Raw genomic sequence first — 221,485 nt, 5'->3', positions numbered from 1 at the left:
CCTTACCTCACTTAAACCGCAAAGCATGGGCAATGACATCGCCGCATTTTTTAGATAGTGTTTCGATTCTAGGGACTCCTAAGCCTAAATGAACGCGATAATTGTCGGCATAGCAACGTCTTTGGAAATCGGATTGTTGAAAGCAAACAAAAGCAGACGGCGTCCCAACAGACCTTTTTTTCTAAATTATCCAAGCACCGAGGTGCATTCTACGACTGTAGTGGCACGCGTCGCACGTGCTGGCGTCTGCAGTAGTAACCGTTCTAAAACAAAAAGTATAAAACAAATTTTGCCTTGCACGCGCGTTCGTTAAAGCCTTATTATGATTTTTTACTTCAAATCTTTTATAAGAGGAAGGCCAGCGCGCGTGAACCGTAGAATCACACTTCCAGCGTTCTCCTCGCGATGCTTGGATAATTTAGAAAAAAGGTCTGTCGGGACGCCGTCTGCTTTTGTGTGCTATCAACAATCCGCTTTCCAAAGACGTTGTCATGCGGACAATTATCGCGTTCATTTAGGCTTAGGAGTGTCAAGAATAGAAACACTATCTAAAAAATGCGGTAATGTCATTGCCCATGCTTTGCGGTTTAAGTGAGGTAAGGCAAAGCGAAAGCCTCCTGCACCATTCGTTGCTGACTAACGCGCCCGATATTGCAGCTACAACGACATATTAGTTCCAAAGCGAGCGGCGCTCACTCACAGGGGCACCGCCCATGTTTCCCCGCATCCTTACCGAGCCAGTCACGTGATCTCAAAATCCCTCTCCTAGGTACTGCGGCTAACTTTAGCCGCGGTTAGTGGTTCGAGCAAACGGGCCCTGATTTACACTTATAAGCCACGAGTGTGTAACATTTGGTATACGCTTTATTCCAATCTGAGGGAAGACTGAGCACACTCTAGCTCGCTCTGACAATATCCAGCTCTTCAGGTGTAGGTAAGTAAATATTATACCCTAGGGGGCTATACTATAGTTATACGGGAATCCTTAATCGCAGTTCAGTCATTCTTAACTGCAGTCACGCTCAATCAAATTTACAACACTATACTCTCGGACGGCTATTTCAGAAGAAGTGAAAAGTGCGCGTGCAGAGCTTTGATGGCGGTTTAACATGCGCAAGCGAACGGGTGCCCAAAACTTTGACTGCATAGCCCCCGAAAGTTGTGCAAGATTATAGTGTGGTAACCGGGGTTGTGCGTAGCTGCAGTTGAGTTTTCCCATGTAACTAGGGTATTAAACAAGCGCACCTAAATGCAGTTATGCTTAACCCCAGTTAACACACTATACTCTTGCTAAACTTCCTATAGCTATAGAGTTAAAACTAAAAGTTTTTTGAGCGATCATCAAAGCTGTACATGCACGCTCTTGACCTTTGGAAGAGTTGTCCAAGAGCATAGTGTGGAAACTTCGGTGAAACGTAACTGCGGTCAAGGGTGACTTAACAGCGGTTATGGGTGCCCGTGTGAATAGGGTATCACTGGTGAAGTTGCAGAAACTGACCTTGTTAACTGAAAGTTGAAAGCTCTTTTTTCACATTAACCTACTTCAGGTAAGCTTTTCCCCTCTTTTTTTATAATGTCGGTGGCGTTTTTTTTTATCCTTTATTTGAAACTTCTTAATTCCATCTCTATATCTAGTTTCTGACTCTGCTGGATCCCGGCAAAAAGAGCCGCAGGCTCTAGATATAAAACACTCAATTTTCGGATTTTGTCCTTCCTGAATGTTTAGTAGCCTACAAAACTTCTCGGGAAGGCTCTAGTCCCACGCTCGTCAAACGTAAATTTCGACTTTTTTCTAACACCAGCAATAAAAAACAACAACCAAAAAACATTAAGGTGATCAAAGCATGCGGGAAGAACCACGAAAATTTGCATTTCGGCGTCCTCAAAGTGGTAGTTGACATTTGTCAAAAAATTTGGCTTCTTAAGGGCGCCATTTTAATTAGTCTGCTATTGTCTCTGTCACTCCAATTACCATCAATTGTTTACATACTCAATGATCATTTTGTTTGTTTGCGTTCTTTGAAATAATTTCCCCCAGTTTTCTATCAGCAATCGCATTCTGCAGATGCCCCATCAAAACATCGTATTAAAACTTTCGGTTACCACACGTGAATCGAACGCGTGCGGATGATTATTAGAACTTCAATATATCTTTAATTAGAATTGTTAGGCAGTATTCTAGTGGTGTCCCATAGGCGCATAGAATAGAGGGGCCTTACAAGGTCACCTGATAGATAAAATGCTACAACGCAAAACAAAACAAAAAAAAAAAACGCGAATTTTTAATGAAGGTTCATTCACAGTTCACACTACCGAAAACCATCGCCTTGCGAAAGCGCGAAACATATGCTGCGAGCCAGTTCTTCGTCTCCATTTGCTTCCAAGGAGCGCTCTTTTGAGCGCTGCGCCGCCTTTTGTTTCCAAGGGACGCAAGAAGCATTGACTCATTTGACGCTACTTGTGAAACAAACACAAAGGGGCTTTACTCCTTGAATTGCTTGCCGCGCTAAAACAGAAGCCCGGATGTCCCTGGAAATTACGGCCGCAGCTCGGCGTAAACAGACGCAAGCTGCCGTAACATAACGTACAACAGGCAAACGGTATAATTCGTTCTGAGACTGCAGCCAATGCCACAAGCACGAGAGCCCGGGTTGGCTGCTTTGAAACGTTCTGCCGCAAAGCGGGCGCTCACGCTAAAAAAATGCACGTCTTACAGCCAGGAGTGCGGGCTAGCTCGTGCTCCTAGCTTTGGATGTAGCCTTATCTTAAGGATGAACAGATTATAGACCAGTGTTCGGAATCCTAGCCCCCAGAGATTAAAAATGGACTATAATCATCTCCAACGCAGGCTCTTGTTGATAGAGGGGCTGTGTATAAAACACGATTTTTGCTTTTTACAGTACTCTCGACATCGATGCGGTTCTTGCAGCTTCATGACTATGCATTTCTGACGTTCGTTAACTACAATACGTGCGAAGGTTTCTAAAAAAACGAAGTTTAGCAAATAGCGCAACCTCCACTCAGTTATGGCGTCATCGTAAACAGACATGGCGACGCCCATGGAACAGAGGAGACACTGGTCTATAGTGTGTGAAGGTCCTTGCCGCAGTGTTTCTCTCTCTGAACCCTGACTCGTTAGGACGTTCAGCCAATATATAGTTGCTGGTAAGGTGAGAGCGGCAGGGAGGAGCTTCCGTTTTCGCGCTTCCAGCGCGAGCTTCGGAGCGCAAGTTCGTCTGCTTCTTGCACAGGGTTTGCGATGATGTCAGGACGCCGAGCTCTAATTGGCTGATTGAAAAAAAAAAAAAAAAACATGGCGGATAGTGCTAAGGGCATCCAACATTGGGGTCTATCCACTATCCTTCCAATCAAAGCCAATCAGAGCTCAGCGTAGTTCTGACGTCACCACAACCTGTGCGCAAGAAGCAGACGACTTGCTCTCCGTATGCTATCGAAAATGCCTCGATGTTTCGTGCACCCTGAGCGCGCTTGCGCAGTCAATGCACAGCGGAAGGGAAGCAGCAGATGTTAGTTGCCGGGCGTTCAAAAAAACACACCCTGCCGTTTTCACTCTGTTGGTGACTACAGCCCGGTAATGAATTGCCGTCATATGCCACGGCCATTGGACGCAAACTTAGTCATTATAGCGTGTCTCTAATCGATCATCTGCCTGCAAGCACATACATTTGCGGAAAAGATTAGAGCAGTCTCAGTGACAGACTCGATGTTTAGTAACCCGTATGTCCACATTCAATTCGCAACGACGACCCCAGAGTTCCAGCTGGCGCGGACCTTTTTTTGCTTGGTCCTGTAGGCCTTGGGGAGGCAGTCTTTGATTCGGTTATGAGCCATGTTTGAGTAAGTCTGCCCGGGGCTCGTTGGTGTGGGTTGTGTGCGAATTCTAACGACGAGGTTACGGAACAGTGCGTGTCTTTCTCCGAAATCGCTGCTATGTGAGCACCGTGTCCCAAGCCCTAAGCGCGTTTCCCATGCAGCGATTCCGTGGCCGAGATCGCTGCCGTTAGCGGCGCGGCGGCAAGGATCGCGAGGTTTCATTTCACATGAGCGTTTTTTGCCGTTGCGATGGCCAATGTTGCTTCCAGCAAGCAGATGCGCACAGTTGGTTACAGCGGCTTCTAACCCTTCTAACAACAATTTTAATGCATTAGTTTTTAGTTTCCACTTTAATTTCAACTTAATAAAACAAAAAAGCGTTTAAAATACTAAATAAACCTTAGTTTTATTTGTTTAAGCTTTTTTTTTTGTTTCTTTTTTTCAAACTTCGTTGTCTCGGAGGATGAAACCTCGAATTATCCTCGCCAGCGTCACGGGCAGCGCTTTCCTTGGACGTAGAGACTCCAACTGGCATGAGCGACCCGAACCTCCTGGACCCGAACCTGCCGTAGTAGTGCAGTGGTTTCATACCGGTCTTGCAGATCACTTTTACGGCCTCAGTCACCTCTTCCCAGACTTTCTCTCTGGTCCCATGGTTCCTAAATTCGTTGAGCTGCGCGTCCTAAAGAATCCGACGCTTCGACACTTCAGTGATAGGCAGTTCATTGAAGTGGGTGCAATAAATTTTTTCTTACTTTGTGTTACGATCAGTGTTGGAAAAGACACGTCAATATCGCTCAGTTCTTCTTCTTCTTCTTTTTCTTTTGTTTTTCTCACTAGCGCTCGCACAAGCCTCTTCCGATTAGCGTCTCTTGCGCTCGCTACAGCTGGTACTCAGGCGAGGAAAGTAAAAAAAAAAAAAAGAGCCGCGTAATTAATTGAGAAAACAAATTCTGAGGAAGGGGACAGCAATCCCGCTCCTCCATAATCTTCCGAACAGTTCCGACGCGACTGCTGATGCAAAGAAGCTCTACCCGGCGGAAAAAAGAAACCGCAAACCAGTCGCGTGAGTACTTTCCCTGCTTATCGTCTACTTCAAGAACGTGAAAACGCCTCCGTCCTATGTGCCAGCTTTCCCGCAATGTTTCTCCTCCTGTCAGGTGATATCCCGCCGCGCTGTGAATGGCCAGCGCGGAAGCTGCCGCCCTGCCGCGGCGAAAACTTTCCAACCAGGTGGAACCGTGCCGCTCAGCCGCTGCGGCTGGCCAGAGCGCCGCGACGGCAGAAATCGCGCCGCTCCAGGGCCAAAATCGCTGCATGTGAAACCCGCTTAACCGAAGAAACTGAAGCGATGAGAATAGTAGGGTGTCAATTTTCGGTGCCAGGCCTCCAGCTCACGCTCGTTATGTTCTGTCGTGCTTTTGACTACGCGTGCAGGTGGGAATCTAACGTCACCTAGATAGAGAGTCGTAGTGCTAAATTTGTTTTAGGTCATCTGACCAGAACCAGCGCGGGTCTCCAATTGGACAGGAGTGCCGTGTCAGCGTTCGGTTGTATCTCGTGTTCTCGCTGACTGAACCCGAGTTCAGTCAGCGAGAAGTTTTGAAATGGTTACGCCATAATTGAGGCCGATATTTAGAGCACATGCTCAAAACGAGCTGCGGAAAGCACGTTTCAAAAGATCTGCTCAAGCTCGCAGTCGGCACGCGCTCAGCAGTCGCGCACAAAAACATGGTCTCTATTGAATAGGGAGTATCCACTGGCGGCCATATTTGTGTGCGGGAATTCTGAGCGCGTGCTGACGGCGAGCTTCCCCAGTTATTTTGCAACGTGCATTCCGCACCATCAAGAGTGACGGTCTTAGCAGCCTATTGATGTGAACTCGTTCTGAGCATGCGCTCGAAACAGCAACCACATATATGGCGTCCAGTGAATACTCCCTATTGGCGACGTGCGCGACCGAAAGCGTCGCTGTGGTCGGCCTTCCACGATTGGCCGAACGCTTACTATGACGTCGGAAAGGGGATTTATCATCAACGGAAATAAGAGGAATGAAAGTACTTTAATTTTGACGGTGTTGGCAGTGTTCCTTTGAGAGCGCAATGATTTCAAGCTTGCACCATGCTAATAACAAACACCATCGAACTTGTTGTTTGCAAGGTAATGACGTCACAAGGGGGAACCGTAGGAGGGCGCCACTAAAACATCTCGCCGCTAATAGCGGCGAGGTGTTTCAGTGGTGCCCTTTTATGGTCCCTCTCGTGACGTCATTACCTTCCGAACAACAAGTTTGATGGTGTTTGTGATTAGCATGGTGGAAGCTTGAAATCAGTGCGCTCTGAAGCCCACACTGCAAACACCGTCAAAAGTTGAAGTTCTTACATTACTTTTATTTCCGTCGCTAAGAAATTCTTTGCTGACGTTAAGCGTGTTTCACATGGAGCGGTTTTGGCCGTAGAGCGGCGCGATTTCTGCCGTCGCGGCACTCTGGCCAGCACCAGCAGTTGAGCGGCACGAGCGCCGCGACGGCAGAAATCGCGTCGCTCTAGGGCCAAAATCGCTGCATGTGAGCCACGCTTTATAGTCAGCATTCGGCCAATCGAGGCAGGTCGACCACAGCTTGTCTTTCGGCCGCACACATCGAACTGTGGTTAAGAATAATTGCAGTTAAGCATGCCCATGCAATGCCCTTGTTACACGGGAGCATTTAATTGTAATTACGCTGAACCACAGCTTGCACAATACACGCCTAAACAACTTTTTGTGGCTATGCAGTCAACGCTATGCGTGTACAGCAGAGAAATACATTTGCATTACCTGCGGATAAAATTATATTAGGAGTTAGTGGAATAAAATTATATTAGGATATTTGCATTGCCATTATCATGTAGAAAAAAAAAACAGTAGTGGCCCGAATAGTAATTCCCGAGGAAAGTCATTCTGTATTTCTGCTAGTTAGGAGGCGCATAATATTAAGTACTCATATTATTATCTGACGTTAAGTAGCTTCGAATCAAGAATAGTGTGGTGCATTTTATTTCGCATAGTGGTAGTTTACAGACAAGGATATCATGCTTTTTAAAGTCAAAGGTTTTTCAGAAGTTTCAAATTCTTCCTCGTATCACCTGTTATCTTGTCAAATATCTTAGTACTTAAATTTAGCAGCATCATTTCAATTGATTTACCTTTTCGAAATCCATACTGGTGATTTGTGATGATATTATGTTGATCACAAATCTAAATCAGACGTTTGAATATCTCACGTTCAAATCGATTACACTTCCGAGCGTTAACATTTAATACCCATTTCGTTCAGACTGTTATATTGTGGGGGATATTTAGATAAAGAATCGCAAGACAAATTCGATGGTTTCCCAGACAAAAGAGGCGATCTTCTGAACACGACCTCAATCCCGACCAAGCACACGCTGCGCTGAGCGTCCCAGATCGTCAGCACAAAGTTTTCTGCATCGCTTGGTACGACATCGTGCGTGTCAAATATCCAGTTTCCCCGACTCTGTTCCCGTCTAATCGAGCGACCGGCTGCGAACGAAGTTGAGTGGAGCGCTCCATCCTTCACAGGGGACAGTCTAGAAGAGCTCACTTTGTCATCCTATACGAGCGGTGCTCTCCACATTTACATTCAAAGTGCACCTCGGCGTTAAAGGCGTCCCAGTTGTCGAGCATCGGTCAAAAACCACGTGAGTGTGACCAATCGACGGTTGATGCAGAAACAACCCCCGCCCCCTTTCTACCCCCCTTTAATGCGGTATCTCGATTTCCAGCTAATGACGTCACCAACGTGTCACGTTTTCGTCGGCCGCCATTTTGGCTGGAGCGATGTCGGCGTCGCCGTCGGCGACGGCGTAACCGCGCGATGCCTTATGGGTAAATTTCCCCGCTAAATTTAGCGGAACAATTTCTTCGTTAAATTTAGCGGAAAATTTTTTTCCGCTAACTCTAGCGGAAAAGTTTTCCCTAAATGGGTGGCGAGCAGGAGAAAAGGAGGGGCATAGCCTCCTGTCCGTGCCTTCCATTCCTCCCCCTCAAGGGCTGCGCTCTAATTCGGCGTTACAGGGAGTTGTAAACAGCTTTCATTTTTGTCACAATTCTTACGACAAACCGCTAGGATTGCGACATCTAACGGCACGGCACTTCGGCTTCCTTGACGTCGTTTGTCGCCACTTCGGGTCCTGATTTGATGTATGATCAAGATAGGGCGCTGAACACACAAGTCGAGCGCGCGTTCCGGGACACGTATACCCACAACGTTCGCGTCGCGTCCGAGATACGCCACTCCACCGGTGGATGAATGAATGGTGTATAGAGAGAGAGAGAAAAACTGAAGGAAACGGAATGAGCGTAGGGTGCCTAGATGTCTGTCTGTCTCAGGGTGAAGACATCCATTGTTGTCCGGAATGTGCCAGCGCGTGACGCTCTCGCGCACTCGGTGCGTGACTTGGGCGGTAAGATGGCGTCTATGCATCAGCCAGAGCCACGCGCTCGAGCTGAGTGACACCGGATTGCGCGCACTTCAAAATGCATAAAAAAACGATTGGGCGGAAAAATGGCTGAGATGTCACCACTCAAGCAAAAGCGCGCGTGTGTATGAAGGCACTCTAAATGAGCGCGTACGTGAACGCCATTGTGTCGAGCTCTGATTGGAACGATAGTGTGGTCACGCAGAGGCCGGCTGCCTCGTATCGACAGGCTCTGACCCTCCAGTCCGGACGAGCAAGAGCGCCGTCTGCTCCTCGCTCGGGTTCTGGCGTTCATCACTCTCTTCCCAACCACTACGCGGCGCTGCGGCGTCACCCTACGCTCTCCATGTGCTCCTCTCCTTCAATTTTTCTCCGTATATTCACCGACAGGACGAAAAAAGGCAGGGCGGCTGTTACTCTTTACCATAAAAGTAATTCGCGCAACCATACGAAATAGAGTGCGTCCGCATGGCGACAAGCAAAAGCGACTCGCGAGCTTTCTTCGTCCTCCGTCTCGGTGTCTTCGCTTCCGCGCCTCTGTTGCAGCCTAGGAATAGCCGGCACGCCTATTTGTTTTCCAACCAAACAGGGGGCGCTAGCAAGACGCTCTGCTCGCGCATGCGCAGCATCTTTTTTTTTTTAAATTGTGGATTGAATATATTCAGTTTAATAATTTAAATTTCATGTTTCGCAGTTGTTTTTACCTGTGTACCCTGTACACATATTCTGATGACAGAAATAAGAGCGGAGTTGGTGCAGGGGAAAGGGGGAGGCTTGTCATTTGGCGTACCTCTCAAGATTATAAGTAGACTAAATATATTTCACTTGTAAAGGTCCCAAAAACCTTTGGCTTCACCAAACATGCCGTGCCCAAAGAAAGCAAAAATAGAGAGAAAGAAAAGTGTTTTGTATTTAATATTTTCATTGCAGCTATACTATGTGCTTGATTTTGAGGGCAATAGCTCCTTTGTGAAACTGTGGCGGACAGGCAGCTTCTGTAAGGCATAAGGAAGCGCCTGTGAGGACCACGTTCACTGCTCCATAATGTAAGTGTGAACCAGATTCACGCATTCATAACGCACAAAAAATAAAGCTTGAAATTTTGCCCATAGTCCTTGAGCCTTCTAACGAAAAAATAAATAGTTTATTAAGAACAGTTCTATACTTTTCATAGCACTCCTGCCAGAAAAAAACAACGACAACAAAGTCAGCAGTGGGACACTCTGAGGCGTCCCATCGTTTTTCATGGTTAGCAACCTAATTAAGAGCGAGCACTCCACGCGCCTTAATCCTTTTAGAGGCGGAAAAGGTTCCATTTGTTCTGAAGCCCAGGATTAACAACGTGGGTAGATTAAAACGTAAACTCCCGGTGCGACTGCATATGCAATCGTTCACACAAGCACCTGAAAAAAAAAGTCTACTTAGAATCATTATATAATAAAAGCCGAGGTTGGAGCTGCATAACACATGAATTAATTGGATCCTCGTTTGCGCTGTCATGAATGCGCAACACTTCTTTGAAACTTTTTTTTTTAAATATTTAAGAAGATGGCGGTTGAGTGTCAGAAAGTCGTGGAGCTAAAAAAAATGAAAGGCAACAAGACAAAATGTTTACGAAGCTGAACAGTCTCCAGCAATATGAAAGACCCATTTGACGACTCAGCTTAAGGCAGGTGAGAAGGATTCGCTTTGAACGGGTCCACATTGCTCGAGGTGATGGCATTTATTATTCATTGTTCAATTCTCGAGGGGAAAATAAAGTATTCTTGGCAAGCGTGGGATTCGCTCCGCCCCATTATCTGCCTAGGCGAATGGGTTTTTCATATTGTCGAGTACTGTACGTCTAGCTATAGCCTACTCAATACTGACAAAGCCAGGCAGATCGCCACGAGTCGCGGCTGCCGAAAGCGAAAAGGTAGAGTGGCAGACAACGGGTGAAAAGAGAGTCATGTAACGGGCGCCCCGCTGCGGCGAGACGCCGAAATACGTTTCTCCCGAGCGATGGAATGTCCGCTTGTGCTCCCAGCGTTCCTCCCGCTACCGTTTTTTTTTTTTTATCGGGTTTGAAAGCCATGTTCCTGGTCCTCGCCGCCGCAAAAGCTGTGCGCTGAATACCAGGTTCCCCGAGAAATGCCCTCTGCTCCCAGATCCTCGCGCTCACATCTGCGACCGGACAGACACTCTATGGCTTCGTCCTCGAACGGACAGGTTTTGTGAGTAAAGAAGAGGCTATGGTCTTGGCGGTGGGAGTAAGTGGTGCCAGCATGAACTGGAGTATCGCAGACAGCGCGTCGTGCACACGGAGCGGCCCGCATTGGAACTAATTTAGTACGTTATTTCACTTACTGATCACCTTTCACAAAAGAGAGACACTTGCCATCTCACCTACAGTGAGTGCCAGACAATACATTGTCGTATCCCTAGGCGATGTGACTTGATCTTACCTCTTCCTAGCCTGGGTGGTCTCTGTCACGTGATGCTTCAAAATAGTTACCCTTCGTCGATCAATAAAAAAACAGTTGTTTGGTGCGATCATTTCTTTTAGGCGCACCGCACTGCTTGACGCGTTTGAGCGGTCAAAAGCGAAAAAGGAGAGTAGAGTAACTCGTAATTGAGCTAGTTAGTGAAAGTTAGGAAGCATTGTGAAAGGCGCAAAAAACAACGCACCCAAGGACGAACACACACACAAAGGCTCCGCGAAAACGTCTATCACTTGTCTCTCGGTTCAGGTTCTTACGCATTCCTACGCTTGTAGGCCAAAGTTCTCTATTTTGGTCATATTGTGGTCAATGGCATTTCTTAGGTAGGTTTAGCAACTTTTTTTCAATATTTCGTGCCGGAATTTGTACACGATAGCTAAAGTATAACCAGAGAACCATTTTCTCAAATTACATCTTGTCTCAAAGTTGTCCGCAACCCCCCAGCATTCCATTAATTTGACAAATATCCAAAAGCATTTAAACCAACATATTAAGCACAACTTATCAGGAAACATATTTTATTGAACACATGTTTATAAAATCTGTTATTTACACATGCGTAAAATATATGGGTGAAACGTTTCAAGTCCGACATTCCTCTCTTTCACTCTCACGCCTAAGTACACACGCGGCTGGTGCCCCATAATATGGACGTCCACATATCCAAACGTCTAAGTGCACACCACAGAATTCCCAAGTGGAAGAATCTTCACAGTTCGCGCGTGTTGAAATTAATCTGAGTAGAACATGCAGGCTTTTTTCAATGGACGCTTTGAAAAATTTCAAGAAGGTCGTGCGCCAAGCGCTCGATGAATGAGGGGAACCTTTTGTACGCTCCTCCTTTTTTTTCTTTTTGTATCATTTACCCCGTAACTCCAAAGATATCAAAATGGAGACAGGGTAGCGCACTTCACGGCCACGCCTGCTGGCCAGCGTTGCCTAGTCTCCAAAATCTCTTCCGTCGTCTGCTAAAGCCGGTTTTATACAGCCATTTACCAGACTTCTTTCGACGCCGCGGAGAGCACTGCGCGTTTACTAAAGCTCTTTTTAACGTCTTTATAAAATAGTAGTGTACTTGATGTTCAGAACCGCAAAATATTGCCGGAATTATTGGGAGCTGCTTTGATAACCGACGAACGTTGAAAAGGGTGAGGTGATATCTGTCCGTGGTGACTCTCCGTCACAGCCTCGGTCTTTGACACAATATACTGTAGAAGAGATGGCGGGCCCTGCACGAAAAAAAAAAAAGAAGAGAAGACATATATTAATGCACTGAGCACAATAAGCGTATTCCGAAGATACTTTCAGAACGAAAAAAAAAAACAGTGCTGGAGGAGGCTTGGGTGTTCGGTCTCCAAATCCTGTGTTGTTTAGCAGTGTAAATGTGGCTTCTAAGTAAAAAGTGTCAGATCTAATCGCTTCTTTCAATCGAATATCGCCTCTTGTCAAAAATGTCATCTCCCGTCGTCCTTTAGATGTCGACGAACTCAGCCCACGTTCGTGCAACATCTGCCACCTTCGCTCCATATCTCTTTCGTAGTTTCTAAACCAAGCGTCTCTCCGTCTACCGGTTTCACGAATCCATGTTGTGTCCAATGATGTTCACCCATTTGCTTTTGCACCTGATGCCACATCTTGATGTTTTGACTGGCAGGCACAGAGGAAATTTAATACGCATGTGCACACGGGCCACTGAACAAAGTTTTGTGCTCTAGCTGTTAGGGGCAGTTGAACTCGACAGAGTCGTTCACAGCAACACCGCTGCGACCTGTACTCAGCTTGGCTTCGGACATCTTTTGTGATATGACGCGTTGAATGTTTCTACGCAGCAGGCACGTAGCCAGGATTTTGTTTTAAGGGGGGGCCCACTCATGATAAAATGCTGTATGAAGGGGAGGGGGGAGAGGAGGACCCATGCAAAACGGAAGATTTCGGGGGGGGGGGGGGGGGGGGGGGCCGGGCCTCATGGGCCTCTTCCCTGGCTACGTGCCTGCTACGCAGTTTGAGTGCTCAGCGGACACAAACCTCTGCTGAGGGATCTCCGACAGCCTCCATGTGCAAAAGAAACATCCCATATTTATCTATCTCGTCAGTATTAGTCACTCTGTATTTTCGCTGATCTAGTAAATAAGCATTAACTGCTTACCTTATTTGTCTTGTGGTTTTCACTGTTTACTAAGAATGCTGACCGTACAGCTGACAAATGCCCTAGTGAAATAATTATTTTCCACGGCACGTTTAGTTCGAGCATTTGCTAAGAAAAGGTTCCTGTTTAAGGTATATTCCAAAGGCGTTATAAATGAGTATTGTTTGTAATCTCTGACGACATAGGGTGACATGCTGGCACAATGTCAGAAGACGTAACGTGCCTTGACATCATTACGTCACGTTTTATCGAGGCTGCATGAAGTCACAGAAACCCCTATGAATGCTATGTTACGCAAAACGCTCGGCAGACACGAAACAGGAAAAACACGCGCGCGCTCACAAGAACGACTGTTTCCGGAAGTGAGGTTGACGATAGGCTCGAATCTCGGGAGGCTTGCAGCATCGCTCAGCAGTGTTGCCGTTGGAGACCACAGCCCCAGCCAGGTTGGTGTCGGGAGACGTTGACAACTAGGCGTTGGTCCTGTGGAAGGTAGCTGGGCCTGTGGACCAGACAGTCAAAGGCGAAAATGTTTTACGGCCTAAAAAATGCGCGATTCCGAGATGCGCGTTGTTATTCAACCTTGATCCTCTTGTGGACCGTAGAATCGGTTACAATCAACCTGGTCCGTTTTTGCGCTCTACGTCTTTGCGCATAAGTGTAGGAATTTGTTTCTTTTCAGATTAAAGCACTCTGAATTAAAAAAAAAAAAAATCAGTATTACTCGTTAGATTGAGACTACCTTTAAACTGGCGATTTTTTTTAAAAATCATTTTGAAATTATGGGCATGTTTTCGCGTCATTCTTATATTTTAACTTCGGTGTTTTCAACATATAAAAGTCATCGGTGTAAGATAGAGTTGCGTCTCGTTGATAGAAACCCCATCAATACGGATTCTTCGCTATTTGGGCGAAATGTTTTGAGACGAAGTGGCAAATAAATGCATTTTTAGAATTTTTCTTCTTTTTTTTTGGGGGGGGGGGGGGGGGTGGGGAGGGTCGGAATTGTCTATGCAACGCGGCATGACTGTTACTAGTGATAAATCTTATATGTAGCATACATTTCTAGGTTCAAAGATAGCATGACCAAAAAAAAACTTCATATAAGATCATGTAGAAACGATACAAAAGTATATAATAATAAACTGATAAGTTTTTATATAACACCTTATATAATCCTGTATTGTTATTATACGTTTAAATAAGGTTCTTATACGCTCTTTTATAATCTTGTTTTATCATATGCGTTTACGGGGGAAAAGGTTTCTTATACATATAAAATCTTTTACTAGGGGCATTATCATTGAAAATACTGAAATTAAAAGGAGCTGATCACACGGCACAAGTTATACAGAGTTTATGCAACTCGAAAAGACGACTGCTAAAAGAAATGAGAGGGCTGACCACGAAGCGTAAATAAGGTGAAAGAAGCAGGTACCGGGGTTTTTCCACCTGGAATGGCGTCCACAGTGGAAGATCACGTGACCGGGAAAGCGACCGCAACCAGGATCTCGACGATCACGATGAGGTACAAGTCAGCGATGCAGCTGGGTGACCTGCCTGTTATTTCTCAAACAGAAAGAGAAACAAAAATTGTACACTGGATTGGGTTCTGTTCACGTAAGAATGTCCGCTGGATTGGGTTCTGTTCACGTAAGAATGTCCGCTGGATTGGGTTCTGTTCATGTAAGTACAAAACTTTTTTTAAATTAATTTTTCCGTTAACAAGTTATTAGCCCCTGGCATGAAAGGCAGGCGCGGGTGCAAACAATGCCTTACAACAGTGCATTCAAAAGTCAAGCTCAAAAACTTATTTGAAAGCCTTTCGATTTACAGCAGAATAAATCTTACTACTGCAATCCAGGCGTCTCTATGTTGCTTAACATGTTAGCACTTGTTAGTTGCTTAGCATGTTAGTTAACAGCCATTTCAAAAATAAGGGGGCGCGACGTCAATAGTTTGTTATTTTAAAGATCATGTAGCTTTTAATTTATTCGGAAAGTTACAGCGTGTCTGAAAACTACTGATGAATCTACGGACTGTGTTTAAAGATCTGTACCTTGTGCATTTGGTGGCCCGGAGAGAGACGGCCTCAAAGAAAAACTTTTCCGCTGGGGGATGGCGTCGCCAGACATTTCCACCTTACCTTCTGCATATTGAGCAACCCGACAAAGCAAGTTTTTACAAGTTTCTTCAAATCATACACGCATGAGAAAAACAAACCAGCATTATGTCCGACAACAGGCGACCGATTGGGGAAGACTTTGGTGCAAGTTCGTTATTACGTGTTTTTAATGCATTAGTATTAGAACGTTAGTTTTGACGAAAGCCCGGCGGTGTTTTTCATTTGTCAGTGCCGGGGAGAAAAGAAGAAGGGGGACAGCGTGACGCGTGCAAAGCTAGCATTTGTCCGAAGCGCCAAAGTCAGCACGTGTCAGCCTTTCCCCCTCTCCCCGGTGCTGACAGACCGACAGACACCGCCGGGTTTTCGTCAAAACGAGCCGTTTCGTTTTCGTCGAAATCACGCTCACAGCTGGCGCGGAGCCGGAGAAGAGGACGCGCTGCGGCCACCTCCTAGATAAAAAAAAAAAGTCTAAGTGTTTTTCTGCGCGACTAAAGAAGGCAACCGTAGGCCACAGATTGAACATTGACCAATCTTGGACACGTGTTCCGGCTGAACGCTGACACACCACTCATGTTCAGTCTCTTGCCAGACCTCCTTAGTGACGCAGGAAAGCACTTGGGCTTTCTTATCTGGGGGGAGGGGGGGGGGGGGGGGGGGCGTTGCCGTGGCGCGGTGGAACGCGGCCGCGCTCAGTTGCCGCTCTGTAGTCGCCGGTTGTTCTTCGATCTGGATTTCCGTAGTACCCTTGCGTTTTCTGTCGTGTATGAATGAAGTTAAAACGATCGAACCGGATCCCTCCGCGAATAATATGGATGCGGTTCCTTTTGCGAGTGGTGTGGATGTGGTTCTTTCCGCTAGTGATATGGATGACCGTATCCAAGGGCGTCGACTTACCCTGACAGGAAGAGCACAGAAAAGGGGCGAACAAAATTACATCAAGATCCATTGGTAGATGTTCAAGGAATGCGTTAGCGTGACCCTTGGGAATCGCCACTAACGTCCCTTTTTGGAAACGCTAACGTTGACTCCGTAGCGAGGCCAAAAAGGGGTAGCAAAAAACAGAGGAAGCAAAAGGAAAGCCATTTGTTAAAGCCAAAAGAGAAAAGGGAAGGGATCAGCTTTAGCGATTCCCAAAAAAGGACGTGTGTGACGTTTCCTGGGGTCATGCTAAGGCATTCCCTAAGTATCCACCGATGGATCCTCTTTCAATTTGTTTAGATGAACCGCCACACATGACACTGTAATTCCCCACCTTCGACACTTTGAATCCTTGCCGTTGAGGGTTCCTTGACTTTTGTTTGTGGCGGAACGTGAATTTCTGAAATATGAAAAAAAAAAAAAAAAATGGTGTACACAAAAAAGACGAGGCAACTTAAGAATCTAGACATACTATTTAAATCAATATACTCTAAAAGCCAAAAAGGCGTGGTAACCGGTTTTTCTTTCAAAATAAAGGAGTACACGAAACTCGTGTTAGTAGGCCATAGAATTGTCGAAATACGTGATATTGTGTCCTCACTGATAGTGTTAAAATCTTCCAGAAAAATGCGACTTAAAGTCTAACTCCAAATCTCATGTGCAGGTTGGAATCTAGAACATAAAACACACGTTGTTGATTACGCAGGGCCAACAATAAAGGTGGATACATAAGTACATCCCAGTGTTTTGCGGCTTCTCGGGCAAAATACCATTTCCATTACGGCATATTCGGACACATAAAACGTGCCGATACAGCGCAGCCACGTTTCACGTTTTTTTGCAGCCGGGCTGTAGCCATTGCTTTGGTACAGCCACCGACGATATGATGCCTACCTATTGAACGCGTAGCAAAAACCCATGGCGTGCATGCGCGAAAGTTTAACCGCTATTGATTTTTTTTTCGCCGTCTTCTCATATGACCGGTCAAACAGACAAACTGATGTTGACTCGGCGATGATTTCAGCGCTAAATTTAGATACATCTGCAGCCTTCCGCTAGAAAGGTCAAGATGGTAGTCAATTGGCAAGGGTCCTTGAAATAAAACATTTTCACGTAAAAACGTCAACAAGCAGCGAAAGCTTGGATTAGGTTGGCCTTAAATCAAGCTTTCGCCGCTGCTTGAGGAGGCCCAAGCAGGCCTAGATATCTTGTCCTCTGGTCGACACGGCACGGTTTGGCCGATCGGAGATAAGTCGCGTCAGTCGGGCTCCTCACAAACAGGGGGGCAAATTTCCAACCTCACTCAGCCTTTTCCAAATGGATAATCTCAAATTGCTTCCGGCTTTGCTTTGCACTGAGCAAACGTAGTGTCCATTTCCCAATTGCCGATTCGCAACGGCAGGAAATGGCCAGACAGTGCTGCTTAACTATCCCACTCGTAGGGAGGTGAACATAACACGTCTACGACATAAAACGCCGAAATAAAGAATGTATACACACATCTAGGAATGCCAAGAGTCTTGGGAGTAGACCACTCGTTGCTCTTCCGGTATTTTTCAACTTCGATTCCTTACTTAATCTGAGCGCGATTAATCGATAAGGCAAGAGGCTAAGGTAGCTGCTCTTTCGAGAAAGTATTTATAATAATAGAGCGCGATTATGTTTTGTTGGTGTTGTTGCTGTGTTTTTTTTCTTTTTTTTTTGCTACAGACTCGTTTTTTAGGTGCCAGATTTGAACCATCTTGTTTGCGTAATCATCCCTACGCTAGGTGTACCGCTTAATTTTATTACCTGATCACATTATTATTTTTTTATATTTCTTCCTTCCCGTTTCTAGACATTCTTTGCTACATCTTCTTTTACAGCAAGTTGGATATCCGATAACCGGAGGCTTCATTTACTGGTCGCCCGCTAGTATTTTTTTTTTAATTAGAATTCGGTCAACGCAACATTTAATACGATTTGTGTCGCAGCGGTAAGCAGCCATATCCGCAGTCATTCGTGAAGTACACACAGATATTATAGTTTTTGTCTGGCTGGCCGTTGTGGCCGTTTTCCTTGGAATTTCAGAAATCGTCCCAAAGCAGTGACCCGTTTGCAATTACGTTTATACAATTTAGTTCCGCTTATCTCCAAGCTCCTACTTTAACAAAATCACTTATTTGTTCGTTTGCAGTAACCACTCCGAACTAACTAGGGCAGGTATTAGCAGAATATGTCGTTTGACTACACGTAGTGCGGCCGTGATACAGCTGTGAGTTACTACGGCATCCAAGAGATACGATACTGTGTAATCATGGTAACTCGCAGCCCTAACTTCACGTAAAGGCTCGTTAACACGCTTGCGACAGCTTACGACCTCTTGTGCCTTACAACCTCTTGTGATTTGTTACGACGAAAGAATACACTGGCGCAATCTATCTGGTTCCCGTAATACGCTTTGCCATTCCCGCATATTTCCTTTTTTTTTTCAAGCAAAAGTATGTACATTTGATCTCACAAAAACTGCAAAACTTTCAATTCAGTTCAGTGAAATGCATTTTCAAGGTCACCTCAATAATGGCGACCGCGTACCAGTGTATCCGCTCGCCGTAAGCGATCGCGAGGACTTGGCCGGCCGTAATCAAACTCAGGTGGGTGAATCTTAAGCCTTGACGTGTCCTAGTCAGACATAATAGATGCCACTTTATATGGCCCCATAGCTTACCGTAGAGCCGTATGGAGCCTTCGGTGGAGCCCAGTGAGTTCTTGGCGAAGCAGCGGTAGGCCCCGAAGTCCTCGGGCAGGATGCGGCGAATCCTCAGCCGCATGTGGACCTTGTACACGTTCTCGATGCGGATGAGCGAGTACTTGGACGACTCGGCGATCAGGTCCCCTCCCTCCAGCGTCCAGTAGTTGATGGACATCGGGAAGGCCTCCGTGTTGCAGTCCATCACCACCTCGCCGCCGAGGGGCGCGCCGATCAGCTGGTTCGGGATCCAGATCATCGGGGGAACTGCGAGAGCGAATTGCGGAAGCGCTGACGAAAGAACCGTCTTGGTACAGTCTGACCGGATGGAGCAGACGAATGCGATAACCAAATCTTAACTATCGGTTAGTAGGTGTACCCTCGCAAATAATATGAGGTGAAACACCGGATAAGACCTTTTATACGTCTGCGGTCCACACAAGCTTTATTATTTCTCAATTTGTCAAAACGTCAGAAGTATCAGACCTCAACTTCGCATTCCGTTACTACATTTGATGAGGCTCTTTCAAAAATTGGCAGACAGGAAAAACAAGCACGAAGGACTGTTTAAGCTCATATTGTCGACGAAGGTACATAAGGAAAGAATTAATCTGTGTATAATTTGAGGCTCTGTTCCTTTCTCAACTAAACTGAGCGATAATCTAACATACCGCGTGTATTACCAACAATACCTAGAATAACGAAAGCTCGTAGACTAGTATTTTGACGTGATATTGGAGTAAGATCGAAAGCAGACACAGATTTTGACATTATCTGTGTCTGCATTCGAATAAAGGCTAGCCCACATGGTGCGCTTTTCTCCGCGTCTGCGTCGCGTCTGCGCCTGCGTTTTGACGTCACTTCCGGCGCCGGGACGAAACGCAGCGTTTTTTGGCGCATTCCGGCGTATCTGGAGGAGCCAGATATTTTGCGTCCACGCGTCGCGTCTCGCGCTGCGTCCAGAAGGCAACAACCAATGAACCGCCGTGTTCACTAGTTGCAAGGAGCGTTTGAATTTTCTCCACTGTTTTCGCCACTGTAGGACTGTAGTTTTCGCCACGGACCTCGCGACAAAGGCGATAATAATAATAATAATAATACTTTTTATTTGCACATATTGCGATACCCACTCGGCAGCGTGCGAGGCTAGGCAAAAAGGTTGAGACCCTTACGCAGGTGGGCCTGCTAGCCCGCCGCCAAGTAGGGAAGGGGATACGGGAAAGGAAAATAAATAAAAACACTCAAAACAGAAAGATACACACAAAAACGGGTAGCAGCCCTGTGCCATTCCAAGGCAGAGCGCACTTGAGAACGCACACACACACACCCGCGCGCGCGGAGTTTACAAAATTTGCACGCTGGCGGCCTTAAATAAAAACGGCTTTTAAGCCCCGCCAACGCTAGCAGCAGGGCGAACATGGGTAGTTACGTCCTTCCCCCCGCGGATATCAGTTTATCATACCTTTTACACAAGTCCAGGGAATCCTCTCTGCTCCGCGGGAGAGGCTACGCTCCTTCAGCGGAACAGAGAGGACCTAGCAAAGTACAAAAGCGTCCTGCACTCTGGCAGGCGAAATGTAAAGATTAGAAGGACACCGAGAGACAAAGGTACAACATTAATACTACCGGCAACAACCGCCACAACGCAACCTCTGCACCACGTGCACCAGCCAGCGGCCAGCCGGCCAGCTGTGAATGTTTTGGCGCGGGCGATGGTGATGCCAATGGCGTATCGAAACGTGGATGAGGCGTCCGCACTAAAAAGGATGAAAATTAGTGAAATTGAGCTTCATTGCAATTGCTGTAATAAAAATGCGTGCTTACTATTACTAAAATTAAATATTACGGAATGTAGCCATCATTTAACGCGCGATTTCTATTTAAATTTTGCTTATGTTTCTTAAGCGCGTCTGGCTACGTTGGACAGACGCTTCGGAAACGCAGACGCGAAGCGCTGCCCGGTAGAGCTGCGTGTGGTTTGACTGGGCGTACGCGTCTGGCTTAGCGCGCGCGCCAAGCCGAGACGCGCGTCTAGACGCACTGAAAAACGCGCCATGTGGGCTAGCCTTAAGAGTACTGCGCATGCGTTTGGCTGGGTCTCGTGTTCGATGAATGCGTCGAAGGACGCGCTTGGCGTCGTACTCGTGCTCAGTTGCCGAGTTTGCGCCATTCGAACGTGAGGAAATTACGTGCGAGTAGGGGAGGTTGTTCACACGCTTCCATTGCTCCAGGCGGCGTTGGTACTACACGAGGTCGGGCCCATGTAAATCCAACGTGTCCCCAATGTGTGCGTCTCTTATGAGCCCCACACTGAACACTTACCTTGTGTTGCTGTAGGGGACAGAGTACGTTAGATTATCAAAGCATAGCAGTAATTGTTTTTTTAATAAATTTATTATTGGTACTGTTAACCATTTGTACAGCTTTTACAGGAGTGGTAATAGGCAAAGAAGGAAAATATTTATGCACACATAATCTTTGAAAAGACATGAAAATATAAGAATCGGTACACACAAGTAGCATAGAAATAATAAATTCATAGCGCATTCTCAAGCGCCAGGTTCTTTATATTTTTCACAAAATTACAGAATCTGTTGTAACTACTGTTTCATTAAGAACCTTGCTCCATTCTCTAATCGCCCTTGGAAAAAACAGAAATTAGAACAATAATTTTTAACTGCTGGTTCCCTTAGGCGCATGCTAAGATGGTGTCGCGTACATTCACCAATGCGCACATCCGTTTAACCATTCTTGTGTGCATTATGTAAGCCGCGAAGGGTTAAGAAAATGAATTTCAAGCGGACACACTTCGTTCTTAACTGAAGAGCAGGAGTTCGGCAAGTCTAAAACTTTTATTGGACGAGTAAAACGTTGGTATTCATTTAAAATGCATCTAGATGCAAGCAGTCAAAATTTATCGAATTTTTACGAATTTGTTACCGTATATGGAATCCCCACTATTTTCACATACTCGAGAACAGGTTTCGCCAAAGTTTTGTAAGCCATGTTTTTTTTTTCTTTTTTCTAGCGATAGCACTTGCTAAGTTTTAAAAATGCCTCGTTATCTTCGTTAGGAGAAGTGGTTCGGTTTTGCTATGACTATGAAACGGAAAGGGATTTCGAACGTCACTCACAGTGCACTTGGAGGAGGATCCTCCTGCTCACGGGCGATGGCACGCCGTTTGACGCGATGCAGAGATAGGGACCCATGTGGAGACGGCTCACTTTGGTGACGCTCAGCTCATCCCCTTCGAACGACACGTCTGCGAAAAGCAGCCACAGAAAATACTGTTCTCTCTTGGAACGGTTGGGTGAGTAGGTTGCGAACACTGTGCTCCGACGGAATTAGTGTTTTGAATTAATTTACTTTAGGCCACGTAGAGTGCTAAATTTCGTAATTGAAAATTCAATGCTGAAAGGAGCTTCGGTGTAGCGATTACGTGGAAATCCCGCAGTTAATAATACTTCAATTTATAAAAAGATGTTATTATGCGTCTAGTGAAGGCATGGAAAACTATGACGTGCCTCTTTCGTCACAGAGTCGCTGATATTGCCGCGATATACACAGTGCCTAAATAATCTTCAGTAGTTTTCACCATGAGTTCGTTGACATGGCGGGTGCAATTTTCACTTGCTGCTTTGGCGAACTTCTCTAACATGCAGCAAGAAAGCGTGCTTTAAATATAAAAAGAATTTTTGGAAAGATTAGTACGACGTTTTTTTAAGAGGCCTCACTTCTTAGAATGTCTTGCAAAATATCTGTTGGAATTCTCAAGCTCGCAAACGGTTTCTTTCGCGGCTCTTCCTATTCGCCTGGATAACCTTTGTAATTTGCTTAAATCGTTTTTTATGAAAAAACAAAGTGTGCTTTCACAATAGATAATTTCTGTAGATTGTTTCCGCGCTGCGGTAACGATGCTCGGTAACACTACAATCACTGCGCAAAACCGCCGGAAAAAAAATGGTCATAGTTATCGAAGTTAACAAAACGATCGATTAAAACTCTCGAATGCGATATCGTTACAATGTCGGTATAATTTACACTGCTTACGACATTAATATCGGCTCCGATACCATTGTTGTCTGATATCGGTGTGGTACTAATGATGCGGTACAGATATCAGGACGGCAAACTCCATCTGCTAAAATATTCCAGTATCTACAGGAATGATTGGGGCTCACTGTCGCTGGCGGCCGCGTGCTGCTGCCAGTTCCCGACGGCGATGGACTGGCCGTCCTCCCGTCTCCAGGTGATGCGGGGCGCCGGGTAGCCGTTGGCTCGGCACACGAGGGTCACGTTAGAGCCCTCGCGCACCAGGACGTCCGAGCTGCTCTCCGAACCCACAATGTCCGGGGGTACTGCAAAAGTGAGCGCAGGGATGTAAAACGTGTCTGCAGATCGGGACACAAATGCAATGAGAAAAATCGCAACAGAGCTACCGGAAACACGATATCGGCATTCTTCCTTTCCTCCTGAATCTAACATTTAGTGGTGAACACCGACCTCTGTGACCTGAGTTTGTGACTACCATATGAATCTTCGTCCCCATTAGTATGTGTTTAAATGCAACACCTTAACGGGGACAAACAAATGTCAACAACAAGCGTTGACGCATGATTTCCGACTGTGTCGCACCCCGTATCCATAAAATGTATACCTCTAGATAATTGTAAAGGAACTCAGTTTTATTGCCTGGAGATAAAAAGCAACAACACAGAAATAAATATTTTTTTTTTACTTCTAAGAAAATCTTAAGCACGTCTTTGAACAACTCTCAATGGTACCTCCCTGAAAAAAAAATAAAGAAACGATAGAGTCTGTCAAAGAAGCAGAGAAAGAGGTGATAAAACGAGTCACCCTCAAATACTGTCACCATTCCACTTCTACTCCCAAGGAACCCGAGTGAAGGACTGCGGGACAAAGGAAAGTGGCAGAAATTGGCCACGAGTGTCTGGAACTCTCGAACCACTTCGACGGTGTTAGCGGCATTACACGAGAGTGTCCCGAAAAAGGGTGCTCGCAAATGGAATGATGCTCGCTGTTGCTGATGCTGCCGCTCCGCCGTCGAACCAGATCGGAGACAGAAAGCTTTCGTCGCTGAAGAAACGAAAGGAAGGGGACACAGAAGGGAGTCAAGGCGAGGTGCCGCCATCTTTGTTAGCCAAATCGAGTTAAGGGACCCCTCCCGATGAAGTGGTTTCGCCTAGCCGCTTCCCGGTCCCAACACCCCCATGTCGCTGCTAGGGCACTGCCAAGATGGGTAAGGAGGATAGGCGGCTTCATGATGCCGAAGACGGTACTAAAAAAAAAAAAAGCGCGGGAAAAGTGGTAAGGGAACCGCGGGAAAGCAAAAGCGCGGGAAAGTAAGAAAACGCGCGGGAAATGAGGAAAAGCGCGGGAAAGCAGGAGGAAACCGCGGGAGATGGAGAAGGGTGAGAAAGGACGGAAGACAATCTAATTTGGGAATTCACTAGGAGCACTGAACTCCTCTGTCTCGAAGCGACCTTCTCTCCCGATAAGTGAATCGCGAGAGGCTCCGGCTGCGAAGGGGGAGCGAGACGAGCGAGTCGCTTTAAAGGTCGATAATTTAAAGATGAGGAAAGAGGAGAAAAAACGGATTTAACGCGAACGATCCGCCTGCACAGCGCGTGACATGCCCTAGTTTTCCGCTTGTTTGCATTTCTGACTTTGTTCTGGGCGGATTTACGTCTGGTTTTGTTTCGGGGCTCGCCGTCGTCTGGCGGTTTTTTGAATGGGTTTCTTCTCGGCAGAGCGTTCAAGCGTAGCTCGATGAAAAAAAAAAAAAAACACTCCAAAAAACTACAAAGCGAAAACCTATAAGGGGACAAGAGGAACCTACTAAGCGAAGATATATATATATATATATATATATATATATATATATATATATATATATATATTGTTTTTTTATAGTCAGAACAAAAAAAAAACAGCTGTTTGACTTGTGGCTGGTTTGTCGAGCCATAGAGGACACCGACATGTCTCGTCCTGTTATACAATTTCGTTCATCTTTAAAGCAATGACAAAAGGAACTATAGACCACAAACTACGATGCCCTGTGCAATAAAATAATACCGGTGAACCAATTTTAAAGGACCTGTTGGCGGTTCTGCTATCGGGGGTGCTTTCCTATGACGTGTTGATGTCAGTTCGAGGGCGGTTTCATGAAAATGAATTTTTGCGTGCGACGACGTCAAAACATCGTTATTACTTTCTTTTGGAACGAGAGTGATTATAATTAACCCGGAGACTGTACAACCAGATACTGCACAAAATAGGGGACGCGGGAAATTATTTCTACGCCATTTCTTTTTTTATAGGCGAACTACACGTGCGTATTTATGGTACATAAATAGCAAACATCCATTTTAACAAAACAATGTTTTCTATTTTTACAATAAACACACTCAATAAATATATTAGCCTTAAAGGTTTTGGTTTCGTGTTTTCTCCTACCTTTAAAATCTATGGTTATTTTTCGTAACTACATAGTCAAACATGTACTCCCATATGTATAATCAGGACAGGTATTATAGCTCATAAAAAAATAATCAGATGTATACACAAAAAAGAAAAGATACGTTTAGCAAAAAGCGCAGCCACGACAATAAAAAAAAAAAAAAATAATGACACAATGTCTCCACACACGATTGACGCGGACATGAAGGGGTCGTATGTGTTTGTCATTTCTTTCTTTCTCTTGCTGCTTGGGGAAGAGGCTTTGTTATCTTAGGTAATAATGAGAAACAATTAATTTTATTGCATATATATAGATATACCGGGAGTTTTTGCGAAGACTTTAAAAAATCCTAAAAATTAGGGCGATTGAAAAAAGAAGAAACTCTCTTCGGGAACAAACTACCAGCCACGGCGGACGGCAGGAATTGCCAAAAACCTACTAATTAGCCAGATAATTAATTAAAACTTGTTAATTAACTTTTTAATTAGTGGAAATAGACATATGATTCCAATTAGAAAGTTGCTGAACGTTATCGAAAACCACTAAATCAGTCATTTTCAGAAAGACTTTAAGCGCTTGAGAAGAGTAGTAGCACTCTAAAATTACCACTCGTGGAGCAGGTACAAGGCTGGGGCTAGATAAGAGGCGGAAAAATCGCGCGGGCGCCTTACCGCAAACGCTAGCCTTGTACCTGCTCCACGAGTGGTAACTTCAGTGCGCTACTACTCGTCTCACACGCTCAAAGTCTTTCTGAAAATGACTGATTTAGTGGTTTTCGATAACGCTCAGCAAATTTCTAATTGGAACCATATGTCTATTTCCCCTAATTAAAAAGTTAATTAACAAGTTTTAATTAATTATCTGGCTAATTAGTAGGTTTTTGGCAATTCCTGACGTCCGCCGTGGCTGGTAGTTTGTTCCCGACGAGAGTTTCTTCTTTTTTCAATCGCCCTAATTTTTAGGATTTTTGAAAGTCTTTGCAAAAACACCCGGTATATACATATATATTTATACAAGGTGTTTCAGAAAAAGTTGACAAATTCGATGTTGCGAAAACTACGCGTAGCAACAAAAAAAAAAAGCTTGTGTCGTTTTAGTCCTGGAACAGGGGCCTGTTTAGGAAAATTAATAAAGTCCGGGATAATTAGATTGTTAATCATTTTTGCGTAATTAACTTTTTTAATGTTGTGGTTAAGGGCATGGTTTCAACTAGAAAATTGCTCAGCATCATAGAAAAACACTAAATGAACAAATTGCAGAGTGGTAGAGGCGCGCGAAGCGTTTTACGGCTTTCTGAAAAACCGCACAAATTCGACGGACTTGTAAGTTTCGGTTTGCAATCGGAACGCATCTCCGCTCCGACGGTACCGCGCCCCGTGGAGAAATAGTGCAACCAGCCTCTGCTGCGTTGCGCGAGGACGGCGCAGCAGAGGTTGGTTGCACTATTTCTCCACGGGGCGCGGTGCCGTCGAATTTTGGTGGTTTTTCAGAAAGCCGTAAAATACTTCGCGTGCCTTCTATCATTCTGTAATTTTCCTTTATTTAGTGTTTTTCGATGATGCTGAGCAATTTTCGCATTGAAACCATGCCCTTAAACAGAATATGAAAAAGTTAATTACGCAAAAATAATTAACAATCTAATTATCCCGGACCGTAATAATTTTCCTAAATAGGCCCCTGGCCCAGGACTAAAACGACTAAAGAATATTTTTGTTGCCACGCGTAGTTTTCGTAATATCGAATTCGTCTACCTTTCGTGAAACACCTTGTATGTATATTTCTACCAGACGCTTCTTTCGCAAAATTCCCACGAAGGGCATCGGAGCTTTTGCTGAAAAAGCCGTAGAGTAAATGAAGGGTTTGAAAAACGAAAACAGCGCTAAAACAAACGAAGGGAACAAGGAAAAGAATTCTCATATAGGCATTGACATTGAACCGAGCATATTATTTCCGATAGAAATAAAATATTACGCAATGATATCCTCACAAAGTGGGGTCAAAGCCGAAGAAATTGAAAGGAAAAAACAAAAGTAAACACCGACAAAAAATGTAGATGAGAGCAATAACAATAAAATAAAAAAAGACATATTTACAAGCACAGTCTTTCATCGTCGCACACGCGCATGCGCTGTACAAGCCTCTCAGCGGTTCATTACCGTGAGCCACCCCGATGTATGGATCCGACAGAGCCGCTTTCATGTTGCGCTGTCTGCTCCAATTTTCCCGCTCGAACGAAGCCCGAGATGTGTGTGCGACGAAGCGCGCTTTTCTTTTTGCTTTTGCTTTTCCCGCGGTTTTCATTCCCGCGCTTTTATTTTGACGCGCACTTTTGTCTTGTCTTTTTTTGGCGCGCCTTTGAACGTTGCTAGGCTCGCGCGCCCGAGTTTGTTTCCTTGTTTTTTTCAGGGTCATCGGGATCCGGTTGATTGAGAGGTCAGTCATCCAATCTGTCACTTGATTAACTCGGCTCTACTACAACAGCTCAGCGCTTTCAATACGCTCTGTGTGGGTCGTGATCAGCCTTGCTTATTAGAAACCTGTCGCTTAATAGAGAATTCGTTTTAAAGCCGATCTACAGAATCGTCTTCTGCCGGGAAGAAAACCGGTTCCCAGTTTCCCTCACTCCATTGCCTTTCGCGCTCTGCCAACACCTCCTCTCCCCACAGAAGCGGGTGAGTCACTGAACGCAGGAAGCAGGAGAATCTCTCTCCTTCTCAAAAGGAAAGGGTAAATGTGGGGAGGGTTTCCTCATATTTGCTTGCTTGTCGGAACGGAACTAAAGTGCGCCATGTCCCAAAGCCCCCTCTGTAGTAGGAGTGCACTGCACAACATTGGCAAAAAGTGAGTGTATTCGAATATATATTGTCTCCAGAAAATTGCTTTCTCTTATGTTCATACCGAGAAGAGAATGGGTGTACCGAGAAGAGAATGGGTGTATGGTTCGATATGCTTCATCAGTTACAGTCGTTGAATGACATGCCGCATTTTATAATACGCGTAAATCTAAAAAAATAAAAGTCGTGTTCGAGGCGGGGTTTGAGCCGCACGTCCGGAAGCTTCCTGGCTCGAGACGACGTCCATTCCCCGAAGTGAAGAACCCAGGGGTTCAGTGGAGGTGGGAGACTTGGTAACGTAACGAACGGTTTAATTACATGGTAGCGATACAGTCGTCAAATCCGAGAGAACACAACAGAGCAGCCTCGCGCTCCGCCTTATATAGGGTCCGTTTCTCCCTCACTCCCCGCCAGGGCAGCAGGTGCGATGCAGCAACCCGCCGTCAAGTGCGATGCAACAAAGTCCGCCGTCCAGTGCGACGTAGCCAAAGTTCTCCGCAGTTAGGCCATGCCTCTCTCCCTTTCCCGAGCGCACCAACCACCACGCACACACACACGTCCCGCTAACGTCACGGGCGCGTTGAGACTTGTTGCCGCAGGCCCCGTCACGCAGGCGACGGTCCCGGACTCGTCGGGACTCGTTTCGCGCAGGCCCCGACAAGCGGGCGACGGTCCCGGACTCGTCTTGACTCGTTTCCGCAGCGTTGAAACTCGGAAGAAGGTCGCCGAAGGTTCCATTCTTAACAGCCCCTCCGGGGCCAGGGAAACCTCGAATGGCCGGTGGTACTATCGCTGGCCTGAAGAGGTGGGCTTGGAGTAGGCCTTGAGAAGACGCTGCAAGCACTAAGCAAACTCCCAAACCTCTCACAACGGAGGCATCAGCGGAAACGTCCCCCACAACACCACGCCACACCGCAGTCAAACGCTCGGAATCCGCCAGAGACCCGCCAGACTGGATTACGGATTACCAAAATTTGCCAAAACAATGCAATTTAAAACCTTAGGACAATTTCGGGTATCGAGACCCGCTGTCGCCAAAGCAAAACTCATTTTTCCAAAGAGGTCACTATGAACAAAATACAAAAAGACAAAACTTCGCAATTTGTGAGGTCATTTTGGGGTTTTAACGAAATGCCCCCACTTAGATCCTCATTCCCGTGGATGACGAAAACCTCTGAGATCATCCCTACTCTTTTTGATGATATCAGAAAAATCTGCTCAACCCATCGGCATTGCTGTTAAATTTGCCTTTCCTCTTCCTTACGCTGAAGTCATAGTGATCGATTTTCACGTGATTTCTAGACGTGAAAATGCGGTCCTTATAGCGCCGATAAAACAATCCGCCTTTTTCATGCCCCGTCACATTGGTCCTAGCAATCTCCTGAGCTGTACCGCGAAACCCTGACACACTAGGGTCGCTCTTCTGCTCGACTGTCAAAGACGCTCTGTCTACTCGTAACGGAGGACCAAAGTTACGTGACGCCGGAGCTACGAGAGATCCTTTGATGATCCCGTCTTCCTCCGCCTTTTCCGCCGGCGCGTTGGGACGGCGTACGCTTTCTGGTGCTACGAGGTCGGGCTGTTCTACAACCCGAACCCCCTCATCCCGTTTCTCTGCCTCCAACTCTGGGAGTGCTTGCTCCCCGTCAGCTGCCTTTCGCTCTGGATCACTCGTCAACAAAGGGGCGAGCTGACGCGATTTGGACCTCGTACACGACTGAACGAGTCCTTCTCCCAGTTGTTGACCCCAGGGGGGGGAAGGTGCCGCCGCTTCCAATGCACCCTCCTCAGAATTTACGGCGCTCCGTGGAGGCCGCCATGTTAAAACTTGATACCAGTGTTGCTGCATCTGTAGGTCATCTTTACGTTAGAGCTGACGGAGAAAATCTGGCCACGGCGCAACGCCGATGTACGCTGGAAGCTGGAGCCGGTTTGCTTTCGTTGTTTTTGTTTGGTCGGAGAAAATCTAGCAACAACGCACGTTCAACATGGCGCCGGTATTGCTTCGGCAGCTTCGGTTTGACCACGTTTGACGCGGTTTTCGAGAACATGTAGCGAAGACGTGACCGAAGAAGTGCCCCTTGATGGTCCCGGAAGACGGAAAGAATCATTCGTAATCGCCGTGTGTGCTTTGAAAGCGAAGGGAGTCACAGGGTCCACGAGTGCGCAACCACAAGCCAAAGTTCACGACAGCGCTCCGTTGACTTCGGCGATCTCGTTCTGTTTGGTGCAACGCGGCGATGCGGCAAAGAGTTGAAACGTTCGTGGTGTGTGGTGCGGTGCTTGGAGGTAGAAAGAAGCCCATACTAACACGAAGCGCAAATTTGTTATTGTGGGGTTGAAATTCAGCGGTTTCAGTCCCGTCGTCGTCAGCTGATCGGTCCAGCTGGTCTGGGAGGACGCCAGTGAGCGCTTTTAAAAGTAAATCTTCCTTCGTTCCGTTTCAAAATGTGGAAGATTCTCGACGCATACCATTTTTAAAAAGCTGCGGGCGTTTTCAACGAAATTAAGTCGTTTTAATTGAACAATGGACTCCGGATTGTCGTCCTAGACCTGCCGTTTTTATGTTTCGTGTTGTTGGCGTTAGCACAGCGACGCACACCGCCCGAGTAGATGATTCGGTCCTGCAAACGACCAGTCATACAGAATTTCAGGGAAACTTAAGTCACCACCGATGTTTTCTTGTAAATCTCGTGTGACTTTGTTGCGCTCGTCATGTTGTGTGAATAAATTAGGGCAACGTTTCCTACCTGCCTGCGGATGCATGAACTGAGACCATTTTTTTACGTAGTGAACATAGCGTTTTTTTCTTTATTTTGGAAAGAGGTGTTGGGGAATTTATTATGGTACAATCACTTGAGAGTTAAGAAATTGGAGAGAGCGAGCATGCTTTCCCAACTTTGTCTCTTTTCTCTCTGGCATTGCCCCTAGTTTCAAGTTGCAGTTTCAGTAGACATGCCTACTAGTAGGTACAAACTGCTCTAAAGCAGGTAAAAGACTGCTAAGTCGGGGCGGTGCGGACTCCGTGTTTCGCGCTTTTCGCAAGGTGGCTGGGTAAGTGCTTTTGCGAGGTATGCGGAATACACAAACGATTTTGTTACGCCCGTCGGTTGCGTCTCTCCAGCAAAACGAATAAGATGATCTACAAAAGCGCAATCACAACCCAATATTTACGATAACAGTGCATTTGATTCGGTGGTCCGTGTAGTTGTATTTTACCCTGCTTTCTGCAACACCGTGTCATGGCGAAGAGCTGGAACGTACACGGATTGTGCTGGGCTACCGGTTGACTTAAAGGCGGATCCAGAACTCCGTTTGTTTTTTTTTTTCTTTGGAGGGGGGGGGGGGGGGCAGAACCACAGTGCACCGACGGCCCCTAGATGTGCGCCGCTGCGCCGACTTTTGGTTCTAAGCCGTGCTTTGAAACCGCCGCCGCGGACTTCAGTCTCGGTTGAAGCGACGGAGTGGTTCTCAAAGTTCAGAGTACAAGTGTCCCTGCTAGGGTGCGGCCTACCCTATTTCGAACCCTCCTCCTTGAGTACCGAGCCTCCTACCACCTGGCAGGCCGGTAGTTGGTGTTATTTCGGGGGATCCACCCATGTCAAATCGCCCTCCGAGAAGGGGGCAAGGGGGGGGGGGGGGGGGGGGGCGGCCGTCCCCGTCGCCCCTTCTTCGGTCCGCCGCTGGGTTGACAGAAGCCCGCGTCGCCCGCATCGGCACTGAGTGCACTTAGGCTGTTATAGTGGCTTTAGGCTGTTGATGCTCAAGCCTTCCATCCGCGGCTTGCCGCCAGCTGATCCAGCTGCTCGACGGTGAGGAAGCGGCGAAAGTTACCTCTAAAGTAAATGTAAATCCTTGTTCATACAGTTATCCGGTGTCAAAGTGTGGAAGGTGTCCAACGTGTATTGAGGGCGCGAACTACGGGCGTTTTGCCTTGCTTTCGTAACCGAAACCAGAACAGCGAGATAACTGCCTTGCGTACTCTAAAATGATGAAAGTCGTCAAAAACCCGTTTCTAGGGTTTCAAACCAAGTAAATAAGACAAATATAAGTCAACTTCGTTGTCTGTATGCAGGAGGACTTATGTAACACAACAATACATTCTCGTTCCAAAACGAAAAAGAAAGTAAAACTCAGTCCGCCGTATATGGCAGCGACTTCTCCGCTGCAAAACCTATGCTGGCAACGTAAGCGGTTTTATTATGGCAGCCTCCGCTTTGCGCCGCGTTCCCTTTCCCTCCTTCCCCCCCCTGGTTGACCCCTTTCGCGCAGCAGGAAATCTGACCGGTTAGAAAACAAATAGGGATACTCCAACGGGACTGTTTGCGAGACAGCCGCCTCTGTCACTAGCTCTCCGAACGGGCCAGTTATCCTTACTCTCGCCATAGGCAGACAGACACTGTGCTTCTCGAGCAGCTGCTTGATCCAAACTACCTTTCCAGTAAAGTCGGATGTCGTTACATACGACGGATGAACAACGTCCATCGTCGCTGCACTGTCACGAAGCACCCTGCACGGCTTTCCGTTTACCTGGAGCACGTGAAGATAGGGACGAAGAAGCTCCAGGTCCCTGTCACTACCGCTCACGTACGAGAACACAACCCGCGGTTTGTTACACCTGGCCGCTGTGTGTCCCGGCTCCTGACAGTTGTAGCACAGGAACGGCTTCCTTGCCTCGAACTGCCCTTTTTGGCTTTTCCGTGCCTCGTCTCCGTTCGAGGGATCTCCGCTCGAGGGATCTCCGCTCTTTTCTGGGACCTTTTGTCCTGTTTCTGGCTTCTCGGGCCTTTTTTCTCGCGAGCCGTTTCCCTGTCGGAAGGGCTTGCGCTGATCGCTCCGGCCGGGTTCGCTTTCCTCTCCGCTCAGCTTTCTACGCGTTGCGTACTCTTCGGCTAGCTCAGCGGCCCTTTCGACAGAGTCGACTCCCACCCTATCCTGCACCCAGAGCTTGACTGACTGCGGAATGCTACGAAAGAACTGTTCGAGGCACACACACTCGACTACCTTGTCGCGGCTTTCGTACACTTCCTCGCTCTTCAACCATTCTATCAAGTTGGTTTTAAGCGCGTACGCGAATTCCGAGTAGCCCTCGCTGCTCTTTTTGGATGCGTTTCTAAACCTTTGACGGAATGCCTCGGCAGAAAGGCGATACCGCTTCAAAAGGCTCGACTTCACCTTGTCGTAGTCGTCCGCGTCTATAGTACTAAGGCGCGCGACAACCTCTGCAGCCTCACAGGGCAACAAAGTCAAAAGCCGTTGCGGCCACGTTTCTGGGGCGAAGCTCAACTTCTCACATGTCCCCTCAAAGTTAACTAAGAATAGGCCCACGTCTTCCCCAACTTTAAACGGCTGCAGGAGCTTCTTCATTTGATACGACTCGGCCTCACTTGCTCGTACCGGAGCCCCAACTCTACTGTTCTGCGAGTTTAATCGCTGTTGTTCAATTTCGAGCTCTAGCCTTTTTAGCGCTCGTTCCTCTGCCGCTGCAGCCTGCTCCTGTTCTCGTTCCTCTTTCGCTGCAGCTTGTGCTCGTTCTCGTTCCTCTTTCGCTGCAGCCTGCTCCTGTTCTCGTTCCACTTTCGCTGCAGCCTCACTTTTAGCGTTCTGAAGTAATTCCCACGCAATTTTAATATCCTCTGCTTCCGCGCTCTCTGAAATTGCTTTACTGATCTCAGATTTCTTCATCTTTTGCTCCACCTCCACACCAAATTCTTCACATAAACAGAGTAAATCTGTTCTCAGTAACCTCATTAGATCCATGATCGCTGCTCTTTAGCTTTGGCTTTGCTATAAAACTTGTCGCGAGGTTGTACACAAACCTAGCGCACGAGTCAAACACTAAGGATTCCCAGCAGTTCAAAATTAATTACCCATAATCTGAAGCCTGGCGAATCTCAAAGCAAAGTCCAAACGCTCACCCACAGATGTAGCACGATGTCGCATGGTCCGATCCCAACTGCTGCCAACCAGTTGTTCGAGGCGGGGTTTGAGCCGCACGTCCGGAAGCTTCCTGGCTCGAGACGACGTCCATTCCCCGAAGTGAAGAACCCAGGGGTTCAGTGGAGGTGGGAGACTTGGTAACGTAACGAACGGTTTAATTACATGGTAGCGATACAGTCGTCAAATCCGAGAGAACACAACAGAGCAGCCTCGCGCTCCGCCTTATATAGGGTCCGTTTCTCCCTCACTCCCCGCCAGGGCAGCAGGTGCGATGCAGCAACCCGCCGTCAAGTGCGATGCAACAAAGTCCGCCGTCCAGTGCGACGTAGCCAAAGTTCTCCGCAGTTAGGCCATGCCTCTCTCCCTTTCCCGAGCGCACCAACCACCACGCACACACACACGTCCCGCTAACGTCACGGGCGCGTTGAGACTTGTTGCCGCAGGCCCCGTCACGCAGGCGACGGTCCCGGACTCGTCGGGACTCGTTTCGCGCAGGCCCCGACAAGCGGGCGACGGTCCCGGACTCGTCTTGACTCGTTTCCGCAGCGTTGAAACTCGGAAGAAGGTCGCCGAAGGTTCCATTCTTAACAGTCGATACGAAGAATAACGTATGCTACACAAGTACATCTGCAATAATCATCTCTCCTTAAATCAAATAGTTTCACCGGCCATCACTCCACGCTGGAGTTTAGCAGCGAAAGGATTTAACAACGGCGATTCCATAGAGTTTAAGATTGCATGTTATGTAGCGTAGACACACCGTTCATGAGGGAAGGGAGCGAAATTCATCAACGATGCGAGAACAAAGGTAGAAACAGCAGGATGTAAACCGGTGTTGAAAGGAGAAACATGGCACTCGACTTCGTGTTCAGTTACGTTTATTTTATTTTTTATTCGACAAAGCACGCGGAAGCCTAGTGTTCAATGACGTCATCTGTTTTGGTGCCATACCCCGATTCGCTTCGACGGAAGCGGATATCTTCGTCTCACGATACCTTAGCTACTCAAGTCGTTCTGTGTGCGTTGCACCTTAAAACCCCCAGAGAAGCAGTCGTACCGTGCTGGCTAATTCTGTTACATCTACAGAGTGAACCAGCGTCGCCTGACCTCAAAATAAGAGATAAATCAGGCTTTCTTTGACGTATCAATCAGAATAACTCGTACATCGATATATTTAATTATTTTCGCAACTGTCTAGCACCACTTTACATTAAATCTCGGCCAGCACTGTCACAATATCCACTCTCTTTTGCACATTAATCAACAAAATATCCCAATTGATTCTTAGGAGACAAATGTCTCGAGAGATGTTGACAGAGCCATGGGGCGTTCGTTCTTGGGCTCGCTCATATGGAGCGCTGATCGAAGATTCGTGCACTAAACTCTCTCATCTTCCGAATTCCACAAGTGAGTTGTCTACCCCGAGTATAGTGTTCCTCTTAGAGTCCCCCCCCCCCTCCCCCCCCCCCCCCCCTCTCAATCTTCCCCCTCCCCGAAGAAGAAAAAAAGTAAAAAGAAAAGCGAAACATCTTGAATTATTTAACCTACACAAGAATGTGCTGAGTAGACAGAAATCTGGACCGCAATACGGCTTCAGCCCAATCTTTCCCACCACAGAGATAGCTCAATGTCTGCTGTGGACAAGCGCCTCAGGGTCAAGACTGGCATGGAGCGGCCCTCAAGCCAACCCGACGGACAGAGAACAAAAAGACGACAAAAGCGGGAAAGGAGGCTGGGTTGGAGCTGATGAGGTGTTTTTGATGAGAGAACGAGATCTCTAAAGATTGGACGAGGGAAGGAGGAAAAAAGAAGGCAAGGCGCGCCATAGAAAGGGGCGGCGCCTTTGTGTCGCCCATAGGGAGCCTTCGATTCTGCGGTCACCGGTCGGGCGCAGAGCAAACGGTGCCGCTGGTTCTCGCCGGCGGTGCGGGAAGTCGTTCGATACGCGATACAGATCGATGTGGGCATCGATTCCATCGCTACCTTGAGTGAGAGAGAGAAGGGGGTAGTGACATGGAGACAGTAAGCTCCTAATACGCGTACACCAACTGATGACGTTGCCGTTCCATAATGGTAGAGAGGGAAGTGATGAAGGGGGGGGGGGGGGGCAGAGGAGGAAAATACGAAGACAGTGGAATCTCGGTTCACGTGAGCAGGAAAGAAGGGGTAGTGGGGGGGGGGGGCGGGGGGGGGGAGGGGAGGCTGGCTAGATGTTTAGATACGCTTGTACAAACACAACAACCTTCTCCCTCTTCGATCCGAACTCAGATATGACTGGCACGTTGACGGACTTTGCGATCGAACGCCGGGCTGTGGTATGGAGATGACTGTTGATATTCGTTTCAGGGACTAGAGCACGGCATAATTGACTTTTTTGGTTGGAAGGGAAAGGCGTTAGGTCGATGAACTGATTCTGGGTAGTGATAGGTCGGTTGGGCGTGATGGGTTGAGGCGAACAGGGAGGCAAATTAGAGGGTGTTTAACATGGCGCGTCTCAATCTGATTCTTGAAACGGCGAGCCGTCGCTGCCGTTATCGAAGTCACCGGACTGCAACGTCGCCAGTGTCAAAATGAGCCATCGATAGCGCATTTGGTGGGGGCTTTTGACTCGCTGCTACAAGAAGGCGTTAAAAATGGGTCGCGACGGAGTAAGCGGGTCTTAAGCTCAGACATCGGTTATTCCGGCTATATGATGAACTGCACCTGCGACACGTGCAGGTAGAGGCGAGGGACATGAGAGTGCGTGTACACTCACCGAGCACGTCGAGGTAGCCGACCTGGCTGCGCATGGGCACCGTGTTCACCTGGCACATGTAGCCGCCCCGGTCGGCCTCGGTGACCCCGTCGATGACGAGGAGCCAGCTGCGGTCCGACGGACTCAGGTGCACGCGGTAGTTCTGCGTGATCACGCTCTTGTGGATCGTCAGGATGGTCTTGCTCTCCACGCGCAGCCAGGCCACCTGGACCGAGAAGAAATATACCGATCTTACTAAGCGTTCGGCGCATGCGTGACGCCGCCACCACTTTAGTTTAAGAGATGAAGGCGACGATTACAGGAAAACTTAATCGGTTCTGTATTTGAGTAAAACATTTTGATAATCTACATTTGGCCTTCAGAATCACGAATATTGAGATTTCTTTTCAAATTGGTGCATTGAGGCTGCAGGAGATAATTTTAAAAGTACCGCCGAAGTTCCTCCTTACATGAGCGTTACGTCATAAAATGAGTTTCCGGAATCCCCCTCTCGCGCTCCTTCAGCGCCTATCGATGTTATGCATCGCGCTGTTGCTACTTTCAGAAAGGTCAGGAAAAACAAAATGTCACGACTTGGTCGCCAAACTCGCCAAAGACAAAGAGTTTTTGAAGGTAAACATCTTCGACAGACGTCTGTCTGGTTGGGAAGTGACAATGAAAAAATATTTGACTCCAACCAAAAATTAAGCTCGGACCCAACGTTTCAAAACCAGTTCGGCTTCTTCTTCAGGGGCGATTGATCTCGTGCGTGGGAGCAGCCTCGTCTTCTTTGGTGGCACGAATATCTTCTAATCGCGCTTCCGCCTTGCCATCCAGTCTTTTTCTAATCACGTGTCTTAGTCCACTCACATAAACAGATGGTAAGGTACCCATGGATCTGTTAATATTTCCTGGTGTATTTTGGATGTGCCACGATTCAAGGTGATGTCTTATTCGGAGATTTCTTTCAACATCAAGAACGGACGCGTTCGCGAAGTCTATCGGATGGTCAAAGGTGTCACAGTGCTCCGCAAGAGCACTGCGTTCTCGGTCGAATTTGCGAACATCGTTCTTGTGCTGGCGTAACCTTTCCGCAAAGTTCTTTGTTTCGCCGATATAAGATGCAGGACATTTTAAGCAGGAGATCCGGTAAACAATTCCCGGTGCTTTTTTCTTCGGGGGGCGATCTTTTGGTCTTGGCATGAATCGTCCGAGAGTGGATACCGGTTTGTGAGCCACGTGAATGCCTTGTTTTGCGAGCACCCGTGGCAGTGCTTCGCTAGTACCTTGAACGTAGGGAACGCTGATGCGCGTGATGGGGCGATGCGGCGCAGCTCCCTTCGGTTGTGGGTTTTGGCGAGCATGAACCGTACGTTTGGTGACTTGTCGGATGAACCTTGTATGGTATCCGTTCTTTGTCAGGTCAGCGATCACACTCTGCTCCTCGCTTTTTCTGTCAGTTTCTGAAGAACAGATAACAGCCGCCCTGGACATGAGTGTTGCAACGACTGATGCCTTGTGACTCGTTGGATGGTTCGACTTAAAATTAAGGTAGCGTCCGGTGTGAGTGGGCTTCCTGTATACCGAAAACTTCAACTCTTCCCCTTGTCTCTTCACCAGTACATCAAGGAATGGTAAAGTGTTGTCTTTTTCCCGTTCCACGGTGAACTGGATGTTGGGCTCGATGGAGTTGAGGCGAGCCAGGAACTTATGAACTTCTGATGTTTTTTAATATACAAAAACAGTCGTCCACATAACGCATGAACACCTCAGGTCTGTTGGTAAAGGACTGTAGCGCTCTTTGTTCGATGCTTTCCATTGTCAAATTTGCAGTGGTGACAGATATGGACGCACCCATCGCAGTTCCGCTGGTTTGTTTGTAAGATCAACGTTCCTCTGCCACCCATAGTAGATTTCACCACCTCTCCGCTCCGGGCCTTGTCAAACTACTTACACCGGATAATTTCGCCTCTCACTGGAAAAACATCGACCTATGTCCGCAATGCCGGTGACTTTGTTGAACGCATGTCAGAAGTGAAGGTCAACAGGGAACACAGCATGGCGTCGTTCGATGTCGTGTCCCTCTTTACCAGCGTTCCAGTACCCCTGGCAGTCTCCACAGCCAGAGCGGCTCTCGAATCAGATTCCGAACTCAGCACCAGAACCTGCCTCAGCGTGGACGAGCTGTGCCGCCTTCTTGATTTTTGCCTCCGCAGCACCTACTTTTGCTTTAAAGGGGACTTTTACAAACAAACCAGCGGAACTGCGATGGGTGCGTCCATATCTGTCACCACTGCAAATTTGACAATGGAAAGCATCGAACAAAGAGCGCTACAGTCCTTTACCAACAGACCTGAGGTGTTCATGCGTTATGTGGACGACTGTTTTTGTATATTGAAAACATCAGAAGTTGATAAGTTCCTGGCTCACCTCAACTCCATCGAGCCCAACATCCAGTTCACCGTGGAACGGGAAAAAGACAACACTTTACCATTCCTTGATGTACTGGTGAAGAGACAAGGGGAAGAGTTGAAGTTTTCGGTATACAGGAAGCCCACTCACACCGGACGCTACCTTAATTTTAAGTCGAACCATCCAACGAGTCACAAGGCATCAGTCGTTGCAACACTCATGTCCAGGGCGGCTGTTATCTGTTCTACAGAAACTGACAGAAAAAGCGAGGAGCAGAGTGTGATCGCTGACCTGACAAAGAACGGATAGCCTACAAGGTTCATCTGACAAGTCACCAAACGTACGGTTCATGCTCGCCAAAACCCACAACCGAAGGGAGCTGCGCCGCATCACCCCATCACGCGCATCAGCGTTCCCTACGTTCAAGGTACTAGCGAAGCACTGTCACGGGTGCTCGCAAAACAAGGCATTCACGTGGCTCAAAAACCGGTATCCACTTTCGGACGATTCATGCCAAGACCAAAAGATCGCCCCCCGAAGGAAAAAGCACCGAGAATTGTTTACCGGATCCCCTGCTTAAAATGTCCTGCATCTTATATCGGCGAAACAAAGAACTTTGCGGAAAGGTTACGCCAGCACAAGAACGATGTTCGCAAATTCGACCGAGAACGCAGTGCTCTTGCGGAGCACTGTGACACCTTTGACCATCCGATAGACTTCGCGAAAGCGTCCGTTCTTGATGTTGAAAGAAATCTCCGAATAAGACATCACCTTGAATCGTGGCACATCCAAAATACACCAGGAAATATTAACAGATCCATGGGTACCTTACCATCTGTTTATGTGAGTGGACTAAGACACGTGATTAGAAAAAGACTGGATGGCAAGGCGGAAGCGCGATTAGAAGATATTCGTGCCACCAAAGAAGACGAGGCTGCTCCCACGCACGAGATCAATCGCCCCTGAAAAAGAAGCCGAACTGGTTTTGAAACGTTGGGTCCGAGCTTAATTTTTGGTTGGAGTCAAATATTTTTTCACAAAGAGTTTTTGTGTTATGACATATAGCGGGGGGAGGAGCCCAGAGATTGCCGCGAAGTTTTCTTTTCCCATATTCCCCCAGATCCTTTTTAATCTTTGTGACGCTTTTATTAAAGCGACGAGAAGTCCCTACCCCTCCCTAGGCGCCAAACAAGAGCAGCACGAGAGAGCGCACGGAGACGACCGTGGCTCATACGTGTGACATCAGGACAAAGATAATCAGCTGCGACCAACATGTCTGATGGTCTCTAAAAACCATCGGCTGAGGCTTGGGGTAATTGCACTCTTAAATCAAGACCGTCGAAGTTGACTGTCTGATATCGTTCTTATTTCCTCCGGGAAAGCAGAATTTGCTGAAAAGCCTTCCTGTTGTTACTCTGAATTCCCTCGGCCTTTTGCATATGATCAAAGTGTAGCTCTACGTGGCTAGGTCAAAACCACCCTGGAAGCGATGTCCGTTTTCAGGTTGATTTGGCATCCGAGAAGGGTCCACCCATCGGCGAGATAAAAATTTTTTTACTGCTTTCCTTCTTCAAAAAAAAAAAAAAAAAAAGTGATTATAAGGCCACGCAGGCCACCAAAGGCTGGCCTTCCAAGATTAGCCAAAGTGGGATTAGTTATGCTTTTATTGAGGGATATAAGAGTAATGTCAGGTTGTCAATATTGATGCTGTTGTTTTATAAACGCGATGACTCCACGATTTCATTGTGCACAATCAAACCTGTCACCATCGGTTGGACAACGCACCATCGATTTTCGCGTTCACAATTCTGATAACCCTGACCCTGACGTCAAGGGCAGGAGCTAAATATGGACGTCGCTGAACACGCCTGCACACAACGAATCCTAGCATGAGCCTCTCGCTTGAGTGTTTGTTATGGCCACTCGTCAGTTCATGGAACGCGAACAGCTTTAATTTCAGAACCTCTAGAACCATTATTTCGAATATTGCACCCTTTGCTGTTCCTCCTCGTCTCTCAGTTGGAACGCCTTTAAGCATTGGCGTCGAAACAGGAGAAGGCCATAAAGATGTAGGAGGGGGAGGAGTGGGACGATCGCCCCAGGTCCAGATCATAGTTTCATATATAGTGCCCAGAGACTTCAGAAAGGTATAATGAATAAGTTACGGGGAAGGGATATCACACTTCTTCACTATTATAAGTCCTTCCCCCCTCCTCTATCTCCTGAAAAGTTCTACGGCACTTTCTGACCCTTATTTTTGTGTGTTTTTGTGTTGGTCGTACCCAGTTTTAGTTGCCTTCCTCAGTTTTCTTCTCTTCAATCACCGTCGCCCCCCCCCCCCCCCCCCCCCCCCCCATCTCTCAAACACTACCGACGTCACTCCACACACCGCCTCTGGGTGACCTCTGTGGCGTTGTTGACAGCGGCGGAAGGCGAGCTTTAATACCCAGAGCGCACGGCTCCACAATTTACCGCAAAGTTCAAACTTCGTCTCGAGTCCGAAGCGGAGATTTTGGCCTCGAATAACTACTTCCCAAAGTTGTGAAACGTCATTTTGTCGTCCCCGATAACTTCGACAAACGACAATTTTGCGACGAGAAAGTTCAGAGTATTCACAACCTTGCCTAAGGCAATCTAGACAGCATTGACTTTAATGCGGCGTAGGGATGTAGGGACACGCGGGCGCGACGTCATCAGTGCACTCGTTCACGCGCGGTCCGATGAAGCTCGCTACGACTTTGTGTTTCACACTCTCGCTGGAGTTTGAGAACCGAGAGAGTTTGGATGATTGACATCTTGTTCCCCCGTGACGTCATTGTCGCGAGGGTCCAATCAGCGCGCACTGCGAACTTTGGCCCCAAAGAACCCAGGGTCCTGGGTTCAATTCCCACCCCTGCCCGTTTCGATCTGGATAAGCATCGTACCGGCGTGCGGTCGTGTATCACCACTGCGTGGTGCACGTTAAAGACATCAAGCTAGCGGTTGTACTGCACTGGCTAAAAGTGTCATCTACAGCTGGGAGACTCGGGTTAAGGAAGACCAAGTTCTGGGCTGCATAAACATACACACAATCCAATTTTGAGTTGCGCGAACCTGGTGTCAGTGCGGGGAAATATACCTGGCAAGTTTGCAATTGCTCGCGCTGCCCACAGGAGCGACACGCGTTTGACGGCCGAAATATCTTTTTTGGACGTAACGACTGGTGGGAGTTTTTTCGTGTTTTTTCGCGTTCAGCTAGATCTTGGGGGAAAAACTTACTTAGTGTTCAGATTTATGAGATAAACATACTCTAAAATTCACCTCTAACTCGTTGTTCGCAAGAACCTCTTCAGCTCCCTTTTAATGCGGCGGCTTTTGTCGTCTCGAGCTATACAGCCGCCGAACTCAAGCGAGGCTGTCGCACGTGCAGAAAGACTGCAATTCCCTCTTTGCATTGCGGCAACGGCGGCGTAGTCAAACTGGCTGTTGAGATCTTTCTACTGTAAAAAAAAATGGGAGGCTTGATTGCATTGATTTTAACCCTAGAGCGGCGCGATTTCTGCCGTCGCGGCGCTCTGGCCAGCCGCAGCGGCTGAGCGGCACGGTTCCACCAGGTTGGAAAGTTTTCGCCGCGGCAGAGCCGGAGCTTCCGCGCTGGCCACACACAGCACTGCGGGAATTCACGTGACAGGAGGAGAAATATTGCGTGAAAGCTGGAGCAGACGGCGCCGTTTTCACGTTCTTGAAGCAGATGACAAGCAGAGAAAGTACGCAAGACTGGTTTGCGGTTTTTTTTTTCCAGCGGGCCGAGCTTTTTTTGCATCAGCAGTCGCGTCGGAACTGTTCTGGAGATGATGGAGGAGGGAGATCACTGTCCCCTTCCCCGTAATATTTTTTTTCTCAATGAATTTCGCGGCTCTTTTTGATTTTCCTTGCCTGAATACCACCTGTGGCGAGCGCAAGAGACGCTAATCGGAACCTGCTTGTGCGAGCGCTAGTGAGAGAAACAAAAGAAGTAGAACTGAGCAACATTAGCATGTCTTTTCCAACACTGATCGTCACACCAAGTAAGACAAAATGTATCGCGCCCAGTTCAATGAACTGTTTATCAGTGAAGTGTCGAGGCGTCGAGTTCTTTGAGACGCACAGCTCAAAGAATTTACGATCAAAGATCTGCTTCTTTCTTAAGAGAAAATACTGTTCCAGTCTCCGTAGACCAACATACTCCGAACCTTGAGCACATACCCCCATTTCGGAAATACTAACTATTACAAGGCCGCCCAGTAGGTTCCGGTAGGCCATATCAGTTGGAGTCTTTACGTCAAAGGAAGGCGCCGCTCGTGACGCTGCCGAGGATGATCCGAAGTTTCATCCTCCGCGACAACGAAGTTAAAAAAAAAAAAGAAACACATGAACAAATAAGACTTAAGTTTCTTTAGTAATTTAAACGCTTTTTTTTTTCAATGAAGGTGAAAATGAACGGGAAACTGAAAATTACGGCATTAAAATCGTTGTTAGAAGCCGCTGTAACCGACTGTGCGCATCTGCTTGTTGCAAGCAACATTGGCCATCGCAACGGCAGAAAATGTTCATGTGAAATGAAACCTCGCGTTCCGTGCCGCCGCACCGCTAGACGCAGCGATTTCGGCCGCGGAATCGCTGCATGTGAAACCCGCTTAAAGCAAGAGGGCCACTGGTCAAGCGAATTAACTGTTCACACCTAATTGATGGCGCAAGCCGCCAGCCCATTAAAAGGGTGGTAGACACGTTAAATAATCCATCCACCATTTATTCATTAAGCATCTGAGCGCGTGGCGAAAAAAAAAAAAGCTTCAGCAAGATGCACTTTGTACCTTCAAGTCTGTCGTTGTTGCAGAAGAAAATTGCAAGCTTCTTCACAGCAAGCTCCAAGTCTGTCGTTGGTGGCAGGGGATAACTGCGAGCTTGTTCTCAGCACGCGTTGAGACGAGGGTGCTCAAACATGGCGCCCAGTGAACCTCCCTATATTGTTGGAAATATTAGATGCTACGGTGTCACAACAAAATCTGCTTGCATACAGTACCGTGGAAAATTGCTTAACTTGTTAGAATGCTGTTTTTTATCATGTAAGCGAGCACAGCGTGTCTATTATTTGTTCACGTTACTGAACAATTTTTTTTTACAGTCCTGTGATAAAAAACGCCAATGGAAACATTAACATCTTAGCTATTTTGGTCCGATTATTTTTTCCGCTATGTCCTGTAACCTCCTTTAATCTTCGAGAGGCGCCGAAACGGTCACCAGAAGGTGTAAGTACGAGAAGTGGGAGGCAATGTCAATTGTTTCCGGGAGATCAGAGGCCGATCGTGTCAATACAACACAACTCGAACACGGTAAGCGAAAACTCGCGCTGCAGAACCCGGGTTATATCCATATCCCTGCCTGTTTCGATCTGGATAGCCGTCGTGTCACCGTTCAGTTATGTATCCCTTGTGCGTGATGCACGTTGAAGACTGCAGGCTAGCAGCCATAGCGCCTTGTCTAAATGTTTGATTTACAGCGGAGACACCATACGCTTCTGGCCTCCGACCGTGGCCTCCAAGGTTCTCGACGCTCAAGGACGGGATGACCGATGCTCCGGTATTTGAACATACGCACAAAACAATTATATTAGCAGAAGGGTTTGGATTTGGACTAGTTGGTTGAACATGTTTAGGGGTTAAAAGCGCTAAAACGACGGACGAGTAGGAGAGACACACACCACAGAGCGCTCTGTGGTCTCTCCTACTCGTGTGTGTCTCTCCTACTCGTCCGTCGTTTTTAGCGCTTTTAACCTCTAAATTATATTAGCACCCGATGCTACGGTTAAAACGTCCGTCCGAATCATTCAGATTGTAGCTACACAGAACAAAAAAGGGAAGCCACAATATTGCATAATCTAAAGAGCCATATTTATCGTTGCGGAAAGCACGAGTACGAGAGGATTTCTTTAGTGTCCCATTCTTGCTCCAGTGATGATCTATTGTGCTGGGTTACGTCCACGTCTTAATTCCTCTGGAAGCAACGCAAGCCGATTGAACTGCTTCAAGTTTTGATAATTTTAAACAGTCGTTGTTGGATAAAATATCATGTTATTATTTACGTTTGTTCGCACATGCCGCCCTAAAAAGCGGAACATTAAAATGCATAAGACAAAAAGTCGAGAAGTAGACATCTACTTTTTTCGCATCCCCCCCCCCTCTTTCCAATACCCTACAGCGCCCGTGAAGGCCCGGGGGGTATTGAAAATAAATAAATGAATAAATAAATAAATAAATACTTTGGAAAGATACCTTTGCATTTTCATGGGAGGCACAGGTTCGAGCGCGTTGCCACGGCCACTCGATTAGGGCGTTGCTAACAAAAGTTATATTTTTGCAGCATGGCTCGTGCACGCCATAATCTATTTTAAGGTTATTCTTTCATGCCCGTTCCTTCGCTTGGAGCTCATTCATGCAACCATTAGTCTGAATTTTACTAGGTAAACGGCACAGTACAAGTTAATAAAACCAATACAACCAATGTCTGTGACCAACCAGCAATAAAATAGAGGGCTGAAGTACAACTGGCTGGGCATCAAAAACTACAAACACAGTTTCCTTCATCCTTGCTAGAAACGTGACAGATAAGGGGGAACAAACCGTGGTGTTAGAGTGCTTTTCGTGATAACAATAGAGAGTTTTAGTAGATCGTTCCCATGACTCCGATAACGATACCCAATACTCCGCCACCGCCTCTCTTGTACATGAATAGTATCGTTATCGAGGCTATCGGAGGTATCGGAACGATCTACTAAAAATCTCTAATAACATTTTGAACGATTCCCTCATAAAGCTATGCTCAGAAATGTAAAGAGAGGGAGTGGCCTTGGGAAGGTTTAACTCAGCGGTTCCAGAACATTGAGGGCACTGAATTCAGAAACCGCATTGCTCTGCTCCTGCTCCTATTTGCTGAAGCTAAAACCGTTTTTACGTAATGCTTTGTTCGTACTTTTTGTCCGCGTGCATACATTGTACGCTCGTTTCATCTTTAGTTATCCATTCACCACGCCCCATATTGCATCCAACCCAGGGTGCCCAACGCTGATTGGGTCAGGATGGAACGATCGGCCCAAAAAAAACGCCATCTATTGAAATCCATCGGAAGCGAACTACACCAAAGGGGCGGTGCTGCTGGGGTGATTTCGCAGCAACGACAAAAGAGGGCGCTACGTTAACGTTTCTATTGGAGAGAAGGAGAAGGGCGAAGGTATGCCGCACTACACCAGAAATAACGCTTACACACGAATGTAAAGTGGGCGGGACAAATGAGGGAAAGGGGGCTAAGAGGGCACAGAGTTGCGGACATTTGTTTGCGTTAGGAAAGGCAGCAAAATGTCGAAGACCCAAAGCCAATGTCGATTTCTAGCTTCTTTCTTTCTGTTTGCTTTGTTTTTTCTTGAAGGTATAGCTTTAAAAAGCTCGGTGGAACGAAAAAAGGCGTAAAAAGTCCATAAAAAATGTTTTAAAAAAAGAGATAAAAAATAGAAGCCCTTTGTCTTAGGAGGCCTAATACGAACTTTTCGCCGAAGGCAGCAGGCCAAGTACGTCTTGTCCACACACACAAAAAATAATAAAAAGAAAAATAAACCTGGAACCAGAAAAAGTGCCCTAAATCGATCGAACTCTCCAACCCCGATATTTTGTTTCTCTTTCCGAACGCATTTACTTATATTTGGCTTCAGCTTTGTTCCTTACTTTTTCAACCTGTGTAGCGAGTATGTTTCTAACTTAGGTCTGTGAGAAGCTCACCTTTGTCGCGTGAGCTCCAGGCAAAGTTTTGTTTCACTTTCAGCATGCACACAGAGGAAGTGGTTGAGTGCGGTTGGTTTTGTAATATTTATATACTTACGAAACGAATACCTTGTTTGATTTGGATATGCTTGCATTCGACTGGGAGGCCAGAAAACTAAGCAGAGAGTGGGAGTTAGCATTTACGGAGGCTGATTCGTTCCCCGAAGGCTGAACGGCGACCAAGCGTGGTTCTTGGCCTAAACTGTAGGAATGTCTCACTTGTTTGTGCTGGCAAAGTTGCAATAAAGTACTAATTAAAAATGTTAAAGGACTCAATTTGAGAATTCTGAAGACAGTATGTGTATGAATTTAAGGTCGCCCGACAAAGTTAATTTGATTCGCGGAGTAAATTTGCACGTAAAACCGTTCCGAGAAGAGATGTCTTGAGAATATCCATAGTGAAACGAGAGGAAGCTTGTTATTGCAACATTATTTCTGAGGTAACTGGGATACCAATTCTAGTATATGCATTGGGGATAACTTAGCTTGAAGTCAATTACTCAAAGCATACAGGTAGGACGAAAGAGAGCAGTTTGTAGTTGCGCAATCAAGTGGCGGTAAAAAAAAAAAGTGAAGGGCGACTTATTTCTAAGACTACGTTTTATAAATGTGAAGGCGTGTGCAAACACTGCTTTGAATCAAATAGCGCGGCGTCATTCCTAGCTTCAACATGGCAAAATACCGGCACGTCGTGGATTTTCTTAGCGGTTTCTGAAGGAAATTAATAACCCAACCCAAGTCGATCCAAAACACTACGAGCGTAGCCTATGGGATGTGTATTACATGCTTAAATAATTCTGGTGCAGCGGCTAGTATCATATGGCACGAGTGTCACGTAACGAAACCACTATTTTTCCGTAAACTCAATACGCCTGGATAAAGGCAGACAATTTGTTTTAATATGGTGTACACCATAAAATAAAATTGTTATGAAAGGTTCATTTACAACAAAAAGAACGTAGGTGCGCAAATATACATATACATAACTTGGGGAAATGACTAAACTCCCAGGAGGCACATCTAGGCCGTGTTCCAAAATTTACTCGATCTTACTCCAGGGTAAGAGTTTTGTACCTTGGCGTTCCAAAACGTACCCGCGTCCAGCGTTCTTCAATCTCTGTTGTCACATGACACGACCCGCCGGAGTAACTCGGGTTCATTTGGGTAAGATTTGCAACACAGTCGTAGACACACACTAAACCATTATCGCGAGGAAAAAATCTCAAAATCGAAGGCCCCCAGCAAGGCAGAAACCATAAACCAATAAATGACCTAATAAACGTGCGTAACGACTGAACCACAAATAAATAATAGAACGCAGGATACAAAAAGAACTAGAAGAATACAGAAAAATAAAAGAGCAGTCAGTCGCGCGAATGAAACGACAAACAATTGAAAAAAAAAACTGGATAAAAAAATAATACGAACTGCTGAGACAGAAGCAACAAGCGATAATAAAACGCAAGGTGGTAACGCGAGAGAGGATAAGAAAAATCTATCGACGAGACGCGATGGCACCGCAGCGAAACGTGGTGGAGAATAAAATATCTCTGGGAACCATTAGGCAAACCATTCACGAGGACCCCAGTTGTCCAATTAGTTGGCCGAAAGATACCGTTGGGCACGCTCGCTCACGCCCCTTGGGCGTCCGCACTTAACGAAGATACTACACACACAAAACGTGAGAGCACAAAACACAACAAATTAGTGGAGAAAAAAAAGAAGATATCAACGGCAAAAGAAGCGAGCGCCGAAACGAGTGGGGACGTATTCCCGCTGAACAATATGAGTACAGGGACACGATCCGGCCTTTCTGGCGTCTGCGGTTCCTAACAAGCTTTATTATCTCTTAATCCGTCGGGTATTCCCGAGAACAAGATACCAGATTTCCTTTCAATTGGGAGTTGAGACCGCAGCTTTCTCCAAGACTCGCAGGTAGTGCAAAAGAAGCACGAAGGCCCGTATCAGCACATATTGCCCGCGATTGTCAGCTAAGGTGAACACGTAGACATATATAAATTATCGGCGTTTACATTCACGTCCGCGCATGCGTGGATGCGACCTTAGCACGTCGAAATGAGATATGACGATTTGTGATTGGGTGGAAAGGGAAAATGCAGAGGGCCAGGGCGACCGCGACCTGTTACTTCTCGATACGGTGCGTATACACTGTCGCATTCGTACGAACGCAGCCACCGACAACTTGGCAAACGCGAGGTGTGGAATATTACGCTCTTGCTTCGATTTCTTATCAGCTAACATCACTGGAGTTATCGGTGACCGCGACAAAAGCATTTTCTGTTCGCCGCTAGCCGAAGCTACATGCTCGCCGAACAGATTGCCCGGAAGCCTTATGCAAATGCGATAGCGTGCAAGGGCGCTCGATTAGCCGCGCAATTATATCGCCCCTAGCGTACGACCGACGCACACTGTTCACGCTAAAGCAGTGGTCACACCGCTGATATCTGATACAAAGGACAGTCTGCAGAAACAGTCTAAGGCGTCTTTATTATTATTATTTTTTTTTTGCATGAAGGTTCTGTCATTTTTGTCTAACAAAAGACGTGTTAGTAGACGTCTTTAAAGCACACTTATGTATGCGGAGCAAGCGTGTTTCAAACGTCCTTGGTGTGTGTCCGCACATAGCTCTGTCATCGTGTTGAGAGCGGATACAGTGTCTTTGATAGAATGTATGGCTTAACGCCGTTATGGCGGTGGAATCTACGTGCCCACCGGGCCGTTCAACTGCGCGCTCTTTATCGGCCGATTCCGCAGCCTGAGTGCGAAGAAGAGCATGGTCACGTGGAGCGTGACCGACGGCTGGCTGGTGCAGCAAAACACGTAGTTTACTGTGGACGGTTTGAGCGTGTCGGTGTCTAAATTACAATAACGAAGAGGGAACACGGAAGAGAAACAGATGGCACAGGCTGTGTCGCCTGCCTGTGTCGTCTGTTTTGCCTTCCGCCGTGTCCCTTTTTCGTTATCGCAAGGTTGTTTCTAATGGCCTCTCTGCCTATTCGTTGAAAATCTGACCGACCGCGAGCTTAGGTTGAACACTAGTGCTACGTGACTGTTCGGCTCAGGCTAGTGCCTAATCACCTAGTTGTCACCGTTCCAGTGAAGAGGTGTTTCGCAAGGAGCGAGTGAATGGGCAAGTGAATAGGCCTTGATCAGTCTAGATGTTGTTCCCAGAACTGAAGAGCGGAATTATATGTTACGTCATACGAACAGTTATCCTGAGCTAAGACTAAACGTGTGGTAGATACTACGTGTTCGAAGACGTACAGTCCCCTGATATATGAAAAACTCGCTGGGAGCGCGTGACAGAGACGCTGGCTGGCTGGGGCGCTACGCGCTCTGCGGGCGATTCCATTCTGACGCAAGGGAGGGACTCAATCGGGGGAAGGGGAGGGAAGGAAGAGGGGTTTAATTAAAAGTTTTTGCATTCGGTTTTAGCGGTGAAGGCCAGACCCTGAGCGTCATGCCTCGGCTATGTCCCACTAACGTCACAATTGCTGCCTGAGCTGAGAAAAGCAGGCCTGAGCCAATGCGATTATTCTGTCTGTTAAGGAGCGGGATCCGTGCCGTCCTTCTCGCGAACAAATGAGCTCTTCGACGCATTTAATTTTTTAACTATAGTACTCGGGTACAACTGTAATATTTGTTTATTTGTCGGTGGCTCTCTGACAGTTGACACCTGAAATAACTAATGGTAAAATTTGGTAAACAATTACGCTATCCGTAAGATGAAACACTGCAACAGCTGAGATGTGACGTCGAAGCCACTAAGGTGTCATTTCGGAGTGTAGAAGGACTGAAGGAACGTTAAAGGGGTGCAAGCGCGCAACATAGAGTTCGCATAGGCGTTTCGTATTAAACTGAGTAACACACTGGACGAAAATTTCATAACGTTTTGGAACTAATGAGGGTGTATTGAGTAGAAAAAATTTCGTAAACCTGATAAACAATTTAAATTGTATACAAACTAGGACTTTCTCGTGATAATTGGAGAATACTTTGAACATCGCGCGCCCAAGTTTGAAATCCAGGGTACGACGAAACTGCGTGAGTATGCATGAACCGTTTCCTGCCGTTAGTGTGGCTGTTTGAACGTCTTATGCAATCTTATTGGACACAAACTTACACCGCTTTGTGGTCACAGAAGAAAACTTACAAAATCGCGCAGTCAAGTTTCAAGCGTGTAACTCCACCTAATTTCACGCCCGCGGTTTCGCCAGCTTAACCCCACCTAGCTTTATTCGTTTGATCGCCCGAGAACCTTTCTGGCACAATAACTTAAAACGCTGTGTTTTTATTGCTTCCATCATCGGCAGTTTTATGTTTACTTTTCTACGTGCCGTCATGGCGCCACGGGACCAAGTGTTGTCACGTGACGTCTGAATGTCGCGTGACTTCAGAGTGTCGCGTGATGTCATGACATCAACTGACTTACGGTGTCACCCCACGTCATTCAGTCGAGCGGCGTCACTGTGCAACATGACGTTTAGCTGACGCCAGGTAACAGGCAAACTGGCATCAGGTGACGTGCTGCGCGGCGTGACGTCAATGTGGAATCTTTTGGCGGAGTGCCGAGAAAGACCCGCGTCGATGTGGAGCGCGGTGGACAGCCCGAAACCCGCGAAGTGTACCACTAAAGTCTCCCGCAGTAAAACAGTAATGACTATACTTATGTAAATCCTTCGTGGCCATATCTATTTGCCTGATGTCGATGATGCGCACTCGTCCGCTAAACCCAAGACAAAATCTGTTAAGTGTGTTGAGGCTCGGTTGGTCCCCGAGTGAGTGTCCTCCCCTTAACGCATATTGAAATTGTCCTGAGCGCGTGCAGTGCCCCCACCCGCCGCCCTCTCAGTCACGTTCTACCAGTGGGTCTTTCATATTACAGGAGACTACGCGATACAAACCAACTGTGTCTAAACGGTTGTTTTAGCAGAAGTTTGCAAATTAGCGTTTTAACGGAACTTTTTGAGTTTAAACTTGCCATCTGCCAACAACAAAACATTTTCAAAACTGTACAAGTAATTCTTTACGGCAAGGTTTTACAATGCGCAATAAAACGGAAAACTTGTTACCATCATGATCGCTGGCAAACGTAGCGACGCTTGCAGGATTCAAACTCAAATCAAACTACAGAGCTTTAATGGACTTCAATTAATCGTGTAGCATTCTGTTAAAACAACTTAGATTACTCACGTAACGCAACCATCTTTTCATAAAAGAACTTAGCGTTGACTTTTAATCAACATGTAAGAAAATAAAGTGAACAAAAGCACTAAACTTCACCCATTAAATAAAAATACCCAGAGGAAAAAAATAGTATCCACAATTAATCCTTCGTAAATTTTATACCGTTATAATACCCAAGTTCCACATAACTAACAGGAACAAAGTACGGATGAATAAGAAATAATATAAATACCGCACCTTCCTCTCACGAAACTCCCGAATTTTCCTCGAACTTAGAAAACTTGTAAGATGTCCGTCGAAGCGTACAAGAAAAATCGTTATCCTAATTGATGCATTTATGCAAGAAAATTAGCGCCGACAAAGGAAGCGGAGGAAAAGGGAAAGAGTGTTAGCCTGATGGATGGGGGTTAATATACGTAAGCGAAGCCCCTTGATTTCAAGAAAAATATCCCTAGGAGCACTTCCGCTTGCTCAGGAGGAATAAAAAAATTCTTATTTAGGAGGCCGTTCACAAGGGCTTGTGTGGATCTAGCCATACGCAAGCCGCACAAATACCAAGTCGCATAATAAGCCACACTTATTAAGTCACACATGTTGAGCCACTAGTATTTACATTTTTCATCAGAAGCTCTAAAGTCAATGATAGTAAATGTTAATACCTTTTTATATACTCAAAATACGCAGCATTTTTAATATTTGCAGCATTGTTGATTGGGAAAACTCGGCACCACTCTCAGATTTCGGGATCACTCCACCCTTACGCTAGTAAGGAATACCACTTTTGGTAATAAAGGTTGACTACTGGCACTTCTACAAATAGTAATATCAATAGCAGTAACCATGGAATCGCACTTAATGCGCTGGAAAAACAATACTTGAAACCTTCGGCCAGTTTGACATTAACGTCAACACAACGCGAAGGCTCCTGCTCCCGACAGCTGCAAGGGACAAGAGATCCGCTGCACTCTAGGCGGTGCTGAACTTTGTGGATGCAGCGCGACTGTCTTTCTAGACTCTGAACCTAAATGAACAGTCTTCTTTCCCCCTTTTCACCTTCTCCACCTCAAACCTTTTCCCCCTTAATCTTTCCCTACAAAGAGAGAAAGCGTTCCCCAAATCTGAGAGACTAACATTTTGTCTTACGCCTTACATTTCTTTCGATTTTAATTAATTTCATTCTATTTAGTAAATTTTATTACAAAATAAGCAACAACAACACTTAAAGGACTGGTGCAGAAATACGTGAAGCAGTAAGTCCCTGAGGCTTTTTTTTTTTTTTATTCCGGAAATAATAGCTCCAAACAATACAGAAATTGCGATTCCACAGCATGGCTTAATTACGGAGAATACCATACCTTGGTATGCATATTGGAGGAAGTACAGCGGTTACAAAATTACAAGAGGTACGAGAATATATAAATTGCGATAAGAAGTAACGTTCTACAGCAGTGCGGGTTGAGTAGCCAATGGGGAGCATCTGGGTTCCTCCGCTTCGCCGGTTTTCTCAACCGAGTTTTGTGTTTACATCGTCCGAAGCTCTCTTTTCTTGTTTTCGTATTTTTATTTCTTATATGTTCATAGGGTTATGCGGGGCTCCCACTTTCCTTATCGGGTTCTAGCGGGCTCGCTCAAGAAAAGAATGTAAGGAAAGGAAAATTAAGCTGTCGATGTAAGTTTTCTTTTAGACAATCTCCGAACCGTTGCATCATCTCAAGTTGGGGGGGGGGGGGGGGCAGGGGAAGGGGGAGGGGGGGATGATTAATTACTGCCACCACACTAGCTTGGCTACAATTTTTTTTTTATGTGCTACTTTGCGCTCGGTCGGCCCCAAATTAGTTTGGTAAAGCGTGCACTAATTTTACGAGCTCGTTCCGAAGGGAAGCTGGGGGTTGTAAAAAAAGACAAGGAAGCAAAAACAAGACGCCGAAATAACAATTTGACACCTCCGCTCTGCCAAGGCGGTTTTCCGCAAACCTGGTTAGAAAAAGAAGAAAAAAAAATGAAAGACGTTTACAATCTTCTGTAACGCCGAATTAGAGCGCAGCTCTTGAGGAGGAGGAGCTGAAGGTACGGAGGGAAGGGTTTGCCCCTATTCCTTATCCGTACCCTTCCCCCCTTCCTCTGCCATTTAGCAGGGGAGACGGAGAGGAAAATTCCGCTAAATTTAGCGGGGAAATTTACCCATAATGCAACGCGCGGTGACGTCACAAGTGACGTCACGTGTGACCCTCGTGACGTCACAAGTGACGTCACGTGTGACCCTCGTGACGTCACAATGACGTCACGTGTGACATCATTATGAAAAACGTCCCATAATGCAACACGCGGTTACGCCGACGCCGACGGCGACGCCGCTCATGCCGGAAACGCGCGCCTAGGAGCTGCGCTCTAAAAACGACAACATAGCTTTTTATTACTGTTTCACAACCTCAAACTTAAAATGAAACGGCTTCGTACTAACCCTAACGCAATCAAGGACGTCCCCATTATACATAATACAGAGTTGTAAAATGGAGGGCCCCAACGCTTTGTGTCCCCTAAACCTGTTTGGGGCACTGCTATGCGCACGCGCACAACTCGCTTGAGGAGCGCGAGGCACCATGCTGCTCGGGGGACCCGAAGCGCTATGGCCCCCTCTTCTAAGATCCAATTACGTATGATAGTCCAGTTGTTGATTGTCTTATGTGTTCACTATCTTTGACTAAACAACTTCTTGTTTAATCATATATATATATATCCGTCTATATCTCTCTCTCTCTTTATATATATATATATATATATATATATATATATATATATACAGGGTGTTTTTCTAAGCTTAACATATTTTTTTTAAAAACAGCCGTGAAAGTTACACTTTATATATACAAAAATTTTTTGTATAGAATTTAAGGAGAAAACAATTTTTGATATGTTGGGTTGCCTTTTGATTTGCATATACTTGTTACTCGTTGTTTTGTAGTGAGCCCATGTGGTTTCCTCCTTACTTCAAGTTTTAAATTACAGAAAATATCACAAGTTCGCCTACTTTGCGTTCCTTTTCGAAAATGTAAACAAAAAGAAACACATATTTTCGAAATCGTAGAGGCGCACAATGCCGGTAAGGTTGCTGTATTTCAGTCAGATGAGCACACATTTCACGCGATTGCGGCTCAAATAGAGGTCATACAACCAAAATATTACATATCTAGGTCATTTTTTCTTGTACTCGACTATTATATCTCAAAGATTTAAAAAAATAAAACGTAAAAAAATTGGGTTTCTGAGAAAGTCGACCTCACACTTTCAGCATTTCTTATTTTTCACAACTTTTACAGGAAGGTAGAGGAGCGGCTAGTCAACAAATGATAATGATATTAATATATCTATAATGGGCTTGCTTTGGGCTTTCTATAGAGCTAAAGAAAGAAAATTTAGCTTAAGTAGAGACAAATTAACGGCCTGTGAAATTTGACCGAAAATCGACTTGAGCAGCGAGTTCGACATTGTTTTTAGGAAACAATAAAACTCCTAAAAATGTTTAAATACGTCAAGGTATGTTTATAGTACCCATTAAGTATGGGAGAAAAGTTAAAAGGGTGGAGAAAAAAAGCGCAAGCAGATGGTGTCAAACACGCCACCTGCGGTGGCAGGCAAAAACACTAGTTTCTGCCACTGTGGCTTCTACGCTTCGTAACTCGAGAACAAAAATCTGGGGAACATCCGGTTTTCAGACTTCTTCATTTGAGAAACGCCTCCAAAACATATATTTTTTCCTCGAAATGAAAAATTGTGCCCTTTTAGCCTGCCCGATTTGAGATGAAACCACCCAGCGACACGTATCTTACCTGGAACGGTGGATCGGCGTCGCCGTGAAGCTTATCTGAAGCCCTATTTAGAAATAAAAACAAATTCAAGTCTAATTTTGAATGTTAACATTTCGGCGAAACTCCACCTGTTTAGGTAAGCAATATGAAAGGAGTAGTTAGTAAACTTTAAATAATTTCTTCATAGGGTAGCTACGTTTTGAAGGCAGCTAGGCTCCTTATTCACGGGTGCAAAGTCAGGCAAAATGAAGAAATTGGTTACTGTTTAGTAACTACCCCTTTCACGAGTCTAAGTTTCAACAAAATTAGCTCACTTTTTTTTCTTTAAATTCTATCAAAAAGTTACCAAAAAAATGTTATTTTATTTTTACACAAAATAAAAAAAAAACATTAATTAATTTTACACGTAACAAGAGAGAGCGAGTTAGGTTGATGGAATTGAAACTTTAAGGAGCCGAGAAATCGTAAGATTCCAGAAAGACAAAATACCCGAGTCTTGTTTAATCAAGGAAGACTTTTTTTCTGTAATCAAGCGAGTAAAATAAAAAAAAAACAGCCAGGTTTGTGTATTACTGGCTGCATTAAGCTCTGCTCTTAATTAAAGAGCTCTCGCATTGCTCTCAGCACAGACTGAGAGTACGCGCTCAGAGCAAAGTGCAAAATTATGCACAAACTTCGCACAAAATAACATAAAATCAAACTATAACGAACAAAAAAAAAAAAGACACAGCCCATCTCATTCCTTTTCTTTAAGTTATCACGGTAAGTGGGTACGCACTCAAGATTATATCTGCACGCATCTCAACCTTTTCTTATAACTTTTTATTAGTACCTTTATTCTCAATATTTTAGTTGTTTTCAACGCTCTCAAATTTTAATTTATGCTGCTCTTCGGAGTCATTGTTCCTTGCACCGAGAATATCTTTCGCTTTCATTAGGCGGAAGAATATTAATTTTTACCGCAAAATTAACTTTCGTTTTCTCCGCCTCATAAGCGAAAGTGGAAAAAAAAGCATAAACACGAAATCTACGAAACTTTCGTGCGCGTGTAAGGGAAACGACAGGCTTAAAAGAGAGACCCAAGAAGGTATCTCCGTTTCTTCGTGAGGAGCTATGCTAATGTCTGCCGATCGCGTATGCAAATTCTTGAAGATGAGAATCGTCGTGAATTGTTTTTCTAACGAAAGCAGCGTGAGCCCGAGCACTCCTTCTAAAAATGCGAATGATGGCAATTGAAGCGACAGAGCGACTCTTAAACTATGCGGCCAATTGATCATTTGGAGCTTCAGAAGATTTTTCGAATATGTATTATGGAACAAAGTTAAATAAAGTGCAACAAAAAAAAACAAAAAAAACTTTAGAAGTGATTTATAGTGTTTTATGATAACTCTTGAAACTAAAGCCTTGAGCTAAAATTCTTAAGCGTTACGATGGCAAGATTGACTATTTATCGAGGATATGCTTGATCTGAGAAAATTTTCTTGGCTAAGATAGCGATATAAAAACGTTAAATAGCGCGTACAAGGAGCCCCTGGATATTATTTGCACTGTTTTTTAGCCGCGAAATTGAACTACGCTGAGCCGAACGTTAGGCACTTGCCCAAATCTAGAACTAGCGGTCAGGACCAGATACCGAAGTTTTGGAGTTTGCCGTTATCTGGTTCAAAGGTACTAAATGATTTTTGAAAATTTCAGAAATTTTTGGTGGGAAAATTTTGACTCACGAAGCCAACGGAAACACCGAGATGAATGATATATGCTACCAAAAACTATACCCACTTCCTTAATGGAAAAAAAAAACTCACAACTTTGGGATAAAAGAACGGTCAGTTCTGAAACCTTAGCATCTGGGTCGAACCGGTTGAGCTAAATATGAGTAAGGACTGAGCATTCGGCGATGTGTAGTACATTTTAGCTGTAAAAAAATGAAACATTGTAAACATTTTTGGGGACACACTGCATCTGGTTCAATCACATTGTAGGCGTCGAGCCCCTTGATAAGATATAAGCAATGCAAACAACAAACTCGTTGTCGCCACTGAAGTCAGATGACCTCCGATCTCGCACCAATATTTTTATAAGTTTTTAATCAAATTAAGCTGCAGTGATTTAGACGGGGCGAATTTTACAAAATTAAATGTAGATTATTATAGAATATTTCTAAATTAGCTTCCAATGAAACATTCTCGCAGATTTTGATTGTGTCACTAGTGTTTTCATTTGTCATGAATGTGGTATGAACAGGAAAAGGTTAATGATTTCACCATTGTACAGACACCACCTGAACACTGTAGTAGAAATTGTGGCCTGAGGTCCCTAGCTTGCGTCATGCAGTCGAGCTATTCAAATTCACTATCAATAGAAAAATCCCACATGAAGGGGATTTTTACTCGAAATCACTAGAATTAGAGCAAACAATTTTTTTTTCGCCTACAGCCGAGCTATGCCGGGTAAAACACGCTCGACGGCGAATGACCATTCGAATCACAACAAAACCTAAAATAACCTAGGCAATAATAGCTCATAATATTATATCATATCTGATAATCCACCTTGACACTGAACTAGAAGTGCACTGAAGTACACTCGAACGTAAGTGATAGACTCTCCAATCAAACGCTGGAAAACGCATTACGGAAAGCTGGCTTTGCTGTAAGCATACTCTAATAGAGGCAAAGCACACCCTTTTTTTTGTGCTTTGGTTTTTTTAAGACAATAAAGCTGAGTTGCGGTGAAGAAAGCAGTGACTCAGGTGCCACTAGTAAGCGCGAGTTATTTTTTAGAGTTTAAAACTGATTGATTGTGCATATTTTTGGTATATCTAGTATTAGAGCGCAGCTCTTAGGCGCCCGTTTCCGGCTTAAGCGGCGTCGGCGTCGCCGTCCGCGTGACCGCGCGGTGCATTATGGGTAAATTTCCCCGCTAAATCTAGCGGAAAAATTTCCCCGCTTAATCTAGCGGAAAAATTTCCCCGCTAAATGTAGCGGAAAAATTTCCCCGCTAAATTTAGCGGAACATTTCCCCTCTAAATTTAGCAAAAACATTTCCCCGCTAAATCTAGAGGAAAAAAACCCGCTAAATCTAGCGGAAAAAGTTCTCCGCTAAATATAGCGGAAAAATTTCCACGCTAAATCTAGCGGGAAATTTTCCCCGCTAAATCTAGCGGAAAATTTTCCCCGCTAAATTTAGCGTAAAAATTTCCCCGCTAAATCTAGCGGAAAAGTTTTTCTGAGGGGTCACGTGACCTCGGGGGGGGGGGGGGTCACGTGGCTCTCTCCTCAGGTCACGTGACCCCCCCCCCCCCCCCAAGGACACGTGACCCTCAATACCCTTCCCTTCTCATCCTCAAGAGCTCGCTCTAATTTGGCGTTGCAGGGAGTTGTAAACGGCTTTCATTTCTTTTTTTGGATAAGGATATTACCGTGCGTTTGCAACACATACAACCATTTTTTATTGTTACCGTGTCCTCGATGTTCGATGCAAGAACATAGCATTTTTCATGTTAAGCAAACTTCCTTGCATTAAGGGTTCGATATTAAAAGCAACAAGCAAATATAACTGCCACCAGCCTGCTGTTTGTCACAAATACTTCGCAAAAAACACAAATTATAGAGTTGCAAATTTGTTACTGCGTCAAACCAGTTATTGTGATCGGTTTATTATTAAGACAATTTCGTTACTGTGATAAGGTGCTACTTGTTATGTATGTGAGTCATAAACAAGGAACGTCCAAACTAAAAAAGAGGACAGAAATTCACAGTGCTGGACAGTAGTCCTGTGATTGTTGCTTGGGGGTCAATTCAACCTGTTGCTCTTGATATTTGCTTCTCGCTGCTTAAAAAGAAACGATATGCGTTTGGGTTTTTCAGCAATTTGCTGTTTATCGTTGCTAATTCATAATGTCTAGCAGAACCTCGACAACCAGTTACTGAAGCATGAAAAGAAACCAAAGATAAAGCGCTATATTAATGGTAACGTGGAACTTTGTTTTCTAGATACGGTAACATGTAAAGTAGTAGTTCCTATAGGGATAAATAAAAGTTAGCGGTATTTACCCAGGCAGACCGCCAGACAAAGGCCTAACTTGGCACAAGCTTGACAATCCTAGTGGCCCACCTTGGGCCTAATGTCGTTTAGCTCCGAGGCGTCAGTTCAACACTAATTTCCTTTTGCGTTTGTATGGCTTTTTTGTTTTGTTTGGTCGCTACATAATTTCCAAAGTACCAGACTTACGCCAAAGGTGGTACGTGTAATCCAAAGCAGTGAAGCGTGAACATGGCACCTGTTTGGCAACTTTTTCCCAAAGTTACCACATGAAAACCGGACAAGAATTGATTCCCGTAGCTCTGGCACTTTCGCAACGATTTATTCCCAAAGATGCCAGATGACAGCTAAACTACCTGCAGTTATGCCTAACTTTGATACTTGTTTGGCAAATTAGGTCTAACATATCCGGACTCTGGCCAAATGTGGTCAAGTTTGGCTCTATCGTGAGTTCTTCGGACTTTTTAAGGCTATAAATTCCCAGACAACCGGCAGATTATGGTCACAAAATCTATGCTACCTGTGTAGTTACTTTCCTTAGTACCATGAATATGTGAGCTGCTTACCCTGTATTGTCCCAGGTTGTTAACCACGCAGGGGAGCTTCACCGTTCGACCCACTATGGCTGTCACGTTGGGAACGGGTTCAGCAAACTCGGGCAGCGCCTCCATATCTGCGCGTAGAGGGGGATAAAATAAATTAAACACGCGTTATCAAACATGGAAGAACGCGACATTAAAGTTCACACCCATAGCAGGACGTCTAAAACGGTTGCGTTGTGGAAACTAACGGGGGCATTAAATGTATATTGTCGTCGCTATATATATTTTTTCTCTCGTAGACTCAATGAATACTAAACACGTAGGGAAGGCGGTTAAGGCTCTTACTATCCCTGGTGGCACCGCATGGAACCCTGGTAAAATCACCGAGGTCAAAATAAACAGATGTTGAGCGGGGAAACAAACACGGAAAGTCATCGGACAGACGACATCTCAGACAACTAACCCTATTTGAAAGAGCTCCACAACCAATTAAGTGTTCCACCGCAAAAGTAATCGAGGCATCTTCGCCCATTGCTTTAAATCTACGCACAAACACTCACGCTTGTTACTTACCGTCCTTACGAGATCGGAAGGAGGATGGCTGTAGCAAGTGAAAACTTAAGCGATTCAGGGCGTGGTACACTGTGTTCGCACGCTTTTGCTTTTGCTATGCGCTCTTCGGAATTTTTATTAGCTAATGTCCCGGCAGCTCTTGCTGTCCGAGGGGCGATGAAAGGATTCTCCAAGGTCGACACGCCCCGCGTTTCTTAAATTGTCTGTGCCTGTACCAGTGACACCCACACGAAGACACAAAAGATAAAAAAAGAAATTGGCAACGACTTCTTTACCCTTATAGTCGTATAAGTGCAATTCACTTATAACGATAATGAGAAAATCCGAAACTTCAATCTTGATAACCGATTAGCGTTTTTATGTGAACTAGAAGCTGATCGTTTCTGGTCTACAAACTCTAGAAACTGGTCATTATAAGCGGTACATAGTTATATGTTGTATCGTTATAAGTGGATTGCACTGTAATGCATATTTCACGTATTATAAAAAATTGGGGAGGGATCTTGCATGTCACGCGACGTATATTTTCCCGCTAAATTTAGCGGGAAAGCTGAACAGTTCTATAGGTCGCCGAAGTCAGGTCACGTGACGTCGATTTCCACCGCTAAATGTAGCATGGAAACTGAATAGATGTCTCGGTCACAAGACGCGAATCTTCGCGCTAAGCCTAGCAGGTGACTGAATTCGTGTATCGGTAATGTGACGTCCATTTTCCGCTAAATTTAGCAGGGAAAACCGAATTTATGTTTTAGCCGGAGGACGTTAGTTTTGCCGCTAAATTTAGAGGGGAAAACTGAGTTGACGCATAGGGCACGTGCCGTCAATTTGCCAAAGGTGTATAAACCACTTGACGTCCGGTGACGTCATGTGACGCCACTTTTCCCGCTAAGTTTAGCGGAAAATGGACGGACGGATGGACGGACGGACGGACAAGTGTTTTGCATTGGGGGGTAACTTTAAAAAGCATTTCACGTTTTAAAGCATTCACCACACCTCGTGAAGGAGTTTTTCTTAATTTCTTTCTTCAAATGATTTTTTTATCGAAAATATATTTGCAAAACAAAACATTTCACACACCTCTACAATCAAAACAGAGGTTTTTATTTGGCGGTGTATATCAGACGCACAAAACTGAAATGCCACTACGAACAAAGCAATTCGCCGCCAAGGCAAAGAATCCAGACAAACGAGCAGGAGCCGGAAATAACACAAACCGTCGCGAATGTTAAACGAGCCGGGGGTGGAGTCCCAAGGAGAAATAGGTCCGTGTTTATTTTCTAAACGACAAAACGACCGTTATTCGAGCGAAAAACTGTCCAAAAAATAAAGAAGAAAGGATGCATGCAAAGTGGCGTTCGAAATGTATTGCATCCGGGCGCCGAGGAAGATATCGGAGCAACAAAAGACTTTGGGAAAATACGGCAAGCCTTTGTTTTCAATGATCCCCTTACTTATTTTTCCTTATTCGCGAAGTTCTTTTTTTTTTTTTCTTGCGGACATCTAGATGCGTAGAAAAAATAAAACAAGGTTACATTCTAGTATTTGCTCGAATACAGATTGCTGGTTGTTTGAAAAAAAGAAAGTCTTCGAATATAAAGTGGTTGAATGAGGCACGCTATTTTCACACGTGGTGTGCGTTTTTAACCATTTCATTATTCTCGGAGTAAATATTTTTTTAATGATTGGACAGTCGGAAGTAACACCCCCGCCTCATGGTGATATGAAATGTAATTTATGTAAAAATGACGTAAATAATTGACATCCAGGTTGCACCGCGCCCAAAACTCGAAATCTGGATCGCGAGCTAATGCGCTGCTCGACTGACTGGCGTTAGCGTGCAACACCTAGTAGTGATTTCACAACTACACTCCCGTACGTTGCTCATGAAGAACGACACCGGAGAAACAATTTATTTACACATGAATTTAACAGGACACGAAAATTGACACCATTCTGTCATGTTCGGTTTCAGCCGTTTCCAGAGGTCAATGTTTTGCATGTTTTGTATCTCATTGGGACTTCTCTTGAGTTGTATATTGTTTATCGTATAATCCCGCTTAGTGCCAATCAGAGCCTTCAGGTATTTGTCAATAAAATAACGAATGCATAGTTTATACTTGTTTGCAACATACATACCAACATATATACCTACTGACAACGTTGCTGTTCAAAACTGTAAGATACTTTATGGCTTAGAAAGACGAGTATCACCCCAGAATGTAAATATATGTTATACTCAAGCTGTGAACGAAGTGTCAAAGCACAAACGTCCCAACGCAAATCGCAAACCACCTGATGAAGCTGCCCCTTTCACGCGTTCTTTGTGAGCTGGTATTTGCAATACGTAATTTCAAGCCGCTCAGTTGTTACGCCTCTTCGTCTCACTCGCGACAGCGAGAGAGCGGCTCGGTGAGAAGTATCAAACATCTTGAATAGCTGCCCCTCGTGCACCCCCGAGTTCTCGAAAACTAAAATTCTCGGTGGGCATAAATCTCGATTCGGCAGGGAGATCCTCGAGTCTCTGCATATCAAATCCTCTGTCTCAAACCTGTCCAGCCCATCCCTTTCTCTTTCCGATCGAGAGATTCGCTTCCTGCGGGGCGAGAGGGTTCTTCCAAAGACATAAAAAAAGTCAAAATTCCCGTATCCTCTGCTCCTTTTCTTCTCCGCGCATCCCCCCCCCCCCCCCTCTTCCTTCCCCAAGAGAGCCCACGCCGGTGCATCTTCTCCTCCTCCTCTTGTCTGCGCCCTTCCCCCCTCCTCCCTCCTTTCCCCAAGAGGGCACCGTCGACTCTCGGGCCTGCGTGCAACGGCGACGTGGCGATTGACACACAGCAGACCCCATTTTACGACGTGTACGCGTAGCTGGGAGCAGGGCCACATGGCCACGCTTCCCTCACCCACCACCCTCTCTCTCAACCTCCCGGATGCCCCCGTCAAGCTTCAGGAGGCGAAGTCGAGCCAGTAAACGTTTTGTTGAAAGTTGAAAGCCTGTCTTGTCTGTTTGTCTTTAATGTCCCTCTTTCCTTATCGTAAATCTTGAATGCTAATTCGAGTTTCCAAGCACAGGTTTCCGTTTCACCTTCTCACAATTTTGTGAACTCGACGCCAGGCGGCGCAAGAGTTTGATCAGTGTACAATTAACGCAAGAACCCCCACTGACACTTGGGCATTTCGAACACTTGTTCCGTCTAATTTATAAAGCTGCGAATGGTTTGTGTTGTCCATTCCTTAATAGAAGCAGTTTCTCTTTTCGCGTTCACGCAAACGTCTGAATAACAGAAACAACGGAGGAGAAACATTCCATAAATTAAAAACAATTTACGTACCTAAGATTTCTGAACAAATTGTGTCAGCTTATGAAAACAATAATTATCAAAACCAGTTTTCAAAAAAAAATTTTTTTCAGATTATATTTGGCACTTTTAGATAACAAGGCATGAGGACAGCAGACAAGCTTGACCTACTTTGTGAAACGATGTCCCCCATGCTTACCCTCTGAAGCATGATTCAAGTTAATCTGACAATTCTCTAGTTTCCTTTAGCAGGTTTTATTTGTCTTGTGAAGCCCTTTTCACAGGTTCAAACCTCGGTTATTGTACAAAGAAAATTGTTCAAACCAAAATATCAAGAAAGGCCCGAATTACAATATAAAACAGGGGATGAATAAAAAATATATAAAAAAAACTAATCTTCTTTGAAAACCGCGAACGACGAAGCCGCAAATTAGCGAAAAAGATCCCGAATGTTTTGTTTTTTTTTATTTTTGTTTATTAGTTTTGCGAAATATACGGCGGGAAAGGGGAACACCGGAGGTCTATGAGAGGAATGCGGCGGACACTGGAACTCGATTCCTGCTCCCCAGTCGGGAAAAACCCCAGGGATAAAAAAAAAGGAAAAGGAAGTAAAAAGCGGAGAAAGATACCGGTTTAAAAAAAAGAGGATAGGACGAGTGGAATCTGGGGAATGACGGTATAGAGAGAGAGGCTACAGATAGGAAAGGAGAACAACATGAAGTCAGAAGCGGAGAGAGAGAAAAAAAAAAACCCCGGGAGAGATAGAGAGAAGGGATGAAGAATGGAAGAGGAGGATCCGTCTCGCGGGAACGCTTTCAGCGTGGCGTGCCGAAAGCGATAACCAATAGGACGGACGCATGTGGAGCGCTCCACGAGGACCACCTAATTTTGGGCAACAATGAAGCGGTGTAAAAGAGTAAAAAGAAATAAATGAAGAAAAACATATATATAAATCTGAAGTTTAAAGTGATCTTACACAGGGATTTACGGCGTGAAACGTGCACACTGATAATCGATCTTTCTTTTCTGACGAATCTTTTAAAGCTCTGAAGGTTTGATCAAGTTCTGCGTTCTCTTAGGTTGCAAATCATATTAAGATATTTTCTTCATTATTTAAACATTATTCGCAATTCAAAAGAGGTTATAACTGTACAAACGATGCTTCACGTAACCCAAACACGTGAACTAAGAGAGGGATGCGAGGATTTGTATGCGGCAGTTACTTGGGCATTACAGTTTTCCTACAAATAAGTAGCACGACGCACGAGTTTCGTGTTCGAAATAAGTACGCCGAAGCTTTAATAAATCGAGACCGGTTATAACGAAGTTGGTTATAACGAATAGCGGATATATCGAAGTGATTTGCGATTCTCGTTGACTTCGTTATAATTCGTCTCGACAGTAGCCTGTACTAACGATTCGCGTGCCAAATTCACCCACTCTCTGTATTGGTGCGTAAGAAACCAGTCAAACCACTTCAACAACTAGCTTATTACCGAGCGTGATTCGGTTGACAATAAGTTGCAAACGTGTTACTCATTTCGCCCTAGTTTCATTTTTGTTTTTGTGTTTACGCTTTAACGACACCATCTTATATAACGTGTGGACAGACGCGTGAAACGCAGTCACCTGTTTGCGTACCTCCGAACCGTGACGTTCGCCACTTTCATAGTAGACAGATTCATAGAGGCCGCACTTTACCGTCAAACACATAAAACGTCCTCTGTGACAACACGGCTCGCCACTCCGACTAAAAGGGTCGGCGATTGGCAGCTTGCTTATTGATATTAATAGATCGCCAAAACGAGCTCTCAACAAGGTGTTTGCCGGAAAGATTTTAAAGGGGCAATGACACATCAAAGTCATTTTTTTATTATCCGAAACGATTGAAAACGACGCCGGGACATTACCCTCAAAATTCGAATCTTGGGAATTCAGTATTTGTGAAGTAAAAAAAAAAAAACGATTTTCAAATGCCGACTTTCAAGTTCCCGCGCGATCCGCGCCAATGCACTGACGTCAAATTTTGCGGTCTCCTGCGAGTCGACTTTCTCTCGGACCTCCGCTCCACGTTACAGAGCAAAGCGCCGTTGCCATCGCGACCCGAGGCGCCGGCGGACCGACCGGGAAAAAAACGGTTTTTTTTCCCCCGACTCACGGATTATCCTCTGCTGAGCGCCGGCAAGTTTTCCGAGGGAGAATACAAATCCAGGAAGCGACATCACACCGGACTCTGATTTTTGGTGTTTCAAAAAAAGGGGCCGTAGTGCGTTCGCAATTGCGTTAAAAAACATGTTTTACGATTGCCGTTATTAAATGTTATAGAAACCCCACCTACAAAGCTTCTAACTTTTATGATTTTTGACGTCACCGATTAAAAAGAAGCGAGGAGGTGAGCAGTTGGAGAGAAAAACACCCAAAATAAAAAGGCGCGCGCGCGCAAATAAATTTTTTTTTGACGATGCGTTTTTTTTTTTTTTTTGCGTGTCTATGACTACAACGTGCATCGTTTAGACAATAAAAAAGAATACGACCTTTGGGGTGTCAGTGCCCCTTTAATGACATTTTTCCATTCCGGTTCGAGAGCTTAGCATATCTCGGAACATGAACAGAAATTAGAAACAATAGCTGCAATTATTCGTTTTATGTGAGCATAAACATAAAAAATAGGTAGTCTTCAGGGTGAGAAAGAAAATAAAACAGAAATGAACGAACTCGTATACTCAATATTTTTAAGCCCTTATTTTGTACCCTGTGTTCTTAGGTCTGTCAAAAAAACGTCCATCATACTAAAACAAACAAAAATAGTCACAAAGAAATCAGCAAATTCAGAGTGTGTAACAGATGTAGTGGTGCGGCAGACTAAAACGTTTGATACATGGACACACACAAAAAAATCGAAAACAAAATGAATCGCGTTGCTCGAAATACACCCTTCATTGAGAAAAACACAGCTGACTTACCGTATCTTTTGTTTTACAGCGACAACATCATTAATAATAATTATGGAAGTGAAAGGCAAAACACAGGCAAAAATAAAAAAAAAACGCTTCTGTACGAAATAGCCACTTTTTTGTTAAGACCTCCAAACAAAAAAGCAACAACATCACGTACACACGTTGACGTTAAAAAAACAGCAATTTTTCAACAAAATCAGATGACCTTCACTATAAATATTGCCGAACAATAAAGGCTAGACTTTCTAAGTTCTGAATTTGGAAGTAAAGATAAAGCAGAAATTGCAAAAAAGCGCCTTTCTAAGGCAGCCGAACATGGGCTATATAGTAATATTGAAAAATACAAATATATATCTAAAAAAAAAAAATCATGCCCGCGCGAAAAAAAAAATTGCTGAATGTGCAAGACATCTTATTTGGTGTGAACTTAAGTTGGTACGCACATCACATTGGCGAGAATTTGAAGAAGGCTGATTTCTCGCCTTTCGTGTTCTTGTGAAAATTCAAGAATAAAACCGGTAGTCCCAAACGCTCCTGAAATACTCTTCTGGATTTTATTCATCGCAAAACTTGAGAAAGACAATAAATATATGCAACAGATCGACACACAACTCGTGGTGCGAAAATTGCTAGTGAGTGTAGAGGTCAGCACAATTGGGGCAGCAAAGAAATTCCATAATTTTGGTACATATTTTTTTATGAATTTACCATAAAAGTCGCGATTTTTCACGTCATCTATTTCAATTTAGAAGCCCCCAGACCGCGTTACTCACCCCTTGCGAATATTCACTACAGAATTTAAAAGCTGAAACTCGCATATTATGTTGGAACAGCTAAAACAAAAAGGGCGCATCTCCAGATGTGTCAACAACACCTCTTTGTTTGCACTGGAAGAAAAGATCTGTTGAGGTGAAAATACGAACGGCTCTTTAGGCAAACAAGCAAACAGTTTAAGGAGTATATACCGAGATGTATGCATTCCAGCTCTTTTAACTTTGTACACGGGCTCAAACGTGAAAGCAGAAGGAGCTTGTTTGAACCACGAATAATGACTTGGAAGAAATGTTTGTAAAACGTATTCAAACGGTGGGTTCAACCAAATAGGCAGGTATCATTTACAAAAGAAAACGGTTTTCAGAGTAAACCTGATGAACACATAAAGTGCGTGAAACCAATTTTACTGAAATAATGATAATAATAAAATGGTCTAGTGTCATCAGCCGATCAAGCGGTAGAAAAACCTACACCAAGGATTCCGTCGTTACAACAAGTGACTCATTTAAATTAAGACAAAATATATTTTTTTCTTATTTTTTTAGGCATTAGTTTAGTCACTTTTAAACAATCCACGAAGGAAGAGGGGGGGGGGCAGTTTGTTCTATTGCGATCTATTTGCATCTGCAGAAAATCACGAAATTAGAAAATATTTTACAATGTGCTGAAACTGCCCTGTCAATCCCGTAAAGTTTAAGGGTAAGTTTTGTCCAAAATAGGATTGTAACTCGCGAGGTATATAGTTAGATTCGGAAAGCGTCTTTAAAAGACGACTCCCTGCAAGAGGCGTCATGCATAAGCCAATGGTCTTGCGCACCGTAATCTCAAATTAAGAAATAAAACACTCTTATTAGTCGATACCCGTAGAACACGTACAGTCCTGAACACTATAAGCGGCAACACTCTAAATGTCGTTTTGCTATGGCTGCAGTTTTTACAATTCTCATTATGTCTCGATTTGTCAGAGTCAAAAGACTGGAGCCTAAGTTTCAAAATACATCTCTAGTGGCATGTGGCAGGCGTTCCAAATATACATGACGGGCTGTTTCTTTTTCTTCTTTTTTTTTAGATTTGTAGGGCCAAAAATTACAGCGAAAGCAATATTTCACTAAACACACTCTCAAGAAAAAAAAGGTGCAAAAGGGTGTATTGTTACACCCTTTGTCCCATGTAATACACCCCAAAACTTCAATTTGACGTACACCGCCCTATAGTTTAACAGACGGCCCCAAATTTTATGAGGTGCTTGATAACGGTGCAATATAACTTTTTGAATAGCTAAAGTACGTATCAAAGACTACATAAAGAAAACACCAAGTTTTTACTGTAGGGCCAAGAGAACCCCGATTATTTTTTTTTTGTGGTCAGTAAAACGTACATTAGCTATTTTAATAAGTTGTACCACACGGCTATCAAGCCCCTCGTAAAATTTCAGGCTGTCTGTTCGACTGTAGGGCGCTGTAAGTCGAAATAACGTTTTAGGGTGTATTATATAGGACAAAGGGTGTAAGAAGGCACCCTATTACACCCTTTTTTCTTGAGAGTGATGCATCTAGATTTGAAATATTTCTAACTGCAATAGAACAAATCAGGTGGAAAACATGGCAGGTGTGTCATTAATAGACAGTTCTAAAGTGAACACCAAAGGGGCAACGAATATCGCACATAAATATACAAAATACGTTGTCCATAGTGTCAGAAAGTAGCCTAAATTAAAAAAAAAAAAGAAAAAGAGTCGTTTACAATGGCTCTGTAGTTCCGAATAAGAGCGCAGCTCTTGAGGAGGAGCAGGGAAGGGTTTGGATGAAAGGAAAGAATGCAGAGGGGAATTTACCGTGAAGTTGTGAAACGATTTCCCGTTAAATTTCCGCGTTAAATATAGCCGCGAAATTTATGCGCTAAATTTAGTGGAAAATCGTTCCCGCTAAGTTTAGCGAAAAAATTTCCCCGCTAAATTTGGGTTGAAATTTTCCCACTATATTTAGTTGAAAAGAATTGGCGGAGTAATTTTCCGCTAAATTTAGCGGACAGATTTGCCCGCTAACTTTGGGAAAAAATTGTTCTGCTAAATTAGCAGGAAATTTCCCGCTAAACTTTGCAGGAAAACTTTCTAGTACATTAGCGGTAAATATTTACGCCAAATTTAGCCGGGAAATTTCCCCGCTAAATTTGACGATAAATATAGCGGAAACTATTCCTGACAAGTTAAGCCAAAAATATTCCCCGCTAAATTTAGCGGAAAAAATTTACGCCAAGCTAAGGCTCCAACTGACGTCACTCTCGTTACGCCCCGCGTGACGTCACGTGTGACGTTATTTTGGGAAACGTCCCATAATGCAACGCGCGGTAGCGCCGACGGCGACGCCCCTCAAGCCGGAAACGTGCGCCTAAGAGCTGCGCTCGAAAAGGAATAAGAAACCCTTCACATAAAAACTGTCATATAACTTGTAATGGTTATTGCTCGTCTTATAAGCGTGATAGGGCACTCAACAAAAATGCTCAGTTGTACATCGAGAGCTCCAAGGATAACGTACAGCGAGCCGCCACCGCCGTAGTATCGGAGACATGGCGTCTGTGTGACACGCAGACACCGATGCGAAGCGGCGTCCAGGGGACTTCCCTAAACGGGAGGCTCTTTCCCAAATAGGGATGACCATTGCAATTTGGCGCCGTTCGTCCCTCCCGGCGCCAATGATCCCGAGGGGCTCACTCGTCGGCCGTTTGCGCAGGTCATGGGGATACTCGGAATGCAATATTGATGCGCCAGCGGAACACGCATCCGTTGGGCACGTAGCGAAAGACGGAGGGGGAACATGCGTTGCCACGTTGTTTCCCCCGGTCTTGTTTTCTTTATACATTTTTGCCCAACTTTTTTTCTTTCTTTTTTTCCGAATTCCCGCTTAAACGGAATTATTTCTTATAAAATTCGGAGTATTAGAAAGACGAAAAACATCAAGGAGCCTATATTTTTTACTTCTTAAGTAATTTAAGCACATATTTGACGAACAATTTCGGACTGAAAGGTCTACCTTTTTTTTATTTCGCGCAGACATACTATTTGTTGGGAGTATATTGAAGGGTAATTGAAAGCCAGAAGTAAAACCAGCTCAGCCATTGCTAAGAAAAGTATGTGTCACCTCTTTCTTGAAATAGGGGTCTAATGTTTTTTTTTTTGTTTCTTACCAGTAGACAGTTTTAGTGGACCGTACGCTAAAGTTTTGCGCAACGCTAGGTATTTTGCGCTGCGAGCAGGCCTTTGCGGGATGCTCTCTCGAGAAAGATCTCGGGTGATCTCGGTCAGGCCCAGCGAGAGCAGGCGTTTTAAGATGGCGGTTACCTCGAATTGCGCAGCGTGGCCGACGTTTTTCGCGAAGTTCAGGGCTACGTGAAATTACGTGGTGTTCAGCTCGGCAGTTCTTTCCGGGACCTACCGCAGTCGAGTCAGATCGCCGAGTATCCGGAGAAGCTCACAGCGAAAACGTTCGCAGCTCGCAGCATGCGTGAACGCTGCGGTCTGCCCAACGCTAAGCCTCTTCACCGAAGTTCATCGCCGACAGACGAGCGACTCTTCAACAAAGCGCCAAAGTTGTCGCCGCGCACTGGACATTGGTAGGTCATGGATCTGTTCCCGCGATAGTATTGATAAAAGGTGCCGTTCTTACGGGACGATTGACGGAAGCTCCACAATTGAATTTGGCTACGCACTCGTACTCGTAGCCTCTGTACCCCGCAGAAGAACGGGCTTGACTAGGTACCGGGAATTCTACGGCTCTGGCAAATTGAATCGAGGAGATTATGCGAGATGTTCACTCGACAACGTTTACTGAACGCACAACTAAACTCGGTTCGAGCAGGTAGTTTTTAGCGTACGCTATAGTATTGCGTGTTGCGCATGTAAGAGCCACCAACGGTATACTAAAATCCTCTAATGAGTTTTATTATAGCGCATACGAGCAAACATAAGTAATGTGCGTTTGTGTGAGCGTGCGAAATTCCACACTCCGCGTGTGCAAAGCACCGGCCGCGTACGTCTTGGATTCGCGCCTGGCAAAATCACAGCGCTTGCACTTTCTCCTATATACGCAAGGCTAGAACTCCCTACTGAGTGTAGCACTAGCAAAATCGTACGCTAACCGTACACCAAGCGCTCGTGAGGATAAAATATTTGAGAGTAATTACAGGCAAGTAAACAAGTAATATGAGAACATGAACAAGCAGAATGCTACAGAGGTTGAGAGTGAAAGAGCTGGATGCTATTCGCTCTTGGCGTACGTGCCAGCGGCTCGCTAACACAGCGTGACGAGACGCTATCGATGACGCTGCCACTGCTCCCGTGTGGTGCGACGTGACTGCACCCCCCCCTCCGCATGTACAGCGCCGGGCGGTGTGCCGACATGCAGACGTGCGTCAAAGGCTGAAAGCAGAAGCCAGCTGGCGAAACTTTGTCCTTTCGGAACCCGGGGCTGAACTTAGTTGCAGGTTTTAGTCGAGCTGGTTGGTACATACACGCATTGTTTGTGCACAAACCGGGACGGTACATGGAATAAGCAGTATAGCGTGGTGGTGGAAGGCGAAAACCAATATCATATTTATGCTGGGTAACGGTCGTATTCTTTTCTTTTCTGCAAGGCTTTAACATCCTGCCCAATTTTGTTTGTTTAAACTGATCGTCGGTTTGTTTTTCGTGTTCGGTGGTCCTGGCGCGTGACGTTCCACTGCCTCGGGAAAGCCAGCTTGAGTAGGAAAACGAGTCGCGGGCGTGTCTTTCATCCCTGCCTCGATGTGTGGTCGTATATGTTTCTTTTATTTATTTGATTACTGAGTGGGGACAGGTCCTTTTGAAGTACGTCATCGCGACGTCAAGGATGTAAACTTTTGTTGTTTTAGTATGGCAGGCGGTGGCCGCTTCACCTACATATAGGTTTCTGTTGTTCTTCAAAAAACCGAAAACATTTTCATCTTTGCATCTTATCTTTCATCTCAATAACAACCTGATTAATAAATTATTTTTTTTTGTTTAGATTATTCTAATCAAATTTCGTGACTTAGACGGACGGTGCGTGGCTTAAACGTTCCCATAAAGCATGCTGTGGAAGCCAGTGGTTGATGTACTCTTCTAAGGCAAAAAAAAAAAAAAAGCATGGCGGATGCAGAGAAGAGATAGAGCGAGAGAGGGAGAGTACCCGAATGCAGACTTTTTTTGTTCCAGCGTCCCCAATGGGGAAACGCTTCGTGCGCGTTATCCTTCACCTGTTCGGCATTCCCGAAGTGACGCTTTTGGGGTGCTTAGCAATTCCCCGGTTTCGATCAAAATCTATTTTTGTAATTTCTTTCTCGTACCTCTTGTTTACTTCTGCCCTAGCGGGTGTACGTGGGTCACAGCGAAATAAATGGTGGTTCAGAGGCAACCGGTCATTCACGGGTTTCACAAGAGGTCACGAGAAGGTCAGTCGCAATGTTGCTCAAGTTGTACCTTGATGTCAGCGTTTCACCGGCGTCGGTGACAAGTTAACAGTAAAGTGGAAGCTCCTCCCACCTCTTTACACTTTAGCACAGCGAAGGCCGGAGGCGAGGTAGCCTCCTCTCCAGCGTTTGCTTCGCGAAAGGGTAGAGAGGGGGCAGGAGCTTCCACTTTTCTCTTATCCTGTAACCGACTATAGAAGAACCACGGACCGGCAAAACAAAATAAAAAAACAAAAATATAGGAAGAGAAACTTTTGTACTAAAATATCCCGGTCATTTTTGGCTTTATCATTACAGCAAGAATTGCACCGATTGTATCGTTTGGCGTATATTGAATCTTCGCTGTAGATGAGAAGTGTTATAGCCTCTGCTTCGCAACTGCTAGCCCAGGGTAGGTAACGCACACTACGTAGCACTGGGCGCACGAGCACACGCCCGTACGATGCTCATCCAGATCAAAGCTTGCGGGGGTGGGGATTGAACCCAGAATCCCTGGGTCCTTCTGCGCGGCAATTGCAGGCGGAACGCGAAAAAGTGGCGTTTGAACACCTTCGGCAAGCGTTTCATCGAGCGAGTTTATTTCATGCGAACAAACTTGTGCTTCTCCAGTATTACAACCAGGTCGTTTGGAGTTTCGGCCACACATAGTCTATTTGCTGTGCAAAAACACTGCGCGTTATTTCTTCTTGATACCGTCTTTTGAATGTATCACATTCAAAATCATCCGTTTCAGACGCACGCTAGCACACTTGCACACTTCACGTACACACACAAACAACATACGAACATAACGCGGGCGCGGTACAGCCTTGTTTCTTCAAAGCGGGTAGAAAAAAAACAAACAAAAAAAAACATCGTTACTCACGTCTGCTTTGTGTCTCGGTCAATTAGCGAATTAATAACTTAGTCAAACAAATTGAACGAGGCCCCTTTGCGAAATTCCGGCAGACGAGCATTGTTATACTTTGATTCACCTCAATTTGGCAAACAGCGAACGCTACAGCCTTCTTGAACCAATCAGGGAATGACGGTGGCGAAGCACGCGACGGCCCTTGCCAAGCAGTTGGGAAAGAAAGGAATTACAAACTCTCCGCTTAACAAATCTTATTTTGCTTGTCCCAGCTGTCAATTTTCTCCCCCTAAAAAAACAACCCGTCATTCAATTTTTTTTTTCACAAAAACGATTTTGTTTTATTTACCCCCGTGGCTTCAAGAGCACTGTACGCAACCAACGAGTTAAAGTATGGTCACGTGACTCTCTCCGATGCGCTGATTGGCTCACCAAGACCGTAGCCTGCCCCGTTTGCCGACTTATGATGGAACGGTGTATAAAAAAAAAAGCCGGAGAAGGAACGTGGAAGGGGAGAGACGAGGAGAATCAAACAGAATTAGTCCGCGAGAGGAATTCCGAAGCAGAGGCACTAAACCCGAGGGAACCACGCATCACCGACTTCTTCCAGCTTCCGCATCAATGCACAGCGCCTCGGAGGTGTCCTCTCTCTCTCTCTCTCTCCCTCTCTCTCTGTCTGTCTTTTTCTTTCTTTCAGCACGGTGCCGGCAATGCTGGTGTTTAGCTAAGGTGGCTAAAAAGGAAAGTGTATCTTTCTCCTTTTTGCAGACAGCGACATTGTCGAGTTTCGGGTGTCGCATACATAACCAGATTATATTAGCCTCGTTAACAGACCGCAGAACGAAGCTTTACCCGATGTTCTACATTGCAACGACTTCTCAAACGCCCCCGGACGTTGGAACGGGTTTATAAAGTTAAACAGTCGACCGTTAAAATGGCTTGCCAAGAGTTGACGCTGCCTCGAGCAATTTCGGTTCATCAGGGACACACATATTACTTACGGTCTGCACTAATATGATTTCCCTGGACTAAGTTACTTTGCTGTTCTTAAATGCATTAGAGTTGCACTCCCATAAAAGAAAATCTGAGTGTAGTATCGTGGTTTTGTTTCGTACTTGCATTTGCGAGTAAAAGAAGTTTCTGCATTCTTTTAAGGGTCTACATGTAGTAAGGGTACCAGTAAACATGGCCCGTTTTATGCAGTTACGTGCCAAGAGACTTCATTAGACTTGCACCTTTGTGCTAATTCTTGCTCGCATAATATTGTCGAAAAACCAATAATTAAAACGTTCAATAACGGTCTAATTAAGTAATTAGCCTGCAGCTTACCATGACGATTATTCGCTCATTTAATGTCCGCTAAGCATGATAAATACACGGTGTTTGTCTAAATATCCTTCGCTTTGTAAGAAATAAGTACAAATTAAAATCAGCCACACTCTACACGTGGTTGCAAGCAAGAAAAAGAAAACCATACAAGGACAAAGCTAATTGCGCGAGAAAAACGATAGCTCTAAATGACATGCTCGATAAGCGTTTGTAGTTCCGCAAAAATTGAAAACAATATTACTAGTTTATAACCCGTCGATTTTATTTAGGAATATACACACAGTGCCGAAAGCCTGGTTTCAAACTGAAAAAAAAAACACGAATAACATTAAGGTTCCTAGCTTTGTTTAAAGGCTTTTGTTTCTTATTACTGTAACTAATAACGACGTGGAGCCTCTGAAGTGATTGGAGAAGTAACGGAGCACATTTTCAAGTAACGTTTAATTACTTTGTTAAACGAATGAAGTAATCCAATGGAACACTTTTCAGTCAAGATTCATTGTAGTTGTAAAGATCGTTTATGAGTTACGTGTGCAAGGCCGCCTGCAACGCCACGATGCAACGCGCTGCGCCGGACTCACCTTCTACGCGAGAGCCGATATCACCGAGCGCCATTACAAAGCCAGGCCATCGCTCATACAATATTCAGCGACGACATCGATCAAGCCCGAGACTCACCGCTCATCTTTATGGATATTGTATAACAGAAACGCCTCCTCTTCCTCGCACCCCAGGCGTCGGGTTCCCTATCCCCATTAAGGGGGACTGCACCACCCTTAAGAAGTTGGGGTCCGCTATCTTGGGGTTGGAGTCTGGCGTACCTGGCCCTCCCCCCCTCCCCCCCCCCCCCTCTTCCTTTCCTAAACACTAGAGGCTAGCCAACAACTCCTGGTTCGCAAGGCCAAAGTATCGAATTTTCGGCGTTCCCTAAAAGAGGCCGGTGCAATGCACGGACGACGGGACTCACGGGCTAGGTGACGTGACAAGTGTTTCGTTGCAACGCGAGGCAAATCACCCTTCTCCCTTCTCTCCATTTTGTCTTTTTGGTTGTCCAACACAACATAATGATACTCCTATTTTTCTATGCCACAACTCAAGATATAATCTTCTTTTCTTAATGTAAATTCAGAGGTTAGTTACTTTTCTTTTCTGCAACAGCGTAGCTACTTTACATTTGAAAAACCTTATCCCCTTTTCATCCCTTTGAACCCCAAAGATCCCTAGTGGCCTCTATTCAAAAGTTCGCGCCAAATAGTAGCTGTTGCGCTAAATATCCCAGTCCGTCATTTTTTGGGCACGCGCACTGAGCGGGGATTGGACTCGAGGGCTGCATCTGAGTTCGGCGTGGATTCGCCTCACCCGGCATTAATACGTCACCATTCGGCGAGGATTACGATCCAGTCACGAGCTTCGTGCCCCAAAAATGGCGACTTCCCATGTTGCTCGATGGGGTTTGGAAAAAAGATTCTGTTCTCATTGCCTCATAACGTAGCAAGCCACTCCCCACGCCATCCCGGGCAACCTACAATGTTGCTCCCTTTTCCTTCCCTAGGCCAACAGGGCCACCTTCCCCGGCGTGCCGCGTTTAGGGATCCCCTGGGGATCCCCTCGCTTTAAACCGGTATCCGGCGGGTCATCCCGAGCACGGCCGGATTCGGAGTCAGCGCAGCGTGAAGGATTGATGCGCCGTGGCCCAGCGAGTCAGATAGCACCGGGCGGTCCCTCATGCATTTTAGAGAAAGGAACTCCGTCACTCCCAATTCCACTGCCCGGGAACATCAGTCCGGTAGACCGAAGAGAAAACAACGACGGATTGTGCAAAAGTCGTGTTGCACAGATTTTTTTTTCCAATCTTTTATTACTGTTGTATGGATTAGAGCTTGATATGACAAAAACTCGGATGCTCGATTTCATCCCCCTTCTCCATTACGCTTTCTTGTGCATACCTGCTGCTGGCACAACACTGTCGGTGACAGGTAACATATACCCTTCTTGTCCGCATTTAATTTTAAGCGTAAAATCTGGTATACGGCTGGTTCTAGCCTCTTGATCTTATGCGTACGTTACGAAAACGCGCAAACCACTAAACATTGCAATGAGTGGTTCCTCTACACGAGTAGACCTTTACGAAAACATTGCACCGCGCAGCGACAGGAATTGTGGGGCCGTGGCTCGATGTGCACTCGAGTGGACTTGTGCGCATCACACATCTTAGAAGGAGCGTTACACATTTTTCCTCTCCAGAATGGGCTCCAAACCAAGAGGAAACTTTGAGCAACACGACTTTTTTCGCGTTTTAAAATCGCGAAATGCTTAATTATCAAAAATATCTGCTTCTATTCAGTTTTTCGCCCGTCTTACTTCGGATTCCCGCAATGCGGCCGAAAGATGACAGGGCTGCCGAATAGTTTTGAAATAGTTTATTCAGCGAGCCAGATTAACCTACTCGCACGTTCTGGGCCAAAGTCATGATCTCACTCTTCTTTCTTAATTCTTTTGCTCTTCTTCAAATCTTGAACGAGTGCACTGTGTTAATGATGGTCGGACATTCTTTAAATCTGGTTAAATCTGCTCTTTTTTTTTAATTAAAACTTTTCTTATTCTTACGTTTCTTAAGCCTGGCCAAAAACAGAAGTACACAAGAGTACAAAAAAAATGCTTGTCGGTGTTCAGTATTTGTCGTCTTTACTATATAATATCGCTCCAAATGTGTTATATCAATTAGTGTATATTTGAGTTCATAAGCGAACAAACGCCTTTTCGTGTTCACTTTTTTTAAGGCAAAATAAGAAAAGGTAACTTATCTCTAGACTTCTGCGACCATATTAAGAGGCACTATTTCGAAGAAAATAAAATCTCGTTAAGAAAATGGCTCTGCAGTTCCTTCATGCGTGAAACTTCAAGGCAGAACCGGTGCTTTGGACTGAATACTAGATACGCGCAAAACTTTTTTGACGGAAGAATGAATGGTAAACTCAACTAAGCATTTACAACTTGAGCCGCTAATTAAACCAGCAAAATGCAACGAATATTTTCAAGGTATTAAAAATTCTAGAATATTTTTTATTACACATACACTCGAAATATTTTCGCCGAGTGAAGAACAAAATAAAACTTAAAAACGAAGACAGTGAATAGTGTGCTGCATCAATAGAGGGGACCTGTGATCGTTTAAGAAAACTACGGCGACAGTTCTGATCGAAATCAGAAATGTTTTTGTCGGGCTAAATTGTGATTTGAAAGTAGATATGGTATTTTTTATTTATAACTTAACTTTATTACTACATAAACAGAGGAAGTCGACTGGATTTTATTTCTTGTGTGATGGTATTTATTTTCTTTAATCCTAACGTCAAAAGCACGCACCTTCCAGCTGTATTTTTTTTTACAAGTGAGGTACAGGCAGGTTACAAAACCACTAAAGATCTTTAATGGAAGAAAAATTGATTCAAGGAGTCGTTCTGGTATCACCAGCCAAATTCACGTTCAGGCTCTTGACTGAGTCGGGTCGTCACTCTTTCTGAGCGTCTCATTGAATATTAAAGACGTAGAAATGGGCCCAAAACGAAAAAAAACTCACTAATACAAGAAGAAACGAAACACACATTGTCTTCGATAAAATCAAGAGCGGTGGCTACCTATCTAGCACAAGCTAGGTATTTCGAAAGACACATTGATGTCCAATATCGTGCTCAATATCTTTTACTAATTGAACCTTATCCCTATCCCTATCGAAAAACCCACCATAACTTTTCGTTATGTGGACTATGAAACTGGAAATCTATTTGAATAATATCTGGGTTTCAGGTTTTCAGAAATTATTCCTTACGGTCTGCAATCTGGATTTCCGTTTTCCAGACACAATTCCAGTCAGATTTCCAGTTCCATAATCCAGATAGTGAAACGTTATATTTAGTTTTTCGCTAGAGATAGTAATGGTCTAGTCAAACTCTGTATGTTATTCCACGAAAACGGGCAAGAACGCCATTACCCCGCCAACCACCGTTAATGACTCTTCCCTCTCCAACGTCTGCTTATCGCTGCCTTCCAATGGCGGCCACCATCTGACGCATCCTCGCTGTCTAACCTTCTTTCTCGGTAAAGGTACACCGCGATCGACAACGTCGAGCCTTTTGCCGCTCCGAATGACAGATGGAAGGCCCCCACGGCGGGCGACGGTTTCCCGTAATTATTCCCGCGGCCGCAGGAGTTGCAGGCACCAGGGGAAACCGATTTTTCACCCGCGTCCAGGTAATGTCTACTTTGTTTTGTTACTTCCGTTTGTTGGTTCCGTGGTAGCCATTGTAGTAGTTTATGTCTGTGCTTTATAAAGGTCCAATTATCTGGTGCGGTTCTGTAACCGGCTATGCCACCAAATCGAATTCCTCATAAGTACACGCTAAACAATCTCGGCTGAGCTCTGAGAGTTGTGCGGGAATACAAATGACTGGCAAAGTTGCTGCGGAAATTTTCGTTGAAATGCGATTGCAATGTCGTCCCGTTTTGTACTGCGTTAACGTTTCGGCACATCGGTGGTTTAGTTCTAAGTTACAGTACAAGAAACGTCGTCCAAAAAGTGTTTGAAATAAGGACTTAACCCCAGATGAATGATTTTCTTTAGCGCCTAATATTTTGACGAGTCTTGCACAAAAAACATGTTGTTCCGGCCATCTGATGGTTGGTTTTTTCCTCCTTAAACATGGGGCTAAAGTATCAAACTGTCTTTTTTGTATCACATTTACAACAAATTCAGATAAGTTTTTGATCTAACTGTCTAGCAGCTTTTTCCATTTTGATGAATTACCCGAGACTTGAGCGAGAAAACTAGAAACAGTAACCGTGGAAGGAAAATAAAAAGGTGACAGAAGGGACAACTCTACCAGGGCTGAGCAAAGATACTTCAAAAAGCATTCCGGAATACAAAAACAGCGATACATGTATTTTAAGGCCTGGATACAGATACTGCGATACATTTTCTTTTTCTTTGTAATGGGACACACTTGAGATACCTCTGCGAAAACGTGAAAAAAAAAAGAGATTCCAGAGTCTAGATACAGATAGGTAAAAAAATTCAATGCTTTCAAATTGAATGGCAAGAGCTGAGAATGTTCTTTGTAGCGAACGAAAAAGGTAGTGCGTGTGTTCCTTCCTCCTTGTGTGTCTGTTTGCGCAGATCCCCTTACCTCGAACTCTTCATCTATACACATCTACCTTTTCAGGTACTCCTAAAAAAAAAAAAAAAAAAAAAAAAACATTATTGCTCCAGTAGACCGACATAAGTATTGGAGACCAAAGACTTGCTGTAATGCTTTACAAAAGGCGCCCGCCCAAAGCAAACCGTGTCATGCCGCGAAGGCGTCCCAAACTGTGGTGCGAAGTGCTTCAAGATCACCTTCAACATACCCTTCAAGGCCACCTTCAAGATCACCTTGAACAACAAAGACATATTTTTCTGCACTAAGGCTCTCCCAGTCTGCGCGGAATCTGTTGTATTATGAAAGGAAGAAAAGCTCCTCTTAGACGTTCTTTACTGTCCAGGATTGGTGAATTCCTGCGCTTTTTTTTTTACCCCTTTCCAATTTTCCCTCAGCTAAAGTCGAAAAAAAATGTAGTGCATTGTGGAAGGAGATTAATCTGCTGTGTTTCTGGTATTCGACAACAAATGTAACGAGATACATAAGCCTGGCAGAGTGTCACGACACATTACACACGTCTTAAATGTAGTTCGCTTACTAAGATACAAATAAATTTCCCAATCGTACCGTGACACAGAGATACAGATACTCGAAAGAATAGTTTATATAGCGATACTGTGCAGCCCTGCTTTCTATTCACCGCAGATGGACCTCCCGCGACAAACCAAGCATGCTGCACTTCAAATATTTCTTTCTTGCTATGAGGAAATAAACATAATATCTGAAAGGTGCGGCCATAAGGACCATCATATTTTGCACGCTTTGCAAAGAAATCGACTTCCAAACGTAGATACCTAAAACTAAACACGCAATCTTCCTTTCGCAAAAAAAAAGAAAAGAAAAAAAAGGTAAATGTTTTAGAGCTTGGCTCATAACTAGTGAAAAGGAAAATAGAGAAAAACGGCCGCCGAGGGAAACGGCCGCCGCTCATTTTCTTTGTACTATACTGGCCAGCTCTTCAGATCTTCGGCTGCATACTGGTTTTCAAGCTCGCTTCCAGGTGGCGTAGTGAACGCAAAGGTGTTAAGAACATCATGGCACAGGCTGGCGACGAGCAGGATAACCGTGATAAATAATAATTTTAACAAAATATACGAATAATGATGAAATTTCAGTTCGTATATGAAAAAAAAAAAAACACTTTATGTTTCATAAAAAATAAAATTTTAAAGCAGACGAATGTTTGTTCTTTTTTGTCGTCTGTTATTGGCTTGCTTCGTTTGTCACAACCCAACAAAAAAATGCCATCGCATTTATTATAAACCACGTAACGCTCGCACATAAGCATATAACAAAATAACGAGATGATTGGAATGAATAACCGCAGCATTGGGAAAATGTCTCCCTGCAATCCAATTCGATTAAACGTAGAAGATCTTGAGATTAACCTTTAGATTATGGTGACACACAGCGTTGTACACGGGAGCGGCAATAAATCACCGAAGCCTTTCTTGCATCAATACCGCAACATAGACTTTTCCCGCCATCTTTGGCAAAGCGAAATGAATCCGCAAAATCAACAGTACCACGGATTCATTACGATAAGGCCAACGTGGAATAAAAACAAAACAGAGAGCTATAGCGGACAAGACGGCTCATCTGAGAACCTGAGGGCTAGCAATCAAGAATGAAATATGGTTGGTGGGCAGGTAGCGTTCCTTCTTTCACGCAAGGATGGACCGAGGCAAAGGCTGGGAACCGAAGCAATCGAATCATCTTTCGCAAAAGCAGAAACGTCATAGCGCGCTTGGGCAAGGTCAACCGTTCAGTTACTAGGCTTGGGCAAGGTTAACTATTCAGTTAGTTAGGATCAATACAAATCTCAAACAACTTAACTAAAAAAAAAAAGTTTAGGGATCAATAACTACACTGCAATTTCCACGGGCCTGCCCATGCGTGGCTGCTGTCGTTTCGGTCCAAGACTGGGTAGAAACTGGCATAAGAAAACAAACAAATGAAGTAATGAACCCTATTGTCAAGATCTCATTTCAGACAAGCAGAGCGCAAAATTGCGCGGCAGCCGCGTTCATCCACCCGCGTATATTTTATCTCCAAACCCTATATTACGGTCTATAGAACCGACCGATACATCTTGTGAGACCTATAACACTGAGAAGATGCAAAATAAAATACCGGTGTCGTAACCACTGTTATTTCCCAGGCTCAACATGGAAAAATGAGACGAAGAGATTCTGTTGAAACTTATGCTATCAGAGTGAATACCGTGATGCAACGCTCTCGACTATTCACCTGATTCGGCGGGAGCTGATATTACGAGGACGCCACGGTGTTTGGTGCCCCAAGTAGGGTTCCAGTAGTATATTTATTTGCTTTCCAACAACGTGCGGCGATCAGTTGAAAAACTTTTCTTTCACATGATTGTTTATAATACGTTTTTACGAACTAGCGCTCATTATAGAAAGTACTAGAAACAACAAAAGGATGCGAAACAAAAAGAAAAGAAGCAGAGAACCAGAAGCGCGCGGGGTCCGCCGATAGCTGGCGGTAGCGAGTTTGTTTGCGAACAAACACCGGTGAATATACATGTAGGTGGTTAGAAACAGTATAAAGAACACACGAATCAATATATAAAAAGACACAAAACGTGTGGCAATTTTTCAAACCTGGTTGTTTTAATCCCTCCTTTTTTTTTTGGGGGGGGGGGGGGGGTCCCCTTCCCCAAAAAAAATAAAACTACAATTGCTTTTTAAAACATTCATTTTATTAGCGGATAATTCAGGTTTCCTCAACAATCATTGTTTCATAACAAATACAAAGGACAGACAAAAATGTGTTTTTTTAAGGGTTAGGGGAGGAGGTACCTTGGTTATTACTTGTTTTCCAGCTTCTTAATAGTTCCCAGAAATAAAATTTCATTGAAGTATCTCGGAGAAAAAGAACGATGAGATAAGGGTAAAGAATCTCAAAGAAGAAGAAAGACACATATATTTTTAATGGATATATACCTTCCCAGTTGATTCAATCATTTCAGCTACTCCTTGTACGTTTCTTTCTCCTTCGTTTATCGCAAGCTAAACTCTGTTTCGGTAAGAGAAGAGTTTTGTTCCAGCCCTCAAATCCTTCCTGAGATTTTAGTAGCTTAATTTCTCAAGTCTCTGAATCCGCGCCAGGCCACTGAGTTCTAATGTAGTATGCAGGATCTCGGATCGAGGCTTTTTCTTGCTGGGGTCGAATAGCTTGTGCACGAACGTTAAAGCTGACAGCCCTCGCAGTTTTTACAAATAAATTTTTTGTAATCGAAAGTGACTAATATGGACGAAACCTGTAGTGCACCTCAATGTGACAAGAGTTACCTAGAGTTACCGCGGAGTCGGTGTGGTGCTTTCGATGAGTTGGGTTTAGCAGACGACGCGCTTAAAGGTTTTGCTACGCGGAATTCGCTCACTCCCGGAAAGCCGCTGTCAAGGTGGAACTTGGAACTTTTCCGACATTCATCTAGTTGTGGGCTTTTGCGAGGACGGTCTTATTGACGCAAGTTTTTTTGTTTACTCCACTACGGGACCAACTCGCCAGCTCAGTCGTCGGCGCTCTGCCATGTTTCATATATTGTTTTAATGAGAGTTCGAAACGCTTGAGAAATCCCAAATCGATCTCCAAACACCCGATATAATGATCACAACACATCATAAAATACTCGCCTTGGAGCGCAGCGTACAAGCCTCAGTATTCCTACTTTAAGGGGGATCGGTGGCCCAGTGGTCTAGCGCACACCAGCTCGGAGCACGTGGAGCGAAAGCTCGCGCTGCAGAACCCAGGGATCCTGGGTTCGAGCCCCACCCCTGCCCGTTTCGATCTGTATGAGCATCGTACCGGCGTGCGGTCGTGCACCACTACTGCGTGGTGCACGTTAAAGACCCCAGGCTAGCGGTTGTACCGCACTGGCTAAATTGCTCATCTACAGCTGGGAGACTCGTCGCCCCTGTGAGGCAGACCAAGTTCTAGGCTGTATAAACATACCACACAACCCAATTTTTATTCTTACTCTTGTTTGTTTCTCCCTTAGACTTGCGTGTATTGTCTGTTTACAACTTATGGCCGCCGGTGGTGCCCCCGACGGGCTCCCGATCTGCGGTCCAGCCTACTACAATAGAGATCAGTGGTCCAGAGTCCAGACAACTGATTTTTATGGCTGGCACCTAGGCTGGAAAGCATTTTCTCAGCCTAGGTGGCGCAAGCTATCGCCCGTTACAAAGAGCGTAGCCAATATCATCCATCTATCTATCCATTCATTAATCCACCAGACCCAGCCAAGTCAAGCAACACCCACCTAAGCCAAGTCGAGTCAAGCATAATAAAAATCCTATTTTGTTGCCGTTTCTCTTTTTCGGCCGCTACGCTATAGATTCGCCCCTGGTGGAATCACCGTCTTTACAAGACACTTAAAAAAATCAGTGATGCCAGGTTTTACTTAGAATCACCGACAACCTAAGAAACGTACTGCGTGACGAGTCTCGAGAATCTCATTATGGCGCCACAGCCAATTAGATTGCAGCATTAGTCGATAAGAACGCCAAAGAGCCAATCTCGAAACAAGAAGCTTTAACACAATGAGCCATACCCTTCGTTTCTTAAGCTCTCGGCGACTCTAGATTAAAAAAAAAGTATTGCTATTCAAATTTTGTCAGACCCTTTCTTTAAAAAAAACTGAAGAAAGAAATGGCAAAGTAGGCTTTAGGTTTATTTTGTTTTCTTCGTTTCTTCGATGATTCCATGTCGGGTCACGCAGCTTTACGAAACGTGGCTAAGGAGGCCCCGGCATACGAGATTCGAAGTGTTCTCGGAGGTAGCTACGCGGTGCCTTCCTGACACCGATACCACGCAATCTAGTCACACCAAACGGTAAATGGCCATCAAATGAATAAAAATAAAAAAATAAAGACGTTTACAACTCCCTGTAATGCCGAATTAGAGCGCAGCTCTTGAGGAGGAGGGAAGGGTACTGAGGGGAGGGGATGCCTCTCCTCCTCCCTGCTCATCTACTCCTCCCCGCTCCTCGCCTCCTCCCCCTCCTCCTCCCCTTCTTCCTCCTCTCTCCTCCTCTCTCCTCCTCCTTCTCCCTTGTCCTCCTCCTCAATCCCCTTCTGTCCTCCTCCCCCTCCATCTTCCCCTCCCTCTTCCTCCTCCTCCCCCTTTTGTGCGATGTTTCGGCACCGTGCCGAAACGTCCTCGCGGTGCATTATGGGAAACGTCTCATAATGCACCGTGGCGACGTTTCGCCATGGTGGCGTTTCGGCGTCGTGCCGAAACGTCCGCGCGGTGCATTATGGGAAACGTCCCATAATGTACCGCGCGGTTACGCCGACGCGACGCCAATGCCGAAGGCGACCGCGACGCCGATGCCGCTCAAGCGGGAAAAGACGCCTAAGAGCTGCGCTCTAAAACTCCGTTCATGACGCCGAGAACCCGTTAGCCGTCGTTTATTATCTCTCGCGGACGGATGCCTAGTGGGACCGAGCCCCTGTGTCCTGCCACTAAACACCAAGCTCACACTCAAACGCGTACTCGCCTTCATTGATTCGAGTTCCACACTGCAAGAGGGCGTGATAGAGAAAGAGAAAAAAGAAATAGAGAGACAGAGTAGGATAAAAAAAATGATGCTGCAAGCAAATTTGTAGAAACCACGGGGGGTGATCATCTACGAGTGCGACAGCCTTTGTCGCTGCACAAACGGGCGGGGGATTGGTGGCCGAGTGGGCTAGCGCGCACCAGGTCGGAGCACGTGGAGCGAAAGCTGGCTCTGCAGAACCCAGCAACCTGGCTTCCCTGCCCGTTTCGATCGGGATGAGCATTGTGCCGGCGTGTGGTCGTGTATCACTACTGCGTGATGCACGTTAAAGACCCCAGGCTAGCGGTTGTACTGCATCTGACTAAATTTCTCATCTACAGCTGGGAGACACGTCGCCCATTAAGGCAGACTAAGTTCGAGGCTACAACAAAATTTTTCCACACACGGGCACGTGTTCGGTTCCCCGCTAAATTTAGCGGGGAGCCTGAAGTCAAACGGCAAAAAAGTCAGACGAAAAGGGGGAAAAGAAAACTTTTAGCCTTTCCACTCTCGTGAAGGAAATCCAGCAAGCTGCGCACTGGTGGGAATGTAGTAACGGTCGGCCGCAACTCGGCTGGCCAGGGTGGAAAGACTGGACAGCTACAGCCTTTTATAAACGACGTCTGCAACCAGGCAACCGGCTTGCCGGTTGTCTGTTTGCCGTTGTCGCTCATAGATGGCGGTAGCTGTCCAGAGTTTGCTGTCATCATGCGCTTGCTGACGGACACAATCCTGGGTGAACTAGCCCTAAATAGCTCCGCTGTAAAAATGTGGTTTTGACGGCATCTTGCACAGCGCCGACGAAATCAGTAAATCCGTAAAACTAGAACTCTGGGTGTTATTGCTTCCTTCCGTATGCCGACAGAGCAACTCGCGAGTCTGTTTGCAGCGGCGCCCGTTTAAGACAGACGCTTCCTACACTGCTAGCACTACGTGTTGCTACAAGCAGAAGAGCGGAGGATTGAATCCGAAAGCCAGATCGCTATATACGGAATCCCACGAGGACAGATTTTTCTGACAATTGCCTTCGGGCCGTTTTCGGTCGGCACTGTCAGGAAAATTTAATATCGGCGACTCCAGGACGGACGCGCCTGCCACTTTGCAGCGACTCTCGTGGAGTTTCGGCGTGTGTGCCGCTTGGGGTGAGTCGGGGATCACCGAATGATGACGTCATGCTCAGGCCTTTTCGAGGCGGTATTGGTTGGGGAAGAGTGGCCGGAGTTTCGCAGCTTAGTAAAAAAGGAAAGAGTTATCCTCAAAAGGGAATGCAGACTGGATTAGAGAAGGGCTATATGGAGAAAATAGCGCGGGAATCCAGCGAGGTGACGACCGCGGCAGAATTAAACTCGGGCGAGTGAACTTGCGAAGTAACAAAGAGAAAACAAAAATGCTTTTTTATTTCCAAAACAGCAAAAAGACCGTGACGACTCGATTCTCGCGGAGGACTCGTTTGGAATAAAATGAATTACGGATGTCCGCAAAATTTGCCAACCCCTGTCTCTCTCTCTTTTTTTTTTTTTTTAGCAAGAATTAGAAATTCTGAGCGGAGTTGTGGAAACGAAAGTACAAACAGAGCTTTGGGAGCGTTGAAGTTGTGGAAATAATGAATGTAAAAGACGTAAACAAATAGAAGATATGAGTTCGAGGCCCTGAAAATTTTGGGAATTATAGGGAACTTAAGAAACTGTGGAGACAAAAAGGACAGAGAGGAGAAAGAAAAGAAGCAGGAAATTACGTCTTGCTTATAACTGACCAGCACTGACGTCACCTAAGCGGCCATTTTGGTAGCCTTGCTCCTGAGGGCTTGCCTTTTGCAGCGTACATTTCGCTCGAACGTATTAATTTTTCCTGGCGGAACCAAGCAGAAATGACCACCCGCATGGTGCGATGACGTCACATGGACGCATCGGTAGAATCGCGAAAAGTGAGCTATAGACCTTTGCAAAAATCACCTCAGTGCGCGCTGCCATCTTTGTCTGCTGGGCTGTGGGACGTCTTCTTAGCGTGCGCTGTTGATCTGCTGTGCGGTATATCGAACGCTGCGCATTCGCCCAGAGCTCAGTGACTCAGCATATTTCACCCTGGTGATAAGCGATTGAAACGTCTATACGCTCCGTGCGGGAACTATAGGGGGCGCTTTGAAAAACGCGCGTAGCGCCGCTAGCGGAAGAGCTGGCGTTCGACAGTGAGGCGCGTTCAGCAGACTGCAGCGCCTTTTCGCGTGCGAAGCTGTGGCGGCGGAAGCGCGCAAGGACGGAACTTTTGCTTTTTGAGCCGATAAGTTCAGTGTGACGTTGCATAAGTGCCGGGGCAGATTTAAGAAGGGCATTTAGCTGTTCTCCGCTTCTTATATACTAAGTTTGAGTCGTTATTAGGGGTAATTTCTTTAGCTGCGGTCAAAAAAAGGGTTCGAGCAATTTTCAGAAGAGCAAGACGGCCGCCACCACAATTGCTGTCAGTGGAAAATTAGTTTCGCTCGTCGCTGTAAACGTAGGACTGCTGGGACGATGATATTTGGAGGCGAGTGAGATGTTCACTAAGTTTGTGCACTAAATGGGCCAAGTTTTATTAAGACAGCAGGTGTGAAAGTTATTGTTCGAACGGATAAAAGAAAAAAAGCTGTCAGGAATATCCAATATTGGACCCAAAATGTTGGTGTTATAACCGGGCTGTACGAAGTGCAGATTTGGAGACACAGATTCTTGGACATGACCGCAACTTGACACAACAGCTATAATACCAAAAACAGGTGGCATTGGGAAACCAGGTGGAAATTTGGTTTGGGCGGCGTAACTGAATGAGAAACGGTTTTGACCGTGAAAGAGTTGCCAAGAGAATACCACTCGTCGTGGGATATGGAGACTTTACAGGTAGGAAGGGACTAGTGCACTGTACTTCCAATTGCAAAAACGTTACGAAAGGTGGTTTCAAAAACGAGAAAACCAATTTGCCGGCCAACACACGGTTTGGCCGTCAAAAGCTTTTGCGGTCAGCTGTTGTGTAGTAATCTGGTAGTGCGAGCTGCTGATTTTTGGCACAAAGGTACTTTGACAACCGTAACTTAAAAAACACTTATTATACCTAAAAGAGGTGGCATAGTTTAACCAGGTGGAAATATTTTTGGGCGGCGCAACTAAATGGGAACCGGCGTTGACCGTCAAAGGCTGTCAAGAGAATACCACTCATCATGGCCGGGAGGTGCGCACTTTACCGGTAGGAAGTGGACGTACTTCCAGTTCGAACAACTTTGCGATAGGTGGCTCTAAAGCCGAGAAAAGAAATTGTTGTCTACGAGACTCGAAGTGTCAGCGTTTCCACATCCAAAAGGAGGCTGATCAAAAAAGAAAGCACACCACTTAAACTTCTCTACTGAAACATCGATTGTCCAGTGTTTCCAAGTTTCATTGTAGTTTTCCTTAGATTCATATTTGTTACTTTTTGTACCGTCCGAATCTTTCTTCATGAAGTACAGACTGCGTGCCATACTGGTCCGGAAATATCATCGACACGTACGATGGGGACGAAACTTCTTTGGAGGGCATTCCTTCAACGAAATTGGCACTGCATACCCGCGAGTGTGGGATGGCATTTCAGTTCGAGCTGAGATATGTAGGCGTTACTGGTACGAAAACAAACGCAGAGCGCAAAGCGGCAGTGTAGAAGAGGTCAGCGGTGCCCACACAGTAACAGACATGATCGGGAGACCAAATTTCTCGCGTCGTACGGTACGGGTCCATCGTTGTCGCTGTCCCACACAACATCGGCGAGGTAACTGTGAAACTTCGTCCCCACGACATACGACGCATAACTATTGGAGCACTTAACGACGAAGCAGTTCATGCTGTTAACCCAGCGCAACCACACCGCTCCGACTTCAATGCGTATACGTACGCGGCGTGGTTTTGTTTCGCTGGGGCTCTCACTGCCTACCTTCGGCAACGGCCGCGCGGCGGCGCGGCGGTCGCGTCGCACGGAGTGTATAGCAAAGCCTCCTATGCACTGACAAAGCTTGGCAGATCTCCGCGAGGAGCGGCCGCCGAAATGGAAAAGGTGGAGCGGCAGACAACTTATGAGAGGAGAGCCACGTGACTAGCGCCCCGCTGAGGCGAGACGCCGAAACACATTTCCCCCCAGCGAACAAGTGTGTGTCGGGTCCTCGCCGCTGCAAAAGCTGTGCGCTGACGTCCAGGTCCCCCGAGAAATGGCCCTGGGATGCTCTGCGCTGCCAAATCCTCGCGCTCCAAATATGTGACCGGGCACTCTATGGCTCCGTCGTTGAACTGCCAGGAGTTGTGAGTACATAGGAGGCTATGGCCTTGCTTTGGCTGCGCGCGCGGGTTCGAGAAACAGGAGACGCCGAAGCGGTATCGCAGGTAGGAAGCTCGCGCTGCAGGGGGAGGGGGGCGGGGAAGATGGAGGGGAGAAGAAGGGGGGGCAACCGAAGATTCTCCTTGCCGTTTTGTCCTTATCATTTACTATAAACTGCTTCATTTTTTCACTTTCAAGAGCTGAGGTGTTCCGGTAAGTTACGTGAGGTTTCAGAGCCCGGTAGATCCGTTCTAGTGAATTTAGACCCGCATAAACGCGTCATCAGAAGATGAGACGATACATTTTCTGGACACAACCACACGCAGGTAGGAAAGATTATACACATATCGTGAAACCGCCATTGACGCCCGCCACCATTCCACGCCATTGATCCCCACGACGCTGTGCTGCTTTCTTCTGTCCCCCCCCCCCCTTTTTTTTTGGCACAAGTTCGCCCTTTTAAACGTTTAGTTTCTTCAGTTATCATCGCCTCGTCAATCGTCATTCGTGACAATATACAGGGTGTTCCACGTAATTTTAGCCAAAGCCAAAATGCTTTGGTAAATTTTAGGAAGACGAAAGCAAACGAATAGGGTTGATCATTGTTTGGAGAAAATCAGGCTATCAGTTGTATTTCGACCGATTAACTAATTAAAATGAATAATTAACTTTTCAAATATTAATTTTAAACCAAAAGTTCCAGTAACAAAGTTGTAGAGCGACATCAGAAACATTCAATTCAGTGTTCTTTTTTTTTTTTTTTTTTTTTTTTTCAAGAAACTTTAACTGCTTATTTTTATGGGCTTTCAAAAAAGTCTGCGAATTTTTTAAACAAAAAAAAAACAAAAAAACGAGTGACTGTGCGGATGTGCACCTTGTACTTCAGCGCTCTCAGCCGTCTTGAATAAACTAGACCTGCGTGCTAAATAGAGCACTGTTGACTGGGCGCTGTTGACGAATTCGCGTTTTACAGCGAAGCTGTTTATGGCCAAGGTTCCGTGGATATTTCGTGTGCGTCAGCAAAAACTCAGGTCCTGAATTTGATGCAAAATCGCTTGATTCAATGCAAGAGCTTATACGTCGCATCACTTGAATATGCATTTGGCCAATGGGGACCCCGGGCATAGGGGTGAACACCCAAAGTCATTCTTGATGACCTCAATTAAGTATATTCTCTCTCTCAGTAGATCAGTTATCAAGAAGTACCATTTTCAAGATCAGTAAACTCTCAAGGGGATATTAAAGGTTTCTTAAAGATTTGCCGCTGTACGACCCGCGTCGGCCATGTCAACGCTCGCACCGCCCTTTTTTTCTAGTCGTTCCAAGCCCCCGCTTGCGTGCCTAGTCTCCTTTCTTTTCGCTCTCCCGAGGTGGCGGCCCCGTCGCGCGTGTCTACTTTCCGGCGGGTGATGGTCCCGTCCCGCGTGTTTAGTTTCCTTCGGCTTTTCGGGGCTGGACTGTGTCAGGTGCTCAACAGCTTCGCTGGTTACCCACCTTCACATAGTGGAATGGCTGATAAGTTGTTTTGTGTTTTTTCATAATTCTGGAACTTTTTTTGAAGCCCGGAAAAACGAACCGTATTTAAACGCTGGGTGCCTGGCTCGAACTTAGTCGCCATACTGGTATTGTCGAAGTCTGATGACTTGGTCGCCGTTACATTACCATAAGATCATTGTCGTTGTAGTACGATATATTAAACATTCGGGAATCAAACGAAAACATTCATGACGGGATGTGCTGGATTAGAACCAGACAACAGTTAAAGAAAGCGGAAATTTGTAGAGAAAATAAAAGTAGTATCGGCACTCGAGCGTGTAAAAATGCATCTAGGTTATATTGGTAGTTGCACGAAAGAAAAAAAGAATTGAGTCTCAGGAAGGTTAAGGATAGAGATAGAAGTGAATGAGAAAGGCAGAAGCGAAAACAAAAAAAAACAAACGATAGGCACTCTAACATATATAGACTGGTACAGAGGCTCTGTCGGTCACCGCTAAAACAAAAACAAAAAAAGAAATGGTAGAGAATCCTGGGGAATCCAAGAAGACTCGGCAAGCTGGAAATATAATGAATTGAAGAAACGAAAAAGAATTATAAAGCAGAAGACCTCCCAGAGTAAGCCGACACGTTAAGATGGGAATTGTGGAAATGGGGAGATTGGAGAAACTGTAATTTGACAGAAGAGGACGAGGGAAAAAAAGCGAGAGGTAATCGAGCGAGCGAAGAAGAGAGATGGAGAGAAAGAAGTGAAGAGGGCAAAGACGCGGGACAGAGCAGATTGTGAATTTACGTGACGCTCAAACACGACAAAACATACTGGACAAAACACACAAGAAATAGAGGTGAACTCTTAAAATGTAAAGAATGGAAATGTCAGGACCGTAGGAGAAGGTTAAGACGAGATAGAATCCGGATTTTTTTAGTATATTTTGGAATAAGACTGGTGATTTTAAAATAAATTAGAGAAAATTATTTTGATGGAAACTTAATTAAAGCGTTAAAACAATAAAAAAAATTGGTGAAAGCAAAAAAAAAAAAAGTCTTTAAAACAAGAAATAATGCACAAAAGAGGGAGAAAGGTAAGATTGGCAAAGTCCAATTAATTCAAACGGTTCCGCTAATTCGGTTCCGAGATTTTCTTCATCCCAAGCGGCCAGTAAATTCCGTTTCGCTAGCCACGGACCCCGGCGCACCTATTCACAAATTAAAAGACTTGCTCGGCTCTTTAAAGCGGCAGAACGAGGGCAGCCTGAGGGCTTCAATAAAATCAAATGCAGGGCAAATATTTCCTTTCAGTTACCGTTCGCTCTTGTGAGCATCCGAAAGCCGGGGCCACACTGCTGACAAATCATACAAAAGACAATCGGCAAATATGAATCACCACAATATCCGTGGTTCGAATGCACGTGCCAGGTTTTCTCCTTGAACTCATTGCCATGGGGCATTCGAAGCGCGGATCGCGCGGTGACTCGCGTTCAAATCTGTACGTGGTCCCGAGGTGACAACAAATGACGTCACAGAAGCCGGAGTGTCCTGCTGTCAAACGTCGCGATCCTGGCGGTTGGTCGTAGAAATGCTGGCGAGAAGCGCGAGTGAAACGCGTGTGTCGCTGTCGTCGCGGCGTCCCAACTTCTGGCTGCCGAAACTTCCGTGGGCTGCAACACTGAAAAACGCCCTGCAGTAGAACAGGCGTCTGGCTCTATTCACCAACAGTGTTGGGAGACACCGCCAGGATCGCGACCGGCGACAGTGTGACACTCTTATGACGTCATTAGGCGGAAATTGAGGGACCACTTTTTTCGGCGCGTTAAACGCACCGGTTGGAGACGCGTTCCAGGCAAAATATTGTGAGGGGCAATGAAAGAACACTACTCGTGGATAACGACGAAAGGCGCAGGCGCTGGAAAGCTGCCATGAATAGAAGGGTATGTTGTTGCTGTTGTCGTGTTTCTTTTTTTTTTCTTTTTCTTTTATAAATGTCATCACGGCTAAAAGTGTGGCATCTTGAATTGGTGCCGATAAACGCGTGAATCGATGTATACGGCTGAGCCTTTTAAAAGGGGTGGCGGCCCCATAGTCAGTAACTCTCAAGTTCACTGGAAGCCAACATGTTGGGGAATCGCCGTCTAGTGATTGTCTTTGGTAAACTAAAGTGAGGACAGTTTACCTTTACTCCAGGTATGCGGAGGGCAAGTTCGTCTGCTTCTCGCGCAGGTTGTAGCGGTGACGTCAGAACGCCGAGCCCTGATTGGCTGATCGCGACCCCCTATCTGAGCGTCGTCTGCTCCTTGGCAACGTCGTCTGCTCGCAACGTCGTCTGCGTCTGTCTTACCTTTCCTGCGACTTTCGGAAGTGCAGAGGCCAGATTCACGAAACGATCTTACGCCAAAAATGTGCGTAGGACAAAACTTAAGAACAAATTCGTATTCACGAAACGAAATTTTCGTAAGTTTTGCGCAGGTTACGACGAAATCCTACGGCAGCTCCGAAGCTGTCTTACGCACTTCTTACGATCAAATCAGCATGGCCGACAGCGTCGCGGTCGCGACGACCCACGGACGTTTATTTTTTTACGTGCGCTTATGACGCGTCCCGACTTCAAGCAGCAAGAAAAAAGTAAAAAGTACTTGAAACAGACCACGACGAACAAGAACGCTGGATCCACAAACACCCGGGAAAAACTCCCACGGCCACGATCCCACCGAACGCGACCAAACGAGCTGGGCAGTTAGGCCTAGCAGGCACTCCGCTACTTGGCGACCGTCTGCACACGACCGGCTGGCGTGCTGAGTGGAATATGCCCGCGCGACCCTTGTGAACCCTTCCCATATTATACTTTGATCGCTGACCTCAATTTTAGATTAAGGGGTCAATTTCTTCCTCTTGTTATCTCCTTGTTTCCCGAGGCAACGGTGACTCTCGCCGATGAAAAAGCGGTGAATCTCCGACAGACGGAGCAAAGGTAAAGCAGCCATCGCTTTGACTAGCAGACGTAAAGCAGACGACGTTAACTGCGCCAACCCGCCGACGCCGTTAAAGAGTGAGGGGTCTCGCCGCACGCGAATGGAGGGGAAAAGTATTTGGGAGGGAACTTGCCTCGGTTCTAAGCAAAAAAACCTCGGCGCCCCGGGACACCTCGCCAGTGAGTCCTTTGACTTCCCTCCTTGATGCGCGTCTGCTAGTTGTTAGACAAAAACAACGTACCGCTCGAGTTGTTTCGTCTGCGAGGTCGAGTTCGCTCCGAAAGTCGCAGGAAAGGTAAGACAGACGCAGACGATGTTGCGAGCAGACGACGTTGCAAAGGAGCAGACGACGCTGAGATAGGGGGTTGCGATCAGCCAATCAGGGCTCGGCGTTCTGACGTCACCGCTACTTCCTTTCTTATGCGCAGAAGACGAAAATGAGCCCACTTGCGAGGCGTATAGGAACGCCAAGAGGACAGTCCGGTTGTGTTACCTGATTGGTTCCTACGAAGATTAAAACTAAATCAAGTTAGGTACACATGTGCACTAGCGTGCTCTTAGTCGGAAAAAGCAATGTGTAGAAGCGTGCTCCAATTGGTTTAGGAGCCCGTGAAACCACTATATCCCATCGTTTTTATTGTCACCTGTACAATGATCAAAAGTGACAGAATAGTTGGTTTCAGAGTGCTTGCTATGAGTAGGTTTGCGAGAACGAACCACACAAGAATTAATGTGTCTTGTGAAAAAAAAAAAAGAACTATTAAAACCAGAACAAAGTTGTTGTTTTTTTTTCTATAGTTACAAAGCGCGGGAGCGTTAGCGTGAACAAGCGGTCGCCAGTTGTCATAAAACCTACAGCGTGAGAACGAAAGTCCTTGTTCATGGCAGTAACGTAAGTGGTAATAATTCGTGACTGTCAATACTCAAGAAAGTGGAAAAAATCGCCGATGTGCGATGACAAGTCACTAAACATATAATCGTTACCAAGGGTCTACTGCGAAACGACGTCAGTCTCATTGACACCCCTCCATGCACTTAGTAGGGGACTTGAGCAATCTTGACTCTAAATATAGCTTCTTTAATCTTAGTATCACTCTCCAGAGTCATTTCAAGAAGAAGATGAAAATTGTACAATACAATTTATAGCTTATTTATGATGCCAAAAGTACGTTACTAATAAAAAAATAACAAACTAACTTACATAAGCTACATTATGAAAAGAGACTAAAATGGTGGTTTAATAGCATAAAACTCAAACCCATTCAGCAACCCGACAAAAACCAAAATCTCGAGGAACGTGTAACGCAGCGTGATATTGCGTGTTAAATTATTTAAACGAGACCCAAGCTCAGTCTCTAAAATTATAAAGAACACAAAGCACACACATGTCCTGCGGTCGGGAGGACCGCAGATCAAACATTTAAAGGGTCGCTTCCCAAGAAGGGGAGAAAGGGTGTGAAGGGGGGTGTCGATTCATCATCACCAGGATCCCGGATCGCCGAAAGATGATAGGCTTAAAGCGAGCCCGGGTTGGGGGCCACCGACGGCCCGAGCGGCGGACACGCCCAACCCATTGTGCCCTTTGTGAGCACGGGAAGAACGCCGGTCCGGTCTGACGCACACCCGAGGAACGGGACGTGCCAACGAAAGGGCTCCGGAATACGCTGCCCAACATGGAACAGGCGCTTTCGCCCTCTCAAGTCTCCCACGCGATTCAGAGACAAAGGGGGCCGCCGACACCCCTTGCGACAATCATTGAACGAGCCTCAGCGACGTGGGAAAGCTATGGTACACAAAGGTTTATCGACGCTTTAAAGCGTGGATCAGATATGCGCTGTGGCAGTCTGCTTTGTTAAACCGGACTGTACGACATAGGCTACCGCGCTGGGATATCAGGTATTCTGCACGCGCACAAAGCACTGTACTTAGAGTGATTTGTATGCGTAAACACATAAAATAGTGCTTTGCGCTATTTTATGCGTTTTACTAAGATGAACCAACTAGCCCAACAACGTACCCTACTAAACATGTACAGTGCTCTTTACATGCACTATACGTGTTATCCCACCACCACCACCACCACCAGCACCAGCGCGGTAGCCGGCATATTAGATATACAGTACTGTATATTACATGTACATTATAGGCATATAGCCTGCATATTATACAGACTTGTACACGTTACTGAAAAAAAGTATCCGATTACAATTACAATTACTTCCCTGTAAAAAGTAACCGATTGTAATTACAATTACAGCCTCAAAAATGTAGTCGAATAATTTCTCTAAAGTAATCGATTACATTCCACGTTACTGTTCATTCAATCTTTTTTTTTATTATTACGGTAGCATGATCCTTAAGGTCTCGCGCTCAGTCGTTCCAAAAAAAGAAAAAAAGTCTTGACCGTTTTTGCTTAGAGCTGCAGTGAATGACACCAACACACCCGATCCCTCTCGCGAAACAAAATGAAATAAAAAGAGCGCTGGTTAAATACATTACTCACAAGAGGCTGCATAATGTAATTTTTCATACTCGGACGTAGTCTCCGGTGTACCGAAAAAAATGTACCCAGGAAACGAAGCATAGTGAAGTGGCCTGCTAATCCTCGAGGTCCCGTGCTTAGTGGTTTCGAAAAAAAAAAAAAAAGAATTGACCGTTGCCCAAAGCGGATTAACTCCAGCAATTCTCCCCCCTCCTCCCCCCCCCCCCCCCCCCCACCCCCCAAAAAATACATTGATGAAAATTGTAATGGGTAATCTTATAATTGATTACAGCAAAAAAGTAATTCAGTTACATGGATCGTTCCTTCTTAAAGGAAGTAATTTAAGCTTTACAAAATTACAGTGAAATGTAATCGATTACAAGTAATCTATTACTTGTAACGCATTACGTACAAGTCTGATATTATATCACTATCGAGGGCTCCGTTAGCTGTACCATGCAAGCGGCGGTCGGGCTCGCTCTTCCCGTCTGCGAGCACACCCTCGCTTTGTCGTCTGCTAGTCACGGAGCAGACCGTGAAGCAGACGACGCCACAGAGCTTCCCAATGTTCGCTGAACAGTTTTGTATAGGCGCCTTTGAGCTCACGAAGCAAGCAATCGCTGGATGATTCCCGACTCACGGAAACGTGTCTGCCGAACCAACCAGCGACCGTAATCTACCGATATACGGATAATGTAAGCTACGTATGATGGTAGCCGAAACGCTTTCATCGGGGCAGATAGCAGAGCCATTGTGGAATAAACGCTGCCTACGTATTTTTGTTGCTTTTTTAAAAAACAGGCGTGCGCAATGCATGTTTCAACAATGCACCTTCGCGGACCGGTATGAGCGGAGCAGGCGTGATACAGAAATAGGCCGTAAACTGCAAGTTTGTCCGAGAAAAGAAATCTACCGCGATTTATAACATCAGTGGTGATGATTATTCTTAGCCCGGCAGGCACATATCCTAGCATCCGGGAATCAACCAGTGAGTAAGAGGTGAACAAGAAATCGTGGGCGCCATAACGCTGTGGTTCACGATAGTACGTATACAGCATATCTAACATGCAGGCTATAGGACTGTAACATACATGTAATATACATTACATTACATCTAATGTACCGGCTACTGCGCTGGGATAACATGTATAGTGCCTGCATGTCATATGCAGGTCATAATATACAATTAATATATGTGCATGCTATACACAGCACTGTAATATAATGTACAGGGTGTTCCACGCAACATTAGCCAAGATTTGAAAATATTTTTGTGAATTTTACGACGACAAAACCAAATGAATAAATTTGTTCATTGTTTGGAGCAAGTCAGGCTATTATTTGTAATTTGCCCAATTAACTAATTCATTAAAATTAATCAATGAACTTTTTAAATCTTCAATTTAGAGCAAGAGTTTCAATGAAAAAGTAGTAGAGCGTCCTCAGAAATTTTTGATTGAGTGGTGTTATCAAGAAACCTTAACACCGTTCTTTTTCTAGACTTACAAAAAAATGACTTTACGCTTGCGCGCCTTGTATTGCAACGCTCCCAGCCGTGGCTCGAATAAACCAGGCCAGTCTGCTGAACAGAACACTGATGAAGCGCTGTTGACAGACTCGCGTTTTCCCGCGTGTCTTTTTTTTTTTTTTTTTTTAATAATTTGTGTTTTTTTTTTTTTTAGATCCAGGCCAAAAAAAAAACCTGTTGAGGTTTCTTGATAAATACCACTGAACTGAACGTTTCTGAGCACTCTCTACAACTTTGCCGTTGACGCTATTGCTCTAAATAGAATATTTCAAAAGTTAAGTAACTAATCTTAATTAATTAGTCAATTGAGCTAAATCCAAAAATAGCCTGACTTGCTGCAAACAATGAACCACCTCATTCCTTTGGTATCGTCTTCCTAAGATACACCAAATATTTTAAAGCTTGCTGAATTTACGTGGAAACACCCTGTGTATTATCCACCTCGATATAAGTTGAAACGCCGCTCTGCGTGGCGTTTCACGCTGAAGCCGCACGCTGAAGCTAAGACAACTCCCCTCCGGCACTTTTGGCGCCACATTGCACTTCCGTGTCGTCTGGTAGTGAGGAAGTCGAGTCGGCAGCCCCTTTGTTTACTCCAAGTATAAAAATTTTGCATGACACAGTACAAATCTTTCACGAACTTTCTCGAAACAGTTTCTGCAGCTCCCCGATTTACTAAAACGCAATGCTCAGTCCAGAGTGAGTTGCCCCAACAGAGACATGTCCCTATAGGGAGTATTCACTGGCGGCCATATCCGTGTGCGATGCTGCTGAGCGCGTGCTGACGTTGAGCTTCCGCAGTCCTTTTGGAGAGTGCATTTAGTACCATCAAGGTTGCCGGTCTTAGCAGGCTATTAATGTGAGACCGTTCTGAACATGCGCTCTAAACAGCACCCACAAATATGGCGTCCAGTGAATACCTCTTATATTCGCGAGGTGCACATTCGAAAATTTTGAGAGTGTTGATAGAAGTGCGCCAGACATCTGAGCATTAAAGGGTATTGGCAAAGGTCAATAGAATAAACAAAGTCGTTAGCAACCGAGAATAACCAAATGTACACCCACAGTGATAAAATTCGACCTAGGAACGCATTTCACGAAAGTCGTTTTCGAGCGACAAGCATGAGGGGAACAGCTTGCTCGTCACACCTGTATTGGCGAACCCCTTTCAATTGGAGCGAGAGATTTCGGAAAATCCGGAGATCCAGGAGGTCCATCCGGACAGTCCTACCATTATAGGCCTGCTTCTCTCGGCCAAGGGGAGCTGTAGCGTCTACGAGACGCGACCACGAACGATGTGCCTCCTGCAGCGTCCGCGAGACGCGACCATTTAATGCTGACGCAAAAAGCGGAGTCCTACACGTCTTATCATGCTCGATCCACGGGCCAAAACTAGCGTCCGCCATCGTCCCTCAGCGTCTGTCCATATGCACCAACAGAGCGTTTCAAACATGGCGCACAACGGAAACGCGCCCTAAAAATATCCGACTTTGCTCGCCACGGGCGCTGTTTCGAAACTCGAGACCCACAGGTCTATTATCGCCGCCAAGATGTTTTGGTGGCGAACTCTCACAGTTTCCGTTCGTGACGTCACGGCCATGATCTTGCTGCCTCGCCGTGACCTAACGTGCTGCAATCCTGGCTGTTGCGAAAAAGTGCTACTCGGATGTTGTGTGTTAAAAAGCGCGGTCGAAGTTTGGAGTTACCACACTTTTAAACATACAATGTCGTAGTTGACGGTCTAACATTGTTTTTTGTTTCCGACAACGAGAGTAAAAATTAATCCAAGTTAGAGGCGACGTAGCGAACTTTCGGCCAATCGGGAAGGTCGACCACAGCGACGCCTTCGGTCGCGCACGTCGCCAATAGTCACAGCTTCAGAAGGGCAGGGCTTGTTGGCTCCTGACCATCTTATTGCAGCTGCGCAGTCAATCACATTGTGGCACCAGCCGACAAGAACGCCGAAGACCGAATCACGGAGCAAGAAGCGCGAACATGATGGGCCACGCCCTTTGTCTCTCAAGTTGTCAGTAACTATAGTACATGGCGTTCCCGAGAAAGGTGAACTGTGCTTTTCGGCCCGGGTAAATAAGCTACGTATCGCAGAAAGCTCAAACTCCGTGACAATGTGACGTTAGCTGTGAGGATAGAACGAGTTCGACATCATGTCGTTTTGAATCAAGAGATAATTAGGAAAAGAGAACACAATTTCTCCCTAGCCATCGTTCACCTAAGCCTAATATCGTCAAAACAAGAACTAACACTAATGGGCGCCGGTATACCATCTATTTCAGTCATAAAGAAAATCTTGTCACTGAGAAAGAAAAAAAAATTTTCTCTTTCTTGCCGCCAATGATATAAATTCCACGTGCGTCCACAATTTGAAGTTCTTGTTTTGGCGACATTAGGCGTACATGGACGTTGATGCGAACAAATTTCGTATTTCTCCATTATATTTGTATTTAGGTAACTTTATTTTCTCAAACTTTCGCGTTCTATTCCAACTACTAGCGTAGTTCAAACTTTCTTAGATACTCCATTTAATTACCCAAATAAAAAAAAAATTTTTTTTTTTTTTTTTTTTTGGGGGGGGGGGGGGGCAGTGCTTTGTATATTTTGAGCGTTATAAATCTCAGAGTACAGATTTTATATTTGACGTGTTTTTTTTTTTTGTTTTTTGTTTTTTGGTACTATTCTTAATGTGTATTGAGCGTTCTTTTCTCGTAAGCATAGCTACATAGTTTAGGGGTTCATCTTTCTTTTTTTTTTTTTTGCCTTCGACTATGTGTTTGACTTTTTCCCACAGGTCGTTTGAGTATATTATAGCGGGTTGTAGATATATAGTCTTGCGAAAAGTTAGGAACAATCTGCACAAGGTTCTAGTTAGTGTATTTTTTATGAGCATTTTCATTTTGGGCAAATTCTTCCATGTCCCCTCAAAACATTATACGCACAGCCCAGACTTCGACGGTCCAAACGCAACGCCGTCTTTTGTCGCTTCATGGAACCTGTCGATTATCCCCAAGTAAGCAGTCCCACAGACATCCCACATATGGGTGAAGATAATTTTCTTGCCATCAAAAGTACGCCCGAGATTAATGTTTCGCTCAGAGCTACCATCTAGGTTTAAAATTGTCGCTCAAAATAGGAGCCAACAAAATATTCACCGCATAAAGCCAAGTCTCCTCGCACATCAATTGACTTTCGAGAAAAGTGAGTCTTTAGACAAATCGAGTCGTTAGTATACGCACGCGTTCCCTTTCAAGACAACGTCTACAGGACAGGTCGGAGCGCCCACAAAGTACGCCATCACGAGGTTCGTACCCCGACCCTTCGCAACCCTAAAACCCCGTAATCACTGGATGGCTTCCGCTACTCGGGCGAGGGCCATACACCGCGCCGGTTTATTAATTCAGCGTCGTTAATCCCGATTCCCATTTAGCCAGATTTACAGCGCTGCTCTCGCGCCGAGCCTTCTCCGTCACTTCCCCATACCCTCGCCTATTTCCCAACTCCCCTTCCTTTTTTGAAACGCGGAAGATCGTTAGGGATACGTTCGATTCCTTAGCTCAGCCTAAACTTTTTGTCGATCTTTCCTATGTTGAGATGCGTACCAAACCTTGTCCCCCTCGCTGTACGTCACGCTTTGCGAAAAGGTGTCACTGGCGCTTTTTCGATTTTTTTTTTTCGAGACGGCGTCTACACGATTATTAGCTTTATTGATTTGCTTAGTGCCCCGACTGAGCCTTTTCTTAACAGTTTCGCCACATATACGTAAAAAAAAACACTGCAATTTTTTTATATATCTCTGTCTGCTTTTTTAAGCACTGTTTACAAAGAACGGGGAAGAATTTCTGCTATTTTAACGGGGCACTCCATCTACCCCTTGAATGCATGCTTTTCTTTCTTTCCCTTTCTTGCCCTTCATTAAATCGAGGCATTAACCTTTCCCTCGAGTCTCTCTTTTTTTCCACACTTTCTCATTTCCTATTGGAACTAACCCCGATTCTGGAACACAAGGTTATTCTTGTACTTTTCTCATCTATATTATCCTCTTCCTTACTTTTTTTTTTCATTTTAAACTGAAGTCCCGCCGTTCTCTTAGGACCCCTCACCTACCTCTCACTTTCATAGCGTATTTTGAAATACATTCTGGTTTGGAAACAAGCCATTCGTACCCTGCGTTGACCCCAATTATAGAAACCTCTCGTTCATTACATGAAAGCATCATACTTCCGTCATAATTTATTTCTTACGAAATAGACTTCTGAGGCACCTTTGTGAACACATCCCGATTCAAGAACAAGTCAAGTCTTCCTTACAATCCCCTCCACTAATCACCATATATTTTTGCTTTTTCTTACGCGGAAATTTCGCGCTTTTCTCGAAAACCCTTTCTTTCCCTACTCTTCCTCGGCGTCTTTCTTACGCTCGTTTCCACAATGTACCCAGGTTTTGTCTTGCGATGGACCGCAGGGAACGCCACGGGCCATCCCAGCCAATCAGGCTCCGCGAATGCGTCACTGGAGCACGTGTCCCGAGAGTCGCTTCTCCTCTCCCGAATTGCCACGTGACACCCATGCGTCACTGGACTGGCTTCGACGGTTCGTAGTGTTGTCCATGGTCCATCATAAATTCAAACATCGCAGTAGAGCGCGTCTGTCCCCTTTCTTTTTCTACCTGAAGGCGAACCCGCTAGAGAGTAAAGTACGTGCAAGCCGCCTTGGCACCGACGCCGCGGCGCGCAGGGGAAGGCTTCTCGCCCTCTGGCCGCCAGGGGACGTTAGTCAAGCTCCATTTGCCGGCACAAGCCGTTCCTGGAAGCCATTCTGGCAAAGCACTGCGCCATCTAGCGGGCGTTTGGAGGGGGCATTAGTTTCACGCGCTTCAGCCTACGCCAGGAATTCTCGTCTCTGCCCGGGGATAACAGCGGTGCCTGCCACACTTTCATTGCCGCCCTTCCGCGCTGGCCTATGCGAGCAGGGCTTTGTTTCCTCTTCCTTTCGTTATAATTTATTAAGCCTGCTTCCGGTGTTTGCAGTTGTGTACTTTACTCGCCTCGATAGCTTGGGTTATGTTTTTTTTGTATTTTTTTTTAGGGCAAAGAGTTTGCGTGGACTCACTGCAGTCAGCTCAACTGGTAGACGACACAGATCCGTTCATAAAACCAGGGCATCAGTATCCTTTAAGTACACCAGATTAACACGCGTGCAAACAGTCGACTCTCTCTGGCGGCAAGAGTTGTACCTTGTTCGTTGAATAACAAAACCGTGTTAAGCTTATTTGATTCGAGTCACTGAACGAGCCTACTGAGCCAACAAACAAACACAATTAAACCTAGCTCAGTCGGGTTCAACTAATCTAACGTAATGCAACTAAAAAAGATATACCACATCTAGGCTGGTGTAAGCATACTTAAACAAAGTACAAAGGTTAAATAAGCTGGTAAAGGAATAGGAGGCGATCAACCTAATCGACCTTGCGCTAGAACACGATGATTTGTTGGAAAATCGAGGGCCAATGAAGAAAAGTCTTCAGAAATGTCTTATGTTTTCTGTCTAACTAGAACACATCTAACGCGATTAATCATTAAAAAAAATTAAGGTAACTGGAGCGCTCCAGGCTCTACATGGATTTGAAACTTGACATTGCTTTACAAACCTTAATTTTAAAAAAAAAGTTAAACATGTTAAACTACAAGGGCCATGAAGTTCAAAATGTTTAAACTTAACATCCCCTCCCCCCCATGTCATGCTTTCTTCAAAGAAAAATGATTACTTGTGGTATATTCCCCTTAAAACCTGAACTCGACATTACTTTATACTTTCTGCGGGTAAACCTACATGTGTAAGGCCTATACTTCGTAAAATTGCAACTCGGTCTTTGTTTAAGCACGAAAATATAATTTCGACAAGGCACGGCATAAACGTCCGAAAAGTAGAAATGTGTCTCGCTACCCGGCGGAAACTTTGAAAATTACAGAGGCAGCGCCATTTCACCGCGATGGCTTAAAGCGCGAAACACACGTACGACGAAACCGTCCGATCCGACGTGCGGGTTGCCGGAATGACCTTGGGGGGAGAGGGTTTTCGTAGGACTGGAGAGCGTTGAAAACCCTCGCCTCCGACCGTCGTATTGCCTGGTCGGACCTCGGATCAGACGGTTTCGTCGTACACGTGTTTCGCGCTTAACGCCAAAAAGTTTGTGTCAAACTGCACCGCCCTATACCCCATGAAACTCGAACTGAACACACCCTTGTGGTACATTCACAATTCACAATTTTAGTAAGGGAAGGACCATTAGGCACGGATAGAAACAAAAAAAAAAAAAAAAAACGGCTGAGCTGACTTTCGAAACTCAAGTCACTCTGACAGCCAATCATATTACGGCATTAACGAACAAGAACGCCGCGAAGACCATCTGCCAGCTCAGTGTAGTTTCCATCGCGAAGTCGATGTAGAAGGTTTTCGAATGTTAGCGGCCCGGTTTGTATTTGGAATGTATAATACAAGATCATCATCTACCGAACTACAGAAAGAGCGCAGCTTCCGACTCTAGGAAAAAAAAAACTATAATTGATATATTGAAAATTCTTCGTATCATAACCAACGAGTCCATTTGCACAGATAGCTCGGATTATTTAAAACCGCTACTATCCTGATCCTCACGGTTAAACCATTGCCGAGATTTAAAGCAATACATTAAAAAACGAATGTTTTAGATTTCTTCTTTACTTCTTCCCTCGGGAAACTTAAGAACGGAATAATTTCACAAATTATATTGTGACTTTAACCAATTTCGATAACTTTGTAGAGGCTATTGGGTTACACTCTGGATGGTTCTTCCCTCGACGTACCGCTGGTGTTCCCTGTTTCTTATCATTGAGGGCATTTCTACAATTTGTCTTTGAGTGGAGCCGGTAGCATTTGCAAATAAATAATAGAACGAATATTAATTGAAAAAAAAAAAAACAAGAAGTGCTAACACAAAGGCCGCAACCCAGCGTTTCTTAAAGCATACGGTGACCATTTCCATGATCGCCTTTTGTAAACACCTTCGAGAGGGCGAGACCGCTTGAGGGCGGGACGGGGAGCCACGAACGGTGACGTCACGCGAAGGCCTTGCCTTCTAGGTAATATAGCTTCTGTGCGCCGTCATGTTTGTCTACTGGGCTGTGAAACGCAGTCAGAGCGTGCTCAGTCGCTATCGTCTACAGAACATCCGACGTCGCGCATGCGCCATCAGCCCAGACACTTGGCATTTTCAGGGTTGCCAGGTGTTTGTACTCTTACCCGCCAAATTTCTACGAGATATAGCCCAAAAATAGCCAAATGTCGATCTGAAAAAATAGCCCGAAAATAGCCCCCAAAAAACTGACCATCTGAAAACTTTGTTTTAAACACAAAAGACCCATAATACATTTCTATACGTCAAATAAAAATATTCACACCACTACCGTCACTGGATCGGAGAACCAACGGCAGAGCACGGGTACATCACTACGGACAAAACGGGCCACGTGTCGTCCGTTTTTCTCTGTCCCAAGCCTCCAGGATTTTAGAACATAAATAATGAACACCGTGTTGTATGCTCTGCAACGGTGTCGAAATTACCTAAAAATGGCGTCCCTTGCACGTTCGGCGAACTTCCTGAAACGCTCGCAGAAGCGTGTGACAGACAACCCACCTTTCACTGTACTTATGGGACGCTTAGTATCGGGCATGGTGACCAGAATGACGTAACGGGAAAACTATGCAGAAATAAACACAAAGTATAGGTCCACGCCAGTAAACAGGCAACCTAAAGAATGCGCAGAACAGGTGCTGTTGGGGCCGCAAGGAGTTGCGCCGTCACTGGCTGAGATGGAGGAATAACAGCACATGCTTGCATTCGGAAAAGATTCGAGGGTAAACAATTGCACAAGGTGTGGAAAGAGCAGACGAATTTGCTTGCTGTTTCATACTTATCAGGGTTAACAGACTGAAGCGCCAAATCTTTATGTAACTTACTCTAAAAATGCCATATTTGAACCTATAAACCGAAGTGCTTTGAGTCATCTTGGTGTGCCCAGCACAGGTCAGCCAAATAGCCAACTACCACTTTTCCCTGCCAACTGCAAATAAAACTAGCCCAATTCGGCTATTTATAGCCCAATCTGGCAACCCTGGGCATTTTTGGTAAATTTCCCAAGGTCAAATTTACCAAAAATAAATATGATTATTATTCATATTGTAATCTTTCGCTTAGGTGATAAGTGATGGAACGATGTATAGAGATTGCAATGAGGGCAATAAAACAACGGAAGAACGGGGAAAAAACAGAAACGAATAACGTTTTCCGGAACGCCGAGCGTAGGGGCCGTAAAACAATAGTTTGGGTTGCCGATAACGGAAATAAATCTGCCGGGAAAAAGAAAAAAGAAACAACAAAGCGAGTGTTTTTGTCACTTTACTATGCCACTGCTAAAAAAAAAAAAAAAAAAAAAAGGAGGGAAGGACAACACACGCAAAGTGAAAGAAAAGAAGAAGCCGGGAATTACCTTTCATAATAAAACGGTGTCCGAAACGAACCCAGCGTTCATTGGGCACCCTACAATGCAGGCAAAAAGAGGTGTAGAAGCAACATAAAAAGAAAATACCTGGTGTATATGTGGAGGCGAAGAAGGCGTCGGCCTTCCTTAAAGACGGGCCATAAATCTCAAGTGGCGAATACAGGCAACAGCAACAACAAAAAAGAACTGTCTGGAAACACTAAACATTTTACCAGAGAAACAAAAGCCGTCTTTATGTGTGAGTGTCTTTTTTTTTTTTCTTGTCAAGTTACTATTTTTATTGCGCGGTATCTTGTGTAGGCTGGGGGGCGCTTACCACCATCGAACCAAAAACCTCTCGTTAGGAGGCGTGGTTCAAAAAACAAGTTCTTTTCAGCTGCCACGTAGCTTCCGCTTCCCGCGTGCCTATAAAATACCTGTTTTCAACGATCACGACTGAAAAGTTTAGAAGAGGTCGGCTACCAGAGCACAAGCTAAACAATCCATTAATAAAGAGACTTTGAAACGGCATCATAAATAAAAGCCGAAAGCATCTGGGAAACTATTTGCCGTGGCCGTCATGTCATCTCCATGCCACGACGGCATATTAGAAACTAACGTAACGATCCAGGAAAAAACACAAACAAACACAGGATAAGCATTTGCACATTCCAGTTGTGGTACTATTAGAAACACGCAGTACCTTCAACCAGGCTTCGAAAACGCTCATCGTATTTTGTCTCTTTCCTTTCATGAGTGACGCAAAGCAGACTCCATAAAGCGTTAGGCATTTGAGTCGAGAAATCGGAAGGGACGGCCATTTCAGGCAAAGAGGCCCCGGGGCGTCAGATCAGGCTCACGAGATTAAGTTGCCTAGGGGAAAATTTCTCCGTATGCCCAATTAGCAGAGACGCGTGAGAGGCTTATCAGCCAAAAAGGTTTATCATGAACTCGACATTGCCTTCGTATAATCTCTCCTTCTTTTTCTCTCTCTTTCTACTTTATCCCTCCTATACGAAAAATACGCTCACATACAAATTCGTAGGTGTACACTCGGCATTGAGCGACTTCGACTCCTCTCTTCAGGTTAACAGCATTAGGGTCGTCTGTCGTAACTTGTATAAGACCCAAGCCGGCGTCAAGGATGTAATGATTGGCCCAGAACTTTAAGATTAAGACTAACCCGTTCACTGCCTTTCGTTACAATAGGCCTTTTCCGCAAATCTTGGGCGCCATCTCTCGGCAAGAAGGAGAAACGTTTTTGGTGGCCCGCCTTGCTGACGGTTCTGCCCGCTCCAGGCTATGTTGGCAATGTTGGCTGTTTTAATGCGATCGGTAAAGGAGCTCAGCGTTTGTTTGTCGTCTATCCAACGCGATCGACGAGTAGATTTGTTTTCAATTAATGCGTCGACTACGGACGAATTCGTCCTTTTTTGTACGTTTTGCCAAATGGATGGAACACGGACTTCGCCGTGGCGCCCGTTGTGACTGACGGCACGATTGAAGCTCTCTTCGGACAATCAGAAAGTACAAGTGGTTACATTAAACTAGGATTCATATTACACGCAGTATCGGTAGTCAGTTTAGAAAATATTTAAGATCAAGTTACAGTTAAGGCGAGCGTTTCTGAATCACGAGCTATTTGTTTAAACAGCTCACACATTTTCATTGACAAGAAGTGCTCTCATGAATGTGAAGGCTCACTCTAAAATTCCCCAAAAACCTCGGTGCCTGCATGTAGCGATATCAAATTTTTATCAAAGGTGTATTTTAATGGTGCATTTCACTTTGTGAAATTTCAAAGTGTAGGTCCATTTTTGAAAAACATAAAACCAACAAATTTGCCTGGGTCAAGGGCGGACGCGATCTGTGATGAGAGTCACGAAAAAAATAGTCAGAGTGGAGGTGTTGATTTTTACAGTCATGATTAGAGTCTTTTGCGAACGCCGTTGATCCTGGCAAGTTTGTTGTTCTTGTTTTTACTGAAAGAGAGCTTCATTTTAAAAATTCACAAGGTCAAACTTACCACTAATATACATTTAGATGAATATTTGAGACATCAACGTGCTGCCGTTTATTTCAAAGCGAGCATCGGCATTTGTCACCCAACTTCAGGATCAAGCTGTGTATGCCCCGAAGAAAACTACATGGAATCGGCCACACCTGTCTATTTTGAGTCTCGCGCCTGCAGACAATGTTGCCAACTATTTTGTTTACTTGATACATATATGAAGTCATCAAGTCGGTTGCTTCCCCTTCCTTATGCAACCTCAAGACCAGCAGATGCGGCCATGGCAATGAAACAGCTGCTCCCATCTCTCTTTTCGTTTGCGCACGTAGCAATAAACTGTACGGAATAGCCGCTTTAGCTCGATGCTTTGCGAATATTTAGTAACCACGGGCGATTCCAATGTCCACAACAACCCAAAAAGCAGACAGGAAATTTGCGTAGTAACGCGAGACCGTCACTTTAGCAAGCAACAACGTGCTTCAGTCGAATACACAATCACAGAAACGCGAATTCCGCGCTCGCTCTGCGTGGCACCAACGCGACAGCGTACCTAATCAATTTGCTCACTCCTGCGAGATTGCTTGTTACACCTGCCGCACCTCCTCATTTATTGTTGTTGTTGTTTTTTTGTTCCCAAGACAGTCGTCTGGTGGAATGAACGCCCCGGCACTATCGTTACCGAGTCTGACCTCAAAGGTTTTTTAGCCATTAGGAGTAGTAATTGTTTCACTCTATGATTTGATAATGATTGATTTGTGTTTTCATTTGGTCATGTTTAATGATTTGATCGTTTACTAACTGATTTATACTTTTTTTTTTCTGGGGGGAGGGGGGATTTCTTTATTCTCCTATCTCGGTTGCTTACCCGTCTTCATCGAAATATTATTTTTCTCCCCTTTTATGTAATGTCCTTATCGTTTTTTTTAATATATCTCGATAATTAAATAAAGAAAGAAACACTCGCCTATCTATTCATCTTGGCCGCTTTTTTATTATTAATGACAAGCGAATAAGGTTAATTGTATATAAATTCAAAGAAACCCCCTTTTAAAAAAAAAAAAAAAAACATCTGAAGCGTTAGCTATGTTTACTATCACTTTTAAAGACACTTTTGGGCTGTAAACATATAATTTAAAAAGTTCCGCGCCCTTCATTATTGAATTAAGCATGTAAAGCGAAGATAAATAGTTTTGATCTTATAAACAGAAGGAAGAATTTCCCTCATACAGTTGTTGGTAACGTAATGGTGCGTTTACACCTGCGAATTTGCGGGCGGATCCGCGCCGGAGACGAGCGTGGCGATATACGCTCGTTCCTCGCGAAAAACCCGGATCCGTCCGGGACCCAGTTTTTCCGCCAAGGCAGACGCTGGTTGGCCGGCCTGACGTGAGCTAACCAGCGTCTGCCGGAAGTTCCGTTGCGCGGTGCGTCCTTCCGGTTTTAGAGCGCAGGTCTTACGCGCCCGTTTCCGGCTTGAGCGGCGTCGCTGTAACTGCGCGGTGCATTATGGGAAACGTCCCACAATGCAACCCGCGGGACTGTCATGACATCACTCGTCAGCCTCGTCACGTCACTCGTGACGCCACAAAGGTGACGTTTCGACACGGTGCCGAAACACCACCCTCGTGAGGTTTCGGCATTATTAGAAACGTCGCATAATGCCGAAACGTCACTGCGGTGCATTATGGGACGTTTCTCCTAATCAACCGCGCGGTGCCGGAACATGACCGTGCCGAAACGTCACCGCGGTACATTATGGGACGTTTCCCATAATGCATCACGTGGTGCCGAAACGACCGCGCGGTGCATTATGGGAAACGTCCTATAGTGCACCGCGCTGACGTTTCGGCACGGTGACGTTTCGGCACCGTGCCGAAATGTCAACCTCGTGACGTCATGGGTGACGTCACGAGGGTGATGAGTGACGTCACGACGGTCCCACGCATTGCGATATAGGAAACGTCCCATAATGCTCCGTGGTGAACTTTCAACACGGTGACGTTTTGTCACCGTGCCGAAACGTCACCGCGGCGCTAAATTTAGCGGGAAAATTTCCCCGCTAATTTTAGCGGTTCAGCGGAAAAAATTTTCCGATAAATTTAGCGGAAAACAATTTCCTCTAACTTTAGCGGGCAAATTTGCCGAAAACTTCCATCTAAATGGGAGGCGAGCAGGAGAGGGGGAGGGGAGGGTATGGATAAGGAGGAGGACCATACCCTCCTCTCCGTAGCTTTCCTTCCTCCTTCTCAAGAGCTGCGCTCTAATTAGGCCTTACAGGGGATTGTAAACGTCTTTCACTTCTTTACCTGCTTGTTTAGGCCAATGGCATCCCCCAAGGCTCGATGGACATTTGCCTGCGGAGGCACCATGCACGCTCAGTTTACTCGCGGCATGAACGAATCATCATTGCCAAAGGCTCCACTGCTTCTTCGGTAAGCTCTGCACCTCCTGCCACACAGCACGTAGCGCGCACACGGAATGAATGGTCGTGATCTTAGGAGAGCGTGATCACATAGCTAAGATGATCGCCCATGTCCACGTTTCGATCCCCGTCGCCTCTTCGAGGAAAAGACTACTCAAGTAATAAACCGCACGTACCTTACCTTACACACATTCTTCAAACAGCACAGCCCTTTACTACACATTCTCACTTGTGCCCCGACAAAGTTAACTAATCTTAACTTTGTGGGGCGTATGAACCACGCGCCGGCAAGCCACTATTGCCCTTCGACTCGGGGCACTCATTTATACGGAAGAAATAACACTGGAAGGACGAAGGAGCGATGGGGAACCAGCAGATTCCCCAAACGAGTTCAGCGGAAGAATCAATTTGAAACAAAGAATCGCACGTTCATTCGAGATGCGAGATGAAGCGGGGAGGGGGCCTTTTTCCTGTTAGTTTTTGGCAGTGACATCATCGCCTACGGCTAGGGAAAGGTGCACCTGATCCACGCGCGTAGACAATAGAGAGTTTTAGAATAGGGGACCCCAAAGCTTGGGGGCCCCAAAGAAATAGGGGCTCACCACTGCGCATGCGCAGAACCCAAACTCCGTTTGGGGCTTTGGGTTGGCGCTTGGGGCCGGGTTGCGTCGGCCAACATGGCGGCGGCCTTTCCGCTCGCTTCGGAGAAAATTCTTCATGGTCGCTGCAGTATTAGCCAATTTCATTGCCAATGAATAGTGCAACCGCCTTTCGCTTCGCTTTGTCTCGCTTGAATCACAAAGAATGAGCGGTGGGCTCGCCCCATTTTAAAGATCGTCCCCGATTCTGGCCGTTTCTAAGCCTTAAACATACGCGGTAACCGTTGACATGGCAACGTATTGCTACTCCGTGGCTCCAAGTAGATTTTGTTCGTGGCACGATACCTGCATCTTGAAAACAAGTATTTCAAGGCTTCAAAGTTGCTCCAGCTCAGATCTAAATAGTGCAGCTGCTCGCAGAGTATGCGCCCTCGCGTTCGTCTCAGTCTCGGCATAGTTGAAGGCTTAAATCTTCGGCTGCAGATGGTCAAAGCGCACACGAACGCCCAAAAAATTCGAGAACGAAACATACCCCAAAAAACTCGAGAAAGAGCACAGAAGGAAGAAAATAGAACACAGGAAAGAGCGCTGAATACGAACTTATGCACGGTGAAAGAAAGAGAAAGAGGAAGCTTCAGACATGAAGCCCACGCGCACCCACAGGGTAAAAAAAAAGAAGAATAAAAACAGATACATTACTGAGTTACAGTAGAAAAGGGGAAAACTGACATTATAAGGTCACGGCAAAAAAAAAAAGAAGATGAGAAAAAAGTTCACACAACTACAACGTGGGCTTCATATCTGAAGGTTCCTCTTTTTCTTTCTTTCACAATACATAAGTTGGGAGTCAGCGCCCCTTCCTGTGTTTTGTTATCCTCCTCCTGTGCTTGTGCGCTGTTTTAGGTATGTCTGAAGTACCAGCTAGCTCAACTCTCTATGCTACTACGAGAACAAGCGTCAAATTAGAGCACTACGCATTGGATTGTTTCGGCTGCACCTGAAGCGGGATGGCCGAACGAGTCGAGGCCGATCCAAGGCCAGAAGAAAATGGCGGAAGAGAAGGCTCCCGCGCGCGTTCGCTTCTCGATCGACGATGACATTTATGTGCTACACGAAGTGTACGCCACTAACCCATTCGAGGATTCCAAGAGATGGACTTCAATTGCCGAAAGGGTTTCCGTCTCCGAAGCAATCGGAAGAATTACTCCACGCGGGCCATCCGCGACCGGGTTGACCTGCTGCTGGCAGAGTTTAATACGAAGCACATATTTCCCGGTGACTTTTCGCAACGTAACGTAAAAAAAAAAGAAAAAAAAAGAAAAAAAAAGAGGGGTTTGTGTGAACGAGTTTTTAGCCACGCAGTAGCAATACGTTACGATGTCAACAGTTACGACGTATGTTTAGGCTTAGGAACGGCCAGAATCAGGTACGATCTTTAAAACCGGGCGAGCCCACCGCTCATTCTTTGTGACTTGAGCGAGATAAACCAAAGCGAAAGCCGGTTGCACTATTCATTGGCAATGAAATTGGCTAATACTGCAGCGACCATGACGAATTTGCTCCGAAGCGAGCGGAAAGGGCGCCGCCATGTTTGCTGACCGAACCCGGCCCCAAGCAATTGGGGGTCCCACGCTATTTGTTGAATTTCACGTTGGGGGCACACGACAACCCAAAACACCAAACGGAGTTTGGGTTCTGCGCATGCGCAGTGCTGGGCCCCTTTTTCTTTGGGGCCCCAAAGCTTTGGGACCCCCTATTATAAAACTCTCTATAACTGTCGTGCTGCATCAGCTACAGGATGGGCTAAAAGCAAGCTACACCAACCAGCATCGTGCCTGTGAACGGGGAATGGGCCGTCGAGTTCGCAGATAATTCTATTGGCGCACATGATAGCCTGGTATTTGAGGGCGTGCACTCTCTTGTGACCAGAGAAGTAAATTTTGATTCAGAGATGGTTGGCAGATGGGTCTTGCTGTGCCGTTCCAACTGGTGTTTCCCTCCCTATTATTAGAGCGCAGCTCTTAGGGGCCCGTTCCCGGCTTGAGCGGCGTCGCCGTCGCCGTCGGCGTAACCAAGGTCATCCCAAGGTCACGTGACCCCCAAGGTTACGTGACCCCTCCAGGTCACGTGACCCCTCCCAAGGTCATCTCAAGGTCACGTGACCCCACGTGACTCCCAAGGTCACGTGACCCCTCGAGGTCACGTGACCCCTCCCAAGGTCATCTCAAGGTCACGTGACCCCAAGACCCCACGTGACCCTTTGAAGGTCACGTGACCCCCAAGTCACGTGACCCCTCTGAGGTCACGTCATCCCCGAGGTCACGTGGTCTCCTCCCCAAGGTCACGTGACCCCCAAGGTCACGTGACCCCTCCCAAGGTCATCTCAAGGTCACGTGACCCCAAGGTGACCCCCACGTGACCCCCAGGTCACGTGACCCCTCTGAGGTCACGTGACCCCCCTCCCCGAAGTCACGTGACACCCCCCCCCCCCGAGGTCACGTGACCGCCCCCCCGGAGCATATTAAAGAATGAGGGGGGAGGAGGGGTCTACCCTCCCCTCAGTACCCTTCACTCCTCCTCCTCAAGAGCTGCGCTCCAATTCGGCGTTACAGGGATTTGTAAACGGCTTTCACTTTTTTTGAACCGCAAGCCTCGATAAAGTGTCGTTTCAGCGCAAATTAATGTTTTGCGTTTTAATAATTTTTCACTGTTCAGAAGTTCGTTCGTTGTCCACAATAGCGCTGCATGCGAAAAAGGCGAGCGTGCTGCGTTGCGTCGTTACAAACCCTATTCTATAAGCAGGCTGCGTCAGGCGTCGTTGCGTTGGGTACCCCAAAGCGTTGGGTTCCCCAAAGCGTTGGGGCCCCCTATTCTAAAACTCTCTGATGAAGAATGCAGAGCGCACGTTCCTTTTCTTTGTGCGGTCTTGGGAAGGTACATGATTCACCACCGCCGACAGTGCACCGCTGCTTCTTTGGCTTGCGCTGCAATATCCCGCTACATACGAAGTAGGAAACACGAAAGCGTCGTAGTCTCGCCTTTGGGGTAGAACGTAGCCATCTTAGTGCGATTCCTCCCGTGTGGCGAAACTAGCGCGGCGGTGCACGATCCTGCGTCGACGATGTGAATTCAGTCTACTCGTACTCGACGTGCTCTGAGCGACTCCTAGATCTTGTCGGGAGTGGCTGAGAGCAGCAGACGACAAGAAATCTCAAGGCTTCTCGTCGCAAAAGCGGCGCTCCGAGAGCAAACGAGAAAATGGCCGTCGCTGGCAGAGAGAGAGAGATGTTAACTCCTCCTGTTTTCCGCATAGAGTTATTACAATAAACGCTAGAGGCTCAGCTGGCGCTAGTGTGCTGTTGCAAATTGAAGCAGACAGCAAGCAGTCAGAAATTGACTTCCGATAATGCATTTCTATGGGAAAAAGCGAGTGCATTTCTCTCTGCGCTCGATTATAAGAGCAAACATCACGAATACTTTGTACGTACTAGGCTTATTGGAACATTTCCCAGTCACGCAGGCGAAATAATTGGTCAGTTACAGTATCTTTATTTGAAATTCGCGGCATTAAAAACGGTGTTAAAACCGCTTCGTACGTGTATTTATGTGCACTGTTGGACACCGTTAGCGCGAACACGGCGTCGACGCTTTCCAGCATGGGGGATATACGTGCCAAACGAACGAACGACCTGTGAAAAACCAAGAGAGACGGCAAGAACTACGTAGTAACACTGGGTATAACTCCCTTTGCTTGCAGACGATCAAAATAAGTTGAAAGTCACGTAATATAGTCCGATTTGCAATAAATAAGTACTGCTTTATTCTTTCTGCTCATGAATATGTGCGAAAAGATGCTTGTTCTGTGTTCAAATAATCACCCGCACGCTCCAAATCTTTGCAAATAGGGGAAGCCAGAGGACAGGTGCGCGATAAAAACTGCCCAACATAGGAAATAATTAAAAAAAAACACCTTTCGTAGCCCACTTACTTTATTCTTTACGTTCTGAACGTTTTTTTTAACCGCTCGTAGAGATGCATGACGGGGTCATTTTCATATACTGAGAAGACAGGCATATTAGCAATATATAAGCACCAACGGAATGCTGGCGAACTTTAAACACACTCTACATTCCTTTCGATCGTTATTTTGCTTAGAATCGTCGCTCGTTTCTACATACCTGCCATGGAACAGAGGTTTGGGCCTGAAATATAGCGAAGTTTAGCATCGTTCACTCGTAAGGGAAAAATGCTGTAACTAAAGCAATTACACTTTCACAATATTAATAAAGGTACATACTACCCGGTACAACCGAAATAACAAAAGTTATTAATGTTATTTTCCGGCGACGAAACAAAATTCACGCGCGTTTTCCCATAGGAATACACAGGGAGGCTGGAAAAGTAGACTGCATGCTGTCTGCTTCAATTTTCAACCGGAAGTTCCATAGACACTAGCGCCAGCTGAGCCACTAGCGTTTATTGTAATAGCTCTATGGTTTTCCGCCACCGCCAAACTCGCTTCGGCGGAAGCGATATTTTCACAAGTGTAAACACACCCGAAACGTGAAAATTCCTCAAACAGTTGTTAATTTCTTTTTTTTTTTTTTTTAAGTTCAAAATGCGTTCATGTATCGAAATTGCACTCTTCCTGTTTTTAGTGGTAAAAAAAACAACAACAACCAATAACAGCATATCGGTTGTTCGGCTGTACACCTAACTTCGCGGAAAGATCGCCATGCATGACCAAATAAACGAGTGTTGGAAAGAATAAAAAGTGAAAATAAAAAAAAAAATAAAAAAAAAACGTAAACACCTCGTGTAGGAAAAAAAGAAAACACAACCTAGGAGCAACTCTGATAGTGATGAATCGATGAGGCTGAGTAGGGTTCCGTGTTGCGCAATCCATGTTACCTTAACCTCGTTCCGTTCTCTTGTATGTTTTCTTGTTTTCGCTGCTTTTTGACGCTACTCTTCCTCGAAGTGACCCTTTGTCTCTCCAGCCTAATATGGCGCGGCGTCAAAGGTCTTTGTACCAGGGTGCTCTGACTTGTTGTTCGCACTATCCAGCAACTGTAGCGGGCGCTTTCCCTAGGCAAAAGCGCCATTTTCGTCTGCTATCTTTTGTACGCGTCAAGCATGCGATGAATTATAGATGTCAACTATTTCCACCAGAACGGTGTTTTTAGCGAATTAGAGTCGTGATAGTAACCATAATACGTAGCGATAAATACAAGTTTTTGTTTCTTTTTTGCGTAGAAGGTAGTGTTTAGGGACATTCGTAGATACTCTCTACTTATCTCGTGAATGTTTGTTTTGTTATTGTCTTCTAGAGATGAGTACTGTACAATGTCTCATCCTACGATGGACTAAAGGCCAAAGCCACGGGCCGCCAGGTCCAATCACCGTTCCACGCTATACTATTACACGCTTAACATTGATTAGGGGTGGACGAATAATGCTCGAATCCAAAAGCGCTGCATCATTTCTACGGCTTCGACGCTGCAAAAAGCCTATATGTCGTGACTTTCTTTGCGATGTGAAATTGTTGAGTCACTTGGTGCTATTCGACTCGAGCCACTGTCCACCCATCCCCTGATCAGTGATCCGAGACGCGGACGCCGATACGTGCATCGAAGCGAAATACCGCACAATTTTTAAGTGGCTCGTGATTGGATCTGGCGGTCCCTAGTTTTTGCCATTAGTCCATCGTAGGGTGAGACGAAGTATAGCCTACATTGTTGGCGGTCGCGTATTCAAGAACGTGATACATAAGAATGTGTTTTGTACTTTCTATTGTAGTCAACATAATGAAAATAAAAACAAAGAAGCAGACAATCATTGCCTTGACACGCATCACAGAAGTTTAAAAAATATATATTTTTTTAACATAAAAAGATACGGACGCCGGCAATGCATATCTACTTTTATTAACACCCTGGAATAAAGTTAAAGAACGTTTAGGCTATATTACTTATAGGTTATTAAAACATTCCGCCGTAAAATCTGCACGATGATGCCGGCTAAGTTGGGTAGCTTGTCGCACCATTCAAAATTATGATGACACACTCGAAAGATATTCCGAACGTTTTAGGTTGTAGGCGCTTGACAGCTAATAAAACGTATTAACCTTGACTGATTTGTAGCTCACAACAGGATTGGTACTTCTGCGGACCGACGCTTAGAGAAAAGTGGAGTTCTGCGGTAAAAAGCAAAACTAAAACAGGCAAAACCACAACTCAAAAATACAATACCAGCGACCTCACGGTTACTGTCGAAAATGAAACTTCAATTGTATTCAAGTTACCAATGTCTTCAAGTGGCTTGAGCGTTTTATTAATTTTGAGCTATTCCTTGTAATATTATACGTTCAGTACGAGATCGACCAAGGTAGACTATAGAACAAAATAGAGAAGTTTTCGCTTTACTCTAACATGTGAGAGTTTTGTTCGCTCAATCAATTGGTAGTACAAAAAAGTGTAAATAAGTTTTAAATGCTCAGATATCAACATTGTGCGATTTATGCTTTACTGCACCGCACGAAGAAACCAAAAAAATAAAATGGCAAACCGGGTAAAGGTGATTTTACTTACCAACTTCGCCAACAATATAAGGCGGAGTCTGACACAGAGGTCTTAACGAAAAATGCTTATCTGGCAAAGGCGCACGTTTCCTAATCTCAAAACTGAAGACCCAATTACCTCAAGAAGAGATGTCTGATATTAAAGGCGTTCCCGAGCCGCCAGTGACAAAGCCGGCGCAACCCGGTTCGACATCACGAGCTAAACCTCTTTATTGGAGTATCTGAGTTGATAGATTCTGAATAATGTTTACGACATCGAAGTCTCACGAGTTTGGTCTCGTCTCTTATCAACCCGTCGGCAGACAGTCGGGTAACGGTCGGGTTCATTCGGCAATCCACTGTTATAGGCGTTACCGAAAGAAAGTAATTAGATACCGTCACTCGTTACCTGCAAATAAAAGAAACGTGTTACCGTCCTACACTACCTCAAAATAAAAGGAATGCGTTACCGTTACCGACAAAAAGTGACACAGTTTACTTTTGCGTTACTTTTTTTTTAATATGGATTAACACGTTTCACTGTTTTAACGTTACCGGTATGCATAAGTGAGATATTTTAAGAAACATTATGTCCACGCAGAAACGGAACATAATTACCTCATCTTTTGTACAGTTTCACCTGAATACGCACAAAAAAAATAAAACGCAAAAAACGCGAACATATACATAACTTTGCGCCTAGAAACTCGAAAAAAAAATTAGGTGTAATTTATTTTTAAGTTTGGGAAAGAATATGTAAGGAGTAACGTAACTACACGACTCATTACTCGAAGTAAGTAAGGTAAGTGCGTTACCCGTTACTCTCTTGAAAACGTACCGAGCACCGTTACTCGTTACCGGGAAGAAGTAACGGGTTACCAGTGACGCCGTTACTTGTAACGCGTTACCGCCAATACAACGGCAATCGAATTGTCTAGTCTTTATCGCCGAATGTGGTCTCCTTGATGGGAGGTGGTGAAAAGAAGCGCTGGAGTCAATCGGAGGAGAACTTCGAAGACGCCGAACCTGATTCGTGGCATTGTGTAGAGGTCCATCAAGAGTCCTGGAGTACAATTTCTTTTATAGTCGAGGCCTACTGGCACAAACAATAACCTATCAAACTCGATTATGTATAGTGCCACCTTCAACCACCGCCTACATGAGCATTGCAGGCGAGGGGCTTCGAGAGTCTCGAAACCAGAGCGAGCTTCCCATCTTCGACAAAGCCTCGGCGTTTCGTGCGCGCCTCGAGCGGGCGCGCAGCCAAAGCACAATCGAAGGCATGGATCGCATGATGGAAGCCGGGCGTTCCCAAAGCCGTCCATGACGATTCTGTCAGTGCGTAGCCTCCTATATACCGACAAAGCCTGGCAGATCACCACGAGAAGCGGCCGCCGAAATGGAAAAGCTGGAGCGGCAGACAACGAATCAGACGAGAGCCACGTGGCTGGCGCCCCGCTGCGGCGAGACGCCGAAACACACTTTTCCCGAGTGAACAAGTGTGTTTCGGGTCCCCGCCGGTGCAAAAGCTTTGCGCTGACGTCCAGGTTCCCCGAGAATTGACTCTTTGATGCTCTGGCCTACCAGATCCTGGCGCTCCAAATCTGCGACCGAGGGCACTCTATGGCTTCGTCGTCGAACTGCCAGGCTTTGTCGGTATAGAAAGGGCTATGGTCAGTCAGTGACTATACTTGCCTTGCACGCGACGTCATATGGGACCGTACCAGCCGTCGTTGCTCCGTGTACGCTCCAGAAGGTACGGGCACAGGGACGGTAGTCCCTGAGCCCGTACCTTCTGGAGCGTACACGGAGCACTATCGAATTTCATCTTCTTGGCAAGCTTTGCCGGGAACAAGTTCGATAGTCCCAATTGTATATGCTGTGGAAGGTACGGACACAGAAGCATGGTCTGGAGCAATGGCAGCTGATGTAAAGTCAATGCAAGCTATGTGTAGTAAACTAGTCTCGGTATGGGAGGCACGCTTTTCTCGACAATGCCCAAGCAGCCTACCGCGGACTATCGGACTGCGGATGGTCGAATGTCGCATTCCTAGTTACCTCACCCCGCAAAAAAAAAATGATTTGGGTCCTACTATAAAAACAAACAAAAAACGCAGTTCTTTTTTGTTAACGCCAAATCAGCTTTCTTGTGACACAAGCAGGCACATCAATGACCTAATTTTAAATGTATGTTTGTTTGTGTGTAAACAATTGGGGACATAAAAAGGCAAGTACGATTACATTCAAGGTGCAGTAGTCATGCTTGCAGGAAGTGTTTATTACTTGTCATTATAATAGTACCATACCCGAAGCGAAAGGCTTACAGCCACCCTTGTAATATCTGGAAACAGCGCTCATGATCCCGTAAATTTTTTCGTCTCTTTGACAAAAAAGGGAAAAAAAAAACGATATCCCAAAATTATAAAGTTTAACATTTCAAAGGGCCAAAGCAGTAAGACGCGTGTGCACAGAGTCAGAAAAATACGCTGATACTGCCGCATATTTATTTCGCGCAAACATATTTCATAAAATAGGATGGACCGAGAGAAATAATAAAAAAAAAAAAAAGCTAGCAGAAATATAATTACGGTCTTTGTTCGAGTCGTGGGGTAAAGCAGCACGTTCGTCGTCGTTGGAAGGGGTGTAGAGTTTTCGCACTGCAAATGAACGACAACGAACATCGAAATAGCCACACATAAACTAAAAACAAAAGCCCCCTTAAAATTAATGAAGACAGAAAAAAAAAGAAATAAGAGAGCATATCTGCGAACAGAAAGAAATTCATCCCAGCCGTGTTTTCGTTTTATGACGTTTTCATATACTTCCTTTTATATTCGTGTGCGGCTTTGATTTTGATACGCTTCCGGCTATGCCTAATTCTAACAATTTTTTATATAGGCAATTTTTTCTACAAGGCAAATCATTTGCGACAATATTTTTCTCCGACGTTCTTTGTTTCAAAATAACTGGTCATTTTCAATTAGAACAATTAACACCGGTTAGTTTTTGGCTTTTAATCAGTATTATAAGCAAGATGGTTATGACATGATTTGAGCTTTCTTGCATCGAGAAGTCCCCTTGCAGACAAGAAAGCCGAATAAATGCAGCACCTCTCATAAAGTCACCGACGTCTCTGTATTCATGTCAATGCGTCAAACGACGTCTCTGTATTCATGTCATTACGTCAAAACGTCTTAAAAAAAGCGTTCTTGTACGTTTTTTTTTTTTTGTCTCGTTTAGAACATTTTTACACTTTCCATAATTGATTAATAAAATACTGACACATCGCGTAAGGTTAGTTTAGAAAACACTTTATGGTAGATTCTTTTTCACAGTATGCTGATTTATAATCCGGGGCAGCATTAACTTTTATTTGTCACATACCGTTCTACGAATTTCAAGATATACAAGGTGCGTTTTTGGCTTTATAAACCGTTCTTAGAAAAGCTGCGCACGCTACACTAACGCGGTGTGTGCAGGGGAGTTATACGGCCAGGGGCGCATTATATTATGAGCTAATAGTCACAATGCGAGCTATAGTCAACATACATCTGCTAATTACCGTTTTTCTTTGAATTAATTATGGATATAATGCTTTCATCAGGAACTTGCCGAGCCACTGCAAGACCACTAAATCAGTCTCTTTTAGTAAGATTTGAAGCGCGTAGGAAGAACCAGGAGGTGCTAAATTTACCACGTGGTAAATTTAGCGCATCATGGTTCCTCCTAAGCGCTACGAATTGTAGCCTTGAGTCTGCAACAGACTCAAGGCTGGCTGTGCGAAAACACGGGTGATCAGCGTGCTGGGACTTCGTATGATCTGCGTTTTGCAAGGCTAGACTTGAGCCTGTTGCAGACTTCAACCTTCAACGGACCGCCACGCGTTCCGCACGCTCCAAATGTTCCTAATATTGACGCAACTAGAAGGTTTGGATGACGCACAACACGTTTTTTTTTTATTGAAACTATCTGCTTATTTTCCCTAATTGACGAGTTAATTAACAAACTTTAGGTAGTTATTTCACTCACGGTTACAATTGACAAAATGATATGTCTCCTCGGCCGTGTAACTCACTGGCACGTACCGGACTAATGTAGTTTTCACGGTTTCTCTTCGGCAAATCTGTAAAGCCTAAAAACAAAACACACTGTATATGACGGAGCTATCTTCACTGCGCGAGCAATGTCGGCCAAAGCAAATCACAGTGGCCTTCAAGCCAACAAGAAACGGTGATATTCTATGCATTCCCCTCTGCCCTCCTTTGTCCCCTCTCCTCTCCAAGCTCGTTGCTGATTTATATTCAACTTCTGGATTTGTGCAACTGAGTCGAATAAACCTGGTAAAACTGAAGTCGTTTAACGTATTCAGAACTTAAACACAGAGCCTAAGTTCCTGGCATTTAAAGTAACATCCCCCCCCCCAAAAAAAAAAAAAAAAAAAAAAAATTTTTGACTATGCGACATAACGTGATGTAAAAAAAAGAAAAAAGAAAGCCACGCATTTAGCAATAAAACTGCGCAATGTCGTGTCAAAATGTAATTTTTCCAAATCAAATTTCATGACAAAAAAAGCATATATCTGCCCCCCCCCCCCCCCCCCCCAAAAAAAAAAAAAAAGAAAAAAAAATTGTTTTGTATGTGTGTGTGTATTTAGGGACGCAAGACAGATTGACTGAATGGCGCAACAGCCACTTCAGTTCTTGCGCAGTGGCCTAACTTGAATTGCGTCATCCATCTCGAATCCCACGTACTCGCAGCGCTTCCTTTCATGTCCGAAACACTGAAGGGATACAAAAGTTAAGCGCAACTATAAGTAACAACCGAGTGGAGACGGGTTAACGATGCGCCATTTCCACAGTAACTGCCGCCTTGGGACACAACTTGATGGCAGGTTCAGAGAACGATTGCCCCACATTAAGACACACTCATTACTTGGCAGTCCCCGAGTCGTTAAAACCGAGTCCGCCACTCAAGCAGACATCCTGATACAGACGCTTTCGGTCCTACGCCACACGTCTCTAACGCGGTCATTGAGTTTATTGTTGCAAAAAACAACACACAAAAGTCGGGCTGATAAGCCTCGCGAAAAAGAAATCCCTTTGAAATAAGACGAAATCGCCGAGGTACACTGCAATTATGCAACATTCAATTCCTTCTAGCTTATAATGACGAGTCGTTCGTTCCAAAAGATTCGACATGCGCATAGGAGGAGTTGCGACATAAAAGTTCAAACGTCGAAGTTCGATGGCTCGACAGCGGTCTCGCAACTCGAGACTACGACGCATCATAATAATCACGTGAAACATCTAAGCACTTTGTATTTAATGTCGAAACAGTGACGCAAATTTCGAAAAACAGTTCGGGAGACAGCAATACAAAAAAAATAATAATAACGCGCGTTATATAATTGAAGAAATCCGAGCGCGGTATAGTGTTCTCGTTAACAAGGAAAGCAACGCCGACGTTCATTGATGATCTTTAATGGCAAAAATTATGTAAGTTACGAGTTTGAGTTTAGTTTTAACTGCTTAAACGTTAACTCCAGGTTCGAAGGACGGTTGAGGTTCACGCACTCTGCTTTTGCGTACCTCAAAAATTTGCGTTACGCTGAAAAGACAACAAAAGAAAACGTGTTATTTAAATGACTCACTTAAATTTTAGTCTTATAAAGATCTCGCTTCTGTAAGTAAATGCGTAAAAATAAAAAAAAATGTAAAAACTAACTCAGTTTCTATAAAACTCAAATTTATTTTCCGCTTTTAATTCTGTAGTAAAAGAAAATGCTTCTGAGGTAAGTGCCCTCAAAAAAGTTCCTAACATGTCAGAAATGCAGCGCGTGTACTTTTTAAATCGTCAAAACTCTTACCACCTGATGCCTTACGAAGGTATAAAATGACAAAACCAAAACAAAGATTCTACGAAAAATGAAAAAGAAAATACCTCTGACCAAAATTACGCTTGGGCTAGGCTTAGGCGGCTAAAAGTACTCACACAGAAAACAAATATATATATTTCTTTGTGATTTACCTTTGACCTAAAGTTTTCCAATTATAAACTGAACCCTCTCCCATAAGAGCTTTTCTGTGGAGTGAAGTGTTCTACTCCTTAACCCAGAATAAAAAAAAAAGTAAGGAAACAGAGAAGTCCTGGTACTGGCAGAATGAATGCGTTGAGAGTGTCCATTCCCAGAACACACCGTGCGAGTTAAAGTTAAAATTACCAAGACGCCAAAAACTTTCTGATTATAAGAACGGTTAGACAAGTACAGCAGTGGTAAAAACTGAAGAGCACTTTGATTTGCTCCCGTGCGATTAAGGAAACTCCACAAAGCCCACATTTACAAAGTAAAATAGGCGAAACGATAAAGGAGCTGGTATTAAAAGCTGCCATATGAAAAAAAAAAAATGTAGTAGAAAAAAAAAAAAAAAAGCGCTCCGTTGCAACGCCGATCATCCTCATCGTCCTACCCTGTTCAAAATTGGGAGGGTCATAAAGAGTAGAACTCTAAGAATTGGGTGGCGGCTTGCGCCATCTAGTCGGCGTTTCTTTTTAAGTTGTGTAGAACCGTAAGGGAAATGAAATGCCAGTAATAAACAGTTAAAGAAGAACATTTTTGACAAAACGTTGTCTGTGGGGAAACGTTAGATTTAAAAAGGAAAGAAGTTTAAGCAAAACCAGTAATAAGTGAGGTATTCTTGACTTCGACTGCAAAACCGACAAAGGGCATTTGGCAACGGGCGGGTCCCAGTGAAGGGCTTATTAATTGTAAATAAATTAGACCACCCTGGTCGGTTTTTTAAACTAGTAAATAAAAAATTAGTTCCACGAAATGTGAACAAGAGAAGGTCATGAGAGTAAAAAAAGAAAAGCGTAAATCTGTACATCCTTCTTTTAATTAGGTGAACCAGCTTAAAATTAAAGGGCTTGCAGTAAAGAAGTCGACCATATTGCTTTCAAGTTCTAGTCAATATAAATCTACCAGCTAAATAATATGGTGCCTGAAACTTGTGTATACCAATATTGCACAGAAAAAAAAAAAAAACAGGTTGTCTTTAAGAAAAAGTGTTTAGGACACCTATGTACTTTCTATGAGTTGTGAATGTGAAAGCATAAATGACGTTCTTCCGCTCCCTTAGGTCGTGCGCGGCGAACAGGCGTGGACGGCCATGTTTCGCTAATGCTGAGGTTGCGGCCGACGGCCGAGCGCGCGTTCTCTTGCAGTGGACGCGTCGCCACTTCACATGGCGACGCGGCCAATCCGGAATCTGCCCGTGTGGGCTCTGCTGACTCGGCGGCCAGCCGCTCCTTCTTACCGACGGCCGGGCCGCTGCGCCGCCATGGAAGTTGTTCCCAACTGATTCGAAGCAGTTTCATGGTGTCAAATGAATGCTTTGGAAGCTCGTTCCAGTCCCCACGCCCCGGCACTGAACAAATGATTGCCATAATCTGTTGTTTAGACTGCTGCTCGACTGGCAAGCCTTCCTGCCACTGGCGTCACGGCACTGAAAAGGGCGGGTATACTTGAATGTTTGTTTTCGCATAATTTTAATTTGCCGATTTCACAATAACTATTATGAATTTCGCGATACTAAATAGCATACCGGAAAGGGAGTCAGAAAATATAGTTAGTTAAGTTCTCTCAAAAGCCCTGTTAAACGCCCCTTTAACAGAGTTTTTTTTTGTTTTTTTTTCTCGTGTCAGTCGGGGGAGAGCTGAGAACGTGTTCTATAAATGATTACATACAAAAAAAACGACCAGGAAGTGAAGGATACCGGAACGCTACGTATACATAGCGTTCTGGTATCCTTAACTTTGGGACTGGTAGTTTTTAAAATGGCCACACTTAATGTTGTGTCCGGTGTAATATTTCTGTGGCTGCAAATATAATGGCGATGGACTCAACTACAAAGGGTGTAACATCTTCGGAATTAAGGACAGTGCGAAAAGACGAGGACCAGACAAAGAAGTGACACGGACGCAGCGCTGACTTACAACGGAGTTCATTCAACGCAAGATCGCAATATATACTTGCGTTGTCACATGAACAAAAGAGAAGAAAGAATTCAGCCCACGTGATATCACCAGTAAAATAATGATAATAATAATAATAAAAAATGCGCCATGACAACGGCCGTACAGAGTACGTGCTAAAAAAACGAGCAACTCAGGGAACTAGAAAATTCATCTCTTTGCCTGATACGGCCACAAAAGGACAGCTTACACATGCTGCAACCAACCTCGCTATCTCAACAGCCTCTAGAATTCCCCGAGTAAGCTGGTCCTTATGACGCTTAACAACCTCAAACCGTTTGAAGTCGGGTAGGCAACCACAGTCGCGGCAATGAATGCCCAGATGATCAGACACGGTTGTGGAGACACTGTAATGGTGCATTCACACTGGAAGCGGATCTGCGTTCGCAAAGCGATTGTGAACGCGGTTGTATAAAGATCCAGTACAATTGTACGCGCAGATGTCATCAAATGCGCGTGCAATTGTACTGAATCTTTATACAACAGCGTTTGCAACCGCTTTGCGAACGCGGATCCGCTTCTGCACTGTGAATGCGCCATAACCGTGCTCTCTTAACCTGTCATTGAGACAGCGGCCCGTCTGTCCAACGTCGCGCTTGCCACACGTCAGAGGGAGGGAATAAACCACCCCCTCAGAACACGAGACGAAGCGATCTGGATGCCTCGTACTGCAAGCCGTGGTCGCCCTCAAAGAAGGGCTAACAGCTCTGCACAACCTGGACAACTTGTCCGGAGCAGAGAAGAAAACGTCGACGTCATACCAGCCCGCAATGCGTTTAGGTTGTGGGCCAAGCGGTGTATGTAGGGAATGACTACAAACTTTCTTCTTTCCCTTCCCTTTCTGTTACTGGCCTACTCTTGATATCTTTCAGCGAAGACTTGGCGGCCGTTGTTAACACGTGGGAGGAAAATCCAGCATCTGCGAGGCGTTAAGTTTGCCTGTAACATCAGTGTGCTGTAGATTTACCATGTTGGATATTACAATAAAAAAACTTATCATGTGGTACTGTTAAAAGAAAATTTACACAAGACTTTAATGCCCTTGACAAGAGAACCTGCAGCTCCTCGTTTAGTTACGTCAGAGAAGTTTAAATAAAACAAAAATTCAGAAAAAAAAACAAACAGATTGTGTCTGTTTAAATCTAGCTACAGGCAATTCGGAATTATTAACCTTTGTGTCACTGCAACTGGTACTTACATTTCGTCCGCCAAAACACCTCTTAATTATTATTCTTTTCAAACTATTTTAAGAATTATTAGATTGATCAAAAAGCAAAACTGTTTTTTTCGCAATAAACGGGATTTTAAAACACGCATACTTTATTTCAACCCACAATGGACTGCAGCAGACGCAATGATGAGCTACTCCAACCAATCCAGCGCCATGAATTTATCCCATGACTATGCGTCCAGCGCGACCTAGCGCGCCTCCCCAAGGCCACGTGACCCCCCCAAACGGCGTTGCATTGACTTCGTTGGCTCGCAGCGCGATTTGTGGTCCATCGCAAGCTGTAACGTAGCGAAAAAGCAGACATATCCGCTCGAGAAAAGCGGGAACCGCTATCATCTCGGTCAAGCCAACCGATCCGAGGAAAGAGCAGACGCCCCACCACATTTCCCCAAAGAAAGCTTCTTTGCCACAGTGCTCTCGAGCGAAACAGGAAAGCACAACCAACTTTTTCATCTGTGGTAGTACTTTAGTTGCGAGCCGCGTGCTTATACCTGATCTATTTTTGCGTTTACGGTATGCGTGCAACTCCCCTATCCGTCAAGGGATGTGCCTACCCCACCATAGCACCTTATTCATCCGAAGATATATGTACCTTCGCTTTGGCTTTCCCCCTTTCTTTGCGTCCGGCCTCCCTCATCCCCCTTTTCCATTTCCCTCGAAGCTTTGTTGCGATAGAAGCACCCGCGTGATGCGAACGCATTTCCCCCACCACGCTACTTCCTGTTGTGCTGCGGGACTCGATTGAGAACGGATAGCCTTACAACGACTCCCCAGGTTATACTCTGGTCATCCCTAAGCTGACCACGTGGTGGAGGCTAGGCGCCTGCCGGAACAATCAGCAGCTCCCCTTTTGTCACCTGACCCTGCCCTCTGCGCGTGCGTATTTGCGGGTTCGCGATCACGTGGCAAAAAACAAATGTGTGCCTGGTAAAAAGAAAGAAAGCAAAAACGTAGGTTCCACTGCATTGTCTGCTTGGGAATACGCGGCATATGAAATGGTCAAAGAAGGAGATAGACGAGGTTAGAAAAAAGAAAGAAAATGCAAAGCTTTATTCGAACAACTGGTGACGGCAGACGTTTTCGGGCAATTGGAGTGATATAGAGTGGGAAGTGGAAAGTGAAGTATTCGATCAAGTCAATAGTATGCCAAAAGAATCGTGGGCTTTTTTCCTCTGTGAAGGTGAATGATCAGCGAAGCTGTTTAGCACACAACATAGACCCGCACCGAGGAACCGGAGGAAACTGGACACGCGCGACGGGACCACTACCCCGGGAGAGCGGAAGGAAAGGAAACTAGGCACGCGAGCACTTGGAACGACTACAAAGAGAGGGCGGTGCGAGCGTGGGCATGGCCGCCGCGGGTCGCACAGCGGTAAATCTTTGAGAAACCTTTATTATTTACCTGAGAGTCTACTGATCTTAAAAACGGTGCCTATTGATAACTTATCGACTGAAAATGCATATCAAAGTGATGAGGCGTATAAGCTTTTGCATAGAATGAAGCGATTTTGGATCAAATTCGGGACTTGAGTTTTTGTTGCCGTACACAAAAACCCACGGAACCCTATGCTTTGCTGTAAAAAAAAAATGAATTATCGTACACAGTAACCCATTCGGGAAATAGCATCCAGGGTGTTTTTGACGCCGAGAACAAACTGCTGCTCTGAGTGACGCCGCGTCCATTTCGTGAGAAAGAGTAAAATACGGAGTAGGATTTTAAACCGGAGGTTTGGGGAAGCCCTATTTTTTGCATTGTGTCGAGTAATCAAGCTGTGACGTCAAGCAAATTGCAGTGGGAAAATCTATAACGCTTTCTTTTCCACGCAGCCACTACGACGCTTCACAATGCAACACAAGCGCGCAGAGAATGAGTTCGCTTTTTTTTTTTTTTGCGAGGAGGAACTTACTCTAGTTCTCAAAATAGTTAAGTGAAATTCAATCGACATCTTTGTATGTTGTTTGATGATGCGAACGAAATTTTACTAGTACGCAAACTAATGATGATAAGTGATAACTGATAAGCGATTTATTTGCACAAAACAGGCGCACACGCTCTGCAAGGCAAAGGAGGTAGGTAAATATGTTTACGCTAGAGGACTTGCCAGCCAAGTCTGCTGGCGTTTGCATACCTTTATGTTTTAGATATCAAGACGATTTGAATATTTTTCACATTGCACTGCACATTTGAACCTGATAAGCAGGAACGTCGGATAGCGAGATATGGCATAAGGTTGGTTACTTATGGCGGAAAATATTTAAGCAGTACCATGTACTACGGAAGGGAAGCAAACTCCGGAGCACAGCCTGGGTTTTTGGCACATCAACAATACGTTGATATTAAGAAGGTCAGTTAGGCGGCATATATTTTAAATAGGGAATTCACAAGAATTCGTTTCAGAGAAAAATTAGCGGGTTCTTTCTTTCTTTCTTTATTAAATGACAAAAAAAAAAAAAGAAATTGGAGATGTTGGCTGCCGTGAAGGCATGGCTTTAAATGTAGTCAAAACTCAAAACTATGAATAACTTATTTAAAGTAAAATGGTACTTCGATGTACTTATTTCATATTTCTTTTCAACATGTTGTTCAATACAGGAAAATGAGTTACCAAAATAATTATTATATAAGTAAGCAAATGAGCAATTCCTTAATGTATTTATAATACTCTTCGGTATGACCTTTAAAGGATCACGAGTAACGCCCCCTATAAACAAGAAGGCAAACGCCCCAAAACACGCGCAGCTCTACATTCTCTTCTCGCCTAAAGGCTTGAGAAGTATTTTCGTTGCATGAAATTTTAAAGAACAAAAAGTGAATGTACCCCAAATAATACGTTATGTTTGCAGTGTAGACGTGAAATTTAGCCGTAGAGGTTACACCGCTATCCCGGGGTCTTTACTCTGAATCATGAAGGAGCGCTACACGACCGCACGGCGGAATACCATGCTGAACCAGATCTAAACGAGCAGGGGCGGGGAAACGATCTCACGGCATACGTGCTAAATGGCACTCTACCAAAATATCAATCAGCACTGAGCTCTAGAGCTCACCCAAAAGCATACAAATTCGTTTTTTTTTTTTTTTTTTTTTTTTTTTTTGCTATATATTGATAGGCGAGGGGTAAAAGCGACCACTCAGAAAGGTTCCCTTTGTTTTTCGATATCGAGTCTACCTTCGCATCATCAGACGGGAGATATGTGACCCACCTTCTTCTTAAAGACCGACGACCAGCTCGCTCTTTCCAGTTTTCCCTTGCTTCCTCCTCTCCCCCATTCTACCCTGTCCACAGTTGCCTGTTTCCTTCTCTCCCATGGTGGGGAGCATCTTCTGCCTCGCAGAATCTCGAGTCTGGTGGTTGGCCTTTAAGGAAAGTTGTTGGTGTACGTATGCTGCAAGCTCCTCACACACCACACAGCCATAGTTGCTGATTATTCGGTTTCACCTACAAGAGGCGATCTCGGGGCACAGATGGGAAACGGGATCTACGTTATTGTTTGGATGGGACCCGCGTTTCTTACTGGCTGAAGCTGACGTTGACGCTGACGCAGATTCGCGTCTAGGCGGTGCCACGGGTGTTGTTCTACTTTAGGTGGCGTCAAAACTTCAGCACCACTGCTTTGCCATCTAGGAGGTGTTAACATACAAACTACATCCTTTTTGATCTTTATCTATCCCTCACCGTATTTCTAACGTATCAAGATCAATAGCTGAAGCTGAAGTCATTAAGGGGCAATAAACACAGGCGAGTCATCACTTAGTGTGCTGACCTATGAAAGCAGCTGAAAACATCCGTTCCTCTCAATTGGTAGGGGGAAAAATCATATTGACACAACGAAATCACCGAGATATAAAATGTGGTTTAGTGACATAAATATGATTGAATATCAGCAATTGGGATCGACAGGCGATATAAAAGGATGGAAAACGGCAAGAACGCAAGATCCGAGTTGAGAACGCCACTGGAACGTGGGGGAGGGGGGGGACGAGAAAAGCAATAAAACAAATAGTATCAACAAATATACCAAATACTTCGACGATTGGGAATCTTGGCTGCTGCGCCCGCCCACTCCCTCCCCCCCGATCATCGATTGAACAGCCGGCGCCGCGGTAGTCTGTACAGCTCGCCTATTGACAAATGTCGAACAATTTTTTTATTGCATTTTTACCTCTATACGCGAGTGTGCTTCCTATGAAGTGTTTTATATTTACTGATCTCGCTAGCTTATAGTTTTTTTTTCTTTGCTCTACTTTAACTAAGTCTTATACACACACACTCTTCTCCCAATACCCGCCGTTATGTTTACATTCGAAAACTAGGAGACGACGAAGATGCACCTCTTATCTGTCCGAGCCACCTAACACTCTCTCTGTCTCTTTCTCTTCCCCTCTCATTCTCTCTTTCTTGTTTTACAACCCCCCTCACTCAATATCTTTCTCTTTTTTTTTCATGCTTGGGCTTCATCTTGATGCGCGAAATGACAGGTGCTGTCTGAGGCTCAAGACTTTGTCGAAGAGCGGTGGTGTAGGATTGTACGGAATGTCGCAAAAGGACTTCTCCAATATAAAACTGCTCGTCGAGTTCTCATTTGTTTTTGTTTTCGTTTTTTCTGCCATATAGTCCAAATCTTCCCCAATTGTTATATCTTTTTCTTTTGTGTTTTTTATTGTTTTTTTTTTTTATTGTGCGTTTTACATGATATGGGGCGGGGTAATAGTCCATGGGTCGACGTGGTTCGAGGTTTTTTCTGTTTCTTTTTGTACTCAATATTAGTGTTGACGTGAGGTTTACAACAAAAGGTATGCATGCTTCCAAGCATATCTTTGTTTCAGAAATAGCCGGATATTTTCTATTGCTTAGAGAACCGGGTTTATTGATGAGTCGGAGGCTTTGTCGAAGGTCTTAGTTTAACTTCGTGTACAATTCGCTCGCTACAATGGGATGAAGTGTTTTACGTGTGAAGGGACTATTGAAAAAAAAAAATACACCCGTCGTTTGAGGTCTGTTTAGCGCCGAGTTCTTTTCTCTTTTTTTTTTTCATTTTAAGCTTGGATAACAAGCACTAACGTTTGTCACGAGGCGGTACTTGCACTTTGCGGAGGTTGACAAAACCAGAGAGAAAACGACGCTCTGGCGTCGTATGTCCGTAAGACCACTTTGCTTCTTTCGTGTAATTTTGAATTACTGGTAACAAAATCAGTTAACTACATAAATGAATCTCGCACCATTGAGACACAGTAGGAATGCATAGACTTCATTTACCCCGATCTTAACCGTAATTCGGTCAAATCACAACTTTTGCTTTTAAGAGGTTTACGGAGCGCGAGGTCAGTCTATCTTAAAATATAGCATAAATGTTTCAATCGTATAATTGTTCAGTGTACAAAAAAACGTTAAAAGGCAGGTTCGTTCAACTATAAAAATTTACGTCACTATAGTTCGCCCGTGCTTCCGAACGTGCTGCGTGGACATGTGACGAAGGAAAAGCGTACACACCATCAAAGTGAAGACGCAGGTGCCCGACGTCGTTTCTCCTCTCGTTCTCTGGGTACACGTTGGTGTAAGAAGTGGCGCTCCAATCGCCTGCGATAATAAAAGTGGGTCATGAATAAAAGAAACCTGGAATATATCAAAGGGTCAAAGGCTTTCCCTAGGAAAGTCGCAAGTTGTGTACTGAAGTTTTGACTGAGCCTAGATTTCCATCAAAAGTTGTGCTACTGCACGTTTAATAATATAACTTTTATCTTGATTTTGCTTAACTTTATGCATATCATTCCTGAATCTAACTAGAGTGAGAAACAAAAACAAACGACAGCGACAAGCCTCCATCACATGCAGCATGGTCGCGATGGTACCTTTGGCAGGCGTTTAGCCGTTCGATGCTCGTGAAGTAAGCACGAGTGATTGCAAGCCTGCCCAAGATACCCTCGCGTGTATGATGCTCGTGTTTGAGCACAACCTCCTTTACTCTACAAACCCTGTCGAATCGCAAGAGACTCTGGTTTGTGGCTTGTCGCTGTCGTTTGTTTCTGTTTGTTTCTGTTTATTATTAAATAATAATTTAAAAAATACCTCTCTGTACACAAAGGTTTTACAGAACAGGTTTCAAATCCGCGTGCACAATCAAATCTACCAAGCGTCGTTAGTAGAGCCGCATACTTTCGCTAACAATGCACCGACGCAAACCCAAAGACGAATCAAAAGATTTACGCCAGCAAAACAGCCGGAAAAACAAAACGAAGCGATGTTTCTAAAAAAAAAACAAAAAAAAACACAAAATCAAACAGAGAAAATGAAAGGCGCCGAATTACAATCGACTCGCAAAAACAAGCCGTGATACGAATGTTGACCTGGGCCCCGTGAGAAGATTGCGCGCACCGTTGTTACGTATAACGACGTCGGGAGAACTTCCGCTGAGAATTTCACCATCCCGAGCAACGAGGTGAAGGTACACGAGCATCAAACAAAGGTGAGTTTCGAACGAGCGGCGAGTGAAAACAAGAAGGCAAACATTGCGAAGAAGCTTCAACACTCAGAAAATAGGAGCAGAGAAATAAACAAAAAACAATCCCTGACTCTCGTTTGCTGTGTTTGCTATGCGCCCAGACAGACCAGGCGGATTCAGTTGCAATCTTTTCCTGTCACTGGGAGCAAACCGAAAACAGATTTGTTACCCTCGCCTGTGCTCTAGAAAATAAGACCTTATTTTTGTAAACATAAAACTTAAACCCCCCCCCCCCCCCCCCTTTTTTTTTTTTTTCTTGGTTATGTGCTATCTTTCAATGATACGTTCCGCGGAAAAGTTGCACGAACGAAAGAAGCAGTCGACTTGTTTAGTTCGTCAGCAATTCTCCGGAGCTAATTGCAGAGAGCCTTTTTTTCGAGATTAAACAAACCCGTGTGCCCCTTTCCAATTCGACTGTCTAGACTATGCAGATTGTTTTTTCCTTTTTGTTCCCAGCTAGACGTTGTCGTTTATATTTTTGTTAGAGTGCCGGAATAACGAATCGTCCACGTGCAACTAACTATACAAGAGCTTCGAAGTTCTCGTTAATTTGTGGATCGGGCATTAATCCCCGCACTCGGATTGAGTTAACAAAAAAAAAAAACGACCGAGAGACGCGTGAACTTGATTTTCCACGGATTTATATATACATTGAAGGATTAGCGAGTTTGAAACTCACTGAAACTGGCGAATGAATTAAAACCCTGCTGTGCGGACATCCGAAAACGTTTATTGACAAAAGCACCCGTAGGAAGCGTTGTCAGGTGCCACACAGTCGAAGGACAGGGATTAAGTGTGATTGTTCACTGTATCAAGAAAACCGGACAAACAAAAGTGGGGATGGCTCTTTTTGCCATACATACCAAGCTTATTTATGACGCTTTCGTGCTTCACGTATAAAGTATTGGTTATAAAAAAAAACTCCGTTTTAATTTTGCACATGAAAGCTTTTGTCATGATAAGGCTCTCAGTTAAAACGAACTGTTCTTTTTTTTGGGTGGTTAATGATTACGATGGCGATGAATGCGAGAGAACGAGCGTCGTGTAATAGCCACATTTTGAAAAGGCGTCATTTCCGTTACATTTTATTAGCCCGAAGTAACAGTAGTTGATAGGGAAAAAATACATTGCTTGCGTAAAACAGATTTTTTTTCTTCACCTAACCTAACCATGATGAATTTAACCCAAGACAGTGGAACTTTGGGGTTCAATTCATCATGGTAAGCTTCCACCGGTGCGCCTGTGGAATTACTTCATTTTCGTTAACCTAAACAGCATAGCCGTTCTTAGACGTTGAAATATAACTAGCGCAAGGACCTAATCTGTGTAAGATGCACGTGTTTGTACGAAGACGGCTTGTATAGACATTTGAAAGCATGGCATACCAACTGCAAGGCATCACATGTGCAAGACCATCCGTCGCGCAGGCCAAGATAACTTTTGCTTGGCAAAATAACGGCAGACAACTGGCCAAAGAATACACGGAGATTGAGCGGTGTCAGCTACCACGAACAAGCCCTGTTTTCCCATTGAAAGTTTCAGGTATTCACTTATAATTTTACATGAAAAACAGGCTAAAAAACTTGACATCTGATCAGAACCACTAGTGCTACATTTGTGAAGAGGCTGAGCGCTCGGAAATGCGCAGTTTAGTTTTACAAGAAACATAGCACACAAAATATTTTCCGGGGTCACGTTCTATCCTAAATTCACCGATGCTGTCGTCGTTCTTTTGTAGCTCGTTTGAAGAGAGCCGTCAACGTAAAGTCATTAATTTCACTAGCATTTTTCGTACACGACTTCGATGTAACGTTTCGTTTTTTTAAGGACGCCGATTGGGCGCCGACAGCATTATTAGGAGCGGAAGCGAGCTGCGGTTCACCGAGACCACCGAGCATCGGTCACTTCTGGCGGATCGTATTCCAAGCTCGTGCTCCGTCGGTCCCCTCCCCGGCAATTACAGCCGCGACCAGCGCCCGAATGAGAGCGTCATCCGTTAATTTTCCATTCCGCGATCGATGTAATGAGGGGAGAGCCACGAGGCCAGGCCATTCTGTGTACCCGCAAGGCCGCTTAGCGCGACACAGAGTGGCGGTTATCGCGGACGTCTCCGCTTACCGTCGCATTAGAAAAGCGTTTGCCCAATTATGCATGCGACTGAAACTGCACAATTCTTCTCTCTGCCAGAGTTTAGCTGATGAAGAGCAGCCCGGAGAAAATCAGAGGGAAGGGGAGGACTCTTTTGCCGCGGAATGACTTTTTGTCCTCTGGTATGCGAAAAGGGCGAGGAGGTGGGGGTAGTCATTTTCCCCGGTGGTCAGCAGAATGTTTTCTTTTTTTTTTTTTTTTGCAGTTGGGGATTTCCATTGACTGCGACGCGGAATGGCGCATAAGAGGACTAAAGTTACTTGGTCCCGGTTAGTAAACTTACTTGGTCCATGGAATAAGCAGTTTTTCTTTGAACTCTACGTTGTTGATGAGACGATTCAAATACGCGGTTACAGGTTGATTATTTACAAAGTAATATATTGTATACCGAAATTTTCTTACCCACATACCGGCTAAACGACCTCAGATTTCGCACCGCTATCACATGTGGCGTTAGACCTTGGCAACATTGAAAACTATTTTCTTTTTGTCTGATATTACGCAAAAAGAACTATAGCATTGTAAAATGTCTGTCCAAATCCGCATGATTGATTAGTTGGTTGCCCATATAATGCCAAATACACTTATACTAGCGACTAGCGCTTTTAAAACGCCGACACTCCTAAGCGATCTTGGCGCAGTTGGTAAAAAAGGGCTTTACTGACGCATTAAATATTTGAAAGAACCAAAATGGCGACTGCCATGGCACCAGTTACCGTTCATCACACCTTGCTAGCATTGCCTTTTAATCGGTAAAAAGCGAGCACTCATTTTTTTTTTTTTTTTTGCTTACGAGATGTAAGGCGCGATGAGAACTTGTTTGGTTCGCAATGTTATGTTTGTTCGTTACTTACGTACCTGCACCTTTGTAGCGTCCATGCTATTCCCAGCATCCGGTGGTTTAAAGTGTGTCTGTCCGGAACCAACTGCGACTGATTGGCGGTTATGCAACCTGGACCACTCCCGTACCGGTAGGGGTCACTGGAAACTTTTCTAGCGCCGAAATCGGCCATCATCTCCCTAACTCGGAAGCCCCCCTAGAAGTCCTGCATGGGCTGGCTCCATTATACGCTGTGCGCGCATCTTTGCAGACGTTCATTCTGTGGTCCGAGCTGGAATCACTAGACAGGCTCTATTTCAGAGTAACGTCACTTCAGCGATGTTGGTGCTTAAATTTATGTTTGCGATTATCTCAAGCTTTTGCCGAAGTCAACGGAAACCATTTCCGTCCTGTTTAAATGTTACAACGGCTCGCGACAGAGCAAAACGATGTTACCAGAGTTTCCTGACACCGCAACAACAGCTCAGAAGGTCACAATTTCAAACAAAAACGACCGCCGATGGCGCCCGCTCTCACTAAGCTTCCGCAATGGTAACACCCACAAAAAAATCAAGGAATAGTGTGCCGATACACCGATGGCATATTCAGCTGGTAGCTTTCCAACGCTCCAATCCTCTGAACTGGATATGCGAGATCTGGCAGCGTCTCTAGACATGAGTTAGAGAAACTGCACGCCAGCTGAATACATTGAGCTATGTATTCAGCTGGCGACGCTTACAAGCTCTTGTAAGCGTCGCCATAGCTGTGTACGGACGGTTATCTTCACTTACTGGTTTCTTTGAACTACGACTTTTTCGGTATGAAACTAACACAGCGAACCGAACGCTCGCGGCGCCTAAAATACCGGCATGGCCGCTAATGACGTCACATGCACGCATGCAAGTTACGTACACTAGGCAAATTTTCCCAGCGGCCAGAGCGCCGATACGGAACAGGATGCGGAGGGAAACTTTCACAACGTCTCAGTGCCATAGCGCATGCAACCGACCGATACGAACGGTTTAGCCAATACCACCGTCAGTCCATTCACAGACCCCGCACGTTGCCCCACCAACGCCACCGCGGCTTGTTAGCATGCCCGCACGACAAATGGCGGCCTTCAAAGCGGACGCTGGTTTTCGCTGCGAAAATCCCTTGTCAAGCGCCGAAAAACTCCTGTACCATAGCAATATCTAGACTCACAAAGCCTGGCAGTTTGACGACGGAGGCATGAGTGCCCGGTCGCAGATTTCGAGCGCGAGGCTCTGGTAGCACAGAGCGTCAAGGAGCCACTTCTCGGGGAACCTGGACGTCGGCGCACAGCCTTTGCAGCGGTGAGGGCTCGCCGCAGCGGGTCGCCAGTCACGGGGCTCTCCTCTCATCCGATGTCTGCCGCCCCACCTTTCCCATTTCGGCGGCCGCTTCTCGTGGCGATCTGCCAGGCTTTGTCAGTATGTAGGAGGCTATCCCTGTACTCGCTGCACAACACAGCGGGATCGGCGCAGTCTTCAAACAAGGCAGTGTACGACGCTAGGGTGGTCTAGAATGCAGAGGTTTGCCATAGGACAGTAAGGTTGAAGGTAACGCCCCTAAAGTAACGAATTGTTTTTTGAAGTAACTGCCAATTACTTTGAAGGGACCATGAAACGATTCTGAAATCGATTTTCATCTCCCGATAGTCGTAAAAGGTGTGAAAAGAAACACAAAAATATATAGAGAGCAAGAAAGAATTATTCGCTATAGAACTTTAAAAAAAAAAACTGGACTCTTTTGCGCCTTCTTTCCTTCGAAAGCTCTCTGCCTTTTCACTGCGATGCATCTGCGGAACCGCAGCGCGTCAGCCGAATCCACGTCGCCTATTCGGTAAGAGTTTACCTCACCAGCACCGCGATGATAAACAATAACTAGACGGCGAATGTTTCCTAAACGTTTTGTTAAATAATATTCAGATCTACATTTTGTAGCATAATTAGAGATGTGACTAAAATTGCCAAATTTGATAATGCTGAGAACCAAGCGCCATCTATCGTGTGGTAAACGAAGCAAGAAAAAAGACCATATTGCGCTTGCGCAGTAGGGCCAAGAGCGTCGCTCAGTTAATTCGTCGCGACGACCAACGAACGTTTATTTTTCTACGTGTTCTTCTCGCGCTTCCCGACTTCAAGCAGCAAGAAAAAGGTAAAAAATATTTGAAACAGACCATGACGAACAACAACGCCGGATCCACAAACACCCGAGAAAAGCTACAACGGCCACGAATTCACGAACCACGACCAAGCGAGCTCGGCAGAATATAAGCCTAGCAGGCACTTCAACTCGGCGCAGCGTTGCTTCAAAGCGCGCTGCTTCAACGGTACTTGGCCAGGACCGTCTGCAAACGACCGGCTGGCGTGCTGAATGGGATATTCCCGCGCTTCCCTTGTGGACCCTTCCTGTATCATAGTTTGATCGCTGACTTCAATAAAGAGGTGAGGTCAATCTCTTCCCCTTGTCATCTCCTTGTTTTCCGAGGCAGTAATAACGAACACTGTAGTCGACTAGGGACTCTTGTCGATGCTATCTTCTTGTTTTGTGTGATATAGAGCTCAAATAAACGCCGTATGGATTACCTTCGCAGCACGGTATGTACACTTCGTTATTAGTATGCCATTTTCATTCTGACACAACTGCACGTCACTGTCGAGCTATGACAGTTTGTGGGAGCTACGTGCAATGACGGTCCAACCTTCCTTTGCCGAGTGTCACGTCAGTATCGAGTCGCAATCGTAAAAGATCGGTCCCGAAGCGCTTACCAACAGCGCGAATACAGCACTCCCATCAAACGCGCGCGTCCGCTCCGAGTGTGAACAGGTATTTACGTGGTTCTCGCTAACACTGTCGTAATTCAAACGTATCTTTTTTATCGTCGGCTCGCTCCTGTATCTGCGAGGCCGCAAAAAACGCCGCGGCCGTTTGTCTATATCTACGTCGCTTTGCAAACGACTGACACGGGCCGCCTTTTACCAACAATGACAGTTGGGTTGACTTCTGGAGTCTTCATCGGAAGACTCGCCGCACCTCCCAATAGGCATACCGGCGTATGAGACTATAGTCGCATGATGTCGCTGTAGCGCAACATATCTCATTGAATTTCGCTCAGCTGCGATGTGTCCATGGCTATCGCGGCAATTAGAGGCGCCGATTCAGAAAATACGTCGGTGACAGCCGCGCAGCGCACTCGCCTCCGCTAACGCTCCCATTCTCCTACTGCCGAGAGAATTTCCGGTTCCTGTGCCAGAGTACGTCACGACCGTCAAAATTAGGCAGCAACTTGTTTTGCGGTCAGTTGGAGAGAAAGAAAAAGTCGATATTTCATTCATTTTTGTGTAGAACTTAATAAACCGAGACGAAAACGGATGCCTGTTAGGCATTCAGTGAACGTTGAAGGTTTAATGTAAAAGTTATCTGGCAAAAGCAAAAAGGTCATTTCATGGTCCCTTGTGATGATGTGACTCAATGTGGAAAAGAAGATGGAAAAGAAGAACGGCAAGTCAATTCATGGATCGGCTCAGAGGGAGAAAGGAAGATGACGAAGAAGAGGGATTTTGGGAGTGCGTGCAGAAAGGGCGTGGAAGAAGAGGGGCCGAAGACAACGTGCTGAGAGCGGAACGACACCATCGGCCAGGGCAATCGGCGGCCTCCTACTGCTGACCAGCAGCCTGTTCCAGCGAGGGCAGCGCATAGAAACCTACGCTGCCCGGCTTCCTGCTGCGCGAGCACTGGTTGCGGTGACTCTTGGGACCGCCGACGGAAGCCAACCGCACCCGCTCCTGACTGCCTGCCACAACCGTCGGCCGACAACGACAGCCCCAGACACAACACCCGCTGCTGCGCATGGTGACTCAAAGACTGTTGCGTTTTCCTTCCTTCCATTTTTTTACTAAGTTTTCCTATTTCTTTTAGTATATCCATATGAACTCTTTGATTTCTTTTGTAAATACATGTTTTAAGAAAAACGAAGGACATTGAATCTTGTCAATTACTAACCCCAAAGAACCCCGTGACAATTAACTGGCGTCCGCGACAGGACAAGATATTCTGTTCCTTCGTTTTTCTACGTAACAATAATTAATCAGAACGGAGGTTAAAGAGTTAATGTCTTTGGGCGCTGAGTTGGGACTGGCAGGAGCGGAGTTGAGGTCTTGGGTGGACGAGGAGCGAGCACGCCAACGAGAAGAGAGGGCTGCTGAGAGGGAAGCACAGCGCCTCAAGGCAGAAAGTGAGCAACGCATTATCGAATTAAAGATTCGTCTTGCAGAGGCTAGCGCAACCGAGATAGGATGAGCAGATGGCAGTGAAGGGTCACGTCGCGCATCTATATCGCTATCTCCTAGTCCTCACAAGCTTATGCCTCCCTTCGATGACAAAAGGGACGATCTCGACTCGTATTTGAGGAGATTTGAGCGTGTAGCGCAGGGGCAAGATTGGCCGCAAGAGAAGTGGGCGACTGCTCTAAGCATGTGCCTGGTTGGCCCAGCTCTGGAGGTCATAGGTAGGATGTCACCTGAAGACTCTCTGAATTATGATAAGGTGAAGAGGGCTTTGCTCCAGCGGTTTCGGTACACGGCAGAAGGGTACCGCGAGAAATTTAGAGAGAGCAAGCCGTTGGACGGAGAGACAGGGAGCCAGTTTGCTGCGAGACTAGAGGGGTTCTTCGACCGCTGGGTCAGTATGAACGAATGCCCAAAAACGTATGAAGGGGTTCGTGACCAGATGATTGGGGAGCAATTTCTTCGGAATTGTCATCCGAGGCTCGCGGTCTTCTTAAAGGAAAGAAGCTGTAAGACCGTCTCGGCGCTGGCTGAAATGGCGGACCACTTCCTGGAGGCGCAGAGCCAGCCTAATCCGGCCGATTTCAGGAGGGGGGCAAAAGTAACCTTAGATTCCCTGAAGGAAGATGCGCAGGGCAGCAAACCCGCTCTAAAGGTAAAATGTTTTTTGTGTGGTAAGTTGGGCCACAAGGCAACAGATTGTCGATCAAAGCCAAAAACACACGGGTTCTGTCAAGTGTGTCAGAGATCAGGCCACGAGTCCAGATCATGTCCGCGAGGAAAGAACGGAAAGACAGAAGTTTCGTGTTTCGCGAAACCCGACGATGATCCGGTTGATAAGACGAACGCGTTCTTACGGGGAAAGAAGAAAATCTCAACAAACGCCTTCAGAACGTCCCCCATGGATATGACTGAAAAGGCGAGACCAATTCTGTCGGAAGGTATGCCGATCACAGATGGGATATTAAACGGCAAAGCAGTAAAGGTGTTGAGGGACACCGGGAGTAACACCGTGATAGTGCGCCGGGAACTGGTCGCACGTGAAGATTTTACTGGCAGAATCAGTCCCGTATTCTTAGTAGACGGGACGTGTCTGATGTTGCCAGAGGCAAACATTCACCTTGTGTCGCCGTTCCTAACGGGACAGGTAACCGCCAAGTGTATGGACCGGCCTCTGTATGACGTTATCGTGGGGAATATTCATGGAGCAAAAGACTCGACCGAGCAAACCCTGAAGGGGGTGGCTGACGCAGAAGGTGAAGTCGTCGCTGCCGTCGACAGCCGTAGGTCGAGTAGATTAGACCAACTTAGTAACGTTGGGGGCGAACGGATCACCAGGGATGTGCTAAAGAAACTTCAGGTGGAAGATCCAACGTTGGAGATATGTAGAAAACAAATAGGCACGGTGCACGTGACGAAGGGAGGAAACAGAATAAACTTTTACGAGAAAAAAGGGCTTATAATGCGCTGCTGCAGATTATCAACGGGCCGAGAAATACATCAGGTGGTGGTGCCGAAGATGCTGCGTAGCAAGGTGCTACAAGTGGCGCACGATATTGCTTTGGCCGGACACCAAGGTGTGAAACGGACAACTGACCGGGTGCTGGCAACCTTTTATTGGCCCGGTGCCCAGGCCGATATCAAGAGGTATGTCAGTTCATGCGACATGTGCCAGCGAACAATCCCAAAGGGAACAGTAGGAAAGGCGCCGCTGAGAAACATGCCTATCATCGACACGCCTTTCGAACGAGTGGCCATTGATAAAGTTGGTCCGTTTCCTCCAACGGCTGGGGGAGGTTATCGGTATGTACTGACAATGGTGGATTTTGCCACCCGATACCCCGACGCTACACCCTTGAAGAGTATCGACTCGCTTACAGTGGCGGAAGGGTTACTCGAAATGTTCACAAGAGTAGGCCTCCCACGAGAAATTTTGTCTGACAGGGGTCGTAGTTTCACATCAGACCTGATGCGGGAGGTGACAGAGCTGTTATCAGTTAGACATCTGCTGTCAACGCCCTACCATCCCATGTGCAACGGTCTTGTAGAACGTTTTAATGGGACTCTCAAGCTAATGCTTAAAAGGATGTGCTCAGATAAACCCCGCTCGTGGGATAAATATTTAGCCCCGCTCCTCTTTGCGTACCGCGAAGTTCCCCAGGCAAGTTTGGGGTTTTCCCCTTTCGAACTGATTTATGGACGCAACGTAAGAGGACCTCTCTCTGTGTTAAAGGAAATATGGGTCGGGGACCAGATTAGTTCAGATCTGAAAACAACATATGGATATGTGTTCGAATTGAGGGATCGGCTAGAACAAACGACCGAGTTAGCGCACCAAAAACTACAGGAGTCTCAACGCAAGCAGAAAAAATATTTCAATACGAAGGCAAGAGGCCGTCAATTAAAGATTGGAGACCGAGCCTTGATACTTTTGCCCACTAGCAAAAATAAATTGTTAATGCAGTGGAAGGGTCCTTTTCCGGTGTTGGAAAGGAAGAACGAAGTGGACTATGTACTCGATCTGGGTCACGCTCGAAAGCTGTTTCATATTAATATGCTGAAGCGGTACGAAGAACGAGTCGTAGATTCAACTAGTAAAATGCAAGTGAATTCTTTCGTAGCAATCGAGGACAGTGTTACGGAGAAGGAACTTCCATGCATGAGCGTGAAGAGGACCCAGGGACCGGAAGATGTTATTCGATCAGACTTGTTGAATGATGACCAGGCCGCCGAGATAGACAAACTCCTCCACGAGTTCGACGGGGTGTTATCTGACCTACCCGGTAAGACGAACTTGTTGGAATGTCGTTTAGATCTAGTGTCGTCAACTCCAGTGAAAACACCGAAGTACCCGATTCCCTTCGCAATGAGGGAGGTAATCGAGGCGGAGGTTCAAGAGATGTTGAAACTCGGAGTGATTGAGAGGTCTAATTCCTCCTACAGCTCTCCTCTTGTTTTGGTGAGAAAAGCCGATGGTAGTGTTCGCGTGTGCATCGACTTCCGTCGCCTTAACAGTCTCTTGCCACAAGATGCCGAACCGATTCCTCGGATTGATGGGATACTGGCTGAGGTGGGAACGAAAGTTTTTTTTTTCCAAGCTAGACTTGGCCAAAGGTTACTGGCAAATTCCGTTATCAGACGATTCTAAGGCGAAGACAGCCTTCTCAACAGAGTCCGGGTTGTACCAGTTTAGGTTTATGCCTTTCGGAATTAAGACCGCATCAGCCGTCTTTACTCGATTAATGAGGAAGCTTCTTTCGGACATTCCAAGTGTTCAACACTACATCGACGATGTGCTCGTAGCAACCGACACATGGGAAGAACATATGGAGACGTTAAAGCAGGTTTTTGAGAGAATGCGACAAGCTGGTATTACTGTAAAACCCAAGAAGTGCGAAGTCGGTATGAGGAAAATAACATTTCTGGGTCATGAACTGGGTAACAGAGAGATAAAGCCTCGTTTGGAAACGTTGGAAAAGATAAAGGACGCGAAACGGCCCCAGAGTAAGAAGCAAGTTAGGGCCTTTCTTGGCTTAACAGGATACTACCGCCAATTCATCCCCAACTACGCGGAGTTAGCCGGGCCGTTAATCGAACTAACGAGGAAACGGGAGAAAAACCACGTCGAGTGGTCTTCTGAGAGAGAAAAGGTGTTCACTAAGTTAAAGGACGCCCTGACTGCAGCACCGATTCTTCGGGTACCGGACCTCTCGAAGGAATTTATTTTGGGAACTGACGCCTCCGAGAGCTGCATTGGCGCGGTGCTGATGCAAGAGCAGGAGGGAGTCTTGCACCCTTTGGGTTATGCTAGCAGACGACTGTTGCCTAGAGAGTCAAGATTCTCGACGATAGAACGAGAATGTCTGGCATTGGTCTGGGGAATAGAGAAGTTCCATGTGTATTTGTATGGGACGCATTTTGTTGTTCAGACGGACCACCATCCCCTACAATATCTAAATAAGGCGAAACAACTTAACAGCCGAGTGTTACGCTGGAGTCTGATGCTGCAAGAGTACTCGTTTCGCGTGGAGTACATTAAAGGCAGTGAGAATGTGGGGGCGGACTATCTTAGTAGGCTGCAATGAACTTGCGCACATCATCATGGTCTTGGTTTTTTTGTGTATATAATTTCATTTAATACTTTAAAAAAAACTTAAAGGGGGGCTCCTTGTGATGATGTGACTCAATGTGGAAAAGAAGATGGAAAAGAAGAACGGCAAGTCAATTCATGGATCGGCTCAGAGGGAGAAAGGAAGATGACGAAGAAGAGGGATTTTGGGAGTGCGTGCAGAAAGGGCGTGGAAGAAGAGGGGCCGAAGACAACGTGCTGAGAGCGGAACGACACCATCGGCCAGGGCAATCGGCGGCCTCCTACTGCTGACCAGCAGCCTGTTCCAGCGAGGGCAGCGCATAGAAACCTACGCTGCCCGGCTTCCTGCTGCGCGAGCACTGGTTGCGGTGACTCTTGGGACCGCCGACGGAAGCCAACCGCACCCGCTCCTGACTGCCTGCCACAACCGTCGGCCGACAACGACAGCCCCAGACACAACACCCGCTGCTGCGCATGGTGACTCAAAGACTGTTGCGTTTTCCTTCCTTCCATTTTTTTACTAAGTTTTCCTATTTCTTTTAGTATATCCATATGAACTCTTTGATTTCTTTTGTAAATACATGTTTTAAGAAAAACGAAGGACATTGAATCTTGTCAATTACTAACCCCAAAGAACCCCGTGACAGTCCCTTGAATGGAAGTGTAATGGTAACTGTAATTAGTTACATTTAGCCATATGTAATAGACCCTTCCCGAAAGTCAGTCTACCCACCTTGTGCAGAGCCAGACCCGACGCTCTAATGGCAGAACTACACTGTTTCTCCACACCAGAAAAGTTGAAGGTCTTCGAAAGCATAGAGCAGAAAAAGGAAAAGATGTTGGTCGTTTCAAGTCACCTTCGATGCACGAAATCGAGGGTGCTTCATTTAGCCGCGCATGATCTGTTACCGCCATTAGAGCGGCAATATTGGAGCTTTTTAGACTGCCACAAGAGGACTCTGACTTTTGAAAAGGGTCTATTGCAAACATAAGTCCTCACTTTTTTTTAGTAGCGTGTACAAATCTGCACCCTATCTTACACCCACGTGGAAAAACCACCCCCCTTCTGTTCGCCTGTTTCCACGCCCCTCCTTAGAGACGTTCCAACTGAGCGACCACGAGGAACAGCACAATGTGCAATTTTCGAAATAATGGTTCGCTTCACGTTCCATGAACTCACGAGCGATCATGAGAGACTTTCAGCGAGAGTCTCGTGCTAGGGCTCGCAGTGTGCAGGCGTGTTTAGTGACGTCCTTCTATAGTTCCTACCCATGACGTAAGGGTAAGGGTTATCAGTTATGGACGACAAATTTGATGGTGCGTGTTCAAATTATCGGTGACAAGTTTGATTGTGTACGATGGAAGCTTGGAGTCATCACATTCTTAAGACATCGCCGTCACCATTGACAACCTGACATTGCTCTTATTCCAAGGCGACCACGCCGACGCCTTAGGTAGCCTACCTGGCCAGTCACTGCTTAGAAAAAAAAAACGCATCTCCACGTGGCGAATGATGTTGATTGGGGCGAAGCTCTGGTGGTGCTTGTCTGCGTAAACGCTGAGCTGCAGAATGCCGAGCCTTTCGTTCATTTTCACCCATGTCACGCTGCGGTCAGATGCTGAAATGCGTATATAACTACGTTCCATACCACACATTCTCTTTCTGACATGGATGAAAACGAACGAAAGGCTTGGCATGTTGAGGCTCACCGTCTACGCAGACATGCACCACCAGAGCTTCGCCCCAATTAACATCATTCACCACGTGGAGATGAGGTGTTTTTTTTGTTTTGTTTTTTGCCCTACACGAGCACGGGAGCACGTGCTCACGTGCTCGTGACCCGACAGCGGACGGACATACGGATATGGCTAGCTCCCAAGGCACTTCGCCCCTAAAAGAAGTAAAATTATTGCATCCCGTCGATATGGGGACAACTGCCCGGAGGCGAAATCTGCCCTAAAGCGGACAACGTTACTTGGCTGGTTCTGACCTAGCACTCTTAAAGGCGAAGATAAACGAAAGGTAGGGACATTTTTCAGTAAATTCTGCTTTATCTGCGAAAATAAGAACGATATCAGACCGTCAACTTCGACGGTGTTGATTTTAGAATGCAGTTTCCCCAAGCCTCCGCCGTGCTTTTTAGAGACCATAAAACATCTTGATCGCAGCTCATAATCTTTGTCGTGACGTCACACGTTTCGACCGCGGTCGTCTGCGCGCGCTCTCTCGGGCCGCTCTTGTTCGGAGCCCAGGAAGTGGTAATAATTTTTCGCTCCTTCAATGAAAAGCGTCACGAATACAAACGAATCTGAGGGTCTGTGAGAAAAAAAAAAAATCTTCGTGGCAATTTTTCGGTTTTCCCCCTCACTATGTCATATAACACAAAAAACTCTTTGCGTTTGACGAGTTTAGCGACCCAGGAGTTGGGACGCCGCAGCGACAGCGACACTCGCGTTCGCTCGTTATTTTCGCCAACATTTCTACGACGGACCGCCAGGACCGCGACATTCGAGAGAATGACACTTTGGCTTTCGTCACGTCATTTGTTGCCACTTCGGGATTACTTTTGATGCGTGGGCGGAAAAGTACGCAAAACACACCAGTCGGACACGCGTTCCGAGAATCATAGTCGAAGTTCGCGGTGCAAGCCTGATGAAAGTTGGAGCCAGTAAATGAAAGACGCGTGCAGTATAGACACGCCATTCCCCGGTCTTCTTGTGGCCGCCGCCATTTTGGTCCTTAGTGCGGGTCGCGTTTCAGTTGGCGATAGTTATGATTCGAAATTGCGACTTGCTGAACTTCAGATACATTGTAAAAAAAAAAAAAATCAAGCGAAAGTTTCTTGCTTTGTCGAGGTTTGTTTGCACATTTCTGGTGGAAGAAAAAAACGCTTCGTGCGATTTTGAATAAAGATTCAGATAACTTACAACAACGATTTTGAGTACCAAGGTACATGGCTTGAAGCGTTATTGCTTCGAAGCGTAGCTTGTGAAGTGGCTCGAAGCGTCACCTTATGGCAACGATGCACTCTCGAATTCTGCCCATTAAACCAACCTTATCTTTTTATGATCTGTGTTTGTAGCATTTTAAACTTCCCCTCTGCAGCACCACAATCGAATCATTATTGTCAGGCATGCTATAAGGACTCCATTGCTTCTCGAGTTGGCCGCGTGCTTTTATCATGCATTAGAACTCAATGCTTATTAGTCAGTCAATCAATTGATAACGTGTGTATTTCAGTTCCATATTGTGAATGGGGCAGCGACTTCGCATTGCGACTCTGTCCACGTTTTAAATATCGCGATTGGGTGCGGAGCAAACCAATTCGCTAATGGGCTCATTTTTCTAAAATAATCTCCCGATGTCAAGATGGAAATAAGACACTGAAGACAGAAACAGAGACGAAATAAATTAGCGAGAAAAGGACAGGCATGTAGACAGAAACAAGCCGAACATTCATAAGCAGATATCACGTGAAGATTCTTACTCATATTTCGAGCTTGTCCGCTACTTCGCTTATTACCAATCTTTGCATGTCCGATTTCAATCAGGAACAACTTACCAGTAAATCAGGCAGTGACTTTATAATCCCGTGCGAAATAACTGTTATACTTTTAGAAATTACATTTATCAAACTAGTCTCTATCTCGCAACCGATCACGGGTCGGAAACTAGTGCAAATACTCTTGGTGTGACATTGTACTAACAGAAGTATAGTGAAGTAGTAAACGCGTTTTTATTATTGTTATTACGTTGGTTAATGGGCTTATCATAACTACTGCGCGTGAGTCCGCTTTATGGAAGGCAGGAATCGATCACAAAATAAGGCACTGTTCTATACCTCCGCGAAGCGCTGTCTCGCCGGAGGTTCGATCGAAACCGATCGCTACCAAACGACGAGAATATATACGTTGTTTCGAATGGCGCTTTCACTTTACACGCTGCTCTCTCACTTGTAGCTTTCTCTTTCAGTCGCTCTCAAGGTCAAACGAAGTGTAGCTAGAGTGTACTAGAAGGACCGAGTGGGGCGACCGGAGTGTTATTTAGGTACAGTCTCCGGCAATATGAAAGACCCACTGGGAGCGCGTGGCCGAGGCGGTGGCTGGCGGGGGCGCTGCGACCGCTCCGGGCAATTCCATTCTGCTTCGAGGAAAGAACGCTCAGGACGCTCACTCGGGCTCAGCTAAAGCGAAACGCGCTTATCAGTTTGTGCTGAGCCCCGAGTGAGCGTCCTCCCCTCGAAGCAGAATGGAATTGCCCGGAGCGCTCTCAGCGCCCCCGCCAGCCACCGCCTCGGCCACGCGCTCCCAGTGGGTCTTTCATATTGCCGGAGACTGTACCTCCGCATGTGGAAAAAAACCGGCTAATCCAAGCCGCTTCGCTCGTAGCGCCCTCTTGGGCACTACGAGCGAAGCAGTTCGGATTAGCCCGTTTTTATGAAAAACGCGTTGCGTTCCAACGCCAAGATCGTTCCACAAGCGGCGGCGCCAAAAAAAAAAAAAAAAAAACGCTTCGTTCGACTCATTTAGTCCTTTCTAGTACGCTCTACGAAGGTGGCGCTGCGATCGAAGGGGCTTTGGTCTACCTGATCGCTTTCCACATTTTGAGGTACAAATGAAAGCACGAGCGGAGCCTGTAGCTCGTCCCACTCGTCCCTTCTAGTACACTCTAGTGTAGCCTTCTTTATTTTTTATTTTTTTATTTTTTTATCCTGTCCAATGGCGCGGATATTTTTACGCTTACTTTATTCACCGACAACTTAAGAATCGCACGGGGTGGCGACTTCGGAGAATCTTAAGAATCTTAAGACTGTGAACGTCATAAGCCACGTTCCGAATTCGTTAGGCTCTCAATGAGTGTATGAAATCAAACCACTCTGGCCGCGAATAAATTATTGCCATGCATATATCATAGTCACTAACGACGCAACTAAGGACACACGGTGCGGATAATCTAGAGCACATTTTTACTACTTGGAAGCCGAAAAGACTGGTTCATTTGCCAATAAAAATGCCAATAAACTAACTACAAAAAAAAAGTGCGAACACACATAAGCAATCGAGCCCGTCATTTCTTACTTTCTAAGTCACTATGGAACCAAAAGGAGATTTTCGAAAGCTGGATTACTGATCCATTGCTCATTACTAAAAATAAGAACAAACGAAAATCGTATTTAGCGTTTTTATTATTTATTGCGAACTGGCTTCTTTACACGCACGGTAAAACAAATTTATATGGATGCAATAATTAAAAGGAAGGTGATGAGGTTCTTTAAAAAGAAATCGAGTTAGAGGTGAATCCTAGTGCATTTTTGACGTGCGAATCTGAATATCATAAGTATTTCATCCGAACATATCGATAAACGCGCGAAAAACATTAAAAAAAAAACACCGCTGGGTGTGGTGACGTTACTAACAAAGGTTTCAAATGCCTTGTGCGTTTTTGACTCCTCGGTTGAAGGCCCATTCACACTGCCCCATTTTCTTACTTTACGTTACGTTTCAAAATCTTGCGTACCAGTCCCCGGGACCTCTGTGCTTCATATCTGGCGAGGCTACCAGTTCAAGGGGAAAGCATGACACGCGACATTCGAGACACGAATGTTTCGGTGACTTATACCTAGGGTGTGTATTTTCCGGTTTTAACCGAAAAACACCGATAAACATCCGTCGGTGACGAAAATATAAAATCGGTTAAAACCGAAAAACACCGGTGGTTGGATATTTTCGCCCTGGTCAAAACCGAAAAACACCGGTCGTTGCTAGTTTCCGACCTAGCGAACCCCTTTCCCCGTGGAGGTTCGTCAAACGTGTTATCTCGTGGATCCTGCATTCTTCCAGTGTTTATACAGGGCTTGCAGGTGGCGTCAGTCCGCCCTCCCTTCTGGGGGTCAAATGCGTCTAGTGAACGCAGTGGAAGCTAAGCTCTCATACGCCTTTCCCCCATTGTGTGTCCCATGGCCCCCTTTTGTGGAAAAATTAACGCAGTGGAGGGTAGGCTCTCACGTGCCTTTTCCTCATTGTGTCTGGCCAAGTGATGTCGGGGCAAGCCATGTATTCAGAGGTTGCTGTGGTTCCTGGAAGACACTGCCAACGTCCGTGTCGTACAGGAGCGTGCTTTTTCATAATTGCGGGTTGCGAACCGCAAGGAACGTGCTGCCATGACGGCAGCACGTTCCTTGCGTGTTGATGCAAGCATGAAAATATGCTTGCATCTACTATAATAACCAAGTGTGAGAAATAGTTGCTTCCTAGAGAAGAAGTGTATGAACTATGTAAATAAAATTGGAACTCTTTGTGATCAATCGCTTTTTTTTCACCGATAATCACCGATTTTAGCCTCGTCGTGAGACGTTCCACCGAAATACACCGGTGTTTTGAAAATAAATAAACACCGAAAAACATCCGCCAATTTTTCTCACAAATAAACACCGGAAAATACACACCCTACTTATACCTAACGTAACTTAACGTCAGAAATTGGGGCAGTGTGAATGAGCCTTAAGTAAGGCTTACGGAAGGCGGGCGCGGAAACGTTGAGAACTTCTGTATAATACGTCGCGAATCTCTTCTCACGCCGAACGCGCCGGGGAGGGGTTTCAGCGCTACTTTGAAAGAAGTGCTGTTGGGGCTACATGGCTTAACAATTTTGAAATATAATTTTGATATTCGTGACCCGGGAGGTCAAATGATGTCGGTTTAAGTGTTTTTAGAGCGCAGCTCTTAGGGGCCCGTTCCCGGCTTGAGCGGCGTCGCCGTCGCCGTCGCCGTCGGCGTAACCAAGGTCATCCCAAGGTCACTTGACCCCCAAGGTCATCCCAAGGTCGCGTGACCCCTCCCCAAGGGTCACGTGACTCCAAGGTCACGTGACTCCCAAGGTCACGTGACTCCCAAGGTCACGTGACTCCCCAAGGTCACCCCAAGGTCACGTGACCCCCAAGGTCACGTGACACCCAAAGTCACGTGGCTCCCCAAGTCAAGTGACCCCCGGGGCCACGTGACCCCCGATGACGTCATCAGTGACGTCACTGATGACGTCACCGGCATCCGCATCGTCAGCGTCATCATCAATGATGACGTCATCAGTGACGTCACCGGCATCCGCATCGTCATCGTCATCATCACTGATGACGTCACCGGCATCCGCATCGTCATTGTCATCATCACTGATGACGTCACCGGCATCCGCATCGTCATCGTCATCATCGCTGATGACGTCATCAGTGACGTCACTGATGACGTCACCGGCATCCGCATCGTCATCATCACTGATGACGTCATCAGTGACGTCACTGATGACGTCAGCGGCATCCGCATCGTCATCGTCTTCATCACCATCCACATCGCCATCGTCATCATCGCTGATGACGTCATCAGTGACGTCACTGATGACGTCACCGGCATCCGCATCGTCAGCGTCATCATCACAAATAACGTCATCAGTGACGTCACTGATGACGTCACCGGCATCCGCATCGTCATCGTCATCATCACTGATGACGTCACCGGCATCCGCATCGTCATTGTCATCATCACTGATGACGTCACCGGCATCCGCATCGTCATCGTCATCACCACCATCCGCATCGTCATCGTCATTATCGCGAATGACGTCATCAGTGACGTCACTGATGACGTCACCGGCATCCGCATCGTCATCGTCATCATCACTGATGACGTCACCGGCATCGTCATTGTCATCATCACTGATGACGTCATCGGCATCGTCATCGTCACGTGACCCCCCTAGGTCACGTGACACCCACCCAAGGTCCCTTGACCCCCCCCCCCCAGTACCCTTCCCTCCTCCTCCTCAAGAGCTGCGCTCTAATTCGGCGTTACAGGGAGTTGTAAACGGGTTTCACTTTGTTTGTCCTCGTCTTTGTTAGCGCTTTTAAATTGTATATCATGAACCAACTCGCCCGCTTCGCCACTTTTGTACACCTACTCCTCGGTAAGGCTGCGCAGTTTATTGCGGCCGATGGAGATTCATGTTTTAACCGGGCATTCACGATGACGAATGACTGCTATACAAGCGAGCGCTGACTTCTTTTTAGTGCTAAATTTAGCGAGAAAATTGACGTCGCGTCACCTCGACGCATACTCAGTATTTTGCAGAATTTACCGGGGAAATTCAGTTTCTCCACTAAATTCGCCGGACAGATTCAGTTTCTCCGCGGATAATTGACGCCATGTGACCTCAACACCAATTCAATTCCCAGCTAAGTTTAGCGAGGAATTGAATCGGTCTTGAGGTCACACGCCGTCAATTTTCCCGCTAAATCTAGCGGCTAGCGGCGAAACTGAATTTGTTCATTGGTGATGTGACACCAAGTCGTGTGACGTCATTTTTCACGCTAAATTCAGCGGGGAAACTGAATTGGAGGACGAGGGAAAGGAGGGGAAGGAGGAGAAGGAGGGATATACCTCTCCTTTCGTACCCTCCCCTCTTCTTCCCCAAGAGCTGCGCTCTCATTTCGCATTGCCAAGATTTGTGAACGTTTTTTTTTTTTTTTTTAAACTAGAAAAAAACTAGTTTTTGTTTATTCATTATTTGTGCAGTTAGTTTCAACATTCGCCTAAAATTTTCTATTTTATTGTTTGTTAGGTCGCTTGTATTGTTTGTCGTCGACGCCGTCAAAACAGAGTGTTATCATCCTTTACGTTTTCTTTCGAGTAATAATAATAATAATAATAATCTTTATTTCATCTTTTCCACATACAATTTTACCGAGATACATACCCCACATAAGCCTAAGCGGCTTGTGCGTAGGGCAGCGACAGAACTCTAGTCACTTATAACAAACCCTTTTTTTACACTTGTTCAGTTCCTTGCAAACAAAAAAAAAAAAAAAAATGAAAACAAGACATATATACACCTTTACTCCATAATTCTCTACAAAATAACACACACAATACTACACAATTTAGATTCCAACCCCTGGTAGACTTCTCTTCTGCTTATTGCAGCTCTTTTCTGTTAATAAACCATTGTTTTAACTCACGTTTTAACTCGCTTATTTTTGTAATTTCTATTATTCTTGGTGGTAGCTTATTGAACACTCTAGGTACATATGATGCTCTGACTGCTTTCCCATATTTCGTCTTAACCTTTGGTTCTTGGAATAAATTTTTAGGCCTTAGGTTTCTTATCGGGATATACTTTGTTTTATATTTATCGCTGAACTGATGTTGAATTATAATATTTAATTCCAGTAAGTCACTAAGTTTTTGAATATCCAACTGTTGATACATGTAATGTAAAGGTCTATTTTCATCTACATACAAGTTTTTTACTACTTTATTTAAGATAGAATTTATTTTATCTTGTAAATACTTTGCACAGTGCCCGTATATAGTAATTCCATATACTAAGACTGATTTTCCTAAGCTATGATATATCATCTTTAATATTGGTTGAGGTAAACACGATCTTAGGTGGTATAATTGGGCTGCAACTGATCTAAGTCGTTTACAGATGTGTTCCACATGTTGGTTCCATTTGAGATGCTCGTCAATGTATAGTCCTAGGTATTTCACACTCGTAGATAGTTTCAGGGGTTCACAATTACAATTTTTACATGAGTCACTATGTATCTTTATATTCCCTTCCATTTGAGTTCGTCTTTGTGGACTTCTAAAACACATCAACTCTGTTTTCTTAGTGTTAATTATAATTTGATTTTCTTTGTACCACTTAACCAATTTGTAAACATCATCTTGAATTTTATTTTCGGCTGTCGTATAATCTTTATCTGCATACAGAATAACGGTGTCGTCTGCAAACTGAAACAACACGCTATTTAAATGAACATTCACAATATCGTTAATATATATATTAAACAATATAGGTCCCAATACAGTCCCTTGAGGCACTCCATGTTTTACTAGTCTCTTTTCACTGAAGCTACTTGCTATCTTGACAACCTGAGTCCGACCAGAAAGGTAGTCCTTGAACCAGTCTAATAGTTGACCTCTGACACCTAAAGAGAATAGTCTGTCTATTAGTGTTTCATGCCTTACTGTTTCAAATGCCCGAGAAAAATCTATAAACAGTGCTAGCACATAATTCCCTTCGTCTAGTTTCTTATTTACGAAATCACTAAAGTTTTCTAGTAGAGTAATTGTACTTGAATTTGTCTTGAAACCATATTGCGTTTTTGTTAATAGGTTATATTTATTAATGAAGCCATTTAACGCTTTATGGACATATTTTTCCATTATGTAATTAAGGACTGGAAGAATACAGACAGGCCTATAGTTAAGAAGAGTTTTTTTATCTCCTTTCTTGTAAATCGGTCTTACCACAGCTGTTTTTAAACCACTTGGTACCTTCCCGATGGCCAAGCTCTTATTATACAATGCTAGCAATACTGTCTTAATTATATTTACATTTTCTTTGATGTCGCGCGGTCTGATCGAGTCGATTCCAACTGCTTTGTTTGTTTTCATGTTACTTACTATTTCTACTAGATCTTCCTCGGTCATTTCAGGGAGATACATTGAGTTTCCAATTCTAGCTCTATTTTCCGTTTCCTTTTGGTATCCATGATTGCAAAGTAATTCTATTGATTGTATAAATTCGTTATTAAAATCATTTGCTATTTTCTCATCATTGCAGTATGTCCCAAAGTTCTTTTTGATTGTTTGATCTATTGACAGTCTAGTGTTTCTACCCAGTACTTGATTAATTACAGACCAACATTGAGTTGGATCCTTGGTGTCTTCAAACTTTTTCCAGAAATAATTTCTTTTCTCCTTTTTTATTATTGATGTCACTTTATTTCTTATGGATCTGTACTCTTCCTTGCGTTGGCTGCTTTCTGGACTGCTTTTAAGTAGTCGCCACGCTTTGTTTTTTTTTTCTGATTAGTTGATCTATTTCTTTTGTCACCCATTGGTTCCCTGTTTTCCTTTTCTTTACGGTGACCTGTTCAGACGACTTTTTATATATATCCGTAAACGCATTTTTTATTTTATTGTATATAATTTCGGGGTCTTCTTCATTGGCTATGCTTTCCCAGTTTATCTCTCTCACGTATTTATCTACTTTTGTGTTGTTGATATATGTAGTTACTTGGTCCCTTTCGCTTTCAGGAATACCCAATTCTGGAATTGCTATTCCCACAAAGTAGTGGTCGGCTAATTTTTCAGCAGTGACGTGAGCTTTACAGTATTTTTTGCTCCTAATGCAAATATGGTCAATACATGATCTTGTCAATTGCAAACCCAAAATTTCTTCTCTCGTAATATCTTTAATCATTGATTGAAGTCCATGTTCAGCCAAGCAATTTAGGTACTTGTCTACTTTTAAGCTATTATTTATTTTCCCTTACATATTACAATTTACGTTTCGTATGACAAAGAACTTAGTCAAGTGAATGAGCTTCTTTATTATACACACCGGAAACAGCACCACGCCTTCTCTTTTTTTTCCTTCTTTATTACTGCATATGGAATTATTTATAAGTAGTGTCATTAACGAATAACGCTAGTCGCACGTTTTAAGATATCATTTACATCTCGAGTGTTTTATCTGTGAGAACGTGAAATCTAGTAACCAGGTGTTAAAACATAATGCGCTATAAGAGACAACCCAAACAATTAAATGCACCCAATAAATAGTTGCCGAGCCAAACCATTTAGAAGAGAACGGTCACTAATTATCCACTCACCGTGACCGGCCGACGAAACGACCGACATCGCCAGAAAACACATCGACAGTCCCAAGACAAACATCTCCGGACGACAAGATGGCATTCCGATCGCCGCCGACGCAGCCACACACGTGGTACTACAAGAGCCGATCACTGGTCATCGGAACCACCACAACAACAGGTTCGCTCGTGAATCCCTCACAACCCACAGCGCAGCATGTTTGTGTATCTATGACGACAGAATCTTGTCACGACGGCGTCTAGTCCAGCTTGTCACACGGAATCAGTTTGTTCTGCCGGGGTCGAGTGTGAAACGTCCTTCCATGGCGGCGGAGAGCTTACGAACTAGGAGAGTGCACACGCGAACTTTGAGGTCGACGACATCGGCGCGGACCTCAAACTCTCGTAAACAGCAGGTTGAGTTCTGACGCTGTCTGGCTGAAACACCGAGAAAAGTGGCAAGGCTGGAACCTCCGAAGAAGAGGCAGCGTGGTCTGAACCGCGCGGAGTTCGGACGCTTTGTTAACGGTTCGAGGAGTCGGCGGGTGGATTCCCGCGGCCCCGGGCGCGGCGTGATTTTTCGAAGGAGGGCGAGGGAACGGGTGTTTTCCTGCGCGTGCGCGGGAAAGGAGGAAGTGGTCGGCCGGAAACACGGGGACGAGGCCTCCGCACTCCGGCCATGACGTCACAGGAGTGGGACGGGAGAGCTGCAGCAGTAAGGTAGGTCAAAAGAACAAAATGGTGGCATCATCGGCATAGGACTGGACTTTGACCTGTATACTTTAGTAATGAAAACCCATTAATATTCGTATGGTATATTATAGTTCGAAAAGAACGGCTCTAAATAAATTCTAAACAACAAAGTTGATAGCGGGAAACCCTGTTTAACTGACGAATCCGCATAAATCCCCGATGCTGGTTTTCCGTTAATTATAATCTGTGCTGTACAGCCCGTATATTCCATTTGAACACATTTTCTTATAATTTCGGCCACTCGTACAATATCTCATACTTTATACAGGATAGCACGTTGCGCTCGGTAAAATGCTTTCTCCAGATTAATCTGGAGGATGGCAGCCTCAACAAGCTTAATTATCATCGCAGAACAAATTATCGCAATGTCCACGTTCGTTAAAATGGATCTACCTTGAATACTACAGGTCTGGTGATCTCCTACTATAAAGCAAATAACATTCTGTGGTCGTCGTGCGAGAAATTTTAATATTTTATAGTTGACGTTACCTAAAGCAACGGGTCTGTAGTTCTTAACATTTCTTTTTTTTCTTTTTTGCATCATCCACATTGGGAATAAGGACAGTGTGGGATTTCGGGAAGGAAAGCAGTAATGTTTCTGCCTCATTTCGCTTCGGTTATTGCGTCGTGCAGACGCGTAGCAATCTCGTGTATAAATTTCTATAAAATGCCGCGGTTAATCTGTCAGGACCTGGAACTTTTTCTTTGTTGCCAGTTCTTCAAACGCCTTCTCGATCCCTGCTAGACTTATCGGTTCAACCCATTTTTTTGTGTGATTTATTCTTCAAGACGGGGAATTACTACTTGGTAATCTTCAAGTTGCGCATCGCTGCCGTATTCCTGTCGCTGAAAAGATAACTCTAATAATCAATAAATGTTTTCTTTTTTTATATTCTACAGGTGACTACTTGGCAAGTCATCGTACTCTATTTAGGCTATGTTTTTTTTTTCTCCCTTACATACTTAGCTTCGGCACTACCAAGTGTTAGACTGGTGGCAAGCTGATATAACTTGTTTGCTCTACTGACGTCTAACCCCTGGTTAGACGTCAGTAGAGCTCTACCAACTGAGCTAACCCCTGGTTAGCTCAGTTCGTAGAGCGCTTCACTGGCAATGGACAGGTACCGGGTTCAATACTCGGACCAGGCAGATTTTTTTCGGTCCCGCACTAGTCATTTGGCTGTGTTTGGAGGTTTGTGTGTGTCCTTTGTCCTTCTTGTTTCCCTCCTCCAGGGATTATTTTCGTCTTACGATCTCCCGACATACCATTTGTCAGCGGCACGCACACTTCGAAAGTCTGCAAGAAAGAAGCCACTAGGCATGCGGTTTCTTTGTCACTGTCAACTTTGGTCTCCTGAATTTCGAGGACATCTATACCTTTGTCGATTGGGAGCCTCTTAACCTGATATTGCTTGCGACGGGAGGCAAAGCCTCGAGCGTTAACTGTCTCGACAACTTTAGGTTTCTGACGTAAATAGACGCCTCGCATCTCAGGAACTCACTTTTTGATGATAAAGCTACTAAACAGGCGAGCTGCTTTAGGTTGCACATCGTTAAGACCTGAGACGACGGAAAGAATGGGGACAGGACACACGTCTCAACTCAGCTAACAACTTTTATTGAAGCCATCGCTTATGTACGTTTTCTTCCGCACCCACATCCGGACACTCGCGAACGTCCCATAGCTGACCGTTACACAGTTCTTAGAAAAAAATCACCCGCGAAACTTAACACACCTCGAACGTCCTTCCACTTGAACCTTCTTTCCAGGTGTGTTAGGTTCCGTGGGTGGTTTCCTCTAAAAATTGTATAACGGTCAGCTATGGGACGTGTGCAAGTATTCGTATGTGGGTGCGGGAGAAGACGTATATAAGCGATTGTTTCAATAAAAGTAGTTAGCTGAGTTTGAGACGCGTGTCCTGCCCCCATTCTTTTCGGCGTCTCCGGTCTTAACGATGTGGAACTCACCTTGTCTAGAAAGCCGCACCAGGTGCAGGCTCATAACCGCGTCAGCCGGTTGGCTTGTCCGGTCCTCTGGGTTCGGAAACACAAATCGGTGCGGGTCGAGGCTGTCTCTGCCTTGTGGTCACCGTCTTCACAAGTGGTTCCTCCGGGTTCGAGTCGCCGCCAAACTTAGCCGCGCCCCAGTCCGAATCCGAATCGAGTTCCCGGGTCGTTTTGTGGCCAGAGCACCAGTGTCAGCCATATCCACGTCGACAGTTAGCTGCGTCTCAGAAGACGTCATCTTCTCGAAAGTTACTTTCCTCTTCCTCCTTCCTCCCCGGCGCAGCGTTGCATGGTGTCATCTGGCCGTGCCTGGTCGCGGCCATGGCAACTGGCGTGGCCTCCGCCATCTTCGGCAACTCTGCATGTCCCAATCGTTCGGGGTCATTCTTAGCCCTCTCTTCATTGTCTTTGTCAGCGGTAGCGGCACTCGCGGCGACTTCCTTCGCGTCCGCCTCGCTCATGACGTGCACGGTGTTCGTCTCTCCGCCTCTTGAACCTGCGGCCGCTGCATAAGTTTTCACACAATTATCAGCGTAGTAGCCGAAATGGTGGCAGGACTCGCACTTGGCCACGCGGCAGCCACGGCGGATGTGGCCGGTCCACTGGCAGCGCAGGCAGAGCGGCACCCTGCCCGGCGCCACGACGAGCGCCAGCCCTCCGGCGATGCGCAACTGCAGTGGTTCGGTAGGTTATACAGTGTAAGCCCAGGCTTGAGCCGCATGACAGCCGTTCACGTCATCGACGCGCAACCTGCGATGCATTTCACCCACCACTTATTGGTGCCCACTTCGGTTACCGTGCCGCACGGTGCCAGCGACGCCCTCACCTTGTCGTCAGGAGCATGGTACAGCAACCAGTGAAGTTCAGGGTGGATGTCTTGGTTTCCCGGGTCAATGACGAGGCATCGCCGCCCCTTGACGACGAGGCTAGCATTACCAGATGTTGCAGGGCGTCCCGGAAGTCCTCGACTCGGTACGGGCGGCCTCGAACATCGGCATGAAAAACACGGTGTTTAACACCGCAGAAGCAGTCGGCAGGGGCGGCAGAATAGTCAGGTAATCAGTAGACGCTGTGTCTTCTCTGGCACCGCGACCCAGCCGGGCCGTTGAAACCGCTCCACTGTAGCTCATGATTTCACGTCCACACGCTCTCGCGTTCGAAAATGGAATCTCAGTCTCGGGCAGTCACGAATCTCAGTCACCGATCCCCCTGACGTGCCAGGGTTTGTGCGCGGGTAAACACGGGACTACGATAGAAGATGGAAGAAGTATTAGAATGGACATTCAGGTGTGTTGCTAAGAGTTCACAGTAGAAAACAGCGCGACTGGAACGAGGACAATAAATGAAAAGACAGATACAGAGAACGAGTGTTGCGCTTATCTTTTGTATTTCTACTTTTTTGTCCTCAATCCAGTCGCGCTGTTTTTTCTTTGTGTTTTTTTTTTTAAAGAAAAAGTATACTTAACAATATCCTCCTTGATAATACTGAAAATGCCTGCTCAATTTCTGGCTTCCCCATGCTCTGGCGCCGTTGAGCCTGTTACACATAATCGACGCCAGGGGTGCCACCTCCCCGTACAATGAAGATGATGATTGTCTGCTGAGCACTGCTACTACCGCAACGTACGTAATAGACCGATCTCACTAACCGTACGGCGCATACGTAACGCCACCATAACTTTAATTCACAGAAAGCAGACGGCAGTGAACGAAAGGGCTAGTGTCGTACCATGCTCCACGCGCGCAGAGCTCCAACAAGGTTGTCGCATGTGTCTAAAGACTGAAGTTCCCTCGATGCATTGCGGCAGCGGTGGCGTAGTAAAACTGGCTGGTGAGATCGGTCTATTCCAATACTTCAGAACGCATATTTTGTAGCGGGTGAGCAGCAACATATAGGGAGTATCCACTGGCGGCCGTAGCTGTGTGCGCGACTGCTGACCGCGTGCTGGCGGAGAGCTTCCGCAGTTCTTTTGCAACTTGCACTCCGCACTATCAGGATGGCCAGTCTTAGCAGGCTATAGACGCTTTGCAGCAGCTGTGCATGGACGCTGCCATAACTGACCTTCAGTTTTTGTTTCCTCTTATTTCGTTTATTTCACTTCATCGTTACCATAGCAGGACAGGTTATTGCCACTCAAGATTCAACTGTGTCCTTTCCTAAAGCATCGGCCTTTGTAGAGGATCGCCAACTACCGTTTCAGTTGCTCGGCATCTCGGTAAGACAAGAGAAGGTCAGCAATGGCGGCTGTAATTTGGCGCGTGTGTAAAGCGTCTATAGGAAGTATTCACTGGCGGCCATAGCTGTGTGCGCGACTGCTGAGCGCGTGCTGACGCCGAGCTTCAACAATTCTTTCGCCGCGTGCATTCCGCACCATCAAGATTGCCGGTCTTAGCAGCCTATTAATGAGAGCTCGCTCTGAGCATGCGCTCTAAAGAGCACCCGCAAATATGGCGTCCTGTGAATACTCCCTATAAATTTGAGACCTATCTGAGCATGCGCTCTAAACATCGCCCACGAATATGACGTCCAGTGAATACCGCCTACTGTTGCGGAACACGAACGCTCGCACTGCAAAGATTGTTCTGCAAGACGAAGGCTCACACTAGAGCCACTATATGAGCTGCGCTTATTTAGTGGCACTAGCTCACACCACAAAGAGTGTCGTGCAAATACTGGGTGTGTGAAGGAATGGACGCCATTCGAGTTTGACGACGAAACCTGACAAAACAAGGCCTTCAAATTACTTTATGCAATGACAACGTGTAGTTTACAAAAGTCAATAAGTTTAGAGTACAGTAGGCATGACCCAACACGAACTACAAGTCAGGCGGACGAGCAAGTGGCACACTTTCACAATGTCGAAACAGCGAGCACTGAATGTTTTAATTGCTGAGGTCAAGAACCAGGAGAAATCCAGGTGAAGAGAAATTGCAACGGCCAGGGTCCTCTAAGGTCACACTCGCTACAAAGTTCGCTAAGCAGTGCGGAAGACGCTAGCTTTGTCAGCGTTCACGTTTCGTAATGACTAACGTGCCTGTCCTCAGGCACCCGTCACTATCTAGAGCTGCCAGAGAGCGCTGGGCAGGTCAGCCACTAAGACAGCACCGAAAGATGCCGTGGAAGGGTATATGATCTGATCCAGCTTTGACGACAGGGCGGCCCCAACCTGCTACAGGCATGTTGCAGCATGTCGCAGCATGAACGAATCACCGAAGCCGACGGCACCCCTGCTTCTTCGGTGTGCTCTGCCTCTCTCGCTACACAGCAGGTAGGGCAAGCGGGAAACGAATGGTCGTGATATTGAAAGAGCTTGATCGCATAGCTGACATGATCGCCCATGTCTACGTTTCAATCCACGTCGCCTTTTTTGAGAAAAGTCGACTTAAGTAATAAGACGACGTACGTACCTTACGACGAAACGTAATCAGTGCGGAGTTTATCTAAGTTCTACATAAATCAACAGCATCACTTTGTGACAAGCGACTGCGTCCGACACTCTGTAAATCGACACCATCGAAACCACGACCGGCTTGAAAGAAACACACATTCTTCGAACAGCCGAGTGGTGTTTTCAGCACCCCACATGTTGTCACGACTGTGCCCTGCTATTAACCGAGGGAGTACCAGCGATTTCCATTGTGATGTTAACCACCGCACATCTTTTGTCCCGTGCGCACTAGGGCTTGTATACCAGATCCCCCTCACCATAGCCTCCTCTATACGGAGAAAGCCTGGCACATCGACGACGGAGCCATAGGGCGCGCGGCCGCAGGAAAAAGGAGAGGAGGAGCGCGCCGAACGGTGACCAATATGGTAGCGCAGAGCAGAAAGGGCACACCTAGACAGCGAGCGCTTGGGTCATGAGCGGCCGCTCCCCGAACCACGCTTGTTTTTGTGTTTTCGTCACCGTCGTTTTCGTACTCCGGGAGAAACAGGCGCGGCGATTCGAAAGGGCGCAGGGAGAAACGGGAAAGGGTGGACGTTGAGTTTCTACTCTCCCCGATAGCGACAAGAAAAGAGAGAAAAAAAAAAAGATTGTTTCTGCGTTTGGCCGCTCGCTCTTTTGTGGCGCTAGCAGGCAAGGTTCTCTCCGCTCCCGTTTCTCCGCCCCTTCTTTCCCATTTACGGCGGCCGTCTTTTCTCACGACGCGCCAGGCTTTCTCCGTATAGAGGAGGCTATGCCCTCACATATGGTAGGGTATGCATTGAACAAACTGGGAGGTGCGTGAACGTGAGGGTGTGAGAGCATTCCCTTGATCTGCGCTCTTCCCCCGCTGGCAACTTTGCCGTACATTGCAGTAGGTGCGGCTGCGTACGCCTATGTTCAATGACTTGACGATCTTGGCGCAAAACAAAAATAAGACCACCAGAGAGATTGAGTGGGCTTCTTTTTATTTTATGAAAGGGGAAAAGGAAATGTGTCAGCGCACCGTCGGTGCACTTAGGGGATGGCGAAGTCCTATTTATCAAGAACAATGGCAAGCACGTCCGAAAGAGATATGACATAGTAGAAGTCTTGTCTATCGGGTTATATTTTTGTGTGTTGTTTGGTTGCTTACTTTCTGCTTCCGGTGTTTATAACCTGGTATGTTTGAAGATTAAACTCTCATTTGATAGTCAGCGTTGTGTCCGTGCACTTCTTTTTCTCGTCTTTTTTTGTGCTGTATTTTACTTATAAATATTAGTTAAACATTCAGGGCCCATATCTCATACTGATGAGGCGTATTCAAGTTTAGAACGGACAAAAGTTTCGTAGGGCAACGTTAGTTTTTAGTGACTTTTCAATTTCTGCCATTTTCATTCTCGGTTTGCTTAGTATACATCTTTTCACAGAGAGAAAACTTAGGCTCTTACTCTTTTTCCCTTTCATTTAAATTTTTATATTTATTCTCCTTTAAGAGACTGTAAAAGCTGCCCTCCCGTGTGGGTTGCTAGAAACATGTCCTAATATTTTAGAGGTTTTATTACAAAACAAACAACGTCAAAACCTGTAAGCAAGGATCACAATATAACTGGAGTCAAATTCTCGCTAGAAAAGACGTCATTTATTTTCTTTTTCTTTCATCTTATACAACCTAATTAAATTTTAAACATCGTGTAGGGTCTTCTTTGATTAGGCTACCGTTCGTAGGGAACGAGTAGCACCTGTTCGAAATGCTTGCATCTACGATAGCTTACACAAGGAGTGCGTGCATTGCGGAGTTGGCAGCGCACGCGGAAATATTTATTTCCCAGTCATTAATTCTTACTGAATTAGGGCTTTCTTTCATTCTGGAATGAAAATAAGTAAGTAGTTCCAATTTTCAATTTCTCTTTGTTCTGACTAATATGCCCGTTGCTTTTTGAAACAAATATAAAAAAGAAATGCTTGTTTTCGTTCCTTGAATGAAGAAAAAAAGCTCGATTCGCATTTTTAATAAATTTTTCGTATTACAATTTGCAACCAAATAAAAGGCACAAGGGTCTAGTAACCCCCTTCCCCACACACACACATACACACACATATTTTACCTGTGTTCACAAGATAATTAAATTTCTGAGATGATGACCAGTATGATGATTAGCTTTCCAAATTAGCAACTGTTTCATTTTATGCTCGAATTTATTCATTTCTATTTACAGACCCCCCTTCCGTCGCACACAACCACTTGGAAAACAATTTCGCCCGCAATTATTCGCGCAAATATTGAGAATAGAAATGTGTTTTTTTTTTTTCGAAATATTTTTGAATGTACACAAGAACACAAGTGACCAAAAAGAAAAAAAAAATAGCGTTGAAATTCCTTTTGCCGCAATCTCGGCCCTCGGATAATACGGTCCTGACAAATTAGATCAGCCGGGAATTATTTTTAATTTTTTTCTGCATCGTTATTCGCGTTTTTGTTTTTTATATTACTCAGTTGGATGAGTTCCTACTCAAATATTTATGGAACCAAGCTCTTCAAACAAGGCAAACAAAAAAAAAACTGTAGACCGTTAAAAAGTACACCGCAGAGTATACTATCGGGTAATTTAATTGAAAAATACCTGGCATAAAAAAAAAAGAATCAAGCTTCTAAATTAGATTTGGCAATGGAGACAGAGTTGAAACAGTTCTCTTCGTTAGCATATGTCTTTTTGTTTATTTTCCACTCGTTAGAGCTCGAATTGCAAACAGCGGGGGTAAAAACAAATATATATATAATTTAATATGCGTGTCAATTCTCAACCTACTAATGGACCCTTTACGAAATTCAGGCTGCCTACCCCTATAATTATCGTCACGTAAGTGCTTATTATCTGTGCATGCTAATGGCTACTCTTTGATAGCTGACGAAAGAAGACTTTGAAGACGGGCACCGATATGGAGCCTGAACATTCTAGACGTTAAGAGGGTCATGAAACGATTTTCCTACTTCTTCCTCCTTAGCTTTAATTCTCAACTCAAATGCAAATTGTGAAATCACGTCGTCGTGACATTGGTCGGCACTGGTGCGATGACTTCTAGCGTCCACCGTGCTTTTTATGCACACCATAGAACTTGTCATTCCTCATTGACGATAAGTTCCGTCAGGGCACTCATTGGCCACGAACGCGAATCCGAATATTCGTCGACTGAGTGATTGTTGACGAGCGCATACGTCCGAGTGACGCAGTTCTCGTGTCCAATGAGTGAGCTGGGCTTGGCTGACGTCGGGTTGGCACCGCTGACGCGCTTTGGGAACCGCGGATGTATTATAGACGCTTTCAAGCAGCCGTGCATGGACGCCGCCATAACCGACCTTCAGTTCTTGTTTCCTCTTATTCCGTTCGCTTCACTTTATCATTGCCACTGCAGGGCACGTTATCGCCACTTTAGGTGCTACTGCGTCCTTCTCCCCTGCATAGGCCTCTGTGGAGGCTCGCAAATGCCCGCTTCAGTGACTCGTCATTTCGGTAAAACAAGAGAAGGTCGGCTATGGCGGCTCAATCTGGCGCGTGATTAAAGCGTCTATAGTGAAAAGGCGGAGAGCTTTCCAAGGAAAGAAGGTACAAAATAGTCCGCTATATTTTCAAATGTTCGTACCGAAAAGCTGGCTTTTGACTTTCTACCCTCTTTCTTTTGGCCAACTAAACGATATGCGATAAAGTAAAGCCCCAATTTAATGTAATGTATCCCATCCCAAAATTTGTTTCATGGTCCCTTTAAAGGGACCATGAAGGCAATTTAATTTTTTTTTTAAAAAGTGTTTTCGGAAGCATTGGGGTCCTGGCATGTCACACAATTTTTTTCTAGAACGGTGTGACTCTTATTTCTGTACCTGCAAATAAATTTGCGAAACCGAAACAAACATTCAGATTTCTTCCCTTTTTCGCCTCTGGAAAGAGAAGTGACCTCATGGAGCACTGTCGGCATCGGTAGAATTTAGTGCACACTCAGTGTGGTTCTCGTGGTTCGCTCTAGTGCACGGCGGTCTGTGAAGAAAACCTGGAAGAAATGGACGACAACGCCGCGCTCGCAAACGAGTTTGAGCTCCCGTTCAGCGACCTCACGCCGACTGAACGTGTTTCGTTACCGCTGTGGTGTGGGCTCCTTGCGCAAGAAAAGTGAAGGAATAGCGTCTTTCCTCAGACGCGGGAACTTCATGTTTTTACCCAGACTCCGGCTGACGTGAAGGTGCTGCTCAAAGTCTTCTGGTCAAAAATGCAACGAACAAATCCTGACACCGCTGTCCACAGCTCTACGCAAGACGACGGCGCGCAACCAAATGCTCCGCATTGCTGCATCGGTCGGCAGTTTATGCAAACTAACGTCGCCCGATCGACCGCACGTTTTTAGCCGACCTTTCGCGCAACCTACTACTGCACATAAACGCGGCATGATTGGTGAGACACCAGTTCGCAAAGTGAACACGAGACGACGCAGGAAACCAAAACCAAAAGTCCGCCGCCCCCGGCGCTCGTACCTCTTTTTCTTTTTTTGTGTCCATGGTTGCTCGATGCTTGTTACGCGCCCCCCGAGGTAGCAGTGCGGGAGGCGTTCAACCAGTGACAAACGGAGGGAGCGCTTCAGATTATGCTTTTATACACGGTATGAAACCTTTAAAAAATTATCCAACGTTCATATAAACTTTTTTCATCACATCTCACCACCGAAATCGAAACCAAGAGCGCGTCTAACGTTTGAACCAATCGCCAGACGAGGAGCCCGTTGTCGTCACGCTTCGACGGCGCACTTTAGTTCACCTTTCTGCCGCCGCCTCGGTAGGGTCTCAGGCATTGTTCCCGGCGCTATTATTAGAGAGTTTTAGTGGATCGTTCCGATACCTCCGATAGCCCCGATAACGATACTATGCATGCGCAAGAGAGGCGGTGGCGGAGTATCGGGTATCGTCATCGGAGTCATGGGAACGATCTACTAAAACTCTCTATTACCGCGCCTGTTTGCTCGATTGGCACGTGCGGCACCCAAACTTCTGTTCGGGCTAGAACTTGGTCTACAGTATCTGAGAGGTGCCTGACATCCATTTCAATCGTCGAACAAAACTTCAAAACTGCCTTCATGGTCCCTTTAAAAGGATGCTGAACAAAACATCTCAGTGTCTATTGGCGGCGAGATGTTTTGGTGGCGCCCTCCTATGGTTACCTTTTGTGGCGTCATTAATTTGTGAACAAGTTTGAAGGTGTTTGTAAAGAGCATGGTGGAAGCTTGAAATCATAGCCCTCTCAAACCAACAGTGCTAACACTGTCGAAATTGAAATTCTTCCGTTTCTCTTATTTCCGTCGATGGGAAATCCTTTGCCGACGTCATAGTCAGTATTCGGCCTATCGCGGAAGATCGATAACAGCGAAGCGCTTTCGATCGCTCACGTCGCCAATAATAGGTGGCGCACGATCTTTCCACGAGCCAGCAGCCGCCGGTGTGCGCGAGCACATGCAACGAAATTGACGTCCTAGTCCCTCATTGATGAAAGTCATATGTGTGGGCTTTAGGGAAAAGAAGAATAAAGACAAGCTTTTCATCTCCGCTGTTGGGTCTGGCGTAAAAGGTAAGCGATTAATTGGTCACACAAGGACGTAGCTTTCCCTTGTGGAGATGAAAAGCCTGTCTTTATTTTTCTTTGGCACGAAACCCATACATTTCACTGTGAGCGCGAAGGGGGGACTATGACGTCAATTTCGTTGACTGTGCTCGCGCACAACTGCGGCTGCTGGCTCGTGGAAATAACGTGCGCCACTTATTATGTACACTAAATCGCTTGGTTGAGTATCCATTTAATCTGCTGCATTGTTTGATATCAGCGTGACAAGACATAAGCTTCTTTGCGCTACGCATTTGAGGGTGTCATGGAAATCATTCAAATGTTCGACTTTGACACTCCCGTCCCAGACAGTACAGAAATATGAAAAATATGGAAACTGGCCGGGGTGGGGATTGAACCCAGGATCACTGGGTCACTGTAACTGGGTTCTGCAGCGCGAGCTTTCGCTCCACGTGCTCCGAGCTGGTGTGCGCTAGCCCACTCGGCCACCAATCTTTTTTTTTTTTTTTTTCAGGAAGGATTTTTTGTTAAAAGTATGTTTATTTACAAAGTTTTAAAATGATCACATTGGTTGCCATCCACTTATCATGTCAGTGAGCACTGTTTGACAGGCGAGGACCGCAATTCACACGCATATTCAAAACGTATCTCGCTCAATCTTTCTCTGTAGCATCACATGCACCCCATGCAGCCAATCGCGCAGTGGCGCGGGAATTCTTATTTACAACTGAGCCTTCAGAGCGCGGTTATGCATACGCGTTCCAAATAACGACAAACATTCAAGCCCTTGTTGTTCCATCGCCTAAAGAAGGCTGCCCACGTACAGAAAGCCTTCGCAGAAGTGTTGCCAGGCGGGCTTGGATCCCTCTCGGACCTCCAAGTCATCCGTCCTCGGCCGCCACAGCGCATATAGATCGAGGAGTACCAGCAGCTCCCATGCCCTACTCTGTGCACTGTCACCGAAAAGCAAAAACTTCGTGCTCTTCCAGTCTACATAATGATCTATCTGCAGCACTGCTCGAAGTTCTGCACAAACAAGCTCCACATTCATACAGTACAAAAACACATGTTCAAGTATTTCGGGCAACGGACACAACGCACAATTTGTTGACCATGGTTCAAAGAAACCTTTTTTAACCAGCCACGTCTTAACTGGAAGCACTTCGGAATGGAAGCGTAGAAAATAATTCTTGACTGCCGTTCTGACACTGTACCTACGCAAGCGACAAAATACATTTGATTTATTTGCACCTACCGGAAAGCTGCGATAGAGTGGGGGCGGTATGAGCAAATCAATTGTGTACAAGTAAAGAGATTTCTTTTAACTTTCTGCAGGTACTCGTCGAAAAAGCGCGCTCGGAAAAATTCCTTCGTCCCTGCTATTTCCTGGTACAACTTCAGAAGACGTGCTTGGAAGTCCCCATTGTGTCCCTTAAGCCACGGCTCCAAAAAGCTTCCTCCCACCTCTTTAAAAGCAGAAATCACGAGAGGATTGCCTTGATCGCGAAAAAGGAGGAAACGCTGTACTTTCAGCTTAAGTTCTACGTTTACAAAACCCATTTTCCTTTCTTCCGGATTACAAATACGTTGTCACGCCTCATACGTTCAAAACACGAGTCCCATACAAACGTTGCGAAAAATCAATGCACCTTCGCCACGTCACTTTGGGAGCACGGCAACACTTGTGCCGCGTACCAAACGGTCGGGAAAAAAACAGAGTTGCAAATAAACGGGCGATTGAACAAAGAGCGTTCCCTGGCATGCCAGTCAAGCACCTTGCTTCTCAGGCGGATAATGTCCAAACAATCACATCGGCCATCCAGTTGCTCTGCTGTCAAGCTGAGCCCTAGATAGTTCGAAACGCACGTCGTCCAGGTGACTCCGAAGAACTGCTCCGGTTTCAAGCCCCAGTCTCCAAGCCAGACGCCGAGAGATTTGTCTGTGTTCATCGCCGCACCCGAGACACTGCACAAGTCTGCGATGTGTTGGGTTACAGCGCGCACTTGCGTCCTTGACGAGCACAACACCGTGACGTTGTCCGCGTAAGCGAGTACTTTAAGCGTACCGACGCCAGGGTCAGCCCACGAATGCTCGCGTCACCGATAATGGCCCTGCACAACGGTTCCAGGTACAATGCGAACAGAATAGGCGACATCGGACAGCCCTGTCGCACGGATCGGGTAACGGCGATGGGAGTCGTCCTGTTGCCGTTGACCAGCAGCCGCGTCGGGATGTCACAGTAGCACAGCTGCACATACCGTAGCAGCCGCGCCTCGATCCCACACTCTTCCGTGAGCCGGAAGAGGAACGAATGGCGAACGCGGTCGAAGACTTTGCTCAAATTTACCTGAAGGACTGCCACTGGACGCTTCAACACCGGCGCTGCCTCGCACACGATTCGCATCGCGTGCAGGTTGGTGCTGATGGTACCTCCCTGGATGCTGTAGGCCTGGTGTTCTCCGACAACGTCCCGTAGACCCCACTCCAGCCGCTTTGCCAGAATCTTGGCTAGGGTTTTATAGTCTCTTGTTAGCAGACCGATGGGCCGGAAATGTTCGACCTTCAGGGTTCCCTTCGAGTTTTTTCTTCTGGATGAGCACCTTTACCGCCTGTCGCGCGGATGGCGGCAGCAGTCCTCGCTTTAGTACATCGGCGTACACGTCTCGTAGGATGGGACGCAGCTGGGCTAAGGACGTCTTGTAGAACTGGCTACCGAGCCGTTCGCTCCTGACGATTTGCGCGGAGCTAATTCCTTGATGGCCTCCTCGACCTCTGATTGTGTTATTTTCCGGTTCATTTGTTCTCGGACCTTTGGGGATATCTTGGGCAGCGCCACTCCAGTCATTTGGAGAACGCCGTCGTCTTCCACTCTCGTGAACAGGTCGACGAAGGCCTGCAGAAACGCGTCTTCGATTCCTTCTTGCCGGGTAACTCGACGTTGCCCACTTGGAGCTTCCCGTTCTTGTTGCGCAAAGCGTGCTGGCGTTCCTTTGTTTGAATATTTTGCTCCACTTTTCATCACTCTCGAGCAACAGCGTTCTGCTCCGGACCATGGCACCGCGGTACTCCTTCTCGAGGAGCTCCAGAATACTTCCCTTGGAATCGCGGATATCTTGAGTGAAGAGTCCCTTGGAACGGTTTTCCTCCGCGATGAGGATTTCCAGGGTCTTCGTCAAGCGGCGCTTACCTGCCCTTTCGCGCGCCGCTTTTTCCTGACTGTGCCAGAACGCTTTGAGTTTGACGTCCTCCTTCAGCTCCTCCCAGGTTACCGCGTTCATGGGCGCACCTCCCGTTTTGCCCTCGAGAAGGTCCTTTATTTTCGTGCGCAGTTGTCCGTCCTCGATGATTGAGGCTTTCGTTTAGGTTCCAGCCGCTCCACCAAGAGAACTTCTGAGTTCGAGGCACGGGTCTACCCAGCGTTACCGTGACCAGAGCCTGGTCCGAGAACGCCAAGGGTAGGACTTCTAACACAGGCGTCATTGCTGAAAATTCTCCCGAGAGGTAGATACAATATAGTCGAGCAAGGCGATTTCCTTGCTGTTTCTTCGCTGTCCTTAGAATCCACCATTTCGAAGTCGCGCAGCAGTTTTCGTAGTTCCGCCCGGCTGACGCCCGCTTTCAGCCGCTTAGAGCAATGCCTCTCCGCCAGCACACAATTTAAATCGCCAGCTATAATTGTTCAACGAGGTGTGTCGAGATACTGGCGAAGATTTTTGAAAAATTCCCTTCGCCCAGTCGCGTCATTAGATGCATACACAGATACAAGCTTGTGAAGCTGTCCGCAGTGCAGCATTTCTACAGCGCACACCCGTTCATTCCTGTCTCCCTCCCACTCGGGGCAGATTGCGATGTCTCTCCTCTTGCGAATCATTATCGCCGTTCCTCCGCTCTACCCAAATGCCCTCGACAGGAAGATGACGAAATGACGATCAAAAAGACGCGTCATCTCCTCTGCTTGACCGTCTGTAGCAATCTTGGTCTCTTGCAAAAAAGCGACATCAACCCGCTCGTGCAGAATAGTATCCAGCACCAATTGCTTTCTTCTTCTCGCCACAAGACTGACACAATTGAGGGTTGCAAACTTGAGGTGCCGCATTTTGGGAAAAAAAGGGTGCGGGCGAAGTCATGCGACGAAACCACTGTCGAGAGATGAGCAGGCAGCAAAGAGAAAAACAAAAATGAAGTGAACTACGGAGGCGCTGGCCGGCGTTGCTCTTCCGTCGGGATGCACGGCTTCGGGTTAAAGCACTCCCTCCGTATGGTGTTCTTGTGCCACTTGAACCCGGAGCGTGTTGATGCTTCCCCTGGTCGCATAGTGGTTTTACTGGCGTCGCTAAGGTCGAAGTTGTCGTCGCTCAGACTGACCAGGCTCGTGTCTTTTGATTCCAGGGCTTGGATGGATTCTACGTCTTTTAATACAGACATTTGGACGTCGCTCGATACGACAGGACTGCTGCTCGATGCTTGCGAAGGGTCGGGTTTCACGGCGTCCCCCTCGGGCTGCAACTGAAGAGGGTGCACTCCTTTCAGTACATCGACCGGGGCCTCTCTCGCACCGGCTGTGGCGGAAACCTCAGTTTCGACGTCTCGTGCGGCCTCCTCTGCCTCTTCCTCGTCCATGTTGAGGACATGCATCTCCATCCGCCACCACTTCCCGCGTCACTGTAGCGTAGGTACGGACGCAGTTGTCTCGCTCGTGTCCAAAGCGACTTCATTCCTCACATCGCGGTACACGACACTCTCGACGAATGTGTCCCGTACCTTTGCAGCGTATACATAATGGACCACGTCCCGGAATCACAATCAAAACATTGCTACCAGCTATCCTCAACTGGTGCGGAAGGCGTTTAAAGTGACGCCCTCATTTAGGCTTAGCCGCACCGGTTTGGTCGTCGACTGGACGCCGGTGAAACCTTCCGCGTTCCATTTTTCACGCGTCAGGTCCCGGACTTTTCCAAAGGGCTCTAGGGCCCTGCTAACGGTTTTGTCTGATCCATGGAAGGGGAGCCTATGCAATTTCATGCGGACGTCCGCGTTATCCGGGTCCACGACGACGCAACGCTTGCCCTTTATCTCTAGTTCCTTGGCGGTGACCAGGCGCAGCTTGGCTTCTTCCGTCTTGAAGGTCACCATCCAGAGATAATTCATTTGGTAGGCGCCGAGCGCCTCGATGTGCCTAATCACACTAAGACGTTCCATCTCGGCCCTGAAATCGCCTATCTTGTATGGGCGAGCACTCACGTCATTGTGCAGCAGCACAGAGTTGCGCACAATGGCTCCTGATGGCAGGGCAGGCAGAACGATACGACAATCCGAGTTAGCCGAAGAAACAGATGAACCGCGGCCGGCAAGGGCCGTTATAGACGCTCCTGAGGAGCTCATGATCCTACAACCGTAGTGCTCGGAAGCCGGAAGTAGAATCCTTGGTCACCGATCCCCCATTCAGTTTTAACCCCTTCCCCTTTCAATGTGCCTCCCGTTTGCTTCTACTTCCTTCTCTGACAAATATCGGTCTTATAATCGCACGTATGCAGAGTGGGATGCAGCGCGAATACGACATCGGCACTGACAAGAAGCAAAATATTCAGCTTAGATAAGTGTCCCGAGTTAGCACTTTCCGCTACACAAGTTGTCTTCGGTGACAGCCTTCCAATCAAACTTGTTTCTAACGCGCTACTTGTAGCCAGCTACATTTTTCAATGGCGAAGTAAAACCCAGTTACTTTCGAAGAGAAGAAACAAGTATCGTATATTTGACACTTTTTGATGAAACAATGTGAGACGGTATTTAGTTACTTCAGGAGGGGAACGCATAGAAGTACACAGCTTAGCTCTCAACCTACCTCGCACATGCAGTTTGCACAAGAAAGGGCTAAACAGACCATAAGGAGATGTCCAAACGGAGTATATCGGTATAGGCACAGTTATCCTTGAATTAACGCGTTAAAAAGCGAAAGAGTATTAACGACGACACAGATTGGAAGTGGCTACTGCTTGATAAAAACGACGCACTCTTAGTAACTAAAAAAATAACCCGTTAGCTTCAAGTTGAAATAACGCGTTCCGTTTGAGTGATTAACGCGTTTGAGTGATTAATGCTTAGTAACCTTCCTTTTGCGTGATTAACGCGTAAGGATATATAGTTCCTTTAGTTGACTAACGTGTAGGTGTCTGCATTTTATTCTAAGAGGTAGACAGAAAACAAAATAAGGTCTATCTTTCGTTCGTAATAGCTTTGTCGAACTCTGTACTCCTCGCCATTTTTTGGAAGTTATTTTTATTTTATTCCCATTTTCTAGATTTTTATTCTTTTCTTTTCGTCTCCCTTTTTATCTAATCATTTGTTTTCCGACACGAGTGTTATTTTTTCACATTCGTTCCTCATACCCGCTTATGACATCCCCTACCTTCCCTTTCCTCCCTACTCCTCTTCCTCGCCCGTTTTCATCGTGCCTCTCCCTCTCCCGACCCTCTCCCTCCCCCTCCCCCCTTCTCCCCTACAAAAAGCGCATCATCAAGGCCGCATCCTCGTTAAGTTTACCCAGAGGACTTCCTAATGGCCACCGTTCAGAGTATATAAATTAGCCCAATTAACTTTCGGCCTTCGCCACCGCCCAGCATGGCTCCCCTTGAAACTGTGGAAGCAAAGCGCTCCCTCGGAAACATTTAACACTTCCGCCTTTTAGACCGCTTCTTCACTACCTACGCTCTACTGAAATTTAGGCTCTACTATAGTCCACAACTGTTGTCCAGTTATAAAGAGCGAATTGCAAAACCGACAAAGCCAAGAGTTTTTTTTTTTTTCTCTTCTCTCGTTAACTTTCTTTAAACTGAAAGGCTCTCGTGAACACTATTCAAAAAGGGGTGAAACATACTCGTCGATGCCACAAACTGAGATAGCAAACGGTGATATACATTACTGTAAAACGAGAAAAGCTTTAAAAAAAAAAAAAGTCGTGTTTACATTGACCGTATTGTGCAGTGCGTCTGTACACTGCTCCTCGATGTTTGCGCAGAAAAGACGTCGGCGTTTTTCTGCATTTTACTCAAGCAAAGAAGGTGCCCAACTTTACCGTTTTCTGCATTTTACTCAAGCACAGAAGGTGCCCAACTTTACCGCTTACCTTACTTTTTTATTTTATTTTTATAAAATAAAAAGATTTTATTTTATAAAATCTTTTTATAGAATAAAAAGATTTTATTTTTGTCACACTATAGTTGCGGACATGTTAAAAAGTCAGTGGGAGCTCCGCATCCAGCAGGCGTCCTTGTCTTCCGCCGGGGTTTGTTTGCTCGTGTTACGAATTCTTATCAAAGGCAAAATGCTCGCGCTGAACGTGACTCAACTAGTGCATTCTTAACATGGCATACTGCACTAGTCGTTTATTAGACCAGTCATTTATTTTTACGTGAAAACAAAATTGGCAGTCGCTTGTTTTGTGCTATCTGTGTACACAACATTTTGATAGATATTCATAGCTTGAAATCGCAACAGCAAAGTATTTTCAAATTGTGTGATAGATGTCGCGGGACTTTAATGACTTCTTAAAAAAAAAAAAAAGAAACAGAATAATTTACTATAGCCCACAGACTGGCCAAGTGTGTCTTCCCTGCATGACCTGTAAAAACCAAAATGCTTCGAAAAACGTTGCCCAACAGGCCAAAAAAAAAAAAAAATGAACGGTATAGTTGACGAGTATTGTGCAATTAAAGGTTGTAGCCGATAGACCGGCGCCTTGCACAATACCGCTTCTAGCACACTTAATTCGTAGTGCGGATGACTCAGAAGGTATTCTTCTAGGTTCTATAGAATTTATCGGAAGCGGCACTAATTACTTGCGTTCTATTAAAATACAGTGATTTCAAAAGCGAATCCCGTAGTCCCGAGCTGACACATAAGTGTCAGCTCGCTGTCGACCAGACGCGGCGTTTTCGTGTACTATTTTATTCAACATTAATACCCACTGCTTTATTACTCTTCAGTCAGTCCCAACGCAAATCTCCACTTCCAATGATAATGTTCGACTATTTAGTGATTTTTTTCAGTACTTTATTTATTTTTGTATTTATGGGATACGTTTCGCAAATTCATGGCTTGACAGTCGGGCTGCCGAAATCGTCTCTTTTTTCTAGAGGCACAAAAACAAAATTAGTTCAATATGAAAGAGGCGGCATAATGCATTCATCCTGACGCCCGTACCTTCTTTCCCTTTCCTTTCTCCTTTCCGCTTCTTGTTTTTTCCCTTTCTAACCAGAGAGGTGTAAACACACGGACGGCTGCCACTTAATTAAACGCTTCTCCGTTTGCGAGCCCCGATGTTTTCACCACTGCCCGGGCACAGATTAAGGTCGCGACTCGGTGGGCGGGGAAAAAGCGGTGGAAAGGGGACAGATAGCGAGGGAGAGAGGCCCTGATGCAGATTACCGCTGCACTCCCGAAGCGCCCGGCGTCACTTAGCCCGGGCCAAATGTTTGGGACGTGCCGGACCGGCGTTACGTGCCTTCGCAACCGGTGAACGATTCCGGCCCACAAACAGACGCCTCGCGAGACGCCGCCAAGAGCGCACGCGGGGAGAGACGCACGCAGGCCGGCGGCACGCGCACGCAAATGCGTCTCCCATCACAAGGACGCAGAATCGTGTTGTCCGGAATGCTCTTTTCGAGAGGTTCCTCGTTTAGTCACTTCAATGTTCGGGCGGTGACGTCAGAACTGTGGAACGCTGCCGTTCGCACGCGATCCTGGTAGTCTACATCGGCAAGTACCATAGCCTCCTATATACTGACAAAGCCTGGCAGATCGCCAGGATAAGCGGTCGCCGGAATAGAAAGGGTGGAGCGGCAGATAACGGATAAGAGGAGAGCCACGCGACTGGCGCCCCGTTGTGGCGAGACGCCGAAACACACTTCTCCCGAGTGAACAAGTGGGTTTCGGGTCCTCGCCGCTGCAAAAGCTGTGCGCTGACGTCCAGGTTTCCCGGGAAATGGCTCTCTGATGCTCTGTGCTATCATATTATCGCGCTCCAAATCTGCGACCGGGTACTCTATGGCTCCGTCGTCAAACTGCCAGGCTTTGTGAGTATAGAAAAGGCTATGGATGTCCGGAATGCGCTTTGGAGAGGTTCCACGTTTAGTCGCTTCAATTTTCGGTCGGTGACGTCAGAACTATGGAACGCTGCCGTTCGCGCGCGATCCTGGTGGTCTACATCGCCAAGTAAAATTGCGGCAGATGCCTCTCCGGCTGCAGCTTACCTCCCCGTAACCAAACAGACAATGGGAACTAAAGCAGGCATGGGTTGGGACGCCCCGACGACGGCGACGCTTGTGTTCGCACTTCACGTTTCACCGTCGTTTCCAAGACCAACCGACAGGGTTGCGACAGTCTGTATACCTTTGCGGGGTTAGGGCGTGGACTACCACGAGAACGATTCTTGACTCGTGATTTGCTTTTCGGCGTTCGTATCAGCTAATGCCACAATTTGATTGGCTGCCGAACGGTAATGAGATGTTTCGGGCTCGACACGAAACGAGTATCTCATGCTGTCACTGATGGTAGGAAACCTGAGCATGATAGCCCACGTCTCTCTAAAAGTTTCGTCTGATTTTTTTTTTTTTTCTTAAAGGGATCATGAAGGCAGTTTCGAAGTTTTATTGAAATGTATGTCAGGCACGTCTCAGATACTGTTGACCAAGTTCTAGCCCGAACAGAAGTTTGGGTGCCGCACCAATCGAGCAAACAGGCGCGGTAATAATAGCGCCGGGAACGATGCCTGAGACCCCACCGAAGCGGCGGCAGAAAGGTGAACTAAAGTGCGCCATCGAGGCGTGACGACAACGGGCTCCTCGTCTGGCGATTGGTTCAAACGATAGACGCGCTCTTGGTTTCGAATTCGGTGGTGAGATGTGATGAAAAAAGTTTATTTGAACGTTGGATAATCTTTTGGAGTTGTAGTTGGGAACTAATAGGTTTCATACCGTGAATAAAAGCATAATCTGAAGCGATCACTCCGTGTGTCACTGGTTGAACGCATCACGCACTGCTACCTCAAGTTGTTGTTGTTGAAAACTTTACTGGACGTAACAGGAAAGATTGGGAAGGGAAGGGGGAGTTAAAGAGATAGAGAGTGGGTGTATGCCCTCATTTCAGGGCTCCAATTGCGGTTTGGGCATGCAGCGCGCGGGTCACCAGCAGCTTTTGCACATCGATGACTTCACTCTGCAGCCCCGCTTCCCACTCTTGAGTAGAAGGCTCCACCAGTGGAGCCAGTCCAGGGATCTTCTTACACTTCCAAGTAATGTGATGCACGTCCGCCCAGGGGTCACCACAGAAGGGGCAGGCTCCCGTAGTGTACCGGTCGGGGTACCACTGGTGCAACTTGGCGGGGGTCACAAGAGTGCCCGTCTGGAGCCTTCTCCAAGTCCATTCTTCTTCCTTTCCAAGCCCCCCGCACGGGCTCGGGAATACGCGCCTGTCGAGTTTCTTCATTTTGAGTGCCTCGTTAAACGAGAGGTCCGTGTCCACTTGACCACCCGACTGGGACGAGTCCCGGAGAATACAGCCTCGGGCCGCAGCATTTGCTGCCTCATTCCCAGTGTTCCCCATGTGGCCAGGGGACCAGATCAGATGCACCCCCTGCACTTCCGTCTTACGTAGTATTCTATCAGCGACTGCGCACACCATCCCGCGAGCGAAATTTCCACATGCTTTCTGGGAGTCAGAGATGACAGTCGCCCTGGGGTTGCAAACAACCGCCAACGCAATCGCCGCTTCCTCAGCCTGCCCAGCCGACTCTATTCTGACCGAAGCTAATCTTAACACCCGACCCTGGGCGTTAGCCACTGCGATTGTGGCAACTCCGTTTACTGGGCCGCCACAGTCAACATATAGCGTTCCCTCTCTGTGATCCCATGTCTTAGACAGGGCCTCAGATCTGGCCTTTCTTCTGCCGTCGTCCTTTCCTGGTTGCATATTCCTCGGGATACGACTCACCACTATTTTCTTCCGTATTTCTGCTGACAGCTCGTGGTCGGGGACAGTACCCGTATGCGTTCCTCCCGGAACCGCCATCCCGAGTTTGTCCATGAGCCACGCCCCGTTCTTCGTGGACGCCAACCTCTTTAGCTGAGCCACGAGATGTGCTTCGTGAAGCTCATCTATCGTGTTGTGGACCCCTAACTTTAGTAATTTGTCGGTCGCTGTCCTCTCGGGAAGCCCTAGCGCACTTTTGTAAGCTCTTCTTATCAAAACATCAATTTTTTGCCGTTCCGCTTTACTCAAGACCAAGTACGGTGTGGCGTAAGTGATTCTGGAGATAATAAAGGCCTGAACGAGTTGCATAGCTTCTTTCTCTTTTATGCCCCTCCTACGATTTCTTATCCTTCGAAGCATGCCACAGACCTGGGTGGTCATGGTGTCAAGTTTATCGATAGTCGACTTGTTGCCCCTGCCTTGTCGAATGAGCTGGCCGAGGATACGAATCTCCGTGGGTTTAGAGACCCGTTTCCCGCTCACCCAAACCTCAATCTGTTCCGACACACGTTCATAAGGGTTCCTCAAGACAAGTAATTCGGACTTCTCCGGTGCACACTTTAGACCGCACTCCTCAGCGTAGTCTTCTACAATTTTGGCAGCCGCCTGTAGTCTTTCTTCAATCTCCGCGTCGTTCCCCTCCCGACACCACAGGGTGATGTCGTCGGCGTAGATGGCGTGTTCCACACCGGGAACCGCCCCCAGCGCCTCCGGCAAACCCCGCAGAGCCAGATTGAAAAGAAGCGGAGATAAAACAGCCCCTTGAGGCGTCCCCTTTGAGCCAAGCTCGAAGCTATTGGATTTCATGCTCCCTAAGGTTAGAGTAGCCTTCCTGTCCGTTAAGAAACTCCGTACGTATTCGAACGTTCTCTGTCCGCAGTGGATCTCGTTCAGGCCTCTGAGTACGCTGGCATGCGAAACGTTATCAAAAGCCCCCTTTAAATCAAGAGCGAGAATACACCGTGTTTGTCCCCTGGAAGGGTTCTCCAAAAGATCTTTGTATATCCTCAGGAGGATGTCCTGTGTTGAGGTACGAGGTCTAAACCCAAATTGAGTATGGGGCATGAGATTTTCCTTCTCCAAGTACCTCATGAGCCTAGTGTTTAGTACCCTCTCAAAAGCTTTACCCACGCATGAGGTAAGTGAGATGGGTCTAAGATTTTCTAGATTTAAGTTCTTTTTGGGCTTGGGAATAAAGCGAATGTCAGCGGTTTTCCAGCAAGCTGGCGTCACCCCCCTAGCCCAGTAGTGCTCGTTAAAATGATTAACCAGCTTCCCGAGTTCGCCTTCTTCCAAGTTATAAAGGAGTTTTGCCGTGATGGTGTCGGGCCCCGGCGCGGTGCCCTTTTTCATGGCACCGAGCTCGTACTCGAATTCTGCCACCGATACCGGCCTATCCAGTTCGGAGTTTTCGCGTCCTAGATATTCTAGAGTTTCCTCCGCGCGTTCAAGACACAAATATCTGCGCGCGAGTTGGTCCATGATTTGCTCTGTATCGTTGGGTAACTCGTATATGAGTTAAGCTATTCGACTGTCCGTAACCGACTTAGTCTTAGTTGGATCTATGAGTGCACTAAGGAGACGCCACGACCGTGCCGTACCGAGGCTGCCGCGTATAGAGTCACAAATCCCATACCAGTTGTTCCTAGCGAGGTCGACCGCATGGTCCTCCGCGTCCTTAGTTAGTTCTTGGATCTTAGTAGGAATCTTCTTGTTGTGTCGCTGACGTTTCCACCTCTTGGTCAGACCACGCCGGGCCTCCCAAAGGTGGAGGAGTCTTGCATCCACAGCCGGGGTCTTCTCCGAAAGCTCAACCTCCGTGACAAAAGGGCGCAGACTCGTGGTCACGTCCGCAGCCCACTCCTCAATGTCCGCCAGGTGCACTTCTGTCTTTTCTCTTTTCTTCCTCCATTTGTCCCAGTCCGTGATCTTTGCGGTTCCAGTTTTTCTCTTGTATCCTGCCTCTCTTAGTGTCGTTTCAAGGATACAGTGGTCGCTTCCAAGTTGTTCTGCCAGGTTCTTCCAGTCGGCGCTCCCCACGTTCTTCACCAGCGTGAGGTCCGGGCACGTATCTCTGCACGTGCTAGTCCCCGTCCTGGTAGGCTGGTCAGGTTCCGTGAGGAGCGTGAGGCGTGACCTCGGCGGGGTCCACGTGACCCTGGGGGTGGTCACGTGACCCTGGGGGTGTCACGTGACTTCGGGGGGGCATCCGCATCGTCATCGTCATCATCACTGATGACGTCATCGACATCCGCATCGTCATCGTCATTATCGCTGATGACGTCATCGGAGTCCGCATCGTCATCGTCACTGATGTCACTGATGACGTCATCGGCATCGTCACGTGACCCCCCAAGGTCACGTGACCCCCCCCCCCAGGTCACTTCGCCCCCCCAGTACCCTTCCCTCCTCCTCCTCAAGAGCTGCGCTCTAATTCGGTGTTACAGGGAGTTGTAAACGGCTTTCACTTTTTCATTGAGATTGACAGAAAATCACTTCTAACTTTTGAATGAGATACTGGTTAATTCTGAAACTTTCGCAACTGGTTCGGTCCACTAACTCTACATTAGGACAGACAATGTGCGCTCACTGTAGCGTAATTTAATTTTTTGGTAAAGAAAAAGAACAAATCTTTATTTTGTGTATGTGTGTGTGTGGGGGGGGGGGGGACGTCGTACAAACGTACAAGTGCGTTCACTTACAGTAGAAAAAAAAAAACTGGAATGTTCCCCTGCGTTCGCGATTCATGTTTATACGGCCCCGGAATGTCAGGGGCGTCAAAACGAGGAACCCTTCAGCCTTTACTGATGACTTCTCATACTGCTTCTTAATCACGGATTCATATCCCTCGTAGTACAGGCAATCTTGGGACACAACTCTCAGACTCCGGACGAAGAATATATATTTTGAGTATACATTGGCGTCTTTGGGTTTTGAGAGCCTTAAATTGACAAAAAGAAATTCTTAATTTTGGCCCAAAAAAGCTGTGCATAGAACGTGCAATATTAGTATAATGATGCCCAGCATTATCTTTGTATGTTGAATAGTAAATTTTAAAGTTCTTCAACTTAGATGACACTTCTCACAAGTCCGACACAATTACACCTAAACTGAACGAAAAAAATAAATTATTATAAACCTTATTATACGGCACTACGTCTCTCACGACGACCAAACCTTGCTTTGAGAACTAAAACTGTTTACCTGGCCGCTACGACATTTCGACATAAACCTCTATCCACCATTACTTCAAGCGACTGATTCGTTTTAATCACTAAAAACTATCGCCGTTCGATTGTAAACTCCACAAAAATGACATATAAATGAACGGTACTCTCATTGTCCACCCGTCAATACAGCGGCCAGAAAGAATATCGATAATGAAACGGCGCGCTCCTGTTAGAGGTATCAATGCATGGTCTCGTGTATAGATCCGTCATCCCAGCAGTACAGCGCTGTGCTAAAAGAAGGTAGAATTTTCGAGTGTAGACAAATCGACTAACCTCCAATCCTGGGGAGATCGATAAGCGCCTGTTGCCATCGCAATGGCGCTAGCAAGCATAAGGACACATCGTGTTCTGGATTTTTCACGTTTCGAAACTTAGAACCTTGTGCTACAGCGTCGCTACGTAACGGTCGAGTTTATCTCGATTGCTCAAATAATTCCTACGCGGGAGGACGCAAAAGAGGTGACAGATCATATTATTACTCCAAGTGTAAAAAAATACAACTTTCGTATTGCTAGAAACATACAACAAGCTTTTTGACCGCACGAGCAGTTTTGTTCACTGCCGTTGGTACAGGCACACTCTTTCTTTCTCTTTCTTAACAGTCGTGATTCTGACAAAAAAGTAGTTTGCTTATGAATTTGTATTTCGCAGGTCACATGCCACATGTCAGGGCAATCGGTGGCCAAATGTGTTAACGCAGCGCAGCTCGGAGTACGGGGAGAGAGAGCTCACGCTCCAGAACCCAGATATCTTGGGGCCCAATCTCCACCCCTGCCCGTTTCGACTTGGGGTTTTAAATTCGTTGAGATTACCCACCACCCTTCACCTTGGTGCTGGCCTATCGCAGCGCGGCACCAGCCAGACGCGCGGTCGGCCATCTTGCCGACATTCTCGCCGAGTGTCCAACTTGGAACCCCTGTATGAGCATCTTACCGGCGTTCTGCGGACCTTAGACTTAGCAAAGGCTAAGTCTAAGGGGGGGGCCTAAGTTTACGGAGCTTTCCAAATGGTCCCTCGTGACGATGACTTCGATTTTGTTTCGCTGAAGTACAACGGGCGCACTCCGCCCACTTTCTGAATGCCCCTCCTCCCCCTCCGTTCCCCTCACTCCTGCTCACCTCCCATTCAGCAGAAAATTTTCGCTAAATTTAGCGTAAAAAGTTTCCCGCCAAATTTGGCGAAAAAGTTGTTCGCTAATTTTAGCGGGAAATTTTTAAAGCTGAATCTAGCGAAAACATTTTTCCGCTAAATTACGTGGGGAAACTTTCCGCTAAAATGCGAGCGGGAAAGTCTCCCCGCTAAATTTAGCTGAGAAATTTCACCACTAAATTCAGCGGGAAAATTTAAACGCTAAATATAGCGAAAAATATTTTCGCTAAATTCAGCGGAAAACTTTTCCCGCTAGCTTTAGAGGGGAAACGTCCCATAATGCAAGGCGCGATGCGCCAACGCCGACGCCGCTCAACCCGGAGACGGGCGCGTAAGAGCAGCGCTATAAAACAGATTTATATAGAACATTGCGAGCCTCAACGAATGGACAAAATGCGTCGCTGTCGTCGTTTCGCCTGTGTACCTTTTACTGCACCGCCGTTATGACTGGGCGTTTTCCAGAGTCAAGCATTTGCGGTGAACAGATATTACAACGCGGTTTTGGGCTAATAATATAGCGCGTACTCGTTGAACGTGAGGAAAAAAACGACGGATAGTGCACGAGAGTGCTCGTGCACAGTTTGAATCGGCCTTCAATGTGCTCAAGTGCCCGTGCGCCAATGCGGAGGGCAAGTTCGTCTGCTCCTTGCGCAGGGGGTAGCGGTGACGTCAGAACGCCGAGCCCTGATTGGCTGATCGAGCCCCCCTATCTGAGCGTCGTCTGCTTCTTTGCAACGTCGTCTGCTCGCAACGTCGTCTGCGTCTGTCTTACGTTTCCTGCGACTTTCGGGAGTGCAGAGGCCAGATTCACGAAACGATCTTACGCCAAAAATGTGCGTAAGACAAAACTTAAGAACAAATTCGTATTCACGAAACGAAATTTTCGTAAGTTTTGCGCAGGTTACGGCGAAATCCTACGACAGCTCCGAAGCTGTTACGCACTTCTTACGATCAAGTCAGCATGGCCGACAGCGTCGCGGTCGCGACGACCCACGGACGTTTATTTTTCTACGTGAGCTTCTCATGCGTCCTGACTTCAAGCAGCAAAAAAAAAAAGTAAAAATTATTTGAAACAGAGCACGACGAACAAGAACGCTGGATCCACAGACACCGGGGAAACGCTCCAACGGCGACGATTCCACCGAACGCGACCAAACGAGCTGGGCAGTTAGGCCTAGCAGGCACTCCGCGACTCGGCGACCGTCTGCCCACGACCGGCAGACGTGCTGAATGGAATATGCCCGCGCGACCCTTGTGAACCCTTCCCGTGTTATACTTTGATCGCTGACCTCAATTTTAGATTAAGAGGTCAATTTCTTCCTCTTGTTATCTCCTTGTTTCCCGAGGCAACGGTGACTCTCGCCGGTGAAAAAGCGGCGAATCTCCGACAGACGCAGGAAAGGTAAAGCAGCCATCGCTTTGACTAGCAGACGTAAAGCAGACGACGTTGACTGCGCCAACCCGCCGGCGCCGTTAAAGAGTGAGGGGTCTCGCCGCACACGAATGGAGGTAAAAAGTATTTGGGAGGGAACTTGCGGACACTAAGCAAACAAACCTCGGAGCCCCGGGACACCTCGCCAGTGAGTCCTTTGACTTCCCTCCTTGATGCGCGTCTGCTAGTTGTTAGACGAAAACAACGTACCGCTCGAGTTATTTCGTCGAGTTCGCTCCGAAAGTCGCAGGAAAGGTAAGACAGACGCAGACGATGTTGCGAGCAGACGACGTTGCAAAGGAGCAGACGACGCTCAATAGGGGGTCGCGATCAGCCAATCAGGACTCGGCGTTCTGACGTCACCGCTACTTCCTTTCTCATGCGCAAAAGACGAAAATGAGCCCACTTGCGAGGCGTATAGCTTCGGCTATAATGGCGGTGTGCGCAACCATAAGCGTCGCTGTTATGGCGCATCCACGCTGGACGCGGATCCGCGTTCGGAAGGTGGTGGCGAACGCGGTTGTATAAAGATCCAGTACAACTGCACGAGCATTTGATGACATCAAATGCGCGTGATCTTTATACTGGATCTTTATACAACCGCGTTCGCAACCGCTTTGCGAACGCGGATCCGCTTCCAGTGTTTATGCGCCATAATGGCCCCTCCACGATTGGTTAAAAGCTCGCCATTGCTGCGTTTACAAGATGCGACCGCAAAGTATTGAATCGTGATTTGACTATTTTGATTGGTAGCAGATGGGTAGAAGAGGAACAAGTAGGGAGACAGGGTGTGTGTCATTGGTCATTGCTCAGTTCAGGGCTCTACGATCGCATTCACGTAAACCTATAGCCTATGGCGTTTTAAATGTGATGAATCTTGCTTTCAATAATGAAAATAGGAAGGATGTCAGACTGCCAACTTGGACCACTCTGATTTAAGGACACGATGAATACAAGCTCCTACCGTGTTTTTTAGTATTTGCACACACTGCCAAAATTGTCGCTTGAGATCAATAATCCAGGACGTGACGTCACAGAAAGAGACAACAAGGTGGAGCCACCGAAACATCTCGTCGCCGATATCCAAAAAACGTTGTGTACGAGTATACAGTCCTCTTTCTAAGTCTTCGTACACATAACGCCCTTTTTTTTTTTTTTACGAGGACACGATCTATTGTTGTCAGAATCGTTTCGGATTTAAGGTATCCATGCCAAGCACCTCAACAGAGTGTAGGCTTTCGTAGCCATTCTTCTATTGTAGTGCACTCCAACCGCGTCAGTGCGAACCTACTTGCGGGGTTTGGCATTCCCGTCCGTTCTGTCTCGTGTTATTCAGTCCAAGTGAAAGACAGTGGCACCGGGGGTGCCTGTGCCCTACGGCTCTCTCGGTCGGCCGTATCAACAAACAACCGCCGCGTTGCTCCGTCTCGCTCGCCCGAGAGAAACCAGCAGTCGGTCCTTTTCGGTGGAGGGTCAATAAACAAACGAACTGCCCCTCCTTGTTGACGCCCTTGCTGACACTGACGGCGAAAAAGATATAAGTATATAAGGCTGGATGATTCGATCCAAACCAGGACAACTTCCTCGCAGACAAAAATATCCGGTTTCTTGTCCTCTTCCGCAAATGAACTGGGGCGAGAGCTGATAGCAGACACAATCAATTCTTCGCCATCATTCAGACTTTGGCAGAACTGCAACAAATGCATTGTCATGTGACGTTACGATTTCCCCACTAAATGTAGAGGAAAAGCGCTTCCCGCTAAATTTAGAGGTGAAATTGTAACGTCATGAGAAACTGAGACGTCACATATCTCTGTAACGTCACATATTCGCGCAACGTCCTGTTGCACGAATTTACGTGAGCTCGCAGTGTCGGGTGATGTGACCTCGCGCAATGTCTAATGAAGTCACAATTTAACTGATATATATATGGGGAAACTCTTCGCATGATGATACAGTCACACGTGACTTCACAGTGCCACATGACGCTACGATTCCCAGTTAAATATAGAAGGTATCCTTTCCCGCTATTCTTAAAGGGTCACACCATACACACACCTGATCCACTGCGAAACCTCACCAATAACTGTAGATAGATCTCCTTACAGTCTAGCTAATCGTAATGGGCGCGACGTAGCGATAAATGTCGTCCTTGTACACGGCTCGAAACCGAAACTGAACCGGCGAAGTGCGCCCGTGATGTCGATATCTCTCCTTTTTTGCCTGCTCCGCAGTCCACGTGCCCGCGCCGCAGATGACGTCAACAGTGCGACGCAAGCTAAGAATGAACACTCTGACGTCACAGGCCCGCTTCGGTGGCCCAGCTTCGGTTTCCAGCCGTGCACAAGGATGACAATCGTCGCTCCATAACCGAATGGCCTCTAGCTTGGCTCCATGGTGCCCTAACGCAAGTCCTTAAAAGAATTCTGGTGCCTTAACAATACACCTGTCAGTAGTAAGAATGAATACTTATTTAACGCACTTCAGTATACGACCACATATTTGAAACCTCTCAACCAACAAAGTTAGAGTCATTCATAGTACTTGTTAGAGGAGTTAATCATTCCTAAGGCGTGCTGTGCACATATACGAATCGATCCACCTGAGGATATGGTGATAAAGAAAACGTATAACAGACACAAGCGATCCTCTGAGGGTAAACAAACGGCAGACAAAGAAGCGATCCGCGTGCACAGCGCCCATCCCATCGCCTCGGACGTCCCCTGGTGCTAATCACCGCCCCAACTTCCGGTGGCGCTCCGATCGGCCGGAGGTGGTCTCCTCGCCCTTGTCCTTCCTCCCCGCAAATGGATTTCCGGTGTCGGAGCTCCGGCGATCTGAGACCCCGGGACCGTGTTCGGCGTGTCTTTCGTTTTCACGCGACTTCGGCGCCGGGCTCACGCCAGGAATGTCGCAAGGTGGCGCCGGAGGACGAATGAGGGAGCCTTGCTTGCGAGGGGGGCTCGGGAGAATCTGCTTTTGCAAGACGGGAGAGCGTGATCCCTTGTGCGACCCGAACTGTAGCCGCTAACGACGGCCTGGGGAATACTGGTTCCGAGTTGCGAATAAGAAACAGAGATGGCGACCAAAAAAAAGAAAGAGCGGGCAAAAAAAAAGTTTGGGGAAGAAAATTTTAAGTGAACTTTCAAAAAAGTTTTGGTTTAGGATGCTCCATTGATTCAGTGCACCTCATAGACTGAATTGAGTTGAGATGCCGGCTTAGTCTTTTTATCTCCACTACTTTCAGGCTGATGGCCTCAAGGTTCAACCTTAAGAAAGGGGGTATCGAAAGGTTCATCTTTGGCTCATTCGTGAACTCTCGCTAGAAAATGGAGAGGAAGCAAAGAAGGCCACCTGGTAATGCGTTTAAAAAAAAACGGGAAGTGAAAAAAAAAAAACCTGCGCCCGTTTGGGAACACAATAAAAAGCGCTGAAAGTCGTACACAATAGGCTGCATTTAAACCGACTGACCCGACCAATAAGCGCGCAACTATAATTTGTCATATCAGTTGGCTGCATGCCAAGAGGAGGCGGGAGAGATATTCGCCAAATCAATGTCCATGAAAGAGTGCCCTGTTCATGCGCGCTGGTCAAAGAAGTGTCCACAGTTGAAAACGCTTCCAATTGCTCATTTGGGTTAGGTCATAACTGTACAGCGTTTTCAATACAAGCTCAAAGGACGAGCCGAAAGCCTGTGGATCGTGTGCAAGTGTCTTTATCCATGGCTCATTATAGGATGGAGGCCGCGCAAAAGAATTTCGCGCGACGCGCCACCCCACCTGCGCGTAGGCCCCTAATTTAATACTTCTCCTGCCAGGAAAGGCGCGAAGCCCCTAGCCGATATCAGCCAGAACCCAAGGCCTGCTCAATGACGTCATCGTCCGTGGAGCCCCGACCCGCCCCATGCGGCAAACACGCCAAAGTTAAACGAGATGCGCCGCCAAGCGGCGGATGCGTCCCTCTTGACGTCATGGCGTTTCGGGGGGAATAAGACGCAGGCCTTATCTCCTTGGTGGTATCACCCAAGCGCGCTTGGCTGCCGCCTTGGCTGGCGTTTTTCAAATACGTCTTTCTTTTTCTCACCGTGCCCAGGTCCGAAAGCTGAGACAAAATCGAAGTGGAGAGAGAGAGAGGGAAGGATGGGAGAAGAGTGCCGGGAAGCAATTAAGAGCAATCGGAAGTGGCGAGGGGCGGTAATGTGCGGACAGAGGACGAGGGTGTCTTGGATGGGAGGAGGGGGAGGAGGGCAGCTAACGAGGATCAAGAGGCGGTCTAATTGGCCGACGAGGACTATATACGCATTCGGCGGCGGATATCGGCGCTCGCCACCTTCTCTGTCGGCAAACAACGTCGGGCGACAAATTAAGACCAGTCTGCAATGGACGAACGGCGCGCGTGTCCCCTTTTGGGAGAAGTGCGTGCTCAGCTGGAAAGAAAGATGGTCGCCTCTTTTGGAAGAACGGCGAGACATTTTCTGGTCTCGCGTCGTCAGCAGCCCTTCTTCTTTAGCCACGCGTGATTAATTAGAGGCTGTTAGGTGCTGGGATAGGCTTCTTCGCGAAAGAGACTTGTCGCAAGCCATTTTTGGCCGTTGTTCCGACTGGCGTAGGTTTGCCTCGATCGTCGAGAGTTTTTAACGCGAGCTCGGCTGTTCTGTTTGTTTCTCTATTTGTCCCCCCGACGTTTCTACGCTTTTCACTAAGCGCTCTAGGCTAACAGTCCCCGTGCAGGCGAGTACAGACCTCTATAGCCATAACGTAAGAAACTAAACGCGGAAGAAATATTTATGAGTATATATATATCTTTTTTTTTTGCATTTCATAGGTTAGTCCTTCTAGACACGCCAGGTGGGAGCTATAGTTTGTAAAGGAGGGCACATTCATGAAATAGTTAGCAATATATTTTATGAGTATTTAGAATCCGGAAACATAGCCTACTCGAAGGGTCTCTTGATGTCTCCGCTGTATATCAGAACTTCAAACAGTGCTGTAAGACTGCTAACGTAGGGTCTTTAACGTGCATCACTAGGCAGTGATAAAGGAGCGCGCGCCGTTACAACCGTTATACAGATCGAGACAGGCAACGGTCGTTCATTCGATAAGTCATTCCAGCATCTTAGCGGATTCCAGGAACGCTTCGATGAAAACACAACAAATCGCTGTCGCCGTCTCCGAATTCCAGGAAATATTCAGTCTCGATGAGTTCGTACACCGTTCTCTGCCAACTTCCACCGTCCCTCAATATGCGGTACGGAATGCGGCCCTTTGTGCCATCGGAATTTCGGCTCGAATATTTCTTCTTTCCTGGCACGGGGACACGGCGAGCCGGACTCCCGAATCCCCGGGTTATTATTTCCCGGAATCTAGCGACGTGACGTCAATACATCGCATCGAGTTCGACTATCCCCGCTTGCGTGCCGGGGGTTCTCGAAGAAGACGCGACCCCACAGGGTATTTCTGAGCCCTATTGCAGCGTAAAGAAATTCGCCAGTGAACGGAATGTAATTAAACTTTAAATGAAGTTGTCTGTAGGCGGTGCATTTAACGTAACTAAATTTCACTACTCTAGGTTGCTAAAAAAAAACGGAAGTAAACAAAACCAAAAGCTGATATTTCTATGACCAGAGAGAGAGAGAGAGAGAAAACGTTTATTGAAACAACAGGAACGGGGTAGGGGAGAAAAGAGTTAGGAGCTGTGGGCGGCCATCCTATTCCGGTAGGCCGCGTGCCGCGGCTGCCATCCTCGCCCGAGAGATCAGGGCCTCCTGGTCTTCGAGCTGGCAGCTCTGCAACACGCACTCCCACTGCTCAAGGGTAGGGGATCTGGGTGGTGGAGGGTTGGTGGGGCACGTCCAGACGAGATGAGCTGTGGTGTTGGGCTCATCGCATTGGGGGCAGTTCAGTGGGTAGTTAGCAGGAGAGATGTGGTAAAGATGGAGGTGATTGTAATACGTGTTGGTTTGAAGTCGGCGCCAGATGCGGGCGTCAGCGGTAGAAAGGGAAGGGTGGGGAGGGGGATAGGTGCGTCGGCCTATGGCCGACGCACCTTAGATTTAATCGAGTCGAAGTTTTCCCAGACACGAAAAAAGAACACACGTCGAGGAAGCAGCGGCGAGCGGCGGTGCTTCGGCGTATCAGCCGGTTCTCGCGAGAGAGAATTGATGAATGAATCGGCAATACGGCGCACGGCTCTTCGTCTGCCATGCTCGTCATATCGAATATTCGAAATTGAATGTTCGGGAAAGAAATTGGGCGAGACTGACTAGGCATCATTCTGGCCTCGTCATCTTTTATGCTCGGGTTAAGAGTATACGCGAATCTTCTAGATGAAAAAAGAAGCCATCTCCTCGATTCTGCACGCGGCAATACATGGTTTTCTAACGCAGCGTTGTCTTAATAAGGAATTCTACGCCAGCCTATGGCGAGAGTTACAGAAACAGCCGTGCTTTGTAAAAAGCGTGCCAAACAATTTAGGGCTCGTTTTTCATGCGACTTACAGAGCACAGATGTCCCCGTAATTGATAACGTAACGCAAAAAAAAAAGTATTCAAACGCTTCTATGAGGGCGAGTCAATTAAGGCCCGTTCGTGTCAACAAAACGTCAATCAACAAAGGGCCCATCACTTTGCAATCAAAGATATTGTGATTGCGCAAGTTTCGTAACGTTACCCCTATCAAACACCGCTCCCCAAACACAGGAGCGTGCGCGACAAACCCTTTCTAGTCCGAGAAAAGCCAGACGATTCGTCAAAGGCAACGGCAACTTGTCGGGCGGCTCCGCTTCCGCGGGGCCCAATATGCCCATTTAAAAGCGACAGCTCGGAAACCGAGCACCCACTCTCCAGCGTGCCTCTGAACTTGCGGGGAACCGACGCCTCTCCTAATTCACTTTCGGAATTTCTTCTCTCGGCGGTCATTCGAGGGTGTGCAAAGCGACTTCACTCCATCAAAGAAAGGGGGAGAAAGTCGACCGCTCGCGCCTAAAGAGCCCCATTTGTCATCTCCCCATACGCCGCATGCTCTCTTTCTACTCCCTTCTCGAAACCCTCCTCTCCTTTCTCCTCCTCTATTGGGAAAGGAGGAAGGCGGTTCAATTACATTCGAAAACGCATTGGGTATCTCTCGCGATACGCTCCAGTCACGCAACGGTTACTGATGCAAGACTGTTTCGGTCCCGCGGCTGCCGCGGAAATTCGGGCGCTTTACCGATAGTGCGAAGCAGCCTCGCGAATGTTCGCGTGCCGCGGAATGTTGCACGTCGCACGCGCCGGAAAAAAAAAAAAAAAGAGTCAAGAAAGGAAACGAGTTTTTTGGTTTTTGCATTCCGCGTCAAGTGTAATGCAGGGCTTGCATTGACGTCACATCTTCGGCCATTATGATGACCTGGCTGATAAACGAGTACATACTGCGGCTTGCATTTCGCACAACCGTATTCGTTCTTCTCGGGAAGAACAAGTACGAGTGAACACCGGCATGCATGGTGTGATGACGTCACGTTCAAACTTTGTAGTATGCTTTGCCTCGCCTTATGATGCACCGCAGGGGACGCTACGGGCTATCGGAGCCAACCCAATGCTGCGCGACTGTTACTTGACCGTCGGGAGAGGCGCAGCGAACCTGTATACACCTAGAAGACAATTAAGGCCTGCGAAGTACGCCACTGTTAGTGGATCCCGGAGTAGGGTGTGAGAGAGGTTGGTGGGGAAACGACCAGTGAAGGCAGCCGCAGCTTTCCGAACGGATGGTGTCTCCCTGGCGGCTTTTTCTCGGTAGGTACCTCCGACTCACGATAGATGGCGCAGCGGAATACGGAAGGCTAAGGCATCTCCAACTTGGACTCTATAGTTTCAAAGAGATTGCGCCGCAGAATACAATACTATACAATACGGCGCAAATATTCCAGCTCGCCTGTTACAAAGTGAACAGTCACAGGATCGCCGTCATCGTCATCGTCATCATCTTCTTCTTCTTCATCAACATCATTGGCGATGGACTCGGGTTTGTATGGAGCTCTGCGAGAAAACGCACCATGTCAGTAATATTCCTTAATTCAAAGTATACTTTACCAAAACGTGGCGAAATAAAATTTCCACACGATTACCAGTTTTTTTCTACCTTGACGCATTTTTCGAACCGCGTGAGCGGCTAGCAATGTGAAGACGTCTGCAAAACCTTTTCATTCATTTATTTATTTTTTTTTTTTTCACACCAGCGCTTTTGGAGCAGTCGAATTTGGCTGTACAGGAGATGAAATAGACCCTTTCCGAAATTCAGTGCCATCTGGTGGCTGAAATGGCGGTTTAACTTTTGCCGTACGAATGGCGGCAATGAACCCATAGCCTGCAGTGTTTTATCGGGCTTTGTCACTTATGCATGTCAACGGCAGACGAAAATAAACGCTTCGCTATACAGGTATTTCTGAATCATCTCTTCAAGTGTCGATTCCCATAAAGATGCAACCAGTCAGAACGAAGCACCAGCCCAGACAGACGCCTTGATAAAGTTCTATAAGTCAAGGGGTTTTGAAGTCGATTTTGTCCCACTAACAGGTTCACTGGGCCCGAATTAGAGAAATGAACGCTTACGCAGCGCTTGTATTCAATTCTGGTTTCGCAACATGCTAACGTCTAGAATGTATAGGCCTCGAATCCTCAGCCTAGGAGTATCTTCAACATGTTCCTTCATCAGTAAATAGAAAGACGCCATTGGTATGGCACATATGCCATTTTTCAGATGATGATGATAGTGATCAAGGTGGCCAGACTGAATTTCGGAAAGGGTCTATTGTCTTTTCTCGCCGTGTTAAGGGCCACCCACACTAGCGAGAAAACGCGCGTGGCACGCCGATCGCGGCAAGTAACAAAATGTCGCCGAAGCACAGTCAGCGCCACGAGCGCGTGCAGAGACACGCCCTTTATCTTGCCGCTTAACCGATTTATCGGCGCGCCGGGCGCGTTTTCTCGCTAGTGTGGGTGGCCCTTTATGGCACCTGGGTGCGGCCAAGATGGTCGATGTATGGGCCGCTACTGTTCTCTTCCGAACTGTCGGTCGGGTTAAGGGCCCGAAGAAAAAGAAAGCGGTGATATCTAACGCGGGCGATGTTGACTTCGGGTAACTCTGTCGTGATGTGCACAGTGTGACCGCAGTGTAGTGCTACGGCGTATCGCTGACTTTCAATCCCGTCGAACGAACGCTTACCTTCCTTGCACGTAAACAGCGGAAACTTAGAAGCTAGATCGCTGAGCACATCTGTAGGCGGAATAAAATCGACATTGTCGACGCGTACACGGCCACTGATTGTAGTAGGCTGAATCACGGATCGAGGCCTGTCTTGCTGGGGTCGAGTGGCACGACCGGCAGCCATCACTTGACTCCAGCTAATGCATAGGATGACATGGGAAAAACGAGAAATAGTGCAATTTTCTGCCTTTTCTATAGTAGTATAGTTGTTGTCTGCACTGAAACGTTTTGTCTGCTTTTCGGGAAGCCTGTCACATACCTTGTGTACAGACATTGAAACTGACAACAGTTTTGGGGTCAAGAGGGACTCCTCTTGGGAAAAAATGCAGTGCAGCTGGATTATACAAGAGTTACCTAGAGCATGGCTATGCCGAGTTACCGCGAAGGCGGTGGCGATGAGTTGGGTTAAAAGACAACAAGCTCAAAGGCTCTGCTTCGCGGAATTCGCTCACTCCTAAAAAACCGTTCTCAAGATGGAACTTTTTTTTTTTTTCGACATTTATCAACTTGTGGGTTTTCCCGAGGACGGTTTTATTGGCGGCAAGTTCCTTTGTTTACTCGACTACGAGAGCAGGCTTGCCAGCTCAGCCGTGGGTGCTCTCTTTTACAAAAAAATATCAACGAGTTTCAATAGACCGATCTCGCCAGCCAGTTTGAATACGAAAACCACTGCCGCAAGGCATCGAGGCAACTTTAGTCTTTCTGCACGCGCAACAACCTTGCTGGAGCTTTACACGTGTGGAGCACGAGGCGGCACGAGCCCTCGCATGCACGGCTGTCTGCCTCCCATGAACTAAAGTTATGTCGGCGTCACGCATGCGCCGAACGCTTAGTGGGATCGGCCTATTCAGCTTCTAATGTATTCTTATAGGGAGTATTCACTGGCGGCCATAGCTGTGTGCGCGAATGCTGAGCGCGTGCTGATTGTGAGCTTCCACAGTTCTTTTGAAGCGTGCATTCTGCACCTTCAAGAGTGCCGGTCTTAACAGCCAATAGATGTGAGCTCGTTCTGAGCATGCGCTCTAAACAGCACCCCCAAATATGGCGTCCAGTGAATACTCCCTATAGAATACATTAGAAACTCATTTGAAACTCATTGATATTTTTTTTTGTAAAAGCTAAAACATTATTTTTTTTTAATGTGCGTTTAAACGTTGGGCATATACGGATTAAATTTTCCAACACCCGATGCAATGATCATAGGACATCATAAAATACTCCCCTTCAAGCACCGTTTACAAACTTCAATGTTTCTACTTTTGTGTGTGTTTTTTCCCATAGACTTGAGTGTATTGTCTGGTGTCAAGCAATGACCGCCTGTGGTGCCACCGACGGGCTCCCCATCTGTATCATACCTCGGCAAACCTCACTCATGAGGGACCTCACTCACCCTCACACACTCTCATCTTCACAGTTGTGGTGAGGGTGAGTGAGTTTCTGAACCAGGAAAATTTATGAGTGTGAGGGTGAGTGTGGGTGAGTGAGGGCCGTGAGGGCCGTGAGGGCCGTGAGGGCCGTGAGTGCTGTAAAAACCGTGAGGGCGGTGAGTGCGTGAGGGGCGTGAGAGCAAATACTTGGTGAGAGCCATGAGTGCGTGAGGGGTGTGAGGGCGGTGAGCGGCGTCAGGACCATGAGTGCGTGAGGGGTATGAGAGCCGCTTTCGTGAGGGCGGTGAGTGCGTTCGGGGTTTGAGGACCGTGAGGGCGGTGAGTGCGTGAGGGGTGTGAGGGCCATGAGTGCATGAGAGGCGTGAGGGCGGTGAGGGCGGTGAGTGCGTGAGGCCCTTTTCAGACGGAGCAACTTTCTCAGCAATTTTGGTGTTGCTGGTTGGTTGGTTGTTCCCTAGCTTTCCCTAGATCGACACGAATTGCTGAGATCGGGTCCGGCTCGAAACAAGCGAACAACTCGGAGCAATTCGAAGACCTGAAGGGGCTGCATCCCATCAGGGACGTGCTGGTGATAATGACGTACCTCGTGCTGGTGATGATGACAACAAAAGACTTGGTTTTGTTTGAAATTAATCGTTTTTGGAAATCAACTGTTTCAGAAAGAAGCATTAGTATTCTCAACGAGATTTAAATGCATAAAAACACGTTTATAGCGCGTAATAGACCCTCCCCGAAATTCAGTGCCACCTGGCGGCTGTAATGGCAGTTTAACTTTTGCCGCACTAAAAGTGTATTCACATGAGGGAGAAATCCCAGGGATTTCCCCCCGCCGCGCGCGCATCACGAGACGAAAACGCGAGACTTTTGCACGTCGCAAAGCCTGACGTTTTCGTCGTGGGATGCGCGTGCCGTGGAGAAATCCCCGGGATTTCTCCCTCGTGTGAATACACCTTAATGGCGGCAATGAACATGTAGTCTGCCATATTTTATCGGGCGCCGTCACATTGGCAAGTCAACGGCAAACGACGGTGTGTGCTTCACTGTACATTTCCTTCTCGATCTCTTTCAGTGACGCTAGGAACAAAGATGCAAGCAGTCAGAACGAAGTGTCAACCCAAGTACACTGCTTGATAAAGTTCTACAAATCAAGGGGCTTTGGAGCACCTTGATGCTACCAACAGATTGACTGGGCCAGAGCTGGAAATGAACGCTTACGGAGATCTTGCTTTCAATTCCTGCTTTCATATTTACAGATATCTTTATGTAGAATTGGTTTTATTGTTAATATATTTAACAAGGTACTTATTTTTTTCCTAATTAGTTTGTAATGTCTTGTGTGTGTGTATTTATGATCTGCATTTTGATTGAAAATTATAGTTAGGAAATCTGACTATATTAAGGCTTAGTGATACAGCGTTTGAGGTGTGGAATAGGTCGGAATTGATTTGTAGCTATGATATGTAATTATTAGGGCGTGGGATGCAGAAATTTAGCATAAAAGACTATTTTGATTGTGTGGCTAGCGAAATTGGAATCGATCAATGAAGCATTACAATTACGATGGTGTGATCGTTCGCACCTTTATTGGGAAGAATAATTTTGATGGAGTGTTGGATAATTTGCGTTAAAGTGTTACGAAGCTGAATTTAGGAGCAAATAGGCCACCCAGCTGCTATTTTGATTTTTCAACTGCGCAATCGAAAACCTAATATGTTAATAACTATGAATATTTTTAACATTTCTTAAAGTAATTAGTCTCTTCGGTTTTTAACGCGGTTCTCTACCTAGTTAAAATGCGTTAAACCGCTCACTAAAATATAAAGGTATTATTGCTCATAAAGGGATATACAAGGTGTAATGAAGGTGAAGCAAAACCTAAATGTGAAATATATTATTAATATGCTCGATTAAACTTGCGTGATTTATGCACAATTTACGAAATACGTTCCCAGTGGGTAGCCTTGCCGGCAAAATACATGAGGATATTTTGTATTTCGCTTCTCGTTTGCATAGAGCCATTTATGTGGTGTGCCACGAACCTTCCTGAAGCGTGGGCACCATCAGGTCTCCTTAAAGGCCTACTACGTTTCCCAAAAGGCGCTGCAAAAATGAACTCAGTCAGGACTTGTTTTAAATAACACCATAACTTCTTTTTTTTTTTTTATTTATTTACAAAGCCTGGCAGTTCGATGACGGAGCCATAGAGTACCCGGTCGCAGATTTGGAGCGCAAGGATCTGGTAGCACGAGCATCAAAGAGCCATTTCTCGAGGAACCCGGATGTCAGCGCACAGCTTTTGCAGCGGCGAGGACCCGAAACACACTTGTTTCGGTCCGGAGTGTGTTTCGGCGTCTCGCCACAGCGGTGCGCCAGTCACGTGACTCTTCTCTCATCCGTTGTCTGCCACTCCACCTTTTCCATTTCGGCGGCCGCTTCTTGTGGCGATCTGCGAGGCTTCGTCAGTATATAGGAGGCTATGGTAGCATAAACTTGAGAGTCTCAAAATTTCCCACTGAAGCGTACCCGGCCTGGTTGGAAACGCGATTACACACGTCAAAGCGAAGCACACGTCAAAGCTAAGACGCAAAGAGCGTGAGCCAAGAGAGCCGTTTTACGCGTTCCCTAGTAAAGAAGTAAAAGAAAAGAAGAAAAAAAAAGCGTTGGGACGCCATATTTCTTGACGTCACCATCCAGAGAATAGAGACGCGTACCCTAGCGATGGTGACACAAAATTTGCACTTTCGATTGTCTTCCGGGGTTGAAAATAGCTGGTTTTAGAAGTCCAATGATGTTTTTCCGTTCTTCAACAATATACACAAAAAAAAAGTTCGGCGAAGGCGCTACAAGTAGTGCGAAGTCCAATTATCTGAGCTTTTATTATCTAAAATGAGGACGCCAGAGATTGTTCAAAGCTTCAGCGCAGGACTCGTACTGGCTCTAGTCTCTCCACCTGAAGAGACTAGAGCCAGTACGAGTACGAGTAGAGCCAGTACGGACTAGAGCCAGTTCTACCCTGTCCCCGACCCGCCCCTAGCGTCAAACACGCCGAAGCTTCGCGAGAGTACGCTGCAATAGAGCAGGCGCTAAAGCCCCTTGATAAAAGCGTTTTTTACAAGTACCGCCAACCATTGTTGTGGAAGCGCGCGAGACACGTGCCATGAGCGGGTGCTCCGCCGCCATTCGCTTCCAAGGCCCGCTCATTTCAGTGCTGCGCCGCCATTTGCTTCCAAGGGCCGCACGAGACATGGGCCTCGTGCACTCGCGCACTTGACGCTACTTGCAAGACAAGCGCAAACACATCGAGGGGCTTTAGCAGGCGCGTGCCTCTGGCGTCGCCCGGCGACGCTGACATTAACTAGCCGGCGCTGTGCGGGTTCACTGATGATGAGGGGGTCCTTGTCTTTATACAGACCCCGTCACATGGGCCTCCTGCTCTGAATATTTGAACATACTGTGGCGCGCTCACCTGATTGAGCCTCGCACTACTTATAACACGTTGATTAGGCTTTTTTTCGTTTTCTGTGTGGTGTTGAAGAATGGGAAAGCACTTTTGAACGTTCGAAATAAAGCACTGAACTGGCCCGGGCAGGCCCGAAGGCCCGAGCCCCTCGGACTGGGTAGTACACATTTTCTTGGGCCTGGGGCGTGGTTGGGCTTCAACAAAACATTTTTCGGGCCTTGCCGGCCCGGGTCGGCCCGGGCAGTGCCTGGGCAGTTGTGTGCCGCAAATTCTAAATTGTTGATAACAAAAAGTATGCTCACTTATCTTTAAGGTTCAATGAAAACAAACAAGCAGAGTGCCCGTTTAAGAAGAAAAATGTAAAAAAGACGTCTTGCGCTTGGAAGGGCTTCAAGCGGACAAAAGAAAACGCATGGACTTTACCAACATAGTGTGAAAGTGCGCGCTTTATTTTTTTCCAGGTAATAATAATAAGAATAATAAACACTGGATTTTCACTTTCCATTACAGGTAATGGTGGCACCGAGAATAAAAGCCGCAATTGACGGATGACAAGCTCTCGTCCGCAGGGACATTCTGCAGCATTCACAGCTTAGACCGTTTGTAGGTGAAAGCATGCAAACGTTTTCGGGCTCATGTTCATAATCTTTCAGGCTCGGAGCTAACTCAGGCTCATACTTTAAGAAGAATTTGCGGGCTTGGGCCGGTCTCGCGCTTATGTCTAAAAATTCGGTCCGGCTAGGGCCGGGCCCGGGCAGTGTCTCTACCGGGCCGGGTCGGGCGGCGCCTAGAAATTAAATATTTTGTCGGGCTAGGGCCGAGCCCGGGCAGTGTCTCTACCGGGCCGGGCCGGGCCGGGCCTGAAAATTAAATATTCTGTCGGGCTTGGGCCAGGCCCGGGTCGTGTCTCTACCGGGCCGGGTCGGGCCGGGCCTACAAAGTACGTCCCGTACAGTGGTGTAGTCAGAAGTCGGCTGGCTTCAACACCGGAAGAGACTCGAAAATGCCAGTTCCATGCCACCACTGCTAGGGTACGCGTCTTCTATCTCTGGGTGGAGACGTAAAAACATCTGGTGTTGCGACGCTTTTTTTTTTTTTTTAGTTTTTACTTTGGAAGACGTGATACGGCGTTCATAGTTAATATAATGTACGCTAGAGGTTCAACTGGCGCTAGTGTGCTGCGGCAAAGTGAAGCAGTCAGCAACCGGTCGCAAAGTGACTTCCGCTAATGCATTTCTATTGGAAAACGCGAGTGCATTTTCTCTCTGCGCTGGATTATAAGAGCAAATATCACGAATTATTTGTACGTATACTAGGTAGATTGGAGCATTTCTCACTCACGCAGACATTAATTGTTCAGTTACGGCTTTTAACTCTAAATTGCTGGCATAAAAAACGCTGCTAAAACGGCTTCGTACATGTATTTATGTGCACTGTAGGACGCTGTTAGCGCGAACGCTTTACAGCGTGGGGGGTATACGTCCCAAACGAACGAGGGACATGTGGAAAATCAAGAGAGATGGCAAGAACTACGCAGTACCACTAGGTAAGTAACTCTTTGTGCATTCAGACGATCAAAATAAATAGAAAGCCACGTAATATAGTCCGATTTGCAAGAGATAAGCACTGTTAAATTCGTTCTGCTGATGAATATGCGCGAAGATGCTTGTTCTGCATTAAAAACATCACCCGCATGCTTGAAATCTTTGAAGAAAGGGAGAAGCCGAAAAAACGGTGCCAGGTAGAAGCTGCCTGACATAGGAAATAATAAAGAGAGTCGGAAGGCACACCTTTCATAGGCCGCGTACTTCATTTTTTTATGATTTCAATATTTTTTATCAGCTCGTAAAGATGAGCAACGGAGTAATTTTCATATAGTGACCGGACGGGCATATTAGCAATATATAAGCACAACGGAATGCAGGCGAACCTTGAACACACTCTACATTCCTTTCAATAGTTATTTTGCTTAGAATCGTCGCTCGCGTTTGCATATCTGCCACGGAACAGAGGTTTGGGCATGAAATATATCGAAGTTTAACATGCATGGTCCAGTCCTAAAGAGAAGGGCTGTAACTAAAGCATTTACACTTTTACAATGTTGATAAAAATATATACTATTCAGTACGACCCAAATAAAAAAGTTACCTATGATATTTTCCGTCGAAAAAACCAAATTCACTAGCGTTTTCCCATAGGAATGCATTGGAGCACCGCAAAAGTGAACTGGTTGCTGTCTGCTTCAATTTGCCTCCCGGAAGTCGCATAGACACTAGCGCCAGTTAAACCTCTAGCGTGCATTATAATAACTCTATGACGGCGTCTCTCAGCTCATGCTCTTAGCGTCTTAGCTTTGTCCTGTGCTTCGACGGCGTTCGAATTTGTTGTTTTTTTTATTTTTTTTTGTGTGATTAACTTGTGAGTAATGACAGGTGTGCAAAATATTTTTTAGTTTTTATTTAGCTACGTTGTTCGAGAGCCATGGTCCACTTCCATCACCAGGAAACAGCTCAGAGCAAGACCTTCAGAAGTATAAACTTTCAGACTTATAAAATACTATATATATAATTACTCGAATACTGTAAAGTATAGAATGTAGTTCATAAAAGTAGGCGTCCTAACGCACATTGAACACTATCATATGTAGACCATCAAAGAACTTCAAGAAAAACCTGGATGAACCCGGAACCATCACTTGTCCCACGATACAGTCGTTACTATTGTGCAGAAATTAACAGTCTAACTGGTCGACCCCACTGCTGGGGCACTTCCTCTTCTTCAGAGCCCTTGGAAAGTGAGCTTTCAGGAGGAGCGGACAAGCAGAGCCCTGTGAAGCTATGTCAAAGCTTGTCTTCAGGGCCACCCCCTCAACGCCCCTTTTGGAACATCCGGAGAGACTTGCTGCTTCTTGGTCGTCGAGCAGATGACGGAAGGGAATAGAAGTCAATGAGCGTCGAGAGAGAGTATCGTGATGCAGAGATGACGTTGCTTTGCGCAGTTGTCAGACCATCAGAGAACTGCAAGAGAACCGTCGAAGCATCCTGACGGAACCATCTCTGGTTCCACGAGGCAGTCATTGCTTTTGGCACAAAGTAACAGTCGAACTGGTCGACCCAACTGCTGCGGCTCTTTCTCTTCTGCAGCGCCCTTGGAAAGTGAGCCTTCAGGAGGAGCGGACAAGCAGAGCCCTGTGAAGCCACGTCGAAGCTCGTCTTCGGGGCCACCCCCTCAACGCCCCTTTTGGAACATCCGGAGAGACTTGCTGCTTCTTGGTCGTCGAGCAGATGACGGAGGGGAAAAAAAGTCAATGAGCGTCGAGAGAGAGTATTGTGATACAGAGATGACGTTGCTTCGCGCAGTTGTCAGACCATCGGAGAACTGCAAGAGAACCGTCGAAGCATCCTGACGGAACCATTTCTGGTTCCACGAGGCAGTCATTGCTTTTGGCACAAAGTAACAGTCGAACTGGTCGACCCAACTGCTGCGGCTCTTTCTCTTCTGCAGCGCCCTTGGAAAGTGAGCCTTCAGGAGGAGCGGACAAGCAGAGCCCTGTGAAGCCACGTCGAAGCTCGTCTTCGGGGCCACCCCCTCAACGCCCCTTTTGGAACATCCGGAGAGACTTGCTGCTTCTTGGTCGTCGAGCAGATGACGGAGGGGAAAAGAAGTCAATGAGCGTCGAGAGAGAGTATTGTGATGCAGAGATGACGTTGCTTCGCGCAGTTGTCAGACCATCGGAGAACTGCAAGAGAACCGTCGAAGCATCCTGACGGAACCATTTCTGGTTCCACGAGGCATTCATTGCTTTCGGCACAAAGTAACAGTCGAACTGGTCGACCCAACTGCTGCGGCTCTTTCTCTTCTGCAGCGCCCTTGGAAAGTGAGCCTTCAGGAGGAGCGGACAAGCAGAGCCCTGTGAAGCCACGTCGAAGCTCGTCTTCGGGGCCACCCCCTCAACGCCCCTTTTGGAACATCCGGAGAGACTTGCTGCTTCTTGGTCGTCGAGCAGATGACGGAGGGGAAAAGAAGTCAATGAGCGTCGAGAGAGAGTGTCGTGATGCAGAGATGACGTTGCTTCGCGCAGTTGTCAGACCATCGGAGAACTGCAAGAGAACCGTCGAAGCATCCTGACGGAACCATTTCTGGTTCCACGAGGCAATCATTGCTTTTGGCACAAAGTAACAGTCGAACTGGTCGACCCAACTGCTGCGGCTCTTTCTCTTCTGCAGCGCCCTTGGAAAGTGAGCCTTCAGAAGGAGCGGACAAGCAGAGCCCTGTGAAGCCACATCGAAGCTCGTCTTCGGGGCCACCCCCTCAACGCCCCTTTTGGAACATCCGGAGAGACTTGCTGCTTCTTGGCCGTCGAGCAGATGACGGAGGGAAAAAGAAGTCAATGAGCGTCGAGAGAGAGTATTGTGATGCAGAGATGACGTTGCTTCGCGCAGTTGTCAGACCATCGGAGAACTGCAAGAGAACCGTCGAAGCATCCTGACGGAACCATTTCTGGTTCCACGAGGCAGTCATTGCTTTTGGCACAAAGTAACAGTCGAACTGGTCGACCCAACTGCTGCGGCTCTTTCTCTTCTGCAGCGCCCTTGGAAAGTGAGCCTTCAGGAGGAGCGGACAAGCAGAGCCCTGTGAAGCCACGTCGAAGCTCGTCTTCGGGGCCACCCCCTCAACGCCCCTTTTGGAACATCCGGAGAGACTTGCTGCTTCTTGGTCGTCGAGCAGATGACGGAGGGGAAAAGAAGTCAATGAGCGTCGAGAGAGAGTATCGTGATGCAGAGATGACGTTGCTTCGCGCAGTTGTCAGACCATCGGAGAACTGCAAGAGAACCGTCGAAGCATCCTGACGGAACCATCTCTGGTTCCACGAGGCAGTCATTGCTTTTGGCACAAAGTAACAGTCGAACTGGTCGACCCAACTGCTGCGGCTCTTTCTCTTCTGCAGCGCCCTTGGAAAGTGAGCCTTCAGGAGGAGCGGACAAGCAGAGCCCTGTGAAGCCACGTCGAAGCTCGCCTTCGGGGCCACCCCCTCAACGCCCCTTTCGGAACATCCGGAGAGACTTGCTGCTTCTTGGTCGTCGAGCAGATGACGGAGGGGAAAAGAAGTCAATGAGCGTCGAGAGAGAGTATTGTGATGCAGAGATGACGTTGCTTCGCGCAGTTGTCAGACCATCGGAGAACTGCAAGAGAACCGTCGAAGCATCCTGACGGAACCATTTCTGGTTCCACGAGGCAGTCATTGCTTTTGGCACAAAGTAACAGTCGAACTGGTCGACCCAACTGCTGCGGCTCTTTCTCTTCTGCAGCGCCCTTGGAAAGTGACCCTTCAGGAGGAGCGGACAAGCAGAGCCCTGTGAAGCCACGTCGAAGCTCGTTTTCGGGGCCACCCCCTCAACGCCCCTTTTGGAACATCCGGAGAGACTTGCTGCTTCTTGGTCGTCGAGCAGATGATGGAGGGGAAAAGAAGTCAATGAGCGTCGAGAGAGAGTGTCGTGATGCAGAGATGACGTTGCTTCGCGCAGTTGTCAGACCATCGGAGAACTGCAAGAGAACCGTCGAAGCATCCTGACGGAACCATTTCTGGTTCCACGAGGCAGTCATTGCTTTTGGCACAAAGTAACAGTCGAACTGGTCGACCCAACTGCTGCGGCTCTTTCTCTTCTGCAGCGCCCTTGGAAAGTGAGCCTTCAGGAGGAGCGGACAAGCAGAGCCCTGTGAAGCCACGTCGAAGCTCGTCTTCGGGGCCACCCCCTCAACGCCCCTTTTGGAACATCCGGAGAGACTTGCTGCTTCTTGGTCGTCGAGCAGATGACGGAAGGGAATAGAAGTCAATGAGCGTCGAGAGAGAGTATCGTGATGCAGAGATGACAATGCTTTGCGCAGTTGTCAGACCATCGGAGAACTGCAAGAAAACCGTCGAAGCATCCTGACGGAACCATTTCTGGTTCCACGAGGCAGTCATTGCTTTTGGCACAAAGTAACAGTCGAACTGGTCGACCCAACTGCTGCGGCTCTTTCTCTTCTGCAGCGCCCTTGGAAAGTGAGCCTTCAGGAGGAGCGGACAAGCAGAGCCCTGGGAAGCCACGTCGAAGTTCGTCTTCGGGGCCACCCCCTCAACGCCCCTTTTGGAACATCCGGAGAGACTTGCTGCTTCTTGGTCGTCGAGCAGATGACGGAGGGGAAAAGAAGTCAATGAGCGTCGAGAGACAGTATCGTGATGCAGAGATGACGTTGCTTCGCGCAGTTGTCAGACCATCGGAGAACTGCAAGAGAACCGTCGAAGCATCCTGACGGAACCATCTCTGGTTCCACGAGGCAGTCATTGCTTTTGGCACAAAGTAACAGTCGAACTGGTCGACCCAACTGCTGCGGCTCTTTCTCTTCTGCAGCGCCCTTGGAAAGTGAGCCTTCAGGAGGAGCGGACAAGCAGAGCCCTGTGAAGCCACGTCGAAGCTCGTCTTCGGGGCCACCCCCTCAACGCCCCTTTTGGAACATCCGGAGAGACTTGCTGCTTCTTGGTCGTCGAGCAGATGACGGAGGGGAAAAGAAGTCAATGAGCGTCGAGAGAGAGTATTGTGATGCAGAGATGACGTTGCTTCGCGCAGTTGTCAGACCATCGGAGAACTGCAAGAGAACCGTCGAAGCATCCTGACGGAACCATTTCTGGTTCCACGAGGCAGTCATTGCTTTCGGCACAAAGTAACAGTCGAACTGGTCGACCCAACTGCTGCGGCTCTTTCTCTTCTGCAGCGCCCTTGGAAAGTGAGCCTTCAGGAGGAGCGGACAAGCAGAGCCCTGTGAAGCCACGTCGAAGCTCGTCTTCGGGGCCACCCCCTCAACGCCCCTTTTGGAACATCCGGAGAGACTTGCTGCTTCTTGGTCGTCGAGCAGATGACGGAGGGGAAAAGAAGTCAATGAGCGTCGAGAGAGAGTGTCGTGATGCAGAGATGACGTTGCTTCGCGCAGTTGTCAGACCATCGGAGAACTGCAAGAGAGCCGTCGAAGCATCCTGACGGAACCATTTCTGGTTCCACGAGGCAATCATTGCTTTTGGCACAAAGTAACAGTCGAACTGGTCGACCCAACTGCTGCGGCTCTTTCTCTTCTGCAGCGCCCTTGGAAAGTGAGCCTTCAGAAGGAGCGGACAAGCAGAGCCCTGTGAAGCCACATCGAAGCTCGTCTTCGGGGCCACCCCCTCAACGCCCCTTTTGGAACATCCGGAGAGACTTGCTGCTTCTTGGTCGTCGAGCAGATGACGGAGGGGAAAAGAAGTCAATGAGCGTCGAGAGAGAGTATTGTGATGCAGAGATGACGTTGCTTCGCGCAGTTGTCAGACCATCGGAGAACTGCAAGAGAACCGTCGAAGCATCCTGACGGAACCATTTCTGGTTCCACGAGGCAGTCATTGCTTTTGGCACAAAGTAACAGTCGAACTGGTCGACCCAACTGCTGCGGCTCTTTCTTTTCTGCAGCGCCCTTGGAAAGTGAGCCTTCAGGAGGAGCGGACAAGCAGAGCCCTGTGAAGCCACGTCGAAGCTCGTCTTCGGGGCCACCCCCTCAACGCCCCTTTTGGAACATCCGGAGAGACTTGCTGCTTCTTGGTCGTCGAGCAGATGACGGAGGGGAAAAGAAGTCAATGAGCGTCGAGAGAGAGTATCGTGATGCAGAGATGACGTTGCTTCGCGCAGTTGTCAGACCATCGGAGAACTGCAAGAGAACCGTCGAAGCATCCTGACGGAACCATCTCTGGTTCCACGAGGCAGTCATTGCTTTTGGCACAAAGTAACAGTCGAACTGGTCGACCCAACTGCTGCGGCTCTTTCTCTTCTGCAGCGCCCTTGGAAAGTGAGCCTTCAGGAGGAGCGGACAAGCAGAGCCCTGTGAAGCCACGTCGAAGCTCGCCTTCGGGGCCACCCCCTCAACGCCCCTTTCGGAACATCCGGAGAGACTTGCTGCTTCTTGGTCGTCGAGCAGATGACGGAGGGGAAAAGAAGTCAATGAGCGTCGAGAGAGAGTATTGTGATGCAGAGATGACGTTGCTTCGCGCAGTTGTCAGACCATCGGAGAACTGCAAGAAAACCGTCGAAGCATCCTGACGGAACCATTTCTGGTTCCACGAGGCAGTCATTGCTTTTGGCACAAAGTAACAGTCGAACTGGTCGACCCAACTGCTGCGGCTCTTTCTCTTCTGCAGCGCCCTTGGAAAGTGACCCTTCAGGAGGAGCGGACAAGCAGAGCCCTGTGAAGCCACGTCGAAGCTCGTCTTCGGGGCCACCCCCTCAACGCCCCTTTTGGAACATCCGGAGAGACTTGCTGCTTCTTGGTCGTCGAGCAGATGACGGAGGGGAAAAGAAGTCAATGAGCGTCGAGAGAGAGTGTCGTGATGCAGAGATGACGTTGCTTCGCGCAGTTGTCAGACCATCGGAGAACTACAAGAGAACCGTCGAAGCATCCTGACGGAACCATTTCTGGTTCCACGAGGCAGTCATTGCTTTTGGCACAAAGTAACAGTCGAACTGGTCGACCCAACTGCTGCGGCTCTTTCTCTTCTGCAGCGCCCTTGGAAAGTGAGCCTTCAGGAGGAGCGGACAAGCAGAGCCCTGTGAAGCCACGTCGAAGCTCGTCTTCGGGGCCACCCCCTCAACGCCCCTTATGGAACATCCGGAGAGACTTGCTGCTTCTTGGTCGTCGAGCAGATGACGGAAGGGAATAGAAGTCAATGAGCGTCGAGAGAGAGTATCGTGATGCAGAGATGACAATGCTTTGCGCAGTTGTCAGACCATCGGAGAACTGCAAGAAAACCGTCGAAGCATCCTGACGGAACCATTTCTGGTTCCACGAGGCAGTCATTGCTTTTGGCACAAAGTAACAGTCGAACTGGTCGACCCAACTGCTGCGGCTCTTTCTCTTCTGCAGCGCCCTTGGAAAGTGAGCCTTCAGGAGGAGCGGACAAGCAGAGCCCTGTGAAGCCACGTCGAAGCTCGTCTTCGGGGCCACCCCCTCAACGCCCCTTTTGGAACATCCGGAGAGACTTGCTGCTTCTTGGTCGTCGAGCAGATGACGGAAGGGAATAGAAGTCAATGAGCGTCGAGAGAGAGTATTGTGATGCAGAGATGACAATGCTTTGCGCAGTTGTCAGACCATCAGAGAACTGCAAGAGAACCGTCGAAGCATCCTGACGGAACCATCTCTGGTTCCACGAGGCAGTCATTGCTTTTGGCACAAAGTAACAGTCGAACTGGTCAACCCAACTGCTGCGGCTCTTTCTCTTCTGCAGCGCCCTTGGAAAGTGAGCCTTCAGGAGGAGCGGACAAGCAGAGCCCTGTGAAGCCACGTCGAAGCTCGTCTTCGGGGCCACCCCCTCAACGCCCCTTTTGGAACATCCGGAGAGACTTGCGGCTTCTTGGTCGTCGAGCAGATGACGGAAGGGAAGAGAAGTGAATGAGCGTCGAGAGAGAGTATCGTGATGCAGAGATGACGTTGCTTTCCGCAGTTGTCAGACCACCAGAGAACTGCAAGAGAACGGTCGAAGCATCCTGACGGAACCATCTCTGGTTCCACGAGGCAATCATTGCTTTTGGCACAAAGTAACAGTCGAACTGGTCGACCCAACTGCTGCGGCTCTTTCTCTTCTGCAGCGCCTTTGGAAAATGAGCCTTCAGGAGGAGCGGACAAGCAGAGCCTTGTGAAGCCACGTCGAAGCTCGTCTTCGGGGCCACCCCCTCAACGCCCCTTTTGGAACATCTGGAGAGACTTGCTGCTTCTTGGTCGTCGAGCTGATGACGGAAGGAAATAGAAGACATGGAGCGTTGAGAGAGAGTATTGTGATGCAGGGATGACGTTGCTTTGCGCAGTTGTCAGACCATCAGAGAACTGCAAGAGAACGGTCGAAGAATCCTGACAGAAACATCTCTGGTTCCACGAGGCAATCATTGCTTTTGGCACAAAGTAACAGTCGAACTGGTCGACCTAACTGCTGCGGCTCTTTCGCTTCTGCAGCGGCCTTGGAAAGTGAGCCTTCAGGAGGAGCGGACAAGCAGAGCCCTGTGAAGCCACGTCGAAGCTCGTCTTCGGGGCCACCCCCTCAACGCCCTTTTGGAACATCCGGAGAGACTTGCTGCTTCTTGGTCGTCGAGCTGATGACGGAAGGGAATAGAAGACATGGACCGTCGAGAGAGAGTATCGTGATGCAGAGATGACGTTGCTTTGCGCAGTTGTCAAACCATCAGAGAACTGCAAGAGAACGGTCGAAGAATCCTGACCGAACCATCTCTGGTTCCACGAGGCAATCATTGCTTTTGGCACAAAGTAACAGTCGAACTGGTCGACCCAAATTCTGCGGCTCTTTCTCTTCTGCAGCGCCCTTGGAAAGTGAGCCTTCAGGAGGAGCGGACAAGCAGAGCCCTGTGAAGCCACGTCGAAGCTCGTCTTCGGGGCCACCCCCTCAACGCCCCTTTTGGAACATCCGGAGAGACTTGTTGCTTCTTGGTCGTCGAGCTGATGACGGAAGGGAATAGAAGACATGGAGCGTCGAGAGAGAGTATCGTGATGCAGGGATGACGTTGCTTTGCGCAGTTGTCAGACCATCAGAGAACTGCAAGAGAACGGTCGAAGAATCCTGACAGAACCATCTCTGGTTCCACGAGGCAATCATTGCTTTTGGCACAAAGTAACAGTCGAACTGGTCGAGCCAAATGCTGCGGCTCTTTCTCTTCTGCAGCGCCCTTGGAAAGTGAGCCTTCAGGAGGAGCGGACAAGCAGAGCCCTGTGAAGCCACGTCGAAGCTCGTCTTCGGGGCCACCCCCTCAACGCCCCTTTTGGAACATCCGGAGAGACTTGCTGCTTCTTGGTCGTCGAGCTGATGACGGAAGGGAATAGAAGACATGGCACGTCGAGAGAGAGTATCGTGATGCAGGCATGACGTTGCTTTGCGCAGTTGTCAGACCATCAGAGAACTGCAAGAGAACGGTCGAAGCATTCTGACGGAACCATCTCTGGTTCCACGAGGCAGTCATTGCTTTTGGCACAAAGTAACAGTCGAACTGGTCGACCCAACTGCTGCGGCTCTTTCTCTTCTGCAGCGCCCTTGGAAAGTGAGCCTTCAGGAGGAGCGGACAAGCAGAGCCCTGTGAAGCCACGTCGAAGCTCGTCTTCGGGGCCACCCCCTCAACGCCCCTTTTGGAACATCCGGAGAGACTTGCTGCTTCTTGGTCGTCGAGCAGATGACGGAAGGGAAGAGAAGTCAATGAGCGTCGAGAGAGAGTATCGTGATGCAGAGATGACGTTGCTTTGCGCAGTTGTCAGACCATCAGAGAACTGCAAGAGAACCGTCGAAGCATCCTGACGGAACCATCTCTGGTTCCACGAGGCAGTCATTGCTTTTGGCACAAAGTAACAGTCGAACTGGTCGACCCAACTGCTGCGGCTCTTTCTCTTCTGCAGCGCCTTTGGAAAGTGAGCCTTCAGGAGGAGCGCACAAGCAGAGCCCTGTGAAGCCACGTCGAAGCTCGTCTTCCAGGTCACCCCCTCAACGCCACTTTTGGAAGTTCTGGAGAGCCTTGACGCTTCTTGATCGTCACGCAGATGTTGAATAGTGTAAATTGTTTTGAAATGGTTCCTCATAATCTTGAGTACGAAGGTAAATTTCAAGGCCAGTCCTACAGAAACAACAACAAAAAATCCTATCAAGGGTCGTCCTTCTGACAACACAAGGGCATACATGTGACCAATTTGTAAGGCGAAGTCCCATGACCTTCGCTTCATGGGACAAACAAAGAACAATGCGAAAATCTAATAATGCATAATCGATAATGAAATTTTCACAAGTTGCGCTTTTAACGTGCCTAAGTGCGATGGTGTGAGATGCAGTGTGGATAATAAAGTTTAAAATCGCAAAGCAGTAAGCGTTCCCCCTTGCATTGCCCTGGCGCCCAATGCGAAGGTTGTTTTTTTTGTTTTTTTAAATATTTCCTCTAAAGAAAGAGTTGCAAAATAAAATAGGTAAATGGTGACGAGCCGTTGTTTTGTAGAGACCTCGACAGTGAAAATTGTGGGCGACTCAGACTGATCGGTCAGTATAAAAAAGATACCTTGCTGTGGTGATCCATACGCCGTCTGCTCGCTCAACTGTCAGCAGGTACATCGATTCCCCAAGCCAGGTTGTTCTTTCCAAACGCCGAAAATCCTGTAGAGACCAAATTCAGAAGTGTTCTTTACGAATTGCGGGGAGGGGACCGGTGGCGATGTTACGTGAACCATGGCTCCCGAGCAACTGACGTTCAGTCCGTGCTGTAGCTCTCGAGAAAGGTTAGATCTCGGTCTTCTTCCAAAACGTGCCTGTTATGATGTCGTAGAAGAAAACTCATCTGCGCGCGCCCCGGCTGCATGCAACCTCCAGCTGCGTGCAAAACAGCTGGAGCTTGTAGATGCCAAGGTGGAGGAAGCGAACACGCTGAACGCACCCAGATGTCTTCTTCTACGACATCATAGCAGTTCCGACATAACAAAACTAGCCTATATTTTAGGTACCTTCCGCGTACCGGTATGATACGTTTTTTTGGTAGGTATTGCGCTATATTTGCCTAAATGTCGTTACGTTGAATGTACGATTGTCATGAAACATTTTGCTATTCTCGGGTACAAGTTTCTTCCTGGAGATAAAGCCAGAGTAATAGGCACCCGTACGCTCGCGCACCTCGAGCGCCGATCAAAGCTGCATATGCACGGTCTTTACTTTTGATATAATAGAATAGATGTCTTCAAAAAAGTCACTCGCTTGCTTTGTTTATTTATTTGAGGCTAACATACTCGATGGCTCAGTGTGTTTACACACACCTGATCGTACTTAGTGAAGACAAGTGAAGAGTGCGCGTGCACAGCTGTCACCGGCGCTCAAGGCGCGTGAGCGCACGGGCACACATAGCTTTGACTTCATTGCCACAATATTTGCCCCTAGTATAGACGTTTTCTGTGTCCTGTCGTTTTTAGTGACGTGGATTTCTTATCTGGTTTGCAGGACGGCAAAATAATGAAACATTTTAACCTGGAAAATCCGAGAAATTATAGGTGAGAATAAACAGGAATATGTGACCATTACGCATATTTCGTAACACCTCACAGTGGAGTGGAGAGATCGAAGTTATGTTCCCTGCTGAAAGAGAAATATCTACACATTTCATTGGAATTATTGTCAGAGTAGGGTGTCGTTAACTCAGTCGACGTGTCAGTTTTGAGGAAATGCCATAGCGTCCTGATGCTGACATCTGCCATTGGCTTGACCGGAAATAAAAGTGCAGCCCTGTCTCAATCTTTAATGAAACCAGTCACCCGCATCGCCACACCTTTCCACAGACCCATCGTTGAAAGAGGAGTTAAACGCGCACCAAGTGTATCCTGTATTGCGCACAAAAAAAAAAAAAAAAAAAAAAAAAACAGAGACGCCAAGAAGAGCGGGCGCGCGTTTCTCAATCGACTCATTGTCCTTGTTTCTCTGTTATCGTTGCGTGTTCGCTCCAGAGAAGTGGGATGCCGGCATCGTGTGGGTCAATTAGGGTGGCTGTACCCGAGGTGGCTTCTGCGATAGACGTCTCTATGGCCCGGATGAAATGGGATTAGGGCCGGATTTACAGGGGCGGTGGATTACGGGCTTTTGAAACGGTGCCACTACCTATAGGGGCCCGTACCTCCGGAAGCGGGCGAGAGAGGAAATCTAGACGCTCGATCTTTTCGGTTTGTCTGAAGTCTGTTCTCTGAATGAATCGTGTAACCCTTCCAGGCTAACGTTCGGGACTTGGTACGGGCGTGCCACTGCTTGTGGATTAGGAACGGTAAGTCAGAATTTATGCAATATCTTTGTTAACAAAAGTATATATGATTATACGGTCACGGCGCAATTAGAATCTGTCAATAAACGAAATCGCATCGAGGCAGTGTCTGCAGTTAGGTGTTTTCTTGTTTACCTAAAAAACACCTACGAATATACGCTCAATGCTCTAATGATCTGTCGGTAAAAAAACAAATGGGCACTATGAAGTGCAGGCAGTCTTGAAAAGGCGTTTATTTTTATTTCTGTTATATTGCGCTAATTTATGAAAATATGAAATGCCTGTACATCTTTACCAGCTATGGAAACACTGCGTATCTTCGTAGGTGAGATATGAACCGTGTCTACCTGGCACAACATTTTTACTGATCATAATTCTTGCTTCATTAATCAATATAGAGTCGGTGACAAGTTAAAAGCCCACTAAATGCTCCAGCTCCAGCTCGAGCTTTCTTGTTTTATTAGATTCCGTGGCGAGGTAATGAGTGAGTGCGGAGAACTTGCTGCTGATCTTATGTTGCAAAACACCCTACTAGTCGATGAAAAAGAATTCCTCTGCATTATACGTTAGGATAAAGGTTTTATTTTTTTTTTCTCATTATTATAGCCTAAACGCTATATAGGTGTTTTTAAGTGGTACAGATACAAGCTCCAAATTTTAGTCAAATGATGACTCGTGAATTTAAAGTTTCGTCCCGGCATTTAATCTAATTGTCCACTTTCCTCGTTATTTACGGGACTGCGTGGCGTTTAATTCGTGCTTTAATGTAAACATTTCGCCGGAGCACCGTCCGGTCAGGTAAGCAATACGAGGGGCACTTAGTAAGCTCTAAAAAACTACAGAAGGAAGCTTAAGCTTCGCCTGTAAGAGTGGAATGCGATAGCTAAACATATGAACCGCGTCCTTTCCCAAGCCGTGCAAGCGTGTCTGGGTGCCATGGTCACTAGTAACGGGTCTGGCTCGGAGCCAAAGGCTCATGGGGTTGAATCCCGCATTCCGCCTAAAAGTTTTAAAATATTTATTTAACTCAAATGAATTACTTTATAAAGTTATATCCTTTGAGAAATGCGGCGACCTTTAATTCGCAGTACATCTCATGTTACTCACTTTCATTCCACGCGTGACGTCACGTTTTGAGGAATAAACGTCTTTATTTGCCTGCAGAGCTAGGTCAAGCCTAGCCGGTGCGGCTCGAGTGAGCGTTATGGGTTGTTTGAAATTCCCGCGCCAGGTCATGCGGCTGCGACGTCATGATCCTATCGACCAATCAGAATTTCCCCGTTCCTCCGACGACGAGGATGATTTTCGGCGACACGAGCGGAGGATCGGTGACCCAGCAGGCTAGCGCACACCAGCTCGGAGCACGTGGAGCAAAAGCTCGCGCTGCAGAACCCAGGGATCCTGGGCTCCATTCCCATCCCTACCCGCTTCCATCTGGATGAGCATCGTACCGGCGTGCGGTCGTGTATCACTACTGCGTGGTGCACGTTAAAGACCCCAGGCTAGCAGTCGTACCGCACTGGCTAAATGGCTAAATGAACAAGTCTCCCGTTGAGCCAGACTAAGTTCAGGCTGTATAAACATACACACACCAATTTCTTTTTTTACTGCGACACGAACTGCTTAACGCTATAGCGTTCAAATATTAGGGAGTTTTAGAATAACGTACGCAATTTTAGCGCACGCTAGCGCTAAATTTAGCGCTTGTATTAGCGCACGCGACGCAAGAGAGTTTTAGAATAGCGTTTCTCCGCCGCGACGCAAAAGCCCAAGCATCTCGCGCTTGCGACGCCATCAAGATACAGTAAAAATTTTTATTTCACACACGAAATGCTGTAACTTTAGAAAAAAAACGAGCTTTTTGGTCCAGAGTAGCATTTTAATTTGTTTAAACATGAGAACGCGACGTGAGCGGTTGAGCGGTCGTGTCCGCTTGCGTCGCCTCGGCAAGAGAGGTCTCGTGTACTGACCTTCGCACATCGTACCTTCGCCGTGAAATGTTCGCGCGTCGCAAGCATCAAGTTGTCGGTAATCGCTGCCAAACCGAGTACAATGTCGTCCCGTATTGAAAATTGCAGTCGCGAGGATACCGCCGACGTCGCACTTACGACGCCGCCAAAGCAGCCGCCGACATAATCCTGGAAGCCGCCATGTTTTTTTAACTGTGCTCGTCTTGGATTTAGCCAACTGCTCATCACGAATCCTCCTAGGAGAAGCGCAAAGACTCTTTGCGTACGCACGCTATTTCCGAGAAATAGCGCACGCTAAAATTGCGCACGCAAAGCGCAAAACCTGGTTTGCGTTTGGAGCATGCGCAGTGGTGACGACGCTATTCTTTGCGTACGCAAAGCTTTAGCGTGCGCTATTCTAAAACTCCCTATTTCTTCATCGTACCTGACGTTTTGAAGCGGGTTCAGCGGCTCCTTGTTCACGCGTGACTCGAGCTACGGCCGCCGAAAGTGAAAAGGTAGAGTGGCAGACAAGGGTCATGTAACGGGCGCGTCGCTGCGGCGAGACGCCGAAACACACTTGTCCCGAACGGTGGAATGTCCGCTCGTGCTTTACGCGTTCCTCGGGCTATCGCTTCTTTTCTCGTCGGGTTTGAAAACCATGTTTCGGGTCCTCGCCGCTGCGAAAGCCCTGCGCTGAATGCAGGCTCCCCGACAAACGCTCTGTGCTACCAGATCCTCGCGCTCCAAATCTGCGACCGGGCACTCTACGGCTCCGTCATCGAACTGCCAGGCTTTGTAAGTATAAGGAGTATTCACTGGCGGCCATAGCTGTGTGCGCGACTGCTGAGCGCGTGCTGGCGGCGAGCTTCCACAGTTCTTTTGCAACGTGCATTCCGCACCATCAAGATTGCCGGTCTTAGCAACCTATTAATGTGAGCTCGTTCTGAGCATGCGCTCTAAACAGCACCGACAAATATGGCGTCCAGTGAATACTCCTTATAGGTGGTATTCACCGGCGGCCATAGTTGAGCTCGCTGCTGCTGAGCACGTGTTGACGTCAAGCTTCTACAACGCTTCCAACACCCACATCCCACACCGTAGAGATTGTCTTCTTTGGGAGGCCATAGATAAGAACTAATTCCGTACATGCGCTGTCAGCACTCACCTCAAATATGGCTTCCAGTGAATACCACCTATAAAGGAGGCTTTGGTACAGTGTACCCAAAAGTGACAATCTGTCGTAATCTTCTTCTTTCTGCAAGTATTGCATCCTTTCTCTTCTGTTTGTGTATGTGACGCATCGTAGCACGTGTATATGGCAGCTAGTATGGAGGGTATTCACTTGGAGGCATATTTGAGTGCACTGTTCACTGTGCATGCTCGGAACGAGATCACATTCATACGAGACCGGCAACCTCGCGATGGTGCGGACTGTACGTTTCGAAAGAACTGTGGAAGTTCGCAGTCAGCACACGCTCAGCAATTGCGCACTGAGCTATCGCCACCAGTGAACACTCCCTACAGGGAGTATTCACTAGCGGCCATAGCTGTGTGCGCGAATGCTGAGCACGTGGTGATGGCGAGCTTCCACAGTTCTTTTGCAACGTGCATTCCGCACCATCAAGAGTGCCGGTCTTAGAAGCCTATTGATGTGAGCTCGTTCTGAGCATGCGCTCTCAACAGCACCCACAAATATGGCGTCCAGTGAGTACTCCCTATTCGCAACATTCACGACTTATAGGGAGTGCACTGGCGCCTTTGAAAATGGCTGTCATCTGGACCACGTGATCTGTATGACCGTCGTACAACAGCAGTACGAGGCTGGGTCTGCGAAGCGTAAGTAATTCCAGTTTTGCTATATACGAGCAGTAGGGAAGTATTCATTTTTTCACGTCAGAAAGGTGTAGGCAAGCACATTTATTGTGAAGTTAATCACCCAGAAGCTAGGAAACGTGATTCTCACAGCACGGTACCACCATCGCTGAAAGTTGCGAATACATAGACGTTTTGAAGCAAATGTGCATGCGCGCCACAATAACCGACCTTCAGGTATATTTTCCTCTTATCAGTTCGCTTCACTTCATCATTACCACAGCTATACTCCGTTTCACCTTATGTCGTACCGCAGAGAAGGCTAGAAGCGCGAGCTCACAGCGTTGGAAGCTGCTCTTAATGCGCGAGAGCTTGTGCCACCGAGACGTGCCCTATACTTTGTTTCAGCTTCCGTCCGAGCGCAGCCAAAGCTACGTGTGGCTGGAGCCAATCCCACGCCGGCAATAGGTCACGCGATCTTGCCTGCACTTTTGTATCACTCCGCTGCGCTGCTGGTCGTACGCGCCGCCCGTGCTCGCCGAGGATTTCGTCTGCTACCGGTGTATCAACGGTATCGTCTGCTACAGGTTTAAAAAGTGTCTTTTCACGTTCTGAAATTTAGTCAGAGGGGATGTGAGTACGTAGGGTGGCCGCTGGCGTCTGTGTCCGAGCTTTCCACCATTTCGCCATAGTTTCAAGATGTAAGTACACATTGCAAGGTGCCCGATGACCCGGCCGTGGTTGTTTCCTTGTATTGTCTGGATATACCGTGGCTCGAGGCGCAGTCCTTTCCCCCAGCTTCTCAACGTTCAATGTGATTGGCAGGTAAATGGCTGCACTGATTTCGCCGCGTATTAGGGAATTGTATAGTGGCCCACACTGTAAAAAATGTACGTAAAATATACGTGCATTTTCACAATCAAAAAATACGACGCGCTTTCGTATTTTTAAAAGATGAGTTGTGATCGTTTCTCGGAGTGAACGGGGCGAAAAGCGCGCGCGGCGAGCCGAGAGCCAGCGGAGCATGCCAGGCGCCTGGACGCCGAGCATGCGCAGAGAAGGGCGAACCCGACCCGTGCTCGACCTCGACGCCCGGAGGCCCCCCTCTCCCTTTCCGGCGCATCGTCGCGTTTGTTCATGTACCGCCAGTACCGCCGCGTGTAGGACGTACTAACAAACTTTCTCTTTACGTCCGCGCGGCAATCACAACCTCGTGGTTTTTGGCGTTGCCTTATAAGCCGTGCCCTCCATTCGTTCGTTGCGGGAAGCGGCGTCCAAAGGTATGCACTACTCCAACAAACTTTCTATGTAATATCGGAGACAATATGAGCGTGAACGCGCCTCCGCTTGTCACTGCGGAAGCGCGTTCACGCTCATATTGTTTCCGATAGCACTTAACCCTTTCGCGCAGCAATCGAAGCCTCGTGGTTTTTGGCGTGGCCTGTTTGGCTGTATCGCGCCGTTCCCTCCGTTCGTTCCTGGCGGAGCGACGTCCAAAGGTATGTGAACACTACTTTATTGCTTCAAAGAAACATCGAAAGGCATAAAAAGAAGGATGGAGCTTTTTGAAATCGGTACTCCAAAGAACATGTTGTATACACCACAAAGTGCTACTGGTCCCCGCTCTGCATTGCCGTCGGTAGTGTCTGCGGTGCTGCATGAGGACCGAGTGTGAGTGCGTCCTTTTGAATAACTTTTGTATTTAAAATCCAATACATTTGGCGTGTCTTTAAAGGTTCAAATTTCAAACGTGCTTACCTGAAACTGGTCATACAAACATTTTTGAGCCAAGAGTATTATGTTTTTTCTCTTATTCGTCAACTCTGAAGCCGTGAAATCTTAAAAACAGAACAAGAACGGCTACAGTGCATATTTTCGTTGCCGTCGGCTCCGGTAATGTAGTACTGAATGCAAAAAAGAAGCCTCCTCTATCCTACAAGAGGCTGGTGTCCAGCAAAATAATCGCGTTAAATAATGATTTGATCGAGGCGTTTGAAAAATTGTGCATTTCTCGGAACAATGTTAGTGCCTTCTTTTTGCAAATCTGGATAGCTCGCCGAGTGAATTCCTGTGCCCCTTGTAAATCGCGAGCGATCTCTCTGTGTGTTGCGCTTGTAGATCGGGAGACGAACTGATGTTCCCAAGGAGGTAGAGCGCGTAGAGCGGTTGAAAGAAATTCGCTGCGTAGTGGTTCCGCATAGGCTCGCGCGGTTGACGTACGTATATTCACTCGCGACATTTCGGTTTCGATGTTTATGCCGCCGTGTTCGTCACAGCCGCGACAGCGATCGTATCCATTTCGCTGGCAGTACTTTTGATGTCATGTTACCAGGAAAAACAACCGGACGAACGGTTGTTTTTCCCATTTCGTTCTGGGGACGCCCAAACGAATAAGCAAGACGAAAGAAAAACAAAAAAAACAGGTGCAACCTTTTTTTTGTGTAATGTAGATCTTTCATAAATAAACGTTTCTTCATTTTAAAATATTTGTTAATCTGGGTAATTGGTCATTTAATTTGTAAAAATAAATCTTCATCGCAATTATATCGTTCATCGCCAGCTGCAAACTTTGCCAGCGTGCCAAACGTGCCAGCTTTTACAGTCACACCGAGTACATTTATGCAGACGGTAAGTTCAAAAAGGTTTCCGTTACCTGGTCCATGCAAATTCAAGCGTGTACATAATGTTAATTTGTTTTTCATAACTTTTTTCTTACCCAAACATGTATCACTGTTTTGTGTGGCTATGTGACCCTGTGTTATGTTGTGGCGGAAAGTGAGTCATGTAGAATAACTGACATCAGCAACATCTCAAATTATGTGTACACCACTTGACTAACTCTATCAATGAGTGTGTTGGTATAAGTAGGCCAAACATCAAAAGGCAAAACGGAAGTGTGCAGCGCTTTGGAATCAGACAGTGCATATTTTCTGGTCTATAGACCTTTGCAGAAATCCCCTGCTGCGCGCTGCCAT

General features: G+C 46.4%; 1 protein-coding gene and 1 pseudogene across 7 annotated transcripts in view; one reads left to right on the top strand and one right to left on the bottom strand.

The window, feature by feature from the left end:
• Positions 1-13,292: 13,292 nt before the first annotated feature.
• On the bottom strand, positions 13,293-173,275 carry LOC8041105 (annotated as a pseudogene).
• A 46,364-nt stretch (positions 173,276-219,639) lies between these two features.
• The window catches only part of LOC121834997, an 8,333-nt gene continuing 6,487 nt past the window's right edge, over positions 219,640-221,485 (top strand). For 6 of the 7 annotated variants that reach the window (XR_006077418.1, XR_006077419.1, XR_006077420.1 and 3 more), the window contains exons 1-2: positions 219,640-219,790; positions 219,922-220,009. The gene's annotated coding sequence lies outside the window, so the exon portion shown is untranslated. Of the gene's footprint in view, positions 219,791-219,812; positions 220,010-221,485 lie in introns of those variants that run through there. The other variant, XM_042288836.1, reaches the window with a different exon arrangement.

This window comes from Ixodes scapularis, unplaced genomic scaffold (genome assembly GCF_016920785.2).
Source record: "Ixodes scapularis isolate PalLabHiFi unplaced genomic scaffold, ASM1692078v2 PGA_scaffold11__112_contigs__length_91849675, whole genome shotgun sequence".
In the NCBI taxonomy this organism is placed as follows: domain Eukaryota; kingdom Metazoa; phylum Arthropoda; class Arachnida; order Ixodida; family Ixodidae; genus Ixodes; species Ixodes scapularis.
This window is presented reverse-complemented; position numbering and strand designations above follow the sequence as displayed.